The sequence below is a fragment of the Meles meles genome, chromosome 15 (genome assembly GCF_922984935.1).
Source record: "Meles meles chromosome 15, mMelMel3.1 paternal haplotype, whole genome shotgun sequence".
Classification (NCBI taxonomy): Eukaryota; Metazoa; Chordata; class Mammalia; order Carnivora; family Mustelidae; genus Meles; species Meles meles.
In genome coordinates, this window is record NC_060080.1 from 72,952,959 (window position 1) to 73,241,316 (window position 288,358).

The 288,358-nt window shown below is 40.7% G+C and overlaps 1 protein-coding gene across 2 annotated transcripts; it reads left to right on the plus strand.

The window, feature by feature from the left end:
- The first annotated feature begins 60,715 nt into the window (after positions 1–60,715).
- Positions 60,716–237,412, plus strand: FSHR (follicle stimulating hormone receptor). Of its 2 annotated transcripts, XM_045979536.1 has the most exons (10): positions 60,716–60,867; positions 146,919–146,990; positions 190,127–190,201; positions 193,096–193,170; positions 215,974–216,045; positions 217,189–217,266; positions 222,017–222,085; positions 222,196–222,270; positions 232,422–232,607; positions 236,200–237,412. In XM_045979536.1, the coding sequence occupies exons 1-10, from the start codon at positions 60,716–60,718 to the stop codon at positions 237,410–237,412; spliced, it is 2,067 nt and encodes a 688-aa protein (XP_045835492.1). The 2 variants fall into 2 exon arrangements, with proteins under 2 accessions (XP_045835492.1, XP_045835493.1); XM_045979537.1 differs by lacking the exon at positions 217,189–217,266.
- The last annotated feature ends 50,946 nt before the right edge of the window (positions 237,413–288,358 follow it).

A 288,358-nucleotide genomic window follows, 5' to 3' on the forward strand; every position in this document is an offset into this window, starting at 1 on the left:
ATTTAAAGAAATGGGAAAGAGTTTCCTCCGCAGAGCCCCCAGTGAGGGACACATAGCCCTGCTAATACCCTGAGTTTGACCTTGGTGGATCCCAGCAGAGGATCCAACAACACTCACCCCAACTTCTCACCAACCAAGGACTAATTTGGTGGTAAATTCTTATGGCAGCATAGATAACTAATGCTATATTAAAACACTAGGAAAGTCTCATCTGATTCAAAATGGGTAATCTGATCCACTAAGTCCAGCATATTTTCTAGACATTTCACAACATAAAAACATTTTATTATAGCAGGTAGTACTTTAAAAGGGTACCTTTAGGGGTTCCTGGGTGGCTCAGTGAGTTAAAGCCTCTGCCTTCAGCTCAGGTCATGATCCCAGGGTCCTGGGATCAAGCCCTGCATCGGGCTCTCTGCGCAGCAGGGAGCCTGCTTCCCCCTCTCTCTCTGCCTGCCTCTCTGCCTACCTGTGATCTCTGTCAAATAAATAAATAAAATCTTTTTTTTATAAAAGGGGGTACCTTTATGATATAAATATTAAATACTTTTATCTTTAAGACATCAATGAGGCTTAAAAAAAAAAAAAGACATCAATGAGGCTTGACAGCATCTCCATGTCTCTGCATATAAGAAGGGTTCCCGTGGCTGGATGACAACCCAGAAACCTGCACACAGAAATATCACAGTATCAACTACTTTGCAAAGGTGATTTGGTCATTCATTAACTTTACAAAGAGCTAAAGACACGAATGTACACCATAAAGTATAACGTGGCATTTATTTTCTGTCATTGCTATTAGACTACTTTTTAGCCTTTATTGAAAGGTAGTAAAATACATTATAAGAGACTGCCTAATTCATTTCTAAAAGGGAAGATTTAAGTACAAAATGGACATTAACGTAAGGTGCTGAAAATTGTGAATTAAGACCTTATCAACTGTGATACACTATAGCATATTATCAAGTGTCCCCTTTATAAAGCAAGTTGCCTTGCAAACAGCATAAAATCTCTGCCCTTCACTGTTGTTGGTAATGGGGGAGATGATATTGGGTGTCCACAGGGACATAGCTTTCTGGAAAATGAAGTTCAAATGCTCCATGGACTGGTTTCAAGGATATGGGAAGATTCCCTAATATCCAGTATTGAATACTGGGACAATCAGGGTTAAAAAAAATCACAGAAAGAGAAAAATTATAACACGTACAGTAGTAGGTGAAGAATCTGTTGTGCCAGAAGCAAAGGACTAGAGAGAAGATAAAGGAGTGGAGGTAATGAAGCATCGGGAAAACAAAGAAGGATCAGACGCTGTAAGCCAGGATTGGGCTTGTGGACCAAATCTGGACAACCATTTGTTTCATACAGCTCATAAGCTAAGAAGGACTTTTACATTTTGAGCTTGTTGAAAAAATGAAAAGAAGGATGCTGTCTCATTTATCTTTCTTATAATGGATACTATTACATGTAAATTACACAATATTCAAACATCAGTGTCCACAAGTAAGGTTTTATTGGTACAATGTCCAGTTGTTTATGTATTGTCTATGGCTGCTTTTGCAATATAATGGCAAAGGTGAGTAGTTGAGACAGGGACTATGTCACCCACAAAGCCTAAAATATGTACTGACTTTCTACAGAAAAACATTTGCTGGTCCCTGGTGTCGGTCTTTATATGCCATGTTTCCACAATTGAACATTTTTCCTATGAACACTTAAAGAAATAGAAGTCAAATAAAATCAGAATTGTACCTCCGACGCAGTGTAGAGGATGAATTAGATGAAGCAGCAGCTATTTACAAATCAATCCCTTAGAAATTATTGCAGGAACCCAAATTACAAATGAAAAGAGAATGCACTTGAGAAAGAGGGTGGGGCAAGGAAGAAAAGGCAAGGCATAGGTTGTGAGATGTTATCATATACAACTGACAAAATCTTGCCGGGAAAGGGGAGGTAAAGGAGGGAAATACAAGACTGATACTTTAGTTCTGTTGGCTAATATGACATTATTGGAAGAGAGGGGAGCAAAATTGAGAATAGGAAAGAAAAAGTAAAAGCAAATGACTTTGGTGCTGTACATTAAAAATGAGGTAGGGGCACCTGGGTGACTCAGTGGGATAAGCCTCCGCCTTCGGCTCAGGTCATGATCTCAGGGTCCTGGGCTCAAGCCCTGCATCAGGCTTTCTGCTCAACAGGGAGCCTGCTTCCCTGCCCCCACCCTACCCCCAGCCCTGCCTGCCTCTCTGCCTACTTGTGATCTCTCTCTCTCTGTGTCAAATAAATAAATAAAATCTTTTTTTAAAAAATAAGGTATACCTGTGAAACAGCTACATAATCCTTGCCGCTGAACATTTACAGTAATCTCATGTCATTGACTGCCTATGACATTGTATTATGTTTTGTATAAAATGAACCTTATTGTATTGTTATCACCCAAGGACACATTTAATGCCCTGACACAATGTGTTGTACATAAGAGGTAATTCATACATATTCTTGAATGGATGGCTCAATTGTAGACTCTTTAAGGGCAAGAATATATCTTAAATTGCTTCAGCGCCCCTCAGCAGCCAAGACATTGCAGAGAACACGAAGAGACATGAACAAGTAGTTTGTGAACCAACCTACAATGCACTGGCATTGACCATCAGACTCTTCCTCTCTCCCCACCACCCTCTCCCTGCCCCATCACATACACACCACTTGCTGTAATTCGTCAGGGTTCTGGAACAGCATTTGAGGGGGATGTGGTCTGGTCAAGAACTCCTCTCCCAGCAGCTGCACACACAATGGAAACAGAAAGCCTATTTTTTAACCTTTCTATCCTCAGGGGACAGAGTCAATGTTTGCTATTTTAAAAGACAGGTTATTGGAAAAGTTGAAGGTTCAAATGAATGGGAGAACACTTTGGCAGTGAAAAGAATAAACACAGGAGCATTAGGAGAGACATCAGGAGATGCCATCCCCAGCGGCCAAATAAACCTCCTTGCCAGTGACATTGCTCGGAACCACTGTCCAAACTGCAATTGCTGGCAAACAGACTCTCACGTAATTAGATAAAAAGGATAGGGAGTGACAGGTACGATTGGATGAAGGCTACCCTGTTATGTACAGTGGATGCCTGAGGGTCATTTTTGAATGTGTAGATTACCATTTGAGATTAAATCACTCACAAACAGTTGCCAGAATAAGAATAAAAGAAAATAAAAGGATGTTGGGTGGAGGCCAAGTGAATATGGGGTTGCCACTGAATCAATGGGAGTGATGCAGAATGAAACAAATGGCAAAGTCACAAATGTACCCACAGCCACAAAGAGTAAGGTCTGTAAGTAGGAACTTCGAGAGGAGAGAAGACTTTGGTCTTAGGGTGAACACCCTTAACTTGGAAATTTTCCCCTTACCTCTTCAGCTCACAGCCCTTCCACCTCTTACAAATGAGGGTACATTTTCAATACATGCCACTCGATGGTATGGTAGGCCTAAAAGAAATAAAAATATATACTCCCTCCTTTTGTCCACTTAGCAGGTACGAATACTCAGTCAACAACTTTTAGACCAACCTTCCATACCACCAGGAATCCTAAATTACATTCACTCTTCAGGACTGAAAGAATTATGATCTCCTGGCCCTCTTAAAGAATAGATTTACCCTAGACCAGCTGCATTAGTACTTTTTTAGGATGGTCTCAGCATAAGGTGGCATCTCATGAAGCCAGCTGAGTAGGCCCAAAATAAAAATGGCTGGGCTTGATAAGAGGATTCTCTGAGACAGAGAGAGAGAAAACAGTAGAAATGAGAGAACCTCTTTGGCTGACCAAAGCCCGCTGTACCCAGAACATTGGTATCTGTGTGTTGTCCGGAAGAGTTGCTATCAGCATCTACTATCTAGTGAAAGGCAAGAAACACTCTTCACATCAGTTTGGGCTGTGACATCCTCTGACTTCAATTTTGTTCTTGGCAATCATCATGCAGAATTCACCCATTAAAAAAATAAGATGAATTGTCCTATATATTTCAAAAGTAACTTACAACCGAAGAGTTCAAAGCACCAGTCAAATTCTTACATCTTTCTTTAGAAATCCATTGCATCTGAAGTTCTTTTTAACCTATGATTTATTTTAATGATTGTGGACCATTAGAAAATAGTTTGTAAGATGGATCATCCTTGGAAAGTTCCCATTGAAAAAGACAAGGTTCACAGAGACTTCCCATGGGGGACTTGGCCATCACTGAAGCAGAACGTCATGACTGATCATACACTGTGCCAAAGATGGAATTAATGTTGAGAAAACTAAAAGAAAAAGGAACCCATCTCTGCCTCAAAGAACATAGTATAGAGGAAAGAGAAAACACAGGGAGCCTGTGTGGCTTGGTTGGTTGAGCATCTGACTCTTGATCTCAGTGCAGGTCTTGATTTCATGGTTGCCAGTTGAAGCCCCTGTTGGGCTCCATGTTGGGTGTGGAGCTTACTTTAAAAAAAAAAAAAATAGAGGAAAGAAAAAACACTCACAAGCTTTTGAGTTGGGCAGATCTACATTTGTATACTGCCTCTATTACTTTCTGTGTATTCTTGGGCAAGTGTTTTAACCTCTCTGAGGCTTAGTGTCCTCATTTGTAAAAATAAGTGTGATATATTATCTCACAGAGTACTTGTAACAAATGTGTCTTGTACACTGTGGGTACCACATAATGCTTCTATCTGAATTTTGACTTCCCACCTCACATTGGGCAGATAACAATTTAGTAGAGGTTGCTTGATATAATGGATAAAGCAGGAAGGAGTCAGAGGATTTGGCTCCTAGATATAACTGCCACTACAAGAATAATAACTGTTATTTCTATACCAATTTTTAGTTTATAAACATGTTAGCATATATTCCCAACTATCTACTGTTAGTAATATCATGTCACTGAATTTCAGCTGCATCATCTGAAAAATGAATGGAGCTGGTCAGATACACTAAGAGTTTGTCCACCTCTCCAATTCTAATTATTGGTTGCATAAAGTAATTAATAATTGAAAAAGGAGTACAATGAACACAAGAAGATCCTGATCAGTTTGGGAACCTGAAAAAGTTTCATAGACCATCAGATCCTACATCGTCTCCTGAATCATGGGTAGGATGCAAATAGATGAAGGAATGATGACAGAATGTCTCTAGGTGATGGTGAAATTCTGGGTAAAGGCAGGGAGTCAGAATTAAGGAGAGGTACAAGTTCAAGGGACGAAAATAACCTAAATGAAGCAAATAAGAGTACTGAGATATAATCATGAAGGCCAGGGAGGAGACAGGCAACATTTAGATACATTGCAAAGCCAAACAAAAATGAGATGAGCTATGGCAGGAAACAGTTACTGTTGAAATTTTTTTTGTTTTATTTGCCCCCTCTCCTGTTGTAATATAGGTTATCCACCATAGAAAACAGCCAACATAGTAAACAACTAACATCTCTATAAAATTTCCTATCTTTTACCTCACCAAGTAGATTCCTCCAGGGCTCAAACCACAACTTCTACTTGTCTTGTAGGAGGCAGAGAATAGACACCCAATCCAAAACACATGGAGTGACCAAGTGCTTGCACCAAGTACAGTGTTTATAGTGCTGTGATTCACATGGTATGATACCAAAATGGAACTGAGGTCAAAGAACATGGATCATACAACCAAAGGAATATAAAAATAATCAAGCTCCAATCCTTACTTTTCCCCTAACACTTAACACTGTGAAAAGAACTTGAGTGAACATCAATACTTCTTAAAATTTCCATCTTTCTCCAGGGCATGTCTTGCGCACACTGTACCTGCTCTCAGATCCCTTCTCAAAACCACCTGAAGTTACCCCTCAAATCCTGATTATCACCTTCTATTCCTCCTCACTCCCCCAATTCTTTATCCCTAAATCTTAGAATAAATCCAGGGAGGAAATAGAGATACTGGATAAACTTAACAAATCTTTTTTTTTTTTTTAAGATCTTTTTATTTATTTATTTATTTGGAGAAAGAGCACAGAGCAGGGGAAGAGGGAGAGAGAATCTCAAGCAGATTCCCCACTGAGCACAGAGCCAGACACGGGGCTCAATTTCACGACCCAGAGATCGTGACCTGAGCCGAAATCAAGTCAGATGCCTAACTAACTCAGCCACCCAGGCCGCCCCAAACTTATTTAGAATTCATGAGAGGAGGAGGAGGCGATTTGGTAGCTATTTACGCATTCCTCATTTTCACATACATTTCCATCATCTACTCTATGTTGTACTAAATGTGATCCAGTACGTTCAGTATAGTGTGTCTCATCTAGATTATACCAGAGATGGGCCTAAATGCACAGACAGTGAGAGAGGAGAGGCGGCAACTGCATTTGGCTTCCTGGTACATGTCCTGGGTGGGCGGGGTCAGTACATTTACTGCTTCTAGACTGGCCCTGAGGCGCACTTGAGTGGCTCAGTCCATTAGTTAAAGGGTCTGACTCTTCAGCCCAGGTCTTGATCTCATGGTTATGAGTTCAAGCCCCAACTGGGCTCCATACTGGGCAAAGAACCTACTGAAAAAAACATTAGATACTAGAATGGCCCAGAGCCAGGAAAAAAAAAATGGCCAAGAGTCAGATTTGAGTCAAAAGGAACAGAAGAAAGGCATTTGAGCAGCCTGGATATCAATATACACCACAAACTTTGAAGTTTCTCCATGAAATCTTAAGTTTCTGGTTAGGCTTATCTCAAGGGAACTAGTCTTCACTGAACTCATAAAATTAACTTTCCCCAGTTTCTAGCTGCTGCCCCTGAAATCTCTTTATCAAGGGTCTTTAAATACCACTTCCCTCTTTTGTTCCTGCTGAAAATGAGAATAACTACAGTCCCAAGGATCTAAAGGACCCTACCCCTGTTGTCTTATGGCAAAATTCCTGCAACCCTTTGAATAGCTCCAGGGGAATCCAAGATCAAAGCTTATCTCTCCAGGGTATGCAAGTATGTTCATTCTAGTATCTCTTTCCCTTTCTCCCTACTTGGCGCACATGTCCCTTCCCATTAATTGAGGGCAGGCTGAATCCAGTTTCCATAATCCCACATTAACAAATCTCATCTAGTTTTTATGAGGAGCCTACACCCACCCACAACCCTCTTCCAAAATACATGATGAAAAATCTACTTGGGAGCTATGTTTCTGCAAGTCAGAAAGATGCCCTACATATATATTTTTTTTAACTGATCAGTCTAAAAACAGCTTCAGCCAATTTAAACCACTTTTTATAAAATAGCATTTGCATCAGGTTTGACAGCCTGCCTGCCATTTTTCCACCCCATTATGATATGAAACAGCTGAGCTACCAGCTCTGGGGAAAACTAACTTTCTGCAGGAAAGGACAACTAAATGGTGGTGGTCACAGGCCTAGAAGCCATCCTTAGCCCACGTTATAGAGCTCAGGCTGGGAAATTTAGGAGCAATTAAATCAAGCTTAAAAGGCAAAGAAAAAACTAATTTCCCTGTGTTACACAAGTGGGGAAAGAGATGCTGGTGTCTCCGTCTCTGTGGGGCCTTGGGTAATTGCACCAATGCTCCTCAGGCCTTGTTATAGGCTCTACGGGGGATAGGGTCTCCTTCACCAAGAAACACTGCAGCCAGGGTTACAACAAGTGGCTGGCCAGTGGAATGAGCTCCCCAGCCCTGAGAAGCAGTGGCTTCTAGAAAACACAGTTGAAAAGTTCCCTGTAATTAAAGAATTGCCTGCCTAGGTCTGTGCTTTGCTTTGCTTAGCTTTGCTTAGCTACACTAAACTACACAACCCAATTCTGAAAGTCACTGTGGTCTGTCTACAATTTAGACAACTAGAGCAAGGCACATGAAATATACTCTCTGTCTCTCCCCAAATGAGTTTATAAAATGCTTCTATTCAAAAACTGGAACTCAAATTTGGGGACAGAAATCCATAATCCTAATTTTTCTGGGGTACCATGTACTTGGACATAACCCTGTCGCGCAGGAACAAGAGGATTTTACTTACATTCAGTCAGCTAGCTCTTCCTGCTACCAGTCAGCGAGCTGACTCATGCAAAGGAACTAAGACCTTGTTAAGGAGCCATCCTAGACTTCTGGAAAAGGCTAAATGCTCTGAGAGCTGCTCCAGACACTCCTCATTCAAGACCCTCACTCACCTCAAGTTCTGCACTTCAGCTGCCCTTCCTCTCCTGGGGGCTTTTAACCTGGTTCTCCCAGGATAGCTCCCTCACCCTCTCCCTCTCCTCTTGAAAACTCTGTTGCTCTGACCTCGGTCTCATCCCGACCCCTACCAAACAGGCTGGGATTCACATTATTCTCCCACATCCTAACCACTGTTGGGGGGAGGGGGTGGATATAATCTCTTCTCACTACTGACAGCACATTCCAACCCTGCCTCACTTCATGACCTGTGTGGAAAACGGTACTTATTTATTCGTTCATTCATTCGTTCATTCACTCAACAAGGCTTATCGAGCACTCTCTGTGCTAAGCACTGTTCTAGGGCTTGGAATAGAGCCCTGAACAAAATAAACAAAATCCTCCCTTCTTGAAGTTGATGTTCCAATAAGCAGGAATTAGATACAGATTTAGAACCTTTAAAAAATGCCACTTAAAATATTCTCCTTCATCCTCTGTGCTAGCCGGCAACCATTCCTACTCTCTATTATTTCTGTTCTCTTATAAATAAAAAGAAACCTTATATTTTACACATTTATGGCACTCCATATTTTTTAAGTTCAAATAGTTCAAATATTCAAATATTATTGCAGGAGTTCCTTAAGCAATTCTGTGAGGTACAGCTTTTACATTTTTTCTCTATACAGTTTTCACAGAACTTTCCACTAATATGTATTAATGCTTCTTTTTGTTGTTGTTCCAGTATTCAACCCAAGATCCCATAAGCATTTACTCTCCTTAAACTTTTCCAATCTATGGTAGTTTTTCAGTTTTTCTTTATCCTCATATCTGTGACACATTTGAAGAATACTGGCCAGGTATTCATGGAACACCACCCCCCCCAAGCCCCCACAGCTAGGTTTATCTGTTTTCTCATGCTTGGATTGGGGTTATGGGTCTGTGAGGGGAAAACACCACAGAAGCAAGGTACGCTTTTCATTGTATCATATGAGGTAAATGATAGCAATATAACTTGTTCCTAGTGGTGTTAACCTTGATCGGGGTTAAAGTGCGATCTTTCAGGTTTCTCCAATGCAAAGCTGTATTTTTCCCTTTCTATATTCTTTGGTAGAAGTGAGTCTGTGCCCAGTCAACATTCAAGCAGAGGGGAATTAGCCCCACCTCCTGGAAGGAGGAATAGCAAGTAATATGTAGATGTGTTAGAACCAGCACAGCATTTAATATATATATTTGGGGAAAGATAGTTGGAGGCTGTGCAAATATTCTGTTTCTCCTTCAAGGTTTGCCCACTGGTTTTCGCATCCACCCGTGGATCTTAACTGGAGCAATCTCCTAATGGTGATTTTATTTCCCTAATTCCTTCTACTTGTATTTTCAGAATTCTTCTGTTTGCTCCTTTTCCTCATTGACTTATCTGATTTTATATATATTATATAAAATAATGGATTCGTGGGTATTTATTTCATTTATATTCCTGGATCATCTGGTAATTCCCATTCTACAAATACAGGAATTGAAACGGAGAACATTTTTATGACTCGCCAAAGATCACACAGTTACTCAGGGAAAAGCATTATTTACAGTTCAGGTTTCCTCCCTCTCAACTTTACCCTGCCTCTGCTTTCACCTGGCATGCAGCTTGCTATATCGCGTGAGTTTATGAATGAAGGAAGGAAACCCAAAACTTACAAATTTACCTGATGATTACAGTCGACTGTCAGTAATCTTATTCTAAGAGCACAGAGAAGCAAGGGATATGTGGCTGGGAGATGGGAATACCAACCCCCACAGAGGAATTTTACTCAACAGTAAAAAGGTTTTATTCTATTCACAAGGTGATTTTGTAGCGTTGGCACTTGCCCAGATGTTCAGAATATATCATGGTTTCCTCTGGCCTGATTTGATTTCAAAAAAAGAATGAAAATATAATCCCTGTAAAGGGAACCCCAGCAGCTGGTTTTCCTGATAATCCACCATGATCCCACTGTGTTGACTTAATAATGCTCCCAGGAATCTACAAACTGCTCAAAGGCAGAAGTCATGTCAAATCTGCGTGGCGCACACTCACTTAATGCTGATGAATATGTAGCTTGCTTCTTGTGGTTCCTCCTTTGGGAAAATCACATGACCAAAACTCCCTTGATGAGCTGCCTTAGGTTTAGGTTCTGAGTTACGGTTTTATTTTTTTTTTCTGAATTATGTTTTTAAATGACAACTTTAAAAAAAATATATGTTATTTTTTCCTTTGACACAGAGAGAGAGAGTGAGCACCACAAGCTGGGGGAGCAACAGGGAGAGAGAGAAGCAGGCTCCCTGCTGAGCAAGGACCCCGGAATATGACCTGAGCCGAAGGTAAATACTTAATGACTCAACCCAGGCAGCCCTAAATGACAACGTTAGTAAATAAATTGCATTATTAGCAAATCATGTCCTAGTAACAGTAGGGTCAGTAGAAACATCTGGCCCCTTGCCCAATTTCTGGCATTCAGTAAGTGCTAAATAAATATTTGCAGAATTAATACATGAAGAAATGGATCAGTGGACTAGAATAGTTGGAAAAGACTTTGTGCAGGAGGTGGGGCTTGAAAAGGACCAAGAAGGATTCTGATGGCAGGTAGAAAGGCTTATCAGAACATACTGAAAACTGTTCGTTTTATAGTTTCAGTCACATCAGCTGGTAGTAAGACTTTTCACTTTATGAGAAGCCCCCTTGGCCTCTCTGGGACTGAGGTGCCCTGGACTCTTAGAGACTTAGTAATTGTAATCCAGGGTCCCAGAGTTGCTCTTATTCCTTTAGCCGTACTCTTGTTTCTGTGAGCCTGTTCAGTTAAATGGGCAATAAACTTTGTTAGTTAAGTTAGTATGTGTTGAGTTTCTGCTACGTACATACAGATTCCTGAAAACAACAGAGATTAGTCATTAGAGGTGAAGCATTACAAATATCCAGCCCCAGAATTCTGAGCTGGTTGACTTCAGGGAGAGTACGGTTATAAGATGGCTACTACGTCATGGCCTGGGAAACCGGAATCCCCATTAGGTAATCTCACAGCAGACAGTTAAATGATTTCCTGCCATCTCTTAGGGTCATAGGCCAATTGTACATACCAGGACAGGGCCTTTAAGGAATTGGAAGACAAATATGGGGACACTAGGAGGTTTTAGCTTCCTCTTATGTTTATCAAGGGGTTCTCGTAAAGTGAGAAACAATGAGGAAGAGATGCGAGTGGTTTAACACACTGAGGACAGGGTACACACAGGTAGAAGCACCACACTGCCTCCGTCCTGGGCTGCACAATGATCAATGCCTTGTCTTTCCCCCTCTTGCTTTTCTCTCTCCCTTTCCCTCCTCCCCTTTCTGGTCAACACTAAGTTTATGGGGAGTAGAGTGGAGGGTGAACGAGGAAGACCTGCAGACAGAAGGTGTCTGGAGCTTCTTCTACCGCAGAGACCCAGGGGAAACTACTCACGACTAACAGTCATCGGCCACTAACAGTCCTAGCAGAAAAACGGCATGCCTTGGGAAAGGGACACCCAAGCCAGCACAGACACTTATAACCAGTTCAGAAATGACATAGCTGTCAGTCTGAGGGTGAGATGATCTGTGCTTTGGGGTATTTAACATTTACCTGGGCTTCCATTATCTTCTACCAATAAATTACACTCTTGTTTGTTCCATCCCTTTGAACTCTGTTTAATACGTTAATGTTGAATTTATTCTCACTAGGTCAACTGCACCTCGCAGGTTATTGACAAATGCCCATGAGTTTCCTCTGCGACTCATAAGATACTTGCTTACTTACTATCTATAATTAGTCTTGCTTCTATCTTACATATTTTTCCATGTAATAGAATTAAATATTCTGGAATGAAACATAAAAATTAAACACATGATAGCCTTCGAGACCTCACCCAGCACCGTGGCACTGGGTGACTGAGGAAGGAGCGCAGGTGAAAGCAAGGCATGGAAGCCAGCAAAAGAGATGCCTTCTCTTCTGGATAGCCACCATCAAAATACTCCTCCGAACGGTGAGATATTTTTGTGACTCAATGGACACCTGACGCTTAACACTTAGATAAGTTATGTGTGGTTTCCTTCCTTGAGTTCAAAAGCAGTTCGGCAGGTGGGCAGAATCCCCCAGTTATAAAACTGGCTGGTGGCTGCCTACGTGACCTCAGCTACTTTCTTGTCCCTTACCACATTTGGGAAACAATTCTTGTATGAGCTCAGTTGTCTCTGGGGATTTGGCAGCAGAGAGAACCTCTCAGAAAGCAACATGTACGGGCAGCAGCCATTTCTGCAAGAGGGCGTGACCACGTGCCTTGTTTACCACACAGCTTCGTCTTTCTGCCTCAGACAACCCAACCCTGACTACCACAACTGTAATCCACTAAGACACATCCAGGCGTCAGGCTGACAAGCAGAGAGTGGAAGAGTAAAAGAAGAAGGTATGTTCCAAAAACTTAACCGCACATTAACTATGCAAATACTTTTAACCTCCAGACCTGCCCTTTCAGTATGGGCTACTGGAAAAAGCAAACCCACCCCTCCATCTACCTTTCAGGAACAAATAAATGAACACGCAGAGATAACCAGGGCAATGAAAGACAGGGAGAGGTTTTTACTTTGTAACTTGAATATGCCAGGATTTCTTGCCAGAGCCAACTGATGGGGACTGGGTGGTTGTCTGACAGCTGGGTCAAAGAGAGGCTTTGTGGGGGCACCTGGGTGGCTCAGTGGGTTAAGCCTCTGCCTTCAGCTCAGGTCATGATCTCAGGGTCCTGGGATCGAGCCCCGCATCGGGCTCTCTGCTCCGCGGGGAGCCTGCTTCCTCCTCTCTCTCTGCCTGCCTCTCTGCTTACTCGTGATCTCTCTCTGTCAAATAAATAAATCTTAAAAAAAAAAAAAAGAGAGAGAGAGGCTTCGTGAACGATGCCTAGGATCTGTGGGACCAGAAATACAGTCAGCAATGATGCTATACCAGGCGTTCCTGTTGGGCACTTCCTGCAGGCAATGTCAAAGTGCCAGCACATCCTGAGAGAAGTGTTTGTCTCCTGCCGGTTTCCCATTTTGTTTGTAACTCCCACAGGACCCCGTCCAGCTTCTCCTCTCTTCTTGCACACAGACAAGTTCCTGCCTCACTTCAGCAGGGGCATCCCAAAGAACTCAGCAGGGAAGGCCAGGGAATTAGCATAAAATTTGTCTTAGACCAATAAAGCTTCTCAAGTGACAGACACAAACAAATTAAAAACTGCCCCATAGGGATACATCCTCAATTCAAGTCACACAGGATTTCTACAGATAAACACCCTCCAAAATGAGCTCAAATCCCAATTACAGAATAAATGAGTTGACAGTCCATCATAAATGAGTCAGTGAGAACAGCAAAATCGATCATCCTCAAAACTTCAAACAACTGGAACATTAAATATACACCCCAAAATGAGTATTTTCAAGTATAGAAATTAAAGAGATTCAAAAACATGTGAACAGCATAATACAGATTTGAAAAGAATCAAACAAAATGTAAAATACAAGGAGAGAAACTGAAATTGCCCAAGAAAAGAATTATTTTTTTCCTGTTTTTCTGTGTTTTCCTGAGTTGAATGTCTCATTACACGATTCTCTGCCTTCAGATAATTATGTGATGATTTTTTTCTGTGTTTTCCTGACTTCAGTGTCTCCTTACATGATTATGTGCCTTCGGTGTTACAACTCTCGTTTCGTCTGTGATCTTCACAGTTGTAAACTTTTTTTGCTATCTTGGATCAGGAAAACTGGAACTGATCTTTTGAGGAACTGAGTAAATAAAGCCCAACTGATTTTTCCAATAGAGAGCTAATAGTTAGACTAAGCTAACAGTTCTCAGTTTCCTTTACTTCACATGTGATTTCTAAAGATTCTTGAATATCTGCTCTTAAACACAAGTCTCAGACATCAGGAAAGGAGTGTGGCTTCTCTGGTCAGTTCTCCTAGTCTACTGGCTACTTTCTTGTGGTGAATGGTTAGCTCAACCACCATGGCCTTCTAGTCAGTTGGGCCTCCCTGTAATGCCTCACCCAGCTGGACCGTGGACAGAAACAACGGGATGGCCAGTAGTTGCCAGTGGAAAAGCTTACCCACAACTGTGCTTAAACCCCACACCTACATGAAAAGTTTTTCTAATGTTAAGATAGAAGAAGAAGACAAGGAAGATAAACTTTAGGATAACCATTTGTGGAGCAATAAAATATGAATTTCACAACACTGTTTTGATGCTCATGATTTACTCTCTGCTGGGCTATTCTCTGCTCAGATGAATGAAGAATGGACTCAGCCGCATACAAGTGAGTCCAATGAAAAAATCCACAGCTCCTGAACTGGAGAGAGGAAACAACCACCGACCATGGTCTCCCATAGTATTGCTTTAATATTAAAATGTAGGAAGCTTTTTTTTTCTTTTTAAGATTTTTACTTCTTTATTTGAGAGAGAGGGAGAGAGAGAGAGAGAATGGGAGGAGGAGCAGAGGGTGAGGGACAAGCAGACTTTGCGCTGAGTGTGGAGCCTAAAGCAGAGCTAGATCCCAGGACCCTGAGATCGTGATCTGAACCAAAATTATAAGTCGATTACTCAACTAACTGAGCCACCCAGGCACCCCATGAATAAGCTTTTTATTCAACAAGAATTATAATGATCCTTGCTTAACTCCAGATACTACGTCATGCCTCATGTGGAGCCACAGAGGGGTGCATCACGTAGAAGAGTGATCGAAGGTACAGAAGATGCCAAGACATAGGACAAGGGAAGACACTAAACAATCTGGTGTGATCTCCATGATCTCATGGTCACAGAGCTCATGGACAGGACTAGTTATCTCACTCTCCTTCTGTCTTGGTAAATGGCAGTAAGTCTCCAGGAAAACCTTTTGAGAAAGACTATTCCACAATTTTGTTTCCATCAGTATAACAAAGCAGAAATCCTATAATATGCTGGTTACAAAAGTATAAAACTGTTAGACAAGATGTTGTTCAAGGACCTTTGTAAATTAATGAATAAATGTAGACTAAAGTAAATGAAATTCAGAAAAAATGGGAAAGTGAGTCTGGGAGATAAGCCAGCGCTGTAGCTGTTGCATACCAAAGACACATGTAGAGATCCAGTTGGACTGGAGCTTCAGTGGACAAGGGAAAGGTTAATGAAGCTTGTGTATCTGCAGAACAGGAAGGAGTATATGTAGTGAATCAGAGGAAAACCCATTCAGTAGAGGCTAAAAACCAAGGATGTACCATGTCCTTTGCTGTGGATCCTGAGATCCAAGTGAGTCTGGGTTTGAATTTGCACTTCTTTTTCTTTTTTTTTAGTTGAAGAAACCACAACTTGAAAACTTCGATTTAAAGTAAACCTGGTTCTGTAGTAGTGCCCCTAGATGCCCGAAGCATCAAAGGCACATCTCTCAGGAGGAAAACACTTCAGCCTGGGCCTCTTACATTTGTACAGATAATGAAAGCCTGTATAAATACAAATAAAAGAAATCAGAAGCACAAAAGACCTCACATTTAAGAAATAAAATGGGACACAAAAATAAGAATAAATATCAGGAGACTATCAAAAATCAACAAACTGGTTTGATAAAGATTCAGAGAGATTTCTTAGAATTGAAAGGTACGATCACTGAAATAAAAAATGCAATTGGAGGGTTAAACACTAGAAGAGACACATTTTACATTTGTAAAGAAGCTGACTGGAAGGGAGATACAATAAAACTGAATAGAATGTCACGGAGATTGAAAATAGAAAAGAGAGGTTAAGAACATGCACAGTAGAACAAACACTTGTCTAAGTGCTTTGGCAGGAGGAAATGGGAAAGAAAATGAGGAATGGATAATATTCAAAGAGATAATGTCTGAGTCTCCCAGAATCCATGATAGAAATGAACTCTCAGATTTAGGAAGTCATTAAACCCAAAGGAGAGCAAACATTTTAAAAAAATCCATTTTTAGGTACAGTGCAGTCAAATTACAGCAAAGATAAAAAAGAGGGTCTTAAGTATAACCACAGAGAAAAGTTAGACTAGGTACAAGGAACAATATTTAGACTGACATCTAACTTTTTGATGGGAACAAAAACGGCCAGAAAGTTGAGGAAAAGTACCTTCAAATACTTTCAAACCATGAGTGAATGGTCAATCTACATTTGTATGCCATTAAAAAAAGTATCTTTTAAGACGAATAAAATAAAAATATATCTCTCTGATATGAGGAATTTGAGAGGCAAGGTGGGAGTTGTGGGGGGTGGGGGGTAGGGAAGGAAAAAATGAAACCAGATGGGATCAGGAGAGAGACAAACCACGAGAGACTCTTAATCTCACAGAACAAACTGAGGTTTGCTGAGGGGTGGGAAGGTTGGGAGAGGGTGGCTGGGTTATGGACATTGGGGAGGGTATGTGATATGGTGAGTGCTGTGAAGTGTGTAAGCCTGATGATTCACAGAACTGTATCCCTGGGGCAAATAATACATTTTACGTTAATAAAAATAATTTAAAATATATATATATAAAAATATAGTCACATAAAAAAAAAGAAATGAGTCTGCCACCTACAGACCTGCACTAATGCAAACAAAGCATGTTATTCAAGACAAAAGAGGAATTACACTAAGGATGAATAGTGGTTAAAGTAAAATAATAAACATACTAAACATGTAGATTAAACTAAACAGTTATTGTACAAAATAAGAAAAATAATAATAAACATTATTTTTAGAATAGTAATAAGATAATTAGTGAGGTTAAAAATAAGAGCTTTAAAAAACTAAGCAACAATGTCATGTAAGTTTGGAATGTGTGTTTCCCATTCAAGCATTCGTCCGTTTAACAATATTTGGTGAGCACTTACTGAAGGAGGAGCTATTTGATCCAGGATACACAACAGAGTAAAAAAAAAGCTTATCCCTATGAAATGTGCATGTTAGTATAGACAAAGCAGGCAATAAACAAAGTCAGGTGATTATAAATTCTATGGGGAAAAATAGAGGAGAGAGTGAATGAGTACACAGGCTGAGGGCCTTCTTATCCCTTCATAGCTATCATACATTCCATGTGTTATTTCTATAAATTTATCTTACGATAAATAGAAAATTATTCTAGGGCTTTTATATTTTTGAAGGCGAGTAAAGCTCAATTACATTTAGGTTGAAGTTTATGAAATATGGATTTCAAAGAGGTAACATTCTTTGAAATGTTAAAATTTCAAAAATGAAAAATAGAAGTAGACCAAGTAGGTATGAGGAGGGGTGGTTAATGGAATGAGTTTGTGGGGGAGGGGACTCCATCAATTCAAAAGGAAGCAAGAGAGGAGGAAAATCTGAGCAAAGAAAGGGTGCAAAAAATAGAAAGCTTGAAAATAAGATGGCAAAAATAAATCAAAATAATTTCAGATATTATAGTAAATGAGAACAGACTGAGCTCTGTGGGTAAATGGCATGAACTGTCGGACTTGATTACAAAAAAATCAAGCAATATATGGCCTTTAGACGAAAGAAGCCTCACACATAAAGACAGAGAAATACTGAGGATAAAAAGAAGAAATAAATATACTAGGCAAATATGAGCCAAAGATATCTGGTACACCTATATCATACCAGCCAAAATAGGATATATATCTCCATATATCTATCTCTATATATCTGAAACTGGAATTAATGAAGATCACACCAAAATGGGAAAAAAAAGTTTAAGCTTCCTGGGAAATGTAATAATTCTAAATTTTTATTGCTCTAAGATAACCCAAAACGTGTAAAGCTAAAACTGAAAGGATTGTGAGGAAAAACTGACAAATCTATCAATCTGTGTCAGGTATTAAATCGTCTCTGAATGATTTACAGATCAAGCAGGCCAAAAATCAGTACCCATAAAGAAGATTTAAATACTACTATTAACAAGCTTCAATAATAAATAAGATGAAAAATGTTGCACTAACACTTTTTTTTCAAGCTTCCATGGGATACTTAAAAATGTTAAGAGATGTTATGGAGATTACATTCTCCTTGAAGAAGACAGACATTACCTAAGTAAATAAAGTCAATAGTATATTAGGTAATGATAAATAATAAGGAGAAAAACAATAAAACCAGAAATGAGGCAAGAAATTAGAGGAGATAGAGAATAAATTTCAGATAGGTAGGTGAGGGCAAACCTCCTTATGAAAGAACCCTTGAGTGAAGACCAGAAGGAGAGGATGGAGGAAGCAATGTGCTATCTGGAGGGAAAGCATTCTAGGCAGTTAAAAAAGAAAATGAAGAAAGTCTGAGGTCAACTTATGCCTATACCGTTCCAACAAGGTAGACCAATTGTCTGGAGTCCCAGCAGAATACACCTGAGGGAGAGCGATAGGAGTAGTAGGAGATGAGGTCAGAGAGGGATGCCAGACCAGGCAGGGCTCCACAGCCACTCTAAGAAGTGTTGTCCTTTACCATGAATGAGAAAGGATAATACTGGAAGAGGATTTGATCTGATCTGTATTTTAATAATATCAACCTATTGCATTGTGAATAGGTGAAACAGGCAAAACAGACACAAGGACCCAAGTCAGGAGGCCACTGCAATACTAAGTGAGAAATCACAGTGGCGTGGAACTCAGTGACAGTAGCAAAAAGTGATAAGAGATGGCCGGATTCTGCATTTATTTTGAGGTAGAACCAAGGACACGAGTGACAGGTTAGAGGCAGGGTATTAGAGGCAAGCAAGACCCCAAATTTTTCAGGCTGAACAACTGGAAGGATAAAATCTGAAAGAGGAGAGCGGTGGGAGGCACAGAAGCTCAGTATTAGATTTATCAACCTTTGGATGTCAGACATTCAGGACAGAGATCATATAAGCAGCTGGGTATGTAAGTCTGCGGTTCAGAGGAGTGGTGGAGGCAAAAGGTATACATTTGAAAGTCATCAGGATAGGGATGGTTTTAAAGTCTGAGACTAGATGAGATTACCAAGGGAGTGAGTGTAGATAGAAAAGGGAGGAATTCAAGGGTTGAGTGTGGGAGTCAACCCGCACTGAGAGTCAGAAAACTGAGGAGGAAATAACAGTGCCCACAGAAGAGTGATCACACATGCAGAAGAAAACCTGAGTGACCAGCTGCATCAAATGCAGCTCACAGGTTAGACAGCATCAGGACTGGATGCACAAAGTAATAGCAAATGGTACTCAACAGTGTTTGAAAATGAAATCTTGTATTTCATCAAATTGCATTTAACACAGGGATGCAAGATTAATATACCTTTAGAAAATCTATTACAGTATTTACTATAACATTAAAAAAAGAAAATCAAATGATCATACTAAAAATTCAGAAAGGCATATAATAAAATTCAACATCTATTTCTAATAAAAGTTTCTGGGAAACTAGCAAAAACTGAGTATCTTTTAGCCTTATTAAGCGTGTACACCAAAAAATCCTACAAAATATCCACTGACTATTCCAATAGTTGAACTACATTTTAATACTAAAAAGAAGGCAAGGAGGCTCACTGTTTGACATATTCTATTAAGGATTTTATTGAAGGTCAGGGCGCCTGGGTGGCTCAGTGGGTTAAAGCCTCTGCCTTTGGCTCAGGTCATGATCCCCGGGTCCTGGGATCAAGCCCCGCATCGGGCTCTCTGCTCCGCGGGGAGCCTGCTTCCTCCTCTCTCTCTGCCTGCCTCTCTGCCTAGTTGTGATTTCTCTCTGTCAAATAAATAAAATATTTTTTTAAAAAAGGATTTTATTGAAGGTCTTAATGATCTTAGTAAGTAAAAATAAAAAGTAAGATGGGAAGAATTGGCTAGAAGACACAAAATCTCATTGTTCAAGAATTATATTACCTCCAATGAAAACCAAAAAAGAGCATATAAGCAAAATGGTAGCATTTATAAAAGTTTAGAAATACAAAGAGTGATATAAAATTAACTAGATTTTTCTCTACCAAAAACAGTTGAAAATGTAATTTTAAAAAGATACTCTGGGGGAGTCAAGATGGCGGAGAAGTAGCAGGCTGAGACTACATCAGGTAACAGGAGATCAGCTCGATAGCTTATCTAAACATTGCAAACACCTACAAATCCAACGGGAGAGCGAAGAGAAGAAGAACAGCAACTCTAGAAACAGAAAATCAACCACTTTCTGAAAGGTAGGACTGGCGGAGAAGTGAATCTAAAACGACGGGAAGATAGACCGCGGGGGGAGGGGCCGGCTCCCGGCAAGCGGCGGAGGAACGGAGCACAAAATCAGGACTTTTAAAAGTCTGTTCCACTGAGGGACATTGCTCCAGGGGCTAAACCGGGGTGAAGCCCACGCGGGGCCAGCGTGGCCCCAGGCCCCGCAAGGTCACAGAAGGATCGGGGGTGTCAGAGTGTCAGAGAGCTTGCAGGTATTAGAACGGAGAAACCGGCTGCAAAGACAGAGCCGAGGACTGAACTCTCAGCTCGGGGTTACCTTGAACTGGTCGCGGGCTGGGTGAGCTCGGAGCGCGGCTAGAGGCTGGGGATACGGGAGTGATTGGGTGCTGTCCTCTGGGGGCGCACTGAGGAGTGGGGCCCCAGGCTCTCGGCTCCTCCGGGCCGGAGACTGGGAGGCCGCCATTTTCATTCCCGTCCTCCGGAACGCTACCAAAAGCCTTCAGGGAACAGAAGCTCCCAAAAGCGAACCCGAGCCGATTACTTAGTCCGGCCGCCGGTAAGGGCGGTGCAATCCCGCCTCGGGCAAAGACACTTGAGAGCCACTGCAACAGGCCCCTCCCCCAGAAGATCAACAAAATATCCAGCCAGGACAAAGTTCATCTATCAAGGAGAAAGCAGATTCAATTCCTAAGACAGCAGAGCAATTCCAGAGGAGGAGAAAGCAAAGCACGGAACTCATGGCTTTCTCCCCATGATTCTTTAGTCTTGCGGCTACTTCAATTTTTTTTTCTTTTTTCAATTTTTTATTTTTTTTCTTTTTTCTTCTTCTGCTAAATTTTTTTAAAACTTTTACCCTTTTCTTTTTTAACGTTTTTTGACTAGTTCATCTAAATATATATATTTTTTCTTTCTTTTTTATATTTTTTTATTTGTTTTATTTTTTAAATTTTTTTCTTTTCTTTTTTTTTTTTTCTTTTTTTTTTCAGAACCTGTTTTTTATCCCCTTTCTCCCCCCCACAATTTGGGGTCTCTTCTGATTTGGTTACAGCGCATTTTTCCGGGGTCTTTGCCACCCTATTAGTAGTTTATTTGCTCCTTCATATCCTCTTATCTGGACAAAATGACAAGGCGGAAAAAATCACCACAAACAAAAGAACAAGAGACAGTACCGAAGGCTAGGGACCTAATCAACACAGACATTGGTACTATGTCAGATCAAGAGTTCAGAATGACGATTCTGAACATTCTAGCCGGGCTCGAAAAAGGCATGGAAGATATTAGAGAAACCCTCTCTGGAGATATTAAAGCCCTTTCTGGAGAAATTAAAGAACTAAAATCTAACCAAGTTGAAATCAAAAAAGCTATTAATGAGGTGCAATCAAAAATGGAGGCTCTCACTGCTAGGATAAATGAGGCAGAAGAAAGAATTAGTGATATAGAAGACCAAATGACAGAGAATAAGGAAGCCGAGCAAAAGAGGGACAAACAGCTACTGGACCATGAGGGGAGAATTCGAGAGATAAGTGACACCATAAGACGAAACAACATTAGAATAATTGGGATTCCAGAAGAAGAAGAAACAGAGAGGGGAGCAGAAGGTCTATTGGAGAGAATCATTGGAGAGAATTTCCCTAATATGGCAAAGGGAACAGGCATCAAAATCCAGGAGATGCAGAGAACCCCCCTCAAAGTCAACAAGAATAGGTCCACACCCCGTCACCTAATAGTAAAATTTACAAGTCTTAGTGACAAAGAGAAAATCCTGAAAGCAGCCCGAGAAAAGAAGTCTGTAACATACAATGGTAAAAATATTAGATTGGCAGCAGACTTATCCACAGAGACCTGGCAGGCCAGGAAGAGCTGGCATGATATATTCAGAGCACTCAACGAGAAAAACATGCAGCCAAGAATACTCTATCCAGCTAGGCTATCATTGAAAATAGAAGGAGAGATCAAAATCTTCCAGGACAAACAAAAACTGAAAGAATTTGCAAACACCAAACCAGGTCTCCAGGAAATATTGAAAGGGGTCCTCTAAGCAAAGAGAGAGCCTAAAAGTAGTAGATCAGAAAGGTACAGAGACAATATACAGTAACAGTCACCTTACAGGCTACTAATGGCACTAAATTCATATCTCTCAATAGTTACCCGGAATGTTAATGGGCTAAATGCCCCAATCAAAAGACACAGGGTATCAGAATGGATAAAAAAACAAAACCCATCAGTATGTTGCCTACAAGAAACTCATTTTAGACGCGAAGACACCTCCAGATTGAAAGTGAGGGGGTGGAAAACAATTTACCATGCTAATGGGCATCAGAAGAAAGCTGGGGTGGCAATCCTTATATCAGATCAATTAGATTTTAAGCCAAAGACTATAATAAGAGATGAGGAAGGACACTATATCCTACTCAAAGGGTCTATCCAACAAGAAGATCTAACAATTTTAAATATCTATGCCCCTAACGTGGGAGCAGCCAACTATATCAACCAATTAATAACAAAATCAAAGAAACACATCAATAATAATACAATAATAGTAGGGGACTTTAACACTCCCCTCACTGCAATGGACAGATCATCTAAGCAAAAGATCAACAAGGAAATAAAGGCCTTAAATGACACACTGGACCAGATGGACATCACAGATATATTCAGAACATTTCATCCCAAAGCAACAGAATACACATTCTTCTCTAGTGCACATGGAACCTTCTCCAGAATAGATCACATCCTGGGTCACAAATCAGGTCTCAACTGGTATCAAAAGATTAGGATTATTCCCTGCATATTTTCAGACCACAATGCTCTGATGCTAGAACTCAATCACAAGACGAAAGCTGGAAAGAACCCAAATACATGGAGACTAAACAGCATCCTTCTAAAGAATGAATGGGCTAACCAGGAAATTAAAGAAGAATTGAAAAAATTCATGGAAACAAATGATAATGAAAACACAACAGTTCAAAATCTGTGGGACACAGCAAAGGCAGTCCTGAGAGGAAAATATATAGCGGTACAAGCCTTTCTCAAGAAACAAGAAAGGTCTCAAGTACACAACCTAACCCTACGCGTAAAGGAGCTGGAGAAAGAACAAGAAAGAAACCCTAAACCCAGCAGGAGAAGAGAAATCATAAAGATCAGAGCAGAAATCAATGAAATAGAAACCAAAAAAACAATAGAAAAAATCAATGAAACTAGGAGCTGGTTCTTTGAAAGAATCAATAGGATTGATAAACCCCTGGCCAGACTCATCAAAAAGAAAAGAGAAAGGACCCAAATCAATAAAATCATGAATGAAAGAGGAGAGATCACAACTAACACCAAAGAAATACAGACAATTATAAGAACATACTATGAGCAACTCTACGCCAACAAATTGGACAATCTGGAAGAAATGGATGCATTCCTAGAGACATATAAACTACCACAACTGAACCAGGAAGAAATAGAAAACCTGAACAGGCCCATAACCAGTAAGGAGATTGAAACAGTCATCAAAAATCTCCAAACAAACAAAAGCCCAGGGCCAGATGGCTTCCCAGGGGAATTCTACCAAACATTTAAAGAAGAACTCATTCCTATTCTCCTAAAACTGTTCCAAAAAATAGAAATGGAAGGAAAACTTCCAAACTCATTCTACGAGGCCAGCATCACCTTGATCCCAAAACCAGACAAGGATCCCACCAAAAAAGAGAACTACAGACCAATATCCTTGATGAACACAGACGCAAAAATTCTCGCCAAAATACTAGCCAATAGGATTCAACAGTACATTAAAAGGATTATTCACCACGATCAAGTGGGATTTATTCCAGGGCTGCAGGGTTGGTTCAACATCCGCAAATCAATCAATGTGATAGAACACATTAATAAAAGAAAGAACAAGAACCATATGATACTCTCAATAGATGCTGAAAAAGCATTTGACAAAGTACAGCATCCCTTCCTGATCAAAACTCTTCAAAGTGTAGGGATAGAGGGCACATACCTCAATATTATCAAAGCCATCTATGAAAAACCCACCGCAAATATCATTCTCAATGGAGAAAAACTGAAAGCTTTTCCATTAAGGTCAGGAACACGGCAGGGATGTCCATTATCACCACTGCTATTCAACATAGTACTAGAAGTCCTAGCCTCAGCAATCAGACAACAAAAAGAAATTAAAGGCATCCAAATTGGTAAAGAAGAAGTCAAACTATCACTCTTCGCAGATGATATGATACTATATGTGGAAAACCCAAAAGACTCCACTCCAAAACTGCTAGAACTTGTCCAGGAATTCAGTAAAGTGTCAGGATATAAAATCAATGCACAGAAATCAGTTGCATTTCTGTACACCAACAACAAGACTGAAGAAAGAGAAATTAAGGAGTCAATCCCATTCACAATTGTACCCAAAACTATAAGATACCTAGGAATAAACCTAACCAAAGAGACTAAGAATCTATACACAGAAAATTATAAAGTACTCATGAAAGAAATTGAGGAAGACACAAAAAAATGGAAAAATGTTCCATGCTCCTGGATTGGAAGAATATTGTGAAAATGTCTATGCTACCTAAAGCAATCTACACATTTAATGCAATCCCTATCAAAATACCATCCATTTTTTTCAAAGAAATGGAACAAATAATCCTAAAATTTATATGGAACCAGAAAAGACCTCGAATAGCCAAAGGAATATTGAAGAACAAAGCCAAAGTTGGTGGCATCACAATTCCGGACTTCAAGCTCTATTACAAAGCTGTCATCATCAAGACAGCATGGTACTGGCACAAAAACAGACACATAGACCAGTGGAACAGAATAGAGAGCCCAGAAATTGACCCTCAACTCTATGGTCAACTAATCTTCGACAAAGCAGGAAAGAATGTCCAATGGAAAAAAGACAGCCTCTTCAATAAATGGTGCTGGGAAAATTGGACAGCCACATGCAGAAAAATGAAATTGGACCACTTCCTTACACCACACACGAAAATAGACTCCAAATGGATGAAGGACCTCAATGTGAGAAAGGAATCCATCAAAATCCTTGAGGAGAATGCAGGCAGCAACCTCTTCGACCTCAGCCGTAGCAATATCTTCCTAGGAACAACGGCAAAGGCAAGGGAAGCAAGGGCAAAAATGAACTATTGGGATTTCATCAAGATCAAAAGCTTTTGCACAGCAAAGGAAACAGTTAACAAAACCAAAAGACAACTGACAGAATGGGAGAAGATATTTGCAAACGACATATCAGATAAAGGGCTAGTATCCAAAATCTATAAGGAACTTAGCAAACTCAACACCCAAAGAACAAACAATCCAATCAAGAAATGGGCAGAGGACATGAACAGACATTTCTGCAAAGAAGACATCCAGATGGCCAACAGACACATGAAAAAGTGCTCCACGTCACTCGGCATCAGGGAAATACAAATCAAAACCACAATGAGATATCACCTCACACCAGTCAGAATGGCTAAAATTAACAAGTCAGGAAATGACAGATGCTGGTGAGGATGTGGAGAAAGGGGAACCCTCCTCCACTGTTGGTGGGAATGCAAGCTGGTGCAACCACTCTGGAAAACAGCATGGAGGTTCCTCAAAATGTTGAAAATAGAACTACCCTATGACCCAGCAATTGCACTACTGGGTATTTACCCTAAAGATACAAACATAGTGATCCGAAGGGGCACGTGTACCCGAATGTTTATAGCAGCAATGTCTACAATAGCCAGACTATGGAAAGAACCTAGATGTCCATCAACAGATGAATGGATAAAGAAGATGTGGTATATATACACAATGGAATACTATGCAGCCATCAAAAGAAATGAAATCTTGCCATTTGCGACGACGTGGATGGAACTAGAGCGTATCATGCTTAGTGAAATAAGTCAATCGGAGAAAGACAACTATCATATGATCTCCCTGATATGAGGACATGGAGAAGCAACATGGGGGGGTAGGGGGATAGGAGAAGAATAAATGAAACAAGATGGGATTGGGAGGGAGACAAACCATAAATGACTCTTAATCTCACAAAACAAACTGGGGGTTGCTGGGGGGAGGTGGGATTGGGAGAGGGGGAGCGGGCTATGGACATTGGGGAGGGGAGGCGAACCATAAGAGACTATGGACTCTGAAAAACAACCTGAGGGTTTTGAAGGGTCAGGGGTGGGAGGTTGGGGGAACAGGTGGTGGGTAATGGGGAGGGCCCGTTTTGCATGGAGCACTGGGTGTTGTGCAAAAAGAATGAATACTGTTACGCTGAAAAAAATAAATAAAATGGAGAATAATAAGAGAAAAAAAAAAGATACTCTGTATATTAACAGCAATGCAAATATATGTATCTCACCATGAATGTGATTAATAAATGCATTGAGTAATTAAATAAATGACCTCTGAGGTCAGTGATACACAATGATCTTGGATTGGAACACTGAATATCATGAACACATACAAATTATACCTAAAGTGACCTATAGTTTTAATGAAGTTTCATCAAAATCCCAAGAAATTTTTTTAAAAATTCAACAAGCTAATTCTAAAATGTCTTTGTTAGACCAAGACCAAGAAGACCCAATACTCAGGAATAGAGGTCCTGCTCTATCAGAGAAAAAGATTTGTTATAAAGCTCTAATAAATGAAAAAATGAGAATCAGTTCAATGATAGGCAAATACAATAGTACAGAAAATAGAACCCAGAAACAGTCTTACGTAAATGTTATTTGCCATATTGATGGATGTAGCATTACAGGTAGGGAAATGAGGAACTGTTTAATAAATGATGCTAGAAAAAAATGGTTAGCCATATAGAAAAATTGAAATTCTATCTCTAAGGTCACAACACACACAAATCAATTCCTAATGGATTGCAGACTTACACATTAGAGGGAAAACATCGAAATTTATTTCTATGACTTCAAGGTAGTGAAGCAAGGGCTGACCATAAAAAGAAAATAGTTTACTAGATCTAAATAACTTTAATGACTGCATTAAGAACTTTTATTCGTCAAAAAGATTCCAGGGAGAAAATGAAAATAGAAGCCATAACCTGTGAAAAAGATCAGAACAAAAGTTATTTTTTAAAAGAGCTTCAAAAAATCAATAAGGAAAAGGCATACAACCACAAATAAAAACCTTCACAAGATATGAACAAGCATTTCTCAGAAGAAAAACAAATGACTGATAAATAGGTCAGAAAATACTCATCTTACATAGTAATCAGAAAACTGCAAAATAAAGAAATGTGATTCACAGTCACTAATATGACAAAAATTCTAAAATCTGACCATACCAGTTATGACAAAAACGTGGACCAATTAAGATTATACACCAATGATGGAAATTCAGATTTTTTCCCACACTTCTCTTGCCTCTTTCCAGGTTCCATGATGAATGGATAACTAGCTGTTTCCAATTAAACATAGCTATCAAACTAGTTGTTTAATAATAGCACACCGACGTAAGTAAAACCAATTGGAAGTACAAGTGACATCGTGCAAAGCTGGTGACCGTAACCCTATGACCCAGAATTCTACTTCTAAGAATATCTTAATTATGCCCTAAAGCAATGCTATCTAATAAGAATCAAACACAAACTACATATATCAATTTTTCCAATAGGCACATTCTAGTTTTCAAACAAGGTGAACTTATTCTTAATAGGATATTAAATACATTTAATTTAAAACAACATATCTACAATATCAGTTCAACTTGAAATCAATATAAAAATGTTAACTTGATATTTACATTATTTGTATTAAATCTTTAAAATCTGGTGTATATTTTATACGTGTATTTTATACTTTGATACTTTTTTTACTTATACTTTTACTACTTGTATTTTATACTTACACATCTACCAATTCAGACAGCCCACATTTCAAGTTCTCAGTAGCCAGAAATGCCTAGTGACTACCATACTAGGGTATAATTTAGGAAATCACAGCAAACATGTATGTCAATGTTTACTTTCGTGGCAGCTCTGTTCCTGACAGAAAAAAACTGGAAACAATTTAAATATCCACTGACAACTGAAGGATTAATTTAATTGTAGACTGTTCTGCGTTTAAATTTAATGGAAAACTATATGACAATAAAAATGAAAGAAAGCAGCCCCACATATCAAGAATAGATCTTTGAATCAAATGCTGGTTGAGGGGCACCTGGGTGGCTCACTCTGTTAAGTGTCCCACCCTTGATTTCAGTTTAGGTCATGATCTGGGTGGTGGGATCAGGCCGGCCTTAGGCCCCGTGCTCAGTGGGAAGTCTGCTCAAGAGTCTCTCTCTCCCTCTGCCCTCCCCCTCTCACTATCTCTTTCTAAAAGGAATGAATAAATCTGTATTTTTTTAATGCTGACTGAGAAAAACCAAGTTTGATAATAATAGACAGTATATTATCATTTTCGTAAAGCCCCAAAGAATCAAAACTAAATAGTGTGTTAAGAATACATACTTGGGGGAGTCAAGATGTCAGGGAAGTAGGAGGAGGCGCCGTTTCACCTCTCCCCTAAAGTGAGCTGATTACCTACCAAAGAACTCCGACCACCCATGAAATCAGGCTGAGATCAAAATTATACACGTCTGGATCTCTACAGAGGCAGAAGATGCCAGTGGGCAGGTAAAGCGGAGTGGGAACGTCTGACTGATATCGGAAGATAAACAAAAGGGGGAGGGAGCCACCAGAGGCGACGGATTGGAAAGTAATACCCCAATACGAGAGTGCCCTGTGTCTGGGGACCAGCATTAGCTTGGAGTCTGGTTGAAAGCATTCAAAAAAAAGAGCAAAGGATCACGAGGGGAAATTGTGGGAATTGGGGCGGTTGGGGACAGGGGCTTAAGTCCCCGGACCCAGGACAGCCTCCCCTGGTGCTGAGCCAGAGAGAGCCCAGTGGAGAAACCAGGTCTTGGTCCCTGAGCCGCCAGCGCGCCTGAGCCGCCAGCGACGGGCTGGGAGCCTCACCAGATGGCGTTCCTGAGACACGCGCCACACCCTCCCTGAGAGAGGTGCAGGCAGGCATCAGCCTGGCGCTCTTAGACCCACGCGGAGGGATCAGAGCCTGAGATGTGCGTGCCCCACACCCTCCCCTGGGAGAGGTGTTCACAGGTGCTAGACGGGAGTTCTCGGACCCGGAAAAACCAGGCACTCCCAGCCCTGGCCAGCGGGAAAATCTCAGTGTGTGATCGCTGCTTGGAACCTCTCTGGCGGTCTGGAGCGGCCCAGACAGCCACCACTGCCCTGGTTTTGGGTACAACGAGGAGCTCCTGCATCCTCAGGGACCGTGACTCGGAACCGACTCTGCCAGCAGCTCTGTGGATCATTCTGAGGCTTCTCTCTGAGAGAGAGGTCTGGGTGCAGTTTGCTCTCCTCTAAACCTCCAAAAACCATCAAAAGCTGTCAAGGTGAGAGAAAACAGATGAACAAACATAAAAACCTCCAGAGAACAAAAGCCTGAAAAAAACGGTTTCTTCAGAACCCACCCCCTTGAGGGGGGCAGGAGGACTTAACTCAGGGAACATCAATGACTGAAAACCCACATGGCAGGCCCCTCCCCAGAAAACCAACCAGGAAGGAAGAAAAAAAAAAAAAAGACGACAAGAGAACAACCACCACTACTTCATAGATACAACTTTTATTTTTAACTCGTCACCACTATTCTGGTTCATTTTTTTTTATACATGTAGATAATTTTTTAACCTATTTACCATCACAGTGAGATGTCTAGTACATCAAATTCCTTAATAACCTTCTAACCTGAACTTTTTGATACACACACCCATGTTTTTCTTTTGCTTTTCTATTTTTTCAATTTCTTTTAAATTTTAGTTTAGTCTAGCTTATTCTTTTTTAATTTTTAATTTCTAATATACATATAGAGTTAAACTTCAAGGTAATCCCCTTTCCCCAACCCATGCTACCCCTGTAGGTAAACCAATTGTTAGTCCCCCTTTATCTTAGGAAAGTTGAGTCCCTTAACAAAAACATCAAGATACATCCAGGAAGAATCAAAATAAACTTCCTAGCCCACACTGAGAATTTATAACCACTCTCCCATCTTTTCCTTCCGCCAGTGATTCTGTGTATTTGTGTTTGTCCTGACAGTATATAAATCTTATACTTGGGGTTCTTTCTGATGAGGTTCGTCCTTTTTTTTTTGCTTTTATATATATATTTTTTTTTTCCTCTTGTCATATACTTTTATCAGTCCTTTTGTTTGTCTGCTTTTGTTTGTATACTTCATAAATCTTAACTTGGGGCCCATTTGGCCTGAGCCTTCTCTTTTATCTTCCCTTTTTTTCCTGTCTCTCTCTCTCTCTCTCTCTCATTTTTTTCTTTTTCTTTTCTTTTTTCTCTCATTTGGGTGGGGAATCCTGATTGCTCAGAAGCGTTCTAGGGTGCACCTTGACTGCACCACAGTCAATACATCCAGGTACATCCATTCAGTCATCTCTCACCAAAGTGACTAGGAAGAGGAATACTCAACAGAAGAAAAATACAGAGGGTGGACCTTCTGCAACAGAGCTAATGGCTATCGACATAGACAATATGTCAGAAAAGGAATTCAGGCTAACAATTATCCAGGCAATAGCTAGGTTGGAGAAAGCCATGGATGACCAAAAGGAATTGATTAGGGCAGAACTGAAAGCCACCAGGGATGATGTTCACAATGTTAGGGCAGAACTGAAAACCACCAGGGATGATGTTCAAAATGATCTCATTGAGTTCCAATCTAATCTAAATTCTCTAAAAGCTAGGGTAACTGAGACAGAAGATAGAATTAGTGATCTGGAGGACAAACAGATAGAGAGAAAGGATCAGGAGGAAGCCTGGAACAAACAGCTCAGAAGCCATGAAAACAGAATCAGGGAAATAAATGATGCCATGAAACGTTCCAGCATCAGAACTGTTGGAATCCCTGAAGGGGAGGAGAAAGAAAGAAGTCTAGAAGATATAGTGGGAAAAGTTGTCTATGAAAATTTTCCCAATCTAACGAATGGAAACAGCATTCATGTACTAGAGCCAGAACGGTACCCTCCCCCCCTCCCCAAGATTTTAGATTCTTGAAAGTCCTCGTGACTCCCGATAGTTAGAATGAAGAATTACAATTGTAGGCAGACCCTCTTGAAAGCAGCTAGGACAAAGAAGCTCCTTACATACAGAGGAAAGCGCATTAGAATAACGTCAGACCTGTCCACAGAGACCTGGCAAGCCAGGAAGGGCTGGAAAAATATATTCAGGGCACTAAATGAGAAGAACATGCAGCCAAGAATACTTTATCCAGCAAGACTGACATTCAAAATGGATGGAGAGATAAAGAGTTTCCAAGACCGGTGAGGCTTAAAACACTATGCAACCACCAAGCTTACACTGCAGGAAATCTTAAGGGAGGTTCTATAAAAGAGAAAAAATCCCAAGAATATCATTGAACAGAAATATAGAGACAATCTACAGACAAAAAGACTTCAAAGGTAACACGATGTCAATAAAAACGTATCTATCAATAATCACTCTCAATGTGAATGGCCTAAATGCGCCCATAGAATGACACAGGATTGCAGATTGGATAAAACGACAGGACCCATCCATATGTTGTCTACAAGAAACCCATTTTGAACCTAAAGATACACCCAGACTGAAAGTGAGGATGGAGAAGCATCTTTCATGCCAATGGGCCTCAAAAGAAGGCCGGGGTAGTGATTCTCATATCAGATAAATTAGATTTTAAACTAAAGACTGTAGTTAGAGATACAGAAGGACACTACACAATTCTTAAAATTTTTTTTTTTAAAGATTCCACCTATTAATTCTGACAGAGAGAGATCACAAGTAGGCAGAGAGGCAGGCAGAGAGAGTGAGAGGGAAGCAGGCCCCCTTCAGTGCAGAGAGCCTGACGCGGGACTCGATCCCAGGACCCTGAGATCATGACCTGAGCCGAAGGCAATGGCTTAAACCACTGAGCCACCCAGGCGCCCGACACTACACAATTCTTAAAGGGACTATCCACCAAGATTATCTAACAATTGTAAATATCTATGCCCCCAATATGGGAGCAGCCAATTACATAAGAAAACTATTAATCAAGATAAAGAGTCATATTGATATGAATACATTAATAGGAGATCTTAACATGCCTCTCTCAGTTATACATCATCGAAGCAGAAAATCAATAAAGAAATAAGAGCATTGAATGCAACATTGGACCAGATGGACCTCATAGACATATACAGAACATTCCACCCTAAAACAACAGAATACTCATTCTTCTCAAGTGCACATGGAACCTTCTCCAGAATAGACCACATACTCGGTCACAAAGCAGGACTCAACCGATACCAAAAGACTGACATTATTCCCTGCATATTCTCAGATCACAATGCTTTGAAACTGGAGCTCAATCACAAGGAAAAATTCAGAAGGAACTCAAACACCTGGAAGCTAAAGACCACCTTGCTTAAGAATGCTTGGATTAACCAGGAGATCAAAGAAGAACTTAAATAATTCATGGAAACCAACAAGAATGAAGACACTTTGGTCTAAAATCTATGGGATACAGCAAAGGCAGTACTAAGGGGAAAATACATAGCCATCCAAACCTCCCTCAAAAAAATTGAAAAATCCAGAATATACCAGCTGTCTCTACACCTTAAAGAACTGGAGAACCAACAACAAATCAAACCAAATTCCACACACAAGAAGGGAAATAATCAAGATTAGAGCAGAGATCAATGAGGTAGAAACCAGAGATACAGTAGAATGTATCAATGAAATTAGAAGCTGGTTTTTTGAAAGAATCAATAAGATCGATAAACCATTGGCCACACTAATCCAAAAGAAAAGAGAGAAAGCCCAAATTAATAAAATTATGAATGAAAAGGGAGAGATCACAACTAACACCAAGGAAATAGAAACAATCATCAGAAATTATTACCAACAGTTATATGCCAATAAGCTAAGCAACCTAGATGAAATGGATGCATTCCTGGAAAACTATGAACTCCCAAAGTTGAACCAGGAAGAAACTGACATCCTGAATAGACCGATACCTAGTAACGAGATTGAAGCAGTGATCAAAAACCTCCCAAAAAAACAAGAGGCCAGGACCTGACGGATTCCCTGGGGAATTCTACCAAACTTTCAAAGAAGAAATAACACCAATTCTCCTGAAGCTGTTCCAAAAAATTGAAGCAGAAGGAAAACTTCCAGACTCTTTTTATGAAGCCAGCATTACCCTGATCCCCAAACCAGGCAAAGACCCTACCAAAAAGGAGAATTTCAGACCAATATCACTGATGAATATGGATGCTAAGATTCTCAACAAGATCCTAGCAAACAGGATCCAGCAGCACATTAAAAAGATTATCCACCATGACCAGGTGGGATTCATCCCTGGGTTGCAAGGTTGGTTCAACATTCGCAAATCAATCAGTGTGATAGAACACATCAACAAGAGAAGAGAGAAGAACCACATGGTCCTCTCAATGGATGCAGAAAAAGCATTTGACAAAATCCAGCATCCGTTCCTGATTAAAACGCTTCAAAGTATAGGGATGGAGGGAACATTCCTGAACTTCATAAAATCTATCTATGAAAGACCCACAGCAAATATCATCCTCAATGGGAAAAAGCTTGCAGCCTTCCCGTTGAGATCAGGAACACGATAAGGATGCCCACTCCCACCACTCTTGTTCAACATAGTATTAGAAGTCCTAGCAATGGCAATCAGAAAACAAAGAGAAATAAGGTATCCAAATTGGCAAGGAAGAAGTCAAACATTCTCTCTTCACAGATGACATGATTCTTTATATGGAAAACCCAAAAGACTCCACCCACAATCTACTAGAACTCATACAGCAATTCAGTAACGTGGCAGGATACAAAGTCCATGTACAGAAATCAGTGGCTTTCTTATACACTAACAATGAAAATACAGAAAGGGAAATTAGAGAATCGATTCCATTTACTATAGCACCAAGAACCATAAGATACCTGGGAATAAACCTAACCAAAGAGGTAAAGGATCTGCACTCGAGGAACTACAGAACACTCATAAAAGAAATTGAAGACACAAAAAGATGGAAGACCATCCCATGCTCTTGGGTCTGAAGAATAAATATTGTTAAAATGTCTATACTGCCTAGAGCAATCTATACTTTTAACACCATTCCAATCAAAATTCCACCGGTATTTTTCAAAGAGCTGGAGCAAATAATCCTAAAATTTGTATGGAATCAAAAGAGACCCCGAATTGCTAAGGAAATGTTGAAAAACAAAAACAAAACTGGCGGCATCACCTGATTTCAAGCTTTACTATAAAGCTGTGATCACCAAGACAGCGTGGTACTGGCATAAAAACAGACACATAGACCAGTGGAACAGAGTGGAGAGCCCAGATATGGACCCTCAACTCTATCGTCAAATAATCTTCGACAAAACAGGAAAAAATATACAGTGGAAAAAAGACAGTCTGTTCAATAAATGGTGCTGGGAAAACTGGACAGCTATATGTAGAAGAATGAAACTCGACCATTCTCTTACACCGTACACAAAGATAAACTCGAAATGGATAAAAGACCTCAGCGTGAGACAGGAATCCATCAGAATCCTAAAGGAGAACATAGGCAGTAACCTCTTCGATATCAGCCACAGCAACTTCTTTGAAGATATGTCTCCAAAGGCAAAGCAAACAAAAGCGAAAATGAACTTTCGGGACTTCATCAAGATCAAAAGCTTCTGCACAGCAAAGGAAACAGTCAACAAAACAAAAAGGCAGCCCACGGAATGGGAGAAGATATTTGCAAATGACAGTACAGACAAAAGGTTGATATCCAGGATCTATAAAGAACCCGTCAAACTCAACACACACAAAACAGATAACCATATCAAAAAATGGGCAGAAGATATGAACAGACACTTCTCCAATGAAGACATAAAAATGGCTATCAGACACATGAAAAAATGCTCATCATCACTAGCCATCAGGGAGATTCAAATTAAAAACACATTGAGATATCACCTTACACTAGTTAGAATGGCCAAAATTAGCAAGACAGGAACAACGTGTGTTGGAGAGGATGTGGAGAAAGGGGAACCCTCTTCCACTGTTGGTGGGAATGCAAGTTGGTGCAGCCACTTTGGAGAACAGTGTGGAGATTCCTCAAGAAATTGAAAATAGAGCTTCCCTATGACCCTGCAATTGCACTGCTGGGTATTTACCCCAAAGATACAGATGTAGTGAAAAGAAGGGCCATCTGTACCCCAATGTTTATAGCAGCAATGGCCACGGTCCCCAAACTGTGGAAAGAACCAAGATGCCCTTCAATGGACGAATGGATAAGGAAGATGTGGTCCATATACACGATGGAGTATTATGCCTCCATAAGAAAGGATGAATACCCAACTTTTGTAGCAACATAGACGGGACTGGAAGAGATTATGCTGAGCGAAATAAGTCAAGCAGAGAGAGTCAAGTATCATATGGTTTCACTTATTTGTGGAGCATAATAAATAACATGGAGGACAGGGGGAGATGGAGAGAAGGGAGTTGAGGGAAATTGGAAGGGGAGGTGAACCATGAGAGACTATGGACTCTGAAAAACAACCTGAGGGTTTTGAAGGGGCGGGGGGGTGGGAGGTTGGGGAACCAGGTGGTGGGTAATAGGGAGGGCATGTATTGCATGGAGCACTGGGTGTGTTACAAAAACAATGAATACTGTTATGCTGAAAAGAAATTTTAAAAAAGTGAAAAAAGAATACATACTTGTGGGCACCTGGGTGGCTCAGTCAGTTAAGCATCTACCTTGGGCTCAGGTCATGACCCTGGAGCCCTGGGATGGAGCCCCATATCAGGCTCCCTGCTCAGCAGGGAGTCTGCTTCTCCCTCTGCCCCTCATCCCACTGGTGCTCTCTCTCTCTCAAATAAATAAATAAATAAAATCTTTGAAAAAAATAAAGACAAATACTTTACAAAAAAAACAAAACATATGTGGTAACATTAGGAAGAAAAGACAGAATAAAAACCAAGACAGAAATTACTTCTGAGGGAAGGCAAGGAAATAGCATCAGGAAAATTCATAGAGGTTCCAAGAATTTAGGTAACTTTTTATTCTTCATGGTATTTTCACTGCTTATTTTTTAGTATTCTAACTGATACCTCATATGTGTCCTCTTTTTATTTTGTATCTATTAACCTCTTTGTAATAAGATGAGAAAAAATTAAAGGTTGTTTTGGAAAACATCAGATTACTTTGCTTATGGCCATTTCCCTCTTCCCTCAACATTTTTCTCAACCTTTTTTTCTAAGCAGTGGAGAAAGTAAAGAATGGCCAGGGTTAAATGCATGTGAGTTGCAATTTAAAAACAAATAATTATTAACTGTCAAGCTCAATATCCAATATCTTATTTAATCAGATCCCCTTAAAAAAGTGGGTTGGCCCTTCTTTGGTCTTCATTTTACATAGGAGGAAATAAGCTTAGGGAGATGAAATGATTCACATGCCCAAAGTCACAGGATCAACTGGCCAGGACAGGAGTTGAATTCAAATCTGATAGATATCAGAGCCTGAGCTCCTAACACCTGTTGAACGGCACAGCTGCAACTGCTGGGATCGGGGTGGAGGCTAAAAGGTCATTTACCTGGAGTGCACAACCACCACTGATTAAATAAACTATTTACACCTTTAATTAAGTTCTTTCTCTATGCTAAGTGCTGGGTATGCATTAAATCTCTAACTTTCACCATGCTGCTAGATGGGCATCCTCTGTTTCAGACGAAGAACCTGAGGCTCAGAAAGTTACACTGTAAGTGGAACTTCATTCATTTAGTTGCGGGCAGGGCTGGAATGCAAACCTCGGCTGAGGGTGCTTCCTAAATCTTAATAAATGCAAAAGACATGATGGCTGTGGTCAATATGTCTGTCAGATGAATCTGCAGCTGGGTGGACCCTGTGTGAGAGAGCTAGGACATCTTTCCTGTGGTGATCACAAGAGCCTTTAAAATGTAAAGGATGAGATTTACATGGAACATGACTATATGTGTAAACCACAGCTGGGACAGGACATGCCTGAGAGAGGACAGAACGAGGTTCTGTTACCTCACTGAGGTGGGGTGAGTTGGGAAGAGAAGCCACATCAGCAGCAAGCTAGCCAGGAAGGAAGGTGCGTAATGATTCTAAAGACGCTGTCCAGTTCATGAACATGAAGGTAGAGGCAAGGCATTGGGTGGTTTAGGCAGTTTTACTTTTTGAAAAGCACACTTTGAAGCCTGATGCTATATATAGTGAATAATTCATGCTCCCGGGGATAACAGAAAGGATTTGAGATGCTCTAGGAAAAAAGAAGTGGAGAAAGCTGTCCAGAGGGGGTTGTAGATTTGGGAAGAGAGGAATATGTATACTCCATACTAATGCAACCCGAACCAGGTGTCCGGATCAGCAGAGCTTGCTGCAGATCACGTGGTAAGGAATCGGATTGGGTGGCATTCTATGGAAGCTCAACCAGCTCTGCAGACTGTTTTTTTTAAAAAATCACCACAGAGTGAACATTCTGTGAGGTCTCAAAGCTCAAACAGCCTTTTTTCTTTTTTTCCATTATCACTATAGGCTTCTGCCTCCTTTCTCTCTAGGTCAGCTTTACCTCCTGGGGTCCACCACCCACCCCTGAACTGCCACTCAGTAGCTCTCAGAAGTCTGGACCAAACTGGAAAATCTTGTGACCCAACAATTGTAGGGGGAACCAAGAGCTGAGGGAACCCCACTGGATGACCTGATCAGGACTTCTGTTAGTTCTTTAACTCAGATATATTTCCACAAATCCCCAAACACTAAAGAAGGAGAACAATGGTAGAACACAATTTCTACTATGAAATGCTCCCACCAGCCATCTCATTCCCACAGAAAATCTCTTATTTGGATTGAGGGAATCCACAGGGAAGGACAGTCAAAGGAGTCCCAGACAACATAATACAGAAAGCTGGATGTCCCTTGAAGGATCACAATGGACATAATCTGAGCAAAATCAGAAAACCCAGACCGGCAAAACTATATGAAGGGTTAGATGCAAGGGGAACTAGGAGAGCACAGGGCAGGCAGCCATGCTGAGCATGTCAAGAAAGTTTTGGAAGCAAAAAAGGGACAACAGAGACTGAACCATGGCTTTCTTCCTCGAAGGTGACCCATGCTCTAGGGATGTTACAGAGGGGTGAGACCTTCAGGTAATGAACTCTTACCAGAGTGACAACCTCACCTGCCTCTGGAGACCTGACTGCTACTTTGACGAAAGCTACACCCAAGGAAAGTTACTGGGGCTGCTCCAGCTCAACAATCCTTAAGAAACACTATTAGCGGGGCACCTGGGTGGCTCAGAGGGTTAAGCCGCTGCCTTCGGCTCAGGTCATGATCTCAGGGTCCTGGGATCGAGTCCCGCATCGGGCTCTCTGCTCAGCGGGGAGCCTGCTTCCCTCTCTCTCTCTCTGCCTGCCTCTCTATCTACTTGTGATCTCTCTCTGTCAAATAAATAAATAAAATCTTTAAAAAAAAAAAGAAACACTATTAGCCTTAACAGTAATGGCTCCCAGCAGCTGCCCCTCCACAACTCTTATCTCCTTGACTGGTTCACCCATCTCTTGGGTCCCTAAAAGTTTAAAAACAGATGATTTTGATGATCATGGTAATGATGATTATATGGGGATGATAGCTAACATACCATGTCCGAGAGATCATGTACTGAGAAGCCATTATTTTATTTATTCTTCAAACTAAACCCATGATGAAGGTATTATTTATTATTATCATTATTCTTATTATATCCCTTTTAACAAGTCAGGAAAATGAAGCACAATTCATTTAAACAACACACTTATGTTTATAGTTTAAAGTGCCAAAGCTCATATTTGAACCCAGGTCTCTCTAATTTCAAACTCTATTCATTTAACCTCTAGAACAATGTCTCTCAAATTTGGATGATGTACAGACCCCTTTAAGACAAAAGAATCCTAACCTCCAGGATTGACTTGTTCATTTTTATTACAGTTTTATTAAAATGTGAACAAATATAAAACTAGCTATAAACCCTTTCTAACATCATGAAACCCAAACCAGACATATATATTAAAAACATTTAATAACTAAATTTTAAGACCAGTAAAAATTCAAATTAAAAACATTAATTCATTGTGATGAAGAACATTGTTCTGCTGAAATTAGACCATCAATGTGGGTTTTAATAGGAGAAAGATGAGCCTCAGGTCAGGTTTGGCATTTAATTGTGTGTGTATGTGTGTGTGTGTGTGTGTTAGCTTCAGTAATTCAGATAATGCCTGTTAGCATAAGTATGTTATTAATAATTTCAAGGCCTTGCTTGCTGGTTCACAATAACTAGACTTCACATGTTCCCAAAACGCTGCCAACAAACAGCCTTCAAGTGTCAATTTTAATTAAGTGTCATTTGATAACTCTGTAATGCTGTCTAGTTTGCTTGAAAAGAAGGCTATGGTGGGAACATTATTGAAATTTTCATTAAATAAACCTTGATTGCCAGAAGCAGGTCTCGTTTCATGTGTCTGGTCATGCCTACAGTGAACGAGCAGTGACAATTTAGCTTATTCAAAGATGGGTTCTGCAGTGGGTGTCTGTGCAGTTTGGGACTGCCTGCCCAAGAACATATGGTTGTGAGTGTGATATACATATAGCCCTTGGGGCCTCTGATGGCTCAGTTCTCCCATCACATTTCTTCCTGTGAAATTCTTATTAGTGCATCACTCCCTGAAGTCATCCGACCTTCCTCTAGTAAAAATGAAATTTGTAAAAACAAATGGAAATGTCCACATAGTGTACAGCAGTTCATGGAATGTGTGATCTTAAAAGGATTCAGAATATATGCTAATTTATTGGAATATCACTGAGATGCAACACAAACTTAAAAACATTCTTTTATGAGACATTTGTCCGTGGGTTCTAGCTTGAAAAACGTGGATGATGGAGTCTGATTTCCCAGCATCCAGTGTGTAGAGAGTGGTCCAGCCCCTTGAAGGATTCTCCACTATTAAAAAAACTTTGGTCCTGAAATCATCTCTCAAATACACCCAGAAGTTCCATCCTCAGCGCCTTTCTCTAGACCCTCAACACATCCCAACATTTCTGTTTCCGTAAGTCCCATCAACATTCACAGACACTCCTGTTTCCTAGCACCTAGGTCTCCCCGTGAAAGTGAGGAAAGCAATGGACTTGAGACCTACATTAGCTTGTTGTGTCTGACCTTGTAGTGAGACAAGCGTCATCACCCTCTTTGAACAGATGAAGAAACTGTAGCATAATGAATTGACCTGCCGGATCTCACTGAAAGAAGTTACAGATCCAGAATATGAACCCATGGTACCTGGGTTCCTGCTTCATGCTCTTCCCATACAGGCTGCCTCATCCAAGCAACACACCTTCCCACTTTGTAGCAGCAGGAGATTCCCACATTATTGTAACCACAGAGAAAGAGGGTACACAAGAACAAAGGAAGAATCAAAAGCTGCTTTGCATTTCTATTAAAATATAATACTGAAACCTCTTATTTTACAAATAACAACAACATTACAGCTGATGAGGCAGAATTTCAGATTAAGTTCTCTACTGTCATTTGCTCTATATGCCATTGGTTTAAAATGCAATTATTAAAGATTTTTTTTAATCACAGGACCCTAAAATCCATCTACTAATTCAACAAATACACAATTTGGAGCCAATAAACACAAACTTTAAAGGTTTTCATTTTATTTTAATGGGAAAACTTCTATTTAGAAATTGTTAGAATCTTTTGAAGACAACTTCCTTGGTTTAGGGGAAATCAACAGGGTGGACCTTTCCATTTCACAAAGCAAATGTAAATGCCAATGCCAACAACTGTTCTCAGAGAAAACTGATCTCCCCACAAGTGTGCATGCAGATCTTGTGGGCCCGAGTTTGCATATTTTTGGTTGGGGAAATTGGGTATGTGCATTGTAAGCCAGACTGGGACCTGAAAGATTCAGACAATTGTTCTAAAGTAGGATTAATAATTAATGCTCCTTAAATGGCACGATTTAAATTAGAGTATCTCAGACTTGGGGAAATATATTGCTGACGATTTCAACTGCCTTTCCTAATGTTCCCCTGAAACAAATGTATATTTGTATTACAGAGGGAACTAAAATCTTCCACAGGCTCAGAGATGTGTGCCAGGGGTCCCAGGAGAAGCCAATGCTTGTGACAGTGCATATTAAACTTGGAGCTGTCATTCCGCTATTACACCAGCAATCTGTAAATGAGTCTGGTCTTAGCTGTGCTTTTGAAGACCTAATGGAAGAGACAGTGCCCATCCTTAGTGTAGAGATCCAGCACTCTGCAGAGCTGAATCATAAGGTAACATGATAATGCCGCATTTGTAAGTAGCAGGGGTTTGGAGCTGAGGCTGTGGACAAGGTAACACGTAACTACCAAGCTGAGTTTGCAGAACATGTAAGCATTTATTGGGGTCCCACTCGGTAAAGAAACCTGGGAGAAAGATTGACTCCTAAAATCTGGATCAAGAACCATTACTCTTTTGGGCCAATTTCAGGAGCAAAATAAACAGGACTTTCCAGTTACGTTTTATTATTTGTACATGCCAGACACAATGCCTGGAACTGGAGATCCAGGTAAACAAAGCATAGCCTCAGCCTTCAAAGCTCTTAAAATTTCTTGGGTGGTCATTGTATGTGTATATGTATGTTGGGAGGGTGAAGGGGTGGTAGGCAGATTAAGAGATTGTCTTTCACCAGTAGGAGGTCAAAGTATGAATAATCATTTTAGGTTTGTGATCTATATGTAGAAGAGGAAAGGATTTGGTGCCTCCAGTGTTCCTCCTAGTGTTCCTTCAGTGTAACCTCCTAGATTAGCCACTGGCTAACCTAGAACAATGGTCAATGACATAGCAGAAGCCACGCTTCAGTCACAGCCCCTATGAGGCAGGGGGTGCTTCATGCCAACTGTGGTTTATTCCATTCTTTCTAAAGTAAATGAAAAGATTTAACAAAAGAAAACAAGTTAACATTTGTTAAGACATCAGGAGAATACAAATGAAAATATGAATCTCTGTGAATTGAATGCCAAAAGGAGGAAAGACAGGATCCCATAATAATCTCACTGACTAATAAGGAAGAGGATGATTATGTTCTGGGTTTCAGCCTAGGTGATCTTTCCCATCAACATGGCAAACTGGCTTTAGCTTCCTCCTAGAGTCACCTGGGTCGATGGCAGCAGCCAGAATTCCTCACAGCACACATTGATGGAGAATCACCTCCATGTGTTAAATCACGTGAAGAAAGATGATGGCTGTCTCAGAGAAATTGGAAAACATGATTTTTTATTGAAGAGGCAAAAATAAAGCAAGCATCAGATTTAGGAAAAGCCATCTCAGAGGTCTTTTTGATCTTGGGATCAAAATCTCTTAAGTGACAAGACTGAACTCCAGTGACTAACTAAATATGGAAAGATTCCACCATGGAAACTAAATTTGATTATTTACATCAACACATGAACTTAAAATTTAAAGGAAATGGAGAAATATTTTCTAAAATCATTTTTTTTCCTTTAATGTGATATTTTCAGCTTCACTGTTTTATTTTGGTTTTGGGGATGTCATTCATTTTGTTTTGTTTTGTTTTGTTTGTTGTCATTGTTTTTAGGATGCTGACAGTAATGTATAGGAAAGGCCTATATTGTGTCTATTATGAGGTTAACTGTGGTTAACTGTGTTCTTATCATAAAGTCAAAACTGTTTGAAAGATCATTGGTTTTTTACATCTGCTTCAGGCATACCATAGCCATCTCTCTTTTCCTTCTTAAAGAAGAAAAAGCACAAATAAATAAATAAATAAGAAGAAAAAGCACATTTCCATCAAGAAGAGAAAGGCAAATTCTAAGTTACATCAAGTACATACCTTTGTTTAATCCCACTGTATCCTGAAATCCCAAATTTTAAACCACCCTTCTGATGAAAGCCAATGAAAAACAGGGTGATGGAGCCATGTGGAAAGAAGGAGCCGCTAGGAGTTCTCCTGGGTCAGTATGATTACAGCAGGAGATTTCTCTCCTTGTTTTCTCTCCCAGCTCTTTGCACATCCAGCGTGCACACAGCCACTAACATCGTCAGAGTAGCTTCCTTATCTCATACTCTACCTCTGGTCTTCTGAAGTATTTGGAGGGGGGAAAAAAAGTATGAAGTGAAGTTCAGGTTTTTGTTTGACTTTGACAATCAAAATTCTAGACATAGGACTCCAAAATATGAATTCCTCCCTGATGTCAGCTGCTGTGGGTGGTTTTCTATTCCCTCATTCCCAAAATGGAGGATGTGATGTGATGCCAGAGGTAACGGACTGGGGCCAATAAAAATGGCATGACTTCTTTGTCTGTAACTTACTGTGGGGTATGTGAGAAATGTGATAGTAAAGCCCTGTGAACATGTATATTGTAAAACAGAATCTAAACTCTACATGGATTTAAAATATAAAAGAGGCCCCGAAGGAATGTTGACTTTACTGGGGATCTCTCTGGAAAACTCACCCTTCCTCCCCATCACAGGTAGGTAGATAGACATTGCTGAGGAGCCTGGTCTCAGATCAAGCATTATTTTTGGCATTAGTAATAAAAAACACTCAGGTTTTAGACAAGGGAAATTTTCTGTCAATCCCAGAAAGATTTAGGATGGGAAGCTACTTTCTAAATTGACACTGTCAGGTTAATCCAAGAAACATATTTATGTTTCTTTATTACCAGGCATAACACAAGACCACATGTCATTTGATCAATGATGCTGTCATGAATCAACACTCATTTGTCAGCCCAAAGAGAACAAATGACAAGAAGTTCAGGGATTGAAAGGAGAAGGGGTCTGGGTTATAAGTTCATCGTCACACTGGAAGACATTCCCGAATTCTGCTGGCGTAATGCCACCTAGACTGTCCTTCCTCCCTTCCACCTTTCCTGACTCCCTTTCTCCTTCCTCATTCCTTACGCCTTCTTCAGATCCCCAGGCCAGCAATATGTGTTATTTTCCAGATTTATGTAATGTCTTTGGTTAAGTTGCCTGTTAAGAGAAATTCCATCATCTCTGGTTACAGTCCAGTTTATAAATTTTAAGGAAAAATAATCAAAGGCCTTCAAAAGTAAGTTCTTTAATTGCTGTAAGTTAGAACAGCCCAAATTCATTAACTTTGGCAGTAATCAAGAGGTTTCCACATAATTGTGTCATGCTGACATGGCAAATCAGAGCTGCCTTGGTTTTGTAGCAGTAAGGGAAGGCTGAGGGACAGTGTTCACATTCAGACAGGAGATAACCATTGCGGTAGGAGATAACCATTGTGGTAGAGGAAATTCACATTTGTGTGGCTGTTTCCTGCTTTGAAGACGTTCTTGTCTGAGTAATGCAGATCTTATTTCCTTGTTAACTATACACTTCAATCCCATATTGGTAGGGTGATCACAAGCCTTGGGTGCCCAGGATAGTTCTGGCATAATTGCTAAGAAAGTTCCCCTTTACTCTCAAATTTGTCCTGGTTTAGACGATGATTAAATATTTAAAAAAAAAAAAAAAGGAAAGGAAGAAAGAAAGAAACTCACTACAAAAACTGGCATTAAAACCGAGCTATTTCCAGCTAGATCAGAGCCACAGAAATAAAAATGTACTATTAAGGCAGGTAATTCGGCCACAAGGGAGTTGGGTTGATTAAGTAAGACCATATGGCAGAACCAAGTGAGGGACCATGGCTTTCCAGGGTCACCGAGGCAACAGAGGGAGGAGCTCCTATTCCCTGGAAGGGAGCTGAGTACAGTCCAGCAGAAGTCACACTGTCAGCCGGCCAATCAACTGGCCTCAGCCTGCTGCTTCTGGTCCCGTGCTGGGCTAGCCACCCGCCTTTCCAGAGCAGTGCTACCCCGAAGCAGAGGGTTACTGGCTTTAGAGCCACAGCACTTGCATTTCAGTTCTAGACTAATCAATTATCAGCTGTATGACTCCGGGCAGATTCACTTAACTTCTCTGAGCCTCAGTTTTTCCATCCACAAAATCAGAATAAGCAGAGCTGCCTTACAGGGTTGGTATGAGGATCAGAGCTTATGTAACTGTTTAGCCTGGGGTCTAGAGCAAAGTTAGCACAAAATGAATAGAAACTGTTCTCATAGCCTGTATCTGAATTCTGAATAATTTAGTAGATGACTCTCCACATCTTATAAATGGGTCCCTATTTTTATATGCCTCACTCTCATTAATCCCATGAGTCAGCAAATCCCTTAAGGATAGTCTCCACTTTATACCTCAGTTTTCCCCAAAGCACCCAGCATTCCATGGTGCAAGGCACAAAGCAGGCCCTCAAGACATTCCTGATCAATTACTCAGTTGCTTCCAGAGTCCAGTGAACACTAATGGCCAGGGCCTGCCTGCTGGCGCTTTCCCTGGCCCTAGAAAGCATCAGAATCTCACAGCACCTGCATCGCCCGAGGTATCCGTGGGGAAGGGGACATCACTGTGAGGCAAAGGCACGAGGCCCTATGTGGCGTCAAAATAAATTATTCTTTGAAGGTAATGAAATTTCACTGCTTCTCTTTTCTTTAACCATGCTCATAAATAATGGAATGTCAGGATTATTTTTCTTCCTTCCAAAGAATGAAAACAGAAAATAGGCCTTGGGTTTCTAGCTTGCAGTGCTGTGTTGCTGGCAACCGGCCCTCTTGCTTTCCTACACAATAGCGCTACCCTGAGATGCTGTTATGTTTCAAGTGTGTATATACACAACACACACGTAAAAACAGATATGTAAAGATTGTGTGTGTTTTGTTTTTTTTTTTTAAGATTTTATTTATTTATTTGACAGAGAGAGATCACAAGTAGGCAGAAAGGCAGGCAGAGAGAGTGAGAGGGAAGCAGGCTCCCTGCTGAGCAGAGAGCCCGATGCGGGACTCGATCCCAGGACCCTGAGATCATGACCTGAGCCGAAGGCAGCGGCTTAAACCACTGAGCCACCCAGGCGCCCCAAAGATTGTGTTTAATTAGGGTTTGACTGAGATGTTTAAGTGGGTACAGGAAACGGGTATGTCAGAAAAGGGCCCGATCGGCGGCTCTGGAGACTCAGCTTGAAACCAGCGTCACCGCAAGCACTACGACACATACAGTTTGAATACTGGTGCTCTCCTTTAATTCTTGGTTACACTCCTATGAAGTAAAGAACAATTAATATTGCCAAAATGTCCACCCTACCCAAAGCGATCCATGGATTCAACATAATCTCTATCAAATTATCGGTAGCATGCTTCACGAAACTAGAATAAATAATACTAAAATTTGTATGGAACCACAAAAGATCCTGAGCAATCCTGAGAAAGAAAAAGAAAGCTAATGGTATCACAATTCCAGATGTTAAGACACACTACAAAGCTGTAGTAATCAAAACAGTATAGAACTGGCACACAAGAGACACACAGAACATAGAACAGAGACACCAGAAATAAACACATCATTATGTGAGCAATCATCTACGACAGAGGAAGCAAAAACACACACTGGGGAAAAGACAGTCTCCTCCTGTAAATGGTACTGGAAACACTGGACAGCTACAGGTAAATGAATGAAACTGGACCACTTTCTAACACCATATGCAAAAACGAACTCAAAATGGATTAGAGACCTGAACGTGAAACCTGAAGCCATTAAAATCCTAGAAGACAGCACAGGCAGTGAATTCTGTGGCCTGAGCCATAGCAACATTTTCTAGATATGTCTCCTCAGGCAAGGGAAAGAAAAAGCAAAGTGAAACTATTAGGTCTACATCAAAATAAAAGTCTTGCAACAGCAAAGGAAACTGTCAACAAAACAAAAAGGCAACCTAATAAATGTGAGAAGTATTTGCACATGATATATCCACAAAAGGGTTAATATCCCCTGAAACAAACAAACAAAATGTATACAATTCAACACCAAAGAAATCATCTGTTTTAAAAATAGGCAGAGGACTTGAATAGACATTTTTCCCAAAACGTGCAGTTGGCCAACATGTGAAAAGATGCTCACTATCACTAATCACCAAGGAAATGAAAATCAAAACCACAATGGGATATCACCTCACACCTGTCAGAATGGCTAAAATCAAAAGCAGAAGAAATAAGTGTTGATGAGGTTGTGGAGAAAAAGAAAACCTCATACACTATCAGTGGAAATGTAAATTGATGCAGCCAATGTGGAAAAATACTAAAGAAAAATGTTCCCCAAAAATTTTAAGAGAGAATTAACTATGACCCAATAATTCCACTACTAGGTATTTACCTAAAGAAAATGAAAGCACTAATTTGAAAATATTTATGTATACCTATGTTTATTTTAGCATTATTTACGAAAGCCAAGTTATGTAAGCAACCTAATTTTTTTCAAATTTTAAATTTTTTTAGAAGAATGCTATAGTCATGCTCTCATAACTAAATGTTTCACCTCCTCAGGTGAAGGGGCAGTATATTAGACTGGTATACACCAACTCCTAGGGACTCACTTTGCTAAATATCAGGTATATATTTCTATTCACACTGGCTTTACTACCAGAATTCCTGAGGACATTCATTGACCTTTTAACTTTCTCACAGAACTTCCCACTATCAAACCAGAGACTAGAAACAGCGGCCACCATGGCCTCTCCTGGGCTCCTGTCTGGTATCCAAACACATGAAGCATCTGGGCTCTATATCCACATGCCCCATTTCCCAAGCATGCTCCCCTTCCATGTCTGCCTTACTGTAAAACCTAGAAATGTTAGAAGTCAAAACATGGACACAGGATCATTTGCAGTAACTACAATATGATTTGGACTTTTTCCATTTTGTTTTTAAAAGAGATGAAGGCTTTCTATGTGTCTCTATGAGAAATTAAACTAATGCAAGGATTTTAAAATCCACTTTGTTCACTCAAAAGCAGCATCAACTTGCCCACCAAGTTACAAGAATGCCTCTTCTTCACCTATCATAGTAACATTTTTGTTGATATAAACTTGACCGTATACTTCATTTGTTATCCAAAGCAGTCAAGGACAAGTCAGGGAGGGTACATCATCTCTCTGCCCACATTGTCAGCCTTGAACTCCCCAAGTCCTGACTGAGAGGAAGGGTCTGAAAGGGGAAACGGGGTCAGTGAAACTCCATGTTGCCAACAGCATTATTGTGGTGATGGGCTCAGGCAGGTTTTAGAGAAGAGGCATGCACGTTCAAACAATCATGTGACCAAAGTTGTCTGCATGCCACTTCACCACATAAACAAACTGGAAATTTGTCATTAAAAAGATCCCCTCCCCCAGTGTTAAGCAGTTTACTTTTTTCCCCTTTCACCACAATAGCTATGAAGAGAACATCACACATTCCCACTCCCAGTGTTGCACTTGCTTATCTCATTCTGTCCTCACAAGAGCCCTGTAAGTTACATGTTCATATTCACATTTTAGAGAAGAAACTGACTTCCAAATGACTGACAATCTCCCATGATCCTACGGTAGTGACAAAGCTATGACCAGAGCCCAGACCTCCCAAATGCAGTGAACTGCTCCTTCCTTTGCTGTCCTTAGTTATAGGTAATACAATCAGCTGCACGGAATCCTAAAGGGTGCTCCTCTGCATCACCTCCCCTGACACTGTGTCTCTGCTTAGCCTCCACTGCCAGTGTCCAATATGCTTATCCTCACTAGGTCAAGTACTCATCATTGGCACCCACCTAGAGTCCCCACGGCAGGGCTGCCAAGTGCAGTTGTGCAAATTGTGCACTGCTCAACCCAAGAGGATTCATTAACATTGTGACCTAAATGTCCTGTCTCAATATGCAAAATGTGCCATGGCCAATCAGGTCAAGAATGACTGGTTGCAGAGCTGGTGTTACAGGCTCATATATAATGCTGTATTTCATCTACATAATCTCATATAACTCTCACTACAAACTGTATTACAGAACAGCAAACTATCAGTAAATAAAGCCTCATGTGTAAAAAAAAATAAGTATAAGAAAAATTATAACTAATATAATAATGACAAAGAAGACTCAAGAATGTTGCTAGCAAGATTTAGTGTTTCAAGATTACCATGTTTTAGTAAAGATTCACAAGCTATATATTTATGCTCTTTTCCTATCACAAAGAATTTTTATTCCTGCCATGAGTCTCATAGCATACTTCGCTAAGGCCTATAATATTATAAAAAGGATACATTAAAGCACATCAACAACTGAAATCACAACACAATAATGTATAAAAAGAGAAAAGGAATTTGTTTTTTAAAAAACAAACAACTACTGAATATGATTTCTGAAGAGGGAACAAATACCTTTGTTGTTTTATAACATCATAGTTTTTAAAAAGACCAGCCAACATTACTTTCCCTTTTGGGGTAATAACATGCTTAAAAATTGAACAAACTACTAAAAGCTGAAAATGAATCTGCAACATTATCATTGCCAGTATCCCTATTAGTTGACCTAACTTGTATTTGGAAAACAATAAGGAAAATAAATTACCTAGCATAGACAATAATGTCCTCTCTAAATGTTTAGGTGCCTGTGCTAAATGTTGGGAAAAGTGGCTGCAGTGATTTCCACTCATGTATGCACACCACTTTGTGTTTCTGTCATTAAGAGGTGAAGCCTGGGGGCACCTGGGTGGCTCAGTGGGTTAAGCCACTGCCTTCGGCTCAGGTCATGATCTCAGGGTCCTGGGATCGAGTCCTGCATCGGGCTCTCTGCTCAGCGGGGAGCCTGCTTCCTCCTCTCTCTCTGCCTGCCTCTCTGCCTACTTGTGACCTCTCTCTGTCAAATAAATAAAATCTTAAAAAAAAAAAAGGTGAAGCCTGTTTCTGCAGCCCTTGAATCTGATCTGGCCTGCAGAGTTGGCATGTCCAAGAGATTGCAATAGAATTTATTGTGTGCCAGTTCTGAGATTCTTGGAATGTCACCATGTGAATACCAGCAAGCTATCCTCCTGGGGAATGAGTGATTTTATAGACCAGAAGTAAGAGATCCCAGCTGAAGCCATCTTGGACCATAGAGCACCCTCCCTGCACTGACCCTATTGCTGACTACAGACATATGAATGACCTGGAGCAAACCCAGAACTACTCAACTGAACCCAGACCAAAGGGCTAACTCCCAGAATCATGAATAAAACAAATGGTCATTTTAAGATATGATGATTTGTCATTGGTAGTTAAGCATCAAAATCTAACGGCATACATAAGAGAGGAAAAACTATCATCTTATATTCATATTTAGTTTCTTTATAGCACAAGAGTATTTAGTGCAAATATTTCTACCTTACCTCATTTTATAGTCTTGCTTCTAGGACTTCATTCTTTCTGTGGCTACTTTCTCCACCATTAAGACATCTTTCTGCCCAGCCAGTAGACACACAGGTATTCTCCTACTGACCCCAGACATCTTATCTTCATATGATTGCCCTGAAAAGAAAATTGGTTTGGCAATTAGTTTTTCCAATTTACTGTCAGCCACTTCAAATTTCTAACCTGTGACAAAACCTTCCTTGGTAAAGAATTCTACACAGTTGTGTGAGAACATCAGAGTCCATAGTGTAAATCTGCTTGAAGAAACTACCCTAAGTCCTCCACTCTAATGATTCAAAGACATGCTGCTAACCCATCTTTGAGATTTAAGGTCTTTGAGATTTGAGAAATTTTAACTTACTAAAACAGGAAGCTAAAAGGGACCTTGAGTTCCTACGAGATTCCCAAGGGAATTCCTGAGTCCACCCAGAGACATGCTATAATCATAATTATCATCACCTGATGTTTACTTCTTTTTTTTTAAAGATTTTATTTTGACAGAGAGAGATCACAAGTAGACAGAGAGGCAGGCAGAGAGAGAGGGGGAAGCAGGCTCCCTGCCAAGCAGAGAGCCCCATGCGGGGCTCAATCCCAGGACCCCGGGATCAGAACCTGAGCCAAAGGCAGAGGCTTTAACCCACTGAGCCACCCAGGCTCCCCTACTTAATTCTTAATCTCTGGTAAATCTGGGCAATCTGAAGGCAGTGTCAAATACAAGGTGTCCTCTGATAAAAGGAAGAATAGGCAGACAACCTCAAAAGAAAGCTTTTCATTAACTAGAATACATGAAAGAAAAAAATGGGGGAAGCTAGCGACAGGATTAAAAGGATGACAAAGGTCAAGTGGGAGATTTACTGTGGTAGAAAAAGATCTGTATTCCATACCATTTTTCAGGGCTGAACACTCAGTAATAAGTCATTTACTTCAGGTTTATCACCACTAATCTCCTGGTAAGCTGTTAAAAGTCTAATTTTCCATATCTGACTCCATTCGGTATTAGAGAAGGACTTTTCCCTTCTGTCTCCAATACCACCGCTGAACATTGCTGCCACAACTGCTATGCCCAATTCTCTTAAGGTGTAAGTAGCCCTTTCTGTTCACTTGAGGAGAAGAGTGCAAACCGGATAGTTGCTTTTGAGAGCATGCCATAGGGCAGAAAGGAAGTGTTTCAGGGTATATATATATATGCATATATAGATTCGTATAGAGCCCATAGAACTCAGGATGGTTCTAACAAAACAACCCAGAAAAGCACCTTGGGCTTCAGCCACTGAGGTAAAGCGGCTGACGTGGGAGATTATTCTAAAGTGAAGATCTGGATGAACCGCAGCACGTGCCAAGCTATGTCAGATAAGGAACAGGCATAGGAACAGGGGATCACCCTGACAAGAAGATGATTCAAGAGGTACAGTATAGCCAGCGATGTGTTAGGACCAGCTCTTACCCGCTGGGAAGAGCAGATGGGTCAATGTTCAGGTATTTTACAAGCTGGCTGACATCACATTGGTAGCTTGATTCAGAGAATTTATACCACAGAATTAACAAATACAAAAAATAAGGACTTCTTTTCTGGAAAGCTGATTGTTACACATTTGCCAGTTTATCACTGAAAATAACTGTCTTCAACTATTTTAAGGCTTATCTTTCCAAAGAGATTATATTTGGTCATAAGCAAGGCTATGAAAGGCTAACACAGTATCCATAAAGGCAAGTAAGAATAAAACAGACTCCTTGGAACTCCAGTGACATGGTCCAAAGTGGCAGAGAATCCAAGCGAGTATTAAATGCATAAGATGATATATAATAATGATGGAACTGAAATACTGGGCAACAATAAATGTATTTTATCTAGCCCATGAGTAAGCTTAAACATTTAAAGTCCATGCATTGTTCAGGAAGGTATTAAGAATATTGATAAAATTTAATTTTAAGAAAAACTATATGCATAAGGTAAATGTATAAGGTAAAAATTTGGGAGTAACTATTAAAAATTTTAAGAAGAATATATAATGTCCAAAACTGTATATGGGACAGAATATAAGACAATGAAATAAAACAACAGCAATAAGTAAGCAAACACACAAAAATTCAACAAACACACAAAAAAATTCAACAAATAAAAGAAAAGAGAAAAAATGGAAAATGTAAAATTAGAACAAAATAGAAAGTTACATGGTAGGAAAAAATCCATATATGCTGATCATTAGAATAAGTATTAAATTATTAAGGTCATCTGTTAAAAGGGATTTTAACAATGGACTAAAACGCAAAATCCCATTGATAAGTGGTTATAACATATACGCCTAAACATAATGACATAAAGGTTGAAAGCAAAAAGGTAGAAAAAAAATACTAGAAAAATATTTGTCAAGTGAAAAGCTGGTATACCTATATTAATTTCAGGTAAAACTGCCTTTGACATAATGACTATAGTAAGATTCTATAGAGGGACAGAAGTTTCAATTCACTAGGTATATAGCTCTAAACTTATAACCCCAAACAAGATTTAAATACATCAAGAAAAATTGACAAGATACAAGGACAAGTTTTGCCATCCTGTGAAATATCAACAGAAATCCCTCAACTAGATAAATTAAAACTTAAAATGTTAGTAAATATGTAGGAGATTTTAGAAAAAAGTAATATGCTGGATTTATGGGATAAATATAGAACCTGTCAACAAGTAAATAGAGAATATTGATTCTTCTCAAGCTCACACTGAATATTTACAAGAATCAACTATACTAAGCCATAAAACAAGTATCAACATATTTCAGGGAAAAAATCAATACAGAGCACAGTCTCTATTATGCAATTAAATTAGAGGTCAATAACAAAGAGATAAAATTAAATATTTCTGGTAGTTCATAAATTTCAGAAGAGTACATCTCATTTATTTATGTGCCAAAGAAGAAATCAAATGGAAAACTGAAAAATATTTAGAACTAAGTTATAATGAAAAACTTACCTATCGATATCTGTGGAATGGAGCCAAGGCAAATGTTATAGAAAAACTTACAGGACAAGTGTATATATTACAAGGAAGAAAGACTAGAAAACTACTGAATTGGCATCAAATAAAAAGTTAAAAAGGAAACAGAGAAAACAAAAACATAGAGGAAAATAAGAGCAAAAATTGTGGAAAGAGAAAATAAGGACATCCCCAAAAGGAAAATTAAGTCTTTTGAAAGAATAAAATAGAGAAAATTTTGGCTATGTTGGTCAATATAAAGAAAATGGACAGAAATAAGCAATACAAGAAATTGTTTTAAAAGAATTTCAAAGAGAATACTAAAATATTGATAACAATATTAATATCAAAATCAGAAAGACACTACCAAGAAAAAAAAAACTACTGTCTGATATGTGTAATGAACGCAGATTTAAAATTCTCAATAAAAGATTAGCAAACAACATTCAGCAATACATTAAAAGGCTCATTCACCATGATCAAATGGGATTTAATACAGAGATTCAAGGTTGGTTCAATATCTACACATCAGTGTGATACAATACATTAACAAAATGAAGGATAAAATCATATGATCATCTCAATAGAGGCAGAGAAAGTATTTGACAAAATTTAATACCTATTCATGATAAAAACTCTCAACAAAATGGGTTTAGAGGGAACATAACTGAGCATAATAAAAGCCACATAGGAAAACCCCAAATTTGCCATCCTTCTCAATGGTGAAAAGCTGAGAGCTTTTCTTCCAAGATCAGGAAAAAGGCAAGGATGTCCATTCTCACCGCTTTAATTCAAGGAGGAGGAGGAGGAAGAGGAAGAAGAGGAGGGAGGAGGAAGAGGAGAAAGAGGAGGGAAGAGGAAGAGGAGAAAGAGAAGCGAGGAGGAAGAGGCGGGAGGAGGAGGAAGAGGCGGGAGGAAGCAGAAAAAGAAGAGGAAACAAAGGATATCCAAATTGGTAAGGAAGAAGTTAAACAGTCATTATCTGAAGATGACATGATAACATATATTGAAAACTCGAAAACTCCACAGAAACTATTTTAACTAATACAGGAATTCAGTAAATTTGGAAGACACAAAATTAATACGTAGAAATCTGTTGGGTTTCTATTCACTACTAACGAAGTAGCAGAAGAAGAAAATAATTCCATTCACAGTTGCACCAAAAAGAATAAAGAGGTGAAAGACCTGGACACTGAAAAGTAAAACACTAAATAAACTGAAGATGACACAAACAAATGAAAAGACATACCATTATCATGAATTAGTAAAATTAATGTTTTTTAAAATGCCTACACTACCCAAAGCAATCTATGGATTCAATGTAGTTCCTATCAAAACACCAATAGTATTTTTCACAAAACTAGAATAATCTTAAAATTTGTATGAAACCCCACAAAAGACTCCAATAGCCAAAACAATCTTGAGAAAGAACAAAGCTGGAGGTACCACAATTCTAGGTTTTAAGATATGCTACAAAGCTGTAATAATCAAAAGAATATGATCCTGGCACATAATGGAGACATAAAACAATGGAACAGAATAGAGATCCCAGAAATAAACGCACACTTACATGATCAATTAATCTATGATAAAGGAGGAAAAAATACATAATGGGGGGAAAGACAGTCTCTTCAATAAATGGTGTTGGGAAAACTGGGCACCTACATGCAAAAGAAAGAAGCTGGACTACTTTCTAACATGATACACAAAAATAAACTTGAAAAATAGTAGAGACCTAAATATGAGACCTGAAACCATAAAACTCCTAGACGAAAACATAGGCAGTAATCTGTTTGACATCAGTTTTCTAGATAAGTCTACTCACACAAGGGAAAAAAGGCAAAAATAAAATACTGAGACTATGTCAAGATAAAAGGCTTTAGTGCAGCAAATGAAGCCATCAAAAACTGAAACAGCACTATACTGAATGGGAGAATGTATTTGTCAGTGATACATTCAATAAGAGCATAATATCCAAAATATATTTTTTAAAAAACGTATAAAACTCAACACCAAAGAAACAAATACCAATTACGAAATGGGCAAGGAACTGAGTAGATCTTCTTCCAAAGAAGGCATACAACAAATACATGAAAAGATGCTAATAATCACAAATAATCATGCAAATCAAAGCCATCATGAGATCCCTCCTGATACCTGTCAGAATGACTAGTATCTAAAAGACAAGAGCTAAAAAGTGTTGGCAAAGATGTGGTAAAAAAGGAACCCTCTTGTACTGTTGGTAGGAACGCAAACTGGTTCAACCACTGTGGAAAACACTACAGAGATTCCTCAAAAAAATAAAAATAGAAATACCATACCATCCTATATTTCTATTACCGGGCATTTTTCCAAAGAAATCAAAAGCACTAATTAAAAAAGATAAATATACTCCTATTTTATTTTAGCATTATTTACAGTAGCCAATAGATGGAAGCCACCCAAATGTCCATCAATAGATGATGGATAAAGAAATGTGGTATATACATATAATGGAGATTAATCAACCATAAAAAAGAATGAGATCCTGCCATTTCTGACAACCTGGGTGGATCTAGAGGGTATTATACTAAGTGAAATAAGTCAGGCAGAGAAAGACAAATACCCTATGATTTCACTCATGTGTGGAATCTAAAAACCAAATGAATGGACAAACCAAAACTGTTAAAAGATCCATGAATGCAGAGAACAAACTGATGGCAAAAACAGGTGAAGGTGAGTGGCAGGTGCAAGTTTCTAGTTATGGAATGAGTAAGACCTAAGGATGAAAGGTACAAATAGGGAATAAAGTCAATCATATTTTAATAGCATTGAAGGGTAAAAAATGATAGTTACAACTATGGTGAGCATAATATAGAGTTGTTGAATTAGGTCCTAAACCTGAAACTAATGTAAATGTTGTGTGTCAATTGTACTTCAGTAAAAATAAATGGACAGAAATAAAATTGTTTTAAAAATATTTCAGAGAAAACTAAAATCTTTATGATAATACATTTTAAAACAAATTATATAGAAAATTTCTAAAAAAAGTACAAAAAAGTTTAAGAAAAAAGAGGAAGCCCAAATAGTAACAATTTTAAAAAACTGAATTCATATCTTTAAATACACACACAATATAAAACCAAGCTTAGATGGTCTTACAGACAAGTAAAGCCACACTTAGAAGGAATAGATTACTCTAATCTGTAACTTTTTTCCCCCTAGGAACAAAATAACAGAGATCAGCTTAATCTATGAGCAAATACAGCCTTGATACCAAACCACATACGGCCAACATGGTTAGAAATCACATTGCTCACTAAAAATTACTCATTACTAAATTATAGATTACTTATAAGTCTAGATGCCAAAATCCTAAATGAAACACTGGCAAATCAAGTCAGTGTATAAAAATGACAATTACTCATAACCAAGTTTGTTATTCCTAAGAATATGAGTGGTTTAAGTACAAAATTATTATCATAACTCAACAAATTAATAGGTTGGGATGGGAAACAAATGGAGAGAAAGGCATTCAACAATATTGATCTCCATCAATACAAAGACAGAAATTCTTAGAAAATTTTCTAAGATATTTAACCTGGTATCTATCCTCATATTCCCCAAAAGCCTTTAACAAAAATCATCTGAGCACTGAACAATAAGAAAATATTTTTTTTAAAAGAAGGAACATGACAAGAATGCCTTACACTTCTAATCATCATTGCCCTTGGTATCACAACCAGAGAAGAAAAAAAAGGAGATGGGGAGAAAAAGAGAGATGGAGAGAAAAAGGAACAGAGAAGGAAGGAGAGAGAAGAAAGCGGAGGGAAGAAGAGAGAGAAACGAAAACAGGGAGGAAAGAAAGAATGACTTAAGAAGAAACAGACTCATATATACATATTACATACATAATATACATATTGTATATATGTGATTGTTTAGATGTAAATAATATTCTATATAGAAATGTAATAAGGCAATTAGGTATAAGATAAATATTACAAGGTAAATATTCCAAAATCAATAGAATTTTTACCATGTGATAACCAACATAGTGTTATTTTAAATATTGATGTTATTTATAATAGCAAAAAAATGTAAATGTTATTTAGAAATAAATTTAAGAGATTAAGACCTTTATGGAGAAAGTATCAAACTTTATTGAAAGACATCAAAGAAGGCCTTAGAAAGATGGTGATATACCACAATTAGGAATAGGAAGAATTAGTATCTTCGAGGTGACATTTTTTCTCAAAATTAATCTGTATAATCAATGTAATTTCAAACAAAATTCTATCCCAGTTTTTCTCAAGAAGTTTAACAAGCTGATTCAAAAATTCATATGGAACAACCAAAGTCCAAAATAGGCAAGATACGACTATAAGAAATAAGAGAAAGGTATTTTCTTATACTATACCATATACCAAGACTTATCAAGACTTAAATTTCGCTGACATAATTTCACTGCTCTAAGTATAGCACTGGCAGCAGATAAAGAGGACAATGGATGATAAAAGAGCTCAAACAAAAACCCATGCAAAACAGTTACTAAGATAAGAGAAAAACAGTTTTTATAGATGAGAGGGGAAAGGGTCTATTCACTAAATGGTTCTGAGACAATTGTTTATTCATGGGATAAAAATCCTAAGTTACTGGATAACACTGAAATTGAGTTCCTGATTCACACTACATATAATTATCACTGTCAAACAGATTAAAGTCTTAAATGTGCAGAACCAAACTATAACATTTTTAGGGGGAAAAAAGGGAGAATATTTTCCTGAGCTCAGTGTGAAGATGGATCACATGAGAATGAAGACATAAATTATAGCATATTTACCCAATGGGATATTATACAGTAATAAAAATTAAGTAACTACAATGACCTGTAACATAATAAATGGGTGGTTCTTAAAAATGTCAAGTTAGAAAAAAACAGAGGATCACAGGGGAAGGGAGGAAAAAACGAAACAAGATGAAATCAGAGAGGGAGACAAACTGTAAGGCACTCTTAATCATAGGAAACAAACTGAAGATTCTGGAGGGGAAGGGCCTGCGAGGGATGGCACACCCAGGTGATGGACATGAAGGAGGGCACATAATGTAATGAGCACTGGGTATTATGTAAGACTGATGAATCACTGACCTCTACCTTGGAAACTAATAATAAACTATACATTGATTAATTGGATTTAAGTTTAAAAAATATTAAAAAAGGAAAAGAAAAAAATATCAAGTTAGGGTAAAATAACAAGTAACAAAAGACTAAAGACTGATAAGGTTTGTATAAAATCAGAAAAAAGGCAAAATCATGCAACATATTTGGAGATTCATAGTTTGATGATAAAATTTTAAAAAATTTTTTAAATCACAAAATTCACTTTAGTGATCACTTCTTGGCATAGGAACATCAGAGGAAATTGGAAGGAGCAACTAAATAGAGGTGGTGCCATTGGTTATGTCCCATTTCTTCCTGCCACAACTATTTAATTACTTTGCTTAATAAGTTATATTTATCTTATTTAAATATGTTATAATATGTTAAAAGTTGTGAACATGATGTAATTTTAGAATCGAACTCTCCATTTTAAAAAGTTTTGTGCTCATTATAGATGGTCTAATCTAAATACAATTGGAGTTCTACAGGTCTAAGTGGGGATTTGTGGGGAGGGGTATAGGTGGGAGTTTCTACTGGTAATGAGCTTGGGTTTTTATTTTTTTTATCACTGGAGTTAATCAAGCATAGGGAGGTAAATCCCTTTAAATTGCTGTGAATATTTTAGAGTGAACTAAAGCATTAGTTGACTGATTACATTAAATCCCTTCCACATCTGAAAGACTATTATTCTGTAGATCAACTGTTGAGTGAAATAATTTAACTATTCACCTTAGCCAAAGTTGGAACCATAGAGAGTCCATATAAATACTGCCCTGATCTTCTAATACTGGAATTAGAATGAATCAGTTGCTCCCAGAGGAAAGTAGTGAATAGTTTCATCCTAAAAGTAGCATACTTCTGTTTCCCTCTTAAAGATAATTTAATCCTTTCATTGTAAGTCTTTACTCCTTGGTGAGGTAGGGGGAAGGAGGAGATGGAAAAATATATATGTTTAGAATTTCCACCTAACTCAATTTTATTACTTAAAGATAGTGCTGAAACTAATTTTAGCAAATAATAAATTGTAGGTAGTACCTTAGAAAATATTCTGCTTTTTAATCTTTATAGATTCTTGAGTTGGAAGTAGAAGGCCACTTTCCAGAAAGTGTTACCAAATGTTGCCAGATCCCGCACCATCCAGAAGATTGAGAATGGCAGTCAAAATGCCAGGACTGTCACCTAGAGGGGCTATTTAAAATTAACTTAAAAGCATAGATTAAAGAAATTCATTCATGCCAATGTGCCATAGGCAAGGGCAATCTTCTGAGCCTGAACATGAGAGAAGTCAGAAGGATCCACAACGGAGGGTGGAGTGTGCACTAAACCCACAGGGAAAATACCACCTGTTCCTCAAATCACTCAGATAAGTCCATTATCTCTTCGGACATCCTCTGAGAGGTGCCCTCTCCCTGGGATATCTGCCCAGCACTCACTAGCCCACCCCTTCTAAGCAACGCCATTTTTGGTTATTAATTACAGCAAGAAGAGGAATCATGACGACTATCCAGAAGTTACGGTTTCATACCAGGTGGGCTGGAGGAAGAGGTTGACGCCGAGACTGGAGACGAGTCTCTGCCCCTCTCTGAGTGACACTCTTACTGATGTTTCACGTCGTAGGTCATGTCTTTTTTGGAGAAAGTCAATCATAACACTTTCTTGAAGAGAGACTGGCGATCAGCAGAGACACTTCTACAGTATCATTAATGTAAACTATTCCAGACATGCATTAAGGTTCTATTTCCTCTCTCCCTTAGGTCAGTGTACAAGAAATCCAACAGAGAAGGATAAGGGAGTAGCTTATCTTGCCCCGGAAATCATTACTGACACACAGGAATTTTGCTCTTTGTCTGGAAGTGACCGGGGAAAAAAAAAAAAAAAACATAGTGGGTCACATGACCCTGGCGGATCTCTTCTCATAAGGGCGCTGCGTGAAGCTTCTGAAATCTGTGGAGATTTTTCTCTGCAGATGCAGGAAGAAAGCAGGTGGATGGATGAATAAGTATGGCCTTGCTCCTGGTCGCCGTGCTGGCATTCCTGAGCTTAAGCTCAGGATGTCATCATCAGATCTGTCACTGCTCTCACAGGGTTTTCCTCTGCCAAGAGAGCAAGGTGACAGAGATTCCCTCCGACCTCCCCAGGAATGCCGTTGAACTGTGAGTATCCGAGGCAGCGGGAACAACCGTGGGGCTGGCATCTGTGTGTTGTATGCTATTACTATTTTCACATTAGGCTGATAACTGTTGGGCTGAATTATTTCTGCCCTGACCAAGGGCTTGAGTAAAACAGACTCCCCCAGCCTAACACCCCTGCTTGCAGCTCTCCCAGGATCTTAGAAAGATTTTGTCTCAGCAGCTGCCAGGAAAGAGCAGTGTGGAAAGCTCAATCCAAAGGCAAAAAGAAGATATTTGAGTCTTTTCAACACATTTGCTCTTGGGTTCCAAACTGTCTTTGGTAGAACAAGAAAAGTAAAACTAAGAAAACCTAGAAACTTTGAAGACCTGGAATTAGAGGCAGAAAGACAGTCATGATTTAAGTGATTTAAGTGGCATATACAACGTGTCTCCTAAAGACACTGAATTTCAAGAAGGCACGAGTCACTGTCACTTTGGAGGCTCCAGCAGATAACTCCTGAACTGAGTTTCTGCTTCCCGGGGAAATGGAGTTGGAGGAGAGGGGAAGGGGTGTGAAGAAAGGGAGAGAGAAAAGGGGCGGGGGGTGAGCAGGATTGCATCATCTTTCATACAGCTGGGAAAATGTGATTCACAACTTTAGAATGTCACTGAACTATTTTAATAGGAAGTCCATAGACTCTGAGAGTAGGACAAGATCTTAGACATCATTTCACTCTCTCTTCATTTTACAAACGAGGATTCTGGGGTCCAGAGAGTCAAGAGATTCGTCCAATCTCTTACAATGAGTCAAGGCACAGCCAAAATGAGAAATCAGGCCTTTTGACTCATAGTCTACTGTTCTTTCCCCGAAACCTGTCTGACTGTCCAATTTCTACTTTCCCGGAGTACTAGTAGGTTGTTAGGCTCAGAAGTTGTAGGTAAACTCAGTCCAAGGATGTTAAAGAGAAGCCACTCTTCTGGAAGCCTGTTTTACTCTTGGTCCCATAAAGCTACAGATGACTCTTATTTTACTGCAAAGTACAGTCATCTATTCAGTTCACAATTACCAACACTACACTCAAACATGGTGGTGCCTTTCAGGTTGTCACTCAGGGACAAATGATCACACACTTGGTTAGTTACGCTTGCTACTTTTTCCCTGTTCATCTCAAGTCCTCAGTTCCTACGCAGAGGCTGCTGCAGGGGCAGAGAAAATAACTAGTCAGCTCTGTGTTTTGGCTACACTGCTTCTAATGAGACAAATATTCCTGATTATGGGGAGGAATGCACCTATGCAAAATTTGGTTTATTGAGTCATTAGAAACACAGGAGAAGGTCAACACACTTGAGCTCCTATAAGAAGTCACTTGCTCCTAAGCAACTTTGAGTACTTGTTTAACCCTTTCTGAACCTCAAGTTCCTCACTTCTAAATGGTTTTAATACAAGCAGTTTGGTTGGATCATTGCTTAAACTAGAAGATATAGCTCCCTCACAAACATACCCATTTCTATCTCTCTACTTCTTCCAATGTTTCTGGATGAGCCAAACAGTGCCAACCAACTGCTACAGCAGACGACCCCTAGCAAGGTTTAATTTTAGGGTGATACTCATGCATCCCAAACTCCCTTCTGCACTAGACCATCTACTTTCTGACATCTCTTCATCAGAAGAGAGATTTTTTTCATTCTGCATAGAAAACATGAAGAAGGAAAGAAAAGAAGGGAGGAAAGAAAAGAAGAAAATTCATTCCCAAACTCCAAACCTCAGGGAGTACGTGCATATAGTATGGGAGGAGCAGGAGTATGGTTTTTGGAAAGTAATTCTTACTAAGACATAAATGACTAAAATAAATCTCTGCCCAAGAGCACTTTGCAACTGAGAAAGAGACTGTAGGAGACCGTGTGTTTATCACTCTTGATAAATGCTAGCTCTGGGTGAACCCCTCCCTTCGGTGTATATACTAGGGGACAAAGTTGCATAAAACTAAGGAAGGGAAGAAAGTATTTGCCTGTTATTGGCAAATAACCAACCAAGATAAATGTTGCTTTAGTCGTTAGGTGTAGAAAAATTATTTGAGGCTATTTTTGAGGTTAGTGTGTTCATCACTGTAGCGCAGATAAAACGCCAAGTGAACTAGGACTCAGATGTTAAATTAGAATGCAAGAACAATAATTTTTATTTTTGTTTTTAAAAGGATTGGGTGGGGCTTATCTGAAACACCCGGCAGAGGGAAGATGAAATGGCTTGTTCAACTACGTATTTCTAATTCACCTTGCAGTCTTCTGCATTTGGGTGTTGACTTTAATGAGGATCACACCAGGCGGAGGTGGATGGAATAGCTGGTCTTCAGTGAGTGCGGCAGCTTAACCCACCACCAAATCACAGCTTCATAGTCAGATTCACCCAGGGGAAAGCCACTGCTACCTCTTACCATGTACAATTTATCCTCTCATCCCATCTACCTTGCAGCACTCTCATTTTATGTATATGCCAGCTATCACAAGAGGTTCCTAGTTCCCAACCATCTGCCCATGTTAATTTAACACCAAAGCAAGAGGAAAGCACCACCAACAGGCAGGTGCATTCCATTTACGGAAGGGCCTGTACCATTTGCCTGAGGCTCTACACAAAATACTTTATTAAAACTTCACAACAGAACAGCAAGTTTGGTATTATTGCTCCATTTTTCACATGAGACAAACCAAAGAGCCCAAAAGTTCAATAACTCGGACGCTGTCAGCCCTGTGGCTCCTGGATGGTGGAGCTGGAATCCAAACTTTAGCCTGTGCTCCTGTGTCTTCTTTGTGCTGTGTATAATGAAAGCCTCAGACTCCTTTCATTTGTTCCTCTTCAAACAAACAGAGATGTCCCTTAGAATTTGCCCAGAGGTCAGTAGTTTTTTGCTTAAGACCCAGTAATAAATACTTTATGCTTTATGGGCCATAAGTCTCTGCTGTGACTACTCGACTATCACAGTTGTAGCAAAGGTGCCAAGGACAAAATGCAACAAGCATGGCTGTTTTCCAGCAAAACCCTATTTTTGCCACTGAAATTTGAATTTCGTATCATGGTCACATGTTTCAAAATATTCTTCTTTTGACTTTATTTTTCATCATGTAAAAGGTAAGAAATAGTCTCATCTCATGAGCCACAGAAAAACAGAGGGCAGGCCCACTTTGACCCACAGGTTATCAATTACCCACTTCTGATTTAGACGGTAGCTAAAAGTGGCTAAGTCTTATTGGCTTAAGTGGGGTTGAGACAGCCTGAAACAACTTGGCACTGTGGAGAAAGTACTAAACTAGGTGAGCTAGGGCAGGAATGGAGGGACTTGCAAGGCAATGTTCCCAGGGGGCTTCAGAGATAGTATAGAATAGTGTTTAGAATCCAAGAGACTGAAGTTTGAACCCAGGCTATGACACTCTTCTTTGCTCTACCACATAATCTCATGGCTGTGTAATGGAAACTGTAATGTGAGCCTTTCTCAAAGAGTTGCTGTGAGGACTATATGGGACAATGGATATTTAACACCTAGGGCAATGCCTCTAGGGTACTGGTGGTGATGGTCATCCTTGCTGCAGTCTCTGTTGAACACTAGGAAAAACAAACAAATGCCAGAGGGCGTTCATGATGACCAAATGAATCCATAGCTACGAGAATGTTTTCAACAACTGATACAGAGATCTTTGCAACTCTGAGACGTTTATAATTTCTTACTTACTTGAGAATGACCTCCTCCTTCCCCCAGTGGCTGGAGCACTTACTCTCTATGCACTTATTTTCTGAGTAAGAAAATGTGTGCTTTTAGGCTTTCAGTATTTGCCAAGAACCCAGGGAAGTTTCATTCTGACCACAGTCAAAGGAATTTTGATTTCTGACTTACTCTAGAAACTCAGTTTCAATTGGAGGAAGTCAGTCAATCTAGAAAGGACACTTCAATCTTGCTTTATTCTTCCTGGAGTTAACAATTTCTAGGGAGAATGTGAGCACCCATTCAAAATCTGAAATTTTAGCTCTAGTCGCAGCACAGGTACAGCCATCTTTTTCTTCAGCAGGGTCACATGACCTCGTTACTCAGAGGAGAAAAGGGTCCACTGTTGACTCAGGGAGATCGGTATTGAGATTTTTTTATAGGCTGCCTGTGTTGACCCCTCCCTTCCTATCAAGTTCTTGTATCTCACTGTTATCTCAAATGACCTGCCTTTACTTTTAATTATCTAATTATAGTGTTTTGTTTTAATTTCTCCCTCTGCCTTTTGTTTCTTGTTTTGCTGCTTTGGTTTAGATCACTCGCCTTATTCCAGAATCACAGACTGCTGTTTAGCTAGGAGCTACTTTTGTCTTTCCTTAGTTCTGAGGGACGTATCAGCACTGTGTACCCAAAGGAAGACTTTTGCTGCCAATAAAGTTCTGTGATCTTCAAACGGGAAATGGAGCTTTAGATGTGTGCAAACAAGTTCAGTTGTGCAATTTTTCCCTCTGAAAGCATATTCTGGGATTAATATTCTGCAGAACACACTCTAAGAAAGGCTACTCCAAAGGTTGGTCTATCCAACCCCAGCCACCAGAATGAATCCCTTGTCAAGTCTGAGCTGCAGACTGGACCTCCTAACTCCTAGTTCAGTGTTCAGTATCAGCTGGAGGCAAATCTTTGGCTGGGGTTTCAGGGCTTTGTGTCTGAGAAGCTGCTATTTAAGAACGTAGTGTATTCTCATAAAGATGGTTGTGAGGACTATAGCCATGTGGAAACTAGGTGTTAATTGGACTGAGGTGAAGAAAGGAAAAAGAAAACAATGGACTGTAAGATGAGTAAAAACCACTCCTGACTTCTGTTGGGTATCAATGGCTCACTTTCTTGATTGCCCATATGCAATCAGTTTTATAAACTCCCTTCCTATTACTACTACCAGTATTTTTTTTTCTCATTTTATTTATTTTTTCAGCGTAACAGTATTCATTCTTTTTGCACAACACCCAGTGCTCCATGCAAAACGTGCCCTCCCCATTACCCACCACCTGTTCCCCCAACCTCCCACCCCTGACCCTTCAAAACCCTCAGGTTGCCCCAACCTCCCACCCCTGACCCTTCAAAACCCTCAGGTTGTTTTTCAGAGTCCATAGTCTCTTATGGTTCGCTTCCCCTCCCCAATGTCCATAGCCCGCTCCCCCTCCCCCAATCCCACCTCCCCGCAGCAACCCCCAGTTTGTTTTGTGAGATTAAGAGTCATTTATGGTTTGTCTCCCTCCCAATCCCATCTTGTTTCATTTATTCTTCTCCTATCTCCTACCCCCCCATGTTGCTTCTCCATGTCCTCATATCAGGGAGATCATATGATAGTTGTCTTTCTCCGATTGACTTATTTCACTAAGCATGATACGCTCTAGTTCCATCCACGTCGTCGCAAATGGCAAGATTTCATTTCTTTTGATGGCTGCATAGTATTCCATTGTGTATATATACCACCTCTTCTTTATCCATTCATCTGTTGATGGACATCTAGGTTCTTTCCATAGTCTGGCTATTGTAGACATTGCTGCTATAAACATTCGGGTACACGTGCCCCTTCGGATCACTATGTTTGTATCTTTAGGGTAAATACCCAGTAGTGCAATTGCTGGGTCATAGGGTAGTTCTATTTTCAACATTTTGAGGAACCTCCATGCTGTTTTCCAGAGTGGTTGCACCAGCTTGCATTCCCACCAACAGTGGAGGAGGGTTCCCCTTTCTCCACATCCTCTCCAGCATCTGTCATTTCCTGACTTGTTCATTTTAGCCATTCTGACTGGTGTGAGGTGATATCTCATTGTGGTTTTGATTTGTATTTCCCTGATGGCGAGTGACGTGGAGCATTTTTTCATGTGTCTGTTGGCCATCTGGATGTCTTCTTTGCAGAAATGTCTGTTCATGTCCTCTGCCCATTTCCTGATTGGATTGTTTGTTCTTTGGGTGTTGAGTTTGCTAAGTTCCTTATAGATTTTGGATACTAGCCCTTTATCTGATATGTCGTTTGCAAATATCTTCTCCCATTCTGTCAGTTGTCTTTTGGTTTTGTTAACTGTTTCCTTTGCTGTGCAAAAGCTTTTGATCTTGATGAAATCCCAACAGTTCATTTTTGCCCTTGCTTCCCTTGCCTTTGCCGTTGTTCCTAGGAAGATGTTGCTACGGCTGAGGTCGAAGAGGTTGCTGCCTGCATTCTCCTCAAGGATTTGGATGGATTCCTTTCTCACATTGAGGTCCTTCATCCATTTGGAGTCTATTTTCGTGTGTGGTGTAAGGAAGTGGTCCAATTTCATTTTTCTGCATGTGGCTGTCCAATTTTCCCAGCACCATTTATTGAAGAGGCTGTCTTTTTTCCATTGGACATTCTTTCCTGCTTTGTCGAAGATTAGTTGACCATAGAGTTGAGGGTCGATTTCTGGGCTCTCTATTCTGTTCCACTGGTCTATGTGTCTGTTTTTGTGCCAGTACCATGCTGTCTTGATGATGACAGCTTTGTAATAGAGCTTGAAGTCCGGAATTGTGATGCCACCAACTTTGGCTTTGTTCTTCAATATTCCTTTGGCTATTCGAGGTCTTTTCTGGTTCCATATAAATTTTAGGATTATTTGTTCCATTTCTTTGAAAAAAATGGATGGTATTTTGATAGGGATTGCATTAAATGTGTAGATTGCTTTAGGTAGCATAGACATTTTCACAATATTTATTCTTCCAATCCAGGAGCATGGAACATTTTTCCATTTTTTTGTGTCTTCCTCAATTTCTTTCATGAGTACTTTATAATTTTCTGTGTATAGATTCTTAGTCTCTTTGGTTAGGTTTATTCCTAGGTATCTTATAGTTTTGGGTACAATTGTAAATGGGATTGACTCCTTAATTTCTCTTTCTTCAGTCTTGTTGTTGGTGTACAGAAATGCAACTGATTTCTGTGCATTGATTTTATATCCTGACACTTTACTGAATTCCTGAACAAGTTCTAGCAGTTTTGGAGTGGAGTCTTTTGGGTTTTCCACATATAGTATCATATCATCTGCGAAGAGTGATAGTTTGACTTCTTCTTTACCAATTTGGATGCCTTTAATTTCTTTTTGTTGTCTGATTGCTGAGGCTAGGACTTCTAGTACTATGTTGAATAGCAGTGGTGATAATGGACATCCCTGCCGTGTTCCTGACCTTAACGGAAAAGCTTTCAGTTTTTCTCCATTGAGAATGATATTTGCGGTGGGTTTTTCATAGATGGCTTTGATAATATTGAGGTATGTGCCCTCTATCCCCACACTTTGAAGAGTTTTGATCAGGAAGGGATGCTGTACTTTGTCAAATGCTTTTTCAGCATCTATGGAGAGTATCATATGGTTCTTGTTCTTTCTTTTATTAATGTGTTCTATCACATTGATTGATTTGCGGATGTTGAACCAACCCTGCAGCCCTGGAATAAATCCCACTTGATCGTGGTGAATAATCCTTTTAATGTACTGTTGAATCCTATTGGCTAGTATTTTGGCGAGAATTTTTGCGTCTGTGTTCATCAAGGATATTGGTCTGTAGTTCTCTTTTTTGGTGGGATCCTTGTCTGGTTTTGGGATCAAGGTGATGCTGGCCTCATAAAATGAGTTTGGAAGTTTTCCTTCCATTTCTATTTTTTGGAACAGTTTCAGGAGAATAGGAATGAGTTCTTCTTTAAATGTTTGGTAGAATTCCCCTGGGAAGCCGTCTGGCCCTGGGCTTTTGTTTGTTTGGAGATTTTTGATGACTGTTTCAATCTCCTTACTGGTTATGGGCCTGTTCAGGTTTTCTATTTCTTCCTGGTTCAGTTGTGGTAGTTTATATGTCTCTAGGAATGCATCCATTTCTTCCAGATTGTCCAATTTGTTGGCGTAAAGTTGCTCATAGTATGTTCTTATAATTGTCTGTATTTCTTTGGTGTTAGTTGTGATCTCTCCTCTTTCATTCATGATTTTATTGATTTGGGTCCTTTCTCTTTTCTTTTGGATGAGTCTGGCCAGGGGTTTATCAATCTTATTGATTCTTTCAAAGAACCAGCTCCTAGTTTCATTGATTTTTTCTATTGTTTTTTTGGTTTCTATTTCATTGATTTCTGCTCTGATCTTTATGATTTCTCTTCTCCTGCTGGGTTTAGGGTTTCTTTCTTGTTCTTTCTCCAGCTCCTTTACGTGTAGGGTTAGGTTGTGTACTTGAGACCTTTCTTGTTTCTTGAGAAAGGCTTGTACTGCTATATATTTTCCTCTCAGGACTGCCTTTGCTGTGTCCCACAGATTTTGAACTGTTGTGTTTTCATTATCATTTGTTTCCATGAATTTTTTCAATTCTTCTTTAATTTCCTGGTTAACCCATTCATTCTTTAGAAGGATGCTGTTTAGTCTCCATGTATTAGGGTTCTTTCCAGCTTTCCTCTTGTGATTGAGTTCTAGCTTCAGAGCATTGTGGTCTGAAAATATGCAGGGAATGATCCTAATCTTTTGATACCGGTTGAGACCTGATTTGTGACCCAGGATGTGATCTATTCTGGAGAAGGTTCCATGTGCACTAGAGAAGAATGTGTATTCTGTTGCTTTGGGATGAAATGTTCTGAATATATCTGTGATGTCCATCTGGTCCAGTGTGTCATTTAAGGCCTTTATTTCCTTGTTGATCTTTTGCTTGGATGATCTGTCCATTTCAGTGAGGGGAGTGTTCAAGTCCCCTACTATTATTGTATTATTATTGATGTGTTTCTTTGATTTTGTTATTAATTGGTTGATATAGTTGGCTGCTCCCACGTTAGGGGCATAGATATTTAAAATGGTTAGATCTTCTTGTTGGACAGACCCTTTGAGTAGGATATAGTGTCCTTCCTCATCTCTTATTATAGTCTTTGGCTTAAAATCTAATTGATCTGATATAAGGATTGCCACTCCAGCTTTCTTCTGATGCCCATTAGCATGGTAAATTGTTTTCCACCCCCTCACTTTAAATCTGGAGGTGTCTTCGCGTCTAAAATGAGTTTCTTGTAGGCAACATACTGATGGGTTTTGTTTTTTTATCCATTCTGATACCCTGTGTCTTTTGATTGGGGCATTTAGCCCATTAACATTCAGGGTAACTATTGAGAGATATGAATTTAGTGCCATTAGTAGCCTGTAAGGTGACTGTTACTGTATATTGTCTCTGTACCTTTCTGATCTACTACTTTTAGGCTCTCTCTTTGCTTAGAGGACCCCTTTCAATATTTCCTGTAGAGCTGGTTTGGTGTTTGCAAATTCTTTCAGTTTTTGTTTGTCCTGGAAGCTTTTGATCTCTCCTTCTATTTTCAATGATAGCCTAGCTGGATAGAGTATTCTTGGCTGCATGTTTTTCTCGTTGAGTGCTCTGAATATATCATGCCAGCTCTTTCTGGCCTGCCAGGTCTCTGTGGATAAGTCTGCCGCCAATCTAATATTTTTACCATTGTATGTTACAGACTTCTTTTCTCGGGCTGCTTTCAGGATTTTCTCTTTGTCACTAAGACTTGTAAATTTTACTATTAGGTGACGGGGTGTGGATCTATTCTTGTTGACTTTGAGGGGGGTTCTCTGCATCTCCTGGATGTTGATGCTTGTTCCCTTTGCCATATTAGGGAAATTCTCTCCAATGATTCTCTCCAATAGACCTTCTGCTCCCCTCTCTGTTTCTTCTTCTTCTGGAATCCCAATTATTCTAATGTTGTTTCGTCTTATGGTGTCACTTATCTCTCGAATTCTCCCCTCATGGTCCAGTAGCTGTTTGTCCCTCTTTTGCTCGGCTTCCTTATTCTCTGTCATTTGGTCTTCTATATCACTAATTCTTTCTTCTGCCTCATTGATCCTAGCAGTGAGAGCCTCCATTTTTGATTGCACCTCATTAATAGCTTTTTTGATTTCAACTTGGTTAGATTTTAGTTCTTTAATTTCTCCAGAAAGGGCTTTAATATCTCCAGAGAGGGTTTCTCTAATATCTTCCATGCCTTTTTCGAGCCCGGCTAGAATGTTCAGAATCGTCATTCTGAACTCTTGATCTGACATAGTACCCATGTCTGTGTTGATTAGGTCCCTAGCCTTCGGTACTGTCTCTTGTTCTTTTGTTTGTGGTGATTTTTTCCGCCTTGTCATTTTGTCCAGATAAGAGGATATGAAGGAGCAAATAAACTACTAAAAGGGTGGCAAAGACCCCGGAAAAATGCGCTGTAACCAAATGAGAAGAGACCCCAAATTGTGGGGGGGAGAAAGGGGATAAAACAGCTTCTGAAAAAAAAAGAAAAAAAAAAAAGAAAGAAAAAAATTTAAAAAATAAAACAAATTAAAAAATACAAAAAAGAAAGAAAAAATATATATATTTAGATGAACTAGTCAAAAAATGTTAAAAAAGAAAAGGGTAAAAGTTTTAAAAAATTTAGCAGAAGAAGAAAAAAGAAAAAAGAAAAAAAAATTGAAAAAAGAAAAAAAAAATTGAAAAAAGAAAAAAAAAATTGAAGTAGCCGCAAGACTAAAGAATCATGGGGAGAAAGCCATGAGTTCCGTGCTTTGCTTTCTCCTCCTCTGGAATTGCTCTGCTGTCTTAGGAATTGAATCTGCTTTCTCCTTGATAGATGAAATTCGTTCTGGCTGGATATTTTGTTGATCTTCTGGGGGAGGGGCCTGTTGTAGTGACTCTCAAGTGTCTTTGCCCGAGGCGGGATTGCACCGCCCTTACCGGCCGCCGGACTAAGTAATTGGCTCGGGTTCGCTTTTGGGAGCTTCTGTTCCCTGAACGCTTTCCGTAGAGTTCCGGAGGACGGGAATGAAAATGGTGGCCTCCCAGTCTCCGGCCCGGAGGAGCCGAGAGCCTGGGGCCCCACTCCTCAGTGCGCCCCCAGAGGACAGCACCCAATCACTCCCGTATCCCCAGCCTCTAGCCGCGCTCGGAGCTCACCCAGCCCGCGACCAGTTCAAGGTAACCCCGAGCTGAGAGTTCAGTCCTCGGCTCTGTCTTGGCAGCCGGCTTCTCCGTTCTAATAGCTGCGAGCTCTCCGACACTCCGACACCCCCGATCCTTCTGTGACCCTGCGGGGCCTGGGGCCACGCTGGCCCCGCGTGGGCTTCACCCCGGTTTAGCCCCTGGAGCAATGTCCCTCAGTGGAACAGACTTTTAAAAGTCCTGATTTTGTGCTCCGTTCCTCCGCCGCTTGCCGGGAGCCGGCCCCTCCCCCCGCGGTCTATCTTCCCGTCGTTTTAGATTCACTTCTCCGCCAGTCCTACCTTTCAGAAAGTGGTTGATTTTCTGTTTCTAGAGTTGCTGTTCTTCTTCTCTTCGCTCTCCCGTTGGATTTGTAGGTGTTTGCAATGTTTAGATAAGCTATCGAGCTGATCTCCTGCTACCTGATGTAGTCTCAGGCTGCTACTTCTCCGCCATCTTGACTCCTGGATCACTACTACCAGTATTTTTTTTAAAGATTTATTTTATTTATTTGAGGGTGAGAGAGTGTGCACATGCAAGTGGAGGAAGGGACAGAGGGAGAGGGAGGGAAAGAATCTCAAGCAGACTGCCTGCTGAGTGTGGGGCCCAACAGGGGGCCTGATCTTACAACAAGATCATGACCTGAGCAGAAACCAAGAGTCAGAAGCTCAAATTCCTGAGCCACTAAGGGACCCCCATTAGTAATTCTTTCTTTATTGCCAACATCTGTTTGGGCCCTGAACATCTAAAGCCAGGATTGTATAATTATGTCCTACTTTATCTCCCTTCAGTCAATTGCTCTCTTCTCCAAACCAGCCTGCACACTGTCATTGAATTTTTCTCCCTAAAATACAATTGCCACCAACTTATGATTCCCCCCATTCAAACTCACTCAATGTCACTCAAAGTCATTTTTCTGACTGCTTCTCACTCCTCTCCAACAGGAGCCATTTACTCTGTAAGACTGCTGAAGACTCACTCTTAAGCTCAGTTTGTGCATTTCTGCCTCCCTGTGTCTTCATGTTATGCCTCCTGTTTATACTATCCTCAGTTTCTTTATTCTTGCCTCTTAAAATCCAGCCTACTTATGATCACCTTGCTCAAAGGTTGCCTCCTTGATGAAGTCTTCCCTGACCACTTCATCTTTATTTAATCCGAATGCTAGTACAATTCATTTCACACTTCATCTTTCTTTGTCCTTATTTTTTCATGTGTGTCCTATTTCCTCCACTGTAGTGAAAATTTCTTTTGTATTCTTTATTGTGCTATGTATGTTCTGGGCCCTCAATTACATGTAGAACAAATGATACCATAAATCAGGGGGAATTACATCTGTTTATTTGCTCCGTTCCTCAGTACTAAGGAAAAGATTCTTATAAAAGATGATTATTGCTCTCCCTGTGGTGAGCTACTATAGGATTTGATAGCTTTCTTATTTTCCTTGCCTTTTTATGTGCTTGTTTTAGGAAAATGCCTGTATGTCATTCTAGAATCAATTAATTTATTCAGAAAGATACAAAGATCAGGAACAAAGTCTAAGTTAAAAAGTTGAACATTCTGTATTCTAAGCACGTCACTCAATTCTCCTGACATAAGTAATAATACTTGCTTCTCTATACCTAACAAGAATATTGAAAAGATAAATGACATTGCCTAAACCAAATCACTTTAAGCCAGGCAGAAATGTTCAAAGAAATATAATTTTTGCCAATTAAGGTCAGATTCCAGACCCTGAATGTGAGGTTTCCTGTGTTCTCCAGATGTGCTTTGATTACTGTAGTTCTATCTGGATATCAAAACCAAACATCCCACTGTGAAGATTACCCCCGGTGCCCATATCCCGAGACTCCTACTGTCTTGTTTAGATATTTCTTTGAAGGAAAAAAACAGCACAGTTTTTATGTTAATGCATACATAATCCTTTCTCTCAAAACAAAATCTTGCACCAACTTTAGTGAGAAATGGTATATGTATGCCCAACATTTGGAATTTAATTGGGCTGGGGGTAGGGGACGTTTATATTCCCCATGGAGGAATCAGGAAAATGACCAAAGGGGGAGCTATATAATGTGGTACCTTGAAAGGGGAAAAGTAGAAATTACATCGCAGGGAAAGAATCCTTTAAAATACAAGATGAACTCTACCCTGAGAATTGGCTGAGAGCTATAATTTACAGAGTCATTATCAGCAATTCAAGAGTAGGGGTTTGAGACAGCAAAATTCCACTAGCTTGGTGATGATAAAATCCCTTGTTTACCCAAAGGTGAGAGTTATCCTTCCTCACCCAAGTCCTCTACCAAACAAGCCAAAGCTTCAGAAGCAAGACATGCTGGCAGTAAATGGGAAATTTTATTTAACTTTTGATTATCCTTCCCCAAAGCCACTAATTGAGTTATCTAGACACAATGGTTGACTGGACTATACTTTTATTTTAAGCTGTTAGATTTAGACTCTCCAATTTAGCTTTATTTAGACTTGACTCTAGCTTATATATCCCCCAAGGTCAGCTAGGAAAGAGAGTAATTATTTTTAATTGCTTAGGATCTGATTATAATGAGATCTGGATGTTTGTTATTAATCTGACCTCCCCCTGAAATATCTCAGAGCATGTTTTGTGTTTTCGACCTGAACATGCCTTTACCTTGTTCTTTCATACGGAATAGGCCAACTGATCTGAAAAACTTCAAGTGATGTGCAAAAAAAAAAAAAAAAGGAATAAAGTAACCAAACCCTTGCCATAGCCTTGAACTCAATGATATTTTTAGTCTTAGGAGTAGCTTGAGCCCACATTTTCATCCCTTCTCCCAGACCCTTTCAGCAAGAGCTAACACTGAGTCATCACAGAATGTCATGTCAGAAATAGTGGAAAATAAACGGTATGAGACAATGTTGATATCCCACTAATGCAAAAGTTGATGAATACCTCTAGTATATGTGCTGCCGAAGGAACCCACAAAGCTCAGCTACATTTAAGTGACAGAGAGCTCAATTAATAGAGGGAATCAGAAAGAAAATTTGTCAGTACATTGGCGGAAACTTGAAGTAAATAAAGTAATGCCAAAATTTCACTCAATTGTAAAGTGCTTCTATGTGACAAACATCTTCAGGCACCAAACCTCTCAAAGCCAATAAGCATCTTCTAGGTCTCGGAGTCCAGCAGGCATATACTCCTCAATCCTGTGATTTCAGCTGGGGGATTTAGGTGGGTGGGAGTTGAGCAGGGTTCCTTTAGGCTCAGTAGACAGTTTTGTTTTGAAATCCAACACAGGAAACCTCATACAGATACTCCTCTCTCTCACTATTTTCAATTTGGCAAGGGGTTTTAAATACAGATTTGTGGGAGATCCCATCTCCAGCAATGACTGGAACTCCGTAAATGAAGGCTGACTGGAGGTCACTGAACATTTCATCCACAGTGCTCCCAGAATAAGAAGGGTATGAAAAAGAGAGGCCCCTCATGAGGAAAAGCCACAGCCTGGAGCACTAGATTCTTCAGGAGTGACCCCAGTTTAAAATATTCTGTCCCTTCTGATAAAGTCTACTAAATTTTGGTTTGGATGATGGATCATCACATCCCTGGAAGATAGGCTTTCCTCTACTCGTGTGTTCCTTACCATCTCACAATAACAGCTTCTGAACTGGTTTCTGTGCCTTCCATTGGCTGCCCTCCAGCCCCTTGCTCCAAGCTCTTGCTCTCATTTAATTCCCCTGTGGGCTCCAATACGCAGAGTTAGGACAAAAGTCCCATGTCCTACATTGGACAGTAAGGTCTTCCATACTTTGGCCTCAGATTATCTCTCCTGCCCTCACTCTCATCTTCCATCCCCTTAAATCTTTGCTTCATGCAATACTTTCTGTTCCCAGATAGATCTTCTATTCTCCAACCTCAAGTATGTTACTTCAGTATTATTCAGTTTTTGAGACCAGAGTAAAGATGCTCATTTTTTCATTAAGCTTTCCTTCAATGGCAAATATTTGATTATCTTTGTACAAGGCACTGTACTAGGCTGTCAGGAAAAAAAAGGGATCAATAGGAGAGGCATGGTGCCTGTTCTCATGGAGTTGTTTTAAGAGAAGAACATCCAAGAAATAATAACAATACTGTTTTTCCTCACTTTTACTCACAAAAAGGAAAATCCATGCTGAGAACCCAGAGTAGTCATTGTCGAACTCGATCATTTCACAACTAACTACAAGTTGCAATCTGAAATCATAGATTGTGTGAACTGGAAGGAATAGATGCCTAGTAAAAGCCAATAAGAAGATGCTTGTGTGCTTCGTACCAGAGGCAAGTGAGTGAGAAGCAGGGCGTCTGTCTGTGCCATCTAGATTGACTCTTCTGACCACCAAGGGTTGGTTTCAGGAGTCAGGCAGGGCCTCTTCCACAACAGTCTAATCCTTAAAAGGTCAGAAAATACTTGCTTTACTATTCAAGGACAAAACGGACCCCAGATAAAAGAGAATGACAAACGAACACCAGCAAATTTATGGTAAGGTTTAGCAGACTGATGTTCAGATATTTAAGTGTGACTAGAAGTTTTCAAGTTGTGCAAATACAAGAGACTGGGCCCTTGAATTGAGATAGAAAAGAATAATACAGAAGGTGGAAAACAGCACCAAAAGGGAAAACTTAGTCTGCATGTTGTCTCTGCCAACTTTGTAATTTTCCCCGATGCGGCTGTGCTCATGAATACTATTATGTGGTTACCAGGAGGGAGGAGGTTAAAAGACTACATCAATCAACAGACTGTGCATGCCAGCTTTCCCCCAAAGAAGCTGTGTGTCGTCTCTGAAATCCAGTAATCATGTAGACTTAGTCTCAACAAAGCCCAGATATCTCTTCTGAAAATGACACAACTTAAAATTTTCAACTTTGGCAAAGGGGAACACTAAGAAGGAATTTTTCAGTGCTCCTGAACTTGTAAGCAATTTTCTTTTTGTGTAAATTTCAAACCGTTTTGCATGTCTATGTTAGCTTTAGAATTGAAAAGCAAATCGAATGAAAAAGAAGGATCACACCAACATCAGGTAACACCTGAGCAAGTATCAAGAGTCAGTCCAAAACCTTGCCACCACCGCCATACACCCACAAAGGCTAATCTCTCTTCAAGGCAGGAACAAAAGAAACCTTCATTTAATTGGTTTTTGTTTTGTGAGCAAGCTGTGTAGAATTTCTGTAAGTAAATATATTGGGGGTGGGGGAGAGACTGGGAAAACGCAACAAGAAACACCCTTTTAACTTAGAAAACAAACTGAAAAGGCAATGAAAGCAAATATGACAATATGGTGATGAGCAAAGAGGTCAGCTGAAATTCTACATACAGTAGCAAAACTGCTTATCAGGACCCTGATTGTGAAAATCTGTTGAGCTCCTTCAATAAGAACATACAGTCTTGGAATGGCATCTCATTCCTCCAAACAAATACTAGAGACAAGAGAATAAAGAACAAACAGTTATGATAGGCAGATAAGAAAACTACAAAATAGCTCCGGAGAAAATTACAAAGTAGCTCTGGAAGCAGAGCTCTCCAGCGAGATTTGGGGGGGGGGGGGGGGGTGTGAGTGGGGGAGCAAAAACAGCAAAGAAAACAGGAAGGAACAACGGAAGGAAGGAGGGAAAGCATAGGAAGGTGGGGAGGGTAGAAGGGAGAGAAGGATGAAGGGAGGGAGGAAGGAAGAAAGGGAAAGAAACAAACAAATGGCTGGGCTATTAAGTTGGGAAATTGCTGAGTCCGTATGTGAATCTTGCCTCTTGGGTTGGTCAAATTCCCTGGGTAAGATTTTCCCAAGCTTCGGGGCGCCTGGGTGGCTCAGTGGTTAAAGCCTCTGCCTTCGGCTCAGGTCATGATCCCGGGGTCCTTGGATCAAGCCCCACATCGGGCTCTCTGCTCAACGGGGAGCCTGCCTCCTCCTCTCTCTCTGCCTGCCTCTCTGCCTACCTGTGATCTGTCAAATAAACAAATAAAAAAATCTTTAAAAAAAAAAAAAAAGATTTTCCCAAGCTTCTACCCAAAGGGTGAAACCCTATGCCTGCATTCTGGTAGCTGAGGAAAAGGGCTAGGGCCACAGCTGTCATCAGTATTATCTGGGTCCCCAAAACCCCGCACAGAGGACAGCGGCTCAGAAGGCCACTGAGCTGCGTTGGACAGTAAGGTAGGGGGATGCCAGGATGAATCCGCCCAACTCCCTCCTTGGGCTTGAGAAGGGCCTCACTGGCCAGGGAAAGAGTTAGACAAATCAACAAATCGACCAGTGACCAATGTTAATGTCAGAAATGAGACAGTGATGTCACGTACATCCTATTGTGACACTTTTAGATGAACACAGCATCACCTCTGGGATTCTCCAGCCAAAGCTGTACAACATGAACCCATCATGAGGAAATGACCAACAAGGCTAAAATTTCTATAAAATAACTGACCTAAACACTTCAAAAATGTCAAGTGTCATGAAAGACCCCCACAGAAGGAAATCCGGTCCAGTCCAGAAATTATCTGTCCTACTCTCTTTAAAGAATAGCCCTTTGCTGTTTTGCTCAGGTGGAAAAGCACTTGCCTGACTGCTGCCAGTGGGAAGCATGGCTGCCTCTTCATCTCTCTACCAGTCCTCTCTATTTTAGCCACCTGACCCTGTTTCCTCCCCACTCCCACTTCCAGGGACGCTAATGCCTCCGGTTCCTGAGTGTTTTAGGGACGTGCAGGGTGAATCACATCTGTTTAGGATTGCCAAGTCAATACTTCTCAAACTTTAACGTGGAAGCAAATCAGAAGGATGTATTGGGAAAATTCACATCCTGGTTCAGTAAGGCTGAACCAGTAAGGCTGGGGTGGGTCCCGAAGGTCTACATTTCTTACCAGCTCCCAGGAGGCTTTGCAGCTTTATAAAAACTCTTTAAAAAACAATGGCTATCTTCTCAGTGGGATTTCAAGAGGAAACAGATAGTTATTTAGTTATTTGTTTACTATGTCATCTCTTCTCAGGAATCTCCACTCATTATTCAACCCACTGAATCTGGTTCTTTTCCCATAGGAACCACTGAAAATTTCCCTGTCATAGGTACCAGCAAACTTTTTATTTTCTGTATGTTTTATACTGTGGTTATATCTTTTTTCAAATAAAAAAATAAATATTTGAGTATAAGAGGAATGTCACACAATTCAGGTGCCAGAAGTAATCAATGGTCATTCCCCTAGCCACATGTCACATGCCTCTCAGGAACACTCCACACAAGTGAGCATCCTCTTGCTTGAAACAGTTTTCTCTTTGAACTTCCAGTTTCTGTGACACCACATTAGCCTCCTCTTACATCTCATGCCAGACCTGGACCAGTGCTGAGTTCTTCACTGCTACCCCATCTTTCAATGTTGAAGTTCCCCAGACCTCATCTGGACACCCTTCTCTTGTTCACCTGTACTCTCTGCAGGGATATATCATCCAGTCCATGGGTTTAAATATCACCTCACCTACTATATATATATATATATATATGTCATCCAGTCCATGGGTTTAAATATCACCTCACCTACCATATATATATATACTGTTCCTGACCTCTTCATTAACCAGCTGAAACCTCGACATCTCCACTTGGATCTCTTACTGGCATTTCAAAACCAAACAAGTAAGAAAATAGTACAATTAATCACCCTCCCCTAAACGGCTCAGAATCTCCTCTGGCAAGCTTCATCATCTACAGAAATGCACATATCACCAACCCCCCCCCCCCTGCCCCACACACACCCAAATCCAGTCTGACAGCAAGTGCTGGAGATCTGACCCCTAAAGTACAACACAAATGTCTCCACTTCTGATCTTCCCTACTACCACTCTAGCTCAAACCATCATTGTCTCTTGCCTGAACTATTAGAATAGTCTCAACCTCTTCTACCTCCTGGTTCCCCTGGAAGCTACAATCCAGCCTCACACAGCAGCTAGATAAAGTTTTAAAGAGTATGACATACAATTACTTAGAACTGCACTTGAAATAAAATTTATTTATCCTGTGTTTCATGTTATCTCCTATGGCAGGCACTATTCTAGGTGTGAGATATCCAATATTGAGTAAAACGAACAAAATCCCTTCTTTGTTGGAGCTTCTGTGCTTTGCCATGGCTACAAGACACTCCATGGTCCAACCTCTACGTCTCTTTCCACAGGCGCCGTACGTATCACATGCCACTTGCCTATCTTCACTAAGCTTAACCACCCTGGGAGCCTTTCTACTCTTCCAATACACCAAGCTCTTTCCCACCTGAAGTTTTGTTGGTGTGCTTTTTTTTTTTTAATTTGTATTTCATTGTCTATAATGTCTTTTTCCCCCCCTCATTGACTTTCATCTTTCCAGCATCTTCCAAAATGCTACCTCCTTGGAGAGGTCTTCCTTGACGACTCTGCTAATAGTAGCAGTCCTCTAGCATTGCACCTTTTCTTTCATAAGGTTACTGCAATTTGAGTGTTTTTACTTAGCTATTTATTTTCACCTACTAGAAAGCAGAAGAAAAGTTTCATGATGGCAAGGATTCCAGCATGTAGAATATTCCTGGTACAGAGTAGATGCTCAATACATGCATGAATGCATCAGGGCACCTGGGTGGCATAGTCGGTTAAGTGACTGACTCGATTTTGGCTCAGGTCATGATCTCAATGTCCTGGCATGGAGCCTCATGTCTGGCTCCATGCTCAGGAGGGAGTCTGCTTGAGATTCTCTCTCTCCCTCTCCCTCTGTCCCCACCCCTTCCTGCTCAAGCTTGTGCTCTCTCTCTCTAAAATAAATAAATTCCCCCCAAAAAATGCATACATAAAGGAATAAATGACAGTCCCTTCAAGCAAGTAAAAACTAGAAGGAAATACCAAATTTAACAAACATCTAGAAAGTCCTACTATATCACCACACTGTTTATTTCTCCTAATATCTCACCTAACAGTCTTGTACTATAGCTATCACTGTTCCCATTTTGGAAATAAAGAAAATGTAATTGAAAAACTAACCCAAAGTTATTTAGCCCCTCAGTGTCAGAAATGAAATTAATATTCCTAATAAACCTAATTTAAAGATGCCCAGTCTTTGTACTAACCATGAAAAAGACAAAGAGGACCCCCTGTGCTCTGAACTTCTAAAGCAAAACAATCCAAACACTTCATCTACATGTAAATGTGTACAATTCTGGAGTTATCCATCATGTAAAACTTGCATATTATCTTGTCTCTCAAATACAGTAAGGTCTCTGAGGGCCAGCATTCCATCCCTCTCCTGCAGCCATCCAGGGCTGGGTACTCAGTAACTAGTCAATTGGGAGGACACACACAGACAGAAGATGAATGAGCAAGGTCATGAATAAACAGAGGAGGACTGGAAAGTAAATGCCAATGGTCATTTCTACTGATAAATTACAAAATAACAAGAAGTTGTCTAATAACGTTCAAGACCCATTTAAGCTATTTGTGTGTGCCTGTGGGAGAGGTGATTTGTGGGTCTAACTCCACTCTCTGTTGCCCCTTACACATTTCCTATGAAGACAGTCCTTTAGAAATAATTAACTGTCAGCAGGTGGAGAAGCTCATCTTCTGAAGGTGTAAAGGTTTAAAAAAAAGTGAATGCTATGTGAAAATGGAGTGCTGGATGAAGGCTTGGAGAGCTCTGTATATACTCCCTAAATTGTCTTCATGCAATGTTAATGAACCTTGATGATGATGTTACAAAAGTTCCACAGAGTTAAAAAAAAAAAAAAATCCTTAGTGATCTCATAAGACCTCACAGCCTCTTTTTTAAGATTTCTTCTAGATTTGAGGAACTGCACCTCTGTTGTCTCATCTTGGATGTGGTCTGAAGTCTGATCCACCTTGCTCTAACTAGTCCACATCTTACGTAATATGATTTGAGAAGCACCGAACTGTCAGTTCACCCAAAATATCTCCCCTGCTACTTGTTGCAATGCCACCATTAATAAAGTAATTCTGGGAGCCTTCAAGATTGTCTTAACTTCTAAGACTCTGCAGTTAAAATATGAAACCCTCTTGAAAGAGAAGTATCTTAAGCTTTTGAAGACTAGCCCTTTGCTATAGCATTTTTGAAAATATATTCCTCATAACCCTACTTTTTTAAGACACTCAAGAAAAAGCAAATTTTAAAAAGTCTTCCATGACCTTAGGTTTAGAAAAACTCCATGCTTTATCCCCATTCTAAAGATTCACAATGTACATATTAAAGGCTCTCAGAAGCATTCCAATTTTATGTAACCCATAAGTGTCCTACAGAATACACTTTAGGAAACTGTGATTTAGTGAGATGTAGCTAACTAAGATTACGATTTGGCAAATGGGCCTCCATATATGCCCAGAGGAGCTGGAGTGTTGAGCAAGTCAGTATATACAACCCAATATAGACACCAAAAACTATTTCCCCTCTTTTTAAAAAATCTGTATCTGTCAATTCTTCATCTGTGCAAATCTGCTTTGCTCTTCAAATCAGAGAACTTTTATGCTAAATGAAATTTAGGGAGCATACACTTCCTGTCTCCCCTTGCTTTAGGAATGAAAAATGAGGCCAAGCCAGATGAAATGACTTGCCTAAGGTTATGTGGGCGATTAAAGCTATTGCCTAGCCTCTATTTCCAAAGCCAAAAACCTAAACCCACAATTTACAAATTTCTGTCTGGATTCCTATAAAACCTACCTCTCTACTCCCGCAAAGAACAGACATTCCTTCACTATCACCCGCACCTCTCCTTACACCCAGGGGACACCTTCCAGATTTTATGAGCATTAGAATTCTACTGTTATTTTCCTTTGACCTTCACCTGCTTTTGAAAAACACCATTATTAAGATAGAACACAAGCACACAAGTCATTCAAAGAATACGTTTTTGTGGTTTTTAGGATATTCACAGGTATGTGCAACTATCACCATAGTCAATTTTAAAACATTTTTATTATTACCTCAAAGAAAATCCTTCATCCTTCCGCTAGCACTCTCCCCCCCATCCTCTTCCACCCATACCTGAGCAACCACTAATCTACTTTCCGTCTCTAAATTTCTCTACTCTGGACTTTCTTCTGGATGGAATTATATGAGGTTTTTGTGACCAGCTTCTTTCACTTAGCGTACTATTTTCGTGATTCATTCAAGTTGTAATAGGTATCAATATTCCATCTTGTTATGGCTCAAAATACTCCTTTGCATAGATGTATCACATTTTGTTTGAGCATTTGTCAGTTGATGGACATTTCGATTATTCACCTTATGGCTATTATAAATAATGCTACTTTGAACATTTGCGTATAAGTTTTCGTGTGGACGTGTGTTTTCATTTTTCTTGGTATATACCTAGAAGTGGGCTAGTCGAGTCATATGGTCACTTGATGTTTAATACACGAACTGTTTTCCAAAGTGGCTGAGCCATTTTACATTCTCGTGTGTGAGGTGCTTATTTCTCCACATCTTTGTCAATCCTTATTGTTATTTGACATTTTTTATTCTAGCCATCCCAGTGAGTAGGAAGTGATAAGTCATTGTGGCTCTGACTTGTATTTACCTTATGAGCAGTGATGTTGCACATAATTTTATATGCTTATTTGCCATTCGTATTCCTTCTTTATTGAATATCTCTTCAGATTCTGTGCCCATTATTTAGTTGGTTGCCCTTTCATTATTGAGTTGTGAGAGTTCCTTGTACATTCCAGAAACAAGTCCCTAATCAGGTGTATAATTTGCACATTTGGCCCATTCAGTGAATTGCCTTTTCACTTTTTTTTTTTTTAAGATTTTTCCTATTTATTTATTTGACAGACAGATCACAAGTAGGCAGAGAGGCAGGCAGAGAGAGAGGAAGTGAAGCAGGCTCCATGCTGAGCAGGGAGCCCGAACAAGCCGGGCTCGATCCCAGGACCACTGGAATCATGACCTGAGCTGAAGTCAGAGGCTTAACCCACTGAGACACCCAGGCACCCCGTCTTTTCACTTTCTTGATGGTGTCCTTTGAAGTACAAAGGTTTTAATTTTTATACAATCTAATATATTTTTTTTAAACTTTGTTATCTGTGTTTTGTTATATCCGTATCCAAAAACCCCTTGCCGAATTCAGGGTCATAAAGATCTACTCCTATGTTTTCTTCTGAGAGTTTTACAGTATTAACTCTTACATGCAGTCTTTGATCCATTTGGAATTTATTTTTGTATGTGATATTAGGTAATTGTCCAACTTCATTCTTTTCCAAGTAGATAACCAGTTGTCCCAGCACCATTTGTTGAAAAGACTACTCTTTCCTTATTGAATGGTCTTGGCACCATTCTTGAAAATTAGCTGACCATAGAGGTATAGATTTATTTCCAGACTCTGAGCTCTGTTCCATTGAGCTGTATGTTTATTCTCCTGTAAGTACCACACTGTCTTGCTCAGTATTGCTTTCTAGTAAGTTTTGATATCAGGAAGCAGGAGTCCTCTAACTTTGTTCTTTAGCCAGATTGTTTAGTTTGCACTTCTGTATGAATTTCAGAATCAACATGTCAATTTCTACAAAGTAATGAGCTGATTCTGATAAGGGATTGTACTGAGTCTACAACTTTGTTTGAGGATTATTGCCATCTGAATGATGTGAAGTCTTCTGACTCATAAACATGATGATTTTCCATTTATTTTGATCTTCTATAATTTCCTTCAATGTTTCACAGTTTAAGTTACACATTTTGTACTTCTTTTATTAAATTTACTGTTTTTATTCTTTTTGATACATTAATGAATGAAATATTTTAATTTTATTTTCAGTTTGTTCATTACAAGTATATAAAAATACAAATGAATTTTATATATTGATCTTGTAAACTGTAACCCTACCTGAATTTGTTAGTTCTAACAGGTTTTTCATTGATTCTACAGGATTTTCTATATAGAAGAACATGTCATCTGTGAATGGCAATATTTTTCACTTCTTCCTTTCTACTCTGTGTAGTATGTCACTGTTACTTTTTACGGCCTTCTTGTCCCACCTAGAATCTTCGATACAATTTGAAGTAGAGGTACCAAGAGTACACACCTTTGTCTTCCTCTTGATTTGGGGAAAAACAACTAGTTTTTTACCATTAAGTATGGTGTTCGCTGTAGATTTTTCATAGATGCCCTCTATCGTGTTGAGGAGGTTGTCTTCTATTCCTCGTTTGTTGAATATTTTTTATCAAAAAAAGCTGTTGGGTTTTATCAAAAACTTTTTATGTATCTGTTGAAATGTTTAATTTTTCTTATCCGGTCGATATTATGTATGACATTATAACATGGGGATGTTAAACTAACTGTGCATCCTTGGGATAAATCCCACTTAATCATCATGTATAATCTTTTTACATGGATTTGGTTTGCTAGAGTGTTGTTGAGGATTTTTATATCCATATTCCTTTGAGATATTGGTCTATAGTTCTCTTGTGATGTCTGTCTGGTGTTGATATGAAGGTAATATCTGACTCATAAAATGAGGTAGAAAATGTTCTCTTTACATTTTTTTAGTAGATTTTGTGAAAAATGGTATTAATCCTTCCTTAAGTATTTGCTAGAACTCAGTAGTGAAGCCATCTAGGTTATGGAAATATTCTTTGGAGTTTTTTTTGCTTTGTTTTGTTTTGTTTTGTTTTGTTTTTATTACTAACTCCATGTCTTTACTTGGTATAGATCTATTTGGATTTTCCATTCTTATTGAGTCAGTTGCAGGAGTTACACCTTTCTAACAAATTTCTCAATTACTCTAAGTTATCTAATTTGTTGAGTACACTTATTCATAACATTCCTTATTGTTACCATAAAGTCAACAGTAATGTCCCTTCTTTCATTTCTGATTGTAGTAACTTGAATGTCCTCTCTTCACTTCTTGGTCATTTTAACTGAAGTTTGCCCATTTTTTTAGATCTTTTCAAAGACTCAGCTTTAGGTTTCATTTTTTTTCTATTCTCCCCTTCATTCATTTCTGCTGTACTCTTTGTTATTTTCTCACCTCTCTCGTTAGTTTTAGGTTGCTCTTCTTTTCCTGTTACCTTAAGATGGAAGGTTGATTTAATGTCTTTTTTCATTATAGGCATTTACAGCTATAAATTTCCTTAGAAGCATTGCCTTAGCTTTGCCTTAGCTACATCTCGCTATGCTATGTCTTGATTTTCATTCACCTCAAAGTATTTTGTTTCCCTTTTTACTTATGATACTTTGGTTATTTAGTAATATATTTTCAATTTTAGCATACTTGTGAGTTCCCATTTTTTCCCTCCTACTGATTTCATATTTCAATCCACTGTTGTTGGACAACATACATTATTTCCAACTTATCAAATTTATTGAGGATGTTTTTTATGGCCATAACACATGATCTACTCTGGAGAATGTTCTACATGCACGAGAGAAGAATCTGTACCTGTTGCTGTTGAGTGTTCTGTATGTGTCTGTTAGATCTAATTTCTAATAGTGGTGTTCAAGGGTCCTATATAGTTGTTGATCTATCTAGTTTTTCTACCCATTATTGAGAGTAGGGTGTTGAAGTCTTCAACTATTACTGTTGAATCTTCTGTCTCTCCCTTAATTCCTGTCAGTTTTCATTCATGTATTTTGGTACCATGTTATTAAGGGTCTATATGTTTATAATCATTTTATCTTCCTGATGATTGAAACTCTTATCCTCATAAAATATCCCTCTTTATGTCTACTAACATTTTTTGTTTGTTTTAAAATCTCCTACCTGATATTAGGATAGCCACTCCAGCTCTCCTGTGGCTATTTTTATAAGATATGTCTCTTCTAATATTTTTATTTTTAATCTATCTTTGTCCTTGAATATAATCTGTGTCCTATAGAATATATAGTTAGATCATGTTTTTTATATCCTTTTTGACAATCTCCATCTCATAATCAGGTTGTTTAATTCATTTGTATTTAATATTATGGATATGGTTGAATTTACATCTGCCATTTGACTTTTTGTTTTCTATATGTCTTTTGTTCCTCTATTCATCATTTACAACTGTCTTTCATATTAAATGGATCTTTTCCAAAAAGCCTATTCATTTCTTTAATGATCTCTTTCACTATGTTTTTGAGATTTTTTTAAAACAATTGTTCTTATCAGAATCAGCTTTGGGTTTATACTAGATTAATTCCAGAGTAAGAGTGAGAATGAGAGAGAGAATGTCACACCTATAAAGCTCTATTCCTATCAGTTAAAAGCAAAAAAGAAAAAAATATGCATTTATGGAATCTTTTATCATTACATAATTACTTTTACTAGAGCTTTGTTTGTGTGGATTTGAATTACCATCTGGGGTCACCTGCTTCAGCCTGAATCAATTCCTTTACTAGTTCTTCTAAGGCAGGTCTGCTACCAACAAATTCTCTCAGTTTTTACTTATCTTGGAAAATATTTTGCCTTCATTTTTGCAAGATAGCTTTTCTAGATGTAGCACTCTTGGTTCACGGGTTTGCTTCCTCTGAGCACTTCAAACGTGTTATCCCACAATCCCAGGCCTCCATGAAGAGTGAACTGCTAGTTTTACTGAGGTTCTGTTGCAAGTAATGGCACTTTTTCTTTTGTTTTTAAGATTTTTCTCATTTTCTTTGACTTTAAACATGTTTACTGTAATATATCTGTTTACAGGTCTTGGTGTATATATCCTATTGGAGTTTATTGAGCTTACCAACTGTAGGATATTGTTTTTCAAAATGTTTGGGAAGTTCTCACACTACTTCTTTAAATATATTTTCTTCTTCTTCTCTCTCTCTCCTCTTCTGTACTCATTACACACATATTGGTGTCCCTTCTTTTGGCTCCTGTTTCTCTAAGGCTCTCTTCATTTTCCTTCATTCTTTTTTTTTCTCTGTGCTTTGGCTTGAGTTATCTCTATTGATCTATTTTTTTCTAATTCTTCTGCAGATTTAAATCTACTGTGGAGACCCTCCAATTCTTTAACAAAATTTCAACTGTACTGCTGAACTGTAAAATTTGTATATTTTTTTTTCCAAAATTTTTCCATTTTATTTATTTTTTCAGCGTAACAGTATTCATTGTTTTTGCACAACACCCAGTGCTCCATGCAAAACGTGCCCTCCCCATTACCCACCACCTGTTCCCCCAACCTCCCACCCCTGACCCTTCAAAACCCTCAGGTTGTTTTTCTGAAATTTGTATATTTTTAAATAGTTTCTCTTTAATAATATTCTCAATTTGATGCAAAAGTGTCATTGTACTTTATTGCTTTAATCATGCTTTTACTTTTTTGAACATATTTACAATAGTCATAAATGACTGTTATCTTTTTCTGTTAAATTTAGCTATCTTGTTACTCTCAGAGTCAATTTCTGTTGCTTACCTTATTTTCCACTATATGGGTCATAGTTCCTTGTTTCTTTGTATGCCTCATAATTTGGGGCTGGAAAGTTGATATTTTTTTATCTTTTTTGTTTTAAGATTTTATTTATTTATCCATGAGCGACAGAGAGAGAGGCAGAGGAAGAAACAGGCTCCCCAAAGAGCATGGAGTCTGATGTGGGACTTAATCCCAGGACACTAGGGTCATGACCTCAGCCGAATGCAGACTCTTATCCATCTGAGCCACCCAGGTGCTTGAAAGTTGGTGTCTTAGAAAAGATATTATAGTATTCTGGGTACTGATTCTCCCTCCATGGCTTGCTATTTGTTTGTTTACTTAGTGACTGGCTGAGTTACTTTAGTCAAAGACTCCAGTGTTCTCAGGGAGATACAGGGCTGCATACACCCACAGTCATCCTGGGAGAAAAGTGGTACTGGGAGAGCTCTCTTTTACTTTTTCCTGACTACACCAAGATGTTAATCTGTATTACCTGCAGACAGACAATGTTATGATTCTCAGCAACCCCCTGGAGACTTAAATTTCTTTACAGACTAATCAAATTCTCACTCCTTCTAAGAAATAATTTCTGAGGTCAGTGTTTGATATTTGTTCTGACTCTGAGAGGGCTTCCTCCAGCTGTCTTATTTTCCTAGTTCTTTCCTGAAAACTAGCCAGCCTACATTAGATACTTATTAGATCCATGAATCTCCCAATTGCCTTTTACCACACCTCTGCTGGTTTTAAGAATGCTCCTAGGCTTAAATTTTTCCATGCTCCATGGCAAATGAAGTCCTTCCCCTTGGGAAGAGGATACTAGATATCTGTTTTGTAGACTGCCTTCCCTCTACCTCCCTAGAAAAAATCTCAGTCCCAGCACAGGAACCAGGAGTGGATTCAATGGCAACTTCTCTCTGAGCTCTCCTTCTAGGGGTGAAGCACTTGGTGAAAGGTAGGGTAGCCACCTAAGATCCTCTCAGTTCGATTCTTCAGCCATGGAGGCACCACCGCATGTGCCCAGGCAGGAGCTGCCGGGGCCCCAGGATTCTCAGCAGGCTATACCCAAGAGACAGCTTCTGATACATAAGTGTGGCTTGACAAGGGGAAAAAAAGCCCCACTTCCTAATTGCATCTGCCCAGGACAGAGCCTCAGCAACAGGCTCCTGGAGGCAGAATAAGATAAGCTCCTCTGGGGAAGAGGGTCCTCCAGGTGGAGCTGGAGGGAGAAGGAACCCATGTTCTTGGTTGCTATGGTCTAGAGTAGAGTCTCTCCCTTTCTGAGATGGGAGAGGAGAGAGAAACAATGAATTTGGTTTAAATGCTACAGACTCTTGCCTTTTTCATAGGTTTTCTTAAATAGATGTTTCCTTCTTTGCTCTTTGCCCTTAGGAGCATATTCAAAGGCTCTGAATGGTTTTTGTTGTTGTTATTTTCCTTTGTTTTTATAATTTTCACCAGTTTCGCTACAGAGCAGGTCTGCATAGCTCCTCACACTGTCATGCTCAAAGTCTGTCTCACCACTGTGGTCTTGATCAGACAACACAGAGGGGGAGTAGGCTGTCAGAGAAAGCAAAAAAGCAGTCTGGTACACAGGATAATCATTTCTGAGGTTCTTTGTGTGCCCTTGAACAAAGGGAACACTTGGACAAGCCAGGAGGAAAGAAATGTTATCACAGCCAAAGTTTTTCATCCCATTTTTTACTTTAATGTTTTCCATGTACATTATTAGTTTTAAATAATTCAGTACACATGTCCTAAATATTGGTCTGGTGAATGGTAATGGCTGTATCACCTGCAAAGTAAGGCCACTAACAACTGCTCTTCCTATCGGCCTCACAGTTTCTTAAAAACCATGATACAGTGTGCAAAACAGGTGGAAATACAGTTACAACTGAAAGGATGCTTTCCAGGTCTGCTTCAGTTTGTTAGATCACAGGAAAGAACAGATTTATTTTCTCCTGAACAGAATAGAGACAAAATGACCTTCTCCCTGTGTATTTACAGTCCTGACCATTTGACTTAAGTATTTTCAGCAATAGAGAGTGTGCGGTGGTACCGAATGGAAAACAAGCCAAGAAAGTATCAAAACCCTGAGTTCAGCATCTTCACAGAAAAACCATTGAGACCCTAAACCAAACAGTACATCACGCACAACCTGCTCTCCAGCAACACACCGTTACTGAACACTTGCTGTGTATACAGCCATTTGCTGGGATAGAAGAGCGAAAGATAGAGCCCTGACCCATGAACTCTTAACGTAGTGAACAGAGTAAACACACACACATACACATTCACAGGGAAAGAGAAGGCTTTTCAGTTTATCATGTGATGACATAAGGAGAGAATGAATGGAACAAAATTAGAGCACTGTGTACGTTCTTTGAAGGGACAAATCCCTATGCTTGAGATTAAATATAGAGCACCTCCTCGGAAAGGTGACACTGCAGTTAGGTATTTTTTAAAAAGCTTTAAGACTACGGTACACTAAAAGAGATGCATGGTAAGCAGGAAGAACACATGGGGAGCTAGGCACAGAGCAGCAAATCAAAGAAAGGGTTTCTTCTCCTGAAGGAAATCGTATTGCTGCTAAATCAATTTCATTGCTAGAAATGTGCCAAGGATCCACTCAGGTGAGGGTGGGGGGAAATGGGAGCATTTCCATTCCAGATCTTCAAGGTCAAGAAATACTGTCTAACAGGAAGAAAATGAAGTTCCCTTTTAACAATCTGTGGAAGTTTAGGTAAAAAGGACCAAGGTATAGTTCATAGCAACTGATTGGGTTGTAATAAAAGGTTTCAGAAATCTCCATAACTGAATGTAGAACAGATTAGATCCTGCCTTAGTCTGTACTTAAGAAATACAAATTACTTCAGTCACTTGAAGTCTCTTCAAACAGAATTAGTTTTTTGTTCATTTATTTGTTTCAAGTGCCTGAAGTGGGGAACAACTGAGATCATATTATGCCTGGCAGATCTTTGGATCTAAAGCCACATGTATCTAATATAAATAATTCCTTCAGAGACACTTATTTAAACATTAGGTTAATTTATTCTTTTACACAGTAAGCAAATTGGCTTCAATTAGATCTAGACAATTTTTCCTAGAATTAAGCTGAAACTACCATTTTGTTTGTTGATCCCCAAGTTTAAAAAAAAAAGATGAAATGAATGAATGATTTTAGAAAGATAAACTCAAAGATGTTTCAGATATCCTGCTCCCCATTTACTGTACTTTTCTAACTCTGCCTTCAAGACAGGCAGTCAAAATCAGCTACTGATCCTTAACCCATCTAATTCTGTCTTTGTCTTACCCTAAGTTATCTCCCTTCCAATAATCATTATGGTCTCAGTGACACTCCAGGGAAAATCAATTCCTTCTGACTAAATAGAAAAGCCCAGTCTTTGTTTATTTCACTGTTGTTTGAGCCCTGCAACAGCCACCCTCTTGTTTTCAGCAAAGTTGAATAATTTGTCTGTTATCCCCTCCAGGGAAGATTTGTCATCCTTTAGGAACCGCCCCCACCCCTTGAGTAGGAATAATTAGAACCACTTAGGTATCAGAACTGCATTTCCCAGCAACTGGAATTGGCTAAATGTTGTTCACTTCAAGACTGTTTAAAGGACAAGTCCTTTAAACCCCTAAAGGGGTAGAGTCTTTCTTATTTTCTCTCCACTAAGAAAGATGTGAAGCTACAGAAGGCATTCATATTTGTAAAACCCTCAAAAAACAAGGATTCCCCTGACTTGTTTCTAATGTAGGTTTGGCAAGTATTATGGATGACTGAGACCTCAGGAGATATTGTTGAATAAACAAAATGAATGAGTTGCACTAAATTCAATTGACAAGATGAACTCAATCAGATTAGATCACATTGGAATGAACGGAAACAAGCTTCTCTGGACTGACAGAGTAGCTATCATGAAAGTAAAGGAAGGTCAAGCTGTCCCAAACGCCAGCTAATCAAAGCTAGAACTTGGAATGATCAGGAGTCCTCCTGGCTTTTGAAAAGAATGAAGTTAAATGATTTGGTAAAGACAATAGCAAAGTGGGAGACACCAGAGACTCCAGACATAATCACAATATACTCAGATAATTGGGCTTACAGTATTGAGTACCTACTATGTGCTCCCTGTGTTTCCCTGTATTATCTCATTTATTCCTCAGGGTAACCAGGTAGGCCAGATCCTAATATTATCTGCATTTGCAAATAAAGCAACTAAGAATAAAACAATTAAGCAACTTGCCCAAGTAGCACATCCAGGATCGGACCCCAGAAGCAAGACCCCAAGACTCTTAATCATTTCAAGACATCATGGGGAGTGGAGGAAGAGAATTTATAATATATCTAAATAAAAACTTTTAAAAAGGAAATACCATTTTACGAAAATGGAGAAAGAGAAGAAAGGACGATTATTTCTTCTCTTGAGGACTTGAAGTTATAAACCTATTCCAATCTCCTTTTTTAAAGCTTTTAAAAAGCCAAATTTCACATCTCTTGGGTCACCTGAAGTTACACCTTGGTATTTATATCAAATACATTGTACAGAACCTTGTAGGTATGTCAAGGTTCTAATTTCTGGGAATGCCATAAAGTGAAGCCTTCTTAAAAATAGTACATAATTTCATATTCATATTTTTCTATCCTTTATATCCCAAAACATAGCCCCATAATGTTGAAAATGTTCAACTTGAGTATCTGGGTGGCTCAGTTGTGTAATCGACTGCCTTTGGCCCAGGTCTTGATCCTGGAGTCCTGGGATCAAGCCCACACTGAGCTCCTTGCTCAACAAGGAGTGAGCTTCTCCTTCGGCCCCTTCCCCTCTCATGTTCTCTCTCTCTCTCTACCTCTCTCTCTCAAATAAATAAAATCTTAAAAAAGAAAAGAAAAGAAAAAATATTCAACTAATACCTTAGGACCTAGAGACCCTAGTCAATATTGGACGCCATGCTCTGCCCCACCTCCAGATGGACAGGAACCCTGACATGGCATTATCTCCCTGCCCTGGATACCAAAGTCCTGTTCACCTCTGAATTTTCTGTGAAGAATAACCAAATGCCTCTGCTGAGCCTGACACAGAGATATTCTAATCAACCTATTAGAATGAGAACTGCCCAAGTGATAATAATTATTCACTTCTCTAGTTCTGACCATCTAAGCTCTTTAGATCCTGAACAAACAGAACTCGTTACATATGGTTTTGTAGGCCACTTAGCAGTCTCTGCTCACTAAGAATCAGATGGGAATCAAGTCATCAGGGATGGCTGTAGATGCAGAGAGGCAAATAGTGACTCAGAATCATCAGATGTGAGTGATGGATTTGCTGTGAGGTGTGAGGCAGAGGCCAAAGAATAATGGCCAAGTCTAGCATTTACAATCTAGTGGACGGCAGTGTCATTTACTGAGTTATGTGAGGAGCAGACTGCCAGAGGATGGGGAGGGTAAAAACAAAAGTAAAGTTTGGGACATGAATTTGCCCTGAGTTTGAAACACATGAGTGAAGAAGCAAACAGATGAATTTTCTAGAAGATTTAGGTGCTTTAACCACCGTGTGGGATGAGAACATGAAATGAGGATTGTCCTGTGATGTTCTTAATGAATCCAAGCTATTTTCTGGTAATTTTTAGTTTTGTTTCTCTGTTTATTTGTAAACACCTCACCAACTAAAAATTGCCAATCCTAGAAGAAATTACTACTGGAATTGATGTTTTCTGGTCTATAGTTTCTAGAATCTGTTTTCCATCTTTCTGAAAATGGATCATTACTTGTTAACTCTCCAGTCTTCTGATAGCACTCTTGTTCATAATTCTTCAAAGATCAGGAGTTGCCTCTTCATTTACCCAAGTCTTTTCAGAGCCTTGAGATACCACCCTTCTCTGTCAGGAAGTAGAAACTCAACTGAAGCAGCTCGCTCTTCCCTCTCTCTCCTCTCATATACCAAACTTCACTGCCAATACGACAAAAGACAGTTCAACACTCTCCAGGACTGTTCTCCAGGATTAAGAAGGGAGAGGTCAAATAGGAATCAGTTACTCCTGTGTTCTCTTGTTATCTCTGAGAGTTACAGTAGGCAGGTTGATCGGTAGCTCTTGTCCTGAATGTGGATGAAGAGTCTTCTTTGTAGGTCTTAGTATTTACCCCAAGCCCCAACATACTCTAGGATTTAGGTTCCTGTCATTCTTTCAACTTTACTTGTGATTTTGGCCTCCTTTCCTTTGTATGGTATAACCTTTAGTGTAATGTTTTTCAAGATGTTTTCTCAGCCATTGTTCCGTCTGTCCATATGTGTTTAAGATCCTCTATAAGTACTTTTAATTCTAATATTATTGCTTAATAAAATGTTTCCATTCATTCATTTAACAAGTGTCTTTTGAGCATGCACTGAAGTAGTGACTGTGAAGGACAAAAAGACTAACCAGACACAGATCTGAGTTTAAGAAATTAACACACCAGCATGGGAGTAAGTCATGTATAAATCATAGATGACATAAGAGATAGAAGTCTTGTGGGAATTCAGAGAAGGAAGGTACTACAGGCAGCATTTGTGGATGACATGGTGGATCAGAGAAGAAAAGTTTCATGGAGCAGGTGGCAGTAGACCTACACCTTGAATAATTCACAAAAGGGAAGATGGTGTGCGTATGTGTGTGTGCGTGTGTGTGTGTGTGTGTGCGTGTGCTGGCCTTTGTTGAGGGAGAAGCAGGGCATTTCAGAAGTAGAAAAGAGAACATTATTGAAAAATCAGTCTTTAATTAACACAGGAAACTTAAATGTATGTACTTGTTCCATTCCATTTCTTATTCCTTCTTTTTTTTTCCCATAGTGCACATTTCTTGCAATTCCTTATCTATATTGTCTTAAGTGCTCAGATATTTCAATTATTTTTGCCACCTTAGGATTCTTTCTCACCCAAGATCATTACTTTCCACCTTTCTCCGCCTCTCTTTGAGTTTACCCAGAACACGGTTGGTTGCTCACCGTTTACCTGCCAGTTTGACAGAGGTAGACGATCTCTCTCTCTGGTGAATACAGAAAGCAGAGATAAAGGATGAATACCTCCCTGGGGGGCAGGCTTGCAGGCCATCCCTGTAACCCTCAAGTTCCACCTCCTGAGAGGCATATCATAGGACAAAGAACCATAAAGTAGTAGAATGACCCCAAGGCTTGGAGGGCGGAGGCCTGCGTTCTGTTTCTAGTCCCAAGAACATTTCATTATATAACCCAGGAAAATCTTTTAACATTTCCGGGCCTCAGTTTACTCCTTTATAAATAGCTAAACCCAGTGATTGCCAAAGTCATAACCATCTACACTAAATAGAAAGAAAACTTGAGCCCTGGGAATGAACTGTGACTGAGTTTGTTCAACCATTTAATAACAAACCAGCTTCATGTCTGGTTCACTGTACTCCGCAGACTGCTGCTTCTGTGACCCTTTATAGCTTTATCATTTGTGAGTCTAGGAATCTCACATGCGTAGTGAAAATCTTGTCCCCTCCCTTTTTTTTTTTTTCCCAAGCCACTTTCTTCTAGCTTGTGATGATTAAGTGGGAGCAGGAATAAGCTAAAGGGCCAGGGTCTTTTTATTGACAATTTGTCCTCTAGACCCTGCCCCAGGAGGAGAGGTAGCAGAGGTTAACAGGCTCACCAGCCACCTGCAGTTTTCTAGTCTGTAGGTCTCTTAGCAGCTGATATTTTGCCCACACCACTACAGCTAGTGGCAAGATTGGGAGTAAGGACCAGTGTGATTGTTTCTGGCTTTCTTTGTCTAAGTCTAATATTCAAAACCAACAGTCCTACAAATTTAAGGCAGCAGATGACCTTAAATTCCTCAAGTAACTGAATATCATTTCCTAAAGAAAGAAGGAAGCAAACCTTGGTGACCACCAGTTCACTCATTCATTCAACAAAACCCACTGATGGCCTACTCTGTGTCAGACAACGCTCTATATGCTAGAGAAAGAGCCGATAACAAAACAGACTGCAGAAAAAGATAAAAAGCTCTCATGGAGCTTATATTGTATCGTAGATGATTGAAAATGAACATGAAAAATAAGATGTAAAATATGCTAGATAGCGATGTGTCCTAAGAAAAATAAAACAGGAAAAGGAAGTAGGAAGGGTCAGAAGTGGTAAACACACTGGCCATAAAAGCCCTTCAGAGAAGGAACCAATTGAGTCAAGACCTCAAGGGGGTGATGGACTCAACTACTGAACAACTTAGTGAAGAGGATTGTAGGAGAGGAGCCAGCAGGACCAAGGACTCTTGAGTCAGGGACACGCCTGCATATACAAGGGACATCAAAAAAGTCAGAGTGCCTGGAATAGATGAGTGAAGAAGGCATAGTGCAAGGTAAATTCAGAGAGTCACAGAGAAGTTTGCATGTAATGAAGGACATGTAGACCCTTGTAAGGACACTTTTTCAGGGTGAGATGGGAAGCCGTGGGAAGGATGTGATCTGATTCAAGCTCACAGAGAATACTGTTAAGAAGAGACTGAGGATGTCAAGAGAGAAGTAGGAAAACCAGTTAAGAGCTATTACAATAATCCATGTGAGAGTAAATGATAGATCCTATAAAGGTTGGGGACAGTAGAGATAATGAGAAGGGGTCAGATTCTGGGTGTATTTTAAAGGCAAACACAGTAAGATCACTGAAAACCTGAATATGAGGTATAAGGGAAAACAGTGTCAGAGACAGCTATAGGTTTATGAACCTGAACAATGAGAAAAATGAAGTTGCTTCCCAAGATGAGAAAGAATGCAGGAGAAACAGGGCTTTGGGTGGGGGGGGGGGCATGGGTAAAAGGAGCGGTAAGGACTATGAGACAGACCTAACCAAAGGAAGACAGATCTTTATCCACTTAAAAATAATTCCATAGTCTAAAGATTTCATTTGGATATCATATTCTTATTTTCTGATGCTATCCAGGCTAAACTTCTGTCTGTCCTTTGCCCTTAGAATGTTAACACTAAAATCTTATGCTTAAAAAACAAAACTGAAGAGTTTGTGGATGATTACATTATACTTCAAGATTACCTTTTAAAAATGCCTCCAAATTGCTAAGTCAGTTCCCTCCAGCTATTAATGTAAACCATGTACCCTCTTCTCTAGTGATGATGCAGGGAAAACCCTCTCTTCCCTGAAGATAACTATCAGATCTGTTCCTTTTATCAGCAACACTCATATCCTTCCTCTTTGTTTTGTCTTCCCCCTTGGCAAAGTCCCAGTGCCTCTACAAATCCCTTCTCTCCTTCTCCCCGACCCCCCGCCCACCCTCTGCCAAAGACCAATAGCATATGCGAAACCTGCTTGGAGGGCATGACTTATTTTACAACAGTTTTATAGACACGATATGGAAGACAGAGTCTCTCCCTATATTACTATGTTACTCAAGTAAGTAAGTCACTGAAATTTGTCAGGTTCTGGTTTTTTGTTTTTGTTGTTGTTGCTGCTGTTTTCTTTTTAATCACAAATCAAACTGTGGGGGGGGTGGGGATGAATAAGGCAGGGAAGAAGAGAGGAAGGGAGGAACTGACAGAAATGAGGAGAGAGAAATACTACAGTTCTTAGAGAATAGAGAATTATAATGGGCAAGGCAGATGGACTCCAACATATCTACTACATCCTTCACTTTATAAATGTGAAAGTTGAGATCCAGAGAGCTGAGGGAAACTTCCCTAAGACCCAGAGCCAGGATTTGGTGAAGCCAGGAAAGGAACTCAAAATTTTGGACCTTAATCATTAGCAGAAGTGAGTCCTCCTCAGCAGAAGGGACTTTAAAAGAGAGGCAAAGGACTGTAGATTGAACATGACAGGCAATGGGAAGCCACTGTGGGCCCTAAAGCTGGAGCAGGAAGTCATGTTTTCAGTGTGCCTCCTTGAAGGTAAGTGTCCAAGACAAGTTAGAAAAGAGACAAAGTGGTGAGAAGGGGACAGAGCAGAGGCTATTCAGTCATGAGGTGAATAAGACTCTTGACCAGAATAAAACTAGAAATGGAGAAGAAAGGTTGAATTCAAGAGAATCTTCCAAGGAGGAAGCAATCAGACTTCTGAGCAATGGGGTTGAAAGCTAGAGACGAGTCAAAGGTGACTCCAACTGCCATAACCACAGAGGCTGGCTCACTGTTTCAAAAGCTTCTAGTCACCCTGTGGATCCATTCCTAGAGGAAATCAGGGCCATCCCCCATCCCTGCAGTTGGAGTTTGACAGTTCTGTCAGCATAATCAGAAAGGCACCAGTTCATTCCTGTGTAAGCCAAGAACATGCCCACATGGGTCTGTCAGTCTATTCTCAGCTCTTTCTTTCCATCTTGAAGGTACAAAGAAAAATGCTCAGAGCATGCTTTAGGCAAAGCATATTTTATCCCAAAGCTGAGAAAGAAAAAAGTTCACTCTTGTACCATCACCACCAGGATTTTTAAAGCACCAAGAAGTGGATAAAAGAAAATAAGCTACAGCAAGGGCTCTGATTCCTTAGGAGCATTTGCAGAGGTATGATGTTGCCTGACTAAGCAAGCTCTGGGGAGGGGAAATACAGAAGGAGATTTGATTTAAGAGTTTGAATGAAAATTTTCTCAAACAACTGGGAAAGAATCATGTTCAAGGGAAAGGGTATTCATTTTTGTCCTAAAGACACAGATCATGAAAGGATAAGGCAGAGAAGAGACACTACTTTATGGATATTATTCTTAAGGAAAAAAAAAAGAGGTCTTTCTTATTAAAAATGCAAGACTTGAGAATTTTGACATGGTGGTCCTCAGTCTTCCTATGATGAACTTCAGTGTTGGAGCTTGGGTTATTATGCATATAACTCTGTCTCTGAGCTTCTCTTTTCATATGCACCGAGGCATTCAGAATAACTTAGAGGCAAAGTCAAATCTACCTAGGAGTCTATCACTGATACCAGAACCTCAGCCAGGTATGCAAAAACCCTCAAAGAGTATCTGGTATCCCAAAAATGATTAGCCCCCTTGTGCTGCTCTCAATGATAGCAATGTTCAGGGCTAGGGACTTTCAGAGATCTCCAAACAACACCAGATTTCTGTTCCTGAGAGTTCTACTTCTTCACAATAGCTAAAAGTGTTTACAGAACACTTTTAACGGGCATTATCTCATCTGCTTCTCGCAGTATACAAGCATCTTAGTTCATTTGGGTTGTTAGAATACAATACAAAAACAAGAGACTGGGTGAGTTATTAAAAACAGACATTTATCTCTCAGTTCTAAAGGCTGGGAAGTCCACAACCAATGTGCCAGCAGATTCAGTGTTTGAGGAGAGCCTGATTTCTGGTCTATAGATGAGACAACGGCACATTTCCACTGTAACCTCACATGGTGGAAGCAGCAAAGGAACTTTTTGGGATCTCTTTTATAAGGACACTAATCCCATCCATGAGGGCTCCATCCTCATGATTCATCACTTCCCAAAGGTGCCACTTCCAAATATCATCACCAGGGGAGCTAGAATTTCAACACACAAATTTGGAGGAGACACAAACATTGAGACCACAGCAGTAAGGTAGAGGTTACCATTCTGAACTGATGAGAAAACTGGAGGTCAGAGAGGTTAAATGATTTGCTCAAAGGTATGCACTTTATAAATGGTGAAAATGAATCCAAATCCAAGGTTGTTGTGAAGACCAAAGGTAGGTCATGTCAACCACTCAGTAGCACGTCTGACATACAGATGCCACTTCATATAGTACCTATACCCCAAGACACAAGAACTTCACCAAAACAACTTGTCAACCACTTGAGCAATTCTTCCTTCAAAGGATGACCATGAAAAGAATGATTAGGTTCATTATCACTCTCTGTCTAGAAGACTCACTCCCATTCCTGTAATTTATTAAATTTATTTATTTTTTCAGCATAACAGTATTCATTGTTTTTGCACAACACCCAGTGCTCCATGCAATACGTGCCCTCTCTATTACCCTCCACCTGGTTTCTCAACCTCCCACCCCCCCGCCCCTACAAAACCCTCAGGTTGTTTTTCAGAGTCCATAGTCTCTTATGGTTCACCTCCCCTTCCAATTTCCCTCAACTTCCTTCTCCTCTCCATCTCCCCATGTCCTCCATGTTATTTGTTATGCTCCACAAATAAGTGAAACCATATGATACTTGACTCTCTCTGCTTGACTTATTTCACTCAGCATAATCACTTCCAGTCCCGTCCATGTTGCTACAAATGTTGGGTATTCATCCTTTCTTTTTTTTTTTTAAATAAATATATAATGTATTATTTGCCCCAGGGGTACAGGTCTGTGAATCACCAGGTTTACACACTTCACAGCACTCACCATAGCACATACCCTCCCCAATGTCCATAACATCCCATTCCTGTAATTTATTAAGCCAAGAAGAAAGACCCCACTTCGCCAATGTCTTCCTGGTATACTACCATGCATTTTGCTCTCATATTCTAATACCCAATTAATTTATACTGATATAACATTGGTTTGGGATTTAAAATGTGGAAGCAGAGCAGAAAGAAACCAAGTTTTGCCTAGCATCTGCTTAGGTCAACAATTATCATAAGCCCTTTTAAAACAACTCCAGTAGGAGAGCTGGAAATTACAGTCTCTTAGTACAGAAGTGAGAAGGTACAAGAAGGCTGTATGATTTGTCCATGGTGTAACTGGTGTGTTATGGAGCCAGGGTTTGAAACCAGAAATTGTGTCTGGCTCCAAGTCCAGCCTATTTCAACAAAATCATAGTACCTCTTGCTTCCACAGATTGCTAGAATGCTATTAAGTGTTACTTAAACCAGCAAATTCTAGCTCTTTCAAGACTTAGTATTATATTGCTACATCAATATAATTCAAAGTGTCAGATTCTCCCCTAAGTTAAAGAGTCAGTTAACCACAAAAGGCCATCGTGTCCAAGGACAGAAACCAGAATTCATCAGCATTCATCCTCAAGGATCCACAATACATTTCCCCCAAATTTTGATTCATAATAAGTTCTACTACCACCCTCACTTAGAAAATGAAATTCTGTACCTAGTGTAAAGAATTATAACCATCTCCTTCTTCTCTGAAGAGCTTCCATTGCTGGGCCTCTCTGTGTGCTGGTCTCTGCAATTTGCCGTGATCACACTCTCTCATTTAATCCTCATATTAAACCTATGATGTCGAGACTATCTCCTTAGTCCCAGTCTGCTGATGGGGAAACTAAGGCTCAGAGTGTTCGTGCAACTTGACGGTTCACACAGTTCTAAGTATGAAATGAGACGCAAACCCTGTGTGTGGGCTCCTTGCTCCATTGTTATACTTTTGTCCACTTGTTTTAGGTTGAAAATGCCCTCTTATAATCCTCAAAGCTGCAAAAAGAGTACCTAAGGATAACGTATGTCACCCAGGATTTCAGTAACAATCTATGACAAATGTTTGTATAATATTTGCACAAGAATCCTATAAGATAATTCAATCCTTACAAGTTTTTTACAAATAAAACAAACCTATAATATTTGCCATTGCAACAGAAAGGGATTAAACTGTGTAGGTGTGCAGTGATTTGAATTGGTGGGTTTGAAAGGGAAATTAAGGAAATATTTCAGGTTTCCAGCATGGAACTTTTTAGAGGAGAGAAGGTGATTGGGAGGACCAAAAATAAAAACAAATTTTTTTTAATTTTAAAAGGTGTTTTTTTTTTTTGTTTTTTTTTGGTCTGGCCAAACTATGTATTATTTGTATATGGAGCATCTTCTAATACATGTAACCTAAATTTCTTCAAACTTCCTAGCATAGTAGAAACAAATCATAGTGTGGTAAAAGTAAATTACAGAGGCTCTGACTTCTTGCCCCACTCTCTCACTCCCCAGTCACATCAGCTGGCACTCTGCACACCTGCTCATCAACTGGGCCCCAACTCTTCTAAATCTGTGAGTGTTCAAGTCACCTGGATCCCAACCACCCATATGTCACCATAGTTCCTAGTCCAGGGTTCAGTAGTATTTGCTAAGTGCCACATCATTGTTCCCAAAAACAGTTCTTTAACTCTCCCTTGCCCTGGTTCTCTACCTCTTTGCCATAAAGGTTGAGTATTGCCCTGAGGCAAAATAGAACCTCTGGCAGTGAATAAAAATGTTAAGATGAGACCAGGTGAAAAGTTGGGATAACTTACTTTCAAGGATGGTCAAGCAAAATAAACACTGAAGGCAGAGAGAGGGGCACATCAGAAAGGTGAAACACAAAAAGATAGCCAGGAGCGAAGAGGTTAAAATACTTCTCCTTGGTGCTGTATCCCATCTAATTCATTGTTACACATTTGTCAGGGTGTTAGTATCACTGAACCTTTTTCTTCTTCAGCTGCGCTGTCCAATAAGGACAACCCAGTTCTGTGGAATAAAATGCTACTCTTTTTCTTTCTTTTTTTTTTTTTTTAAAGATTTTTTTACTTGTCAGAGAGAGAGAACACAAGCAGGGGGAGCAGCAGGCAGAGAGAGAAGCGGGCTCCTCAACGAGCAGGGAGCCCGATACGGGACTCGATCCCAGGACCCTGTAACCATGATCCAAGCCAAAGGCAGACACTCAACTGCCTAAGCCACCCAGGCGTCCCAAAATGCTGCTCTCTAGAACTCTGATTAGTCTTTGGGATAAGTAAACAGAAGCAACTGCTAATTTCTATGGATCAGACTGAATTTCAGAGAAGGTAAAGGACTATCCATGTATAAACTAATATTTCTTTGCTTCCACCTTGTTATCAAAGGACTATTATGCAAATTCTCAGAGCCAGAGCAAGTCCTATCTGATTAAAGGTGTCCATCCCATTCAATAAAGTTCTCTCACTGAAATACCAGACGTGCCAAGGGGTGTGTGTGTGTGTCTGTGTGTGTGTGTGTGTGTGTGTGTGTGTGTGTGTGTGAGTGAGAGAGAGTGTGATGCAATGCAGAGTGAGGGAGTTGCTTTGATCTGGGAAAATCATCCCAGAAGCCTGGAACGGTACAGAAGCTGCACATTCCCATACTTGCACTCAGTGATTTTTTTCATATAAAATTAAAGTCAGTTTCTCCTGTGAACATTTTCTTGGCCTGATTTGGGGCTGGCAGCCCCCAAACTCTGACCAAGCCAACGAGAGCAATCCTAGCTAGCACTGACGGGGTGCTCAAAAATGCCAGGGCCATGCTTTACGTGGTGGCACGTGACGAAGGCGAAGAAGCCTTCCCCCTTCCCAGCTCAGCCTTCTCGTGTTTTTCTTCCTCTTAGAGCTAGTGGCACAGAAAACGCTTCCACCATTGCCAGTCTCAGGCAGAAACAGAACAGGGCAGGGTGACTGTTCCCTTGTCTGCTTTTTGGCTTCTAAGTGAAGCCAACAAAGACGATATTAGGTAGAGCGGCCAGAATCTTGAACTAAGAGCATTACTCTTACAAATATGGTAGCAGAATGTGGCAGCATAAAAACCTATGCTTGGAGAACTGGAGGTTAGGGAAAAATTCTGGCTTCCTTTTTCAGCTATCACTTATCAAGTTACTTAACTGTGTGTTAGGTACTGCGCTAAGAACTTTACATGCATTTATTTCGTGTAATCCTCATAACAACCTCATTAGAACCATTATTTTACCCTCATTTTACAGACAGGCAAACTCAAGTTCAGAAGATACACAGCATGTAAGTAGCATAGCTAGACCGAGACCCTGATTTGTCTCACTCTAAAGCCATGCCCTTGATCTCATCACGTTGCTTCCGGGCAATACACTTGCCAAAGCCTTGAAACTCATCAACCTGTCCTCCCTCCCTCCCTCTCCATAAAGCAGCAAAGGGAACTTCGGAACTCAACTTTGATCATCTTACTCCCATGCTGGAAACTTCTCAGGGCTCCCTAAATTCTCCAACATGGCTTAACAAGAGTCTCCTGACTGGACAGTGCTCAGACTCAGACTCCATTCCTGCCAACGCCTCACTCTTCTCTACCTGTGAAGATTCTGCCACCATTCCTGGCAAATGCCCCATCTCCATGCTTTTTTAAAAGATTTTATTTATTTATTTGACAGAGACAGACACAGCGAGAAAGGGAACATAAGCAGGAGGGGGTGGGAGAGGGAGAAGCAGGCTTCCCGGTCAGCAGGGAGCCCGATGCGGGGCTCGACCACAGGACCTGGGATCTTGACCTGAGCCAAAGGCAGACGCTTAGTGACTGAGCCACCCAGGCGCCCCACCATGTCTCCTCTTACTTGCAGGTATTGGTGTAAGATGATTCCCCCTACCAACAAGAGGCTTGTCTCTCCCTCCTACGTCCTGATTACCTGTTTTGCCATAATGCGAACACACCTACAGTATTTGACACTGATTTACTGCTTCTCAGAAGAGTCTCAAAGGCCCCATGAGCCGCCCTTTTTTCTGGGGTCATAGAGCCACCCCTGCACCTGTGTCATTGCATTTATCACACCAAATCCGTTTTCTCTCCATCCTCAGATCGAGGGCAGCAACTGTACCATATTCATTGTTTTAGTCCTTGAACTTGGCACTATGCCTTCTGTAAACCAGGCCTCCTCCTATCAATCAGCTCAGTGACTGAAAAAAAAAAAACCTGATGCTGAAAGTGGACTTTCACTAACAGTGCCACATGAGCAGGAGATCCTAAGAGCATAGATTCTTTACCCTTTTCATGAAATAATGCAGTACGATTTAAGGGGATCCTGTCTCCAGCAGCACGTGGCTCCCTAGAGCCAAAGCCCAGCCATGGCTAATAAGTCCCTAAAGTGAACCGCCTTCAGGAGAAGGTTTACCTTGCCCTTTCTCTTCTCTTTTTAGTAACAGCACTGTGTTTATGTTCACCGTAGCACTGAACCCAAATTGCAATCATCACTCCACCGGACTGCACAGTCCAGTCACATCAGGACCATCGCTAACCGGGCTCTTCCCTCTTTCCACTAACCTACAATAGCGCTGGCACATAGAAGGTGCTCAGTAAATCTGTGTTGAGTGAATGAACACTGTACCTCTTTGACTGTGTGTAAGATCATCATAACTATCACATGGGACTGTCATGTGGCACAGAACGAGTGCTAGGTTCAGAGTTGGGGTTCAAAGTGTAGCTGGAGCTATCCAGGAGTGCACCTGGCAGCAACGACCTCTCTCCACTCTCAACCCTCCAGACGCGCTGGTTGGACGCTGTGAAGGGCCATGCTGTGGCCAAGTCTTTTCATCTACCCTTCTTCCTGTAATTCGGGTGTTCTCCCCTCACCAGTTTGGGGTTTGAGGAAGGCAGCTGCTTTCCTAGTACTGGAAATTGGGCTTACACTGGGTCATTCTCTACAGGAAGAAAAGAGGCCAAATAAACTTCTCAACCAATGGCTTAAACCTAATTCCAGTCCTTCATGTTTTAGCATTAGGTAATAATACCTTTTCTGTATATCTTCTTAACGTTCTAAGGATCCTTATTACATCACATCGTTTTTACCACAAAGATTTCTTTGATCATTGTAACAATATACGGATGAACCAACTATGTTTTAATGCTCCTTCCCTGCCAAAATTTCTGCCTTTATTAGAATTCAGGGTGTGAATTCTAGGCCTAGTGAGAGAGAAACCATCCCAACCTCTTACTTCTTCAACAATATAAAGAATTATGATTATTGTTATGATCTTAATTCACTTTCCAAGACATTTTCATATGCTCTGTCCCCTTTCAGGACCATAGTAACCCTCTGAGGCTTCTTCATTTGTTCTTTTTTTTAATAGTTGTAGTAGCTGAGACCCAGAAACAGTAACTCACTTACCTCAGGTCACACAGCTATTAAGTACTAGAGCCAAAGTTTGAACATGGGACTCCAAGTTAATGTGAAAACCTTCTCATTGATTTTTTTCTTCTGAAGCACTTCCCCAAAGGCCACTGTGATTCATAAACGAAGGACAATAGAGCATGCTCGTTCTGACATGTTATGTCAAAGCCACACATGAAGAGAATACGGTATTGGTCTAGAATGGAAGTCTGAGTCCACAGAGGCTCCCCAGGATGCAGAATTGATTATTCCCCCATTATCACGTTTAGCATTTGGATAGTACTCAGCCTGTGATGGGAGGCTCAGCAAAACTTCCCTGAGTGCAGGTGGTTGTACTGGCCATGGGGTGACGGTGACGCTGGGGTTCCAAAGCTAGTCATTTGCACAGTGGCCTCTGTGTCACTGTGAAAAGATGGCCTTGCTGGAGAGCAAAAGCCTGCTGGGAGAGAGGCATGAGAACATAACCATTCTGCTAACTGGAATAACAGCGTGTTTTGCTGATGTGGCCTGGAATCTGGGAAAATGAGCTCTTAATTAAGTCCGCCATGTCTCCAAACCTTACCCATCCCTTTTTTTTTTTTCAGTTTTATACTCTATATTTTTTTTGTATTTTTTTTCCATTTTATTTATTTTTTCAGCGTAACAGTATTCATTCTTTTTGCACAACACCCAGTGCTCCATGCAAAACGTGCCCTCCCCATTACCCACCACCTGTTCCCCCAACCTCCCACCCCTGACCCTTCAAAACCCTCAGGTTGTTTTTCAGAGTCCATAGTCTCTTATGGTTCACCTCCCCTTCCAAATTTTTTTTTTAATAAACATATAATGTATTTTTATCCCCAGGGGTACAGGTCTGTGAATCACCAGGTTTACACACTTCACAGCACTCACAATAGCACTTACCCTCCCCAATGTCCATAGCCCCCTCCCCCTCTCCCAATCCCACCTCCCCCCAGCAACCCCCAGTTTGTTTTGTGAGATTAAGAGTCATTTATGGTTTGTCTCCCTCCCAATCCCATCTTGTTTCATTTATTCTTCTCCTATCCCCCTAACCCCCCATGTTGCTTCTCCATGTCCTCATATCAGGGAGATCATATGATAGTTGACTTTCTCCGATTGACTTATTTCACGAAGCATGAATACACTCTAGTTCCATCCACGTCGTCGCAAATGGCATGATTTCATTTCTTTTGATGGCTGCATAGTATTCCATTGTGTATATATACCACATCTTCTTGATCCATTCATCTGTTGATGGACATCTAGGTTCTTTCCATAGTTTGGCTATTGTAGACATTGCTGCTATAAACATTCGGGTACATGTGCCCCTTCGGATCACTATGTTTGTATCTTTAGGGTAAATACCCAGTAGTGCAATTGCTGGGTCATAGGGTAGTTCTATTTTCAACATTTTGAGGAACCTCCATGCTGTTTTCCAGAGTGGTTGCACCAGCTTGCATTCCCACCAACAGTGGAGGAGGGTTCCCCTTTCTCCACATCCTCGCCAGCATCTGTCATTTCCTGACTTGTTAATTTTAGCCATTCTGACTGGTGTGAGGTGATATCTCATTGTGGTTTTGTTTTGTATTTCCCTGATGCCGAGTGAGGTGGAGCACTTTTTCATGTATCTGTTGGCCATCTGGATGTCTTCTTTGCAGAAATGTCTGTTCATGTCCTCTGCCCATTTCTTGATTGGATTGTTTGTTCTTTGGGTGTTGAGTTTGCTAAGTTCCTTATAGATTTTGGATACTAGCCCTTTATCTGATATGTCGTTTGCAAATATCTTCTCCCATTCTGTCAGTTGTCTTTTGGTTTTGTTAACTGTTTCCTTTGCTGTGCAAAAGCTTTTGATCTTGATGAAATCCCAATAGTTCATTTTGCCCTTGCTTCCCTTGCCTTTGCCATTGTTCCTAGGAAGATGTTGCTACGGCTGAGGTCGAAGAGGTTGCTGCCTGCATTCTCCTCAAGGATTTTGTCCATCTCTTCTTCTAAATGGGGGGTCATAAGATTTCCTTGAGACAATTCACAGGTGACTTGAGAATGACAGGAGATAATAGGTGTGAATTATTAGGGCACTTTGCATATCATCAATGGAAATGCAGGGTTTGTGGCCACCATGTCTCGTCGTGCATCAGGGCCTATGGACCTGGGCTTCTAGGCTTCCCTCAGTGTTTCCTGGAGTCCTTTTCTGCACAGTTTTAGTTCAGAAACCACCTCCTCCAAAATATTGTTGTCAAAATAGGAAAAACAGAATTATTCAATTCAATTAAAACTAGGTGGGGAAGGGAACAAACAAACTTGTGTTCTCACGGGTCCTATGTAGTTATCTCACAGTTAAAGAAAAAAAGAGAGAGAGAGAGTGAGAGAAACGAAGAGAAAAACAGGCAAACAAGAAGGCTTGAATGGTTTTCGATTTAAATCTTGTCTCCTGACCTGCTGAGCTAACATCAGTGCTCTGCCTGTCTGTGTAAATCCACAGCCTCCCAGAACATAAGGTAGGGATATTGCTGGATGAACTGATTTCATAAATAATCATTCTTTTCCATTTTGGCACTGAGGAGACAAGAACTCACAGGGGCTCAGAGAGTACTTTTCTCAGGGCTCAGCCTCTCACCCTGCCCCCACGCCTCCCAGACTTGCGCAGAGCCACATAGGGCCATCTGCACAGAGATCTCCAACCCATATTCTGCCGGCAGAGTAAACAATGCGTTAAAATGGCTTAGCCTTGTCAGGCAGAACTGGCTCTGGGAACCGCCAGCATCGCATGACTGGAGGTGTTGGCATCCCCTCAAGGTCACTGGTAGTTGAGGCTGGTGGTGAAGGGCGCCCCCCTGCACTGTCTCCACCCTCCTCTCTTAGGTCACAGCTCCCACAGCGCCGTCCTCCTGCCTGCTGCTCAAATATGATCCACCAGCTCAGCCCGTTTTCTTTCCCTCTCACACTCCTGCAGGCTTTTTCTTCCCCTCTGATTGCTTTCTTCCAACTGAGCATTTGGATTTTGTCTCAGGAATAAAAATTTTCAGGGCTGGATCCCTAATGGCCCATTTTGCATTAATGAACCTTTCAAACACACAGCATCACTGTCTCATCAAAATACCTTGGTGCAACTTGAGAAACGAAATAAACAAATAAAAACAACAATAATAAAAGCTTATAGGGACAAAAAGTGGTTACCACCCCCCTTTACTTAGTTGACTATTGGGAAGTTTCTCTCAAGGAAATAAAAATCTGGTGCCAGTCAGTATTCGGTTCTGATGGCTGCAGGAGTGATCTTATGCAGTGTTCCCTTTAATATATTCACCATGTGGTCTTCTACTCCTGCATGAGGATTCCGGCTCCTCCACTATCAAAATATCTTTATATATTTAGCATTTTGTTACAAAAATTTCAAGATGCTCAAACATGTGTAGAAAGCAATGTAATAACCCCAAAGTAACATCAGTTTCAACAATTATCAATAAATGGCCAATCTTGTTTCATCGAGGTCCACCAAACTATTTTAAAGACAACCCCAATTATAATTACCTTATATTGTAAGTATTCTTCTATGTATTTTATTAGAAAAAAATTACATTTCCCTTTCCAATCTCACCTTCTTATTAAAATGCAGTTACTTCATCCTGAAGCACTTTGGGCGTGCCTGCTTGCAGTTTTGTGAATGGAAAGGTAATGACTGGAATGGGTGTTCTCTCTGTAATGAACTTGAGGACTCCCGTTAAAGGAAGCACACACACAAAACCAAGGCATTGATCTCATTTTCTGCGAGAAGTGATGCAACGAAGTGAAGAGAATGTTGACAAGGTTCTCGTGGCTACCCTATCGCTTGACAGCTGTGTTACCTGAGTAAGCGATATTCCCTCACTTGCCTCATCTATAAATTGGGGGTAATCGTGCCTAAGCCACTTGTCTGACAGAGCTGTTAAGAGAATTCCCCGGGATGGTCCACACGGAATCACTTTGTAAAGACAATGTAGTGTGCAGCTGTAAGAAATAATTATTGAGGGGGGGAAAAACAAACTAAACTAAGCAAGACACATTGCAGAATCAGAGCTCAGCAGGAATGGAGAGAGAATGCAGAGATTTTTCCCTGCCAATGCTCCCATTATGGTTCCTGGCGCCTTCTGTGAAAGTTCCTAACGCACCCTTGCTGAGAAGCCATGGAGAGTGCTGGCTGCAGCGCTCTCCCCGGAGAGGTCTCAGCACGTATGATCTCGATCAATAAACCTGCCTCCTCCTCCACTGTGTGGGATGTTCAGACACAAAAGCCACCAGAAAAAGGCTATTTTTCACCTTCTTTTGAGACCTGAACAGAGGAACAGATCACTGCTCTTTCCCCTCAGACAGAAGAGAAATTGTCTAATGATAATACTTTCCCTGGCTGGCCAGAGAAATAAAGTGACCAGCTGAGCTGCAAGTAGATGATGATTCTTTCAGCAAAAACTATGATCGGTCGGAATTCAGAGACCAAAGGCATTTTAAAGGCAAAAACACCTGGGGAGAAGAATGGACAGTGGATTAAAACAAAAATTTCCCTCACCTATTTTCCTCACAGGGCCAGCCAGAAAAGAACAGGAGGCAGAACAGGCACTGGGCAGGAATAAAATAATGGTTGGTTATACAAAGGCCCTTTGTCAGAGAAGCGTTCTGGGGCTGCCTTTCTCTCAGACATTCAGAACATGGTTCTCACGTGTCCTAAAGACTTCATGAGAACAAGATGGCGACGGCTAACTAATCAGGACAAAGACAAGTCCGGCGGGGTTGGGGCGGGGATCTGCCTCTGGTTAAGTTCCATGGCTAGAGGCTGTATGTGCAACAAGACTCCATTTCTTTTCTTAATTTGAAGAAATCACTGTGCGTTCATAAGGGCAAGCCAAGCTTCTATTAAAAGCAGCTTAGCCAAACTGCAGTGGCTTAACGTGACAAAACTGTATTTCTCCTTCCTGCTTCATCCCTGGCTAGGTGGCTCTTTGACTGAATTCCATTATCAGTACCCTGAACAGCCCCACCGGGATGCAGGGGACGATAACTGTTGTCCCTGTCTGGGCAGCCACCTCCCGGCAACAACCCCACACATGGGACGGCAGCAGGAGCCGTAGCTTTTGACTCTGACAAACTCTAGTATGATTAGAAATGGTACAGAACAGCTAAATTGAGGGGAGGAATGAGCTGGCTGATAACCTTTTATGATCACCTGCTTGACACAAAGACCTACGCCATCTGTTATAAGGCAGACAGGAAAAAAGACCCTTGATCCTCAAGAGGCTGAAAATCTAGAGGGTGACAAAAGCAGACAACTAACAACTAACTAGATGTTGAACCTCCATCCATTCCATTCTCCCTCGATTGTTCCAGTTAATTCACTCTCATGAGACACTGATGAATGTCAGATACCCACCTAGAAAGAAATGACTCACAGTTTAAGTGTCACAGAAAGCAGTGTTGAGGAATTTAATGAGCAAAGGCATATTAAGGCATATTAAGTGGTTAAGAGTGGGCATTAGGGCTAGAGTACCTGTGTTCAGATATTGGGTCTGCCACTTCAGAAAATTTATTTCCTCGATCCCTCAGTTTTTTCACCAATGAAATAAGGATGGAGATTGTTCCTACCTCACAGGTTACTAGAAGGTTTAACTGAGTTCTAGAGGTAAAGCACATATAAACATGAGAATTCTTGACTTACTCTGCTTCCAAATGATCAACATGCAAAATCCTCCCAAATGCACTCTTCTTAGCCTACTCTTGCACCTGTCCTGATCTGCTTCTCAGGTGACCTGAGGTGATCGGTCACCTGTAGGCCCATGCTGTCATCCTAGAAAGTCCTTTTTCTTACTCCTTAACTCTGGTCCCGCCTAAACAGATTTGTCTTGATTTCCTAGAAGCAGAAAACATTTACTCATTTTTTTACTGGAGGATACCTTATCCTTTTCCTAATTTTAAATTTTATTTTGATTTTCTTAATGCGGCACATTTGCCTCTCATCTCCCCATCATGAAGAGAAATGAAGGAGAAAGCAAGGAATTTCTGAAGAATCATAGGGGCTTCTTGGAAAAACTGATACTGAGCTGAGCAGAGCTATGACGGGTGCAGGAAGCTTTTCATCAGGGGGTTTTCCCTTTATTTGACCAGCTCTTGCCATGTCTGGTCTACATATCTTAACCTAGACTTGCCCTGTTTCCCCTTCCTTCCCCAACTTTTGTAACTATCCTTTGGTTCCATTCCTGGAATAGACTGGGTTATAAATGTCTATAGAATGGATGCATGCATGACTTTTCAGTGCCCACATCTAGTTAGGTACCTAATGTTTTGACTCTCTTAACCATCCCTGGAGTTATATGCCCCTCATCATCCTTCTTCCTGTTACCACCACAGCTACCTTCTCCCACCTTCTCCTTCAGGCCACTACTCTATTCCAACCCAGTCTGTGTTCTCAAATGCCACACATGACTAACTGCACATGTCCTTATTGTCTCTCCATGGTACATCTCACTTTGTTCTGCTTCCATTTCTGAAAACCGCCCATGTTCAGATTTTATGTAATGGGTTCTTGGCAGGAGAATTATGGACAGGACATTGACAACATGATACCCCCACCCCCAGTACTTTCTAAGGTGGGTTTCATTGGCCAGAATGGAGCAGAGCAAGGAGTGAGAAAGACAAAAGGCATGTGAGACTTGGAAGGCAAATACCCTCAGGTACTTGTATGTATTGATGTATCCAGGTAAGGAATGTGTACTCAAAATATATCTCAGTAGGCTTTGCTATGGGGTGGAGGGAGAAATAGCTCCATCTTTGGGGTCAGAAGTACCTTGCCTGAAACTCAACTCTGCTGCTAAATAATTGTGTGAACTTGAACAAGTCACCTAGCCTCTTCCCAACCTCATTTTCCTCACCTATAAAATTGGGGTTACTTGTTCTTCCTTTGTAGGGTTATCAAGAGGACTACAAGATAGGCAAATAAAGACCCCCATACAGTTCTTGCCACACAGTAGATTCCCAATAAAAGACAGTGATTATTACTAAGCATTTTGTGATTCACCTTGTTGATCAGTTTTCATTTGAAAACTCAATAGTTTCTCTTGTATCATCACAGATGGATCAATTACTCTCCAATAAATACTCACTATACACCTATTGTTTTTTAAATACAAGATGAATGAAATACAGAGCCTGCCCTCCGGGGGCTAATTATAAAGGGGTAAGCAGCCAGGTCCGCAAATGGTCACAGCAGTAAGAAAAGTGCACTAAACATTGAGATATCACCTTACACCAGTTGGAATGGCCAAAATTAGCAAGACAGGAAACAACATGTGTTGGAGAGGTTGTGGAGAAAGGGGGACCCTCTTACACTGTTGGTGGGAATGCAGGTTGGTGTAGCCACTCTGGAGAACAGTGTGAAGATTCCTCAAGAAATTGAAAATAGAGCTTCCCTATGACCCTGCAATTGCACTGCTGGGTATTTACCCCAAAGATACAGATGTAGTGAAAAGAAGGGCCATCTGTACCCCAATGTTTATAGCAGCAATGGCCACTGTCGCCAAACTGTGGAAAGAACCAAGATGCCCTTCAACGGACGAATGGATAGGAAGATGTGGTCCATATACACGATGGAGTATTATACCTCCATCAGAAAGGATGAATACCCAACTTTTGTAGCAACATGGACGGGACTGGAAGAGATTATGCTGAGCGAAATAAGTCAAGCAGAGAGAGTCAAGTATCATGTGGTTTCACTTATTTGTGGAGCATAACAAGGAACATGGAGGACATGGGGAGATGGAGAGGAGGGGGGAGTTGTGGGAGGCTGGAGGGGGAGATGAACCATGGGAGACTGTGGACTCTGAGGGGCAACCTGGGGATTTTGAAGGGGTTGGGGGTGGGAGGTTGGGGAACCAGGTGGAGGATAATAGGGAGGGCGTGTATTGCATGGAGCACTGGGTGTGGTGCGAAAACAATGAGTACTGTTACGCTGAAAATAAATTAATTAAAAAGAAAAAAGAAAAAAAAAGAAAAGTGCGGTAAGACGGGTATGAGCAAAGCAGCCCGCATGCTCCAGAAGAAAAGGCTTAGAGGAGCCGAAGGTCAGAGGCCAGAGACATCCGCTCTGAGGCAGTGACACTGGAGAGGTCTTTTTTTTTTTTTTTAATATTTTATTTATTTGACAGAGAAATCACACCTAGGCAGACAGGCAGGCAGAGAGAGAGGAGGAAGCAGGCTCCCTGCAGAGCAGAGAGCCCAACGCGGGGCTCGATCCCAGGAACCTGAGATCAGGACCTGAGCCGGAGGCAGAGGCTTTAACCCACTGAGCCACCCAGGCACCCCTGGAGAGGTCTTTTACAGGGAAGAAAACCGTTGAGAACCAGGGAAGAGGAAGACGAGAAGAGTAGCGTGGAGCATTCAGGAATGCAGAAGTCTGGTCGTAATCTCTGGGTAATAAAGAGTCGCTGAATGGCAATGACAAAGTAGGATTTACATTTCAAAAGTTTTCTTTGGATAATTTTTCTTTCTACGATTAGAAAATGGATTAATGTTTTCCTTTTTTGTTTTTCCCCACATCACGGCACGACAGACATCACAGCACACACGGAATAATAAAGGACTGACTCAGACTCCCTGTCCTCGGCAACAGGACTGCTTTAGGTGGGAGGCCGCCCTGGACCCCCACGCAGGCTCAGAGAGTCGGAAGGGCCACCATTCTAATGTACACAGCGGCCTTGCACCCACCAGTGTGAGGTGCCACATGACTTGGGAAGATACAGATTCAGGGACAGCGGAGACGATCAAGCAAGAAACGTGTCAGAGAATTAACTACATCGAGGTTGTCTGGGTGAGCCCGAATGAGCAAAATGTGAGGGACAGCCCGTGACATAGATTCAGTGTCAAGAACGGTGCTGGATGCCAGTGGGCCCGGGGTTTGGTAGGGCTTCATAAAATGTCTCTTTCCATGGCATAAAACCTCCTAAGGAACAGGATGGAAAAAAAAAAAACAAAAACATTTTTTTTTTTCTTTTTTTCTCTTCCTTGGTAATTTCAATCTGTACTTCTGAAGAAAAGCCCCGAGTGGCAGGATCAGCCTCAAGCCCAACTGTAAAATCGGTGACGTTTACCCTGGGAATCTTGTCTTCCGCCATCTCTCTCCTTCCTTATGCACCCACATCTTTATCCTTGAGCCAGCTTCAGGGGCACCCTCTCTTCCCCTCCCCCAATCACACCTGCCTCTCCAGACATCCTGGTGCAACCACTCATTCCTCAGCGTCACAGTGTCACTGACACCTTCTCCCTAGAGAATGCGCACTTTAGATAGCATCTCTTTGTTAAACATGAAGACTTGCTTCCCTTTCAAGCTATTTCAGGCTTTAAGGCTCAGAAAAAAGAGAGGTGGACAGGTAGAGAGGCTTATCTGCACACTCCTGAAATCACACTACACTAGGTAGATATCTCTATAAACACCCGGGGGGTATTCATAGCTACCAAATATTGCCTTATTTGGTCTTCCTAATAACCTGGTCAGAGGGCAGACCACATGGTCATATGCCCATTTTACAGAGGAGAAAAACGAGATCTGGAGGGGTTATGTGATTTGCTCAAGGCCTCACAGTTCTCTTTAGCACTGAGGTCTAGCCTGCCGAATGGTGGCAGGGAGGAGTAGCGACAGTTTGCCATGTAACTCTTCTGAGTTAGTGTTCTCCAACTCCCACCTCCACTTGGAAGATCCAGCCAGCCCCACATGGTGAATGGAGGTCAGTCCATCCAGACACACTTCCCCCAGGGTTTTGTTTGTCTTCGTGGTGGCCTTGAGTCTGGCAGCTCCCAACTGGCTGCCAGGGGAGCACAGCTCACAAGGACAGAGATGCTTTGTCCTGAAGGACTGCATGTATCAGTGTTGAGACTAAGAAAGAACATGTGGGGACTAGGAACCAGCAGGCACTGGTGAGAGTCAGCCTGCAGGGCCTGATCTCTCTGAGAAAGCAGAAACTTCAACTCGTTTTCTTATTTAAATCTTTTCCGTTTCTTTTTTTTTTTTTCTTCTTCTCAGCCTCCTGACTTTGAACATTTAATGGCCAGCTTTGGTTTTTTAAGCACAAACGGGAAAGTGCCTGGCCTTCTAATGCATGCAGCAAGCTAAAATGAGGTTTCTTGGGACCACAGCCCTTTCACTGAACTTGGGAAACAGGCCATCCAGTCTCAGGAGTAAGCTGGGGGCCGGGGTGCAGCGGTGGTAGAAGGAGCTAAGGAGGAGTGCGCCAACAAATCATGATTAAGGCATAGGAACGCCAACAGCACTCCCCCAGCGTGCCAAGGCAAAGAGGAGAAAACTGCCCCTGCTCTTTCAGTATAGGCTGTTTTTGTTTTCTGGTTTTTGTTGGGTTCCGTTTGAGGTTTGTTCTGTTTAATTTTGTTTTAAAAGCTGTTCTGGAAAGTCAGATAATGGGGTTGCACTGGTTAACATACACTCAATCTTTATGCTTTGTGTTATTCTTTGATTCTTTGAGAAGCACAATTGTGATGGGCCTCAAACCCCCATCTCCTGCCCTTACCCTATCCGGAATTGATGGCTTTTCCCCCAACATCTTTGTATCTGTGGATTTTTCTACACAAAGCAGGTATTTCTATATGTTATCTGTATTTACTAAACTTTAATTCTACAGTCCCCACCGCCAAGCCTTTCTCACCTTCCACATCCCCCAAGTAGTTTCTGGAAGCCTGGTCTCTTCTCGGCTACAGACGTATTCCAGCTTCTCTTCATCTCCTGCTCCGTGACCTGAGGAGCTTCAGGCACCTGGGAGTCAAGCTGAGCTGGACCAGCTAGACTGCCTGGTGACTGCTCCCTCTCTTTACACTTTGCTTTTTCGAGGACAGTCAGAGGGAGACAGGAGCAAAAAGAGAGACCAAGCTGAAGTTACTCCAGTCTTCCTCACATTCAAGGAATTCACAGTCCCACCAAACCATGCACCCTTTGGAACACAGTGTCTGCAAACCGTTCTCCCCTTACTAACTTTCCAAGCTGACTTGCTTCTGTCAGGGTTAAAGCTTAACTACAAGTTAAGAAAAGACTGAACAGAAACATTTTCTCTTTCTTAAATGTTTCCCCTTTTTCTATGTAAAAGAAAAGGCTTTGATGGTTGTGAAAGAGAATGGAAGCAGAATGGCTCTCAGGGCAACCTTCCACGGTGACTTGTTTTGAACTCTGACCAACATAGGAGCCTCCATGCTCCGTCCCTTCCCTCCTTCACAAAGAATGCTGCCCCCGGCAGCCTCTGCCTCACACCACCTGCTTCTGCTCAATGCAATTCTCTGTCTGCAGGGAAAGGAAATGTTCATGGCTGACCAGAAGGTCAAAGTGTGCCTGTTAATCTCATGGGCCTGTTGGGACACTAGAGAGATCCAAATCGCTAGCTTCAAGGACCACCCCTTTCTTTGAGGGGCCTCCAGGCATTGTGCAAGCTTTAGATCTACTCTAATTTTCCTCCATTTGAGGGTTTGCTTCCACCATGTGAAGATCTGTTCTTTTCTATTGTCAAAAGAAAATTCAGAGAGCTTTACTCAACATCACTATTTTACTGAGCAAAGTGCTCCTGAATAGGGATACTTCATACCCAAAACCGGTAGGACTCTGGGAGGTATGACATCACAGGGTGGCTTACAACATGAGCACCGGGATATTATTAAACCTTTACAACCATTGGTTATTGAGTTGGAGGCTTCCAGATGGCAGAGGATTGGTTAAAAATGGTCACCCAATCATTTTAATAAGATGACTTAAGTTTCCTTTATGACTATCAGGAGCACTTATAAGAAATAACCTAAGTGAATTTCCACTTACATCCATGAAACATGCAAGAGTAAGTTTCACTTACGTGGCTTACCTGGTTTTGTCTGTTTGAGGAAACTTCAAACTTGGTCTCCATTTTATTTTAACATTATTCTCTTCTCTGGTTGAACTGAAATTGCCACGATGATGCTAATTTCTTTCAACATCTCTTTAAGGGTTAAGGAAAGTGTAGCTCACCCTGCTTACAATAACCAATGGCATTTGGACTTGGGGGAGAACCAGTTGATACTCAGTTCACGCTAAAAGAGATAGCTCTTGGTGTCCCCTACTCACCTAGCCTTAAGGTGACCTGTCTTAATTCCAAATTTCATCCCAAGTGGTGTTGAGTGTCGAGTATGGGCTTTCTTATATCTCTTTTGGAACATCATGAGAGGGAAACCCTGGCCATTATGTAGATCATTATTTCAGTAACAGTCAGATACACTGGCTTAGAAACTCCTTTCTCCTTTTCACCATCATTTAACGTAACAGGAGCAGAGACTCTCTCAACTGACAAGCCAGTCATTAGGGGCAGGCCACCAGTTCGGTGAAGGTGCCATCTCAGAATGTGCCCATTTCCCTGAGATTGTTAGGTACTACTTGGCCCCTGCCCCAAGATCAGGGCTGACATCCACTTCTTGTTACAAGGGGCACTACAAAGCAGTTTCTGCATTTGCAACTTTGGAAAGAGTGGGCAGAAGCGGACCTCTACGATCAACACCAGTCCTTCCATACAACTCCTCAGGGGCCCCGCTTCCTCTCAAGGAAAGTCCAGACGTATTTATCTTGAACATTTCTCAATGGGATGATATTACTCCTGAGGAGGCAAAAATGTGCTCTTGGCAGGGCAAGGGGAGGCAGTTTTTACTCATTTTATATATAAAGAACAGATATACATATAGTATGTAAACAGATATACCGTGTATTGATGGTATTAAAATTTCATGAGAATGAAAATAGCAAGAGAGGAAGATTAGGAGGAAAAATGTCTTCTGACAAGGCTCTCTAGGGAAGGAATAATGAAAGTCAAAGTAGATCAACACTGACCTAGAACAAAACCTTGACAATCTGATCCCTACATGCCTTTCTGTCTTTTCTCCATCCAGCCAATGGTTTAAAAGGCAGAGATCCTAACCATCATGGAGATTTTTGTGGAAATATTTATATGTTGGAATTAACATGATCGATCTGTAATGTTCTATGAGCTAAACTGACACAAGATTTTGAGCTACACTACTTTATACATCACCTTAGTTTTCAATGTCCATGTACTTAACTCATTTGATAATTAACCTCCTATGTGCTAGATAACTCTAAAGACTCTCACTTTGGTTCTGCAGCCATTTCCAGGGCACGTCCTCATTTCATTTATTGTCCAGAATTGTCCACCACAGTCAGTATTTAACCCCACTTGTCTCTCCTACAACACACAACCTCCTATCTTATCAACCCTCACCACACTTCTTGATTCTGACCTCCTGGCGGAACTCCTACCAAATGATCCATTAATTTTCCTCCCTGATGTCACCTACCTCCTAACCCTCCTCTCTTTTCTATCCAGACCTGGTTGAACCTTTACTTTATTCTCTCATCAGAATTCTTGATTCTTTACACCTAGCCTATCCCCACACCTTCCCAGCAAAGAACCAAAGGGAGAAGCATCCATGAAAGGGGGACGCTCTGGTTAACTGCCACAATGCAATCTCTTCACCCCTGTGTCCAAGAGACTGTGCCCTAAGAGTACAAATGCACACTCATGGACAAAGAGCCAATAAAACAAACAAACAAACAGAAAATACAGTTTTGAACTAAAGTGTCAGGATCATGCTTAGCTATCCTTGATTAGTGGTTTTGTCCATTCTCTTAATCTAGAACCCAATCCTTATTATTCTCCTCACATGCCTTTCTCGAACCCACCTCACCACTGAAGCCAGTGGACTTGCCCCCTGTGTAATTTATTATACAGAAAATTCAGTGTATCTGGTTAATCTGTCTCCCTCAATAACTTGCTCTCTTACCTGGAGAACTATAATCTCTCCTTTCTCTACTTAATTTTCTCTAGTCTCACTGGACAATGGTCTTTCAAACATGTTCAAGATCCGCCCCTCTGCTAACATCTTCCCCCACACACTCCCACTTTGAAGGGACCCCACTCTGTCACTCTTCCTCACTCACACACACACACACACACACACACACACACACACACTCCTTCCCAGCCTACAAACATGACTGTGTCTCTCACTATCGGGGGAGAGGAGCTCTTCTTTGACTCTCCTTCCCTCTTCCTCTAGCTACCTCCAACATCTCTTCCCTATTCACTCAAAATTGTTGAAATACTATTTTACACTTGCAATCTTTGTTTCCTTAACATCTCCGCATATTTTCTCAATTGTCCAGCCTAAATATCTTCCACTAACAGTCCACAGAAAATGCTCCTTATAAGGTCACAGTGACCTCCCAAAAGTCAAATCCAAAGCACACTTTAGAGTTCTTATGTTACCACATCTCACTGGTGTACTTGCCATTTTTTTAATCTTCCAGGCTGGGAGACTGGAGAAGGGTGGTGGTAGGAATACTACTTTCTACACTTGAGACATTAATTTTTTTTTCCAGAAGGGGAATCCTTACGAACTTTCACAAGAAATGTCTCACATGACCACCTTAAGCTGCAAGAATAGCTAAGCAGTGGAGTATATTTTAGTTCGTAGCCTTGGAAATGGAAGAAATCAAGGAAGAAAGAAGCTGTGAATTTCTGGATTTTGATTTGCGGTACTCAATGTCTGCCACAGAGTATAAATGCACTTTCTATCTTGGTGTCAATTAAGTTCAACAGGCAGAAAAGCAAAGCACCCAGGGCATGGACAGTAGAGTTGGGAGTCCTTAAAACAATTCTGGCACTATCACTTGCTAGCTTTGTGACTTTAGTCAAGTCACTTGAACCCTCCGTATTTTGGCTAATTTAAAAATCTGGAATAGGTAATGGTACCTACCCAATGGGTTTGTTGTGAAGATTACAGGGGTTAATTTATATAAAAGACTTAGAACAGATCCTTCCATAGAGCAAGCATTATAAAAAGAGGTAGCTATTACCATTTTTATTATTAATGCTTACACATACACTGCGCTACAATTTCTTTCCCTCTAGCCTTGGATTTGTACAGTTAACTGCCCACTAGACACTGTTTCAGCTACAACGGGGGCTGCCACGACAAAGTACGACAAACTGTCAGATTTAAATAGGAAAATTTTATTTTCTCACAGGCCTAGAGGTTACAAGTCTGGAATTCAGGTGTCTATGGTACACATTCCTCCCAAGGACTGTCAGGAAGTATCCACATCATGCTTCTTTCCTAGCTCCTAGCGATGACAAGTAATATTTCGCATTCCTTGGCGTATAGGCACATCACTCGAATCTCTGCTGCTGTCTTCAGGTAGCTGTATGGCCTCACATGTCATTCTCCTCCTTTGTCTCTATTTTCCTTTCTTAGAAGGATATCAGTCATATTTGATGGGGGCCTACCCTAATTAAGTATGATCTCAACTTGATTACCTCTGAAAAAACACTATTTTCAAAATATTAGGATTTCTACCTTTTGCGGGGATGGTGGGGGACACGATTCAACAAATAGGCACCACAACTCTCACAGAGGTACCTTCTAAACAATATAGGATGCCTGTGATTCTTCTCAATCTCCCACCCCCCGCATTCAAATGATACACCAAGTTCTGCTGGTTCGTGTGTGTGTGTGTGGTAGTAGTAGAAGTCAGTAGTAGTAGTAGATATATACATAGGTGTACATGTGTGTGTACTCATACACATCCACACATTATTCCTTCCTCTTAATCCCTTTTCTTCTACTCTATTTCTCCAACATTCAAATGCAAAGATATAGTCTCCATAAACTGGCATTTAGGTCTTCCAAAATCTGGCACCTGTTTTTGCTGAAGACCATGTACTAGCTCTCACCTCCTTGAAATGTTTCCCTTTGCCTAAAATCTCTCTCTCTCCTCTGCTCCCTTTCATCTGGTTATGTTCCACTCATCCTTCAGGACCCCACTGGAGAAGGACTTCCTCCAGAAAGCCATCTCTCTCTCTCTTTCCTGGCCCTATCCTTCCAAGACTGAATTATGTATCTAATCCTAGCTCTTTCCTTAATATTCTGTATTTATTTCTATCACTGTGTGATCACAATGTGATTTCTATCACATTCCATTAGGACTATTTTCATGCATGTACTACATATTGCTACCCTGGAAAAAGATCAAAATTCAAACTTTTAAGTACAATTTCTACTGAATGCATATTGCTTTTGCACCATTGTAAAGTTGAAAAATCATTAAGTTGAACCATCCTAAGTCAGGGACCACCTCTAACATTATAGGAAGGTTGAAAATAAAAGGATGACAAAAGATATTTTATGCAAACACTAATCAAAAGAAAGCTGGAGTGGCTATATTAATATCAGACTTCATAGCAAACAAAACTACCAGAAACAAAAGGAAACGTTACATAATGACAAAGGGTCAAGACTTAATTTTAAATGTATATACACCTAACAGCATTGCTTCAAAAATGCATGAAGCAAAAGCTGACACAATTGAAATGGAAATGGACAAATCCAAACTGTATATAGAGGCTTCAACACTCCTCTTTAAGTAAGGAAAGAACAAGTAGGTACAACATCAATAAGGATGTAAAAGAATGAACAATAGCATCAGCCAACTGGATCTAATTGACATTTCCAACTCATTTTATGAAGCCAGCATTACTCTGATATTGAAACTAGACAAACTAGAGACTAATATTCCTTATGAGCACAGATGAAAAATCTTTGACAACATACAAGCAAATCAAATCTAGCAACATACAGTAAGAATCATACACAATGACCAAGTGGGGTTTATCCCAAGACTGCAAGACTGCTTTCGTGTTTGAAGATCAAACAATGCAATCCACAGGCTCTAATTTAAAAACTAAAAAGAAAAACAAGATTATTTTAATTAATACATAAAAAGCATTTGAAAATAATCTCGTATCCACTCATGGTAAAACACTCAGCAAAGTTGGAATAAAAGGAAACTTCTCAACTTGTTAAAGGGCATCAACAAAAATACCCATCACCAATATAATACTTCATCATGAAAGATGGAAAGGCTTTTTTCCTGAGATTAGAAATAAATCAAGTATGTCCACTCTCACCACTCCTTTTCAAGCCTACCCAGTGCAACACAGCAAAAAAGAAAAATAAAAAGCTCTCAGATCAGAAAAGAAAAAAACTGCCCATGGGATATCTGGGTGGCTCAGTCAGTTAAGCATCTGCCTTCAGCTTGGATCATGATCCCAGGGTCCTGGGAAGTCCCACATCAGGCTCCTTACTCAGCAGGGAGTCTGCTTCTCCCTCTCTCTGTGGCTCTCCCTGATTATGCTCTCTCTCACTCTCTCTGCCAAATAAATAAATAAAATCCTTTTTAAAAAAATTGTCCCTGTTAATAGGTGACAACTGTATATTTATCAGATCCATGAAATTTCAAGGAAGAAAAATGATTCTAGAACTAATCAGTGAGTTTAGCAAAGTCACAGGGTGCGAAGTCAACAAGTAAAAATCATTTTTACTTCTAAATTAACAATGAACAACTAGAAACCAAGAATAAAATCCAATACCCCTCACAATCACTTTAAAAAATTTTGAAATACTTAGGTATAAACCTAATAAAATAGATTCACAATTTGTATCTTGAAAGCCATGAAATGCTGATGAACGAATCAAGGACGATCTAAGTAAATGGAGACATATACTCCGTTGTGTTTATAATTGGAAAATGTAATACAATCAAAATGTCAGTTCCCCCTAAATTGATCTGTAGGTTAACACAATTCCAATCAAAATCCCAGCAGTATTTCTTGTAGATACAGATTAGCTGATCTAAAATTTATATGGAAAGGTAAGGAAATTAAAACAGTCAAAACAATTTTGAGAAAGTATAAAGTCAGAAAATTCACATTACCCAATTTCATGACTTACTATAAAACCTGCAGTAATCAAGAATAGATGGCATTGTCAAAGATACAGACACACAGATCAATGTAACAGAGTCCAGGAACAGACTCACACAATGTGATTTTTGACAAAAGGGCAAACTCAACTCAGTGGCACAAGATGGAGCATATGCAAAACAAACAAACAAACAAAAAAAAACAAAAACAAAACCACCTTGACCTAAACTTTACATCTTATACAGAAATCAACCCCCAAACCCCAAATGAATCATAAGTCTAAATGCAAAACAAAGAACTATAAAACTCCTAGAAGAAAACATTGAAGAAAATCTATGACTCGAAGTTAAGCAAAGAGGTTTCAGACAGGACATTAAGCTGTATCCATAAAAGAAACAATTAATCAATCGGACTTCATCAAAATTAAAAACGTTTGCTCTGAGTAAGACACTGTCCAAGAGAACGGATGATTGGGAGGAAATATTCATAAACTATGTATCTAAGAAACGGCAGGAATTCACAGTATCTTTTTAAAATCCCAGAACGCCACTGAAAGAAAACGACAGAAAGGTTGGGTAAAGATTTGAAGAAACATTTCACCAAAGAAGGTATACTGATGGCAAATAAGCACATTAGGAGATAATCAACAGCAGTGGCCATTACGGAAATAATTAAACCATAAGATGATGAAACTGCATGGTTACTGCAACAGCAGAAAAACGAAATTAAACTGATACTACCAAGTGCTTGCAACGTTGCAGTGTTCTTGGAACTCTCACATGTCACTAGTGAGAATACAAAATGGTAAAGCTTTTATGGAAAACAATTTGGTAGTTTCTCATACAGTTAAGTTTAAATTTGCCATGTAATCCAGCAAGTTCATTCCTAGGTATTTATCCTAGAAAAATGAAAATGCATATTTATACAAAACACTGCATACTCATATTGATAGTAGCTCTATTCATTATCCAAAAATGGAAACAATTCAAATGCCCTTCAGTAGGTGAATAAGTAAATGATGGTATATTCCTACAATGAAATATTACTGAGCAATAAAAGCGAACACCTACCCTATACAACAAAATAAAGGAATAGCAAACGAACTATTTAAAAAAAAAGCCACTCTCAAAAGATTCTATACTATATGATGCCATTTATATGACATTTCAAAAAGGCAAAAATGTAACAGCAGAACACAGATCAGTGCTCTAGGGCTTAGAAGTTGGGGTACTGTCATAAGTGACTTCAAAGGAGCAGCAGAAGGAATTTGGGGTGTTGAAAGAGTTCTGTATTCTGATCATGGGGGCAGTTTACATAGATCCATACATAGAATTGAACACACACACTCACTTATACTTTATGTTAGTTTTTTAAAAAATGAACTTCCTTCGTTACATTGCAGCGAGAACTCAAAATGAGAATGTCATGTGGCGAAAAGCCTTGAGCGATGGCTGTAACTACTGAGTCTTCAATCAATGTTAGTTCGCTGCCCCTAATCTTTGTTTTTCTTAGCTAAGGCTAACCCCCTTTCTAGTCGTCAGTGTCCCCCACCCCCAGCTAGAATCATGTCTTTTGCACAGTTCAGAAATAGAAAATTCTGGTGGGGGCTGTGTGGATCTGCATTCCACAAACAGAGATTTGGGTCCTCACCACCACGTTTGACCTATTTAACAGGTGCATTTATTTCTTAGATCAATAGAAATGTCAAATGTCGAGATACAGATTTCAGTCTTAAAGTAACGTGAAATACACTCCTGTTCTGGAATTTGGAGACAGAGCCCTTTTCATTAAATGCAAAATATCAGTACTATCTTATCATTGCTGCAAAACTATTGCTTCGTGGCATTGTCATTCTAGAAATTATCATTTGTAGATTTCAGTATTTGTTAATGAAGGAAAAAGTCCTTATGTTTCTATTGACCATGGCTATTTATTTCTACCAGTTAAGTATTATAGATAAAAGGTACTTTGCTTCCTTTTCAACATGCAAATCACTCATCCAGGATCAGCTCACACCAGCAGTTAGTATCTAGAGAAGCATAAAGTGTATTTAACGTTGCTTTATAGTCTTCTGATGCAAAGAAGAGATATTTCTTGATTTCTGGTAAGATCTCTGATCCAGATTAAAAAGAAATAATGCTAAATATTTTTTTTCTTCTTACCCCCCCAAAGAGGAAATTAAATTTTTCATGAAATCCCTCCCTCTGTCAAAATTCATGTTGCTCCAAAGGGTTAGGTATAGTTATCAGGTTATCACATTTAAGACTGAATAAATCATTCTTCAAAATTCTGTAATAAATAACATTTATTATCTTAGGAGTGATTGGATACAGGGTTACCTTCGAGCACTGTCTTGTTGGCTTCCCTCTGAATCTATTTTATTTTTTTTTTCCCTTTTTATTTATTTTTTCAGCGTAACAGTATTCATTCTTTTTGCACAACACCCAGTGCTCCATGCAAAACGTGCCCTCCCCATCACCCACCACCTGTTCCCCCAACCTCCCACCCCTGACCCTTCAAAACCCTCAGGTTGTTTCCTCTGAATCTATTTTAGATAGTTTTATGCGTTTGTTTCTAACGGAGTTCATTTGAACATTCGACATTTGCACTTTACACAGTCAGTAAAAGATAATTATTCAACGCATATGCTTTCTGATTAAATGTGTGAACCTTCTAAATAGAAAATGGAAATTGGCTTAAAGTGCATTACAAAAGACTTAAATTTATCTTTGGTTCAGGGAGCAGTGATCAGCTTTTCTCCTGGTGTTCCTGTGATTTCATGCTGTGATTGTCACAGTCAGAGCCCAGAGATTCCAGAAGGAAGTTTATCCCTAGTTAATCTTTCTGTATCTGAGCAGAAGTAGCCCCAAACTGACCTTTAGGTGACAGTCACCTTTCATTACCGCGTCTTGAGCTAAATGTTGTCAATAAAAATCACAGTTAAGTCAGGTTGACATTAACCAAGGGGACCAAAAGAACTGCTTTAGAGGCAAAATATATTTGCCGTGTTATCAGATGCTGAGACCCTAGTGAGTCATTGAAATAGAATTCTGTTTATTCACTTTGACAGAGTAAGGGCAGCTGTGAATTGTATCCAGAGCAAAATCCAGAATCTAGAGTAACAAAAACCCAATTCTGAATTAATTTAGTAAGACTGGCCATCAGCGAAATTTGTGGTAAAATCCCTTCTTTCACTTTTTTTGAGGCTTGTGTTTTTCCCTTATTCCCAGCACAATCCTCCCCACTTTCAATTCATTTACCACCTTTACTGCTTTTTAGAGAAATATCTAAGCCCCAGACCTGTCTCGCTCTCGTTGGTCCCACTTTAAAACTCACACTTTCATTTAAACCTTACCAGCCCTGCCAGCATAACCCTGATACCAAGCCAGACAAAGACACTACCAAAAAAAGCAAACTCCAGGCCAGTATCTTCAGTGAAAATGAATACAAAAAATCTCAATGAAATATTTAGAAACTGAATTCAATAATCATTCCATAATCATTCAATGATCAACTGAATCATTCACCATGAACAAGTGGGATTTACCCTGGGGATGAAAGGGTGGTTCAATATTTGCAAATCGATGTAATGTATCACATTAACAAGAAGAGGCATAAAGCCATATGATCATCTCAGTACATGCAGAAAAAAAATGACAATATATAACACCTATTTATGATAAAAACTCTCAACAAAGCAGTTTAGAGGGAACATCTTTCAACATAATAAAAACCATGTAGGAAGAACCCACACCTGACATCATACGCAATGGTGGGAAACTAAAATCCCTCTAAAACTAAATTCCTTTAAGATAGGGATAAGACAAGGATATCCATTCTTACCACTTTTATTCAACATAGTACTCTAAGTCCTAGCTGCAGCAGTCAAACAAGAAAAATAAATAAAAAGCATCCAAATTGGTAAGGAAGAAGTAAAACTTCTTGTCGCTGTTTGCTGATGACATGATACTACATATAAAAAACCATAAAGACACCACCAAAAAACTACTAGAATAAATAAAATGGAAGGATACACAGTTAACATGTAGAAATCTGTTGTATTTCTATACACTAATAACAACATAGCAGCAAGAGAAATTAAGAAAGCAATGTCATTCACAACTGTAACACAAGGAATAAAGTAAGTTTATATATAAGATAAATAAAATAAGAATAAAATAAGTTATTAAACTAAGAATAAGTTTAACCAAGGCGGTGAAAGACTCATGCTCTGAAAACTGTAAGACACTGATAAGAGAAGCTGAAGAGGAACAAATGGAAAAATATACCATTCTCATAAATTGAAAGAATACTGTTAGTATGTCCATACTTCCCAAAGCAAACCAGGGATTAAATGCAATCCCTATCAAAATACCAACAGCATCTTTCACGGAACTAGAACAAATAACCCCTAAATTTGCACACAACACAAAAGACGCGAATAGCTAAAGCAATTATAACGAGGAAGAACGGTCTCACATTTCAAAACATACTACAAAGCTAGTAATCACAACATGGCACAGAAGACATGTGGATCAACAGAACAGGATAGAAATTCCCAGAAATAAACTTATACGTTATGGTCAATTGGTCTATGACAAAGGAGGCAAGAATATACATTGGGGAAAAGAGGGTTTTTTCGATAAATGGTGCTAGGAAATCTGGACAACTACATGCAAAAAAAAAAAAAAAAACTGGACCATTTCCTTACACCATACACAAAAATAGACTCAAAATGATTAAAGACCTAAATGTGAGACTTAGAGCCATAAAACTCTTAAATGAAAACAGAGGCAGTAAACGTTCATACATTAGCCTTAGCAACCTATTTATGGATATGTCTCCTCAAAGGAAACAAACACAAAAATAAATTACTGGGACTATACCAAAATAAAAAGCTCTGCACAGCAAAGAAAACCATCAACAAAATGAAAAAGAAACCTACTGGAAATGGAACAAGATATCTGGAAATAACATATCTGATAATGGGGTTAATATCAAATATATATGTATATATGAAGAACTCCTAGAACTCAACACCAAAAACCTCCATAGAATCCATTTAAAAATGGACAGGTAATCTGAATAGTTTTTCCAAAGAAGAAATAAAGATGGCCAGCAGACACATGAAAAGATGCTCAGTATCACTAATCTTCAGGGAAATGCAAATCAAAACCACAATGAGATATCACTTTAACCCTGTCAGAATGGCTAGAAAAAACAAGTGTTGGTGAGAATGTAGAGAAAAAGGAACCCTCATATACTGTTGGTGGGAATGTAAATTGATGCAGCCATTGTGGAAAACAGTATTAAGTTTCCTCAAAAAATAAAAAATAGAAATAGTATACAATTCCAAATTCTACTACAAAGTACTCACCCAAAGGAAAGAAAAGCACTAATCTGAAAAGATATAAGTATTCTTATGTTTATTGCAGCATTATTCACAATAGCCAAATTATGGAAGCAGCCCAAGTGTCCATCAATAAATGAATGGGTAAAGATGTGGTATAAATATACAATGGAATTTTACTCAGCCACAAAAAGGAACGAGCTCTTGCCATGGGACAAGAGGGTATGGACCTAGAGGGCTTTTGATAAGTGAAAGAAGTCAGACAAAGACAAATACCATATGATTTTATTTATATGTGGAATCTAAGAAGAATAGAGAAACAAAAATAGACCCCCAAATACAGAGAAGTGATGATTGCCAGAGGAGAGGTTGAGGGGAGGTGGGAAAAATGAGTTAAAGTGAATAAGAGGTACAAACTTCCAGTCATAAAATAAAGAAGTCACAGAGATAAAAAATACAGCACACAGAATACAGTCAATAATATTGCAATAACACTGTATGGTGACAGGTGGGGACTATGGCTCTCAGGCTGACCACCGAGTAATATAGAGAACTACGGAATTGGTATGCTATACACCTGAAATATAACTTTGTATATCAATAGGGAGCAAGTGAGCATGTCTTTGGGGACCAGTCTTGAATTCAATAATCTGGTTTGCTATCTACTAGCTATATGCTTGGTAAGTTATTAAACCACTCTTAACTCATGGCCTCATCTATAAATAGATGCAAGTTTCATTACTTTTTAAGGCAGTTTTGAAGATAATAGATAAGGCAAATGAAATATTTGGCGTAGTACCTCACACAATAAGCACAAAATATGACCACTGTCATCACCACACAAACTGCACGATAATTATTAGATTACCTGTGTATCTCTTACAATAGAATTAACATTGGTAGAACAGGAAATGTATCTTTCTTACCACTGTTTTTCCTAAAACCTTAATGTGTGTCATGTAGTAGATGATCAATAAATAATTTATAAAGGAGTAACTGTACCTAAGTCTGTGTCTGTCTCGCCCTCTTCCTTCTCTGCCCCGGCTCCTCTCTATCTACCTATCTATAGGTATTCAAGTAATTTTTTTTTTTATTTGACAGAGATCACAAGTAGGCAGAGAGGCAGGCAGAGAGAGAGAGGAGGAAGCAGGCTCCCTGCCGAGCAGAGAACCCGATGCGGGGCTCGATCCCAGGACTCTGGGATCATGACCTGAGCCGAAGCAGAGGCTTTAACCCACTGAGCTACCCAGGTGCCCCTCAAGTAATTTTTATTTTATTTTTTTTTTTTAAAGATTTTATTTGACAGAGATCACAAGCAGGCAGAGAGGCAGGCAGAGAGAAAGAGAGGAGGAAGCAGGCTCCCCGCCGAGCAGAGAGCCCAATGCGGGGCTCGATCCCAGGACCCTGAGATCATGACCTGAGCCGAAGGCAGAGGCTTTAGCCCACTGAGCCACCCAGGCGCCCCCCTCAAGTAATTTTTAAAGGAATGTTTCTCCTTTATCCTGTGAATTTACACATAACTGACCTTCCTTTCATTTCAAGCAATTGTCCCACAACTGCACCTTTGTTCTAACCATTTCCCATTCCTTATTTTCCTGACTAGACTCTAAACTCATTAGGGCAAACACTTTGCTTTTTTAACCATAATGTCATCAGGGCCTAGAACAGTGCCAGACATACAAACAGTATGACAAAGAATATTTGTCAAAAGAACAAATAGATACTCTCTGAATTTCAAGATCTGTCTTTGGTCCTTCTTCACATTGAACTCCCCCCCGCTCTGGCTTGTCTCAATCCCATTCAATACTCTCCTTCTTTACTATGACAGGCATCTCTCTTATTCACCGCCTTATACACTTCGTGGTAGAGTTCCCTCCACCCTGATCCAGTCCCAATACCAAAAACTTAAGTTCCAATGACCAAAGGAGGAAGTCTTCAAAAGAAGGTGCACACATTCTACTTGTGCTATTCCAGTGGATCATGATGATGTGTCAATTTAGATTATAAATAACTCCTAGGTTATAAGGAACCTCTTAGATTATGCTTCAACCTTATACTAAGGAGAGGGGGATTTGGAATAAAATCAGCTTTCCAAAAACCTTTCCCATCGTGCCAACGGGTTGTTGCCAAGTCCCTAACTACCCATCAGAGCAACTTGCTGCTGCAGCTGCTGCTCTGTAGCCTGCTTCTAAAACAGGTGTCCCCAATCTTTAACCATGCATGAGAACAACCTGGGTTGGGGGGGGCTTTTAAAATAAGAATGCCTGACTGTGCCTCTCCCCCACCCAACAACGGTAAGGTTTAAGAATTTGTATTATGTCAACATTCCCTGTATGATACTACTATGCCTCCAGGGTTGTGAACCACTGGGTTCCAAAGAGTTCAAGCCCATTCAGAATAGCTTTCCAAGTACCAGAAATCCCAAACCCAAAAGTCTTAAGGCACAAGACCAGAGCAGGAAGGAGTTTAGCCAGCCATAACTTGGGCCATGTCTAAGCATCAGCCATCGCGTAACTGTAGCCAGTTGTACTTACGTGGGAAAGTAGCCTAGTACTGCTACATCTTCTTAATCTTCAAGAGAAGCCATAAATCTGCAATTTTAGATGAACTTTCACAATTTGAGCACTGGAAACCAATTTAAAGTTCTTTAAAATACTTTGTGAGGTAAACAAAACATGTCTTGATCTAGATTCCATTCATGGGCCAATAATTTGAAGTTTTTACCAACTGCTCTACGATATCCTGAGAAATCCTTTCTATATTCTTCACCAAGGGTCTATTAAGTAAATTCTTAGAAAGCTAGATTCCTTCTCATCATCCATGTATGCTCTAGGTGTTGTTTTCAACAAATCTGATTGATATGGTAGGAATAGCTCCAAAGGGCACATAATATGTTATTCAGAGTACGTGATACTCAAATGCCTCAAACTTAATGCTCTCAGCAGTGTAAACATCGCTCCCCAATCTACCAATACACATTAATACCTAAAATAGGCAAAGCACTGACTAGGCTCTTTGGAATAGACAGTACCATAGTTGCTGTTCTACAGAACCATTCCATATACTTTGGGAGGTAGGACATAGACTCATGAGATTTTAGTGAAAATATAACATAGCCATTTACTAATGGTAACGGCATGGCTAGATCTGAGTTTACCTGCAGGAAATAGAACATTTCACTGAAAAGGAAATGGAGGCAGAGAGTGGAGTGCCCCAATGGATGACAAATTAGTTAAGATTCCTAGAGGCAATGTAAAGCAATTGAAGGGCTTCATGTGTTTTTAATTTTTGTTGTTTTTTTTTTCCTTTTGTTTTGTCTTTTCAGTGGCAGAGAATCATGACAAGTAGTGTTTAGGAGGAAATTTGGGGACATGGTAGATGAGACAGACTGGACAGCAGAGAATAGAGGAGAGACAACTTGTTATTAGGTCACTGCCAAGGTTGCAGACACGAGGAGTGGAAGGGAGGATGGTCTGGCCTGGGTGGTGGCTGAGGGATGAGAAGGAAAGGGCAAGCTCAAAGTGATTTTGATCTTGACTAGAGAAAAAGGAGGGCTAGTAATTATTCAGTAATCCCCTAGGATGGACTTTATTCCATGTTGAGTGCTTAACACAAAATTATCTCTTTTGCTTTAAAATAGAATATGACTGAAACGGGAGACCGCTCCAAGATTCTTCTATATAACCATACTGTAAAATTTATCTTATAGGGCCTTAGAGATCATCCAGTCCAACCCCCTCACTTTACAGAAGGGATTTGACTTTCCCAGGCATTTGCATACCTGTAGTGGAGTCAGAAAAGAGCCCGGATTTCTAATTTTTTACCCTCATGATCTCTTCCCCTCACCACGTTCCTTCCTCATCCTGAGCTTTCATATAAATGGCCTATAAATCAGGTATCAGATTCAGGTAAGGAGATGCATGGGAACAGGTGATAAAATGTGGTGTAGAATGTAATTCTATAACCACTCAATGCAAATAAGGGAGGGGGGGGCTGGGAAAAAAAGGTCTCCGCAACCTTGATGTAAAGGATGTGCAGAGGAGGAGATAAAGTCAGCAGTGATATACAGTGAGCAGTAGTGCCTACGTCCTTTTTTATCAGCCCAGCACAGATGTTGAGATAAGAGGACATAAATGGAAAAAAAAAAAAAAAAAAGGAAAGCAGATTCAAAACAGCTATTAGAAAGCCCTGTTCACTGGAAGATGATAAAAGTGAAGAATCACTACTCTGGAAAGGTTGTTGAGGGGAAATCAGACAGACTCAGGGGGCCGGGAGGTGTCTCTGGAGCTGGATTTGGCGTGGTGCCTGCCTCATGAGTTTCTATCTCGTAAACATAAACTTGTCTCCTGAAGAAAACATCATGCATCATGAGTTGACACAGTGGCACGTGGCAGGGTCTATACCAAAGAGAGCATCTGGAAGTTTAACGAATAGACGATTGTGGAAACTGAAGACAAGTGGATCTCCCCTCCTGTAGCCCGTCATTCCGGTATTACTTAGACAGTCACTATGGCTGGGCCCCTGAGCTGAAAATGTTTCTTGGCTGTCATAAACTGTGGCAAAAAGAAGAGTCAAATTACTCACTCTGTCCTAAATTGCCCGTCAGCCCATGTAATAAGAGGTGGGTAAGGACAGGAAGTAGGAATAAGAGTGTTCTCTGGCTTTCCATGCCTTGCCCTATTTACGTCCCTCGCACTTTCTCTCTCACAAATGAAGCATTACACAGGATGACTTGGGAAAAGTTTTCAGCAAATCAGAAATCCTATCTATCAAGATGGATTCAGTAGGGTCCAACCAGAAAGTAACATTCTTTTTCACTACCACTGCCAGACAAAACCACTCTGTTGACTCTTTTTTCCTCACCACAGATGAAATTTGGGGCAAGCATCACAGATGCTCCAGCCTCATAAATAAAAGCAAAGTCCAGGGTCATCCTAGAGAATGCTTCAGACCCGGAAACTCCCAACTAAGGAAGGGTTTCTTCATTCCCTCTTATTTCCCTTTCTCTCCAGTTGCCACTCTTTCTGGCTTCACCTGGGTTGGGCCTTGGCAGGGAGGGAAACTGAAAGGAAAGGAACTAGCTCCCACTCTGAGGCTGCAGCGGCCATCTGGCTTTGGGACCCCTTGATTGTGGCCGGTATTTAAATGCCAATTTTTATTCTCACTGGAGCTCACATGGGCTCCTCAAGATCCCTCACACAGGAGGCCTCCATCACCAGAAGAACAATTCCTCCCCCTACTGGCTTCCAGCAGCCCACACTTGGGGCTCTCTTTTGAGGTCAGTTCACTATTCAGGCAAGTCCATCTTCCTCAGTGTGAGCAGTCGAGCTCCCTGCTACAAGCTCTAGGTCTGGCTCATGGGAAACCCACACCTTTGTCTATAAAACTACAGTTCTCTCCCAAAGCAGCTGGATACTCCCTACCCTCAGAGGCCAACCTTGAATCATGCGCCAGTCTTTCTAACTCCCCATGTTGCAGGAAATCTATGTCAGCACCCTTAATTGGTTCTATTACTTCCTACATTTGGTTTAAGATGAAGGACAAGCACACCCTCCACACCATGGAAGAGGGACACCAAGAACACTGATGCTTCTATCCCAAGAAATCCTCATGGGAGACTTTGCAACGCGCCCCCCAGCCAATGAATCCTTGGCATACGCTTACAATGCCCGCAGGTGGATGAAAGGCTAATGCGAGCTGAACCCAGTTCTCTGTATTTACAGTGTCAGAGCACCTCACGTCTAGGCAGTTAGGATTCATGCCAAAATGTGAAGAGGCCCTAGAAAAACAAAGTACTTTAAAGTCAAATGCTGTGGAAACTACCCCTTCCTACCTTCCCACCTCGTCCTTCCTGCTATTCCCTGCCCCACTGGCTTCAAGACCTGTGTGTAACAAAATGAAAAATGCAACCAATTAGATGCACAGATGATTTGGATAGTGGTGCAGTCGTCTGCTGGATCATGGTAAACAGCCAAATCGTGTTATTTAAAAGTCTATTTTTTCCGGATGATTTGCTCATTTAGTTCAATCCACCTCTTTGGATAGTTTTCCTAAACACATTCCCAGAAAGTTAATTAGGGTAAGAGTTTGATCTAAGGAGTATAAAGCTCAAAAACTCTTGGCATTTTGAGGTCAGGAAGATGATCAATTTCTTTTTGTATATCCTTTGCCAAGCTGTTCTCACTTTAATTTTTAAACTTGTGTGAAATTCAAAGAACACAGAGCCCAGTGTCATTTACACTTGGGCCATCATAAAAAGGCAGCTTTCTCAAAAAGAGTATTGGCTGTTTTCCAGGCTGCCAGAAAGCTTTTTATAGGAACTTTTAAACCATTCTCCTTTAAGCCAAAAAGGGAAATTAAATTTGGCCAAGGGTGAATGGACTGCCCAAGATATGAATTGCTTCTAACAGAGACAGAGTTCAAGGGAATCCTAAAGTTTCCCAATTTCAGGGAAGAAAAAAAAGTAAATCCCACCTACTCCATTTATCACAGAAGAGACACCAAATAACCTGCAATACAGTGAAGAAAATTTTCTTTTCAGATCCATTTGATGAATTGTGCATTTTTTACAGAAATCATATCAGACACTTTATGCCCCCTTATGGAGGAAAGGTGCCATCTGACGCGAATAATATGATGATACCTTCAAATTGCTCCCTCTGTTTAAAAACAAATAAATGATGCTGTGGATATGGCCTGGTGAGAATTTCAATCTTGAAAAATTATGAAATATTTCAAGTATGAAGTGTAGAGAATAATATAATCAACACTACTAAAACACTCAGCTTTGTTGAATCTTAACATTTGGTCATCATTGTCCAGATCTTTTTAAAAAATAGAAAATATTTTGGCTATGGCTGTTTCCCACTCCTTTTCCTCTTGTCACAGAGATAATACTGTGCTTATTTTGGTGGTGATCTTTCTCAAGTTTCCTTTTGATAAATATACATGTATCTTGAAGAATTTTTTTGTTTATTTGTTTTTAAAGATTTTTTATTTATCTATTTGGCAGAGAGAGTGAGAGATCACAAGTAGGCAGAGCAGCAGGCAGAGATAGAGGGGGAAGCAGGCTCCCTGCTGAGCAGAGCACGGGATGCAGGGCTCAATCCCAGGACCCTGGGATCATGACCTGAGCTGAAGGCAGAGGCTTTAACCCACTGAGCCACCCAGGCGCCCCACTGAAACATGTTTTAAAATACAGGTTTTATTATTATTCAGGAGTGGTGAGGCCAACAGATCAGGAAATAGATATTGAAAAGATACTCTGTTACACTCACAGAACCCACACTCTGGAGGGGTACACCTCGACACATCCCGAAGCAGAGGGGAAAACATGGCAAGAGGTTTTGTTGTGGCATCCCTGAAGGGAATTGGTGAAACAGGATAAGGAGGTTTAGGATCACCTAATCTAAAGAACTTCCAAGGACTCTGGGGTGTAAGGGCTGCCCTGGGGTGATCAGGGCAGAGGAACAGAGTGTAAGGGCTCTTTGAAGGAGGCTGTAGGCCTTAAAGCCTCTGGATTAGTTGTTTGCACCTGAAAGGCACACTCAAAGGCCAGTTGTTTGCCATCTCTGAGAATTAGCTAGCACTGGTGGGAGTAGGCCCTCCAGAGCCAGCAAAACCCTGAGATGTCAAAACCTCAAAAACACAGAATAAAAAGACACGATTTATACGCAACAATATATTGTTTTAATTTGCATGTTAACCTTTATAAGAGTCATATACTGTACATATTGTGTATATACAGCACCAACTTTTTTTCTCAACATTACCCTTTGGAGATTTATCCAGATTGCTGCATGCAGCTCTGGTCAGTTCATTTCTTTTTACTGCTTTATCATTTGGCGCTATGTCAGCACGCAACACTTTATTACTATGTATTCGTTCTTTTGTTCATGGAAATTTGTTCCCGGTGTTTATAAATTTTGTTACCGTAATTAATCTTTTACCTATTTCGAGGTACCCAATGGCAGAGAGACCTGGAATGGCTGAGTTCAAAGGCATTTCTATCTTTGACTTTAACACATATTGCCACTGCTACTCAAAGTACGAGTAGCAAATTATCCTTCCATCAAAACTATAGAAAATGCCCTGTTTTTTCCACTGTCTCACCAGCAATGTTATTGTTTCAAGTTTACCTTGTATCAAGTTTTCCTTTTAATGTTTGCCAATGCCAAAAATGAAATGGTATTTCATTTTTATTCAAATTTGCGTTTTCCTGCTTACTAATGAAGTTGAGCATCTTTTCATGTTTCCTGGTTGTTTGCATTTCCTCTTATATAAATTGCCTGTTCATATCTTCTGACAATGTTTTTTACTGTGTTTTATTTTATTTTTATTATTTTGTGACGTTCTTCATATTCTGGAAGCTAACTTTGTTAGTTTTATATGTGTTACAGGTATCTTTCCCCAGTCTATAGCTTATCTTTTCAATTATGCGTCCTTGTTTAATAGAAATATTAAGTTTAATATAGTCAAATGTATCAACTTTTCAATTTTGGTGTGCAGATTTTTTTGTGTCCTTTTTTTTAAAAATTTTTATTTATTCTTGAAATTTCTTTTCAGTGGTCCAGAATTCATTGTTTATGCTCCACGCCCAGTGCTCCATGCAATACGTGCCCTCCACAATACTCACCACCAGGCTCCCCCAACCTCCCACCCAACCCCCGCCCCTCCAAAACCGTCAGGTTGTTTTTCAGAGTCCATAGTCTCTCATGGTTCGTCTCCCCCTCCGACTTCCCTCAACTCACTTCTCCTCTCCATCTCCCCATGTCCTCCATGTTATTCCTTATGCTCCACAAATAAGTGAAACCATATGATAATTGACTCTGTCTGCTTGACTTAAAAGTATTCTGAACCCAAGGCACCTGGTGGCTCAGTCAGTGAAGCATCTGACTCTTGATCTCAGCTCAGCTCTTGATCTCAGGGTTGTGAGTTCAAGCCCCACGTAAAATAATAACAATGAATACAAATAGAAGTGTTCTGGGGAAAAAAAAGTATTCTGAACATAATGTTATATTTTATTTGAAAGTTCTAAACTTTTGTCTTTTCACATTTAGATCTTCAGTAAGCCTAAAATTGAGATTTTTAGTATGGTAATAAATAAAATATTATCTTTTTCTATAAGGCTAATCAAGAGTTTCTTGATTAATCCACACTTTCCTCCACTAATTTTTTTTCCCATTTTATTTATTTTTTTCAGCATAACAGTATTCATTGTTTTTGCACAACACCCAGTGCTCCATGCAAAACGTGCCCTCCCTATTACCCACCACCTGTTCCCCCAACCTCCCACCCCTGACCCTTCAAAACCCTCAGGTTGTTTTTCAGAGTCCATAGTCTCTTATGGTTCGCCTCCCCTCCCCAATGTCCATAGCCCCCTCCCCCTCTCCCAAACAAAACAAACTGGGGGTTGCTGGGGGGAGGTGGGATTGGGAGAGGGGGAGGGGCCTCCACTAATTTTTAATGCTATTCTTTCATTTCCCATTTCCTTTTGTTTATGATCTATTTCTGTGGCATTCTATTCTCTTCCAGTGGCCCATTTCCTAATCTCTTGATACCAGCACATCTTAATCACTGTAGCTTTCTAAAAATTATATTGCCTGGCATGCCAATTTCCCCAGTCTTGTTTTACACCTTCAGAACTGTTCTGGCTCTTCTTTGAAACTTGCCGTTCCAAAGAATATTAATCAGCTAGTCAATTTCCATACAAACCTACCAAAACAAAAAAATTATTGCAGCTCAGATGTGTTGTACATTTAATTTATATATTAATGTGGATTAAAATCGATACCTTCACAATACTGAGACATCCCACTTATAAATGTGGCATTTCTGTTAGGTCAGGGTTTTTGTTTTTCATGGTTTTTAAAAATGTTTTTCAGTTAAGTATTTGATTATTCTCAATATAACCCTAATTTGTTTGTTTAGATTCCTTTTATTGTATAAGTTTTATGGCCATTGTAATTGATATACTTTGAAATAAGAATACAAATTATCTTTATGCACTAATTATACTGCAAGCTACCTTACTAGTCTTTCTTATTACTTCAACTACTGATCTCTTAAATTCAAGTAGATTTCTTTGTTTGTGTAGACTGTTGGGGTCCATTATCAAAGGAATGAGACTGAGACAAAGTGAAAGTTATGCAAAGCTTTATTCTATGCCAAGCATTAGAAGTTAGGCTGACTGTCCAGGGCTGCCTCCGAGGAGAGCGACCCCGTCCCGATCTCCCGGGCTGGTTTTGTAGGGCATAACCGCAGACCCAAGGTACGTGGCTTCTATTGTTAGGGTATTTACTCCCGGAATCGATACCCAGAACCAATACCAGGAACTACTGGGGCATTTATTCCCGGAATGAAGTCCGTGGATGTAAACTACAATATGGCCACCGAGGCAATACGGAGTTGCTCTGGCTAAGCAGGCCCTAAGTGTTAAACAGGTTTTAACATTAAATTGGTCCTAACATAAACAATAATGATACCTATAGGTAATGACAACTTTTCATCAACTATCTTTTTTTTCTTCTCTTACTATCTAAGCCAGTACATCTAGCACAATAATGGATGGAAGAGGTATTGGCAAACATCGTTGCCTCATTCCTAACTTTAAATGAAACATATCTAGTATTTCACCATTGAGTGTGGAATTAATGCAGTGTTTGATAGATTTTTACCACTTACAGATTGGGAATATTCCTCCCTTTCCTGTGTTAGAGTGAGTAAACTTTTACTAAATATATTTTCTATGTCTCTTAACTTCTCAGTGTGGAAATCTTAATAGAGTTTTCTAATATTTAGCAACCCTTGAATTCTAGGACAAACTCAAACTGGCAACAATATATTATTTAGCCTCTCTTGAGTACATACTGTCACTACCTTATTTCAGATTTTTTTTTTCATTAATGAGATTGGCCTAATCTTTCTTCTCTTTTATTGTCCCTGTCTGGTGTTATTACTGATGTTATACTAGCCACATAAAATGGGTTGGAGAGCATTCCCTCTTTGCTAGTTCCTGGAATACTTTGTGTAAGACTGAGATTTTTGAGATTTTCTATTATTCTAAAAAGGTACAGTTTACTTCTAAAATCATATAATGCTGACCTTATTTTGGAGTGGATAGGTTTTTTTTCCCCCCCCATTTATTTTTTTCAGCATAAAAGTATTCATTGTTTTTGCACAACACCCAGTGCTCCATGCAAAACGTGCCCTCCCTATTACCCACCACCTGTTCCCCTAACCTCCCACCCCGACCCTTCAAAACCCTCAGGTTGTTTTTCAGAGTCCATAGTCTCTTATGGTTCACCTCCCCTCCCCAATGTCCATAGCCCCCTCCCCCTCTCCCAATCCCACCTCCCCCCAGCAACCCCCAGTTTGTTTTGTGAGATTAAGAGTCATTTATGGCTTGTCTCCCTCCCAATCCCATCTTGTTTCATTTATTCTTCTCCTATCCCCCTAACCCCCCATGTTGCTTCTCCATGTCCTCACATCAGAGAGATCATATGATAGTTGTCTTTCTCCGATTGACTTATATCACTAAGCATGATACCCTCTAGTTCCATCCACGTCATCGCAAATGGCAAGATTTCATTTCTTCTGATGGCTGCATAGTATTCCATTGTGTATATATACCACATCTTCTTTATCCATTCATCTGTTGATGGACATCTAGGTTCTTTCCATAGTTTGGCTATTGTAGACATTGCTGCTATAAACATTCGGGTACACGTGCCCCTTCGGATCACTACGTTTGTATCTTTAGGGTAAATACCCAGTAGTGCAATTGCTGGGTCATAGGGTAGTTCTATTTTCAACATTTTGAGGAACCTCCATGCTGTTTTCCAGAGTGGTTGCACCAGCTTGCATTCCCACCAACAGTGGAGGAGGGTTCCCCTTTCTCTGCATCCTCGCCAGCTTCTGTCATTTCCTGACTTGTTAATTTTAGCCATTCTGACTGGTGTGAGGTGATATCTCATTGTGGTTTTGATTTGTATTTCCCTGATGCCGAGTGACGTGGAGCACTTTTTCATGTGTCTGTTGGCCATCTGGATGTCTTCTTTGCAGAAATGTCTGTTCATGTCCTCTGCCCATTTCTTGATTGGATTGTTTGTTCTTTGGGTGTTGAGTTTGCTAAGTTCCTTATAGATTTTGGATACTAGCCCTTTATCTGATATGTCGTTTGCAAATATCTTCTCCCATTCTGTCAGTTGTCTTTTGGTTTTGGAGTGGATAGGTTTTAAACTACACCCCATTTATAAACAGTTCTACATCTATTCAGTTTTTCTACATCTTCTTTAATCAATTGTGCTATGTGTCTATCTCTAGGAAGATTATCTGTATTGTCTGATTTTTCCAACTTAATGTTTTAAAATTGTTCCTAGGGCTCTCTAATTTAAAGTCTGCTTATCTGAAGGAAACCATCAACAAAATGAAAAGGGAACCTACTAAGTGGGAGATAATTGCAAAGGATATATCCGATAAGGAATTAATAGCCCAAATACTTTAAAAAACATATACGACTCAACACCAAAACCCAAATAAACAAATTTCAAAATGGGCATAAGACATGAATAGACTTTTTTCCAAAGACATACAGATGACCAGCAGCCTCATAAAAAGATCCTCAGCGGGGCGCCTGGGTGGCTCAGTGGATTAAGCCGCTGCCTTCGGCTCAGGTCATGATCTCAGGGTCCTGGGATCGAGTCCCACATCGGGCTCTCTGCTCCACAGGGAGCCTGCTTCCTCCTCTCTCTCTGCCTGCCTCTCTGCCTACTTGTGATCTCTCTCTCTCTGTGAAATAAATAAATAAATAAATCTTAAAAAAAAAAAAAGTCTTAAAAAAAAAAAAAAAGATCCTCAGCATCACTAAGCATACAGGAAATGCAAATCAAAACCACAATGTCCAAATGGCTAGACTCAAAAAGAGAAGCAGTAACAAACATTGGTGAGGATGTGGAGAAAAAGGAACCCTTGTGCACTGTTACTGAGAATGTAAACTCGTACAGCCACCGTGGCAAATAGTATGGAGGTATGTGTATATGTATGTGTGTATGCGTGAACTCACACACACATCACACATATGCACAGAAACAATGGAGTCTTACTCAGCCATAAAAAATGATGTGACTTTTGCCATTTGTGACAAGATGGATGGACCCAGAGAGTATTGTGTTACATGAAGTAAGTCAGAAAAAGACAAATACCATATAATTTCACTTATATGTGGAATCTAAAAAAAACAATTGAAGAAGTATAAACAGACCCATAAATACAGAGAATAAACTGGTAGTTGCCAGAGAGGAAAGGAGTGGGGGATGGGGAAAATGAGTGAAGGACAGTAGGAGATACAGGCGTTCAGTAATGGAATGTTTAAGTCATGGGGATGAACAGAACAGTGTATGTAGGGAATATAGTCTGTGGAACTGTAATAGCGCTTTTGGGTGACAGATGGAAGCTCCACTTGTGGTGTGTGTAGCAAAACACAAAGCGTTGTTGAATCACTGTGTTGTGCACCTGAAACTAATGCAGTATTGTGTCAATTACACATCAAAAAAACAAAACAAAAACAAAAACTAACATCCTTACTTAAGCATCATTTTTCATGACCCTCTTTTTTTGTTTTTTTTTTTTCTTGGTTGAAGTGAACAGATTTTTTTATTCTATTGATCTTTCTAAAAAAGATAGCTTTTATTTTATTGATCTTCTCTATTATAATTTTCAGTTTCTACTCTTATCTTTATTACTTTCCTCTATACTCCTTAGGTCTCTTCTCTCAAGGCAGCATTAAATTTTGATTGTGTCTCAAAGTTAATGTTAGATTCTCGTTTTTTTTATTTCTAAAGTGAAATTTCATAGAAAATAATGCTTTTACCAATATCCTTGATTCAAAGGAAATCTGAACACAACTTTATTAGTTAATTAGAGCTGGATCAGTGAAGTCATAACGGATCAATTATCAGAAAGTTACTGGTTAAAATAAACATATAAGTAGAGTTTGCCCCTTTAAGTGATAAATGGTTTCCTTCAACAAACATTCAGATAAATGTACTTTTCCATAAAAATCATTTTTAGTGTTAAAGTTGTAAGTCAGAACTCTTGAAACTATTCTAATAAATCTTTTAATATTCTAAGAAAACTCCTTATCCATGTTAGCAATAAACTTATGAAGAAACTTAACCTTATAATAAGTGAAACAAGTTAGTATAGATTAAACTGTATCTATACATCAAGTTGTAATGTCTAGCTAAGTGTTTATCTTTTCAAAACATCTCTATCAATAGTCCCTCATTTCCTCAATTTTCTTACTAAGTTTGTACCTAAAGTTCTGACCAGAAATGGAGTAAATATTGACTTTACAGTTTTGTTTCCACTGTTGATTTGTTCCTTCACTAATTTCCTGTATTGAAAATGTAGGTTGTGAATTTTCCATTTTCTTTTCTGGGGGGGTATAGTAAAGCTATTAATTTCTCTGTATATAGTGATTTAGCTGCATCCCGTAAGTTTCATATTTTCACTACAGTTCAATTCCAAATAATTCTTAATTAATATGTAAATTTTTTCTTTGACTGATGTGTGACTTAAAAGAGTGGGTTTTTTGTCTTGGTTTGATTTAGTTTTGACTTTCTAGATGTCTGCACATGTATTGTGGGGGGGGTGTTAATTATTATCTCTCATAACTGATTTTTAAGTAACTTAAATGCACCATGTTAAACAAAATTCTATACCGATTTGCTTTCTGACCTAGTTCTTGGTCAGTATTTTTTCTGGCATTCTTTATTGAATAGTAAGTTTTCCAAATATTATGAAAATCCACCTATTCAATAAGGCATACTAATTTCTCTGTTGACTAGTGTTTGTTTTTTTGTGTCTTGTTACTAGGTTAAATTTTATTTCTCCAAAGGGATTCCTTGACTAAAATTTCATTAATGCTAATTAAATTTGTCTAAAAGGATCTTTATTTTACCCTCACATATGAATGTTTATTTCTGGGTAAAGGATTCTAAACTGGCAGTGATTTTCTATAATAATTGTGAAGATATTTACAAAGTTTTCTAATTATTTTTGTTTGAAGATAATATATCTTAAGATATTTCTTTTTTGGTTCCACTGTTTTAATTCACAGGTATCTGGCAGTAGATTTATTTTTGTTTCCCTTCCTAGGACTTGAGATTTCTAAATCTGAGGATTGATGTCTTTAAGTTATGGAAAATTTCCAGACATCATTTCATTAAAAATTGCCTGTCTTCCATTTTCTGTACCTTTTCTTCCTAGAATGAATGAGAAGAACACAAAAATAAATCTTTGTGTTTCATCTTATCTCACTTCACCCAACACCTAAGCATCAAAACACAGAGCACCTGGCTACCAGGTCCAGAAACTGACCTCTGCCCTGAATACTTCAGTGTCAGTTTACCCTCTCAGTTTCTGTTTACATTCTGTGTTCAGTGGCTTTACTTTGGGCCCCTGGGGATCTTTCATACTTTCTTATAAGCTCGGTTATGCAATTAAAACAGTATTTATTATAATTTATAGAAGACTTCTGGGTGATTTTTAGTGGAAATTCTTCAGGTTATCTAGTTTTTTTACATTTCAGGAAATGGAAGTCAAGACTTTTAATCTTAAAAAAAAGGATTTAATTACGTTAATAAGTTTAAAACTTTAGTACAGGCATAGGTGTTGAAAATTTTAGAAAATGTATCTGCTACTAGGTTTGAATCAAAAAGCACTATCCAGTTGACTTGTTATTTGCTTTTTCTAGTTCGTTTTCATCATTCTTCTATCTTGTGGTAAATAGGAACAAAAAGAAGTTTTCTATGCTAACTAAGATTAAATGAGTACCTTAACATTGATTCTTTTCGGATGGGAATTCTAGAAGTTGACAGTCTTCCAGATACATTGCTCACAATCTTAATTTAGATCTCTTTTATCTAAATGGTTTCATATAGACTGTGCTTATAGTATGACCTGATGGTTTTTAAGACCCAGTCTCAAATTCACACACTTCTTCCTATCTTCTTTTTATATATTTATGTACTTTGGGATCCTTCTCACTTCAATATTTACATAACACTTCTAGTTTTTACATCAACTGTATCCCACAACTGTTTTCTGGTGATTCCAAGGTTTCTAGCTTTACCTTCCTGCATATGTAAACTCCTGCGGAGCAAAAACAGTACTCAAGATTCTCTCTCACGCTTCTTCTCCATAGAGCTGGTCCACATGACAGCCAAAGGCAAACAAAGTTAAAGAACTGTTTGCCTTAATAACTTTACCTGTAACAGGAGTTTCACTAACACCAATAAGTAATAGGAAACTGAAGCAATGAAGGTTTGTGTAACTATCCAAATCCTCAGTGTTTCATTGTTTAATTCCTGCTGACACACCACTTTGTGGAAGGAAAGATTTAAGAGTGGGGGTGGGGGGATGGGGAGGAGTACCTATGAATCAGTCACAAAACAAGAGAAAGCTAAAGGAAGGAATAGTATTCCTGTTGTAGAGATTCCAAAAGCATCACTTATAATTCCATCCTCAAGCTTAGAATTCTCAGACTGATTAAAACCATTTCAGAAAAAGTTTTTGAGTACTTGCTATATATCAGGTAATATGCCCAGGCATTTGGTATACAGTAGCAGACAACTTATACAAAAATCCCTGCCCTTACAGAGTTGGTATTCTAGTTAGAGGTTAGAGATCAATAAATATGTGAATACATAAATAGATGAATAAAGATAACGTATGACATGCCAGAAGTGCTGTGAAGAAAAATCTGAGCAGGAAAGGGGGCCAGGGGTTAACTAGGGGAGATTGTCATTTTAAATAGGATGGTTAGGAAAAGCATCACTAAGCAAGTGACATTTGAGCAAACAGCGGGCTGGAGGAGGAAGCCATGAGGATATCTGAGAGAGGAGTGCTCGAGGCAGAGAAAGTTGCAAGTGAAGAAACACAGGCAAAAAGGAATCTGGGATGTCCAAGAACTAGCAAGAGAGTACCGTGGTAAGAATGAGATAAGCAAAGGGGAAAACTGTCAAAATGGAGGGTAAAGGGTCCATGGAAAGAGAGAGCAGGAAGATCCCGGAGAGTCCTGGATATCACTATAAAATATGTAAGCAAAGTCACCGGGAGAGACCTAACTGAGATAAGGAGCCACTGGAAGAAATTTTGGAGTAGGATTAGGCAAGTATTTCAAGCAGAAGAGAATGGCAAAAACTGAAGGTGGCTGAGTTTTAGAGTAGAGTTTTTGGCTTTGTTTTTTGTTTTTGTTTTTATGAAATAAATTATGGCATGTTTGTATACTGATGGGCAGGATCCAGTTAGAGAAGCAAAAATAGGTGAATAAAATCTACACAAGAAAGGGGGAAATTGCTGTAGTGGTTACCTCTAGTAGAAGAGAGGAGAGGTCTGATGTGGATTAGAGGGGCTGGTCTCAGCCAGCTCCAGAGTCCTGGTCACCCATGGTAACAGGAGGGAGGCAGGGTGCAGACGGCTTCGTGGCTGAGGGCCATGTGAGAGCATGAGTAAGTTCTCTTCTACTAGGTTCATTTTCTCTTTGAACTAGGAAGCAAGGTCAGCTAAGAACGACAATAAGGGAAGAGGTGTTTTGGGTTGGTGGAGAGAAAGCGAAGAGACCTCCCAGAAGTCTGCAGGAGGCAACATAGAGCACTAATGAGAGGGTTCATGGTTCAGCTCTGTCACCCATCACCCATCGCTGGGTGACCCTGGGCCAATCTGTAAACGTCACTGAACTTGTTTCCTCTTAGGCAAAATGAGGATCACGACTTGGTGGTGAGGATGAAGAGAGATCATGTAAAAGCAATTGCTGCTACCACTAAACGACCACACTGGGCACATGTTAGCTGTTGAATGTTATTATGGGGTAGGCACTCCATTGTGTATGAGTGAAAGGAGAGGTTGTAATATTTTATATCCACTCTCTTTCAGGAGGTTTGTCCTCACCAAGCTTCGAGTCATCCCAAAAGGAGCGTTTTCTGGATTTGGGGACCTGGAGAAAATGTATGTACCTGACCATACTGCATGTGAGTGCCTCAACCAGGCTGTGGGCAGCCGCCTCACATCACATCCAGTGTGATACTCTGTGCTCAGAAACCAGACAACCTTCTGAACCTCCTCCCATCTTCTTTCCTAATAGTGGGGAATCTTTCAGAGTGTGGCTGTTGAGATGAGCCTAAGGTCAGTCTAAGCAATCTTCACTTTTTCTTCTCTAAGGCATTGCTCCCAAGTACCTGGGAGCTGAATTCTTATAAGCCAAAGCCAGTTTTCTCTGCTCATACCCAGGGATATTGCTTATTATTTCTGATTAAGTCTCAGTTAACAGTGGGGCCTAACATTTGTGCTTGAGATTCTAGAGACTTCTCTTTCCCAAGCCATACTGACAGGTGGTAATTGATATATCAACATTTAAAAGCAGTAGGAAAGGGCGCCTGGGTGGCTCAGTGGTTTAGGCCACTGCCTTCGGCTCGGGTCGTGATCTCAGGGTCCTGGGATCGAGTCCCGGATCGGGCTCTCTGCTCGGCGGGGAGCCTGCTTCCCTCTCACTCTCTCTGCTTGCCTCTCTGCCTACTTGTGATCTCTCTCTGTCAAATAAATAAATAAAATCTTTAAAAAAAAAAAAAAGCAGTAGGAAAGTTTATAGCACTGAAGGAGATTTCCTTTAAAAAGAGAAGACCCCTCTGCTAAGGGAAACATTTGCTCCTTACTGAACTAGTTTAATGTAGGCATCTCCCCAAACAGGCTTTTCTCAAAATGAGGCACAGGAGGAAAAAGTACAATAACTTCTGCCATGTTTAAAATAACCCACTCTTCCTTTGAAGGCTCCTGATCCCATCTCCCAAGCCTCAAGGGCCAGGAAAATCTGTTCTTCACCACAGTGGCAGCCAGAAGTTAAACACCAATAAATATAGCAACAGATAGATGGATTACACAGGAGGGAAAGATTTTTTTTTCATTGTAAGAAGAAAGCAACCCCCCAGGTTACATGCAGTTCTCTTTCTCAGAGCCATTCCATTTTCCTCTTGCTTCTTTCACCCCTGTTTAAGAATACTTGCTGAAGGGTGCCTGGGTGGCTCAGTGGCTTAAAGCCTCTGCCTTTCACTCAGGCCATGATCCCAGGGTCCTGGGATCGAGCCCCACATTGGGCTCTCTGCTTGGCAGGGATCCTGCTTCCTCCTCTCTCTCTCTCTCTGTCTGCCTCTGCCTACTTGTGATCTCTATCTGTCAAATAAATAAATAAATAAATCTTTAAAAAAAAAAAAGAATACTTGCTGAAGTCTGAGGAAGCAAGAAAGAAACCCATTAATGAAGGAAATATAAAGCAGAGAGAATGGCGATGTGTCTCAGCAATTATATCGCCTGCTGAGAGGACGGTACTCAGAATCCTGGATTGGAGAGCTCGCTTCAATATAAACTTACAGTGTGACCTTGATTAAATCACTGTATCTCTCGGGCCTTTGGTTTCCCCATCAGTGGGTCAAGGAAGGAGTTTTAAAAGAAGGGAACAGCTTATATGATTCCCAAGTGTAAAGATCCCCAGCTAGATGAGAGCCCATCTTAAAACCTGCCATCTTCAGGGTTTACCTTCTTGAGGATGTCAACACTTACAGGACTTAGGAGATGGGGCACTCTTTGGAGTAGAGTTCACCAAAGGAAAGAAGGAAGCAATAGAGTTGGAGAGCTTTCTGTCCAAGGTGTATTCCTTGACGGGTGAGCCATTGCCCTGCCTGGAAGTGACATGAACTAAATAACAAGCCTATCTGACATGGCCTTGTCCCCAAGCAGCTCTGTAACTGCATAGAAATTGTGCTTAAAGGGAGGAATACCAGATACCACAAATAATCCACCTTAATCACATTCAATCCAGACGATATGAATGACCCCTCACTGGCTGTTCACCACCAGCTGGGACCTTCCAATAATAATAAAAGTCGTTAAACTGGGCTGATAGAGCAGTAATCCCAGAGACAGGACAGCTGGCTCACAAACTCCTCAACTTCCTCAAACACAGCTTGTCCATTTCCACTGCTGTCTCTATTAATCAGCCTATACTGACACAGCAAGATGCCTAAAACAAAATTAAACTCATCTCATTTCTTTCCAATGCTTTTTGTATCCCAGAGCTTCAAAAACATTGCGTAGTGGAAGGCCTACTGAACCAAACTGAACTCTGAACAGACTGTACCCTTCAGTCTCTATGCTCCCCTTTATCCATTATCTCACCTTCTACTCTTGGTCAGTGATGAGTGCTCATCTCCTCTCTCACCTTCTTCCCTGTATTTCTGTTCTTCACCGAGTCTTGACAGTTTCCCGAACTTAGTAAGCATGGGCTTCCTCTTCAATATCTCCCTCTCCATGGAGCATAAAATCCCTTTGATTCATTCTGCACATGTGGCAAAATTTTACCTCTCCTCTTTCTTGCCACTCCCACCCTTGTGAAAGAACAGGGGCATTCACTGCCCCCTGTCTTCTTTCACTCACTCCTCAGCCAGCCCTCATGATATTGGACCACAAATTCTCTAACACCATATAATTATTCTGTGAAAGTTCCCAACAGATGGAACGGCCGGACTCATGACTTCTACTTTGTGTTCTTCGTACTTAACCTACATGCAGCTTTTGATGTCACTGACTATTCCTGCCATTCTTCCTGATACTTATTCCACTTTCCACTTCAGGGACACCAGACCCTCCTGCCCACTCTGCAAAGCTCCTGGACTACTCCATAGATGATTCTTTCCATCTTTCTTGTTCCTCAGCTGCCCCTCAGAAAATCAGATTTCTGGGCTCCATTTTGGCCATTTTCTTTTTTATATTATTTTCACCATCCCTGATCATTATATATCAAACGACACCCTACTATCAGGGCTCCTAAATGACAAGTGCCTCAAATTTAATACATCCAGATTAGTTCATTGTCTTTATTCTTAAATTTCTCATCTTCCCGCATTGCCCAGTGAATAGCATTACCACCTGTCGAGACTCCCAAGCAGGAAAATTCAAAATCTCCCTTGACTTTCTGTCCCTTAAACCCGGATCCCTTTCCAGTCCCATTGACTCTTTCTCAAAAATATCCCTGGAATCCAGCCCTTCTCTCATTCCTGCTACTATTAGGTCCAAAGTCTCATCAACACTTAGCCTGTTATGTGAGGCTGTCATGCCAGCCCCTGCTCCAATCTCCCTAGCTCCCTGCTGCCAGACCCACACTGCTCAAACTTTCTTGCAGAAGAAACTAGAGGAACTCTCACTGCCATAGGCTTCAGTCATAAGTGCCTGGCACAAAAATCAAAGCCCTTTAAATTTCCACCATACGTACTGCATACTCACACATTTTCACCAGGCAGGAGAAATTGCCATTTCTCAAGCATTATCATTACCAGACATTGTACTTATTTGGAATGTGATGGCTGGTTCTTTGAAAAATGCCTAGCACATAGATGGATCAAAAACAAACAAAAACTCAAAAAAAAAAAAAAAACAAAAACAAAAACACAGTTACGGGTGAATTAATTAGCCAATTAATTAATTAATAAAATATATTTTCACACTATCCCTCTGCCTAAAACTTCACTTGAATTGGAAAAGGAATCCCGCTAGTCCTCCAGGGTCCAGATTAAATATTTACTCCTCTGTAGACTTTCCAGAATTCTCTCAGTGTTTCCAAACCATAATCTTGTGTCTATACTATCAATAACACATTTATCAGGCTGTATTCAGAATTTACAGTTTTTCCAGATCCCTTCATTGTTCTTTAAGGGCAAGGGCAAGTATAAAATTTTGTTAAAGTACAAAACTCAGTCCTACTGTTTTTATCTCCTTGCTATACCTCTAATCTGTCTCCTTCTAATCTTACCTCCTTCTCTGGCTACTGTAATCTTTCCCCAGATAACCGCAACAGTTTTCTGCTTCAGCTACCCTATCCACCAGCATGCTCTCCACTCAACCCCCCATCCATTCACCACATGGCAACCAGAGTGATAGTTTCTAAATTCCTATCTAATCGTGTTCCTTCCACATCTGTCCTGCCATACACACATACATGCTATGCCTTACCAGTGATCTCAACATAAAAAAAAAAAAAGAAATGAGACCCTTTCACAGTCTCTCCTTTGCCCTATTAGCTCTTTATCAGTTCACAAAACTTACTGTGTTATCTGCCCACCATGAGCCTTGGTTGGTGCATGCTGTCCCTCCTAACACTTCTTTTCCACTCTGTGCTTTTAATTTAGTTGGCTCCTACCCATCCTTCAGATTCCCATGCTACTGTCATTAGCCTAGAAAAGCACTCCCTGACCTCTCCAACTAGGGCAAAACCCCCTCCTACATACACTCTCCTATCACTAGTCTCCCGGTGTTGACTTTCATTTTAGCAATATATGAAACTTATTTATGTGATAATTTAATTTCTAACTCCCCGATTGGACTAAGGACATGTTTGTTTTTCTCAGTATTGGATCCTTGGTGCCTTGCACAATAAATAACTGATAAATGCAAGAATAAAAATGAATCAACAAATATAATTATTTAGGAAGACAAGATATTCAGAAATAAAAATACCAAATAATATGAACGATAGTGATAAGCAATGTAGGAGTTCATAAGCATACGAATACAGGCTGAGAATCTACTGTGATTCAGGTACTTATGTGGTGATAGTTTAAAATGTAAGCCAGGACAAAAATGCACAAGATAATTATGTTCAAAGTAAGTGATACAAACATTGTATTTGTTAGGCACTTTCTGTTGTGAGAGGCAAAAAAAATAAATAAATAAACCTCGGATAGGCTTAAGGAAAGGCAGGAAATGTAATGGCTCATTTAACTTGATGGTCAGAGTGGACAAGGGCTTTAGAAACAGCTCTATTCAGGTTCCATGTGTTTAGGACTTGGCCTCTCTCCCTCTCTCAGGTCTCCCTTACACTATGTTAGCTTCAGCCCTTTGCCCCCCCAACCCAGTGACAAGATGCCAGCAGCAGTTCTGATTGCTCATCTCCTGGGTTCCATTCAGAAGGAAAGATCTGACCTTCTTTTTTTCCTCCATCTCATAAAAGTCTTAAAATTTAGTGTGACTCCTTTAGATCACACCATTCCTGCACCAACCACCACAACTAAGGGAAAGCGATGCTCAGAGCGGCTGTGGCCTGGGTAACGGAACGGGTTCCATACTCAGAGTTGAGAACACCCACCCCACCCACATGGGCTTGGAGTGGGGAGGGAGAGCCACTGACAAGCCCTGAGACCACTGCCCGAAAAAAGAGACTAGGGGTTTTGATTTGTATTTCCCTGATGCCGAGTGATGTGGAGCACTTTTTCATGTGTCTGTTGGCCATCTGGATGTCTTCTTTGCAGAAATGTCTGTTCATGTCCTCTGCCCATTTCTTGATTGGATTGTTTGTTCTTTGGGTGTTGATTTTGCTAAGTTCCTTATAGATTTTGGATACTAGCCCTTTATCTGATATGTCGTTTGCAAATATCTTTTCCCATTCTGTCAGTTGTCTTTTGGTTTTGTTAACTGTTTCCTTTGCTGTGCAAAAGCTTTTGATCTTGATGAAATCCCAATAGTTCATTTTTGCCCTTGCTTCCCTTGCCTTTGCCGTTGTTCCTAGGAAGATGTTGCTGCGGCTGAGCTCGAAGAGGTTGCTGCCTGCGTTCTCAAGGATTTTGATGGATTCCTTTCTCACATTGAGTTCCTTCATCCATTTGGAGTCTATTTTCGTGTGTGGTGTAAGGAAGTGGTCCAATTTCATTTTTCTGCATGTGGCTGTCCAATTTTCCCAGCACCATTTATTGAAGAGGCTGTCTTTTTTCCATTGGACATTCTTTCCTGCTTTGTCGAAGATTAGTTGACCATAGAGTTGAGGGTCTATTTCTGGGCTCTCTATTCTGTTCCACTGATCTATGTGTCTGTTTTTATGCCAGTACCATGCTGTCTTGATGATGACAGCTTTGTAATAGAGCTTGAAGTCCGGAATTGTGATGCCACCAACTTTGGCTTTCTTTTTCAATATTCCTTTGGCTATTCGAGGTCTTTTCTGGTTCCATATAAATTTTAGGATTATTTGTTCCATTTCTTTGAAAAAAATGGATGGTATTTTGATAGGGATTGCATTAAATGTGTAGATTGCTTTAGGTAGCATGGACATTTTCACAATATTTATTCTTCCAATCCAGAAGCATGGAACATGTTTCCATTTCTTTGTGTCTTCCTCAATTTCTTTCATGAGTACTTTATAATTTTCTGCGTATAGATTCTTAGCCTCTTTGTTTAGGTTTATTCCTAGGTATCTTATAGTTTTGGGTGCAATTGTAAATGGGATTGACTCCTTAATTTCTCTTTCTTCAGTCTTGTTGTTGGTGTACAGAAATGCAACTGATTTCTGTGCATTGATTTTATATCCTGACACTTTACTGAATTCCTGTACAAGTTCTAGCAGTTTTGGAGTGGAGTCTTTTGGGTTTTCCACATATAGTACAAATCAAAACCACAATGAGATATCACCTCACACCAGTCAGAATGGCTAAAATTAACAAGTCAGGAAATGACAGATGCTGGTGAGGATGTGGAGAAAGGGGAACCCTCCTACACTGTTGGTGGGAATGCAAGCTGGTGCAACCACTCTGGAAAACAGCATGGAGGTTCCTCAAAATGTTGAAAATAGAACTACCCTATGACCCAGCAATTGCACTACTGGGTATTTACCCTAAAGATACAAACATAGTGATCCGAAGGGGCACGTGTACCCGAATGTTTATAGCAGCAATGTCTACAATTGCCAAACTATGGAAAGAACCTAGATGTCCATCCACAGATGAATGGATAAAGAAGATGTGGTATATATACACAATGGAATACTATGCAGCCATCAGAAGAAATGAAATCTTGCCATTTGCGACGACGTGGATGGACCTAGAGGGTATCATGCTTAGTGATATAAGTCAATCGGAGAAAGACAACTATTATATGATCTCCCTGATATGAGGACATGGAGAAGCAACATGGGGGGTTAGGGGGATAGGAGAATAATAAATGAAACAAGATGGGATTGGGAGGGAGACAAGCCATAAATGACTCTTAATCTCACAAAACAAACTGGGGGTTGTTGGGGGGAGGTGGGGTTGGGAGAGGGGGAGGGGGTTATGGACATTGGGGAGGGTATGTGCTATCGTGAGTGCTGTGAAGTGTGTAAACCTGGCGATTCACAGACCTGTACACCTGGGGATAAAAACACATTACATGTTTTAAAAAAAAAATTGAAAGGAGGGGCTAACCATAAGAGACTTTGGGCTCTGAAAAACAACCTGAGGGTTTTGAAGGGTCAGGGGTGGGAGGTTGGGGGAACAGGTGGTGGGTAATAGGGAGGGCACGTTTTGCATGGAGCACTGGGTGTTGTGCAAAACAATGAATACTGTTATGCTGAAAAAATAAATAAATTAAAGTCAAAAAAAAAAAAAAAAAGAGAGACTAGGGGCTGGTGGCTAAGCCAACAGACAATGTCAAAAAAGAAAATTAGTCTGGTTCTCATCCCCAAGAGACAGGTCTCTGTGGCCTGGGTGGTTGAGGCTTTGATTCTTCCCCCTTCCTCCTGTTAGAATGATTTAAAGAATCCAGTAACTCTGTCCAACCCATGCCCAATGATCCTTCTCCCATTAACCCAACCCCTCTGTTTCTACAAGAAGTCACAAGGGAAAACAGTCTTTCTGATAAAGGAGAAGCAGTTGCTTCTCCCTGAGAAATGAAGTGATCACTGTTCACACCATGGCTTTGCTCAGCCTCACTGTCTCAAACCTCCCTACTCCTCACTGCTCTGGGGATGGCTGGGGGGAAAAGGAACCATTAAACTCTCTGCAATGTGAAGTGGCTTTGCAAAGTACACTGTAAACTGTTTACATTGTCTTTAATTACTTCAGAGCCATATGTCAGCTTGGTATAAAGTGTGAGGATTACGCTGACTAGGGTGGGGGGAGTAGGTGACAAGGTGGTGATTTATGGTAACCAGAAAAATTATGTATGGAAATGAGTGCAATTTAAAAACACATCTACGTGCTATTATAACACTGGAGGGGGAAGAAAAGCCAGTTTATAACAAAATATCTTTGAAAATAGGAGCATGATGAATATGTAAATGAGACCAATCAACATCAGCTGAGATATGGTATATGCAGATGAGGCGGCAATGAGCCAACCTGTGAAATAGCTCCCAAGCCATAAATATGAACCATATAAAATTCATTTGAAATATTCATGATAACATAAGGACAAAAAATATAATCAAGTGATTTATTTACATATAAAAATGAGAACACTAGTCTAACACTTCAGCCTCCACCCCCAGATCACTGGGGAAAGAAAAGTTAACTTAAAGAGGGACTTCTAGAAGAAGAAATTTATTAAATGAAAACTGGAGCAAACACACAAAAAAAGTCGACGATCCTTCGATTTCTCAGTTCTTTGGACTCACTCAAAGGCACATAAAAGGAAACAGATCAGGAACCAAGACTGTAATGCTGGAAATTTGGGCTCCAATCTGCTTTGCCTTGTTAGATAATATAAGTCCTCCTTGTTAGATAATATAAGTCCATTCCTACCCCAAATTTCTGTGTTTCTGAGGTAATAGACAGAGGAGCTTTGAGTCCTACATGGTGAAATAAAATAGGAGGGGGGCAGACTGATGACATGCCAGCCTCCTGATTAACAAGGGGAGGCTGGTGTTGGAGCAATTAGGCCCCTGAATAGGAAGAGGAGATATGAACCCCTGGGCATAAAAAAGATAATGAAGTTCAGTGGTTCTCATCTCAAATTGCACTTTAGAATCCCCGGGTGGGGGAGGGGGCTCCTAAAATAATCCACAGGCCTATCATTTGCAGGGATTTTCATTTGTCTGGGGTGGGGCCAAGTACTGATCATTTTTTTAACGCTCCCTTGCTGACTCTCATGTACATCCACTGTTGAAGGCCCTGAGGTCAATGATATTTAAGGCTGTATCCAGTTTGTAGACAGAACAGGAATAAATGTATGTAGTGTGTCTACCTGCTGTGGCCAGAGAACAAACAAAAGGAGGGTGGTAGAGATAAGATCAAAGCAGCAGCTGAGGCGAGGTCATGGGGACAAGTCTGGGTATCATAGTTAATCATGGGAATGAAATGAGTTATTTTGAACAACCAAGTGAATGATTTGATTTGTATTTGTTAAGTATCACTCACACAGACTTTTATTAAGGACTTTTGTCTCTATCTGTAGAGCTCTTCCTTTAGACAATACTGGGTATTGGTCTGGCTCTGGAGAGCTCTGGAGAACTCTCATACACATCTGGTGAGAATGCAAGATGGTACAACCTCTTCAGAAAAGAATTTGACAGTTTCTCATAATGTATTTCCCAAGAGAAATGAAAACATATGTCCATCCAAAGACTTGTTGGAGAATGTTCATAACAGATTTATTCATAATAGCTCAAAACTGAGAACAACCCCAGGCACATCACGAGGTCAGGGGGTAAAGAAATTGTGTTTTACCTATGTGATAGAATATTACTCCAAAATAAAAAGCAATCAACTGCTAATAAAACATGGATGAATCTCAAAAGCATTATACCAAGTAAAAAAAGCAAGCCAGACGCAAAAGAATACACACCATCTGATTCTATTTATATGAAACTTTAAAAAGAAAATCTGTGGTGCCAGAAATCAGATCAGTGGTTGTCTAGAGCCAACAGTGATAGTAGAGATTGTTTGGGAAGGGGAACAAGGAACTTTTCAGGCTGGTACAGATGTTCTCTATCTTGATTGCAGTGTTGTTACAAAATAGATCCATTTGTAAAAACTTGAACAGTTAAAATGAACACATATTATCATTTGTCAAAATATACTTCAATAAAGTTGACTTTCAAAAAACAATTCTTGGGGCACCTGGGTGGCTCAGCGGGTTAAAGCCTCTGCCTTCAGCTCAGGTCATGATCCCAGGGTCCTGGGATCGAGCCCCGCATCGGGCTCTCTGCTTAGCTGGGAGCCTGCTTCCTCCTCTCTCTCTCTCTCTGCCTGCCACTCTGCCTACTTGTAATCTCTCTCTGTCAAATAAATAAATCTTTAAAAAAAAAAAAAAAACAATTCTTTTGTACCTAGTTGGGGCCAGTTTTAAATACTGCGTCTCTGTTAATCTGCACTTTACGGACAGGGATAGTAACATTCAGCAACATTAAGCAACTGAACAGCATCAGAGGGTCCTTCAGTGGTAAAGCAAGGTAGTCTGGTCCTTTCTGCTACACAAGACTTCCTTTTTGTTGGCATCTACTATTTCCCAGAATTATTCTACTAAAATTAAAGAGTGACGAAAGGTAACATTATGGCTGTGAAAGCTTTCTTTGATGTCATTTATAATTAGACGAGTGGATATCTATACCTAAGCTCAGAACTTCCATAAACCAGAACCCAGAGTCATTTTTTAATGGGAGAATCACAGAAGGGGACAAATCTCTTCTTTCAGTATTTTTTGCCTTTGACTTCCTGTGTGCCAACCCATTTCTGAGTAGAGCTCTTGCTGAGATGGACTTAAGTTCAAGGGTTTACAAACCGAGCTGCCTGTTAAGTTGCAAATTAACTTAGTCAGCAGTTGCGAAATGTAAGATTAAGCCAATTAAGTTGTCATTATTGACCCAGGTCAAACATGAGTTAGTGTCTGGAAGGTGAAAGTCCTTGTCTCATTTCCTGTTCTCCATAAATATTCTGAAAATAAGTATTTTTGTTATATTTATTGCTTCAACCAAGAATACAAGAAGCTGTTTTCTTGTCACATTTTGGATTGATGTGGTTTTAGTAATCCCATTAAGTCTCTTTATTTCAACCGTTTCTATGTGGGTCCTTAAAATAAACTCTACAATATCTAATGGTTGTCCAGCTCAAAAGAGAATAATTTATTAGCTTCATATTTATATGCTTAGATTTTTGCCCGTTCTGGTTTTGCTTTGATTTCTTTTATGTGTTGGGGGGATAGGAGAGGGGAAGTGTAATAGGAGAATCAGAGTTCCTGAGATGTGGTGATTTTATGGAGTCTCCCAAAATAGGATTCATTTTAACTCTCCACATCTCTGTCCCTTCTTCTTGATTCATGAAGAGAGTGCATGGTTTCCTTGCTGGAAGGGAATACTGGAAGAATATACGTAAAGGACCCACTGTCTTAGTCTGTTTGGGCTGCTATAATAAAACATGCCTGGATGGCTTAAATAACATTTATATCTCACAGTTCTGGAGGCTAGAAGTCCAAGATCAGAGTGCCCATATGGGCAGCTGTGGTGAGAACCCACTTCCTGGCTTATAGACAACTGCCTTCTTCCTATAGGCCAAGAGAGAGTGCTTGTCTCCCTATCCCATTATATGGACACCAACCCCCCCTTAAGAGCCCCACTCCCAAGACCTGATGCAATTACCTCACAAAGTCCTCACTTCCAAATACCACGGCACTGGGGATTAGAGCTTCAACATATAAATTTGGGTTGGGGATACAGAGAGAAAGACACAAACATTTAGTCCATAGTATGCATTGGAAACTATCAAGCTTATAGTGATAAAGATGCATATTACAGATGCTCACTTGCTTGGGGAGGCATTGATATGCTGTCATTTACATATTCCATCTCTAAGATCCTCCACCCACTTGACACTCCAAGGCATTCATGGTCCTGTGACCTCCACTTGGTACCTTTCATGCAGCGGCTAAGACTTCCAGGTAGCAAGACTTGACAGAAGTTACTAAAACAAGGCTTTTCTGGCTTGTTGTCAAGTACATTTTTCTCCTATTTTCTAATCAACAGCCAAGCAATATCTTCTCTGTTAAAATTTCTATTTCAGCCATGTTTGCCCTTCTGACTGTTCTTGACAAGGCAAGTTGTGGGAGGGACTTTCAAATGTGTTATGTTTGTTGGTGCTCACAGATATACCAGAAAATGAACAGGGCTTTTTTCCCCTCTCTGCCAGTAACTCAATGTTTGTGTCTTCTCAGAGAAGATACAATTAAGGCAGCATCATACTCAAGTTAAAAATAGCCTTGTGGCTCTGCCCTGGAGACTCCTGCTAGGCTTTTTTTTTTAATAGAATGGTATTAAAATAAAAAGATGCAATCTAAATGCAAGCTCCAATCGATGCACAAACTACTTACTTTTATTTCCTCATTTAGCCCATGCCCATCACAACCACATCCATCTGGACCGTTTATGACTTAATAAGATGCTTTCAACAGTAAAAGACTCAAATACGATATGGACCCACTTGCCTGCCCACCCCCCTGACAAATAAACCACCTGAATCCTACACTTCATAAACCTCTCCTGTGATGCTCGGCTCCACCCTGGCCAGCCTACATGGAAATCAAATGATCAGAGATGTTTTATAGTTCAGACCATTCCAGAAGCTAAACAGGCAGAGAGGAAAAGCATAAGAGGGATAAATGCCAGAGGAGCCTAAATGAATAAAGTAGAAGTTCACCACCACAGTGGGTCTGAGATTCTGAGAGAGTCTGGGCACAGAGATAGCAATTGTCGATGCCAACCGTTTTATAAACATGTAATTTGCACTTGGATGTGAGCCTGCTTTGGAAAGTTAAAAGTGCATACAAACACAAGGTATGAATAAAAAAGGAGAGAGCATTTGATCTGCTTCCCATTCACGGCATCTCAGCTCAACTACACAATGACCTTCTCTCTTCTCATATTCTTCCAAAGCACCGAGCACAGGACTGGACACAACTGACAGATAAGAGCAGGTAAAGTTTGTGAATTTGTCATCTCTACCTCTTGGATTCTTATGCAGCCTTTGAGAACATTTCCCCCAAATAGGATCTCGATATTTTTCTAAACCCTTTTTCTTTATTCTTCTTTCCTAGTAAAGATAAGGACATCTGAAGAAAGCATTGCCATTGAAATTTAAGGAGTTAATGAATTGGATCCTCCAAGACAGTTTGCCTTTTCATAAGGACATGAAGTGGCTAATGCCTTATTTCAGAGGACTAAATTGCTAATGGTGAGACTTTAGTCAATGCAGCACATATGCTCAGGGAGATTTGCTTTAATACATGAGAAAATCCTACCTAGATTGGTTTACTTGTTTGGACTGCAAGGGCCCATGTGTACATGAACTGAAATTTGAAGGGAGGATGAGCTTCCTTTCGTCAGACTGACGTTAAGGCTTTCAAGACTCCATCTACTAAAGGGCTCTCTCATTCACCAACTGACCAGGAGAACTCAAGCTCATTGCTTTTTTTTTTTCTCCTTTAGTGAACGTTAAAAATTGAGGCCAATCTTCATGTATTTGTTTCAAGTGTGCCCTTTTATATCTTCCTTTATATTGTCTTCTTCCCTGCTTCCTCTCATATGTACATATAACTTCTCAGTCCAAACAAGTAAGACCCACAAGATGGGACTTTTCATTTAGTAAAGTAGACATCTGCTTCGGGGGCAACAGGGTGGTGGCTTAGTGTAGTACCAAGTTCCAGATGAAAAAAAACCCTGGATAGAGAGTAAGTTCCACTCTGACTTCAAGGAAATGAAGCCAAATCAGAGATCAGTTTGGAGCCTTTTTAAAGGGAAGAGATTTATAGACTTCAGTCAAGTACCCAAGACAAGTGCAGGCTGATGGATGACACCAGCTAATCCATCAAGTGATTTATCAGGGTTCACAGAGTAAATGATTGTGAATTCCATCAATCCCTGAACACCAGTAAGGATGAGGCTTGTAGAGCTAATGAGTTTCCATAAGCCAGGGACACCTCCTTCTGACTAGTCTATGCGCTGTTACATCTATTCTATTCTACTCGGAGAGAGACCAGGCAAACTCAGGGAAGCATAATCCATCCATCAGTCAATAGTTCCACAAATTCTTCTTGAGCCACAATATATGTGTTAATTAGATGAGGGAGAGATTTGATGAAGCGTACAGGCCTGTCACTATTGGATGTTCTGGGCAATCAAGATGAATCTACACAGTACTGGCTCTCAAGGAGTTCCCGTAGTGATCAACAACAATAGCTGTCGCTTGTTGAGTAATTATTTTGCCATAAACTGAGATAAGCCACTTTACATGCACTAGCTTAATTATCATCCCAGTTTTACACTGAAGAGATTAAAGCCAAGAAGGGTATGTGACTTGCCCAGCATCACGTATCTAACAAGGGACAGAGCTGGAATTGGAACCCAGCCATTCTGACTCCAATGCTCGCACAGTAATCTATTATTCTAGAACATCTAGGACTAAAACAAGGGTATCCCAGATCATATACGATACAGGAGAATGATAACCTTTCTCTCTAATGGAAAAGAGGAGGGCATACACAGATTCACAAAGTTCTCATTTATTTTAATTGTGGTACCAGCAGTAGTTTGAATGCCTTCACATTGGTTACCTATTTTATAATTTCAAAATAACTTCTATACCTATAACTCACTTAAGCTCCTATACCAACTCTTCAGTGGCAATAGGGGCAAATATTTGTACCCACCTCAGAGGGGAGAAAATGAAGTTCAGAGACCTTGGAAGACTGGCCTAAGTTCAATGGCTCTCAAGCCATGGAGGTGGGATTCCTCCCATGCCACATTTTTTGCACTTTCTCCATATATTATAATCCTTTGCCTTTTGCAATGCTGCCTCTCCTTTATTAAAGAGAAATTACATCTTAAGAGTCTTATGGTCACTTCAGGACAGGATAGTAAAAGTGTCTGGGTCAGAAGAAAAAAGCAACCCTTATGTTTCTGCCAAATACATACCTTCGTATGCAGGTGTTTCTGCTCAGTGTTCTTACACTTCCCACTTAGTGCTAAGCACTTGGCAGTGGTAAAGAAGGATGCCCTAGAAGTGGATCCAAACAGTGAAAATCCAAGAGCAAAACTGGCCTTGTCCATGCCAAAGAATCAATGCTCCAATTGGGTGTGTTATTAAAAATTGGCCCAAGCTATCTCATCAGAACATTATTTTTAATGGAAATTTCTTTATGTCAGCTCCACTTCATAGACTTGTTTTCTTCCTGTTTTTGCCTACTTCTTTCTGTCTCTCCTTAGACTCACCATTCTAGTAACATATATATTCAACCAGAAATTCTTGGCTGAGATACAGGATTTCATCTCCATAAGACAGGATTTTTCTTTTACTGAATGCAATGAGCATTTTATGAGCCCCTGCTAAGAGTCTCCTACACCATAGTAGCTGAGATCTTAATGTGCACAAATCACTTGGGGATCTAAGCATGGAAAGTCTGACTACAGTGGTCTGGGTAGAACCAGAGATTCTATGTACTAACCAGCTCCCAGGTAAGGCCAGCACTGCTTGCCCATGTTCCATATGGAATAACAAGATGTAAAAAATAGCAATTCTGTGTAAGACAATGTATGTTGGAGGAGCCAAGAGAAATGGGCTACAGTACCTGCTCTAATGTAGTTCTCAATAAAAACACATGACACAATTAGAGAAAAGCACAAAACAAAATGCATAAACATGTGCTCCATTGCTATAACCAAATGATAGATAATGAGACAAAGTTTCCTTACTCTCTTGTTATTGTCAGATCACATTTAATGATTAAAATAGTACTCAGTTTTTAGTATAACCAGTCACTTACCAAAGTACTGTCTCACTTTCTGAAAACCCTATTGCTGGTGCTCTGCAAACACAGCTAGACACAGAAAAATACAATTCTCATAAAACTATTTCAGGAGTGGGGTGCCTGGGTGGCTCAGTGGGTTAAAGCCTCTGCCTTCAGCTCAGGTCATGATCCCAGGGTCCTGGGATCGAGTCCCGCATCGGGCTCTCTGCTCAGCAGGGAGCCTGCTTCCTCCTCTCTCTCTCTCTGCCTGCTTCTCTGCCTACTTCTGATCTCTGTCTGTCAAATAAATAAATAAATAATCTTTTTAAAAAACTATTTCAGGAGCAACCTCATCATATGGTTCACCTGAGCAAACTGAGCCTGAGCACTCCTTCTTTGGCAGGAAATTTGCATCTCAGGCAAAAAGTAGAGAACTAAATATAAACAATCATGTCCTGGTAGTATCAGATGGGCAAAGGTCAGAGGGAAAGTACAGGTCAAGGTAGCACCTAAGGTTTCACCCAGAAGAAACTCAGCTAGAGTTGTGAGTGAGGTGGTTTGGGGGAAATGAGATGGACGAAAGCAGTAAGAATGCTGGAAGGAAACAAAGAAGTCTTCTTTTCTCTTTTCCCTCTCCAGAAAGACCCAGAAACATTCCTGGCACACCCAATGGGGCTCCTAGAAAACCTAGAGTAGAATGAATGCTGTGCTGGTCTGCATGAGTTCCAAGGGAGGAATGCCACAGACCTAATCACTGGACTGAGATTGCCATTTAATGCCCTTCGTCTACAAGCCATTCATCAAGTTTATAGCAGCAACAAGAGTTCATTACCATGTTCCTGTTTTGCACATTCTTGAACAAGGTTATGCCTCCAATTTTAAGTGTGGTGTATAAAAGAAATGAGGGAAGGTGGGAGGGTGAGAGGCTTCCTGGAGGGAACAATAATAAACAGAATAGGTGCTCCTCACCAACTGGAAATGAGACTCTCCCCCACCTGCTTATACTTTGTATAATCAGAAAGAACAACACATCTGAACTCTCAGCTTCATTATTAGAAGTTCCTAAGCTCCTTTTGTCAATCTACCTAACCATTCTTCTTTCAGTCTTCCATAGTAGGACCTCAAAGAAAAGAGTGGATTTCATTTTAACCCTCAAGAAGTTTGTGATGTAGGTATAGAAGTAAGAGGAATTCTTGTGAAACCGAGGACACAGACCAGAAGATAAGCAGCTTCTAAATGTTGCTGTCCAGACCCTGGGTGCTGAAAGCAGTTCAAATTGGTGGGAGTTAGACCAGAGTAGAGCAGAAAAGCCAGGGAAGCCTTTATGGAGACAGTAGGATTTCCATAATCAAAAGGGAGAGAGGAAAATGTTCAGAATGGCAGATATGAATGAAATAGATTCAAAGTCATACTGGGGACCTGAGGTCTCCCTAAAGAGGTCTGCAGGCTTCCGTGGTCCTTGTCCTCTGATCACATTACATACAATGGGCGCCTACTGGGCTCTGAAATTTCTAATAGGAGACGAAAAGAAGCTCCATGCACTGGGGTGACTTCGCCTGAATTCACCAGGATATTGACTTCTTTGATGTCCCAACCGTGATCCTGTACACAAGATGCCTGGTGCTTGTCCAGCAATGTCCTGATAGTGTAATGGTCTGTGTACAACAGACAAACTGAAATTACATTTAAAACTGCTTGGTATTACTGACTTGCAGGAGCCATTGTTAAGGAGGTCAGCTCTCCACAGAGTAGATGTCTCTTAGGCCAGGCTTATGTAGAACCAAAGGAAATGGGAGACTTATGCATATCCTCTTATCTCACCCTAATTATAGTCATATTGAAACATGGTCAAGGTAAGACACATGTAAAATTCACTTCAGGGACTTAATTGTTCAATTTCTCCATTTTCATAGATTGAATTCATGGAGTAAATAATAAATACCTAATACTACTACTATATCCCGGTCAAAAGCACAAGTAGAATTGGCCAACCATACATGGGATAATCTAGCACAACCCCATCTCCTAGCTCCAAGTAATTCTCCTTCCAGAGGACAAAGTAAAATTCTTCAATGCTCTCCTTAACTTGTGCAGGAATGAAGTCAGAAAGGAAAATATTTTGCTCCTACCCAAATAACAACAATAGTGTTTCCCTGATCTCGCTTGGGAGAAGTCAGGCAAATGCTCACTTTCTCAAGTCTAGTTTTCTCTACTATGGGAAAATGGGAAGGTTTGGTATGCCTTTTCAAATGCTCTAAGATCTGATATATTCTGCCTTTTTTTTATAAAATTTTGTCCATGTCAGGGTAAGAAAGAAGCTACATCTCATCAATGAGTCCATGAGTGACACAACACAATAGTGCATCTCTGCTTCTTGGTAATCCTCGACATAAGCAATGCTAATGGCAGGATTTAACTCAACTAAATATGCCCCTTTCCTTGGTCCTTCTGCATTATCTCTGTGTTTTTGGTCCTAACCTGTTCTAGCTCCTCTCCCTGAAGTCCAGGGATAATCAACCTTACAGATCCGTTTGATTCTTTGCAACTTAATATGCCACATTTAAAAGCCATAAGAAAAGGAAATTGCTATTCCAATGTTCACTTCTATATGATTAAAACAAAACTATGTACTTCGAAAGGCTTCAAAAGATGCAGTAACAAACACATGTGTGAGTTTTGTGGTCCTCCTAAATAGAGGGAAAAATGTTGAAGGCAATGAACTTTTCAGCTCTTTATCAAGAGCAAAGATCATTTTGACTCCCTCTTTGTCAAAGTGCCTCCAGCCTGTATGAGACTGACCACTGCTTTGATAATCCCATTTTAGGTTTCAGTGTTCTTTGCTCTTGTTCTGTCATTCCTTCTTTGGTATTCAAAATCTCCTCATGTCCCTATTGACACTTAATCTGGCCTGATTCTCATTCTAAATAATTCTTAAACACAGAGGTAAATGATCACCTTTAAGTCACCAGTTAAATGTCCCAGAATCAGGCCACTGGGCAAAATTTGGGAAAGTAAAGTTTTAAAATCACCAGTCTACAATATAAAATATGCTTGTCTTGCCAATGTCCCTGGAAATATTTCCAAAATCAATTGCTATGACATGGTGGGAAAGTGAATAATGTGCTTTAAGCCACTATCAATGCACCATTTCTCCAGCATGTTTTCTTCCTCTTCACTTCTTAAAAATGTCCCATGATTAGACAGGAAGAAAGCTCCCTTTTAGGTTGAGAAAGTCTACCCCATCCCTTCAAGCAAGGATGGCAAAGGTTAATCTCAAGGAAAAAATACATTCCCCTGTCCAGAACTCATCAGACCAGACTCTCTTTCAATTCTAGATTATTTCATTGCAACCTTTCCCAGCACTTAGGGTCTTCCTTAGAATAATTGAGAAACTTAAAAAAATAAAATAAACCCTGCAGGGCCATCAATCCAAGATAATATGAGGAATGAAATAGTTTTTCATGAAGCTTGAACGTCTTATAAAAGACATGCACATTTCTAGAAAGGAGACAGGATCTCTGTTCTGCCCATCCTAATTACAATTTCCATTTTCCAGTGTAACAGGATTTCTGCATGGCAGGAGGAGCTCCCTGACATGTCACCCTCAGAAGGTGGGCTAAGCAAAAAGGCATGCTTCTCTTCAGAAACAGCAAAGGCGTGCTCACTGTAGCATGTAAACATTTTATACTGAGTGAATTTCATTTCTACCCATACTCATCACAAATGAGCATCACCAAAACGCTCAAATACATATTCACAGTGTGCCTTTCAAATACATTGTATGAAAAAAATCAGAGCTAAGCATGAGGCACAGATCCGTTTCATTTAATTAGAGTTTCAGAGAAGCCTAAATAAAAAGGTCTGTATCCCCTTAAGTGTTCTGTTTCTGCACGAGTATAGCTGTCTTGCATTGTCAGTGGTTTGAATTGAAAATGATTCCAAATGCAAAGCCTTTAAATGCTGAGTGTTTGACTCAGGTAATATTATCACAGACAGACAATGAAAGAAACCATTTTGCCCATTCCTCTTCTGAATTTTATACTGGTATCCACTTTTCCTTTACAGTAAGCCAGGGTGAGAGCCTATCCCCTCTGTCTCAGTGGCAGAGCCCTAACTTAATGCCATGATAGGAAATCTTCACTGCTCTCTGCACATCCTTTGAGTGTGCTCACTCCTTGTTTTGATTTGCTCCTTTTGACTTTAAAATCCCTTTTAGCATCCCTCCCCAGCCCAACCACCCAATTTTGCTACTGCTCACCTCCAAAGACCCTCCCTGACAACGAGGCTAGGCTGCTCAAGTTCCAGCATCCCCTCTCTTACATTCCTATTTCTACTGTTGCCTCGTCTTCACTGTTACCACTGCTCTCTCCATATTTATGTAACCATTTGGTGTGTACACCTTCCTTCAACAGGTATTTACGGAGCACCTACAGTGTGCTAGACAGACCCTTGCCTTTGAGGAGTTTAGATTCTTGGAGCAGGAAAGAGACAATGGACAATAAACTTCTTAAATACTGTGTAACTAGGTGAAGGGGATTAAAGAGTGTTCTTGCTGTGCTGAGCACCAGGTGATATATGGAATTGCTGAATCACTATATTACACACCTGAAACTTAACTAACTGGACTATAAACTAAAACTTTTTAAAAATCAAGTGACTTACATAGAGAGTGAGATAAATTCTGAGTGATGGCAAGGGAGAAAAATTACAGCAGGGGAAGGCGGATCAGGAGTGCCTCTTCTAAGGCTTACTGCCCTGGTCTGAGGTACAGCAGTCTACAAGATACTCAGCTTCCATGTTGGCTTTACCATCCTGTAATATCTCTGTGGCCACCTTTGCAACACTTCTGAGGCTTACTCCTAAAACAAACCTAACTGCAATCAAAGAGTACAAGCAAAGTTGGCAACAACTGTTTCTCAAATAGCTTCTCAAACCACAGCATATATTGTTTTTCAAAGGCTCTGTGTACTTATAGACTGTCTGTCTTCTTTTGGCGACCTGTACAATCACCCATGCTGTACAACCAGGAATGCGGTCTGTCATGGAAACGGTTTAGTTTTTGCTTTTAATAATTAAGACAGACATTTTTATGATTGTAAAAACAATGCAGGCACAAAACAAACTGAGGGTTGCTGAGGGGAGGAAGAGGGTGACGGTGTTATGGACATTGGGGAGAGTATGTGCTACAGTGAGTGCTGTGAAATGTGTAAGCCTGATTCACAGACCTGTTTCCCTGGGGCAAATAATACATTATATGTTAATAAAAATTTTTTTAAATAAAATATAATAAAAAAAAATTTTTAAAAACAGTGCAGGCTTGCTATTGGGAAAAAAACATTAAATAATGCAGAAAGTTAAAAATAACAATGATTTTACATAGTTCTACAATGATATGCCTACTTCAACATTTTGGTGGACAGCCTTCCACAATTTTTTTCTTCGCTGACACACATTTTTTTTAAAATTAAAATTACATTACACATGAGCTTTTGTAACCTACTTTTTTTTAACATAACCATATGCTGACAAAATGTTTCAGAAGATATTGATGGTTGTTAAAGTATTAAAGGGCAAGAATCCCAATTCAAAAAGACCAGAACTCATCCATGACTACAGTAAGTGTAAAGAATCAGATACTAGTTTGAGGAAAAGGTAGGAGCCTGCAAAGAACATTTCACCCCTAAAACCTTGCAGAATGCAGAAGGGGCGGGGGGGGGTACCACACAGAACAGGCACTTCAACAAGGAAATTGCAATTATGTTAATCATTTTGTAAAGAAGATGAAAGAGTAGAGAATCATTTTCCTTTTTGCACTACTCTATGCCTGCCTCCATGGAGGCTGAGTATGGAAAGCATTTTAGATAGAGTCCTCTTTGAAATGGGCTCTGTGATACGCTATCTTTATCCATGGACTTTAACTGTCATTAGAGGAAAGCCAATATAAAAGATGTCAGGTCTTTAGAATGTAAGCCTGGCAACACACAAAAGGGCAGCTCTTGGGCTCCTTCAAAAACTAACCAGAAGAGGGGGTGCCTGAATGGCTCAGTGGGTTAAGCCTCTGTTTCCAGCTCGGGTCATGATCTCAAGGTCCTGGGATCGAGCCCCACATCGGACTTTCTGCTCAGCAGAGAGCCTGCTTCCCCCTCTCTCTGCCTACTGCTCTGCCTACTTGTGATCTCTCTCTCTCTCTGCAAAATAAATAAATCTTAAAAAAAAAAAAAAACTAACCAGAAGATAACAATGTAAAAATCCCCCCTAGAAGCACCTGTACCTGCAGCCTGGTTTCTCAGAGACAATCTGTTGAATGTAGCAATATATATGATTGTATTTGCTACAAAAGAATAACCTAGAAAATTTGTCATTTGGGGTCTATGCATGTGTTGAAACTTTGCTTTCCTTTACAACAAAGATACACACACACACACACACACACACATATACACACACAAAGGGTTAAATGAAAATATATCTATGAGCTATGAGAAGACATTCAGCCTCTAGCACATACACACATATGTGTCCATACAATAATAAAACTTTCTTGTTAGTGCTTGGAAAGTCACCATACAATATCTTTAGTCTCCCTTTTTTTGTCTCTACTCTTCTGGAAGTTATATGTTCTATCCATATTATTTTATTGTCACTTTACCTTTTTAAAAACATTTATCAAACCCCTCAATTAATCAGCATCATGTTACTCTACCTGAACACAAGAACCTCCAAATGGTTTAACTCTGGTCTCTTCCTTGCAATTTTCCATGTCATTTTGATCTAGAATTTTTTAAAAATATCTCTCAATTAGCGTTCTTTTTCATTTGAATTTTTTAGTATTACTATAATTTTTACCAAGAATTTTGTTCTCAAGCGCTGTTTCTTCTGGGTTCCATTTTTCCTTACTGATGAAAGTCGTTTAATTGTTCTTCACATTTAGGAATGATAAGTTCTCTTCACTCTTTACATATCTGAAAGTCTTCTCTGCCCTCTCCTGAATTCCTTATAGTCTAGGTGAATTTATAAGCCTGGGTTGGCTAGAATTTCCACTCACCTATATTTACTATCTTCTATTGTGTACGGTTGCTTCTATGAAGCCTGCTGTCAGTCTAATTTCTGGTAGTCTTTCCTCTTTGGTAAGTTTTAAGATATTCTTTGTCTACAGTTTCACTCTTGGGTATGGATTTTTATTATTTTTCATGCTTGTGACTTAGCAGTTTCCTCAAACTAAGGTGATCTTTTCTCAACTCTGGAAAAGCTTTTATTGTCATCTCTGTCCTCTTCATCATTCCTTCTTCTTCATTCTTCATCATCCTTCTGGATTCCCTGTCAGAGCTATGTTGGAACTTTTTTTTTTTAAGATTTTATTTATTTATTTGACAGAGATCACAAGTAGGCAGAGAGGCAGGCAGAGAGAGAGAGGAGGAAGCAGGCTCCCTGCCGAGCAGAGAGCCCAATGCAGGGCTCAATCCCAGGACACTGGGATCATGACCAGAGCCAAAGGCAGAGGCTTTAACCCACTGAGCCACCCAGGTGCCCCTATGTTGGAACTTCTTATACAATCCCCCATGTCTCCTCACTTAGCATTCTTGTTTTCATCTTTTTGTGTGTGAGCTACATTTTGAGTGATTGCCTCATCTGTTGTCCAATTCATTCCCTTTGTTTTTCAATATATCTAGATCGTTACTCAATCCATCTATTGAGTTTTTAATGACCTTGACTGCATGTTCTTATATTAGTATTTTTTATCAGTTCTTTTTAAAACTCTGTCCTTTTTCACACTTTCCTGTTATCTTATGACTTGTAGACTTTTATCTTTTAATATTTCAATATGCTTCTTTTTAAATCTCTTATAGTCTTAATTCAATGCTTGGTCATTGAGGTATAAATATTCTAATGTATTCTTTGTACAATTTATAACATTTAATCTCAGCCCATCTTTGAAGGGATGAGGTGTGTTCAGCTGGAGCCCTATGCTCTAGATACAGAAACACCCAAACATACAGTTTCTCAGTTGCTGCTATCAAACATTTTCATTTTCTCCAGTTCTGTTACAGTCTTCATATTAATTTCTTCGCTTGAGCTCACTGTACAGTGGATGGTATGAATTCTCATTCATGTAATCAAGTATCACTGGCCTGATGTTAAATACTTGCAGGTGACTATTTCTACCCAGGGCCTAGGTTGTTTCTTTGATTATTTCCTTAGTCACAAAGTGGAATTTTAGGGTCCCACTTCCCTAATAAGCACTTTTCCTCACTCGACTTTATGCAGATAATTCAGCTCTAGCTCCTCTCAAATGTAAGTCTGCAATTTGGGCTCAGTTTCCCAAGTGGGTTTTGAAGCTCCAAGACCTAGCCATTAAGCTAATTATAACTTTTCTTTGGTCCTTTGGCTCCCCTGTACATTGACCATTTTGATCAGGTTAGGGGGTGGAGTCACTTTCATTTTTTCTAAATTAGCTGTTTTGTAAAAGTTTACCCAACATTCCTATGTGTTGAAAGTAAAGAAGGCTTCCCCTCCAATTTCCCTAGTACCCAGAACTCCCAACATCACTCTTCCATTTTTTTAACAGTCTATCACCCTCTTACTCTCCTTTGCGAACAGGAAGAGGTCAGAGGGAGGTAACCAACATCCTAATGGAAGATTAAGTTTAGATTAACTGCTGCCTTGACAAACTGGGGCTTATCCCATATAAACAGTATCTAAACATCAAATGCATTCAACACCGAAAACTGAACAACTTAAATCCTGTCATTCACATATGAGAATAGCTGAGGATTTAAAACAAAGAACAGGTAAATAAATATCTTAAAACTATGGGGTGAGAAACAGGTTTGGGATAATGGATCTAAAAGCAGTAAATAAGTCCAGTCACATATTGGGTGATTCATACCACCATAGCAACTCTAAGGCCAGATAACATATGGCTGCTTTAGTTTTATACTTTGCCTTTTAAAAATATAGTTAACTCTTCAAAGCATTTTTCTACCTACAATTCGTTTATCCATTCAACTCATGTTGCTAAGTTGATCCTCACATCACCTTAGAAAAGTGATCAATAGGTACTAACATCCTCACATAAATCATGAGAACACTTAGGTCTCACTTACATTTGTCATCAATGGGCCAACTGAGCTAGTTTGTAGGAAACTTAAACACAGTTCTTCTAACTCCTGATCCTTATCCCTGTCTAGAAGATAGCATTAAACTTGCTTTACTCATTTACAGAGAGGTACTATTCGAGAAAAGTTAATTCAAAGATTGGACAGAGGACTATCTGGTTGCTCACTTTCTAAGTTTGACTTTCAGGTTGGTTCCATCTTTCCCCATTCCCCAGCAGCACCAAGCCCATTCCAACATGGGCATAACTACAAAGCTCTTTGTGATCCAAAATGCTTTCCTGGTGGTACTCACAAGGAGTTAAACCTCACAGCTTTGCACCTTGTATGGGCATGAGGTTAACCTATATAAAGCGCTCCTTGTCCTTGGTCCTTTCTGTCACTGGTAAATATCCTTTGAAAATGAAAGGCACTGTGAAATCAAATAAAGCCCTTAAGAAAACTATGCCAACAGGAGCAAGTTGCATACAAGAACCTCCTTAGGACATTGTTAGTATTTCTGCCCTCTCCCCTTTCCTACAATCCTATGATTTGTCTTTCCAGCAACATATGAGAATAGAGGTTACCTTTAATACAGCCACCCCATGTTCTAAAGGAGCAATGCTTTGTATAAAACATAAAGCCTGTAAAGACCAGCAATAATGCTTGAAGACATTGAAAACATGTCGAATGTCACAATGAACCTGTGTAAGTAAAAGAAGTACCCGCACCTGCAGCTTTAGGGGAGGGATACTGGAGAGGGTCATCGCCACAAAATAGAATTTTAAATTAATACAGCTTCTCACAGTCATCCTTCATGCCCAAATTCTACCTCCTAGTACCATGTTGTGTTAAAAGTCACTCTCTATTTCTCTGGGGGAGAGTAATGCTAGGTGTAAAGTAATAACTCAGGGGTCAATTTATCAAGTTGGTCATGATTTTTATCTCTAAGGATAAAAAGCATAATAAAAAGGAGGAAAAAAGTACACAATGAGGCAGGGAGTGAGGGTATCTTCAAAGAAAAATAACAGTAGTGATAATCATTCTAATAATTTCAAAAATATGGTTATGCATTTAATGTTTTACTATTTAACAAGTGCTTTCACTGATATCACTTAATTTTTATTTTGATGCTATGAAGTAGAGAACTGTTTACTCACTTCACACCTAAGATTTGTTAAGAGTCTGTCACAGTTTACATCTTTTTACAAAGGGGGAACCTGAAATTAGATGTTAGCTGTTGATCCCACAAACACATTTTTGTTCCAAAGATGTTTCAAGGGGCATCTGGGTGGCTCAGTTGGTTAAGGTCCGACTCTCAGTTTTGGCTCAGTTCTTGACCTCAGCATCGTGAGCTCGAGCCCTGAGTTAGGCTGTTGGCTTGGTGGGAACTCTGCTTGAGATTCTCTCTCTCCCTCACCCTCTGCCCCTGACCCCACCTGCCATCACACTCTTTCTCTGAAATAAGTAAATAAATCTTAAAATAAAATAAGAGATGTCTCAAGGGCCACAGAGACTCTCTGTTAGAGGAGACATAGTTGGGGTTGCTAACTACAGGTTTAGCTGGTCAGCTCTCCTTAAATACTCTGGATCTTGTAGGCATCAGGCAATACTCTAATACTCTGATAACACGACACCTCATCTCACCAGCTCTCAGGAGCCCCTCCTTGCACCCTCTCCCATCTTAGAACTGGCTTCCTCCCACTCAATTTTCAGGCAGAAAACAGCTGGGGAAGAGGTGGGGAAAAGGAAGTGTCAGGCAGAGAGTTAGTCCAAGATTTCCTCCTGGACGTTAAACATTTGAGCACTCCAAACTTTGGGTCTTGTTTCCTCGACACAAACACTCCCAGAGAATATGGCTTTATGTTTGCTTTCCACGCTGTTGCCTTGCATTTGAGCCGCATCTACAATTTGGCCACAGAACAGTGACCTCCTTTCATCTTTTCCTTGACTGGGTGAGGACCTGGACATTTTCAACCAGCCTGCTATGAAATCATGATAGGTCACAAATATGATGTAAGGGGATCCAGAAAGGCTCAAAGGCTCCGAAAGTACTTCAGCCATATGCTCTGTTGTGTCCCAAATTACTTTAGCTATGTGTTCCACTATGCCCCCAAAATACTTCAGCTATGTGCTCCATTGTCCCCAGTGTTCATCTTGACTCTTTGGTTACATCTTTGCTCCCTGTTAAAGTGTAATGCCCTCCCTCTCAATCAAGAGTATCATCAGTTTTCAGAGACAGACACTTTGGTGTGAATGACTGCTTCTTCTTTAAAGAAGAGACTAATACAGGATGTGGGAGAGAGAGGAAGTCACTGACACAGGCCCAGATGATGCAGGGTACAAGGCCGGCTACACTTCCTAGGATGCCTGAAGCCAAGCTCTGCTCCTAGAGCCACTAGGCAAACTTGGTTGTGGCCCATCCCATTTCCTCTCAAGTATCCTCATTACCTATCAGAGGTGAAAAGAGCTCCCCTGTATTTGCCTCTTCAATAACACCCCCTTCAGCTACTCTTTGGCCTCCCTTTCAAGTTGGTGATTTTTAATCTTTAGCTTTCTCAAGTTCTGGGAACTAGAAGAAAGAAAAACTGAGCACTCCATTCTCAAGTTCTTCTCGGCAGATTATAAACTGTGGCTACTATAAGACATCTCTTCAGGTTACAGAAGCAGCAAGCAATAAAGGACTCACTCTCAACTCTAGGGAGAGATTTTCCAATAATTTTCTCATTTCCTCATTGTCCCTGCACCTCCCAGCTCTCTTGAAATACTACAGAGCATATGCTGTCACTGACCTTGTCTGATCATATTGATTGTCAGCAACTGCAGTGTAAACGGAAAGCAAGTTGCTATGGTAATTCCTGTGTCTTAGGTCTTACATTTAAAGACACAATGATCCGGGGCGCCTGGGTGGCTCAGTGGGTTAAGCCGCTGCCTTCGGCCCAGGTCATGATCTCAGGGTCCTGGGATCGAGCCCCACATCGGGCTCTCTGCTCAGCGGTGAGCCTGTTTCCCTCTCTCTCTCTCTGCCTGCCTCTCTGCCTGCCTCTCTGTCTACTTGTGATCTCTCTTTCTGGCAAATAAAAAAAAAAAATTAAAAAAAATAAAATAAAATAAAAAATAAAGACACAATGATCCTAAAAAGGGGGGAATTGCTTGTGGTTGATGACAGAGGAAAATATACAAATTGTGCAACTAATATATTCAAATGAATTCTGAAATCTAAAACAGGATTAGATGTAATAAATTGGTCCTAGAATTTCCACCAAAACCACATTTGGTCTAAATGTTTTTCTTTTCCTCCAAATACTTATATTTTTATGGGGGAAAAAAACATCATGAACAAGGAAGGAGGGGACTATTCATAGCTAAACATTAGGTACGAGAGAATTAGCACAAAGATCCTGCACTGTGAGCTTAAAAGAACATTAAATGGGAGCAGGCAGTCCCAGGTTCTACTTCTCCAAGTTGGTGTATGGCCTTAGGTAGATGACCAAAACTTTCCATACTTTCTCATTCTTCCCTCCTCAACAAGATAACAGATTTTTGCTTCTTTTACTGCTTTAGTCTATCAACAATCCCTTGGTCAACAGGAACCCTGCTCTCAGTTGCACTGAAGACAACTGTTTACAATTTCCTATTAGAGGCTCCTTGAAGGCAGAAATTGTATTCTCTTGAATATATCCGAAGATGATGACTACGGAGGAATTTAAGATTTGATGCCAAAAATACTAAAGCACTGTTAATGCCTGTTCCCTTCAACTCCATAGACTTGAAACCCTTCTGTGTGTGATGGGATAGGTTCAGTAGTACTGAGAGTGTGATGGCGGCCACAGATCCAGCCCTTGTGAACCCACAGAGAGAAGCACAGCCAGCATAACCACACATCCAGCAATGATAGAATATTCTGATAAAGACACAAGGAGTATGCTAGGGAATCTCAGAGGAAAGCAAATGTCTTAATTTCAAGGATTAGAGAAGGCTTCCTTGGAGAAACTATAAAGGTTGCTCAGAAAATTGATGAGATACTTAGGTGTGAGGGGTAAAGTTTACTTTAATCAATACAAGGCAAAGGAGTTCAAATCCTGCAGATGTCACCTGTCCAATCAGCACACACTTGCGGCGTGCCGGCTGAGTGTAGAGGTGACGAGCTATGAATATAACAAAGCCCTTGACCTCAAGGAATGTATAGTCACTAGATTAGACTCCAGAAAAAATGATAATAAACACCATTTCTTTAACACTTACTGAGCTTTAGGTACTTAACATTAATTATTCAGCATTTAGGCCTCACATAGTTCTGCAAGGTAAATACTATTGTCCTCATTTCAGATATGAAGAAACTGAGGCTCAGAGAATTTAAGTAACTTTGCAAGCTTCACAGCTTGGATGAGCCTATGAGTACTTGTATGGGTCTACAATACGAGCTCTATGGCCTGGATCTTAACGTAGATATCCCCTTTTCCTGGTTAGCCTTGTCTCAGTTTCTGCAGCCCCAGCAAAAACTTAAGTGGATGAATGAAAACGGATGAATGAAATTTTGAGGAAAAAAGGAGAAGATGCATGTGTAGAACATGAAAATCTAGTAAATCTAGAAGATAACTACTCGAGAACCTTCCTTCCTTTGCTGATATTCTGAAATTCACCTTTCAGGCATGTTACAAAACAAAAAACATTCCCTAAAAGTGGTCTTCCTAACAAGATCTTTGTTACCTGAAGTTATATTAGTAAAGGACAAATGTGCATTTCACAAATTACTCAAGTGCCTAGGAGTACAAAAGTTCCCTCCAGAAGCTGCTAAAGAAGCTCCAGAAGGAAATACGGGCTCTTTTTTTGCCCCACAGCCAACACCCTAGAATTTGTAAGGAATAATCCCAGCATTATTTGTTTTGCCACTCTCTAAGCTTTTGTTTAAACAAAGGCTACCAAGGCATAGAAAAGGCCTGAATATCAACTGGTTGATGATTCCCAAAATCTTGGGCTAAATCTGACTCATGTCGAGAGACAGTCCACTCTCCTCCTCACTTTCTAAAATGATGCCATTTTTCTCCAGGAAGTGGCAAAATGTCTCATTACCTAGAATCTGTTTCAAGACTTACGTCCTTTTTCCTGACCATCCTGACCTCCTTGCTGTAAAAATAGGGGCACTTTCAGTACCAACATGAGGCAAAGGTAGCCCAACAGTAGGGCTTTTGACTGTCATTTGATGTGGGGTGGAGAACTCTGCTCAGAAATTGACATAAAATCAATGAAATACGTAGTCATTAAAGAGGGGCCCCTGAATTTCTGAATTCAAAAAAATTCAGAAAATGTAGCAAGGAGCAGGATGGTCTCAGTTTTCCATGCAGGATGCTTGCCGAAGAGCAAAGTAAGAATCAATCCAACTCAAATTCAGAAGTGGCCAAATGTGAGTTCCTTCTTGTTCCTTCACTGCTGCCCATAAAGGAGGCACTTTTATGCCAAGAATAAGAGTTAATGAGGTGGAAAATGGTGGTGCATAAAAGGGAGAGTAATTATGAATTACAGAGTGAAAACAGAGACTGGAAAGAGGATGAAAGCCATTTGGGGAAGGGCAGATTATGTTATAGGTATAGGAAGGTTACAAAAATAAAAAATAAAGGCATAACAGATCACAGAGATAATTATTAAGGAAGCTTTTGGGATGCTGTGGGGCAACAGAAGTGTGCAGAAAAGCCTGCAATAATTGCCACACATACATACTTGGTGTTTCTTTTGGGAAAGAGGCTCAGGATATATGACAATGAGGAATTCAACACTGACTTACAGGGGGATCAATGGAGCCTTCTTTAAGCTGACAATAAAACAAGCACGGTCTTCAGGAGAATAATGGCTCAGACTAGGGTACCTTCTCTCCTTGTCCAGGCCTCAGGAAGAATGGCCCTTGCTGGTTATCTCACAGAGCTGCTCCTAAGGAAACAGGTGCAGTGCCTTGAGAACCATGCTCCACGGACCCCTTCACCCCAGCTTGTTAGAAACAGAAGCTGGCCGTCATGCAGGACTGCTGACGATGTGGCTGGCTGCCTTTTAATAACAGAATTGCAGAAATAATTAAAATGACTGAATTCTAGGGCTAGAAGGGACCCGGGAGATCATGTGGATCAACAGTGTTGTTTTATAGATGAGGAACAAAGGCCCAGAGAAGGTAACTGATTTGACTCAAGCAGAGTGGTTAATTAGTGGCAGAGTCAAGACTAGAACCTAAGTCTCCTGACTCCAGCGAAGTAATAAAAATCATGGTAAGCAGCATAACCTTTGCATAACACTGTGTGTTTTTTTTCCTTCTGCATGGCATACATTATTCATATGATCTTCAATAGCCTGGCCAACTACAAAGAATTGAGTATGAAATATATTGAGGTACCAAGGGCCTTACCAACATCTTACTGCAGGAAATGGATCTCAGAGAGCTCCAGCGATTTGCAAAAGTGATGAAGGACTTCCTCTGACCCGCTCAAGAGACCTTGACTCATGCAGCTCCACATTGCTGTTGTTTAGAGAGTTAGAGGTTCAAATTTCTTAATCTGAACACCCCTCCCCCAGTCTGTGTGCTAATGGATTTAGTAGTCCCCATTGTGAAAAAGTTGTTCTTTCTGGCTTGTTGGTGCATCTTCTTTCATGACATAATTGAAAAAGAAAAGAAAAAGCCAAGGGACCATAATTCTGAAAGAAGCAGCCATCTGCTGTGCTCACAGCAAGAGGCCACACAACTCCATCACAGGTAGTTAAGTTTAAGAGAGGGCTCTGGTAAATGAGGTCAAATAGACACTTAGTTTGGGGGGAAAGTTTTTTGGTTGTTTGTCTTCTTCCAGTGTGGTCCAGCAATACTCCTACATGACTCCTAATTAAAAGGCCAACAAAAATTTAAACACTTAGGGGCGCCTGGGTGGCTCAGTGGGTTAAAGCCTCTGCCTTCGGCTCAGGTCGTGATCCCAGGGTCCTGGGATCCAGCCCCGCATAGGTCTCTCTGCTCAGCAGGGAGCCTGCTTCCTCCTCTCTCTGCCCGCCTCTCTGCCTACTTGTGATCTCTGTCTGTCAAATAAATAAATAAAATCTTAAAAAAAAAATTTAAACACTTAGTGTATATACCCATCTTTCACCAGATGATGGATGGAAAGCTCATACATCCCTGATAGGAGGAGACTTGTTGAGCAAATATGAGCTACCATGCCGGGTGCTACATAGTCTTAGGTATTAGAATGAATAGATGGCAACAGCAAATTCCAAAATGTCACGGACTTTAAAACTAAGTTTCCCTCTTTGTCACCTAGCAGTCACACTATATTTAGGATGCCAAGGCAAGAGCAGCTTCACTGTCTTTAATCATGGCTTCCAAGTTTGCCCTGGGTGTCTCTAGCCAACTTGGTTGGAAAGGAGAGAGAACATGGAGTAACACCCGTGGGGCACTATGGACCAAGCCTAAGGTCACACACAACACTTCTGCTCACATTCCATGGGAGGAACCTTCTCACTGGATGATGCCTAACAGCAAAATTGCCCAGAAAATGTAGTCTAGCTATGTACTCAAAAATAAGAGAGGAAAAACCGATTTTGATAGACATCTAGAAATCTCTTCACGCCATGTATTATGTCCATAATCTCATAAAAACCCTAAGAGGTAGTTATAATGATCCCCACTGGCTTAAATAAGCCTCATGAGGGTTAGTTGATTTGTCTAAGATAAAGGTAGAATTTTAATTCAAGTCTGTTTGTCTTCCAGGTGTATGTTCACATACATTCACATGTGGATGGGAGCTAAGACAAACACAAGTCAGCAGAACCTTAGTAGAACAAGTCATTAGTGAAATTACACAGGTAGAGCATTTCATACTATGCTGCTATATAGGTGTGTAATAAAGGTCAATTATTATCACTATCATTATTATTGATGCAGCCTTGAGTTACACAGCTGAAACTTCCACATGTCCCAATCCGACAGATCACTTATCACAGCTTGCGTGTCAGAAGCACCACCTACCTTCCCACCTCCCTTTCTTTGGCCTCTGCGGAAGCTGGCTAACAGCAATGAAGCCAAGTGACCCAATCAATGTCCCTTCCCTTTCTTCTCTACACACAGTCTCCACTCCCTTATACAACCCTGGTTTTCCATGACACAGAACCCACTAAACTCCTGTCTAAACAATTTCCAACAGGCATACAGAGTAATAAAGGGATTCTCTGCCTTTTCTAACTTCTAACTCCAGTATCATTCTACCTCTAGAAAATCTCTTTCCCTTTCCTTCCCTTTTCTTTCCTTTCCCTTTCTCCCTCCTTCTCTTTTTATCCTCTTAATTCTCTTTGCTTTTCCTTTGTCCCTTCCCTTCCTCTTTCTTCCTTTTCCCTTCCTTTTCCCTCTCCTTGTCCTCTTTCCCTTTCCTTCCCTTCCTTTCTCTTTCCCTTTCTCCCTCCTTCTCTTTTTATCATCCTCTTAATTCCCTTTGCTTTTCCAAACAACAACCATCATGGCTCCCAAGCCTAAGTACTAGCTACCCTCCTGTATTCAGGCAGAGATAAACTCCTTTTTCACTCCAACTATGTCTCCACTAGCCACTCCATTTTTATATTCTTGCATATTAGATACATAGCCTTGGATTTACTCTAAAATGTTAAGTAAATCGTTGGGACACTTAATTGTTAAAAAGAGAGAGAGAGAGAGAGAGAAAGAGAGAGAGAAAGAACTCATGACCCACATCAAACCACCAATAAGTCATCACATGACTATTAATAACTAATGGTCTAGCTGAAATCACAAAGTGCCATAATTACAATAATGATGGTGGGGAATGAAAATATTTGCAAGAAACACTGAAAAAAAGTAATTGAGAGGACTTGGGATTTGTTAAATATTTGAAGGGAAGTTAGAGGTGATCCCAGGATCTAAAGCTTGGGTTGGTCTAATGAACCAATAGGGATGATAGAGCTGTTGGCTGGACTTATTAATTGGGGAAGGGAATGAAGTTGGGGGAGGAAGATAATGAACCTGCTTGCAATAGAATATATGGCTTTGGTAGCTGCATACATGGACTCTGGTCTAAGAGAGAAATCTGTCCCAATGACACGTGGAGCATCAACAGAAAGGTTCTAACAGGGAAAGCTTGAGAGATCCAAAGAGCTTCAGAAATGCTGACATTGAGAAGGCATGAGAGAAAATGTGGTATCTGAGAACAAAGAATAAAATGTACTGAATCCTTACTCCGTACCCTGCTCTGCACTGCTGTGTTGGGCATCCTTCCCACTCTTTCCTCCACTTCTTTTCTACTGCACTTCTGTACTCAAAACGTCACATGCATGCTGCTTCCCTCCAACGAAACCGCTAATTCTTGGGAGACAGTTCTTGCTTTTTACGTGCTCTTACATGCTCTACACTTGCATAGAGAATGGACTAAAAAAGCACTTACCATATGAGTCACTGCTTGAGATTTTATCTGTGAAAGGTGATTTTGCACGTTGACATATTGCCTTTCCAGAACTCTAGTATGAAGCAGCATGGAAGAATGGGGTGGTATTTAGTTGCTTTATAGGCATATCACTCCCAAAAGGATTTCTACTCTAACAGGATTTTCTTAAGTGGCAATAGTTTTCCAACTCGCTCTAAGTATGGCCTACCTGATATCTGCCATCTTTTTGAGGCCCCATGATCATATCCAAGGTCAACTTTACTTACTGGCTCTGTGGTAATTGGGGAAATTACTTAATCTTTGTAGGCTTCTTTTTCCTCTTCTGTAAAGGGACTAAGAGCGATACAACCCTCACAGGGTTGTAATGATTGGGCAATTTAATAAATATGAAGAACAGAAAAACTGGCAAAAAGAGCCTAATAAATGTTAGCTATTATGACTGATTTTTAGTCCTTTTCCTCATCTGCTCTGGGAAATGAGGGAAATATGTTACTTCAAAATATAATTACTCAACATTTTATATTAAGACAAAACTAAAAATTACACAATCAGTTGCTGTTGAGGTATTTGAAAGTGAGTTGTATTCAACTGTCTCTGATTGAGTCACGGAGGGTTCTTTTGCTGGTCTCAGTTTGGAGCCATATTTAGAGCATCTTTAGCAAAGACTCACCTAACCCAGGAGAAGGAAGCAGATGCGACATATCAGAAAAGGAGGGCATCTACCTGCTGCCACTGAGGAAGGAAAAGGAGCCCTTTGGCGATGTCCTTATCACACACTGACAGCAAGTCCCACTCTGTACTGACCCTGTCCCAAAGGGAACAATATCCTTTTTAGGTTATGCCTTCCGTGACAGAGACATCCTTATTGGGGCACACTGCCCACTCTTCTTTGGTGGCCAATAGACCAGTGGTGGGTCTCTGTGGGAAACACTCAGAATGGAGATTAGTGCAATGCTATATATCAGCTGGTTTCAGAATCTGATCTGCATTGGGGTTGAAAGAACTATTCCTAGGACCTTTGTTAGCATCATTTTCCCAGCACAGTGGTTGGCTAATTCAGTATCTCCCAGCTGAAGAGGAATTCAGTCTTAAACTCCAGAAGAAGGCAGACGGTCTAGCAGGCGTGGTGACATCTGGGACTGACCATGTGATGAACACTGTGCTTTCACACATACCATCTTGCTTAGACCCTTTGACAACCCTGCGAGATAGTCATTATTCCATTTTATAGACAAGGAAACTGAAGCTCAGTGAGACTCCCTAACTTGCTCCCAGTTATACAGCTAGTAAGAAACAGAGGCAGGATTTAGACTCAGATCTCTATTTTAGTCTCTGGATCTGACCCTTAAGGGAATTCTAAATGAGAGTGTTAAGTCCGTGTTCAGACACCATTATGAAATTTTCTGAAAGGCATTTTCACTGGAATTTTCACCTGAACTCTTCTGTATTTTTTTAAATTATATAGCACATTTCCAGAAGAATTTGGAGAGTAGAAATAGGATAGAAATACAGAAAATCATACAGCATATATTTGTGTGTATGTACATATATGTATATATATGTATATGTGTGTTATGTATATTATGTACAAGCATGTTTAACATTTAATGTGTAATAGATAATTATATGTACTATATGTAAAAGTATATTCCTCATGTATCTGCAGCTATATTCAAGTGCAACATACCAACCATTCTTTTTCTTTTTTCCAGTAACTCAGATGTAGCCTACCAAATAAAGACAGCACTGGCTAAAAGAAAGCCTAGAATACTAGACTTACTTAGAGATGATTGCTAAAACCTAAGATCAATTTTATTCATCTTAGATCCCTAGCACCCAGCCTGGTGCCTGAAACACAAAAGCTACTTAATGACAATCTGTTGAACATTTGTTGAATTCGTTCTTAAACTCTTTTAAATATTCACTCCAAGGTTCTGCTAAACAAGAAGCTTCCTTCCTGTGCTAATACACAATTTGATTTGTAAATACGCTGTTTACTGCAAGTTTTCAAGAACACAGCTTTCTTGTGCAAGAGCCAGGGTAGAAAATCTTTTATAATCTTTCAAAGATAATTCATTCACTCAGCAAACATTTGGCTGGTAGCAGGAATACTAAGATAAAAGGCAATGTCGCTGTCCTCTTTGCTTAGTGAAGGAGACAAACCAGAGTGCAAATTCAATACAGTATTTGAGGGCTACAACAGAGTGTGTATGTGGGGATCCCAGACCACAGGAAAGGAAAACAATCAACCCATTCAGTCTGAGGTTATTAAAAACAAAAAAAATTTGATTTAGTGAATATTAAAAATACTCTAATGCAATTGAATTCCCTAATGTGCCCAGTTAAGGAGGGGTATTTTAGAATGTTAGAGGAAAATCCCCTGTGGCAAGTCAAGGGAGGAGGGAAAAGAAGAGGCAGACCCAGTTGGAGAACATCTCCTATGTTGGGGGGAGGAGGAAAAAATACAACAAGGTTGTCTCCATGTGTATTTTATTTCTTATTACATCCCAATATGTGGATATCATTGAGGTTCTAATGAGACCTTTAATTTCTGGTGACAGGTTCTTAGTTCTTCCTTATCCCGTAAACCTGTAACTAAAATCTGCTCTGAATCAAACAGTCCCAGCACTCAGCAAATAAGTATCAGGCAAAATGGTGGACAAATTAGTACCCTTCTATGACAGTTTGAAATCTTATGCTAGACCTGGTTGAATTCTACATGCTGGTTCATCCCCTAAAGTCCCTCCTACTGAACACCCTGCCCCCCTCCATCAAGTGTACCTGTATATAAATACCACTCCAATGACCAGAAGAATGGACATCTGGAGTAGAATGTGTCGCTCAGAAACTCACTCCAGAGACAATGCCCTGAAAACCTCCAGTATCTCATACAGGCACATCTTCCCTTCCTTCAAGGAAACATGGAATTTCACATGCACAGAAGAGACCTTAAAAGTCATCTTCTCTAATCCTCATAGAACCGTACCAGTCATCTCTGCTGTTTCCTCTTCCATGGGAGTTTTGTCAGTTCAAAGAGTTCATCTGGGAGCCACGGGGAGCTGGGAAATGCTGTGACCCAGAGAAACAGAGCTAAAGGCATCCAGAAACTATTGGTACAGCAGACCAGATACATGTATGTGCTCCTTATATGCTGTGAATTAAATGTGAAACTTCCAGGAACAAAAGCCTAACTCACAGACAAGTTGGCCTCGGCTGAAATTTGGGCATGCTGCCTACAGGAAAAGGGTGAAAGACACTGAAGACAAGTGTCATCTTTGTAGTTCTACAGATGCCATTTCTGAACCTCAAGACTAGTTTTCCTCCATTTACCCATCCATCCACTAAACATTTACTGAGTATCTATGACATGCCAATTTATCACTAGGTGCCAAAGATACAAGGATAGATGAATGAGATACCATCAGGAAGTCAAAGTCAAGTTGGGGAATCAGACAATGACCACACATCCCCATCAAAAAAAGAGCATGACAAAACAATATTAATTCCTTTAACTGAGCAATCAAATAAGCCTTGTGAGAAGGAGAAGGTAGGAAAAATTTCAATGAAAAAGAAAGGGGAGGCTTTCCAACAGGGACACAGGGTTTTTAAAATCAAGAGCATCGGGTGGTGGGGTTATGGACATTGGGGAGGGTATGTGCTATGGTGAGTGCTGTGAAGTGTGTAAACCTGGTGATTCACAGACCTGTACCCCTGGGGATAATAATACATTATATGTTTATAAACAAATTAAAAATTTATTTTAAAAAAATCAAGTGTGTCACTCCCCTTGGTTTAATTTAATTGAACTCCCCTATCATGCTTTTCACATCCAGTCATGTGTGTGATATGGAGAAAGGTCTGGTGGAGTGTTACCACCAACATTTATCATACTAGAAGTTAAAACTGGGAAACATTTTAGTTGTCAGTCCATTGTAAAACAATAAATCCCTATATGCTACCATAAATAATAATCATTATGCAAAATAACTTGTCTTTTCAAAAAAATTAGTGTGCAGAGTACCATGATTTTACATATTTGCAAAAATTTTCAGCAATCTGGCTTAATAGAAGACAGATGGAATCTCATATCTGCTTCTGCATTATAATTGTGTCTGCCATATTACACATCGAGTAACCTCTGGACTCCACTGTAGCCTCAAATAATAAGACAGAAAAAATTCTATTTTTAGCATTTTTATGAAAATACTTTTGGCCATACAGACCACAAGATCACACTCTGAGAACAGCTAATCTGTCACACCCCTAGAGCTCTCCTCTCCTTATAAGCCCTTTATCTGTTGCCTCTAAGAAAACGCTATCACAGCTGGAATTGTGCCAATTGCAGTGATTTATTACAATTGCAAAGAAAATTCTTAACTGAAGTTATTGAGACAAAGAATGGTTTCTTAATTATGTACGTTCTTCGGATGTAAAAATTCCAGGGGCACCTGGGTGGCTCAGTGGGTTAAGCCGCTGCCTTCGGCTCAGGTCATGATCTCAGGGTCCTGGGATCCAGTCCCACATCCGGCTCGCTGTTCAGCGTGGAGCCTGCTTCCCTCTCTCTCTCTGCCTGCCTCTCTGTCTACTTGTGATCTTTCTCTCTGTCAAATAAATAAATAAAAAATAAAATCTTTAAAAAAAATTCCACATCCTCCCTTCTTTTTTTTTTTTCCCTTTTTATTTATTTTTTTTTTTCAGCGTAACAGTATTCATTCTTTTTGCACAACACCCAGTGCTCCATGCAAAACGTGCCCTCCCCATCACCCACCACCTGTTCCCCCAACCTCCCACCCCTGACCCTTCAAAACCCTCAGGTTGTTTTTCAGAGTCCATAGTCTCTTATGGTTCGCCTCCCCTCCCCAATGTCCATAGCCCGCTCCCCCTCTCCCAATCCCACCTCCCCCCAGCAACCCCCAGTTTGTTTTGTGAGATTAAGAGTCATCATATGATCTCCCTGATATGAGGACATGGAGAAGCAACATGGGGGGGTAGGGGGATAGGAGAAGAATAAATGAAACAAGATGGGATTGGGAGGGACACATCCTCCCTTCTAAGACGAATTTAATGATCCTCACAGCTGCCTATTATCTTAATCAAGTCAGGTAACCTTTGTTAAACCTCCCTGAAGATATTCTGGCTGCACTAACTCCACTTTACATAGGTACACTAAAAATGAAGGGATGCAATGCATAATGTAAACTACTGTCAATTATCAATACTAAATATTCTTATATATTTTCCATAGCAGCTCTTGCTACACATTTAACATCTGAAATAGTGTGGTTTTTTTTTTTCTTATGAAAAACTAAACCTAACTAGTACATTCTCTGTTTTACTCCCACTTTCATCTTTTATCTCTGGTTTATCTTGCTACGATTTTGGCTCATTATCTCTCATTATCTTGTGGTCCCAAAACTTATCTAACTTATTATCTCAGTAACCAAGGGAAAATTGGCCCTTCTTGCTCCTGAAGCAAATTTTAAGACAAAATTCATAGGCCTAAAAAGGGCCTTAATGATCATCTAGTTCAGCAGTTCTCAATCTTTCCTGTATATGAGACTCACCATTGCTTAGAAAATTAAAGGGAGAAAAAAATAATACCAGAGTCCCACTCCAGACTAAAATCCAAATCTTTGGTGTGGACCCAGGCTTTGGAATTTTTTAAGGTCCATCAGAAGATTCATTAGAATGTAGTCAGACTTGAAAAACTATGATATAGTCCTACTATTCACTTTACAGTTGGGGGGCAGCAATGGCCAAAAGGGGAAGAATGCTTACTAATAGAATCACCAGGATAGAACTAGATGTGAACACCACCTTTTGGCCAAGCAACATGACCAAGATTCTTCTATTAATTCCCTTAATTCAGACTTCTCAAAACACAAAGTTATTCTCCTTCCCTTGCATAAAAGTCATTTTTCAGATAATTTTATTTATGTTCCATAAACAAATAGATGCACCCATTTTTTAAAGTTTTTATTTGTTTGAGAGCAAGAGTTGGGGAAGGGGCAGAGAGAGAGGGAGAGGGACAAGCAGATTTCTCACTGAACACAGAGCCTGACGTGGGGCTTGATCCCAGGACCCTGAAATCATGACCTGAGCCGAAATAAGATGCTTAAATGACCGAACCAACCAGGTGCCCTGAGATGCACCATTTTAAGTTTAAAGTTTGGCAAGTTAGACAAGCATGTACACTCATGTTACTACTTCCCCAATCTTGATATAGAACATTTTCATCACCCCAGAAAGTTTCCCCTCACCTCCTCCCCATCGGCAATCTTCATCTCAGACCCCAGGTGACAATCACTTGGACTTTTGTCACTCAGTAGTGACAAAATTTTTCCTGTTTTAGAACCTCATATAAGCTAAATTACACAGTTTTGACTCAACATAATTTTTTTAAAATTCAATCATGCTGTATCCACAGTTTGTTCCATTCATTGATGAGTAGAATTTCACCAATATATGGATATTCCAGCTTATCCATTGGGTTGTCTCCAGTTTGAGAATACAAATAAAGCTGCAATACACATTTGTCTACAAGTCTTTGGGAGGGCATACATTTTTATTTATCTTGTGTATATATGTGTGTGTGTGTGTGTGTGTGTGTATTAATTAATAATATATAGGAGTGGAAATACTGGGCTCAAGGTGGCCTGGGAGGCAGAGTTCCAGGCCTGCAATCAGCCAGAGGTGGTTCTGCATACAAGTGGGGCTGTTTATTAACACGGAGATCAAAATACTTCACAGACGTGTCAAAAAGATTGCAGAAAGTGTATACAGAGTAGCTGGTAAATATAGATGTGTAATAAATGATAACAGAAATGACTAGAGATGGCACTAGGTTGGGCTGGAACAAGATTCCTGAATTTCTCTGTGATATTCTCTTCCACTGCTGCATATTGTTCACCTTCCCCCAACCCTCATCCTGTCAAAGGCTCCCCCTCCAACACCCTCTCCCGTATTTGAAGATGAGTCCATAAAATATGAACTACCTTCCGAAATAATTTAGAAGTGTTCTTTGGCTTTCTGTTCACAAAGAATGAACAAAGAAAGAATTGAGAATGATGAAATTATCATTCTAATAATTTGTAGTTCTCTTTGACAATGGGATAGAGGAGAGAAGAGAAGAAATCCAGATAAGGGAACTCGTAGCACGTGAATTCGCTGAAGGAGAAAAGTCTGCCTTTTAGGCAATATGAGGCTGAGATATTACCATGAGTGGTGAACCAAACCTACTGGTAGCAGTAAGTGAACCTGGAAATCATTTTTGGAAGATATGGCCCCATTCGGATTTAAGCTCTGGCCTCTAGTTCTTCCTCCATGACCTATCTTCCCCTGGGCAACTCTTTTACTCAGCTCCTTTAAGTGTTCAAATTGACATCTTCTTTTTCTAGGTCTACCACCTCTTTCCTACTCCTCCTCATTCCTGTACCTCCCAGAACTCCTTCCACTTGTAGGACAGAAGAGCAAAATAAATGGCCAATAGCCAACATGTTCTATCACACAGACACGCACACACATGTACACACACACATACCACCCTTATCTATAATGAACTGTAAAAACTGTGAATACTTAAGTTTACCCAGTGAATCATGAAAAATGCTATCACAGAACAAGAAGGCTCTTTTCTCTCACAAAATGTCTCCTTCCTCATAGGGGCTTGTGAGAAGTCACCCACCGCCACTGAGTTGACAAGCTCCAGATATCACCAGCCCCCCTCACTGAGATGGCTGCTGCTTATAATCACACCTCCCCTGTAAAACTTCCTCCCTGCTCTGCCTTCCAGGCTTTCCCCTCATCAAGAGCCTTTCTAGAGCTCTTCAGCTAAATCCCAGGCCAGCAGACAGTGCTTCTGCCTCAGCCAATTTGAATGCATGCTGCCTGTGAGATTTCCTAAGACACTCTCAGCTGCTGCATTAATACTGCATGAGCCTTCCTCTGGAGGCCTAATAATAGCACGTTCATCTGCGAGCCACTTTATAAACATTAAGTGATTAAGCCACCCTCTATCTTCTCAAGCTCTGGGCTTTAGCATAGTGGACTTCACTCTCCACTATCCTCAAGTTACTCCAGCTGGGAAAAAGAAAACAAAAAAACCCAAAACCTGAAAGATCTTTCCTGGGTATTTTACATCAAGACATTAAGACCAAAGGCCTTGCAGTAACAACCCCTACTTGAGTAATAGTATGGAGGGGAAAGTTACTTAAATCCATGTTCCTTTTAAAAGAGACTGAACTGAGGTTCTCATCTCCCAAAGCTAGATTAGTAGAGAGAAGAACTTGACTCCATGGTCTAGAGCATGGTCATTGAACTAGAGCGCATGGCACCAAATCCAGACTGCCATCTATTTTTATAAATAAAGTTTTATTGGAAGACAGTCATGCTCATTCATTTGCTTGCTACCTATGGCTACTTTTGCACTGCATTACCAATTGAGCAGTTGTGATGGAAACCAAATGACCCACAAAGCCAAAAAATATTTACCATCTAGCCTTGTAAAAAAAATTTTGTTGACCCCTGCAGGGTCTAAGGAACTTCAAGCTTATTCTTATCCTATATATTCCCTAAATATCTTTTTTTTAAAGATTTTATTTATTTATTTGATAGAGATCACAAGTAGGCAGAGAGGCAGGCAGAGAGAAAGAGACAGAGAGAAGCAGGCTCCCTGCTTGAGCAGAGAGTGAAGCGAGGCTCAATCCTAGGACCCGGGGATCATGAGTTGAGCTGAAGGCAGAGGCTTTAACCCACTGAGCCACACAGTCACCCCCCTAAATATCTTTAATCAATTCTCTTTCCCTTTCTGGGCTTCAGTTTCTACATCTGTAGACTGAATAACCTCTAAACTAACTAAGCCATCACCTTGGGCTTATTCTCTCATTGTTCTCTGAATATTAGCATCTCATATGTTAGCTTTGACTCATTATTACAGCTGACTTGAGGGCAGGAATAGAGTTGTGTGTGTCTCATGAATCATTGTAGGCAGGAGGCTCTATGCTGAGCCCTAAATCCATCTGTGAAGTGTAACTGTACTGACTTGAATCATAGAGTTTGTTTTTTGTTTGTTTGTTTACAGAGAGATCTCACAGAATGAAGTCTTGGAAGTAATAGAGGCAGATGTGTTCTCCAACCTGTCCAAATTACATGAAATGTAAGCAAGATCCTATGGGGTTTGCTCATGATCTTTGGCAATAGCCTTAAATTTTGTGTATATTCCTGGAAGGCCCTATCTCTGCTCAATCCTCTGATCTCTGAAGTTCATTTTAAGGGGTGCCTGGGTGGCTCCATCAGTTGAGCGTCTGCCTTTGGCTCAGGATATCTTAGGATCCTGGGATGGAGCCCTGCATTGGGCTTCCTGCTCAGCAGGTAACCTGCTTCTCCTTTTCCCTATGCCTCTCTCCCTGCTCATGCACTCACATGCTCTCTCGCTCTATCTCTGTCTCAGTGAATAAATAAGGAGAAAAAAAAAAGAAATTCATTTTAAGATGTCAGCCCAAAGGCACTGTCATAGGTCTCTCTGCCTGGTGACTCAGGTACCAACCTAGAGACTAGTCTTGTCATGCTCCCTCTCTCCCAGATTTTTTTTCAATAGACCCAAGAACCTTGTTCAATAACTGAAGATACTTCTATCTCATCTTCTCATTTAAAATTATTCCAGGGTCAAAGTCCAAAATAAATCCCACATGGTGTAGTTAAAGATAAGCAATCCTCACTTGAATACCAGCTGATGCCATATATCTCCATGAAACCTTGGCCAAGATACAGAATCATTCCAAGACTTGGTTTTCTTATCTGTAAAATGAGAATAATAATGAAAGTACATGGCACAGGATCAATGTGATGAATAAAGGAGATAAATATAAATTATATATATAAATATATATATATATTTATATAGATATAAATTTATATAAATATAAATTAGATCTAACACATCAGCTGCCATAGAGGAAGTATGTCATAACAATCCTTGGTTCCTCATCATAACCCAATTTTCTTTTTCTTTTTGACATTCTCATTTTACACACCTGTCAATATTAATACAGATGCAGTTCTGTTCCATACCAGCCTATAATTACAATAAATCAATTCATATAATCATAAAATATCAAGGCCAGAGATGCCTGGGTGGCTCAGTCAGTTAAGCATCTGCCTTCAGCTCAGGTCATGATCCTAAGGTCCTAGGATCAAGTCCAGCATCGGGCTCCTTGCTCAGCAAGGAGCCGGCTTCTCCCTCTGCCTGCTCTGCCCCATTCTTGTCTCCTCTCTCTCTCTCTCTCTCTCTCTGTTAAATAGATAAATAATTTTTTTTAAATCAAGGCCAGAAGAGACTGGAGACTATCTGGTCCCTATTTTTCCAGAGTATATTCTGTTTATCATCAAACACTCAGGAAATTATTGAGTGTTGTTTAAAAAAGGTAAATGACAGTATGGTCAAATAGGATTGGGAAACACTGGGCAAATAAAGTTAGATTCACTTACTGTAGGAAAACTCAGAACCTATAATATGCAAATATATACTTAGAATCCCCAAGGAGGATACTTTATTAAGGGTTCTCAACCAATATCACCGGAAAGGTTTCTTCTGTGGGGCATGTATTAGTATCTCACAGCACTTCCACGGAAATGGTTAGGAAAGCCACTGAACCACTTTCTTAACATTACAGACGAGGATAAAAGACACAGAGAAGTTCCAAGACTTATCTAAAGTTACCCAGCCAAATCCACAACAGGATAAGGACTTGAAAATAAATCCCAATTCTGGCATTTTTTAAACCTCGTTTTTAAGCTTGCCAAGTAGATGTACATATACACATTCCATTATTCATATTATTTATTTAGAAAGGATACTCTGTTTGTCCATACTAGCAGACTACCCCTTCCCTTTTCCTTCCTTCTACCCACTCTGCCTCCCACCTGCATTATTCCTCAAGGCCATTAAACCTCTGCAACTGATGCCTTCCCTCCTTCTCCCCCATTGCCCTCCTGTTCCCTCCTTTCTTCTCTGTTTGGTCTCACCTTATCCTAGCTGGAAAAAGAATTGACCAGGATCTCAGACCCACAGGGCATGTCACAGAAATGAACCAAAGGGCAGCCAGCTCTCTGGGCAAGTTCAAGCAAGCATCCCCTCTGTTGTTCAGCGGGCCATGGAGCTAATGGAACGGCTCTTTCATCTCTTCCCTGCACGGAGAGGTGCTCACCCCCATGTAGCACTGACTGTACTTAAAATAATTAATTACCTGGTACTTGGATCTGGGTAGCTACAGGTTACTGCAATATAAAAGCTAATGAAACAGGGAGGAAGTAATTAACACAGAGCACCTCTGCAAATATACATTGATCCAGCAAGATGAGGAAAGGGCAGTCTCTCTGCTGGCATCCAAATGTGAACATGCTCACCTCCAGACTATTGATCAGGACACAGCCAAAGCCAACAAGGGCAGAAGTCTCCACTTCTCAGGAGCTATGAGAGTAGCCTCAGTCTACAGCATGCAGGGAATCGCCAGCACATTCCCAGCTACTGTCTGCTGCATTTTCTTGGTTAAAATCAGAGATGTCCACTACTTTTCACCTGATCTTTGCTTTCCTTTGCCTCTTTACTTTTCCCTTAATCTCCTTTTGCCCTTCACCCTTCCTTCCATCTTCTTTTCACCTTCTTTGTTGTTTTCCCTCTCCTGCTCTCTTGACTCCAGACCAGACAAAATCTCTTTTCCCATGCTAGTCTCATTACTGCCCTCTTCGTCACCGCAGAGGAAACGAGAAGGTTTCTAAAAGACACTTACCAGTTACGGATGCAGTGTGCTGAGTGAAAAGGACACCCTCAACCAGGGCTTTGTTCGGCTATCACTAACAGGTGCCAAGAGGACTTTAGTTATGAGATCCAAGTGGGTTAATATTCAGTTTGCACAGTCTCAACTCTTCATTGAAATGTTGGATGGATAGAGGGATGGGTAGGTGAATGGATTAAACCCTTTGCATAATGTGAAAAATACTACAGCATTCCTCAGTGTTGAATTCATGTATGTGTTCTTTCCTGTTTTGCAGTAGAATTGAAAAGGCCAACAATCTGCTATACATCGACCCAGATGCCTTCCAGAGCCTTCCCAACCTCCGATATTTGTAAGAACTCTTATACTCTGGTGCCCCTCTATAAACAAATCGTGGATTCCTGTTTTAGCAAAACATCCACCTGCTTCTCAGGGAGCAGCTGCTTTTTTTAAATAGGTGTGGGTTAGCGTCGAAGGGGGAGACACGTGCTGGCGGGTTTTATTTAAGTTTAATAAGTGAGTTCTACTGTTACAACTGCATTTTTGTTTTCACTTACTAAAACAGACATCATAAGGCATGTCACTTGCATAAATGGAATTGTCATATGGACTTCTTGCAGAACTCGGTCATAATTTAGTGTTAATAAGATGAAGCCAGAATTCATGCTAGCATTTAGCTTGTGACCTTGACCTCAAAGACATCTCATTTGTTCTGTGTATATGCAGTTTTTCTTTGATACATTATAGTGCTTTATTTTGTAAGTTCTAGTTAATAATAGACATGGTATTTTACCAGCAGAGAGATTCCTAGTGTTTGAGCTCCATCCTTTGAGCCTGCCCCATTAGCAAAAACACTGTTTCTTCCATTCAAATGGCTTCCAAAATAGCTGAGTGCTTGACCGACCCCAGAGTGCTACGATAGAAACCCATAAAACACCACGTAAGAACTTGGGCTAGAAGTCACACTAAGCCCATTTACTAGCTACTTATTACAGGCTAGAACTTAATCTCTTGCAGCTTTTTCCCTGTCACAAGAATGGAAATAATAATAATGATAGATGCATATCAGTTATCTATTAACATAGCAATGCATAACCACAACCACCCCCAAAAAGTGTTTTAAAGCAACATCTCTTTATTATCTCTCATCTATGAGTTGATCCATGGAATGGGTCTGCTGACCTGGACTGTTTGCCTGACCTCAGCTAAGCTCACTTAAAAGTAACCACATTGGAGGGGCACCTGGGTGGCTCAGAGGGTTAAGCCTCTGCCTTCGGCTCAGGTCATGATCTCAGGGTCCTGGGATTGAGCCCCGCATCAGGCTCTCTGCTCAGCAGGGAGCCTGCTTCCCTGTGTCTCTGCCTACTTGTGATCTCTGTCTGTCAAATAAATAAAATCTTTAAAAAAAAAAAAAGTAACTATAATGGGGCACCTGGGTGGCTCAGTGGGTTAAAGCCTCTGCCTTCAGCTCAGGTCATGATCCCGGGGTCCTAGGATCGAGCCCCACATCGGGCTTTCTGCTCGGTGAGGAGCTTTTTCCCACCCCCTCTCTGCCTGCCTGTGATTTCTGTCTGTCAAATCAATAAATAAAATCTTAAAAAAAAAAAAAAAAGTAACTGTATGTAGGTGGTAGGTCAGCTGGGGACTGGCTGCTGTCGACCATCCCAGCTGAGAGGACAGGTCTCCACCAAGTGGTGCTCATTTCCAGCAGGCTAACATAGGCTTGCTCTGACGGCAGTCCTGGGGGTTCCAACACAGACAGCTCAAACTTGCAAGCCTCTTGAGACCCACACCCTGAATTAGCACACTGTCTCTTCTGGAACATTTTATTAGCCAAAGGAACTCACGGGGTCAGCCCTGATTCAAGAGGTAAAGAAGCACACTCCCTTTTGTTAATGGGAAAAGCTGCAAAGTCACAAAATAAGGTGTGTGGATACAAGGAAGCACAGGGAATGAGGCCATCTTTGCAACCAGTTTAAAGTATGTAAAGAAGTTCTACCCACTGCCTGTCACATGGTAAATGCTCATATTAGTATTAGTTGCTAGTGATACTCTGACCCTAAATTTTGATCCACGGTAACTGGAGTTAGTAGGTCCAATGAGCAACACTGGGCCATCGTATACCTCAGCTCTGATGAACTAAGGGAATAAAAGATTAGTTTAACAGAACAGAATCTATAGGACATGGAATTTCCTCTCCCTTACAGGAGCTGAGAAGGGATCTGAGAAAGAATCAAGGTTGCTCACTCCTGAGTTAAAGTCAGAGGCAGGACCGGCTTCACTGGCATGTTATCCATGCAGTCATGCAGGGCTCCACCCCAAAAGCACCCCACACCCAGAGGGCCTCCCACTAGGTTTGATTCCTTGCTTCCACTGTCGTGAAATGCTTAAACTTTTTTTTGTTTTAAATACAAAGGGTCCTGCATTTTCTTTTTGCACTGTGCCCCACAAATGCAGCCACTCAAGCTCTGAAGTCAGGGTGATGACCTCTTCTAGTTTTAGACCATGGAGTCCTGACTCCCTAAATGCACTTTGCTATACTGTCTGCAGAAACTAACCTGGATTAGGCATGTTAACAGTGGAGGCAATATAGGTTAACAGAGAAGGCGTGGACCTAGAATTAAAAAAACTGACTTCTGACTTCATCCTCACCCCACACGATTTACTCTTGGACCAATTGCTAGACTTCTGAGATGTACTTGTATAGTACCCTCAAGTGAAATTTATATATGAAAATATTATCCAAACCACGAAGTGTTCAAAAACATTAAAAAATATACTGAGTATTTTGTAGGATGATTTTTTCTGACCAACCCAAGTCTACCAGTCCACTCTCAGGAAAAGCCCACCACGGGCTGAAAAAGAGTTATGGTAGCCACTGAGAGCTTCAGCTTTTGCTTGCACTGGTTGTCATGAGTTCAAAAAGAAGAGGTTTGAGAAATGCCTTTACATTTCATGGAGCAATATAGATAAGAAAAAAAACTATATATGATGGCAGAAGGACAGGATTCCGGTAGGATACAGATATTTATTAGGTAGATAGCAATGTACCTTCCCTAAGCTTCAGTTTCCTTACCTGTAAATAGGGTGGGTTGTGAAAAACAGTTAAGACTATATCTGGGGGCGCCTGGGTGGCTCAGTGGGTTAAAGCCTCTGCCTTCGGCTCAGGTCATGATCTCAGCGTTCTGGGATCGAGCCCTTCATCGGTCTCTCTGCTCAGTGGGGAGCCTGCTTCCCTCTCTCTCTGCCTGCCTCTCTGCCTACTTGTGATCTCTCTGTCAAATAAATAAATAAAATCTTTTTTTAAAAAAAAGACTATACCTGTAAAAAATATCTTGCAAGTTGTTTCTCAGTATACAAACTATAATTATAGAAACAGCGGTGCCTGAGTGGCACAGTTGGTTAAGCGTCTGACTCTTGATTTTGGCTCAAGTCATGATTTCAGGGTTGTGAGTTCAAGTTCTAAATTGGACTCTGCACTGGGCATTGGAGCCTGTTTAAGATCCTCTCTCTCCCTCTGCCTGTCTCCATTTCCACTCACATGCACATGCTTTCTCTCAAAAAGAAAAAAAAAATTACACAAACATAAAATTATTAGTGCCTGTTACCCAGTTGGCTTATTTCATTCCTTCTTTTCTTCTTTCCCTCCCAACTGCCATCTTCCCTTCTTTTTCTCCCTTTCCTTTTAGAAAAAGTCTGAATGGAATATGGCAGCCACAGAGCCTTCAACAACAGAATAAAATAACATTAGGACATGCAAAGGAATCCACAGGTGGATTGCCACTCACATACATGTAATGAAAAGCATTCCTGCAGAGGATAGGTCCAAAAAGGAAACCACCTCTTCACATGTCTATTCCATAATGTTTGATAATAACAGCATGAATAGTAGCCAGAATGGTGGGCTGGAAGCAGGTGAATAAGGGATGAGGAATCATCACAAAGTTTGAAATCAAGAGATCCAGAATTAGACTCAATATTGGCCTTCGCCTTTTGGTCAACACCATTCACTCTTATAAATAGGGACCCTCAGCCCTCCCTCTAGGGGGTGAGAGCTAGGGAGGAACTTAGGAGGATGTGGGCATGGAAGGCACAGCCCCAGTAGGAAGGAATGGGAACTTAGACAAAATAGAGGGGCCAGGCTATTACTTTGATTCTGGAAGAAGCTAAAAATCTATGCCATCAGTCATCAAATCCAGCACCCCCCACCCCATGTCCTTTCCTCACTCAGAGATGTTGAGTGGTCCCCACTCCCACCTAGCTCCCCCATCAAGTCCAGACAAAGCCGTAGGTGACTGATTCCAGACACATCCTTTATAAGAGCATGTTATTGTTCTCAGAGCATTTGAGAAAAGAACTTGTCAGCAATTTGGACAATGACAAGTCATTGTCAAAGTAGCCTCCTTGATTACTCTGAGAAAAATATTTATGTAACTCTACAGTGAGTAAAATTCTTTCACATCCGCTGCCATGCATCAAGAAGGTAAGAAATTAAGAAGAAGAGTGGTCCATCTTAAATCTTCTGACTTTATTGCTAAAGGTGGGCTATTACCAGCTGCACATACTTCCTCCAGATGTGGCACATAGTGACCCTGGGAATCCCAGAAACTGCATTCCAAAGGCATTTCTACCAGTAATACTTCTATTTGGGGCTCAGCCTGTGGCCCTTTGAAAAATTTTCAATACTGATAAGGGATATAAATTAGTTGGACCTCTAATCTGAAAGAGTCCATAATGGAAACAAAGCCCAGTTGAGCTTCTTTCTTCTTCCATGCTTATTTGTGTCTGAGCAGCAGTCACAATGACCTCACAATCCAGTAGCCAGGTAGAGGTAGATGGCAACGATTTCAGATATTCTTTGGGATGATGAACTACTTGCTTCAAGGCGAAGAAGAAACACAAAATGGATGAAAGAATCCAGAAGGGACCAGTAGGATTGAATACTTGTTTATTTCCTGAAGCCAGGATAAATGTTTATCATCACAGCCACCAAAGCAGGAAATTACAAGGGGTTAGAGGTAAGTTTCCATTTGACTGGAACATCCTCATTCTCACACACACATACACACACACACACACACACACTTAGAAATGTTGTTTTGAAATTTTCAGCATTGATTCCATTTCATGCTGATCACTTGATGGCACAGAATTCAAGACAACTGGAAATCAACGTTCTTCATCACTGCCTTCATACTTCACTGAGGAACCTAAAGTGGTTAGGAAAAAAAAAAACCTCATGAATAAAGATATGTACTTTGACTAGAAGAATATACATCACAGGATTCATCTGGGTGCATTTTTTAAGTCAATATTGTATTTGCAGGCAATATTTCTTTCTTTACTGCTCTGCCTTCCTGGAGCTGACCTTTTGTATATGAAAGATTATCTATTGATCTGTAAATAAGGTTTACACAATATTCTCTTGCCTTTGCATCCTGTCAATGTAATTCCCAGGCAGCTGGGTGTTGCTCTTTACTTCTCAATAAACCCTAATTCCATCTTAGCAAACCCTTCCCACAGCTGGGGAGGGCCGCTCCCCAACTGACAACCATCTTCTCCTCACATGCAGGCTTGTTAGACCCTCCTTAGGATCCCTGTTAGCAGTAGCCACACCATCTGCCTTCTCCAGCCAGGGCTAATTCCAGGGGAGTCTTCACTGGGACTCACCCTAGCAAGTCCGGCTGTTTCCTCCCCATCCCTCCCCTAAGTCCCTCACTCTCTGGTCTGTATTCCTCTTTCATTTCCTTTAACAGGAGTAATGAAAGTAGCTTCTCTGATTATAAAAGCTGAACAAAATGTCGGACCTCTCAAAGGACAGATGCTAGGGACTCAGAAAGCCACAGAGTAGTACCACCTGTCTGGGCTCAGGTGTTGGCTCCTGCTCTTCTTGGTTGTGTGACCTTTGGTAATAGCTTACTTCTCTAAGTCTCAGTTTTCCTTTCTATAAACCAGGAATAACATGACCTGCACCTCTGTTTTGTATGAAAGAAGTTACTGAGAACAATGACCAACACTTAGAAAATTCTCAGTAAGTGTTAACAATTCTTATTAAATCCTTGACCCGGTCACTTATTAGATACGAAAGCTCACAGAGGAGACGTCATCTCTTTGTACCACAGTTCTCCCCTATGCTTAATGAAGACAAAGTGATACCTACCTTTTGAGATTGTTGCAAGGATTAATTTGCTGAGGATGGTGACAGTAGAGGTAATGGTGAATATTCTCCCACTCCAGAATCCCAAAGTTTTTGGAAGCCTTTTTAACTTTTCTTTTGGAGAGAATCCACTGACCAGCATTCAAACGTGGAAATACATCACTTGTGCTTCTCAAAGGAAAAAGGCATCCTTCTTACTGAACTCCTGACATATCCAGAAAGGTCCTTCCAAACAAGCAAAACTGCATTACCCTTCAGAGTTCCAATGGAGAACTCTTGACCTCTCCTTTAATGTTTACTTTCAATACTCGTTGTCCACAAGATCTCTTGCCATCTCCACAAAAACTAATTCCAGTTCTTCACATCACAGCTGGTTAGATAATGCTTCCCACTTTTAAGCCGATTTATAGTTTAACACTTTTTCTCATACTTTATTGCATTTGAGCTTCCCAGCAACCCAAGAAGTAGGCAGGGTAGTAGAAGTCCATGCATTTGCAGCAGTAGGCCGGCCTCGCCTGTAGGCCCTGAGTACGTGGCTCTCCTCACAGGAATGTGCAATGGCCCTACAAACTGGAGTATTCTGGGTGTACAGCAAAGGCTGGCTGGCTGTTCTGATGAGAGAAGGACCATATGAGTGTTCATTTTTAGAAGTTATGGCAGCCATGTACATAGTAGAAAGGATCGTTGCCTGCCCTTTTCTCCTCCATCATTTTGGATGCCAATTGGCCAATAAATAAAAACTCATTCATTCAGTCTTTCAACAATCATTTACTAGGGTCCTACTATATTCTAGGCTTTGTAGTAGTTATTGGATATACAAAAGATGCCAAGACAGATGAAGCCTCTGCCCTTATGGAACTTATATTCTAGCTGAAGAGATAATGTTCAATAACGTTAGGTGGTGTTAGTGGTATAAAGAAAGATAAAGTAGGACAAGTACAGAATAATGTTTTAAAAAGGTGGTGGTTGAGAAAGGATGGAGGGGATGGCCTTGTGAGAGAGACAGGTGACATCTATGGACGGATCTCAAGGAGCTCAGTCTTTTGTGGAGAAATGCTAGCTAGCACCCATTAACCCCTGGCAATAACACATCTATGTGTAGAGCTGTGTGGTCCTTGTCATAAACAAGAGGACTGACCCCATGCTTCAGGATGAAGGAGTCAGGGTAAGTGTCCTGTGAGTAGGCCGCACTTAGCTGCAACCTAAGGGGTAAATAAAATTTGGAAAGATAGAAAAGAAGGAATTGCCTGTGGGGGGGCAGGGTGAAGAGATGAGCAAATACATAGAGGGCACAAGGATCATGAAACAGGCAGAGGAGGGGGAGAAACTGAGTCCCAGCTAAAAAGAAGATAACACTGAAGAGTAGGACTGCATTAGGATAGACTGGGTTTGGTAAGATTAGGAAAAAAGAAATTAAGGCAGGGGAGTTCAGGACTACTACCATAGTAAAGAATAAGCTGTAAGAGATTTTGAGCAGCACAGTGACAAGATGACAAGGGTTTGGACTGTGAATTGACCAGGAGAGGAGTACAGACATACACTCAAGGGAGACCTGCTAAGAGGCAACTGCTGTAATCCAAGGGTGCAGTAATGACGGCACCTGGAGGACTGGGGAGGCCTGGTTTACTGGGGACATATTTCCAAAGAAGAATCATTGGTATGTGATTTACCTCTAGGTGCGACATGGACCCAAGTGACTGAAATGATTTTTGCCCCTCACTTCCAGTAACCCCCAAAGCCTTCCTTCTCCCATGCCCCTCCTAAGCACCTCACACATAAAACCATCCTACAGATGGGACCAGAAGTCCTTTTACACAGGGGCTGGTGCTTATTGGAAAGAAATTATTAGCTATCTCCCTGGCTGTCAGCACTGTAAGGATCTAAGGATGTTGTCATGGCGACAAAAATGGGCACAATGGAAATTATACAATTGCTTCTTTTATCAGTTAGGTGTCTAGCAGAGCCAACTACGCCTGCCATTGTCAATGCTAGTAAAATACAGTCAGGTTTTCCTTCTGAAATGCTCAAGTTCAGGATGAGATTTCAGCCTGAGCCTGTCAGCTCAAGGAGGGCAAGAACCTCCTCTTCACTGAGGGCCTGATCATCAAGGAGGTGATGTTTTCATACTGCTCACCTCCTTTCCTCATTCCTCTAACCTGTTCACTGTGTTGTCTCCTACAAGAAGCCCAGGGCTTTTCCATCAGCAAGACTATTCCTTGATCCATCAGGGTACATCAATATGTTCAGGGCTTGATGTTCTTCTTCCTAGAAGAATTTCTGTTTTTAAAAGAGAGGCCTAGACGAGGCAATGTGAAACCCAAGGATTGATAATGATAGACTTCAGCTATGGAGGTATCTGGAGAGAGAGATAAGTCCCAAAGGACACTCCAATAGCACCGAGGCAACCATACTCAACCCATGTACAGAGTCTCTGAATTGTTTTTTTCATAGGATAGAGTTTCTTGTGAAGTAGGTGTGTCCTCATCTCATTTTTTTTTAAGATTTTATTTATTTGACAGGGAGAGAGAGAGACAGTGAGAGAAGGAGCACAAGCAGGGGGAGTGGAAGAGGGAGAAACAGGCTTCACACTGAGCAGAGAGCCCGATGCAGGGCTCAATCCCAGGACCCTGGATCACAACCCAAGCCGTAGGCAGACACTTAACGACTGAGCCACCCAAGCACCCCTCACCTCATTAATTTTTAAATAAGCCATGTCGGTCATCACCAGAAGTCAAATGGACAGACAAGTCCAGCGAGGGGTCAGAGACAAATCTCAGAAGAGCTGTGTGAAGCTCAGCCTTGATTCCTTCCTCAGTGCTAGCACAGCTCCCACTTCCCCCAACAGTGATGGCTGATCCTTTCAGGACTCAGTTTCTTCATCCGCACAATGGACATAATATGCTTAATGAGGTAAATGAGAAAAGGAAACTGGGGGCACCTGGGTGGCTCAGAGGGTTAAAGCCTCTGCCTTCGGTTCAGGTCGTGATCCCAGGGTCCTGGGATCGAGCCCCGCATCAGGCTCTCTCCTTGGTGGGGAGCCTGCTTCCTCCTCTCTCTCTCTCTCTCTCTGCCTGCCTCTCTGCCTACTTGTGATCTCTCTCTGTCGAATAAATAGATAAAATCTTTAAAAAAAAAAAAAAGAAAAAAAAAAGAAAAGGAAACTGGACTACACATCCTCTAAGATCTCTTCTAACTCTCAAGTCTAAACTGTGATCTTCACAAATCTGGGGCTCCCAGTGTTGACGCTGGTCCTCAGTTCAGCATATTCAGACCCAGCATGAAGCACCTTGTATGGAAGGAGAAATGCTCTCTGCAAGATGGGAAAACAGAGCTCCCTGCACAACACTGTATTTCCCAAACCAGGCTCCTCTTCCCCAGGATGCATGTGGACCTTTCAAGTGCTGAGATCCTCCGGGTACATTAAGAACTTAAAGCAGCTATAGATTTACTCCTAAACTGAGAACAGCAGAAACTCAACTCCTGGAACTAAAGGACAGTCAGAGGATCCATCCCAGTCACTTCGGTCCCTCATACATGAGCACAGCCAACCTCAGCAGACTCCGGGAAACACTGGAAGTGGGGCTGAGGCCTACAAGGCAGACTGCACTGGGCAACAGAGCTGGCCTGGGGGGGCCCGATCCCCAGCAGGGGCTGCCTCAGGCATAGGCAGGAGGAGCGACAAGTCCAACGGCAAACCCTAACGCATCAGGCAAAGCGCCCCCTCCATGCAAAATGAACCCCTGCCTCATCTTCCATCACTGCAGTCGGTGTGGGTAGGTTTAAAGGCTGTTTGTGTCTTTTGCAGACCCTTTTACACTTGCAATTATTCCTGGGAGATGTCACAGATGCTTAAGAAATTAGAGCTAACCCAGAACTCTCCCTAAGGATCGGGGCAGCCCCTGGAGACCAGGATGGGCAGAGGAGGCTGGGGAGGGCAGCAGGGGCAGGCTGGACGATGACAGAGGGAGGGTGACACAAGAGAACTCTAGTTACCAGATTCTGTGCAACTCCAAGGTGGGGACTAGGTTGTCTTCATAGCTAGATCCCCAGGTCTGGGCATTAAAAACAAAAACAAACAAACAAAAGAAAAAGAAGGCACTCATTTTTCCTTATAGAGGATGTTGGCTGTGCAGCTCTCATGTACCTGGTTCTCGCCTCCCTCTAATAGGTGTTGAGGGACACACTTTTCCCTTGTTGCCCTCATTTATCTCATCTGCTTTCTCTTTCCCAAGGTGTGTTCGTAGGCTGTCAGCTACCAACAAAGACATGAGAATGTAGGCATGTTCTAGTGGAAAGGCCCCACTGCTCCCACACTCTACACATGCCCATCTGGGCAGATGACTTCCCCAGACAGGGGTTACAGAAGGAACACAGCCCAGGGGACTCTCCAGCCAGCAGATGAAGTGGCTCAGGACTAGGGAGCAATGAAGTGGTAGAAAATGCAAAGTAAGGGATTCTTCTCCGGGCCTCCTCAAGGCATGGGGTCTGCGCATAGTAGGCTCTTTATGAAAATGCAGGTCTGGGGCACCTGGGTGGCTCAGTGTGTTAAGCCTCTGCCTTCAGCTCAGGTCATGGTCCCAGGGTCCTGGGATCAAGCCCCGCGTCGGGCTCTCTGCTCAGCGGGGAGCCTGCTTCCCTTCCTCTCTCTCTGCCTGCCTCTCTGCCTGCTTGTGATCTGTCAAATAAATAAATATTAAAAAAAAGAAAGAAAGAAAATGCAGGTCTGAGTTTGAACCTGTCTGTCTGGGTAGGGAAAGGGAAGGAGCTGCTGTTTTTAGAGGAATATCTGAGGCAATTCAGAGTATGAACGCCAAAGTGACTAATGCTCTAAGGAAGAATATCTTCAGTGGTAGCAGACATTACAAGAATGTTCTGTTGTGGTTTAATCATGAATTTCCTCATAGCGAACACCCCACAAAAAAAAAAAAATGCTGAGTTCAGGAGGCAGTGAGCGCCTCCCTCACCAGTTTGGGTTTCAAAGCTAGCAGTGCAAGGAAGAGAGCAAGATGTTTAGGGGGCTATGGGAAAGAAATCAGGTACCCCCCCAACAAAGGTCACCCAGTAAGGTTTCCCTGGACAAGGAACAAACCACAGGAGTCAAGTGGACACAGAGTCAATCACTCATCAGGACACCAAGAAGAGCCACAGACCCAGGTTCCGCTACTGTCAGTGGGAACTTGTAAGCAAGCAACTAGACACCTCTGGGCCTCGATGCAATGAGGAGAGAAACCATGTTCCTCTCTCCTTCTAAATGTTGTCGTAGAGAAGGAAAAAGCAGGGAGAAGACGAAACACATAGGAGACTGCTTTTAAAGGTTTAAAGCAGGAACAAGAGCAAGAACTGCTAACTGGAAGAGGTTCTGATGGATGATACGGGGGCGGGTAACAGGAATCCTAGCATAGAAAGAAAGCATTTGCCTTGGTATAAGTTGATACAGTCTTACAAAAGCCCCGGGAGATATTTTCTGATCACTCCATGTTATGGGTGGTAAATTTGAGGTTCATAGATGGTGACTGAATTGCCCAAACTCAGAAAATGGGATTAAGAAACAATCCTGGGGCATGAAAAATAGGGAAATTAGTATTTATTGAGCATCTATTCATCTCATCGTCCCATCTTCCAAAAATAGTATGCGTGTATCTTGCCCAATTTACAAATGAGGATTTTGAAACTCAGAGATTATGTACTTGACAGAACGGAAGCCAGAAATGTCTGACTCCAACCCAGTTCATCCCACTTTCTGGCACACCACAGCGGGGAAGGTGTAGAGCACAGATGAAGCCAACATAATGTACTCAGTGTTCTGAATACAACATTGACACCTTATTAATGTTTGCCATTTGGAACGTGTGATCATCTACTCAGGCTAAGTCAAAGTGTACCTAAGAAATAGCTTCCTAAATAATTAATGTTAGAAATGAGTTGTGAGGAAGGGTGTGCAAACTGTTTAAAATATTAACTCTTCTGTAACTCCCCTATGTATTTTAAAAGTAACTGCTCGCCACAAATTGGTAGTTTGATTAAAGTTATTCTTATGTTGGCATCCAAACAGGTCCCAAAAGGTTGCCTCTTGGCAATGCTCTATTGGCAGTGAACCTAACTTAGAGAGAACTTTAGGTTTTAAACGTCCTTTATGTAGCCAATGTGCTATAATGGAAAGAACGTCACAGGAAAGGCACAGGAGCCAGAGTGCCGAGTTCAGATTCCATCTCTTCCACTTTCTAGCAGACAAGCCAAGAGAACAGAGGCTTCAAAACTTTCAGTTACTTGAAAATGGAGCTAATACTACCTTTCTTCTAGAGCGTGGGCAGGACTAAAGGACTTCAATACAGGAAGGCCTTTAAAATGTTGCCTAACCCTTGCTAGGGTAATTGGTAAGTTTTAACTATGATTCTTTCTGGCTTGAGTCTAGAAATCTGAGTGGTTTTTTTTATACTGCCTGTGAGCACTGTAAGATGAGAATCATAATCATGCTCATCTCAGAAACTCACTGTCAGGTCACATGCGATAACATACAATAGCTTTGTCAATCATGTATGCTACAAGGTGTAAGGCAAGGGCTTTTCCAGTCTTCGCTGCTTCATCAGAGAGAGAGGCCCGGGTCAGAACTGTGACCCATGTAACCAGCCTGTAGGACTTCAGTTACTTCCCCAAGAGCAGTCCTCTGGTCTACGGCCGCTGTAGCCAGCCTCTCACTTGGCCTGAGTCAGACACTGGCCACTATATCCCCCCAAGCAGGAGACTGCTCTGAAACGACCACACCGTCTTCTTCAAGTTCCTTTCTCAACATACACGAGGCACCCAGCCGTGCCCACACTTGTTCATGGAGGGCAGGGGAAGGGCATATTCACAGTCATCCCCAGAAGCCCTTCTCCCAATGTCTCTACACCATTTTCCTGTTCAGTTTGCATGAGAAGTTAAGAACTATGTAACTGGAAGGTAGCATCTCTCATCCCTTTGTGTTCCAGGTGAAACCAACGTGGATATTCTGTTCCACTGAGATGTGCCCTAGCTAAGGATACAGTGCTCAAAATTGAAAGCACAAAGAACATCAACAGCGACAGCTAGCTGCACAATTAGCGCATCATAAATTTTTTTTTTCATTCAGGCCTGTTTTGTCTACTATTTTTCTTCAGTTTAGTTCCCTTGATTCAGTTTGCCACTAGAGCCCATGATTTCTTTGTACCCAGACACAGTACCTTTAGAGGTTAATTGTTGGGCTGAGAGCATGAGTCTTATTCCGTGGTGAACATGTCTATACAGTTACAGAGGAGTTACTCTGAGTCTCTTACCTTCTTCAGATGCAAGTAGAAAGTGAGCCAACGTTCACTTGACATAATGATCCCTACTTGGGTTCAGCTAACTTCTAGAATGACTTCTAGAACTCAGAGACATTTTGCTTACTAGTTACCAGCTTATCATAAAGGGATATAACTCAGGAAGAGGTAGATGGACGAGATGCATATGTGGGGCAAGGTGTGGGGAAAAGATTCGGAGCTTCTGAGCCCACCACTCTCCCCACGTCTCTACCAACCTAGAACTTCTGCACAAGAAAGCGGGACAAACATGAAATACTCGTTTCTTACTATAAATTACAATATCATGGCCCTCATGAAGAAACCCTCCCGGGCATTTAGTTGGACACATTTCCAGAGGTAAGGAACCGAGTGCTTAGCTATATAGTCCATTCATTCATCTGTGGGCAACCTTCATAATGAAGGACCATCCGTCATTATGCTAAACCTGATAATGTTAACAGCACCAACTTTATAGAGTCAGAAAGAGGTGGATTTAATCTCTAGCTCTGCCCTCCTTATGTGTGGCTTTGTGAAAATTACTGGACCTCTATCAGCTGAGCCTCCTCAGCTCTAATATGAGGATGGTAATGATACCTGTCTCCCCAGGTAGAGAAGAGGAATAAATAAAACGATCAATGTTAAGTGCTTGGTGGTGCCTGGTGCATAGGAAATGTTCAATAAATGTTGACCATTATTATTATTAATCCTATACCTATCTAGAGCAACACAACACAAATCTATTACCATTTCCACCTGGCAGCCCTTCAGAATTACAGGCTTTTCTTTCCAAGCAAAATATCCTATACATTGGACAATATGGTCTTGCTTCCTCACCCCATCAGGGGAAAAAAAAAAAAGAAAAGGCAAGCATACATCCCCAAATAACCTTATTTACAAAGTAGATACATATATGATTGCAGTGTTAGTGTATACATGACAAAATATATGCAAAAAATATTTTAAAGCATGAAACCAAGATGAATAAATGTTTTTACATCTTGTCTCATTATATAATATTTTATATGACACAAAGAGCCTATTTTGCTCTAAGTATAATAAAAATATTTTAGCGAAAGCAATGTCCTAGGATTTGCTTCATTATTTTTTAATCCTTAGTTTTACACTGGAAAAGCAATTCACAGGTTGTATCAATACTAGATTTCAGGGGCTGTCAAAGCTGAGAACCAAGTATCACTAAAATAAGTAGATCCCATAGAAGACGAGCCTACAGCAGTACTCTGAGTCATCAGACTCAGTGGTTCAACCCTATACTTTCATGCTAATGTTTTTATGACATTCAGCTAGGAAATTTTCTTCCCTAATGTCAATCAGATGTTCTTACAAACTACCTGCAAGGTATTGCATTTTTATATTTCCAGTGAATGTGTTCAAAACCCAATGAAAAAACAAACAGGTGAAAAGGTGGGTTTCCATATTTTTAAAATGTATGATATGAGAATTTTAATGATGACATGCATCATTTTATGCAATAAATGAACTATTTCCATTCTTTTTTTCCCAAATGGTCCCTACATAGCATAGATTTCTTTCAAATGCATTGTTTTCCCCCTCATTATTAATATATCATCTTTCCCTTAAAGAGACAAATCAAATGTGCTTAATTTAAAAAATATCTGCTCTGTAGCATTATTTCTGAAGTCATTTGTTATCACAGAAAATAACCAATTTGGATAACTTGTATTTTTATTAAAAATGACTAAGTCTTCAATTTTGTCAACTCTTTGCAGTAATTTTCCTTGAGATGACCCACAAAGCTCTAGGTGATAATATAATCAGGACCCAGAAACCACAGAGAATCAGACAAGCAAGAAAGTTGATTCAGGCACGTTTATCAGAAGTTGCCGAAGGAAATTAGGGGAGGGACCAAGAAGAATCTGGGAAATGTAACTAGAGCTTCTAACTAGAGCTTCCTGGTACTGCAAGAGGGTACAAGGAGATTCGGGCAGCAGATATCAGACCAGTCCACTCTGGCATCGTGGAGGTCCCACAGTGACAACTCTGACCCAGATGTGGAAATGGCATTTCAGTACCCAAGAGAACCGGCAAAACAACAACAACAACAACAAGACATGGTCTAGGTCCTAGGGGAACCAAGAAATCAGGAAGGGTCTCAGTGCAACTGGAATACAAGGCTGGAGAAAGACCAAAAACAGTGCCTGAATATGATGCTAAGTTGTCTTGTAAGGAGTATCTTATTTCTCTGAATACAAGACAAAGGATCAGAGTCACAGAGACATCAACTAACACTCTGAAGACCACACATCTTAAGAAATGGTACAGGTAGGACTTGAACCCAGATCCTCTAGCACTGGAGATGCTAGTTTCAAAACCTTTGCTCTCTGTCCTAAGAAGGGGACAAGGGCCTAATTATTAAGCCAGGATAGTAGGTCAAAACAGAATATGCACCCCCGTTAACAGGGCGAGCTATTTGAAATCCTGATGTTGGGCTCATAAATTCTCCACCACCACCACCCATCCTGGATTACTAAGTCTATTTTCCATGGAGGCTGAGGGGAATTTAAGCCGAGTATGAGTTTAATGGATCCAGTTTTGAAGTTACAAGACAGGGGAGCAGGAAACCAGGCTCTCCACTATCTCCTGTAATTCCCTACACAAAGTCATTGTACAGAGAAACTAAGGCTCTGAAAAAGCAACTAAACTACTCAGTATTGTCCAGATGGTAAGAGGAAAGGCATTCAAGTCCAGGGTCCCTAATCTTAAGTACAAGCCCCTTTTCATTGTACCACAGCTTCTTACACACTGCCATTTAACTCCAAGATTGTGGAATTCTACACTTAATCAATCCAGTACACGTTGTTAGCTAACTAGCACTTTATATAGTGGTGATGTATGTAAAGACGCAAATTCTCAATTGGTAAGACTCTGTGGTAAATAGAAATCTCTGTATCAGTGAGCCCAAGGTAAGAAGTCTTTTCATGTATTAACCAAGCACAGTCTACTCTCCTGCTTATCTGTTATCAGATAACTATCTTCTCCCAGAGTGGTGAGGAGGAAGAAGTTCGTTTTATCTGGGAGACTAAATAATATAATTAAATATGTAAAAAGAAAAAAAAAAGACTCAATTAGGTACGAACAAATTCCTTATCATGGGAAATCAAAGTAGAAAAAAGAGTTCAAGTTCAAACACTCAGCTTTAGCTTCTAGGAAATGTGCAAAAATTATAGACCCCTAATCTAAACCCATAATCAGCAGTATAGCCTTCCTGACTCAAATCTGCCTAAAGCATCTCAATGGGCCCTCCAGTCCCCGGCATGAACTCTATTTCAGCCTCTGTTCACAGGTTAAAAGAGCTGATTCGCGCAGTCTCAGAACTGATCATTCCCTTCCATAGTGGATTTGGGGTGAAATACAGATAAAGAATAGCCTTCTTGGCCAGCCATGTGTGACGGAGAGGGTCCTTCTTTCCTGACTTTTCTCAGTTTGGTTATGCAGTAGGGTCTCAACCACACTCAGTTTGTCCTGACCACCACTATGAAGCCCAGTGTTATGGGATGGTTAAAAACATGGGCTACCGGGGCGCCTGGGTGGCTCAGTGGGTTAAACCTCTGCCTTCGGCTCAGGTCATGATCTCAGGGTCCTGGGATCGAGCCCCGCATCAGGCTCTCTGCTCGGCAGGGAGCCTGCTTCCTCCTCTCTCTCTCTGCCTGCCTCTCTGCCTACTTGTGATCTCTGTCTGTCAAATAAATAAAATCTTTAAAAAAAAAAAAAAAAAAAACATGGGCTACCTCTGCTCAGAGAACCCTTAAGTCACACTGCACCCTTCAGCACCTTAAAGTTGATTTCCAGTCACTTACCCATCAAGTCCATATTCCCCTACATAGTTGTAAAATCCTTAGCATACTACCTCCTCCTTACCTTTCAGTTCCATCATCCTGTTCCCCCATGGCCCTCCTGTGAGTGAGACATATGTATTCACTTCTCTCATTCAGGCCAATAAAGCTCTATAGTCACTCAGAAATCTGGTTTTCTTTTCTTTCTACAAGAAGTCCGCCATGACTCTTCCAACCCACATTGTTCTCCCCTTCTCTGAATTCTTAAGACACTCAATAAATAACATACAGTTTGCACTACACCAGTCTGAGTATTTCATCTGTACTAACCCAAACTCACTTTCTGAAGCCAGGGGATAGTCTTTGGTATCCTCTCTTGGATGGGACGGACGCTGTATGGAAGGAAGGCATATTGTCCAAAGCAATACAAGTAAGAACACACACAGTTTTGGAGAAAACAAATCACCAGCACTTTTGAAGATTAATGTAAACACTAACAATGCTTACAATGGTGAGCCTCAGAGCTGTGGGGTCACCTGTCCGTAAAAGGCAGGGTACAGCACTTGCTTTGGCAGCATATATAAGGCGAGTACATTATCTCGTATGTGGCAGCACACAGTGGGAATTGTTCCCAGCAACAGAAAGGACCTCACTAAGGTCACCCCAACAGAAGTGGAGCCCATTTCCATTACTGTAACCTAAACATTAGTGAGTTCAGCATGAAAGTTGTTAACACCAGCTCAGAATATGCAACTTGCTGTTGAGAGGGCTAACTAGAAGTTTTCTTTAGAAAATCCTTTTGCAGAACTTAAATTTGCTGACATTTTACCCTCAGGCCTTTCCTATTTTTGAAGATAAACCACAGTTGAGTGAATCAAAATAATTTTGCAGCAAACAGCCATTTGACCAAAGCAAACCCATTGAGACATAGAGCTCCTGGGTTATTACCCACTTCCAGCCTCCATCAGACATGAATTTATTGATCAAAGGGGAAAAATGAATTGAAAACTAAGTGTTCATCCGAACTCCATTTCCTGAGTTATCTTGGGGTTATGGAGAGTCTTAGCTATAAACTTATCACCAATAATCCATCTCACTGGATGGTCACTAGATCTTCTTAAGTGTCTTAAACCTAGCACTACTGGAATAATCTGAACCATTTTGCTGTGTGTTTTCTATAAAAACCGAAGATTTCAATGTGCAACTATAGACATTTATAGATATCCCGTAAGTTTTGTGGCTTCAGAAGCTCATGCTACTGATATTAAATAACGTACCATTCTCACTGACAATCATACATTCTGCCCTCTTTCAATGTTGTAAAAGTCATAATCATTCATTAAAAGAGAGAGAGCCAGGCTACTATCTATATTATGTCAAATCCATCAGGTGTGGTGAACACAGGTAGCGAATGGTTCCTCTTCTCTGCTCATCTCTAAGCAGCACATAGCACACTGCCTGGCCTGAATAACATCAAGCATATGTGCCAACACTGAATTTTCGGGAAAAACGTGATTTTTGCACTCATGCCATTCACAATCTAGTTGAAGAAACTGATACTGAATAAACACAAAGTGTACACTTTAGAATTTTGATGGGTGCTAAAAAGAAAAAATGCTAAAAAAGATATGATTATACTGGGAATAAATCAGAGGCCTTAATTTAAACTGACAGTTGGGGAGTTCTTCACTGAAAAAATGACATTTGCAGCTGACCCCTGAAGCATCGGTTGAGAGGGACCAAGCAAGGTGTGGGTGGTAAGCCTTCCTTATAAAGCATGTGCAAATGCCAATTTGGTGTCTCTGAGGCAGTGAGTGAGAACCACAGATGCTAAAGGGCAGGGGAAGATGGCATGAGATAGGGTCCAAAGAGTAAGAAGTGCAAATTTTACAATGGCATCAGTAGTGTTGGAAGAAATTGTACGGAATGAGGAAATCTTTTGAAAATGGAGTCAAAGAGGATTTTGAGGTATGTTGATACTGGGGAGTGAGGGTGAAGAAGCCAAGTTTAACTGTCACATTTGTAACACACAGTTGATAGATGGTAGTGCTATTTATGAGGAAGAACTGAGGAGGAGCAGTTTGGTCAAAGAGAAGAGGGAAAAAATTTAGTTTGCTATGCGTTCAGAAGAATATATAAAGAAACTCTAATTAGAGATAGACTAGAGCAGTCAGAAGTCAAGTATGAACTTAAGAGTCATCAACATACTGGTAGTACTTAAAGCGATGGGAAAGGAGATCTTCCCAGCGAGATTATAAAGAAAAAAGGCAAAAGGCTCAGAGTAAAGGTGGGGGGGGGGGGGGAACAAAAAGAAAATAAAAAGGAGTAAGAGGAAGAACAACAGAAGAGTGCAAAATGGCAGAAACTAACAGGAAAGGGGGAAAGTACTGAATTCTCCTAAAAGATGTTTTAAAAAGAATTTAAATTGCTCATTAGATTTATTGGTTATGGATTGGTGCGTTTGGCACATAACAAAGTAGTTTTGGTGGAGAGACATACCATGAAGAAACTTGGGAGGAGGCTGAGGGGGATGGGATAGAAGAAAATGAAGACAACAGATACAGACAGCTCTTTCTAGAAACTTTACAGTAAGGGAAGAAAGAGAAACAGAGCAGGCTAGGCTGCAACTGAAGACAGGTTTGCAGAGTAAAGGGTAATAGCAACCATCAGGGAATCTATATAAAGGCAAGATTCAGTACAAGCTGGTATTTGTCTTAGCTTAGGCACTCTAAAACATGTCTGAGGAAGGACTTACATGGGAGTAATTTATTTTTATACTCCAACCCAGAGAAAGAGGTTAGATGACGAAAGAGAAGAAAACAAAGAGGGAGAGCCACCTCAGGAATTTATCATCGGCTCACCACCACCCGGAAATGGGGTTCAATCATGCTAGAGTCCCTCTTAGGTGTCATTTAGGATATATTCAGAATTCTTCACCCAAAGAATGGAAGAGAGGAGTTGATCACTCGTCAAAAGTCACCCTATGGTGTATTAACCTCCTTGCACTGTCTGATTTGTACATGGCTCTGAATGGTAGAGCGGATTCATTTGAGTGCCCCACTCAGATGTAGCAGAGGAGTCCAAGGCAGAAAATGAGACAATCAGTATAACTCCAACCAGTATCTGCCAAGTTAAGTCTGTATGGAACTAGTTGCTATGGTAACAGCTAGAGTAAAAGATGGACCAAGAGGATGTGAAGCAGAGTGTCAGACAAAGGTGTCTGACAGAACGTCTACCTTGATATCCATGCACTCCACATCTTTTCCAGGCTAGAGAGATGAAATGCATTATGTCTAGTTCATGACAGAGTTGGCACGTAGGTTCTACAGATTCCTGGCCTCGAGACTTCCCTGTGTCAGTTTAAGATTAATTACTCTAGGTAGCAGTGACACCAGACAAATAAATTAACTGAATAATTTTTATGTTTTCTTGGTGACAGATTCAAGCAATGTTTTAGAAACATCAACCAATTAACTCAATATTTTATGTTCACATACTACATTCAAAATCTGAACATAGTCGTATAGATTGTCAGAGAATATTAAATATGGTCCTTGCTTTGGTATCTCATTAAGAGAATAGTTAGACACACGAAGAGATCTAAAAATAGCAGAAGACTGGATATGATTAAATAACAAATGGGCAATAGGACTGTGTCAAGCTAGTATATACTTACTTATGGCAACGTTTCTGTTTAGAATGAGTAGAATCTCAGAGATTTGGAAAGCAACTATGAAAGCCATTTGTTTTGGTAGAAACATCAAACCCCAGTCTTAGCAGAAACCGTATCTGGGTAGACAAACTAAAGGTGATTTCACTTTCTTCTGTAAATGTTACCATATTTTCTATAATTCTGACAATAAACATGTATTACTTTTATATTCAGAGAGTATTTTTTACATAACCAGGGGATGTGAAACAACTCGAACACTCATATATTGCTGATGGCAATGCATAATGGTGCAGCCACTTTGGAAAACCGTTTGGCACTTTCTAATAAAGTTAAACATACATTTACCATACAACCCAGCAATCCTACTCATAGGTATTCATACACGATAAAAAAAAGTTCTCTCTCTCCCTCTCATATGCACACACACACGCATGTACACATGCTTACACACCACCATCACCACCACAAATGTTTAAAGCAGTTTTTTAAATTGTTACAAAAATGGGAAACAACCTACATGTCCTTCAGTTGGTGAATGGGTCTGCTCTGGTGCATCCATACAATAGAATACCACTCAGCAATAAAAAAAACAATGAACTATTGATACATACAACATGACAGAAAACTGTCAAATGCATTAACTGTGTGAAAGCAGTCAGATTCAAGAAGTTGCATAATACATAATTGCATTGCTGTAACATTTTGGAAGAGGCAAAATTACAGGAACAGAAATGATCAAAACAGAGGAGGACAAAATCAAGGGCTGCTGAGTAATCAAAAGAATTGACCAAGATGGGTTCTATGTGGATCATTGAGAACCAAGAGGGAACAAAACCTGAGAACCATTAGAGAAGCCACAGCAAAGATAGCAGTCTACTCTAGAGTCATAAACCCAAAAGGACACATGAACCTTCACATTGTCCACTTGTACCATGGACATTCTTTAGATTGCAAGTGATCAAGACCAACTCTGGCTTGAGTAAGTCACATAGAGAAGAAAAATGGTGAAGAGTTATTAGAAGGATTCTGAATAACTCACTAGAGGGAAACTCTCATGTGCCTTGAAAATCTTCACCATTGCTGTGGCAGCAAATTTCAATCAGCTGAAGACAGGTGCAACTGTACATCGCCTGGCCCAGCCTTGCAGACCTCCCATTTCCTGTGCTGGGTCTCCTCACTCACTGGGCACTCATGCAGCATGTAAGCCATAAGTAGGGAGTTAACCCCATGGGGACACATCTGACCAATAGGAATAGTAGTCCATGAATAAATGTTTCTTCTTCTTCCCCATTCAGAGCAACAGTTCTGAGATCCATTTTGACAGTCTCCTAAATCAAGTCTTTGGCATTAAGGACCAGTAACCAGTCGTAGTGGCCAATTCAACAACTTATCTTTGTATTGATTAACTTTCTTCCCCATTTCATTACTGATGTCACAAACTCTCTAAACTCATTATCAAAGATACCATCTACAGGCTGGGCTTCATCTCTGTCTCTGTTTCCTGGGGAACCCAGACGAAGATAAGCAGACCTTGGGAAGGATCCATTATAGCTCTAGACATTTCAGCTATAGAAATTTATGGACTATCTCTTAAGGGTGATGGCATCAATGGACGCAGCTCTAACCAACTTCCAACCACTTCCCAGGAGACAGTCTGATTCACCAGAATTAGGTTACATGCATATTCTGGGGTCAGAGCACATGGAACCCCATGCTCTAATCTCAACAGAATCACTTGGATTGGGGAAGGGGCAGTTCTCCAAAGACTATGAGAAGGCAGGGAACAAGCGATAATTTAGGAACATTTTGTTATCTAGTCACAATTCACTTTTGGATCGTGTTAACATATCTTTTTTTTTTTTTTTTTTTTTTGCCCAGTGTTCCAAGATTCATTGTTTATGTACCACACCCAGTGCTCCATGCAATACGTGCCTTCAATATCCACCATATCTTTAAAAAAAAAAAAAAAAAAAAAGTTTTGTGCATTGTGTCTGAAGTGTAAGTTTCTTTTCTCTAAGAAATCAGTATTTTGCTAGACATTGGTTGCAGCATTAAAATAGAAAACATAAACATGAGTCAGGTGTATTATGGGATTTTCTGGTGGGTTTTTCTGATACTTCAAAATTGTTACTTTGAATTTGGAAAACTTATACCATAGCAATTGTTAAGATAGCCAAGTTCATTTTTTCCTCATTTTAATTTTCTCTCTCTCCAGGTTAATATCCAACACAGGTATTAAGCACTTGCCAGCTGTTCACAAGATTCAATCTCTCCAAAAGGTTCTACTGTAAGTTTTTCCTTGAGAGTTGACCTACTCAGTAGATGTCTTGCCCAATGGCCTCAGGGCCTGTAATATGCATTGTTTGATGTAGATCCTCCAAGTAGGTCACTCTGGGTAAGGAGAGGTAGGAAGGCAAACAGGAAGGATCCTTGGGTTTTACCGGAAAGCCAGCTAAGCTCGGTTTGAAAACAGCAGCCTCCTCAAAAGACCATTATCAACAGAGGGGTCTCCTTTCTTCACCACTCAGTGCTTTTTATACCTCCCTCCTACAACTATACCCCTCACCCCTCACAAGTTCACACTGTTAGCAAGATAATCTATTTGCCTTTTCTCAAGACATCTGCATTTTCAAAGAGGAGGAAAAAAGGCAATGTGTAATGCCAAGTTTACTTTCAATAGTGAGATTGTAAGAATCTGGACAAAACCAAAAGGAAATGATGAGGAAGGGGTATAAAGAGCTAAGGAAAAGGGGGAAGAAAAGAGAGACGGGGAGGGAGAGAAAAAGATCTCTCAACATTTCTCAAATTGTTCTAGGCCGTTTACTATTCCTATATACAGTGCACTTGTTAAATCTGACCACAGGGAAGCTTGATGGGAGCATGAGGGACATAATCTAAAAAAAAAAAAAATTTTTTTAAGGAAAAAAAAAAAAAAAAGATTTTCTCCATCCTTCCATGCAGGAAGAGAAAAATCAATGATACAACTTTTCTGTGACCCGAGGGGAACAGAAGGAAGTAAACTGGCTGGAAGAGGGGGGACTGAAATGGGAGGAAGCTGAAGGTCCAAGTACAATGAATGGAGAAGTTCCGTATGTAGGTAAAAGGTCAGTGTTACTGGCTTTGTCACAGTGAGCAGGCAAGGATAATAAAGGAACGTATCAGAATCTTAACACAGTGAAATTAGCTACAAAAATGTCCAGACACAAGAGAAGAGGAGGAGCTGTCAGCAATTTCATTTTTAGGAACTGATATATTGAAGATAAACTCAATGTCATTTATTTCCCTAACTTTGAACTCATCATCTTTCAGAACACTAACCGTTCCAACACTGCCTCAGCTAAAGACCATATCATGCCCAGGAAGCTAAGCATGTGGAGGTGATAGGAGTGGAGCTGGCTTAAAGACCTAATATATCTGTACTTTCTTCTAGAGACATTCAAGATAATATCAACATCCACACAGTTGAAAGAAATTCTTTCATGGGACTGAGTTATGAAAGTATGATTTTGTAAGTAAAGAAAAAACTCCAGTGGAGTAACATTTGGTTTCTGATTTAATCATCTCTCATAACAGGATGCTCCTTTTATGTTTGGGTAACTTTGGCATTACACCATTTAAATTTTTCTCTGCTTCAGTATTTTTCTCTCATTCCCCATCTTTACATTTCAGAATCACAACATGGAGTCATGTTAATAATTTATGATTCTGTGGTGCGATTCAAATATTTAAAATTGCTCTTTGAATGATGGTCTCCTGCGATGCAACATCTGTTCTGAAGGACAGAATAACTCATGCATCAATAAAGCTAGTTATTGCCTGGCAAGGCTTTTGTTGCCCAAAGAAAAAGACCAAGGAGGAGGCTGAATTCGGAAGATATTCCCTCATAACCATGCCAAGCAGCTCCTGTTCAACCCCATGCTGGGCGTGAGTTGACTTCTCTTTTTCTTGGAACAATCACATTTTTTAATGAGCTTGAGTTAGTCCCTCTTACTCTGGGGAATGTTTTTAAATGCACTCTGTGCCAATAATGGACTATTTCATCATCGTTCATGCCAGTAGCCTGTGCGGCAATTCATCCACTGCCCAAGATGGCGAAGAAAGAGAGAGCTTGGGGCTACCCAGGTGTTGCAGGGTCTACGAAGTTAGAGAAACAGAATGGCATTTGGGAAACTGGTAACCACCATTACATCTTTAGGAAAAGCATTTTATCCTTCCAGTTCATAAACTGTTGCATTTTTTGAAAAATATACCAGTGTGTGTGTTTAAAATATGCCATTACTTACAAAAGGTAAGTTCCAGCCAAGGAAGAATTTCAGTCATTTTCAAAGCAGTTACATAGTTCAGAGACTACCCAGCAATACAAAAAAGAAAAGAGGGAGGGGGAAGAAACAGCAGAGATGAGGACATGCTGAAGATTAAAGCTAAGCACAGCATTTGATGTAAATTAATTAGAGAGAACAATAGGAAAGATTTCAAAGAGACTAGCAGAGGCAATGCAAGTATGAAGGGAAAAAAATTAAAATCAAAGGCATGTATTCAGAGTACATAGTATTAGGACAAAAATTTTAACCAATACCTCATCCTTCTCTTTAATACACCCATGATATTCAGAATTTATGTGCACCTGTATTGGAATGAGTCAATGAGGTATGGGAAATATGAAAGGGGAAAACAAAAGAAATAAATTAAAATATAGGCAGAATGAAAGTGTACAAAATAAAGGCAATTATCCTAAGAGGACAGGAGGAATAATTTACTCTGACTGGCCTGTAACATGAGGTTGAAGGAACAGTTAAAGGGGAAGGTGGCTGAGAAAGAAGGCTGTGTCTAAGATGGGGCTTTAACAGGTAAATGGGATATAGCCAGGCAAACGGCAAGGAGAGGAAACAATCATCAAGTCTATGGAGGTTAAAAAAAGGGAGGGGGGAGGAGGAAAGAAAGTTTGGGGGAAAGAGGGAGTACCTAGTAACATCAGCCCACCAGGTTAGAGTACGAATGACAGTGCACGGATTGTCAGGCTACATTATGGAAGGAGACTAGTGACAAATGCCATCAGGTGTACCTGGACATCCTGTGTGTCTTTAAATCTTGCTCTAAACATCTTTAAATATACTGATTCTAAGTTACTTCATGTTATCATGTGGCAAATCTATTAACAGTATTTTATAAAAATACATCATTAGGCAGGAGTGTGCAGATATCCTCACAGTTTTCTACTTTGACACACATTCTTTTTGTCCAGATCATAAGACAAAAATCACAAGAGGGCAAGGATCCTGATCTAAAGAGGGCTTACCTCTCCCCGGGTGAAGGCAAAGGACCTGAGGAAATAAGAACTTAGGACACAGCTTCACAAACCCAAACCTACCAAGGAAATGTGCAGATCACGGCTGTTCTTCTCGGGCTTGTGTTCATGGACACTACGTGGCCTCCCAGAATTTAGAACACACTCTCCCGGACAGGAGAGCTTTCTTAACAGTCAATACTTCTCAGACCCGTCTCTAAAGGATAAATTCACTTTTGTGAGAACAAAATCTATTTTTCTTGACCTCAGATGGTCCTTAATCTATAGATAATGGAATCAGAAAATCCCTCAAGAAAGTTTAAGACCCCAGGTGTTCTTAGTTGGGGTGACCCATCTGGATGCAGGGTTATCTTCTCCCACTAGGAACATCCAAGTGTGCTCAGAAAAAGCAGCATGGCTAAATGGCACGGACGACCAGAGGAGTTTTCTGTGCATTGGTACTTTTCAAAATCTTAAGTCCCTGCTCTAAAAGATATTATATATGTATATGATAATAATGGATTATCAGATACTGGGCTAGTGACTCAGAGGAAAATGAGCAATAAAGGTCCATCATTTCCCACCCCATCTGAGCCCTTTCCCACCCCTGCCCTGCAATCACAGGGTCTGAATGGGGAAAACATCTAGCTATGACCAACCAAAAGAACAGCCTCAATTCAGAAAAAAATAAAATGAGCTTTTAAGTGTATCAGCTCCCACCATGTCCCAGCCATAGGAGAGGCTCACTCCATGTGCATTTCCTCCTTTTCTTAGTTGGGTTCCATCCCACTTGCCTGCCCCAGTGAGCTTTAAGAGGCCGGGTCCTCCCTATCCCCTGCCTCTTTAGGCTGAGAGCGGATTCTGCTTCTGGAGCCTCCTGAGCCTCTACTGAGGCCACAAACACGTAAGATTAAAGAAAACCATGACCCAGTTATTCTTTAGCTGATGCTTTGCCCAGTTTGTCCTTGTCACCATGATTGTCGTCATCATCATCAGGCTTTAAAACCAGCACTATATCTCTTAAGAGACTAAGAGTGTACATAATAAATGTCAGCTTCTCTCTGATAGTAGCTCGAGTGTTACAGCCTAATGTAAACCCCAAGGCCGGAGTTCTGGACATCCTTTGTGTGTGTGTAATGACCCACTGCTGACATCAAAAACTTCCACCCCTCCCCGTAGGATGGTGTCTGTTGTTTGAGAAGGATCCATGAAGACAAAAGTCTACTTCAAATACAGGAATTCTTCTAAATTCATCTGTATACTATTTCGTCATAGCAAGATCTATTTGCAGGAAATTTATATACAGAAAAATCTAGACTACAGAAACATAGGTGGAGCCCACCCAGACTTACACATGCCTTTGTGTTAGATGAAGGGTCAGCCAAATCCAGCCCATGAACTAGTACTGCTTTGTACAAGTGAACCTTTTGATGACAGGGAACACTGACACTGAATCTAATTAAGCGAGATGGTATCCTGCCCAGGAAAAAAAAAAAGAAAGAAAAGAAAAAAAAATCCATGCTTTTCAATTGACATCTATTATTAAAAAAATCAGTACTCTATTTTAAGTCTGGTCAAAACCTTTGTCAACATTGCTTCACACTATATTCACAATATCCATGTAGTATTCTCCATTCTGTCTCTTGGCCCACAAAACCTAAAATGGCTTGTCTGGCCTTTTACGGAGAAGTTTGCCAATCCCTGTGGTTGACTGAAAATCCCAGGAAACTACATCCTACAGGTTAGGGGCCACTGTCGCACCAACTCACAACCAGGGACAGGCTGACAGAGCCGTGAGCAGGCGGGATAGCAGGGGTCCACGCAGGTCGTTGCAAGGTAGGTGGGAGCGGAGGTGCACAGCTCCTCCATCAGAACCCACCAACTGGCTGCTGATGCTTTAGAAAGATTTACCTTGTTCCTATCTGGATCTCTTTATGTAAACTGGTTTTCAGGAGGCAGAAAAAAAAAAACATACGGTTGCTTTCCTGTGATTATAAGTGTTTCTAGCTACCCATCGCAAGCCAGGAAATACGGGTCTGCAAGACGCAGGAGCCTCTCGGGGTCAGCTTTTCAAACACTGTTATTTGTAAACCCGCTGAGCCTGACAAGGAAAAGAACCTGACAGCAAATCAAGAGCAGGTGGTCAAAGGCTCTTCGGGCTAAGCTCTCCCGACCTTGGATTTTGTTTTGTTTTCAGGTCCATCCAGGAGCACAGCAGTGCGGAGCTGTCCGCCCAAGGTGTCCTTGGTCTCCACTAACCTGCTCACTGTCCTTTGCACAATCAGGCTGACGGCTCCACATCCAGCCCCCATCCACCGCAGAGGCCCCTCCTGTTCCCACTCACACTACTGCGCCCTGCCACAGCCCACAGTCTCCGTAATTGATTTCTCTTCCTTTCTGGCTTAACCCAGAGCCACTTCCACAAACCTCCAATAACCAGGTCCCTGTGGGTCACAGGAGATGTTCAGGTTGTCTGACAGCTTAATTAGATCACCTTTTGATGACAAGCAGACCTGCTGCTATGTGTGAGCATGGGTGAGAAGCTTAAGGCCTTAGAGAAAGAGGATATAAAATGTTCTTTGTCTTATAAACACTTGTCCAATAATTGCATGATTTCGGTCCTTCAGGATGGGAAAGATCTTTGTCTCATGCCCCCATGGTACCATCTCTACTCACTAACGATGTGCATGAAGACCATATGGATCCAGGTGGTAGGCCTAAGTGTGCCCTTTCAAAATGAATTTTCCCCCTCTGGATATGGAATACACGCACATAATGCAATCTTCGAACATCACATGAGGTCACATGGTGATAAATCAGCCTCCCTCCCACTCCTGTCCCTGAGCCTTATGGGTGGCATTTTATTTATGCCAATAACCTGCAATGTCTGACCTTGCCCCAGTGCTTCCAATTATGAAACCCCTTATTGTTTGCATCTAACATTATTGTTTTTTTAATGGGCCTTTTATTTCAGATGGCTGAATAAGAATGGCATTCAAGAAATACACAACTGTGCATTCAATGGAACCCAGCTAGATGAGCTGTAAGTAGCCCTGACTACTCTTCCAGCCCATTTAGAGGGAAATGACTCTTACAACAGTGATATTTATGTGGCTTTTTGTCCCCTTCTTCTCTCCTTAACTCCATCCCCAGGAATCTAAGTGATAACAATAATTTGGAAGAATTGCCTAATGATGTTTTCCACGGAGCCTCTGGACCAGTCATTCTGTAAGTAGCTTCCCCTGTTTCCATGCGCTAGAGATTAACATGTCCAAGTCAGAGGTCAACTTTCTCCAATTCAAAGAAGCTTCCCATATAGGGTTGGCAATTAAGGTCAGTCTTGACCTGTGTCATCTACAAAGACTTCCAAGGATAATTTCAGGCTGATCTATATCCTGACTTTCAATAACATAACGGCAACTAATATTTAATGAGCACTAACCAAGCCCCAGGCAGTGTTTTAAAAGCTTAAGAAGCATTTCTAATTTAATTCTCATAAAACCTCTGTGGTAGGAGCTATTGTTCCCATTGTAGAGAAGGAAAAACTGGCTTCCATGGAGGGATGTTAACTAACTCATCCCAAGTCATGCAAATTTGGTAGCATATACTTAACACCAAACTAGACTGACTCGACGCACAGGTTCTTAACCACTCTGTCATACATTTCTCCCCTGGAGGGGAAAGCACAGGTCTCCTTCTTCACCTTCAATATCCAGGAGTATGTTCCCCTGAGAGATCCCCAAACACACTTATTTTTGGATCCTCTTGGCCTTGATTCAAATCTCCTGGACTCCATTCAGTGCCCCAAAGCCCTCCAGCAGCATCCCTCTCTCTGGTGCTACTTCTTCATCTCTGTCTCCCATTCTCTTCTCATGAGCCCCTGACCTTCCACTAGGGTCAGGCCAGCTGCCACCACTTCCCTGACCACCTTAGCCAACAGAGAATTCTTCCTCCTGTGACTTCTATAGCCTTCATGGTGGCAGGGACCCCACTCTTCAAGAGATTTTTTAAAATGTGTTTTCCTGGGCTCTCAGCAAGGCCTACTCCATCTACTGATGAAATGTATTGCAGGAAGGAAGGCATCAAGAAGGAAGAAGTTAGATGTAAGAAGAATTAGTGAGCACAGAAATAGACATATGGAAAAAAATCAAGTTTTAGTAGATGATCCATCCATGGTCTGCCCAAGGTCAGTTGAGGCATTTGAGAGCCACTGCACTCCACCTTGTATTTGGCAATCAATATAGACTCCCACGTGTGGTTCCTTCTCTCCTTCCCTCCTATCTGTCAACATCACTTTTCCTTTTCACTCAAAAGTTTATCTTCTCCTTCAGGTTGGAACGTAATGTATCTTCCAGAACTACACCCAACTTGTATGGTAGAGAAGAAACTCCACCGATGGTTACTATTGATGATAGAGCATGTTTGACCCATAGACAGGATTCTGCCTCTTTGAAAAGTACAATGATTATTCTAGTACGCCTGCCTTCAGATGGACAATATATGCAAAAGAAGGAAGTGTCACATGATTAAAGCAGAGAAGCCAGAGCAGACTACCTTGAGTTAAGACCATTCCTTCACCTCCCGAAGCCTTGGTCTCCTCACAGAAAGTATTCTCCTAAGACAGACAATTACTAAATATCCACATTAATACAACAGGTCATGATGTGCGCTATGATGCCCAGGCATAATAGAGAGTGCAGGCATATGGTCCATATGCTCTAATATACCAAGGACTTAGACAAACAGACTTCGAGACAGAGCCGTTCATGTTCTGACCACAAGAGCAGTTTGTCCATTTCCCTTACCTGAAAGTCCTAAAGATTTTGAATGCTCCTAAAAAGGCACCTCTGTCTGTTATGGCAAAACGTCGTCTGTGAGGGGCCAGCTTTCCCTTTGTTACTTGTACTGAGTATATTACTAAAGCATAGCTCCTTAACCCACTCTGCTACCAAGAACATGCGAGTTGGACTAGATCCTCAACTAGCTCATTACCCAGGAACCCAAAATCAGAATTTTAAAGGGACCTGATGGACATCAGACTGCCACTGTAAGTAGCAGAGCTTGGACCAAGAATGGGTCTTCTGCCTTACATTCCACGGATTCCCACTATATCATGTTGTCTAAATCACATAAACATGTCTAATCACACATCTTAATGTTATACAGTTGTCTGCGAACTAAAAGATGGGGGGGAATAATTGTAAGCCCCAGACTCCCAGCCTAAGTACCCCAGTAAATGAGAAGGACACACAGCACAGAGGCACATCTCCTACAGGAGCATAAGCCGGTCCCAGGCTGAGGCACGGCACCACGTGTTCATCTGAGCATCTAACGGAGAGCATGGACATGAACCCCTCAGCGGGTCCTGCCACGCATGCCAGCAGGAAGAGAGAGGTCACCATCACAAGCAGCTCACGGGGTCCTCAAGTTACAGGTGCATTTTTCAACCCTTTTACCACAGGAACAGACCTGGCCAGAATGAAATGAATAACATTTACAGAAAACCCAAAGGAATTATGAAGCACTTGCCATGACTTAAAAGGGTAGAGGGTGGTAATACATTCCTGCATCTTTTCATTACAATGCATGAGGATACATGTGCAAGATCCTGGCCAAAAGCCCAGCCTGTGATTGCGAGTCTCCTTCTCCTCTCCCAAGGGGCAAGAGGATTGATCACCTCAACATGGGCCTCCCTTCTTTCTGGGGCTTTCGGGTTAGTCTGCAGATGTCCTTCCAGTCTGTCTGCTCGGCTAGGATTCTATGGCCTATTCCATCTCTTCCTCCTACAACCTGATGTGCCAACTCCAGCCAAACCCTGGCCTGAGATCTCCTTGCTGACGTGTGCGCAGAAAAGGAGCCCACCGCAGGTGCTATGGGTTGATGAGTAGGAGGAGGGCAGACTGTGAAGACTGCTTTGCACAGTAGATGCTCGGGCTAGTGCTTTGACTGTGCATTGGGGCAGAGTCCCGTTCCCCCAAATAAGCCTGTTATATGGATGTTTGCATGCAGGAGGTTGACTGGGGAATGCTACTGGAGTATGTGAGAAGTAACCGCTGGGAGTAGAATCAGGCTAAAAAAAAAAAAAGTCAAACTGCAATGCATTTGCAACAGAAGCCCCAGCTAATCCCATGGGAGCTGTACAATTAAGATGGCCCTTCAAAGTTGTGCTGAATTAAGGCAAGGGGATAGTCCCCCTCCTCAACAATCACATGATGCTGACTGTCCCTGGGGAGGAGACAAATCGTGGCTAAGTCAGGAGAAGGCAGTTCCAGAGGAGAGCTCAGCTATGAGCAGCTCAGCTGGGAGTGGTTCCAAGCTTGATTATGCATCACAATCACCAGTCATGCTTATAAAACCCTGGGATGTGGATCCCTACCCCCCAGAGTCGTACTCATCAGGTCAGGAGTGGGCCTGAGAAGCTCCATCTCTAATAATTTGCGTCGATAAAGCTGCTGTTGCTGGTCCAGAAAGTTCACGGAGGATCACTGCACCAGAACCAATGCTGGGAACTGGGAAGCTTCGCCCTGTCTCCATGGTAGCTCTTCCACAAGCTAACTGGCGGGAATCTTCCTCCCCAACAAGCTCAGCCCTTTGTCCCCAGTACGTGCATGCAAAGGATTCCAAGAGAGTGAAGTGAAAAGTGCCCAAACCAATGGTAACTCCTTTAATGAAGGCAAAAAATTTTAGATGAGTGAAAAACAGAACCTCTGAACACCAAAGGGTGCGAGGGTGAGATGTTCCACTGCAAAAAGAAACAGATGTGGAGAAAGCCAGGGGTGTACATGCACTGCCTCTGAGTTTCAAAGGAGAAGGCTAGCATCTTCATTTTCCCCTCCAGAGTCTTGACCTTGAACATCAGTGGCCAGCTCAGTTCTCACCTGATATTCTAAAGTCACTCAAGTTTTGGGGTGTGTTTGTGTGTGTTAAGCAATCAAGCAATTGCTGTTTCCTTCGGAAACTGTTTCCTATGGGGAAAATTTAATGCATTGCCTTTGCAGGCTGGAGCTTAAGTACAATCATATTCTGATGGTTTATCAAATTGATTTGGCTATAGCTCAGATTCATTTGATAGTTCAGATTCAAACCCTGAGTTATTTGTATAAGAATGACTCTCTTCCCTTACCAGTGTACCCACAGTCCTATAGATAGTAAATTGCCTTTTTATTCCGCCTGGGATCATGAAAGAGAGATCTTCTAGCCATCTGTCAGTGTAGTATCCACCAGAAATGTGCTCTCATTTATGGAAATGATTGACCTGTAATAACATCTTTGCTGGAAAAATAGAAATTGTTCGAATCAAATTTGTCGCCCTGGCTATACCACACTTTATTGAATGGGGCACAGAGTGCAATTTAACTCCTGCCTCTCCTGACTCCGGGCCTTATTACTGACAGCTGTCTCCCTTTTTGCTTTGTGTCTCAAAAACAGGAATCCCAACAATGTTGAAACAATTTAGGATTACTAAATCTCTTCAGCGCCAGCCATCATTCCATTATGTCTCCTGTTAGTACTTTTCAGGATTTAAATTCTCCAAACCAGTCCCTGCCAAATATAGCATGTGCTGAAATGTTAACCAAAGTGACATCTTAAAAAAAGAAAGACTGCAGTCATTAGACCAGCCTGAAAGACAAGGATTAAAAACAGCAGCCCATGACTAGCCCTCCCCGCTTGTCCAGCCCACCAGCCCGAGGAATCCCATCTGTGATAAACCTTCTCAGCCATTCCCTGAGCACACTGGCTCATGCACGTCCTACAGTTAGCACATGTTGACTGAGCACACTGGCTCATGCATGTCCTACAGTTAGCACATGTTGACTGAGCACACTGGCTCACGCATGTCCTACAGTTAGCACATGTTGACTGAGCACACTGGCTCATGCACGTCCTACAGTTAGCACATGTTGACTGAGCACCTCCTGTTCTGGTATAAGGGATGGAGAGATTTAGAAATAAACAGTGTCTGCCCTAAAGTAGCTCATTCTGGTCGAGGGACAAACGTCATTGCCCAGAACAAAATGCTCTGCAGAAATTTTCCTCAGGAGGCTATAGTAACAGAGCAGATGCCCAATAAATCTTTGTCACGTGATACAGTGACTTTAACAGATGAAGTGACAGCATGTGAGGAAGAGAGTGCTAGTGCCTCACTTCCCGCAACAGTCACTCCACTCCCTTCCTACCTTCAATCCTTTCTCCTTCCAACCCACTTAACACGGGTTTACAGGCACCTACTATGGGCCAGGCTCAGGGTTCTCAAGACTAATCCTACAAAAACACAGCTTTCAGTGAGTCGTTACTCTGCTCATTATAAATTCTGGGCTCTTCTACCTGGCTCTCCGGGCTCAAAGACTTAATCTCATTTATTTATTCCTCAAAATATCCTTGGTCAGAATAACCATTCTGAAAACCCCTCATTGGCTATGCTTTGTGCTCTGGACCTCTCTCCAAGCCCACTTTCAGCCAATAGTCCTAATAATCCACTTTTCCTGAAGATGTGAGTAACTGACAAGGTCTTACTTTTCTACCCCTCCCCACACCCCACCCAACCCCCACTGGACGTTTGTGTCCTAAGCACGGGAAGTGCTTTTACAGAGAAACTGCAATCAAACATTAGACTTCCAGTCCATGAAGAAAGATCGTAGCCAGGAAAAGAGAAAGAGTTTTAGGGGAACAGAGAGCAAAAGTGGGAATATTTGTAGTTCAGTCTCAAACCACACTCAACACTATCCACTTATCTTTGTCCCTGCTGATATAAATTTCTACAGATTTTTCTTAATCCATGGAGATAACAGAAACATTTTCGGCCCGTCCAAAACTTAGAAGTCTTGATAGGTTCCATGTTTACTCATTCCAGCAAGTATCCAGCAAGCTCTAAGCCAACCCTTCTACAAAGACGTATTTCCCTATCACTCTGGAATCACCTTGCCAAAGACAGCTTTACTGACATGAAAGTGACTCTACATCCCTCTCCTACAAACCACTCCCTCCTTTCAACATCCACCAGCAGAAGATCTGGATCCCAGGACTCTGACAAGATGCCTTGGCCTCAGAGCAGCAAAGCCACCTAGTGCGAAAGACAACAGCTTATGTATTTCGTAGCTGTGATAGGAGCAATCTGCAATACAAGCTAGCTCCAGAACCCTGAGAAGGCAGAGGCACCAAAGCTTCTCAATCTAACAGCTAGGTGCTGGACTGTATTCAGGTCAATCTACCCAGCACATTACCCTGCTGCTTCTCTCATACACATCTATTTGCTTGTAAACTTTGCACAAGGTTGCTCCCAAGGAATGGTGCCTTTGATACTCTCGGTTACATAGAGTTGCCTGCTGCAGAAGCACCATTTTGCTGACCAACCTTGAAATCCAGATTTCCTCCCTCAGTCTGCCTTGCAGTCTTCTCCCATTAGCTCTCCTGGGAGACTTGCTCCAGCCTCTCATCTATCTGTACTCTGATGCCAATAATGAACCATCTCTGCTCATCAGAGGACTATCTATTGAGTAGATTTCACAAGCCCTGCCCTGTGCTCAATATAATGTATAACACCAAAGTGTGTAAATAATCCCAGCTCTCAGAGCATCTGAAATCTGAGCAGACAAAACAAAGATACAGGAGAAGTCAAGCAGTATGAAACAATAGAAGAGATAACACAAGGTGTCAGAAGTCAGGGAACATCACAGTTGGCCAGGGTGACCTAGCTCTTCGTCTCCCATATCCTTGTTCAGTGTCACCCCCCAGACTCTCTTCAAACAAAGCAACAATTTTCTGGGGGCTTACTATGTGAAAGGCACTACTGAGAATGCAAGGAGCCCTCCACCATCAAGGAGAGATAAAATGCAAATACAAGGAGTTAGTATATAAAACAAAAGCTAGTAAGTGATGAGAAAGGCATAAAATATACAGAATATAATGCTATTGCACTCCATGGCTTTCAGGGAAAAATACCTCTACAACTATTAAAATGATGGCGATGACAGGATCACAGAGACTTCAGTGGGAGTCTGGGATCTCTATTACAGCACAAAGACTATCCTAAAACTTAGCGGCTCAAAACAATCATTCCATTTTGCTCATGATCGCGTGTTTCAGAAATGTGGGTGGCTTATCTCTGATCCATGTGATATCTGCTCAGGTGGCTGGGGTGGTCTATGTGCAAGTGGTCCCTTTCACTCCCGTGCCTCGTGTATCTGTGCTCACTACTTCTTCTTTCCCCTTGCTCGCTCTCTCCCTCCCTACACACACACACACACACACACACACACACACACACACAGCATCTCATCCTCCAGGACCTCTACACACAGCTTGGATTTTTCCTAGCATGGCGGTCTCAGGGCTTTCAGAGTTCTTCCATGGCAGCTTAGGGCTCTGTGAGACCAATATAGAAGCTGTCAGCTCTCTGAAAGCTAAGGTCCAGAGCTGGTAAAGCAACACTTTCATCATGCTCTATTATAGTCCAAAGGCATCACAGTGCGGCCTGAACTCAAGGGAAGGGCAAGTAGACCCTGCATGGGAAGAGTGTAAAGAATTTGCAGTCCTCTTTAATCTACCACAGTATATGAGATAAGAGCAAAGCACTGCATGGAATATAAAAATTTATTTTTAGAAATCTTCACTTAATGTGATTTTTTATATATATTCTGAACTCAAGGGGGGGAACATAACTAAGAAAAAATAGTCCTCTGTTTTATATTGCTTGCTTTTAAAAATATGAAAAATGTTCATGGCAGGTAATGATTGCCCTGGTTTCAGTTGTTCCTGAAGGACTTCTTTTTATACCTTCATCTCATTCCTCGGATGGAGGCTTGAACTGTTTTATACAAAATGGGCAGTCTGCTTTCTTTCACACTTGAGCGGGGAGAAAAGCCAGATGAAAGAAGAACTTGGACACAGAGACCAGAGCGAATGTCAATAGCAGAACTGGTCAGTGGAACAATGGTGTGAAGACAGAAACTAGAGATTTTCTAGGGCAGAGAAGGATGTTGAGAAGCTCCAGAACAATGGGGAGTATAAGTGGAGAGCAGGCCAGCGTAGCTGGATCACTGAGCAGTGGGGAGTTGAGATGTAGCACAGGGACAAAGATTCATGGATCAGACTCTTATTTCCAGGGACCTCATCTCTGAAGAATCCTAATACTTTGGAGATAACCAGAAAAGACACTTTGGAACACCAGAACTTTCACCCTATGGTGATGGCAATGACTGCTGTGAGAAGTGGTTCATTCCAGACATATGTAGAAAGCCAAGATGTTTTGCTGAGGGTTTGCATATGGGGTGTGAAAGAGGAACCAAGCATGCCTTTCAAGTTTTTGCATTAACAATTGGAGAGGCCACAAGTAGAGGTTTGGGGGGATAATCAGGAGCTCAATTTTTAATACCCAAGGTTTGGCCTTCCCTTCAGACATCCAAGCAGAGATTTTAAGGAGGCAGCCCAATTTAAGAGCCTACAGTTCAGGAGAGAAGAGACATATAGGTGAGATAAATATAAGTGATCCAACAACATATAAATGGTGTTTAAGCTATAAAATGAGGTGAGTAAACCTACAGATTAAGTGTAAAATAGAGGAAAGAAGTCTAGGCTCTGAGCCCAGGGGTACTCCAACAGCTGGCAGTCGGGGGGAGCCAGGGAAGAAGAAACATTCAAAGCATTAGGAGACAAATATTACCAGATACCAAGCAAGTCACCAAGAAGATCTAAAATTCCTAAATTTGTACGTACCTAAAGCATTTCCATAAATATATAAAGCAAAACCTGACAAAACTAAAAGTAGTAGTATACAAATCCAAAATTATAGTTGGAGATTTTAATGCACTTCTCTCAGCAGTGATAGAACAAGCAAAATAATAATAATAATAATAATAAAATAAATAAACAAATAAACCAGTAAGCGCACAGAAGTACCTGAAGGACAGATGCCAAGTTTACCAAATTTGTCAGCACTAACAAGGAAGGGACTAAGTGAAATTATACACAGGTGCTACACAAAGGTAATCATTAGCTCTCGAATATACACCTGCCTAATATCAAGCAGAGGATAAGCAGGCCAGGCATTAGTATTGGTAGGTAACCACTACTACTAAAGGTAGGACTTGAGGAGCAAGTGAATAGAAGCTGGAGCCTCAGCAGATCTAATGACGGCTGGAGTCATAAAGGAACTGTTGCTTGAGGCAAAGGATAGATGAGAAATGCCTTAACTTTTACCCCTGCTCTTAGCCTCCCATCTCCCACCAGTTTCATTTGCTGAACCCCCCGAAGCGGACTCACAAGGGGCTATCTGGGAAATGGAACCTGCAGAGGCCATCCCCTCTGAAGCACAAAGCAGAGCATAGAGAAGGGCACAGAACAGATGTTAGAGACACCAGGCAAATGACCCACACATCACATCCAGGGCTTTGTGGGGTTTGCTGTTGTTGTTTGTTGTTTTTTTTTTAGCAAAAAAAAAAATTTTTTTTTATTTTTTATTTAGCAAAATCTTTTATTTTGGAAACAAAGCAGAGGGTTTGGATCTGAGTTCGGTTGGTGTTGGTCAGGATCCAGAGATCCCCGCTGATTTGCCCAGACAGAGACTCCTACAAAGCAAGAACAACTGTGTACTCGAGGCAGAGACACAGGCAGAGACAGAGACACAGTCAGACAGAGATACTTAGAGAATAGCCACCAGTCATTAAGTGCTGTCTTCTGGCCAGGAAGTTTCCTGTGTACTTTTAACTCATTTAATTGTCCCAACAACCCTCTGAGTTAGCTAGGATTGTTATCATTCCTATTGTATGGCTGAGGAAACAGACATGGAGAAATGACATGACTTTACCAAGATCACAGAGCTAATGGGGGGGGGGGGGGGCACTCATACAAGCTAGTCTGGCTGTGCTCATACTCACCACTGGGGGGCACTCATACAAGCTAGTCTGGCTGTGCTCATACTCACGACTGGGGGGCACTCATACAAGCTAGTCTGGCTGTGCTCATACTCACCACTGGGGGGCACTCATACAAGCTAGTCTGGCTGTGCTCATACTCACCACTGGGGGGCACTCATACAAGCTAGTCTGGCTGTGCTCGTACTCACCACTCTGTCGCCACTTGCACATCGTGCTGAGGTACGTCTACTGCCCCATAGTATTTTTTTTCTTGACCTTTTCTGAAATTTGGCTGCAGATTCCACCCCTAGCTCATCACAAATATTTTTGTAGCTGACTTTACGGTGGGGAGGAAATGCCTTCAATCTCTCAGGGCTCCACTAATATACAGAGGTCCATTTCAAGACAGACTGTAGGATGGGAGATGGCTGAAGTTAAGCCCCGGGTCAGGCAGGATGTGAGTATATCCTGTTAATTAATCAGAGAGGTCCATAATAATCATGTTATATTTACATTTTATCCTTCTAGAGACATTTCAGGAACGAGGATCCATTCCCTGCCCAGCTATGGCTTAGAAAACCTTAAGAAGCTGCGGGCCAGATCAACATACAACTTGAAAAAGCTTCCCAGTCTGGATATGTTTGTTGCACTCATGGAAGCCAGCCTCACCTACCCTAGCCACTGCTGCGCTTTTGCAAACTGGAGACGTCAAATGTAAGTCTTCCCATGTCCCTCCCTGAGCCCCACTTTGGCATTTCTCCGATGCGGAACTCGGTCCGCAACTTCCATGTATCTTCGGCATGAAGAGAATCCACTTGCAGAGACCTCCCCAGCAAAAACCCTTAGACATATTCTAGATCAAAGCGTCAGTACTGTGAAGGGTTTCTAATTTTCTTCAAAATGGGCTCACAACATAGGGCTACCCACAATGGTCGATCACCTTCCAAATATTAAATGAGGCAACATGAAAAACTCCAAACATAGCAGCTGACTCATAGCTGATGCTTAATGAATATTTATTCCCTCTTTCCTTGGTACCAATATGGATTTATTCTTCTAGTCCCACACTCTGCCATTTGCACATGTCCCAGGAATCACCCAAGTCAACTTGGGAGGGGAGAAGCCTAAATGTCATACCAGAAACTGATGCACACATGCACAATACATTGCAACCCCTCCAAGAAGCCCCAATCCATCTTTGGAGATTAGCACCTCACAGAGAGGACAAAGATTGGGACATCTGTTCACTTTGGCTTTCAAGGTTGGCCAGATTTTTAGCCCAGAAAAAGAGGGTAATCCAGACAGAGACAAAAACCAGGAGGCAACTGGTTAAAAAAGATGAGGTAATCATACAGAGGATATGGACAAAGGGGAAAGGGAACATTTTGGAGATTGCACACAAAGGTTCCAGACATTGAAAGGATCACTGCAGAGAGAATTTACCGGATACCAGGAGTTCTCAAAGCTCACATCTTCCTGCTGACTAGACTGTATAAGGGGCTTGGGCTGAGGCACAAGTTTTGCCTCTTTTATATTCCAGATGAGAGTTATTCCAGCCCGGTGCAAGAAAGATACAGATTTACTAAGAAAACCCTGGAACTCAGCACCCTTCAGGAGAACTCTCAAGGATGTCAAGATCACTGTGAGAGTCGGCCCAGTGCTAACTCACCCCAGAATAGGTTCCCTAACGGTGCTGCTCAGCCTCTGCTGGTCTTGCCACCCCAGGCAGCATCCATGCAGTTTCAGGATTCCTCCCAGCCAGCCGGCTCCAGGTCTGTCTTACACCGCCCCAGGACTCCCTGGCTCTCACCCTTTCGAGGTCCCTACTATAATTTACCAACAGGGCCTGTCTGGTACAGCAAGGGAGAGCCCCACCCCTCTCCTAATAAGAGGTGCCAAAACAGAGTAACAAAAATTGCAGTGGGCGTTTAGTCTCTGTATTCAACACACTTACTCACAAACACAAAATAAAATAAGTATGCTATTCATAGATAACTGTAGGGTGTTTTTTTTCCTTTAATGGTGTCATTTCATTGTATACTGTAGTAGGTATGGTTTCACAACAAGATTCAAGTTTAAAACTGTATGACACAATTGTCCTTCCAATCCTCATTGGGCAACAGTGCCCAAGATGGAAGTGTCAGGCCCTTGTGACTGTGAGGTTTTGGCCAATATCCCTCCTGGAGTCTCACTGAAAGACCTTGTTAACTGCACACCTGATCTGTCCTTGAACCACGTAGCCCTTTGTCAGAGTTCTGCACTCAGCTGGCAATGTTACTTTGTTCATTTTCTGATGTTAGTTTTATTTAGGCCTTTTCTTCACAACTAGATTTTAAACTGATGCACTGTGGCATAGACATCTAAGTCCGCACACAGGGCCTGGACCCCAGCATGAACTCGGGAAGTCACCACGGTCATCTGTCTTGGTATTGCTCATACTGGCTACGTTCTCACCACAGAGCTCTGTGATTCGTTGCAACTTCATCTCATAATTCTCGCAAAGGCAATAATATTTTTATTCCCTCCTCACAGAGGCAGAAACAGAGGCTCAGAGATAGTAAATAACCTGACCAACACCAACCGAACTGTCCAAACCCTCTGCTTTGTTTCCAAAGCTCAGACTCTGGGCCACTCTGCTATACACTTCCCAAGAGCCCATTCAATGATTTATCAAGGTCCAAGAACACCGTTTTTTAAGATGACCTTAAACTGAATTCCCAACTCTTTATGATGTTTATTATTTGCTAAGGTACTGCAAAGACAAGACTACTTTCCCTCATTTCTATTTTTGTTTCTATCCTTTTCTAAGAGACATACATTGTTTATCTTTTCTATACTCAGGTGGTTGAGTCATTTCTGTTTCAGGAAAGGGAAGCATCAATATTTAAAACATGTTAGTAGCATTATCAACAGTAAGAATCTTCACAGAAGCCAACATAAGCCCCAGGAAGGGAAGACTATCTCTAGGTGGTTAAGTCAGATCTGTTTCAATAAATGGAATTGTCATCTGTAGGTACCAGCTTACTTTCTGTTCTTAGAATTGGGCTGGTGCTAATCTGATGACAGGGTTTAGGAGTCACAAGTTAAGTGAAGGACCGTAGCGCTTCTTTTGTCCTCCCTGCACCCATCTGAGCTTTGTCTCACCTTTCTCGAAGATCTCTGAAACCTCCACTCCCCCAGCTACTCTCTCCTTATAGGGCATTCTTGCAAGGGCTTAATACCTACTTCCCTACTCGTATGAGATTATGTTAGGGTTTGAGAGCAATGAAGTCACTTAACATTGCTGTGAATTTGCTTCTCAGGGAGGGAAAGTGGGAGGAAGTATAGGGGGTTTTGTGAAATTTTTTTTTCCCCCATCCAGAAAGAGACCCAGTGTAAAACATCTCCTTTCCTTAAGCTTTGCTGCAAAACAGATTACCCCATCTCTACCTGCACTATTCACCTGTATGGGTAGAATATTTATCCTCTGGTTCTCATTCAAATCCCTTCTGCAAGTACCTCTATTTTGTTGACTAGGCCTCTTGTACATTTGGGTTGAAAGGAAAAACCAAGACCAAAAAAGAGCCCAAGAAGAGCCAGTTCCCCAGGGAATAAATTATAATCTTAGAATGAGTTAGAACCACCCCAACCCCCTTGCAACCTATATTTGCTCTCTCAGCAGTTACTAGGTAACTATTTAATATGAGAGAGCCGGGTTTACCTTACAGACTGATATATACCTGAGGCCTACTGTGGCTCCTGGAACGTGAGTCAGTGGAGAATAATCTGACCCTTCGGAACTAGCCTGAGTAGCAGAGAGCCAGGGAGGGAACTGACCACAGACTGTAGATAAAAGAAGCAACTAAGTTCTCATTTCAGTCAGGAAATAGTCCGTGTCTTCCAGCAACTAGAGTAGAGAGTAGAGGAATAGCTTTATATCCTACTCAGGCATATTAACAGATAGCTAGATAGAAAGGGGGAAGGCAAAGGGTGGAGTAGATATTAGGTCTGTAAATTATTTGCACTTAACAGCGAATCTTAGCTAGTCCCGGGCGCCTTCCTCCCACATTCAGGTTGTGGCTAGATGGTTTCCCCAGTGGGCCATCCTACTCTAGGAATATACACATGAGTTGTTCTGTTCACTTACAGTAAGCACCATTAACCCTTGAGCTTAGACTCAAGGGCAGACAGACTGTGAGAAGAGGGGAGGAAAAAAAAAAAAAAAAAAAACAGGAAGAAACCATCATTTCTACCCTGTGCAAAAACAGTGATGTATTTGCCATTCTGGACGCAAGATGTTGATTCTGTTCTTTTTGTATCTTTCTAGCTCTGAGCTTCACCCAATTTGCAACAAATCTATTTTAAGGCAAGAAGTCGAGGATATGACTCAGGCTAGGGGTCAGAGAGTCTCTTTGGCAGAAGATGAGGAATCCAGTTACACCAAAGGATTTGACATGATGTACAGTGAATTTGACTATGACTTATGCAAGGAAGTGGTTGATGTGACTTGTTCCCCTAAGCCAGATGCATTCAATCCATGTGAAGATATCATGGGGTATGATATTCTCAGAGTCTTGATATGGTTTATCAGCATCCTGGCCATCACAGGGAACATCATAGTGCTGATGATCCTGATCACCAGCCAATATAAACTCACAGTCCCCCGGTTCCTTATGTGCAACCTGGCCTTTGCCGATCTCTGCATTGGAATCTACTTGCTGCTCATAGCCTCAGTTGATATCTACACCAAAAGCCAGTACCACAACTATGCCATCGACTGGCAGACAGGAGCAGGCTGTGATGCTGCTGGCTTTTTCACAGTCTTTGCCAGTGAGCTCTCAGTCTACACTCTGACGGCCATAACGCTGGAAAGATGGCACACCATCACCCACGCCATGCAGCTAGAATGCAAAGTGCAGCTCCGCCATGCTGCCGGTGTCATGCTGCTAGGCTGGACCTTCGCCTTTGCAGTTGCTCTCTTTCCCATCTTTGGCATCAGCAGCTACATGAAGGTGAGCATCTGCCTGCCTATGGATATTGACAGCCCCATGTCACAGCTCTATGTTATGTCTCTCCTTGTGCTCAATGTCCTGGCCTTTGTGGTCATCTGTGGCTGCTATGCTCACATCTACCTCACAGTGAGAAACCCCAACATCGTGTCCTCCTCTAGTGACACCAAGATCGCCAAGCGCATGGCCATGCTCATCTTCACGGACTTCCTCTGCATGGCACCCATCTCCTTCTTTGCCATCTCTGCCTCCCTCAAGGTGCCCCTCATCACGGTGTCCAAGTCGAAGATCCTCCTGGTCCTGTTCTACCCCATCAACTCCTGTGCCAACCCCTTCCTCTATGCCATCTTCACTAAGAACTTCCGCAGGGATTTCTTCATTTTGCTGAGCAAGTTTGGCTGCTATGAAACCCAAGCCCAGACTTACAGGACAGAAACTTTATCCACTGCCCACAACTCCCACCTGAGAAATGGCCACTGTCCTCCAGGTCCCAAGGTTACAATTACATGCTCGTCCCTCGAAGCCACTTAGCCCAGAACTAAAACATTATGAGCAAATATCCCGGTCTTGAGGGATAACTCAAGTCTCAGCTTGGAAGTGCATGCCATGGCATAGCTGACCGAACTTCTGCAGACCCAGACCCAGTCTCGTCTTCCTGGCCCAGCTAGCAGGTGGACTGCTTCGGAACTATTACTCCAGATGACCAATGAGGAAGCTCAAGTAGTAACAACATTCATAATTAAAATAATACTACATTTGTTTTATCCTTTACAATGTTCAGAGCAATTTGTTCAGATCTCAACTGATCCCTATAAAAGTTTTATTAAACGGGCAAAACAGGAATTACTCTTGGAGTTTTGTAGACAAGTAAACCAAGACTCAAAGGATTAAGTGACCTGTTCCAAATGGCTTGGCATGTAAGAGGCAGAACCAGGAGTAGGTGTTCTGGTTTCCAAAGAACTTCCAAGGGAAGCAGCACAATATTCATTCACTCGTGTGACATATATTCACTGAGTACCTGTGTGATGGCTTTGTTATGTGTCAACTTGAATAGGCTGAACGTCACTACCCAGAATTCCCTTATGTGTTTCCCATCAGGGTGCACCACAGGGAAGGTTCTTGGGAAAAGAAATCAAGGGAAGCTCCAGCCACTGGCTGATCAGCTGATACAGCTCACTGCTATGAAGCAGCCACCAGGCCTGCAAGTGCTCCACCTTTCCTCCTTTAGGTTCTCGGACCCCTGAGCCAGGTATATATGCTTCAACCCACAATGAAGAACCCCAGCTTCCGCAGAATTCTTTTATGACCAAAGGGGGAGTCGACAAGATGGAAATGGGGATCGGTTTGATCTCATGGGGCTCAGTTCATGCTGTGCCTTCCAGCATGTTTGCCATCTTCCCTTTATCCCTGCCTCCTCTCTGGACTGAAGCTCTAGCATCACACGTAGAGATGACATCCTTACAGAGACTGCTTAACCAACTTTCAAAACCGCATTAGCCAAGTCCCTGTAACAAATATTTACTGCACACATGCATGCATGCCTGGTTCTGCTTCTTTAGATGAACCCGAATTCGTAAAAGATAGAACCTACTATATGGCATGCATATAGGTTATAAGGTTAAGAATATAGCAGCTTTGGAATTAGAACAGGGATTTTATCCTAAATCTATAATAAACCAGGACACGACCTCTCTAGGCTCCACTTCTTCCTTTATGAACTGGCATTGGTTTTAATTCCTACCTATTGGTCTTATTATAAGAATTGGGTAAGAAAATGGGTACTAACAGGATTGGTAAATTTTAGTTTACTTCTTTCCACGCAGACCAATGCCCAGTTCTCCTAACCCTTAATCTAGAACTCATTCCATTATGCCATATTGTTCCTGATATATAATTATACTTCCCGTATCTATTTTCATAAAAGATACCATCTGGATAACCTGGATCATAAATACCAACCATAAATCTTCACGAAGTACCGTGCCATGACCACCTCACAAAGTTCTGAGTCTCCTCTCAGAGTATCCTCTTTCCTTGTTAAAGCCAATCCTTCTTCCTCTTGCCCTATGGCAAACATTTCTTAGCTCGGTCCCAAATGCATTAATAAGGAAGTCCTTATACGTCTAAAAGAAAAAGCAATCATCTCTGCCTATGTGCCCAGGCACCATTTAGATCTGTTATGAGCATCACATGAAAAATAGAATGATTCTCTTTAGAAATAATCTAGACCTATGTTCTTCAGTCCGGTAACCACTGACTACATGTGGCTACTGAGCACCGGAAATATGGGTAGCCTGTATGGAGACATGCTGTAAGTGCAAAAGGCACACTTGATTTCAAGTAGTTAGTGCAAAAAAAAAAAAAAATGAGGGATGCAACTCAGTAATTTTTGATACTACCTACTAAAACAATGTTTTAGACACATTGAGATAAATGTATTTAAAATTAATTTCATCTATTTCTTTTTGCATTTTTTAGTGGAGTTACTAGAACATTTAAAATTACCTATGTGGGTCATGTTTGTGGCTCATGTTACATTTCTGTTGGAGAACAGTAGTCTAGCACTATATGAAAATAAAGTATTTTTCATTTAGCATTTTCCTCCCTGGTCCCCATAGCAGTTTGCCACACTATGGGCCTGTCCTGGTTCTGTCTGCAGTCATACTTCTTCCTTGTTTTTGTCCAAAGAGAATACGCCTCTGAATTTGGACTCAAAAGCAAGTAGAAGCTAAATTAAAAATAGGATACAATATTAATTATTTCACAGCATAGCGGTGGATGACAAACTGGCTTAACAGATAGTGGTTCTGAGAGGCAAGAATATGCTTAAAGATAAATACACAACCAGAGAAGCTCATAAGACTTTTGTTCCATCATCCTATCACTCCAACGCTTCCTGGTAAGAGAGAAGATTTTTCTCAAAAAAGCAAACATATTTATAGGGAGCTAAATTTAGTGCTTCTAAACTCTTAAGACAAGTCTTAAGGAAAAAGCATTTCCTCCATTTCCTGTATTTGAATAAAAACAGTTGGAGTCCAGTGTACCAATCACTCTTTTCCCATTTAAAAAAAATAATTATAGAGGTAACACCTTGAGGCTATGCCTCCTGGAGTGATGCTTCAGTCCTGAATTAGTAACTCAGATTATATATACATATAGGTATATATATATATATATAATATCTCCAAAAAGAAATTAAAATGTTATTCCAAGTTGTTTTTATAAAACTTGTTTGTATTTCGAATCTCTAACACCATAGAGGACTCTATATGTCCCAGAGATGTCAAGTACCCATGATTCAAGAGGTGATATTCAAAATATTAACTCTCACAGCCCAAGTACTGATGTCTCAGAAGGAACACTGGCTGTCAGTAATCCACTTGGCCATGCTTATGCAAACAGGGTGACTGGCAGCCACTCTCTGCACTCTCAGACCTCAACCTGGACCTGCTCCCATGGCTCTCTCCTCAAACTTTTACCTACCATGAATTCCTTCAGTTCCCATCCTGGCCAGCCTCTCCTATCACCCTCCTCCCCTCCACCTTTGCTACAGATTCTCTTTCACTGCCTGAGAAGCCGTCAGACAATGTAGAATCCTCCTCGGAGGGATCAGAACAGAGAGTAAATGAGTAAATCCAGAAGCTTTTACTGAGCAGAATGAAATGATGAAGTGGGTACCCGGATTAATACAATTTTTATCTTGCCACATTGGACAGAAATGAAGGGAGGGCATGACACTCAAGATCATGCTTTACTACAGAGCTCAGTGTATGTTAAACATGGACAACCTCAGACCTTGTTTCTGGAAGGGATACATGGCAGGAGAAATAAAACAAGAAGAAAAGCTCTTACCTCCATGACCAGTGTGCTACAGAATTGCTTACCAGAATTGACACTCTGCCGTATTTAGTCCAGCATCATATGTCATTCATCAGAAAATCAGAAAAAGATTACTAAAACTAATTTTTTTTACTCTAGTGTGATGGCCATAAGCTTGGGATTCACTAAGTAATTTTTTATTTAGGAAACTTTGTTTCCATTAGGAAAGTTTACAAAGACAGTCAAGGAATGAACTTTCACCTTCTGGATAGTAAAGGACATTGGAGAAAGACAAATATAGAGGGTGGTTTGTCTGTTTAATATGTAACATTAAAGAAACTAAAACTTAGCATAAAATAAAGCCCAACCATGAGGTTGTGCTTGCTGGTTCCCATCTAAATGGTTTCAGCTCAAGTAGCAGAAATCCCAACTAGAAGTGGCTTAAACCATAAGGCCAATTCCCTAAGATGATCCAGACTTGCTTGGGTAGCTTGGTGGTCTCAATAATCCAGGACCTTTCCATGTTTTTGCCCTGCCATCCTTGGAGTGTTCAGTCAGTATTATCCCTTGGTAGCAAAGCTGTACCAATTTCAGATGCCACATGCAAATGTGACCAAATCTAGACAAAGATAGATCTTTCCTTCCCTTTATTTCACTTTTCAAAGGAAAGAAAATTTCTCCCAGAAGACCCGTAGCAAACATCCCTTCCTATTATCCTGGATTACCACCCCAGCTACAAAAGAGATAGCAAAAATGAAATCTGCCACCTTTCACCTTTGTGGTCCAAGAGCAGTTCTGCCAGCTGGTGGAAGGGGAAGCTTCAGGGGAAGGAAAGGTAGGTAGGCAGTCTCATCCTACAACTGATTTAACCCAAATCCTGACCTAGGAGATGAGGCCAGGAAGTTTAAGGTCAGGAAGCACAGGACACTTTTACAAGCTCACATTTCTCATTCCTCACTCCTCTCTCCCTCTACCCATAGCCCATAGTCCAATTCCTCTTCCCTACATCTGTCTGTCCTCCCTGGAACAAACTCTAGAAGTTTCTTAGATCTGAAGGCAACCACTGGCATCAGATATTACCTAAGAAATTGTTCATTCGAGGCAAGATATGGAAAATGAAAAGGATAAAGAGAAGATAGAGAAGGAAAAAAGAAGTACAAGGACAGGAAGAGGGGAGACATGAAAAGAGATAACAGCAAGACAAATTAAAGAAAGGGGCAAGTGGAAGGTAGCCAGGCCCGGACTGTATCTTCTTAGGGTAGTACTTGCCCATCTTGGCTTTAAGAAGGCTTTAAACCTTCTCAACTTGTTGCAAAGTGTTCAAGTCAAAACATACAAAAGACTCAGCCTTAGATCCCAATAGAAAAGTCCATTGGTCATACATCGTCATGTTCTAGACTTCCCAGAATTCCACGCCTGATATCTGGAGTCCCAGGATCTAGTTTAAAGGATGAGCAATAAGAAAGTATTTCTGAAGGTCTTCAAAGCCTCCTCATTTCAGACATCAGGAAAGATAAGGAAACCACAATCCTTTTCATGACCCATGGTCTTCCTAATATTCTGTTCTCTCCAATTGCATTATCCACAGCCCCTGGGCCCTCCTCTTGGATAGATAGGCTTCAAAAAAAAAAATGTACTAAATCTCTAAATTTTAAGAGCATTCCATTTGTGTACAGCTCTTGCTTCCTTTTCTTAACAAAGAATTCCTTGAAACTTGAAACATTTTTTATAAACAAAAACAAGAGGAGAAGAATATAAAAAATCATCTTATTTTTAGTGATACCATGTAAGATAAAAAGAGCATTTGGGTCTATCTTTAGTGAAATTTCAAGGTATTTTCCCCCTCACATTTCATTAGCCAGGGTCATTTAAACTTCCAGATACTAATGAGTTATTTGAAGGTAAGGTTTGAGTAGACAAGGTCTTAAGTTGTTTCATTCAGTTTCATTCACAGAAGCCATATCACGGGGTTCCTGTCTCAAAAAAAATTTAAAAATTAAAAAAAAAATTTTAAAAATCTCCCAAATGGCTATATGTTCCTGAAATCCATCAAGAGGGGGTGGTGTGGATAGAGGGGAGAAAGAGAAGAAAGGAAGAAAAGGAAGAGAAGAAAACCTGAAAAATATCAGTAAGAATACACTGCCTCGGACGCCTGGGTGGCTCAGCCGTTGAGCATCTGACTCTTGATTTTGGCTCAGGTCATGACCTCAGGTTCAGGGGAGCGGGCCCTGAGTCAGGCTCTGCTCTCAGTAGGGAATCCGCTTCTTTCCCTCTCCCTCTTTCCCCACCTCCACCCCCAATCATGTACATGTACTAATAAATAAATAAGTCTTTGGGAAAAAAAAATATACTACCCCTGTCTATAAAGTGATGGGATTACTTTATAAGCCATATCCCTTCAGAAATTCCAACAAAATTCTCCTCTCCCTCAATTCCAAGTACAATATGGAATGCTTCCCACCCAGTCTCCCAAATACCACAAACAAAGGTAGTACTTCCATCTTCCCAGGAAGACCTCCATCCAACTTGAGCTGATATAGCATTGGATGGTAGGTAAGCCCAGGTCTTCCTAGGATATCTGGAAGTCTTAAGGCAGTTTAGCTTTCTGTGTATTTCTACAGACAGCTGTAGGTCACAATTTAAGAGCAAAGTTACTTGTGGGAGAGTCTAATCAAAAGTCATAATGGTTAGCATTTGTAGTTATGCAAGTATTTGGTGTTACGGTAAGTTTTATCACTGGTGGCCACTTCAAAAACTAACTTTGAAGAAGCCCACACAGTTGTTTTCCATCCATCCATCCACCCATCTAATAAATAAAGATTTATCGAGTGCTCACTGTAAGTCAAATACCATGCCAGTCACTATAAACTGGTAAATAATCAGACAAAAATCCTGCCCTTGTTCAGTTTACATTCTAGTGGACGTAACAGAGGAAACACAAGCTAAATAACATGTCTTGAATGCTAGACAGTGACAACTGCTAATGACAAAACACAAATCAGGGAAGCAGAGTAGAGTATGAAATATCAAAAGGTAACTTAAAGGCCTCCCTGAAAATTGACTTTTGAATGAAGACAGGAAAGAAGCAGAAAATATGATACACGGACACTGAGGGAAGTGTGTTCCAGAGGGAGTCACAAGTGCAAAAGGCTAGGGCCCAGAAGCCTGTGCCCAGAGCCAGAGAATAGAGGCTGGGAGAATGTAGTAAGGGACCAAGACAAGTATATGGAGCCAGATTATTTTGTTTTCTTTGCTTCTAAAAGAGGTCAGGGCAGAGTGATAGAAAAAATATCTGAACACTTGTAGTATTAACGGAGCTAAATCTATACAGATTTCCTCTCCTAGCACTGAACATGAGGAAATCTTGAATGCCGGTCACTTCTCACGTCCTCTAACAATGTGCTCCACCTCATCCTCTCGGTACCCCCGGGGCCCCGCGTTACTGGTTCCACCCTCATCTCTGCAACCTCCGAGAGCAAAGCTGCTGTCCTGTACAGCTGTCACTTTGTAAAGGACATGATAAATGCTTCACACCACAGTGACAATAATCCCTTAAGTTTCAATCTAGAAGACTTTGACTTGCATTGGCTCATTAGATCCTCAAAATATTCCTGTGAGGTAGGAAGGGTTCTCTTCTTATAAAAGGAAGGAACTGCCATTCAGAGGTTAAGCGGCTATGTGGGGTCAGGCAGGTAACAGAAGGCAGACTGAAACCAGAGCTCAAGTCTCCTGCTATCCCCTTCCTAGAGTTCCAGCAAGGTAGAGACACTGCGGACACCGGTCCTAGCATGGATTAGGGGCAATAGGCTTTATGAGACACCTCCGACAGCAAGACTCCACCGCAGCGGAGCAGCTACTGCATTTTCATAAGCTGGTGATCACTGGTCATGGTGAAGCTTTGATGGTATAAATTTAATCAAATGAACAGGAAAACTGGAGTCACAAAGTAAAGCCCAGCATTCAGGTGAGCAGACATTTTACTAATTCCTTGTAACATCATTTTTCTTCCTGGTGCTGAGCACAGGGTCACCCCTGACTGGAATGCAGCCAAGCTCAGGAAAAGCCAGGGTAAGACAAAGTCTGTGAAGTATACTCTAACCCAGGACAGCCCTAACTCATGGACCATACTTGGACATGAGCCAAGGTGGTTAACACATATCTGTTTCCTCAAGAAAGAAAGAAACAAAAATACACATAAATTAATGGTTATCCTTAGAAAAGCCAACTTTTTTGAAGAGAATAAGACCACTGCAAGCCTGGGCCCCTCTCTCTGCCACAATCAATCATTTCACAAATGAAACAACATCAGGGCAGAAGTGCCCTCAGATCTGGGCTGCTATGTTCCTGCCCTGATACCACACTGGAGGGCTCCACTCTGCCCCTCCTGCAGCCATGCCCAAGCCCTGCTAAGAAGTCTGAGTTTATAGGCCCAGGGGAACGTGACCACCCAAGTCTGCACTGAACATGCTGATACTTAGGGCCCTGACACTTCTTGCCCAAATAATCAGGGTCTGTTTTGTCCTCCCCACGGTAAACTACACCCCCAGCATGCATACCACAAGGCCTGAAGATTGCTGTTTGCAGGGTGCTAATAGAACTCAGGGAGCAGGCTGGAATGTACCAGGCACACTCAATGGAATGAGGATAGGAAGAGATGAAGGAGCTGTAGGTCAGTACCTCCATTTGCACACTTACCTAAGTCCTGCAGATGTTAACGGTCTGCACAAAACAATGGAGGTAAATGGGTAGCCTCCCATCCCCACTACTGAGAGAACTACTCAAGGTTTTCAAGCCTTTTTCCTGGAAGAAGTGCTTTTTTGGTTTTTTGACTGAATATATTTAATGTAAAACACTTTTAATATACAAACTGCAATCACCACAGTATTTATGTAGCTGTAAGGAGACGGGGTGCAGTGGTTAACAAGGGAAGAGAGGGTTTCACAGTCCCTCCTGCTTCCTTTGCCCACAGTCACTCTGTGGTCTCTAAGAACACGAGGTCTCAAATCTGTGTGGGCAGATCAAGGCAGCCGGAGACAGAGGGGCCCTGATGCTGACACTAAGATAAAACAAACATAGCAGTTCCCTCCAACATGCCATCTCCCCACTGTGATAGCCCCCAAGTAAAGCCCAATCTAGTTAGGAGGAACAATCAGGTGGTAATGACTAAGAGGAGAGGAGAGTCAACCATCACTCTTCAGCATAACTTCTGATCACACCTTTGGGAACAGTTTTCCAGGGGCTGTTGGATTGAAAAGACCTAAAATCATCATACTCCTACACAGCTGGCAGGCAAGTATTGTCATCTTTACTTGGGACACATCCACGCTGACCCTATTCTCTGCCCTTCAGTGACCTTCACCATGTTTACCAAAACCCTTGGCTCCTGTCTCCATTTCCCTCCTCAATCCTGCACCTTCCTGGGGGCTTCAGCATCCTCGCGGGTCCCCCAGCCTGGACCTCAGCTTCCGAATGTTTTGACTTACTCATTCCCAGTGTTTTACATCTGCATACACTTTGTCATGCAGATATAATCCTTAAGATTTCCAAAACTGCCCCCATCCCTCTGAAGTCTTCCCCTTCAGAGACCTGCTCCCTGACTCCCTCAGTATTTTAAGACTTTTCTGAAATCTTTTCTCCTGGAATATCTCTTGTCTTTCAGGCTGTCATGCCTTTGCACACACGATGCTCCCTGCCTACAACACTGTCCCAGCATTTGCCTGTCTGATGTGCCTAACCCGTCTATTAAAAAGGCAGTTCAAACATGGCTTTTTCATTCAGCATAAATTTATTAAGCACCTGCTAAGGAGCAGACATTGTGATAGGCAGCGGGATTACAAAAATGTGTAGGTGGTCTTCTTTTTCCTATAGATACTGGCTCAGGAAACTGACAAGGGAACATTTAATTCCATCCATACAGGAGTTCATCACCACGAGACCTGCCTTACAAGAAATGCTAAAGGGCATTCTTCAACTGGAAATAAAAAGATGCTAATTAACTTTATAAAAACCTATGAATATATGTGTAAAACTCACTGGTAATGGTAAATACATAGTCAGAATCTGGTTGTCTAATATGATGGTGATTCATAATTTACTTACAATTAGTTTAAAAATAAAATGAATATATTAAAATATTAATTTGTTACTGGCTACACAGTACAAAAAACTCTGTAAATGGTAAAATCAGTAACCTAAAATTCAGGAGTGGTGTGGAAATCAAGAGTATAGTATTTCCGTATGCTAACACGGGTTGTTTTCAGCTTAAAATAGGTTTCCAATTTAAGATCTTTTAGTTTAGCTTCATGGTAACCACAAAGGAAAAACCTATAGTAGATAAGATAGATTATGATAAAGGAGTCAAAGCATACCACCACAAAAGTCCTCGATCACAAAGGAAGACAGCAAGAAGCAAGGAACAAAGGATCCACAAAAGAGTCAGGAAACAACAAAATAGCAATAGTAAGTTCTTACCTATCAATAATTATTTTAAACACAAATGGGTTCAATTCTCCAGCAAAAGACATAGAATGGCTGATGGGTAAAAAAATATCCAATAATATACTGCCTGCAAGAGACTCACGTTAGCTTTGAGAACACAGGGAATGAAAGGAAGAGATGGCAAAGATATTTCAAAAGAAAAAAATAGGGGTAACTATACCTATAGCAGACAAAATAGACTGAAAGCTAAAAATGGTCAAAAGGGACAAGAAAGGTCATGATATAATAATCAACAAGATGTAAGAATTTATACACTCTACATTGAAGCATCTCTATTAGTATTTGCTTTATATGCACCATTTGCATATTGTTCATATATGTGCCATTTGCATATAAAGCAAATACTAAAAGAACTAAAAAGAAGAAATTAACAGGGATATAATAGTTAAGAATTTTAATACTCGGGGTGCCTGGGTGGCTCAATCAGTTGAGCATCTGACTCTTGATCTCAGCTCAGGTCTTGGCCTCAGGGTCATGAGTTCAGCCCTGGGTTGGGCTCCACACTGGGCATGAAGCCTACTTAAAAAAATAAATCTAAATTAAAAAGGTATTTTTAAAAAGATGAAAATTTTTAATACTCTACTCTCAACAATGGATACATCATCTAGACAGAGAATCAACAAGGAAATTGTGGATTTGAACAACACTTGAAGCAAATGGACTTGGACATATAAAGAACATTCCATCCAGTAGTACCAAAATAAACCTCCTTCTCAAGCACACATGGAACATTTTCTAGGAAAAAATTGATGTCAAGCCTCAGAACTACTATCCACAAATTCAAAATGACAGTAATTACATCAAATATCTCTGCTGACCACGATAGTATGAAATTAAAATTCAGTAACAAGAAGAGAACAGGAAAATTCAGATACATTGATGTCAAACTATACACTCCTGAATAACCAATGTACCAAAAAGAAAAAAAAGGGGAAATAAAAAAATTATCTTCAGACAAATGAAAATACAACATGCCAAAACTTATGGGATGCAGCAAAAGCAGTCTTAAGTGGGACATTTATTCTGATGTCCACATGAAGACAAAACTAAAATCTCAAACAACCTAACTGTAAACTCAAAGAACTAGAAAAAGAACGAAGCCCAAAGTTAGCAGAAGGAAGTAAATACAGATCAGAGCAATTCAATGAAAGAGGAAACAGGAAAACAACTAAGAAGACCAACAAAACTAAGAATTAGTTCTTTGAAAAAAATCCATAAAACTGACAAAGTTTAGATAGACCAAGAGAAAGAGAGGACCCAAAGGAATAAAACCTTAAATTCAAGACAAGACATTGCAACTAATACTATGGAAACACAAAGAACCATAAAATATTATGAACAATTATAGACTATAATAGTTATAATAGACTATAATAAACAAGATGCCAACAAATTGGACAACCTAGAAGAAATGGATGAATTCCTATAAACATACAACCCAAGACTGAATTATGATAAAACAGAAAAGCTAAAGAAGCCAATAAGAGACTGAATTAGTAATCAAAAGCCTCTCAACAAGGAAACACCCAAGACCAGATGGTTTTACTGGTGGATTGTACCAAGCATTTAAGGAACTAACGTCATCCTTCTCAAACTCCTCAATTCTCAAACTCAAACTTCAATTCCAAAAATTGAAAAAGGAAACACTTCCAAATTTATTTTATGAGGCAAATATTATCCTGGTGCCAAAGCCAGATAAGGACACAATATTACCGATAAATACAGATACAAAGATTGTCAGCAAAATTCTAAAAAACCCCATTCAATAGTATATTGAAAGCATCATATACCACAATCAAGTGAAATTCATCCCTGGGAGGCAAGGATGCTTCAACATGATCAATAAATGTGATACATCCCATTAATAGATTGAAAATTAAAATTCTTGTTCATCTCAACAGATGCAGAAAAAAAATTGTCAAAATTGACCATTTATCCATGATTAAAAACACTTAACAAATTGTGTATAGAAGAAATGTACCTCAACATAATAAAGACCATGCAGTAGAAAGCCACAGGTACTTCACACTCAATGGTGAAAGGCTGAAAGCTTTTCCTGTAAAATCAAGAAAAAGACAAGGGTGCCTTCTCTGACCACTTTTATTCAACACAGTATTAGATGTCTTAGTCACAGAAATAAGAAAGGATTCAGAAGTGGAAAAGAGGAAGCAAAGTTAGTTGTTTGCATATGACATGATTTTATAGAAAATTCTAAAGACTTCACCAAAAAAACCTGTTAGGTCTACTCAATGAATGCAACAAAGCTACGAGACACAAAAATCAGCATACAAAATTCAGTTGCATTTCTATACACTAATGACAAATTTTCCAAAAAAAAAGAAAGAAAACAATCCCATTTATAAGCATCCAAAACAACTAAATATTTAAGAGTGAATTTAACCAAAAAGGTGAAAGATCTGACAACTTTAAAACACCAGTGAAAGAAACTGAAGAAGACACAAATAAGTGGGAAGATATTCTACAGTCATGGATTAGAAAAATTTATGTTTTTAAAATGTCTCTGTTACCCAAAGCCATCTATACATTCAATGTAGTCTTTATCAAGATTCCAACGTCCTTTTTTTTTTAACAACAAGAACAAAAAAATCCTAACGTTTATACGGAACCACAAAATACTTGAGTAGCCAAAGCAACCCTGAAAAAGAAGAATACAGCTGGTGGTATCACACTTCATGATTCCCACCTGTGTTACAAAGCTATAGTAATCAAAACAGTGGTATTAGCATAAAAACCCACACAAAAACCAAAGGAACAGATCAAGAGCCCAGAAATAAAGTAATGTATGATGTATATATGGTCAACTAATATTTGCCAGGAAACCATGAATACCTCAATGGAATAGTCTCTTAAATAAATGGTACAGGACAAGTTGGATGTTCATGTATCAAAGAAAGAAACTAGACTCAGATTCCTCCAATGCCAGGGCTCAGCCCAACAGACAGCCAGAGCCCAGCATGGGCCCAGCTCGGTAAAACTCAGTAGTAATTTCAAAATGCACAATGCTATATTCTTCCTGCCAACACTGTTCAAGTGTGAGGGTGAAGTAGACTTTCCAGAATATACCATGACTGTGAGAAGTGACCATCCCAGACTCATGAAGAAAAGGAAGTTCAGAGACCCCTGGGTGGCTCAGTCGGTTAAGCCACTGCCTTCAGCTCAGGTCATGATCCCAGGGTCCTGGGATTGAGTCCCGCATCGGGCTCCTTGCTCAGCAGGGAGGCTGCTTCTCTCTCTCTGTCTGCTTGTGTGCTCTCTCTCTCTCTCTCTCTCTCTGATAGATAAATAAATAGAGAGAGAGAGAGAGAGAGAAAAGAAAAGTAAGTTCATAGGCAATGCAAGGGTACTAGAGAAGATGATAGTCACAGCAACAGGAGTCAATGAAAGCAACTATGGACTCTTAAAAACAACCACTTAATTGCTTAAAAATGAGTACCAAGACAGTCAAACTGCAGTTTTAAAGTCACTGTGTTTTGTCTAGGAGAGGAAGTAACTTTAGATGGAGAAAACAATTTAGTTAAGAATAAACATAAAAGAGTCATCACTGAATTATAACAAAAATGGAAATTTAAGCTTGTAAAACCTAAGACATTGAGCTTTTTAGGTAAAACATGCAAAATTATCTTCATGATGTTAGAGTCAGTTACAACTTTTAGTCAGGACCCTGAAAGCACAAATCATTAAAAACAAATGGGTAAGTTGGACTTGACTGAAATTAAGTATTTATGTTCAAAAGACTTATTAAGAAAATTAAAAGACAAAACTAAGGCTGGGAGAAAATATTCTCAATAAATATATAACTGACAGAGGATTCATATCCAAAACGCATGAAGATCTCCTGAAAAAGAACGAAAAGATCAACAGTCCAACAAATAGAGTACAAAAACGTCTATCACATGTCTCAGCAATTTCTCTTAGATACTTACACAAGAGAAAAAAATACATCAGGAAAAGATAGGAATGTATCAGTCATATTTATAAAAAAACAAAAGCAAAAAATGTTTCTGAACCCCTATTTCCATCAAAAGTTGAGTGGATAATTTTTGATATGTTTCAACAATGGAATATTACTCAGCATAAATATGAATAAACTACTAACAGGACACGCGGAAAAATCTCAGAAACATTACATGAGGTGAATGAAGCCAGACACAGAAGAGTAACTATGATTCTATTCATATAAAGTTTGAGAACAAGCAAAACTCATGTGCGGTGACAGAAGTCCCAAAGTGGCTGTCTCAGGGTGTGGGTGTCGACGGCAAATGGCAACCTTCTACGCTGATGCAAAGAGTTTATGTTTGATGTGGTGGTTCCACAGACATAAGCAATTATCAAACCTACCAAAGGTACCAAGATCCGTATTTTATTTTATGCAAATTAGACCTCAATTTGACAATCCACAAAAGAATTCTGATTGTGTTCCTTTAGCAACCAGTTAGAAAACACAACAGAGAGGGAGAAAACCTCACAACATCAACAAAACCTACAAACTACTGAAAAGAAGTGCAAGACTTTCACAAAGATTACAGAACTTATTTAGAGTTGACCTAACCTAAGATAAAATGTTCTTCTCATTTATTTTTTTTTAAGACTTTATTTATTTATTTGACAGACAGAGATCACAAGTAGGCAGAGAGGCAGGCAGAGAGAGAGAGGGGGAAGCAGTCTCCCCGCTGAGCAGAGAGCCCAATGTGGGGCTCGATCCCAGGATCCTGGGATCATGACCTGAGCCCCAGGCAGAGGCTTTAACCCACTGAGCCACTCAGGTGCCCCCACCTAAGATAAAATGTTCTTCAATGTGACCTTTCAATATTATAAAGATATTATTCTCTCTCTCTCTCTCACACACACACACACACACACACACACACACACACACACACACACACACACACCGATCAGTGTATAAATTCAGTGCAATTCCACTGAAACTCCCAAACTTAATTCCACAGGTAGGGATTCACAGAACCTTAGAACTCACTTTGTTCTATCAAGTAAAGATGCACATATCTGGAAACTTAGAATTTCCATTTCTAGGAATGTGTTCCAAGGAAGTCTTGTTCTTTGTGGTTGGAGAACTAGTCTGCATGAGGTTGATTCTTTGGGATTTGATGATAAGCACTTTGTGGCCTAATTTCATGGTCCATTTTTTTTAAGATTTTATTTATTTATTTGACAGAGAGAAATAGACAGCGAGAGAGGGAATACAAGCACGGGGAGTGGGAGAAGGAGAAGCAGGCTTTCCATAGAGCAAGGAGCCCAATGCGGGACTTGATCCCAGGACCCTGAGATCATGGCCCGAGCTAAAGGCAGACGCCCAATAACTGAGCCACCCAGGGGTCCCATGGTACATTTTTTTAAAGTAACCTTTTTCTACTCAAAATAATGTGCATTCTGTGTTTGTCCATTCCTCACTTACCTTTCTTCCTGAATTTAATTGTTTCCTCCTGGAGTCATTTCACTTCTAGCTAGAATACATCTTTGAGAAGTTCTTTCACAGTGAATCTTTAGTAGCAATTACTAGGAGACATGCATGCCCCAAATATCTGTACGTAAACCCCACATTTAAATAATTTTGCTCCTTGGGATACCTGGGTGACTTAGTCTGTTAAGCATCTGCAATCGGTTCAGGTCATGATCTCAGGGACTCCTTGCTCGGCAGAAAGTCTGCTTCTCCCTCTGCCTGCTGCTCTTCCTACTTGTACCCTCACACTCTCTCTGACAAAGAAATAAAATCTTTAAAAAATAAAATAATTTTCCCCTTTATAAAATTATAGTTTTACTGTCTTTCCTTTCACACATGGAAGATATGCATGTACTACTTTCCCCTATCTAGCATAGTTATTGATTATATAATAGGGTTCTATAAAGTACATAGGTATGATCCCACAAAGTAGGACTGTAATCTGATTTTCTCATTCCTTTTGGATGCTAAGGTTCTTTATCTTGGAGTTTTTAGAATTTTCCTTTTTTCATATCCAGTCACTGTGGAATGTCCCTGTGTGAGGTCACCTCTCCTGTTCAGGACTGCATCCCTCCCATTCAGGGTCTTTCCCTGTCTTCTGTGATTCTGTTGAGGGGAATTTTCACTTCAATCCTCCTGATCTCTCAATGTGCCATTTAGCTATCCTTTTCTGCTGCCTTCTGGGGAAATTCCTTGTTCCAACAGTTTTATCTTTCTATGGTCTTTGGCTGTATCCATTTATCATATGCAGCCCATCCACTGAGTGCTTTATTTCAATTATATTTAGGTACTTGATATTTCCAGTTGGATCCTATTCATATTTGCTTCTCCTTATTTTTTAATATCCCTCTTTATATATATATATATATTATTGTTAATTCTGGTTTAGCTCATTTTCTTAAATTTCTTTCCTAGAAATTTTACACCTCACATGTCTGGCCTTTTTTCCTTTTAGGCTCATATTTATTCCCTTAACACTGCCAACCGTTTTGCAAAGAGTATCTACCTGGAAGAGATATGAAAACTTTGGCTGTGCTTATTCTCCAGGTGAATGAAAGGAGGGGGTCTTCAAGGTAGAAAGTCCCAAAGGTTGCCCTCTAAATTCAACCATTCCCTGATCCCCACCACCACCCGGCATTCTGCTGACCTCTAGGGAACAGCTCATCACTTCTTCTCCAGGCATGCTTTTCTAAGCATAGACATCTTTGGTATGATAACCGGTTAGCCCACTGGGTGGCAGAAGGCAGGATATGGCAATGCTTGGAGCATATATGGGTTGTGGCTACTGGCTTCTCACTTTGACTCTGGAGCCGCCTTCACATTCCCCTCCCACTTCTGCCTGGTACTGCCGCTTCCCTGCCCGCAAAGACAGGCAACGCATTATTACCAGAGTAACATGGGCAAGAAAAAGGACATACTAGAAATCTCTCTGCCAGCTAATCTTGTGCACGTCCCAGCCTTCCTCATAAGTCTGTTTTTGTCACCTACGCTGGCAGCCAAACACACTCACCTCTCCGAGGTTCTTAGTTTTTCTGTCAGTTAATGAAAATAGTGGAGATCCACCAATCTTTTTTTTTTCCTGTGACATCTCTGCCATTGGGTTCAGAAAAGAAAGCCAACACCACACCAAGAGTGAGTCATATGGGACTCCAGGTATATTAAGACCATGTAATAGCAACTCTGTCAAGAAAATTTTTTTTAAATACACTGTAAGGCAAGGGTATCGATAACTGAATGCAAAGCCAGATTACATGCCAGCTCGTAGCTCAGGCTACACAGCTTTCTTGACATCTTCAAACCAAGAAGAGAATTTCAGAATCAGTTTAATTTAATCAAAGCTTACCAGGGGCACTAGAGATCAAGAATCGCACAAAGGCAGTAACTCCTCAGAGTACCCAGTCACAGACACACCCACCCTAGGACACAGTCCCTGCCTTCATCTCATCTACCTTTTCTTTTAAGCTACCTTTTCAAACTTCTCATAGCTCTCTATCAGTCCCTTTCCCTCCTTATTATCAAATCTTAGTCTATCCTAATTTTATTTATTCTGTTCCAATAAGACGATATAGACAATGGTTAGAATAAACAGCCTTTCATAGGTTCTCATATCAGAAAGGCTACAGTCAAGTTTCTTCAATGACTTCAGGGTCAACACTAATTGCTCTGAAATTGAGTAAGACCTTATGGAAATTTGGGATAACAGAGGATAAAATCAAGTTCCTTTTCTCTGCCAAAGGTAACTTAGCATTTGTATGGTATCTGACAGAAAACAGAAAAGCAGCCAAGACTTGAGCCTTCTGGAAATTTGCCCTGCTAGACACTTGATTGTCTCCTAATGAAGTAATATCAACTTAAAGGCCAAATCACTTCTGGATAAATGGTCAAAGTGTCTCTCCTCCAAGAAGAGTAAGCATGAAATAAAAATCCTGTCATTTCCATAATGATGGGATTGAAAAATACATCTTTAATATACCAAACACCGAAATGACCCAAGTCCCTCACCTGTAAAACAGGGACACACCACCATCACAGGTTGTTATGAGGATTCAAGACAACTAAGGATGTCCTGACCAATCCATAGTAATAACCAGAAATTATGAACATTTTCTCTCTCTCCTCCTTTCTATGGTTCTAGATCTAAGTAGACTCACGTGCACACACATACCACAAAACCATTACAGAACTTCTTCCCTCTCACCCTTTACCTCTATCCCCTTTTCTATCCCACCCTGTGACAAAAATCATACCCATGGTTTTCACAATGAGAAAAGCATCTACTAAGACTCCATCCACCGGACCAAAAACTAAGAACTGAAAAAAAAAAAATAGACAGTGACCAGGATTCTTTAGCCCCTTCTTTCGTCTCCTTCTCAAGGAGACACTAAACCTCAACTTCTTTTTCTCTTCACTGATAAAACGGGGCAAGATCTTGGAGAAAACTGCCTCAGCCTCTGACAACTGAGGTATTATCATCTCCCATTTTACAGATGAAGCAACTGAGCCCCCTAGAAGTGACTTGCCAAATATACCACCACCAAAGGTCAACAGGTGAGCTAGAATGCAGGTTGTGTACTTCCTAAAATTTCTCCCCACAGTCAGTCATTAACCAGATGCTCATGTATTATCAGTTCATCACCGTCTGTGAAGAATTGGGAGGAGACCGGCATTCCTCGATTTTTATTACCTCAGACTCATCAACCACATCATTTCACAGCATCACAAAAGCTTCTGTATTTCAGTATGGTGGGTTTTCGACCACCTCCAGTTGACGTTCTGCCACCCTTTGAGAATGGGCAGTTCATCAGGCCGATACAAGGTCACCATCTAGTGGTAAAATCCTCTAACTGCAGGCCACTCAGCACATCTTAGATTCTTCTCTATACCCCCCTTTTGCCTTATTTCCACACCCACCTACCACCCCTGCAGTTACTTCCAGTCTTCCAGAAATAATTTACCAAGGAATAGGAATTTCCAGTTATGAAACAAAATACTTTTAAGATGCTTTTAAGATTTAGGCATTTATGAAGGCAATATTAGACTCATATTAAGTAATGATCTCGGCTGTCTGCTGACTACTTTTAGCAGCCTAGACCTTAACATACAATGAGACATCAAAAGAGCACTACATAAAAACCCACAGTGAATATCATTCTCATTGGGGAAAAGCTGACAGCCTTCCCTTTGAGATCAGGAATATGACAAGGATGCCCACTCTTGCCACTGTTGTTCAACATAGTACTAGGAGTCCTAACAACAGCAATCACACAAAAAGAAATAGAAAGGTATTCAAATTGGTAAAGAAGAAGTCAAACTCTCTTTGCAGATGACATGATACTTTATATGGAAAACCTAAAAGATTCCACCCCCAAATTACTAGAACTCAAACAGTAATTCAGTAACGTGGCAGAATACAAAATCAATGCACAGAAATCAGTTACTTTCTTCTACACTAACAATGAAAATATAGAAAGGGAAATTAGAGAATCAATTCCATTTACTATACCACCAAGAACCATAGGATACCTGGGAATAAACCTAACCAAAGAGGTAAAAGATCTGTACTTAAGGAACTACAGAACACTCATGAAAAAAAATTGAAGACACAAAAAGATGGAAAAGCACTCCATGCTCATGGATCGGAAGAATAAATATTGTGAAAATGTCTATACTGCCTACAGCAGTCTATACTTTCAATGCCATCCCAATCAAAATTCCACTGGCATTTTTCAAAGTGCTGGAACAAACAATCATAAACTTCGTATGGAACCAGAAGAGACTCCGAATTGCTAAGGAAATGTTGAAAAAGAAAACAAAACTGGGGGCATCACGTTGCCTAATTTCAAGCTTCACTACAAAACTGTGATCACCAAGACAGCATGGTATTGGCACAAAAACAGACACACAGACAAGTGGAACAGAGTAGAGAGCCCAGATATGGACTTGCAACTCTATGGTCAAATAATCTTCAACAAAGCAGGAAAAAATATACAGTAGAAACGACAGTCTCTTCAATAAATGGTGCTGGGAAAATTGGACAGCTATGCATAGAAGAATGAAATTTGACCATTGTCTTAAACCATACAAAAAGATATACTCAAAATGGATAAAAGACCTCAACGTGAGGCAGGAATCTATCAAAATCCTAGAGGAGAACATAGGCAGTAACCTCTTCGGTGACATCAGCCCCAGCAACTTTTTTCAACACATGTCTCCAAAGGCAAAGGAAACAAAAGTAAAAACGAACTTTTGGGACTTCATCAAGATAAAAAGCTTCTGCTCAGCAAAGGAAACAGTCAACAAAACAAAGAGGCAACCCATGGAATGGGAGAAGATATTTGCAAATGACACTATAGGCAAAGGGCTGATATCTAAGATCTATAAAGAACTTCTCAAAGTCAACACTCAAAAAACAGAGAATCATGTCAAAAAAATGGGCAGAAGACATGAACAGACACTTCTCCAAAGAAGAAATACAAAGGGCTAACAGACACATGAAAAAATGTTCATATCATTAGCCATCAGGGAGATTCAAATCAAAACCACATTCAGATACCACCTTACACCAGTTAGAATGGCCAAAATTAGCAAGACAGGAAACAACGTGTGTTGGAGAGGATGTGGAGAAAGGGGAACCCTCTTACACTGTTGGTGGGAATGCAAGTTGGTGCAGCCATTTTGGAAACAGTGGGGAGATTCCTTAAGAAATTAAAAATAGAGCTACCCTATAACCCTGCATTTGCACTACTGGGTATTTACCCCAAAGATACAGATGTAGTGAAAAGAAGGGCCATCTATACCCCAATGTTCATAGCAGCAATGGCCACAGTTGCCAAACTGTGGAAGGAGCCAAGATGCCCTTCAACAAATGAATGGATAAAGAAGATATGGTCCATATCTACAATGGAGTATTATGCCTCCATCACAAAGGATGAATACCCAGCTTTTGTATCAACATGGACAGGACTGGAGGAGATTATGCTGAGTGAAAGAAGTCAAGCAGAGAGAGTCAAGTATCATATGGTTTCACTTACTTGTGGACCATAAGGAATAACATGGAGGACACTGGAAGAAGGAGAGGAGAGGTGAGTTGGGGGAAACTGGAGGGGGAGACAAACCATGTGGGACTGTGGACTCTGAGAAACAAACTGAGGGTTTTGCAGGGGGTGAGCCTGGTGGGTATTGAGGAGGCACATATTGCATGGAGCACTGGGTGTGGTGCATAAACAATGAATCTTGGAACACTGTAAAAATAATAAATAAATAAATAAATAAATAAATAAATAAATAAATAAATAAATAAAAGAAAACACTACATATGAACCACATGGTGAGTAACTGTAGATCACCATAACTTGAGGTGAGCAGGGTGCTAGACTCTACTTCACTAAATGAGCTCTAAATCTTAGCAACTTCCTGAGAATCGACCAAGCGCCCCTCAAGCAAAAAACAGCTACTTGTGAAAAGGATGTGAATTCTACTGTGTGACTCTACTATCAACCAAGTATTTCTTAAACATCTACTACAGGCTTAAAAATATGAGGTCTGTTAGACAGGTACTGAACAACCCTTCAGGATGTTGGTTGGCCCAGCACTCACTAGTCCTTAAAATCTGCTATCTTCATATTAAGCAAGTAAGTTTAAATGCAAAATTCTATCACATTTTTCCAGTCCTCAACATTGTGAGCTTCTCTGCAGCCTTTAGCACCATCAAGCACGTTCTTCCTCAAACTCTTGTTTGTCTTTAATTGCTTGAACTGTGTATACTCTCTTGGTTCTATGCCCAGCTCCCTGAGCACACCTCTAGTTGTTAGTCCCCCACATGCTTCCTAAAGTCTGTGTCCCCAAAAGATCTAGTTTGGGCCTCCTTCTCTTTTCCTTCTTTTCCCTTTATCTTGACTATCTACCATATTTGTAGCTTCAACTATCACATCTCTCTCTCCATCCCTGGTTTTTATTCTAAGCTCTAGTTTCACATTTTTAACTACCTTACTAGAAGGTCTTAGTCCATCAAATTGATGCTAATTGAGCCTAAGAAGCAATCACCAAGATTTGTGTTTGTTCATATTCTCAGTATTAACTGCTGATTTTTAAGGCCTTACATACTTGATTCATTCGTTCATTTACTTAAATGCCTATATGATTTTAGAGTGCCTACTCTGTGCCAGGCATGCAGCTGGCTACTGGGGTAAAGAAATAGGACACTGTAATTATGCTCATATGACAGGACTAGGCTTTGTGCAACAGTGAGAGTTAAAATAGAAACTCATATCAAGTTCTGTAGGAAGAAGATGGGTAGGAGTCAAGCAAAGCTTCGCCACAAAGACATAGGTTGGGTCTTAAGGGATGAGGGTTTTTCAGTCAAGGTGCAGAAGGGTATCGCAGACAGAAGGAAAAAGATATGTTTAAGGGTGTAATGCAACAAAAGTTTCCACTGGGGCAACTGCCAATCCATGACATAGGAGTCCCAAGGTTAGATGAGAGGAGGGAAGAAGCCAGTTCTGAAGCTTGAACAGAAATATCAAGACAGTGTTATACTTACACATCCTTGGCAGATACTAGCCAGTTTCCACCATTAGCTTGTTGGACATATATTCAAAGGACCCATGATCACGTAATATGGACAGATACACATATCAATCTACTCCAAAAGTATAAATTACTGGTAATCTTTTAGTCACTGATTCTGCATTTAATCATTTCATAATTCCTTCAAGATGTTAAATTAACATACCATCAGCGTGCCCACTTTTTCCAAGGCAACCATGAATTTATTAAAAGAAACTTTAGTTCTGCCTGCTGGTTTGTGTGATCTAGTGTTTGGCTGTTTGTGTTGTTACCACAGCAACAGGTAGACAGTTAAATTTGGCTTAGAACATGTGGTACTGCTAAAATACTGCTTTAGGATAAACTTTCTGGTACTATTTCCCCTGGAAGAGTTAAAGATCATATCATGAGCCATAGCCCCTAAGGAGGAATCAAACAGAAGAGGGAGTAAGATAAGGGGTGAGATTTCAAAAGGGCTTCACAGACCACATCCTAGAGCAAGGAATAGATAGCGCTTACCAGAAAAGTCTTTGAGACATACAGTGGATTAAACAGTGCTAATAACGCCAACGTGAACTTGCCACTCCCAGAACAGGAACGGGTATTCAGGCTTCCCAACTTAATTGACCACGGATCACTTTTTCACCTAGAAATTCAGGGACCTTCCATGAAACATACATTGAGAAAATGCAGAGTTAGACATTACAGCTTTAAAGGAAAAAAAAAATTTAAAACCTTACACGGATTACTAAGTGAAAGAAGCCAATGGGAAAAGGCTGCATTCTATTTGATTCCAACTATGTAACATTTTGGAAAAGGCAAAACTACAGAGAGAATTTAAAATATCAGTGGTTGCAAGGGTTTTGGGGGGACTGCATGATGAACAGGTGGAACACAGCATTTCTAGGGCAGTGAAACTACTCTTTATGATACTATAATGGTCATAATACATTTGTCCAAACCCATACAATGCATACCACGAACGAAGTCTAATGTGAACTATGCACTTTAGGGGATAATAATGATGTGTCAGTTTAGGTTCGTCAACTGTAACCCATGAAGCACTCTGGGCAGAGAGGCTGATGGGAGGCTGTGCAAGTGTGGGATGAACGGGGGTCTGGGAAAATTCGGTACTTCTAAGTTTTGCTGTGATGTAGCGGCTCTAAAAAAGCCTGCTCTAAAAAATAAAGTCTATTTAAAAAAAAAATTATATTCTATGTAGGAAAACTACAAAATTAGAGGAATAGCTTCTTACTGAGCTGTGATCCCCAAATTCCCTTCGCTGTATTGTAAAAACAGGGCTCCAGGTGAACAACTGTGGACACAGCCCTGTGCCAGGTACTATAGTAGAAATAGGAGAAATGGAAATCTTGGCCCCAAGAGTCTGTAATCTGATCTGGAAGGAGGAAAATTGGATTGGATGGATAGATATGAAACAACTAGAAAAACATACTTAGCTAATATTTATTGGGCTCTTCTCATCATGGAACTGACAGCCTAGGTTGAGGGAAAAGAATCACATCAGCAAAAACACCAACAAGAACTATTATGGAGCTAACAAAAGCAGCTTAATTTAGAATCTGGTATTGAAGACTTTTCTGAGGAAGTGACACCGCGCTGAAAAAGAAGATACTAGCCAGTGGAAAAGCGAAGGAGACAGTATTCTAGGAAGAGGGATAGTATGTCTAAATTCCCTGAGGTGAGGACGGCTCACAGTTCATAGAACTAAAATCTACCATTTCCACACACCTGTGTGGCCCAGTGAGTTAAGAGTCTGCCTTTGGCAGAGGTCATGATTCCAGGGTCCTGGAATGGAGTCCTGCATCGGATTCCTTGCTCCATGGGGAGCCTACTTCTTCTCTGCCTGCTCTCTCTGTCTGACAAATAAATAAAATCGTTAAAAGAATAAAATTAAAAAAAAATAAAAGCTACCATTTCAAAGCGGAGTGTGTATGAGGGCAGAACAGCAAAGTGGGCAGAGCCCAGCAGGTAGGGCCAGGTGAAGGAGCTTATCTTCTATTCTAGTGGAAATGGGAAGACTTTGAGAGGTTTTAGGCAGTGACAGGTCATGATCCGCTTCACGGTTTTACTCTACAGGATGTTAGGAATAACTCCCTCATCAAGTTTGCCCACGGTCACTGACTCCTTCCCTGGTGAAACGCAAGTCCAGAGAAAAGAGGCAGCCACGTGGGTTCAAGTTTAAGTGTTATTTAGCCAAAAGCTGCAGCTGTTAGAGGGGTGGGGGCAGGAGCACATTGGTTAGGAAGCCTATGTCACAACTGCAAAAAACGTTGTCAGTATGGCAGCATCTGTGGTGGGAAGAGGGATGAAGGTTTTCCATTCACAAAGCCAAGACAGATCCCAAGTAAATGGAACTCAGAACGGGGAAAGGAACAGAGCCAACTTGGAACAGACCTCCCCTGCCCGCATCTTTCTTGCCAGTGCTCAACTAGGACTCAGGAGATTCCGTCTAGAGCCCGCTGACTTTGAGTAAATAGCTTTACTTCTCTGAGCTTTCCTTTATCACTGGTAAGTAGTAAGGGTTTAACTATATGCCCATGAAGGTCTTTTCCCACTCTACTCTTGATGCTGTGATTCTCTTTACTGAAAGAGACATCTTCCTTGAGAATGCTCATAGCCCAAGTTGGGGATAGAGAGGGAAGGAGGAAGGAGGCAAAGGGAGGGGTGGAGGGGGTGTTCTGCACTTTATAGTCAGAGTTCAGGAGCCTTGGAACCTGCCTGTGTCACTCCCTGGTGGAAAGGATTGGGCAACTTGTTCAAGAGCAGTCCTGGGTCTGTAAGAACAACCCAGAAGCAGAAGCATCCATGCAGCCGGTTTCATTTTTACTTCCCAAGCCAGTCCATGCTGTGGGATTCCACCTCACACTCCCAATGTGGGGAGGGTCACCCACGGCAGAGACAGAGTTTCAGAGGAAGAACGGATCATCAGGGACTCCTGGGAAACTAGCATCTCATCTGATAGTGTGAGACTGTTTGTGAAAATATCCAATGTTTGGTTTTTATCGATTAAAAGATTTTAGTAAATTATTTCTGAAACAGGTCCTCATTTCAACACATCATGTTCTCCTACACTGAAGAAGCGTCTATGAGGAGGAGGTCAAGACAGGATGTGCTTGGTATTGGTAACTGTTGAAACTGAGTGATGGGTACATGGAGATTCACTATACTATTCTTTTCAGTTTCACATCTGTTTGAAGTTTTGTATATTAAAGTTTTAAAAACAGAGTTTGCAAACTCTAAGATATGCCCATATTTGATTTTCCAAATTTATGTTTAAAGTTCCATGAATAAGACTACATGGTTAGATAGATCAAGGATTGGCAAACTATGGACTATTGGCCAAAGCTGCCCTACTGTCTGTTTTATAAACAAAGTTTTGTTAGTACGTCAAAAAAAATGAGCATACAAAGCCATCTATGAAAAACCCATCGCAAATATCATTCTCAATGGAGAAAAACTGAGAGCTTTTCCATTAAGGTCAGGAACACGGCAGGGATGTCCATTATCACCACTGCTATTCAACATAGTATTAGAAGTCCTAGCCTCAGCAATCAGACAACAAAAAGAAATTAAAGGCATCCAAATTGGTAAAGAAGAAGTCAAACTATCACTCTTCGCAGATGATATGATACTATATGTGGAAAACCCAAAAGACTCCACTCCAAAACTGCTAGAACTTGTACAGGAATTCAGTAAAGTGTCAGGATATAAAATCAATGCACAGAAATCAGTTGCATTTCTGTACACCAACAACAAGACTGAAGAAAGAGAAATTAAGGAGTCAATCCCATTCACAATTGTACCCAAAACTATAAGATACCTAGGAATAAACCTAACCAAAGAGACTAAGAATCTATACACAGAAAATTATAAAGTACTCATGAAAGAAATTGAGGAAGACACAAAAAAATGGAAAAATGTTCCATGCTCCTGGATTGGAAGAATAAATATTGTGAAAATGTCTATGCTACCTAAAGCAATCTACACATTTAATGCAATCCCTATCAAAATACCATCCATTTTTTTCAAAGAAATGGAACAAATAATCCTAAAATTTATATGGAACCAGAAAAGACCTCGAATAGCCAAAGGAATATTGAAGAACAAAGCCAAAGTTGGTGGCATCACAATTCCGGACTTCAAGCTCTATTACAAAGCTGTCATCATCAAGACAGCATGGTACTGGCACAAAAACAGACACATAGACCAGTGGAACAGAATAGAGAGCCCAGAAATCGACCCTCAACTCTATGGTCAACTAATCTTCGACAAAGCAGGAAAGAATGTCCAATGGAAAAAAGACAGCCTCTTCAATAAATGGTGCTGGGAAAATTGGACAGCCACATGCAGAAAAATGAAATTGGACCACTTCCTTACACCACACACGAAAATAGACTCCAAATGGATGAAGGACCTCAATGTGAGAAAGGAATCCATCAAAATCCTTGAGGAGAACGCAGGCAGCAACCTCTTCGACCTCAGCCGCAGCAACATCTTCCTAGGAACAACAGCAAAGGCAAGGGAAGCAAGGGCGAAAATGAACTATTGGGATTTCATCAAGATCAAAAGCTTTTGCACAGCAAAGGAAACAGTTAACAAAACCAAAAGACAGCTGACAGAATGGGAGAAGATATTTGCAAACGACATATCAGATAAAGGGCTAGTATCCAAAATCTATAAGGAACTTAGCAAACTCAACACCCAAAGAACAAACAATCCAATCAAGAAATGGGCAGAGGACATGAACAGACATTTCTGCAAAGAAGACATCCAGATGGCCAACAGACACATGAAAAAGTGCTCCACGTCACTCGGCATCAGGGAAATACAAATCAAAACCACAATGAGATATCACCTCACACCAGTCAGAATGGCTAAAATTAACAAGTCAGGAAATGACAGATGCTGGAGAGGATGCGGAGAAAGGGGAACCCTCCTCCACTGTTGGTGGGAATGCAAGCTGGTCCAACCACTCTGGAAAACAGCATGGAGGTTCCTCAAAATGTTGAAAATAGAACTACCCTATGACCCAGCAATTGCACTACTGGGTATTTACCCTAAAGATACAAACATAGTGATCCGAAGGGGCACGTGTACCCGAATGTTTATAGCAGCAATGTCTACAATAGCCAGACTATGGAAAGAACCTAGATGTCCATCAACAGATGAATGGATCAAGAAGATGTGGTATATATACACAATGGAATACTATGCAGCCATCAAAAGAAATGAAATCTTGCCATTTGCGACGACGTGGATGGAACTAGAGCGTATCATGCTTAGTGAAATAAGTCAATCGGAGAAAGACAACTATCATATGATCTCCCTGATATGAGGACATGGAGAAGCAACATGGGGGGGTAGGGGGATAGGAGAAGAATAAATGAAACAAGATGGGATTGGGAGGGAGACAAACCATAAATGACTCTTAATCTCACAAAACAAACTGGGGGTTGCTGGGGGGAGGTGGGATTGGGAGAGGGGGAGCGGGCTATGGACATTGGGGAGGGGAGGCGAACCATAAGAGACTATGGACTCTGAAAAACAACCTGAGGGTTTTGAAGGGTCAGGGGTGGGAGGTTGGGGGAACAGGTGGTGGGTGATGGGGAGGGCACGTTTTGCATGGAGCACTGGGTGTTGTGCAAAAAGAATGAATACTGTTACGCTGAAAAAATTAATAAAAAGGGAAAAAAAAAATGAGCATAGAACAGTCTATGTCTAGGTGCTTCTGTGCCACAACAGCCAAGAGGAACAGTTACAATAGGGACTCTATGGCCCACAAAGCCTACTATGCCCCATATCACCTCTACAGGAAAAAGTCTGCTGAAATCCCTAACCTACTGATTACAGAGTAAGCTACCTTGGGTTGGTATTTACTGTGGAGACTGCTAATACTTGACTCTACCCTAATCTCTCAGACTGAACCATGACCCCACATCTGACAGGTGCAGAACATCTAGTCAAGGCTATGTGATAGAATGTTCTGTGATGAAAATGTTCTCTACCTGCACTGACCAATACGGCAGTCACTAACACGATGTCACTACTGAGCGTTCAATGTGGCTGGGGAGACCAAAGAACGGAATTCTCAATGTTATTTATTTTTGATAAATTTAAATATAAATAGCCACAGATAGCTGGGGACTACCACACTGGGCAGCACAGATGCAGAATTTTGATGCCTTAGTCAGTGGAATGGTGGCAAATGTTTAATCACAAGGCACGTGCCCACCTGTACACACGTGCACATAACCCTTGATTTCTCAGTTTGCCGAGTTTGCAGACTTCCATGGTGCCCATCCTGCCATCATTACAGATTTCAAGTACCAGATGCAGAGTTGAGAAGAGATGTACAGTATTGGCTCTCATGGGCCAGGGCCTGCCAGCTCCAGCACACCAGGGTGAGACTTAGTTTTTGGAGCTAAAGCATAGGAGGTAGCAAAGGAGCTCGGGTAAGTCAGAGGTTGACAGAGATAGAGGACTTGTGGCTCTGAACTAAGGCAGGAAGTGTTTAAGTGCTAGGAGCAAAATTGCCCAAAATGCAGGGAGAATGACTAGGTAAAAATGTGGGACCTAAGAAGGCCGCACAGGGGGGAAAAAACTACAAAATAGCCTCCTTCCAAACCAGCCTCATCTTTTTAAGGAAAAACTGTGCCACACAAGTTCCCTTTCCCTTGGTCTGATACTATGGATACCCAAGAATACCAAGAACAGTGTTACCCACTTCTCAAACCTAGAATGCCTGAAGATTCTGAAGAAATTCAGTGTTACCAATAGAACTTCCCAGCTTGCTGGCGTTAAAAAGACCAGACTGTAGAGGGACAATAGTAGAGGTAAAGACATTTTTACATGTATGCCCACTACAAGTAAGTTGTCACCAACGCTAACAAGAAGCAGAGATCTTCCAGGCTGACAAGGCCTGGACTCTCATTCCTTTTATTTCAAAGTCATGGGTAGGGAACCTGGGTGGCTCAGTGGGTTAAAGCCTCTGCCTTCAGCTCAGGTCATGATCTCAGGGTCCTGGGATCGAGCCCTGCATTGGGCTCTCTGCTCAGTGGGGAGCCTGCTTCCTCTTCTTTCTCTCTGCCTGCCTCTCTGCCTACTTATGATCTCTGTCAAATAAATAAAATCTTTAAAAAAAAAAAAAGTCATGGAGCATGGGGACTGTTATTGTTTTGTTTTACTTGTTATTTTTTAAATAGGCTCCACATCCAGTGTGGAGTCCAATGTAGGACCTGAACCAACAACCCTGAGATCAAGACTTCAGCTGAAACGGAGAGTCAGATGCTCAACTGAGCACCGAGGTGCCCCCACTGGAGTTCATTTCCAGAGAAGGAGCTACGCATTAGCCGTAGGTACCATTTTAAGAGGGAGGAAGAATGGGAGAAGAAATTGAGCCATCTGACAAAGGACACAGTGAGAGGTGAGGAAGAGGAAGGAGAAAAGAGTAGGATGAACCTGACTACAGTACAAAAGGCAAGGAGGAAAATCAGACCTGGGAATACCAAAAAAAAGAAGCCAAAACTAAATATAGGCAAATGCTACAGTAGATGTGAAAGACCCAAGGCACCAGAAAAGGGTGCAGGGGAAGAAAAGTCAGCGTAAAATTCAGTAAATACTTACTCAGCTGCCAACGCCAAGCAAGGTGCTGTGCTGCAAAAACAAGGTCAACAGTGTCCAGTCCCTGAACCCTGGGTGCATACTCATGAGAGGGGGAACACACTGTAAGCAGGACATTATAATCTGGAATGATAGCTATAATAATGAAGGGCAGGTTTTGGAAGCAGGACATCTAACCCAGTCCTGGGAGGCAGAAGTCTTCCTGAAAGATCATTGCTGGAGACCAAAACCTAAAGAATGAGTGAACAGGTGCTAACCAGGGGGTCAGGGGAGAATGTTCTCTATAGCCAAAATGGCATATAAAAAGCCCAAGGGCCAAAGTACACCTACTGCATTGGTGTGGGGCTCTACATCTCTGTTCACCTGGGCTGACTCTGGTTTGTTCTTGCTGTCCAAGTGTAATGATCAATAATTATCAACTGACATCTCCAGAGGTCCCATTTTTGGATGCTACGTTATGTGGTATCTGTATTCCCTGGTGGCACTCAAAAGAAAAAGAAACCTGAAGGGACAAGGAGAGCAGCCACCTCCCCCCACTTCCCACCCACCCACTTTCTATTGTAAAAGGAATTTATGCTGAATCTCCAAGGCCTAGAGATGGTACAAGTGTGTTCTAGAAGGTTAAATCAGCAGAAAGATGAGTGGCAAGCTGAAGTAAGGGCAGGTGTTACCAGTACAAGAAACCAACAGGGAAATTAAGACTCAAGGGAGAGGCAACTGTTTCTGAAAACCTGAACCAATTGGAGCAACTAAACCCCTAATTCCCCCCAAAAGTGGTTTATAAGTGCTTCCACGCAAAGCCAGAGAGAAACTTAACTACTATCAATAAGTTAGCATAGGATTTTGACCCTTCATCTATGTTATTTGGAGAAAACATACAGGGGAATTAAATTTTAGGAAATGCCCAAAGAAAGAGTCAGATCCAGACTTCCTCCCCCAACACACAGCACAGTGGAGAAGCCAGAGGGGAGCTTAAGTTCCAAAAATGTTCTGTTGCTATCACAACGGAAGAGAATATAACCTCTTTATTACTGGGGCAGGCAATTATGCAGTGCTCTTGGAAACCTAAGCCCTTTTGGGAGTTGGAGATGACAGAACAATAAATGAAAGACAATTCTTTTATCACCAGAAAGTGTTAGTTTTCCAACAACATTTACACATTTCCATGGCTGGGTGCTATTTTTCAGTGACCACTACAGGGCTCAGAAAAGGAAGCTGTGATCCTATTCAAGGTGACTGAGATCCTGGACTTGCCCTTAGGTTTCGGATGGGTGTATATGACCTGAAGAGACTGCAGTAGGACACTTGAAGTACCCAGGATTTTCCCGATTATTGGTTCCAGTTAATCCTGTCCCTCGGTAAGACAGGGAGCCAAGGAATCTTGCCTCTAGCCTTTGTTTGCATTCTTCCTGAACCCTCTGGGGCTTCTTCTCTCCCATCCCAGGTCCCCATGCCTACTTGTTGTTTGTTTTGGTTCCGTGGAATTCTCAAGCTACTCCCAGAATCACTGGGACAGTGACCAGTGTTACCCTGCACCAATGGCTGTTCCCACCATTTAGCATCATTCCATTGGCCTCTACTGGTCTTGGCCTTCATGTGCATCCACACTTCCTTTAAGGGCCCAGGAGATATTTGAGCAATCAGGGATCCTTCACAGAGAAACCATAATTAGCCAAAGTATTCAGGAAGGGAGAACTGCTCTATCAGCTAATCAGTTAGTCCGATTCTAGTGAACAAAAGATTTAGGACCTTGGGCAGAATTGCAGTGGGTTGTGGTATAATGGGGAGATGTGAGGGAGGACTTCATCATCCATTGTTTACGCCCGAAATCTATTAAAAGCTCAAAAATAGCTTGGAAATCATCCATTCATTTTACAGATCAATAAAATGAGATTATTACCCAAATTCACATAATTTATTATAGCCAAAAAGTACTTATTACAGTAGTAATGTCATATGTGATAGGCAGAGATGACCCAAGCTTGAGATGTTTCTGATGTCCAGCAGGGTTTCTTCTTGAATTTGATCATTGTTATTTGTCAAAGGTATAAAAATTGGTCCCCAGTATGCAGGCAGGAAGGGAGGTACTCAGACGGAGAAGTGACCTAAGGATATTGGTTACTCATTTCTATCACTCTTTGAAACTTTTCTTTTGGGACCAAGGTTATATTTTCAGTACCTTAGAAGATTTGTCAAGAAAAATGTTGGTACTGGTCACTTATTCTTGGTTTGTCCAAGAAAAAACAAAATTGAGACCTTATCCATAACAAGTAAGGTGTGACCGGTAAAACTAGGAATTAGATGAACTTCAAGCAATAGCAAATATTCAGAATTTGCTGCTGCATGACAATATCACCTAAGAACCTATTAAAATTCAAGGAAAAGGGATAATTATGAATGGAATGCTAAAAGGAAAACAATACAGTTGTTTTCTAGGTTTTATCAAGATCCCCAACCTATCACTCTTTGAAGTGGGAACGGGGCTCCTTTTCCTGATTAAAAATATCTATTTATACTAAAGCACCCTGTGAACATATCATCCCAAGTGTTACCATGGCCAACACCAACTTTGTTGGTGTAAAACCTACAAAACCATGACTGATGCAGAGGACTGCTCAGAGAGGGGTCATAGCTAGAGAGACATGGTCTTGTTAGGGCCAATTTAATGTTAAAACCTGTTTAACTCTTAGGGCCTGCTTAGCCAGAGTGACTCCATATTGCCTCGGTGGCCATATTGTAGTTTACATCCACGGACTTCATTTGGGAATAAACGCCCCAGTAGTTCCTGGTATGGTTCCGGGTATCGATTCCGGGAGTAAATGCCTTAACAATAGAAGTCACATACCTTGGGTCTGCGGTTATGCCCTACAAAACCAGCCTGTGAGATCGGGAGGGGGTCGCTCTCTTCGGAGGCGGACCTGGCCGGTCGGTCTGACTTCTAATGCTTGGCATAGAATAAAGCTTCACATAACTTTCACTTTGTCTCAGTCTCATTCTCCTAGCTGGTCAGTCTAACTTCTAATGCTTGGCATAGAATAAGTCTTTGCATAACTTTCACTTTGTCTCAGTCTCATTCCTTTGATAACGGACCCCAACAGTCTAGTAATCCATAATGTGTCTTCAAAGTAACTTTGCTTATGTTTATCAAGTACTATGATTGGGGATAGATCTCCTGAAGTTCCTTTTCTTTCCCACCCACCTCCCTCACACTTGCAGTTATTATGCTGTCTCTCTAATCCAAACCTTTCAAAAACACTCACCACTCAGTTCCATCTCAAGGCTCTTGTTTCCCTTATCACTTTACCCTCCACGCAACCACACACACACACACACACCCCACAAAGGCCTATCAAATCCATCCAGCAGGGACAGAACATTATCAAAAAAAGAAGACATTTGAAGAAGCAAAGTCCAGTCTCTCCCCATCCCCACTTGAGCAGTCCAGTCTATTCTGGACTCTCGTTTTTTAGTAAGTTTGACCCATCACAAGTGAGATTCAGGTATTTTTGCTCAACATTTGAATTCATTAAGGGCTAATTTTCTAAGGGAAAATCCTGACTCACAAATAGAAGATGTATCTGTATGGAAAATTTTATTTAAACTTTGTGACTGAGGGAACCAGCAAGCACAAAGGAGAATCAAGGGCTTACATGTGTGTCATTGTGAGTCCTCAAACCATGCAAGCTCAAAGACTATGAAGGAAGAACAAACACCCCAGAAGACCAAATAATCCAGAAGGGGGCACTCTACAACACCTGGAAATCCATTCAAGGGACCCTATAGAAAATGTTTTGGCCCATTTCAATGTTGTTCCCAATTTTTCCTGCCAGTGTCTAGCATTTCTATGTTGATGAGGGTCCTGCTGTCCCTGCTGGTACCTACCAAAGGTTTCTTTCTGCTCTCAAGATGGCCAATTAGATGTGAAAGGAACTGTTACTCATCTTGGCAGGATTCACCAGCACTCTAAATACTCTGTGGTCTCACTTGGCTTTCCAAAAAAGCAGGGAAGAATCCCACTCCCTGAATTGCATGTATATTTTGCAAACTAAGTCCTAAAGAGAATTTGTCTTTTGCCTCTAATGATATATGGTGGCCTTGGTGACATAACCCAGCCAGTCTTAATTTTTAGCCCTGTCTTTCTGACCTCTTTGGGACTGGACCAGAGGATGGGCTGAGTGTCCATGCTAGCCACATTCGCAATCAGCTCTCAGTTTCAGCTGGAATACTCCAACCCTGGCTTACAAGACTTAATTCATTCCCTTTTCCTCCCTCCATCCCTCCCCATCCTCCTCCTAAGAAGTTCTTTCCCAGAAGCTCCCTGATCCCCCATACAAACAGATTATTGGAGAGTATAATCCACCATTCCTTGGGACCCCTCGGAATCCCAAGGTAGGAATAGTTTCACCTCAAACTAAGAGCTCTTCTACTTAGAACCATCTTCCTAGAGAGGCAGTGTCGTGCTGTGGGAAGCTCAGCCTCTGACCTCAGAAAGACCAGGATTTTAGTCCCAGATCTGTCATTATCTATAAAAATCTGATTATTAACAGTGAACTTTCAGGGTTGTTTTAAGAATAAAAGTGAAAATAGTACATGCAAAATACTCAAAGTTTTATTATTTTTCATTATTATGTTGGTCACTCTAGGGGCTGAGAGCTGCCCTGGCTTTCTTCGCATCAGTTTCATGTATCAATCACATTCTGTATCTCATTTCTATAAAAGGCCTTCTATCTCCCCTTCCAAGTTGTTCATGTGCAGGTTTCCTATCTTCCCCTTGCTCCAGGCTTAATGTCTCCCACTTTACTCACTGAGGAATACATGTACGCAGTGCTGGTGATCTGCCCACTACACCATAACCTACAGTAAGGCTAGCTCTCAGCCTTGAGATGTCCCTAAAAGCAAAGGTTGCCCTCATCCCCTTTACCCAAAGCCCATGGCATCTAGTCCCTAAGCCACTGAAATTACCCTGGTTTCGAATGGAAGTTTGTCAAAATCCTTATAAAGGGCTCATATGCAATTCCATTATCAAGAGGCTTGTCTAGAAATGACAATGGTAATGAAAAATATTGACTAGAGCAGCAGAACTCAATTTTTTAGCAGTCAAAATTATACCTTTTCATTACATTCAGCCCCTAGAGAGGAAAAAAAGAGATAATTAAACAGACTTAGGATGAAAAATTACAGATAACATCTTCCTGTTCAAAGTAATCAGAAGAGCAGACACTCCGAAGGAAACGTAATGAGAAGAGGTCTGGGGGAGCGGCCTCCATGGGGCACTTAAATTGTCATTTCTTCCCACAGCAGTCTCCTCCTCACAACTCCTCAAAGACAGACTCTGAATCCGGGTCCGAGTAGCATGCAACATCTCGGTCTTCCAGAAGTGGTATGGGAAGCTTAAGAACAACAAATGGAGCCCATGGAAGAAGCTATGGAAGGCAATGTCCAGACTGGCACAGCACACTCCTTGCTCTGCTCAAACCTTCCAGCAGCTGGCTGTCATCTGTTGTACAAGTCTTCACAACTTCACTCAGTAGCCAAGGTCCTCTCCAGGCCAGCACTGACCTGCTTTCCCCATCTGTGCTCCGCTGTCCCCAGCACCATCCTCTCTGGCTAGTTAATCACCTGCTCACCCCCATGTCTCTTTTCACCACCATATCCCTTCCCACCACCTCACCTTTGTGATGTGCCCACAGTCACCTTTCCGAATCCTCATGGATAACTTGCTTCTACCAAACCTTACTGCAGTGAAGTCTTTACCTGTCTGAGGTCTGGTACTACCCTCTCCTTAATTAGACTGTGCATTCATTAAAAGCAGGATGGAAAAGTTTACATTTCTGTATGCCCCATGGTTCCTACAACAAGCCTGGATTCATAAGTGATCCATAAATGTCACTGAGCAGTGAGTGCTCTGAGTAAACAGAGTTGAATGTAAATATTTTATGGCAAAAATGAAGGGCAAAGAATATTTGATAATAACTCAAAACTATACTGTGCTTCTCATCTTATCTCAAATTTCTTATAATAATTTCTGTGAAATTGTGTTACATTTTACAGATTAAAAAAAAAATTCCAGGGCACCTGGGTGGCTCAGTGGGTTAATACCTCTGCCTTCAGCTCAGGTCATGATCTCAGGGTCCTGGGATCGAGTCCCACATCAGGCTCTCTGTTCAGCGGGGAGCCTGCTTCCTCCTCTCTCTCTCTGCCTACTTGTGATTTCTCTCTGTCAAATAAATAAATAATCTTTTTAAAAATTTTAAAAATTTAAAAAAACAATTCCAGGGAGGATAAGCATGTCTTCCAAAGGTAGGACAATTCATAAATAACAGAAAAAGAATGAACACTCAGGTCAATCTGTCTCCAAAGCATGTACTCATTCCAAGAAATTCTATCATTGCTATCACTGTCACCATGGACATGCTCATTCGCAGTGGCCTGGAGACACTGAGCTTCATAGACACATTTGGTTGACACTACGTCTTTGCAGGTGACAGGCCTGAGGTAGACAATAAAAGACACAAACATATCCATGACAAGGCACAAATCTTTCTCATTTTCCTTGACCCCTTTTCATGGATTGGGGCAACAGTGAAGACCTGGGCCATCTGCACACAAATAAAGGTAGTATAAGGAAATGGAAATATCCTTGCTCTGCCACATCCTAGCTGTGTGTCTCTGGGTCAATCTATTTCCTTGAGCTTTAGTTGCCTCCTTAGTAACTTAGAATCCTTTGAAGCTCTGTAAGATGGCAGGACACGAAATGCTATGTAAAAGTTGAAAATAAAAATCCCAAATTCTCACATTAAAGAGCAGATTCAATCTCCTGACTTTTGGAAAAGACATTTAACCAAATAAAATGATTTAAAAAAATAATTCTGGAAGGATAAAATCACACCTTTTGCTCACATATAAAATGAGCATGTGTCAAATACTTTAACCCATTAAGTAATGACACAACTAATACAATGTTGCAATCAATTCAAATGAGAATTCAATGAAACACCTAGACCATCAGGAATGCTGAAATGAATTATAGATAGATATGGTCAATAGCACACGGCAATCATCACAGTCGATGGGTCACATTTTATTTGATTTTTTCATTTGCACTTTCAAAGAATCATTTGTGTTACACTTAGACTTCTACAATTTAGGGGTTTTTTTTTAAGTTTTTTTTTTTTAATTTATTTGACAGAGAGAGAGAGAGATCACAAGTAGGCAGAGAGGCAGGCAGAGAGAGAGGGAGGAAGCAGGCTCCCTGCTGAGCACAGAGCCCAACGCAGGGCTTGATCCCAGGACCCTGAGATCATGATCTGAGCCGAAGAGAGAGGCCCAAACCACTGAGCCCCCCAAGCACCCCAATTTAGGTTATTGTTTTAAAAAGGCTCAAAGACAATGAGAGGAGAGTCCACAGAATCAGATAATCCGTTGTTAGTCTTTCACAATTTTTCTTTATGTAAGTAAGAGTCATCCTGCCTTGCCAGGGCCCTGTCCCATGGGAGAGGAAAACAGTGAAAAGAGCTGATGAAGACAAGAAGAGTGAGCTGAACGTCAGAACCCTATAAACTTGATCTAACAGAACATCTGTATTTAGTGCGTTGGACTCAGCATTGCCCAGCGACAGCCCACCACGTATGACTGATCTTGAGCCTTCTTCCTTGCCTTAACTCAGAATACTCTGACAGAAGGAGTCAGGAATGGTTTAGGATTAGGTCCCTGCTACCTAACAAGTCAGTGTTGCCCAGGAGACAGGACTGTCAAGGTATTACCAAAGAGCATGTGGGAGTGCAGTCTCAGGCAAGGTCCCTGCCCTCCTGACTCAGAATCTCCATTTTTTATTATGATCCTTTTATGGTTGTCAGGATAATACTAGCTTGAGCAGTGGTTTAAGTAATCATAGCACAACTCTGTCAGTAGTTCACTTTGTCACCTTGAACAAGTTTCCTCATCTGTAAAAGAAGAAAGCTGGGTCACTGGTCTTAGAGGTCCCCTTCTGGTCTCTCAGTCTATCTTACAAGAGGCTTTTTTTCCTCTGAAGTCAATTCGCAAAGCTAATTCCCTGCCACCAACTTCTGGAGCTTGGGTCATGTGGAGATTTAGGTAAGGCTTGCTTCCATTTTCCTCATGTCCTTCTCTGGAGAAGATAAATTGAGACAGTGACCCTAATGACATTATTCCTCCTTCTGAAGTGCCAGAAATGTGCCAGGATTCCCTAAGAATCAAACAACTAAGAAATCTCACCATCTGCTTTCAAGTCAGGATTTTTCAGTTTTGTTTTGAGTGCATTGCTTTTAAAGTCCCAAAATAATCAATCCTGACAAGAAAGATTCAGATATGCTTTTCAAATTATAAAAACACATACAACACACACAAATTTCCTGACAACCTGATAAAATGAGAAAGTGAATTATCCGCTTGTTATTTTTAACTTATTTGTTTTCTTCAAGCAAGCCTGCTGGTTCTGTAGGGAACCTCTAACCCAGCGCAGCACAGACAGGCACAGAACTCTACAAAGCCCTGTCCTCACCATGGCAACATGGAGCTCACTCTGTAGTGAGTCAGGCCTACATTCAGTCCATGTCTGGGGAACATGAAGGATTCTGTAAAGAGCATCAAGGTGGATGCAAACAGTGCTCCCCACATGCAGAGATGGGCATTTTCCCCACTGTTCATTATGTTGGTATTACTACTATCCCAGAATGGGTTCCAATTCAATGTCTACTTGAAATTTACTCAGAGCTCCTACCAATGGGTTCCACAGTAATATCCAAGCATCATTTCCACTCAACTATTTGAAGAACTACTTGCAGCCATTTCCCCCATTTGTCTGTTCAGTACCTCCCACCCCAACTCCTTAATACCAGATCCCCCCTGCTGCTGGAGTGATCTCCTCTTTCACACCAGATTATTCAATAGTTTAACAAGAAATTGTGGAACACTTATTCTCTGCCAAGTCTCATGCTTTGAGCTCAGGTCTTAGTGATGAGCAAGGCAGTCCCAGATCTTTTACAAAACTCAGTTTGGTGGGACACATGGGTCTTGCTGTGATGGAGACACACATCACCTCAGCACTTAATTTCAGCCTCTAACAGTGGAGGTTGACCTGGTCCTGACATTGAGGAAGACTTCCATGGTAGATTAATTTTCTCAACAAAGTATTTCCCTCCATACTCCATAATCTCTTGTTTGTGACTCTCCCCTGGACAGAGACATTCAATACTTTAAAAAACAATAGAATTTTTGTAGCAAGAATACGAAGACAAAGAGGTAGTCCATTCTCAGTTTCTGAAATTCAAAATAGACTTCTAAATCTACTCTCAGAGCAACCCTGCTTAAAAAGCAACACTTTCATTGACAAGTGCTTGAGCTTCTTTAGAAAAAAGGCTTTGAGTTCTAAAAGCCCAGACTTAAATATCAATAGCAAAACCTTGACAGAGTCAGAGTATGACATTATTCCATGACAATTCCTCAAAATAAGGATAACTAAAGAACCAACTTACGTATTTACTGGCTTCACAGTGGTTAGCCATGAAAAAGTCAGCATGCCTGTGGATGTCACATGACCAAGAAAACCCTCATAAGCAGAGGGCAAGTGGTGGACCTCCCTGCCATGGCTGGTAACTAACTAGTAGTAGTAGTAGTAGTAGTAAACATTAGTAATAGGAAGAATAGGGCTATTTAAATAGGGGTGAACCTATGACACCCCAGAAACAGGATGCTGTGATAAACACAGATGTTTATCACATCTACATAGATGTTTCAGTAAAAATGTAGATGTTTCAGTCTACATCCACAGCATCACAAGAGAACAGAGTCCTGCATTCAAAATAATAATAAATAAATAAATAAAAAGAAAGCAAGAAGACAGTACTAATGGGGTGAAAAGAAGTCTAAATGAGCTCACACACAAAATCCTGGATCCTAAAGAGAATTCAACCAAACAGCTCTGACTCCTCCTGACACATTTAGTCAGTCCAGAGTAAGTTGTTGCTTACATTTAGTCAGTCCAGAGTAAGTTGTTGCTTTTCAAGTTGAGTATTTTAAAAAGCATTCGACCTACACAAAGATAATTTAAGAGTTAAAAAGGAAAATGAAGAAATGGTCAATAAGAGCAAATGGCAATGAATACACAACAGTGTTGCCATGGAGAAAATAAACTGATAGAAATCTAAAATGCCTAATAAAGCAATTCCTTCTATTAAACATGAGCACAAAGCACAAATCCAAGAGCCCTGGGAATAAATGGCACAAGAAAAAGATTAAATATGGGCTGGTGGTATTCAGGAATTAAGTAGAAGAGATAAAAATAAGCCATCACAGAAGTAAAGGCAAAATCAGAAGAAGAAAAAAAAAAAAAAAAACAGTGAACACACTGAGATATATAAAGATGATAAATGAAGGAGAAAGCTAAGTGGAAGTTTAAAAGAATGGGAATGGGAAATATTACAAATGGGAAAAATAAAACTGAGAGACTGCATAAACAAATGGACAATATCAAAGCCATATATAAAAATATACCTGATTCACTCTCTGCAGCCCAAAAACCAAGCAATAACCCCTTCCCCTTCAGCAATTAGCCCAAAATAATCAGGACTTGATCAATAACTTTCAGCCTCAATTTTGCCCCATTTAGAAACGATCAGAGAAAGCCTTATATGCTGCCCAAGCCCATCACATAGTAGCTTGCTTCTAGTTAGTCTACCTAAGTTTCCCCTTCCCTAAACCTACCAGTCAGGGCACATCTGAAGTCCTCCCTTTCTTTCCTCCCACCATAAAGCTTTCACATTCCTCCTTCCAACTTTGAGTCTCTGTGAAACTCAAGTGATGGTTGTAGACTTCCTTGTAGAGCAAGCTTGGAATAAATAACCTTTGTTTGTTCTTATTTGGGTGGTCTACTTCCACAATAGTATAAGACACACACACACACACACACACACACAAGTCCATCTATTGGAAGGGTACACGGTATCCTAGAGAAAAGAAACTCTTAACAGTCAACACAAAGATAAAACTTAATAAAAATTCCAGACTTCAAAAATGAAGAAGAAAACTTTGGGACAGCTGCATAAAAAGACAGTAACAAATTCAAAAGGATAAACAGTCTGGCCTCACACCTCTTCACAGCAGTGTTCAGTAATAGGCAAAAGAGAGAAAGAGAGCAATGTGTGGGGCACAGGGAGAGAGAATCTCAAGCAGATTCTGTGCTGAATGAGGAGCCAGTATGGGGACTCCAGCTCATGACCCTAAGATCATGACCTGAGCCAAAAATCAAAAGAGAAATCCTTAACCCACAGAGCCATAACCCAAGCACCCCTGTGTAAGCTCTTCTTAAGGAATTTAGTAGAAGCTTAACTTCATCCAACCAATAAATTGCTGTAAAAATCATGGCAACACAACACCATCATGGCACAGTATCCTCTGCTCCCCGCCATTGCAAGACGAAAACAAACAGGAGTATAAGGTAACAGCACACAGTGTTTTATATTGTGACCATGTGGAATCAAACATCAGAGGAAAGCAGAAAGAAGATGAGAAGTAGAGTAGATAAAATGATTCTGCTAAGATAAAGGAGATAATTTAAGCTTAAAAAAATAAAGTGAATAATTTCTAAATACTACAAAGGCCAACAGTAAAAAAAAAAAAAAAAAATGAATCACTAAATGTAGTTGCACTCTATACTGAATATAGATTCTCCAAAAAGATTAAAATCGACAAATTAGGGGCACCTGGGTGGCTCAGTGAGTTAAAGCCTCTGCCTTAGGCTCAGGTCATGATCCCAGAGTCCTGGGATCTAGCTTTGCACTGGGCTTTCTGCTCAGCAGAGAGCCTGCCTCCCCCTCTCTCTACTTGTGATCTCTGTCTGTCAAATAAATAATAAATAAATAAATAATTAAAAATAGAATAGACAAATTAGGCAAATGCACACCAAAAAAACAAAAAACAAAACAAAATAACCCATGATCTGAATATTATACAAAATTGGATTCAAACTGAAAGATTCAGAGGCAAGAAAGTATTTTTCTAATGCAAAAGAATGCAATCTCAAAGGAGATAGGAATATGCGAACATCTAGGAGCTCTAGAATAATCCTCATAAAATGAAATCTCTAGGAGTTTCAAAGACAAGTAGGAAAAAAAAAAAAGGAGCACAGCAGTTTTAGGAAACTCTAATCTCAGTCCAAAACAAAGAGAAAAAATAAGTTTATAAAAACTTACCTAACATAATAAATCTGATGGATTGTATGATATTTTATATAAATACTCACATATAGAATTTCTATTCATTCAATTTATTAATATCTTCTTTTCAAGAGCTTAAGATCCATAAAGTTGATTATCTGGTTGGTTGCAAAGAAAAGGATAATAAATTCCCAGAAGTAGAAGTAGTATAAACAGTTTCCTCTGATTCCAGTGCAGTAAAAGAGAAACACACACACAAACTGTCTTAAAAAAATTCTTGCTTCAAGGTGAAAATCCAAACTAAAATTGCAGACCACATAGAAAATGATAAAAACACTCTGTGAAAACAAGAAAAGCTAACACAGTATGCAGAGGAATAATCATTGCCTCAAACACTATTAGTTTAATGAAAGGACAAAAAAGATTAGAAATACGTGAAATCAGCTTCCACTTGAAGAAATTAGTGAATTAAAGAAAAATAGAGAGTGAATAAAGATAGAAACAGGAATTAGAAGATAGAGGACAATAGACTAGCACAGATTTCATTCACATTCAGACAAAAAAATGACATCTACATATCAATAAATAAGAAACAACCCAATATAAAAATAAGAAAGAATTCAAACAGTTACTTAAAAGAACCCAAATGGCTAATAAATATATGAGACATTACTTAATTTCACAAGTTCTTAGGGAAAGTCATGCAACCACTTTGAAAAACTAGGAGCATTTTTCAACACAACCAACAGAAAAAAGAAGAAATCAAATACACACACACACACACACACACACACACACACACACCCCACACACACCAAAAGGAATGTGTAACAAGGTTCATATCAGCATTATTCATAATAACCCACATATCCTTCAAAGGATGGATAAATTTTGGTGTATTCACATGAGAGTATCATAAAGCAATCAAAATTAGTGAATTACTGCTACATGCAACAGTATCTGAATCTCCTATTTGAATCTCAGAGTAGCCAAACATTAAAGTACACATCCTGTAAGATTTCATTTATAGGAAATATATAAATAAACAAAACTAAACTATGGTTCTGTAAGTCAGAACAGTAGTTGCTTTGAGGAACTGGGGGTGGGGAAATGATTAGGGGCTATGAAATACATCCTTGGGCTACCAGGTGTTACTTATATTATAACTCAGTTAAGGTACAAGCTTTTGATGTATGCATTTTTTCAATATGCTTATTATACTTGCAATTTTTTACTTTTCTTTTAGAAAAACTTCAGTCAAAAATATTTTTATCTGGGGGTGCCTGGGTGGCTCAGTTGGTTAAGCCTCCAATTCTTGGTTTCAGCTCAAGTCATTATCTGCTGGTTGAGCCCCATGTCAGGCTCTGCACTGAGTACGGAATTTGCTTTAGATTCTCTCTCCCTCCCCTTCTGCCCCTCTCCTCACTGTGTGTGCTAATAAGTAAAATCCTTTAAAAATATATAGTTTTGTTGGTTTAATAATGTTTATTTCTATTGCATCAAGCCACTTTGTAGAGTTTGTTATAGCAGCTAAAACAGAACCTATCCTAAAACAGAACCTTGAGAATCATCAACATTAATTTTATAGATATGGAAACTGTGGCTTGGAAATTTAAGGGGATTACCCAGTATTACAGGGCTAGGAAGTGACAAGCTCTTGTCTATTAGATTGCAAATCCAGCAGGACACTTTAGTGTTCTTTTTCGTTATACCTCACTGCCACATTTATTCTATTTTTTTTTTAAGATTTTATTTATTTATTTGACAGACAGAGATCACAAGTAGGCAGAGAGGCAGGCAGAGAGAGAGAGAGGAGGAAGCAGGCTCCCCGCTGAGCAGAGAGTCCAACTCGGGGCTCGATCCCAGGACCCCGGGATCATGACCTGAGCGGAAGGCAGAGGTCTTAACCCACTGAGCCACCCAGGTGCCTCTCACTGCCACTTTTATATATTCCACTTAACACTCTTCCCATTTGGCTTCCAATAAGTAAACAATAACAGGAAGTGATATCTACTCATTCAGCAAATAATTTTTACGTGATAGTGCCTACCGTAAAACTGCTTCTGAACTTACCCAAATGTCTTTCTACAAACCTTGATCAAGTTTGGCATACAACACACTTTGAAAATAATACTTGATGGCCAAGATGAAAATTTCATTAGCTAGTTTCAGGTGCTTGGCTACCCCAAAATCCCATGTATATGTTGGAACTTTATTCACCTATTAGCATCAAGGTGGATTGGATTATGATTAAGCCACTTATGCCCTATGGCCTTAAAAAGTATGAAAGGAAGTCTTCTTTAAAATAAACACATCTAGACAAAAAAGTCAAGTACATGCACAAAGAAAATCCATGTGTTAGTCACCCATCAAAAGCAAACTTCACCATCTTAAGAATCCTTAAAGAGAACCTGGCAGCATTTCTGGTAGTTTCTCTCCCAAGGACAATCTCAGTCACACCTAGGCAGCTGTCTTGAGTTTTCAGGCTAAGTGAGACACCCAGTGGCGGCTGAGAGGGGCAGGAGGGAACCCCAACCACCTACCATCTCCCCCAGCTAGGGCTAGTGTTCTGGAACAGGAGAGTCTTGCGCCAAGTACTTTAGGTGAGAGCTGGTCTCACCACAAGGAAAACTGCAGAATAGGTCTGTGGCATAAGGATTAAGCTAGACATCCCAGTCTCCATTTTTCCACCCTCTGCTTTCTTATACCTTGCTGTTATAAACTGAATTGTCTCCCCCTAAAATGTGTATGTTGAAGCCCTAACCCCAACATAACTGTATTTGGACATAAGGCCTTTAGAGAGATAACTTAAAGGTTCAAAAATAATTTTAAGAGTGATATCTTAATGTGATAGGACTAGTGTCCTTATAAGAAGGGGAAAGGATACCAGAGAACACTTTCTCCCTCCTTGCACACAGAGGAAAGGGCATGTGAGCACATAGGGAGAAGGTGGCTATGGCAAGTCAAGAAGAGAGCTCTCACTAGAAATCAAATCAGCCTGGGGCACCGGGGTGGCTCAGTTAAGTGTCTTGGTTTCAGCTCAGGTCATCATCTCAGGGTGGTGGGATAGAGCCCTGCGAGATCATGCTCAGCATGAAGTCTGCTTTTCCCTCTCCTCCCCTCTCCCCTCCTTCCTTCCCTCCTTCCCCTATTCCTCCTCTTCCTCCTCAGTGGGAGGGAAAGGGGGGGAGGGGCAGGGGGAGAGGAGGGGAGAGGAGGGAGAAATTGAGTTTCATAGAGGTGAAGTGCCACACCCAAGATCAGCCAGGAAGATACTGCAAAAACTAGATTTTCTCCTTAATTCATAAGATGTCGCTCTTCACTACCCCAGACCACCCCTCTCCTAACCTATCTTTCTTACCCCTCACCCACGATCACCTATGTACAATATTAACCATGGTCCGTCTCAGCAGGTCATTATATACAACCTTTCAGCTGCCATCTCTACCTCCCAAATTCCCAAACCTAATGCTCAATCGTACTGCTCTAGGCTAATTCTTCCTCCTCCTTTGGGGCTTACGTGTCCCTTATTTCACTATTCTGGACTAGATTTACTATCCCTTTCACTTGTTTCCATGGTACCCTATACCGCCCCCAGGAGAATATTGGTCACACTAATAAATTATGAGCTCTGTAAAGGCAGAAACATGGTACATTCCAGATGACCAAGTGATGCCTACTGAGTGTTGAAAATATCCCAGATGTTGCCTCAGAACTGGTACAACCTCAGGCTAGACCCAGGTCTTCTCCTTGGAAACACACATGTAAGCCAACAGGTAGCCTTGAACGTGGCTTTTAATGAAACTGAGTCTGCAAGTCTCCTGAATTTCCAGTAAGCCATGCTTTCTAAAAGAAGCTGAGATGTGTCCCCTCAGGACCAGCATTTCCCAAGGCTCAAATATATTCCCAAGGAGCAAATTAAGCTCTTCAGAAAATGGTTCTTCCAGATTGCAGCCACCTAAGAAGCCACATAAGCCTTTAGGGAAGTCAGAAAATAAACATTTTGCCCTTGGCTGTGTCACTAGCGAAATGGGATGAGTCAGACTTCCTGTCTTGGCTGCGAGGGACCATATATTTGACCTGAATTCTCTCTCCTGCCTCTGAGATATGGTTTCTGACTCACCCCCAAGTCTACAGTAAAAATTGCTAATATTACTGAACTCTCCCTAGGTGCTAGATACATCCTAGGCTCATCACACTTAAGATGTACCAAATCATTAAATCCTCACAACAGTCTTAAGAGGTAGGCACAATTATCATCTCACTTTTACAGATGTGGAAACTTGAGGCAAAGAAAGACTAAAAACCTACGAAGTTCACATACCTATTTAAGAAGGAAAGCCGAGACATATAGCTAACAGTCCTGGCTTTAAGGACCAGTTCAAACCCCACCAGTTCAGGACCATGCCCCCCGAGAAGCCTACCCAATCACCGCATCCCTGCTATAAAACCTTTCCATTCACTGAAGTCCTCTAGCAATTATTTTTAGTTCCGTTTATTTGGTAATTAATTCCCCATCTGGTGTTCTTATGTGGAAGTCAAGGCCAAAAGATGTTATCCTCTCACCTGCCCTCAGTCCCAAATGTGGGCTTTGGCATGCAGAGTGTTTTACCTTCACAAAAGTTATGAAGGGGGTAGAAGGTCAAGGGAAGATGGGCCAGATATGCCAAAGGAGAGCTGGATCATTCCTGGCTGAGAACAATTACCACACCGCAAAAGAGCCTAGCTATATTCCTCCGGAAAATCTCTGCAAGATGATTCAGCAAGTTACCTCAGCTCTGAGAGGAGAAAAACCGCTCGTGTTTCTCACTGACAGGAAAAACAAAACAAAACAAACAAACAAAAAAAAAAACAGAACAAAACACACCTTGCCCTCCATTACACAGGGTAAGAATCAGCCCTGAAGCACCACTAGGAGGCAGTAGAACAAGGCTAAATGCTGGACTCCAGAGCCTGTTTCCTCATATACATTTGATAAATGCTTCATCATTAATGATGTGGAGATGACAAATATCTACCCTATTAAGGCGATTCTTTTGCAGAAATCAATCGTCTGTCAGAGGAAATTCTTTTGGGCAGAAACTGTTTAATCATCTTCATTACCATCATCATTATTATCATGATAGATAACATTTATTGAATTCTTACAGGCAAGTCACTATACAGGAATTATCTCATCCTCCTATACTAGAAAAGCTTTATTAAATATCGGATGGCACAAAGCACTGAATTTCTTTTTTTTAACATTAGACCGAGCCAGCACCTGTCCTCAGATAGCTTTATTGCAGGCAGCCCAGCAGAGGACCCACACAATGTGGAACAAAACTTCTATCATACACAATATTGAAAAGGTTTTTACACAAAGGAGAGTGATTTATAATGGCCTAAGGAGTAGATTCAAATCGGTCCTCAGGTACTCACTAGCTGTGTGACCACAAGCAAGTTACTTCATCTCTCTGAGCCTCAGTTTCCCCAAAGATAAAATAGGCAGCTCACCGGAGCTGTGATGATCAACATACACAACGTCTGAGAACATGTAACACGCTAAGCTCCCTGGAGAAGACTGCTCCTCTTCCCCAGGTGGCTATCCAGCACTTTCCTGCCAACACATTGCTGGCCAATTTTTAGCAAAATCTCAAGCTTGTCCCTGACTTGCTAAACAGAAAAAATGTACAGCTTTTCAGCATTTCTTCATATCCCTAATCTCGAAATTGATTTTATTGATCTTAGCCTCATCTTGACATTGATTATTCTGTGATATCATTATCAAGACCCAAGACTGTTTGCTTCTATACTAAGAGGCCTCCAATTGTTGATTCTGCCATCTTCTTCTTTTCAGGAACTTCTCAGATTGTCAACAATAGATTTTTGTGTACTCATTCTGTATCCCGCAACTTTATTGTATTGATCTATTATTCTAGCAGTTTTCTGATAGACTCCTTCGATTTTTCTATATATAACATCATGTCATCTGCAAATAGTAACAGTTTTACTTCTTCCTTTCCAATTTAAATGCTCTTTTTTTTTTCTTGCTTAATTCCTCTGGCTTGGACTTTCAATACTCTACAACTTTTATTTTCCCTTGGGCCTGCATTACTCACTCAGTTCTTAAGCCTTTGGACAGTGGGGGTAGATAAAGTAGTGGACAGTTTCCTAATAATTCCCCTTTTCCCTTAGGTTCCCAAATACATGCTGTGAGTACATGCAGCTGAAACCCAAGTTCAGCTATGAAACCTTTACCAGTTCTCCCTTTCAATGGCAGACAAGTCCTGGCTGAAATCCAAAGCAAAGAGAGGTTTCTTTCAAATTCCTCACTTCAAGTGTTGTTTCCTTTCCCTCCTTCCCTCTCCAAGTAAAACCCGTGTTTACAGGCCCAGTTAAAGTCTCATCATGGAGCCTTCCCTGACCAGCCCAGCACATGCTGACTGGTCCTCCTTTGAACACCCAGTTTTTAGTCTTTATGCCATGCTGTCCACGGCTACTCATCTGTCTCCTTCAGATTACCTTGGCAAGCTTACCTCCCACTGGTGTTTAATTCTGCAAGTGAGACCTATCCTCATTGTCCCCCCCTTCCTCTAACCACATTTAGAGCTTATGCCACCTGCAAATTTTACTGTTAATCTTCGATAATAAATTTGTAGAAGTGTCTCTACCACCCCCATCCCCACCATCTATATTTAAGTAAGTAAAACTTGGGCCTTTCTGACTTAGTCTGTACAAGGGGGCACACCTAGGAGGTCATACCCTAGGCAAAGAGGATCCCCCTAACTTCTGCCACACACACACACCCCCACCTGGAGACCATAACCAAAGGTAAGGTTGCTGGCAGCTGAAAAGCTCTTGCCTCCAAATGGCGTCCTGTCTCCAGGGTGGAATTATTCAGCGGGTTTGGGTGCACAGCTAACTCTGAATCAAAATGAAACTCCAGGCTTCCAGAGTGTGAAGAGCTAATAAATCCTTAGTGAATAAGACTTCCTAAATTGAGTTTCTTTTATGAGGCAATCCATGAGCACTTCTAGTTTTTTCTACCGGGGCAGCACACTGCAACTATAAATATTAACAAGATGGTAGACGGGACTGGAGATACGGGGGCAGAAAAACTGGGAATCAAAACATCGTTCTTGAATAGGATGGCCCAGTTTAGTGGGGTTCCTTCTCAAAGCTCCTTGCTCCCTAATCCAGGCTGCTTTTAGGGAAATGCAATTCAAAAAGAAAGACACTGCACTCTCATGGAATGGGACAGCATCTCATTATGTTGAAACATGCATGAGTATTATTAATTCTGTGGTTGAATCTGTCCCTAAGCCAGATTCTCCCACTATCTGTTTTGCCTGTGGAGTGGGTGTGTGTGTGTGTGTGTGTGTGTGTGTGTGTGTGTGTGTGTTTCCAGTTTGTGATTTTATCACTAAAACCAACAAAAACTAAAACACAGGGCACTTGAACTTCTCAGGAATTCAAATAATTTAATGGTTCTCATTTCAAATAACTCATTTGGTAATAGTTTCATATGTCCAAGTGAAAAGAGACGTAGAGAGAGAAAGAGGAAGAAAAACACAATGTCAGGAGGAGGGTAAAGATGGCAGAGAAGTAGGAGACCCTCTCTCAACCAATCCCCTATCATGAGCTGAGTATCTACCAGAACACTCTGAACACCCATGAAATCAGCCTGAGATGTAAGATTAGACACTTCTGGATCTCTATGGGGACAGAAGATGCCAGTGGAGAGGTTCAGTACAACATATTCCATAATAACCTTTTAACTTGAACTTTTTTCATACATATATGTGTTTTTCTTTTGTTTTTTTAAAATTAAATATTTTTTAAATATACATATAGATATGAGCTTCAAGGTAATCCTCTTTCCCAAATCAGTACTATCCCTATATATTAACCAGTTTTAATCTCCCTTTATCTCTGAAAGTTGAGTCCTTTAACAAAGATATCAAGATACACCCAGAAAGAATCAAAATAATCTTCCTCGCCCACATGGAGGATTTATAGCCATCCTCACATCTTTTTCTTCTGTCAGTGTTTCTGTGTATTTGTTTTTGTTCTGGTATTACATAAATCTTATCCTTGGGTTCATTTTGGCTGGGTTTTTTTTTTTTTCTCTTGTCATTTACTTTTGTCAGTCCTTTTGTTTGTCCATTTTTGTTTGTATACCTTATATATCTTAGCTTTGGGACCCATTCTGGCTGAGTCTTCTCTTTCTCTTTTCTTTTTTTTTTTTTTTTTTCTTTCTTTTTGGTGGTGACTTCCAATTGCTCAGAAACATTCCAGGGTGCACCTTGCCTGGTGTGGTTGATATATTCAGCTACACATCCCCTCAACCACCTCCCACCAAAATGACTAGGAGGAGGAACACCCAACAGAGGAAAACTTCGGGACTGTGCCCTCTCCATCAGAACTATTGGATATGGACATAAACAGTATGTTGGAAAGGGAACTCAGGGTAACAATTATCCAGGCAATGGGTAGGCTGGAAAAAACCATTAGTGACAACATGGAATCTCTAAGGACAGAAGTGAAAGCCACCCAGGAAGAAGTTAAAAAATGTTATCAATGAGATCCAATCTAATCTAAATACTCTAGCTGCTAGGGTAATGGAGGCAGAAGATAGAATTAGTATCTAGAAGACAAACTGATAGAGAAAAAGGATCAGAAAACAGAAACCATGAAAACAGAATTAGGGAAATAAATGATGCCATGAAATATTCCAATGTTAGAATTATTGGGATCCCTGAGGGGGAGGAGAAAGAAAGAAGACTGGAAGATATAGTTGAATAAATGCTCCATGAAAATTTTCCCAATCTGGGGAAC

Bases quoted from the DNA above. Each gene is read 5' to 3' on its own strand.
- FSHR (XM_045979536.1), top strand. From the start codon at position 60,716: ATGGCCTTGCTCCTGGTCGCCGTGCTGGCATTCCTGAGCTTAAGCTCA. The intron at 216,046-217,188 runs GTAAGTTTTTCC...ACTTTCTTCTAG, and splicing joins TCTCTCCAAAAGGTTCTACT to AGACATTCAAGATAATATCA. The intron at 222,086-222,195 runs GTAAGTAGCCCT...CTCCATCCCCAG, and splicing joins GGAACCCAGCTAGATGAGCT to GAATCTAAGTGATAACAATA.